Source organism: Mercenaria mercenaria, chromosome 12 (genome assembly GCF_021730395.1).
Source record: "Mercenaria mercenaria strain notata chromosome 12, MADL_Memer_1, whole genome shotgun sequence".
NCBI lineage: Eukaryota > Metazoa > Mollusca > Bivalvia > Venerida > Veneridae > Mercenaria > Mercenaria mercenaria.
In genome coordinates, this window is record NC_069372.1 from 74,857,793 (window position 1) to 75,091,730 (window position 233,938).

The following is a 233,938-nucleotide window of genomic DNA, read 5'->3' on the forward strand; positions in this document are numbered from 1 at the left end:
GTGGTCCACTTCTTACTAAAGTGTAAACGTTAGCAAGCACTGTAATATATATAAATATCCAACATTTATATTCTTTCCCCATTTTCAACTCTTCCTTTCCAGCTCTGGTCGCAACGATAAGTAAACATTATATGTAATAATGAAATTTTATTCGTTTCCACATGCTTATTTCTACATTGAAATATGAATATTGAGGTCTTCATCTTTCGCAATGTATATTATTTGAAGTAATGGCTGTCTTAACAATACAATTAAAATCATTTCAAGATTTAAAGACATAATAACCACCATTCTATTGTTAACAAGAACTCATTAATTTGAATTTGATGGTTGGTATCATTAAATCGTAATTTTACCATCTGTATCACAGAATGGATTTCCCGTAAAGGAAAAGATTTAATTGGTATTTTGACAACTAATGACAGTTTATGGGATAATGAGAAAATATTATAGTTGGTAAAAAAGGCGAAAAGATAGTTTCTATCAAAAGGGTAGGCAAATGATGACATTTTACAAGTAAAAAAACGGGAATTGAAACATTGTTATTGTTTATTTCTATTTAAATTGTGTATTGTTATACTGACAGGAAATCGTATTCAACAAGATAGGCTGTTACGGATAAGCAAAAATAAATCGTTAAAATAATTGAAGGAATTCTATGGGAGAGCATTAGGGCCATGTAATTTCAATTGCGTAGCTCGAGATGTTATGGAGAGATAACTAGGCAGTGTACAACTTTAGTCAATTTCACTATATGAACTATATCTGGAAGATTTTTAACCTGCTTAAATCCCTACAACTGAAACATAATATAAATGAAAATGTAGGTATGAATCTAAAGTATCTGTAGAAGCTAGGATAGTCAGATGTATTCTTTTTACATATTCACTAAGAGTCAATGAAGGTAGCTCCTTTTAGCAGATGAACAAACGTTCCAATTCTGAGCTAGGCAAGTTACTAAGTCATAATTGTAAGTAAGCAACTCGAAATTTTGACGATTGTAGAATTTCAACTTAGCTAACTTGAAATTTTGACTAAGTATAATCTAAATTTCGAGTTACGAAAGTCGAAGTTCTGAGTATGTTTCTGGTTCGGTTTATAAATAAAACGCACCTGACACTAACGCTTTTTCGTAATATTTTATGTATTTGGCTGAAATTTTCAGAGGATTTAATCATTTTTTCATGAAATTAAATTCATAGTTTGCCACATTTCTTAGTTCTCCATGGCAAGTCGGTCGTTGCAAAATTCAGACAGTAATTTATATGCTGTATAGCGCAATATTGATATTGCATAATTTGATATCCCAAAGTAAGTGCACCCCTTCAAATATGAAAGAAAAAAATCAGTTAATCTATTTTTAAGTACTTCCTGGTTATATCACTATTTTAGTATGAATTTGTAACGATTGTCTAAAGATTTACTATACCGTTTGCATAAGAAAAAAACATATAAAATGTATATGGTAGTCACCTTCACCAGTTATATTCGTAAGAGTAATTTTTTTTTTGTACCGTTAGCTTATCAGCTGAACGTTTGCATGGTTTCAAGGTTTATTCAGCAAATTCGGCATTATACATGCCTTTGGCCATTAACAAATATAAAAGAACATGGCATATTAACAAACAATACAATACAGATATAAATATATAGTGCAAAAACTAAATAAAAGTGTATGCATACAATAAACAAACGTATAATTACAAAAGTATGTTAGGGAACATCCAAACAAACAAACAAAACATATATATATAACAATTTTCGTGAAATTATGTTGTATTATTTGTAAGTGTATTGACTCTATAATGCGTGGCTTCTTTCATAACCTTAGCTATCTTAACAAGCAGCTTAGCATTTTCCGAAGACATTAAATTATTAAATTTCTGAATAGTGGGCCATTGTGTATAACCAAGGTACTTCTTCCTAATTTCTGTTTGTTTACAACAACAAAGGATAAATAGTTCTACACTGGTCAAGATAAATGTCATATAAAGCAGAATTAGGGTTCTTCGTCATCTTTAACCAAAATTTGATTGCTCTTATTTTACAAACAACGGACAAAGGTAGTACCCCTAATTCGCCTTACACCGCATAATTTGGGGTCTGACTTTTAACACCCAAGAGGTATTTACAAAACCGAACATGTAAGTTGTCAATTTCTTTTAATTTGTAGACACCCAAACATTTGCGCCATATAATAAAATAGTAGGACCATTAAATTAAATAAAGACAGTTTTGTTTTTACATCCATATCCACACGATCAAATGACAGAAGATTAAAATAAGCTCTAAGAGCTTAATCATGTAGAAGCTTAACAGCATCTCTGAAAGTTCCTGTACGTGTAAATTTAATTCCTAAATAGAAAAAAACTGTCAACAATTTCAACTTTTTTATCATTATGAAAAATCTACGTTATGATTGCATTTCCTCTTCTCAAAATTACAGATTTTAGTCTTGTCTACGACCCCCATCCCACCCCCATCCGGATAATCCCCACTTCACATAGATGCAATCCTCCTCCTCCTCCTCTTACTCCTCATCGTCACAGCAGCAGCTAAGAAGCTTCATCAAACTTAATTACTCCACAGGTCTGCCTCTTTAACTTTCCGGACCGATCTGGCCAGGCTTGCTGATCAGTACGCCTCCGACGCCAATTTGATCACGACTAGTTAATCTCCATTCCGACGCTCTACCGACACCTGCCGATTTCACCTTAAACCTGCACCCAGCTACATTTTGTAATACTGTAAAAATAGTGACTTCATGCTATCTGCGAATGAAGGACAATGACTTTTTTTTACCATCATCGTCATCATCACCACCACCACCACCACCACCATCATCATCATCATCATCATTTTTCGACGTATCGAATAACTACTGAACATGTAGGCGTGCACATCGGCCACTCTACAGTTGGCCATCCATCCCAGAATTACAGTTCATTTATGAAATTGTGGCAGTCACGTGACACAGTATTTATTGGTTTTAAAATGTATATGGTCAGACTTATTCAAAACAACATATTGGGAATCTGGTGACTGCTGTAAAACGTATATTAAGGTAAACGACCCACAAATGACATCGCGTAATCTCGTTGCAAATCGTCATACTTCGACGTCATCCGAAATTACCCGAGCGAACAACGGAAACTGATGAAACTTTGTTGTTTTTTTTCAACAACAGTAATAAAAATTATATTCTTTATATGCTTTCATTGTTTTACTGAAAGAGGAAACAAACAGCGCCAAAAATATTTGAAAATAGAAAACATTTTTACTCTTCAAAGAAATTCCGGAAAGTGTCAAGATCAGACGATTTCTACCGAGATGACGTTGCGTATTTTTGTGGGTCGTCTGCCTTATGTACTAATAAGACACGTTGTCAAAATTCGTGTCTCGGTGATTGGAAGTTGTTCTGTGCTTTTCATATAAGTAAAAACAAAACCAAAAACGTCGGAAACATTTATAACTATGTTTACATAAAAATCCTGTTTGTTATATTTTTACTGCAAACGTTTGCAATGACAATTGAAAAATATATAAAAATGTTTTATGATTTATCAATGATCCCGAAGGACAAAAAGTATACGATCACTGAGATTTATGTTTATTTATTCTGAAACTAAAATTAATTAAATTATTAATAAGTTGACAATATTTGAAACCAAATATGTAAAATAATAGAAGTGTTTAAAGTAACTATCTACATGTAAACTGTTCAGAATATACAAATACAAATTACTCTTATACATCCCACATATAAATGTGATACAACACCACAAGCCCAACCCTCGTCTGTCCATAAAGTAAATTAGACTTAAGTTAGATTTAACAGACAATTAATGTGTAAGCTCTATGCGCGAGAAAGGCTTACGTGAGCTCTATGCGCCAATTTTTTTTTTGACACGGCTTGACGTATAGAGCTCACGTGTAAGCTCTATGCGCCGTAAGCTCTATGCGGCTTGCTGGATATCAAAACTGCTGTTTAATATGAAAATATGTAGTCATGGGAGGTAGTTTGTTGTTTTAATTTTTACATGTATAATCATTCTGTTTTGTAGACACAGATACTGTTACAAATTCTTTTTAAAGTCGGTGTAAGATAGCTGTGTATAGCTATTGACCGACATTAGTAATAAAAATATATTTTTAACTTTTACCTATCAAATAGTGTAACTATAAATAGAATAACAATAATAATATAGCTGGCTGGCTAGTTACGATTTTTATTACTATCGGCCCCTCAATTAACAAATTTATACACCAGCGCAATTGGCTTGATTTGACAGCAATACACAGGCTAAAGAGCCATAAAACCATGTCCAGTAGTGGAAATTAGCCCCAGGCATGTTACAGGTAAAAGTGTATCTGTACATGCTTCATTGATCGCTTGCTTTTTAAACGCGGTACTTGATTGGGTAGTGGAGAAACAACTGACCAATGAGATTGCCCGATACATGAGATTGTACGGCATTGTATTTAATACAAATGGATGAAAAAGAAATGCTTTACTCGAAACACTTTGTTTTGTTGGAAATCTAAAAACATTTGGCCATTTTGCAAATAAATCAATCATCTTAAAACTTCAACAATTTTCTTTTCATTATATTTGCTTAGAACACAAGAAATGCAGAAAAAGTTCAAAAAATATTTTTGTGTTTTTATTTATTTTATTATTAATATTTATTTGCGAACTTAGAAAATCATTTTTCTACAAATCATGCCATTTTGTATATCAATTTTGAGCAGTTTTTGATAACTTTCTTTTTAGTGAAGTTACACATATTTTTTTTTTAATTAGAAAAAGTTTTTTATATTATGATTGAAAGAAAAGGGTAGAATGAATGAAATTTTATTCATTTGATTGAAATGTAGTATAATTATTGCTGACAATCATATAGTTTGTTTTATTATGATAAATAAAAATGATTTTCAAACCACTAGGTTGTTTATTACTGGTAGCTGGTTATACATTGGATTGGTAGATATCAGAGCCAATACACTGAGACCTGGGTATCATACAGAAAAATGAAGTCCATACACTGTGACTGTACAATCATACATACATTGAAAAGGCTTGATAAAATGATTAAAAAATAGACTTTTCCTTAAATATATAATACATTTATGCATCCTTAAAGGTGTTTCAACTTGACCGCGATGGTTGACCTTTGGCTGATTATTCATATCAATTATTTCATTGTAGAAATAAGGGGTGCTTAGGGTAGCCGTGTATATTTCTGTTGAAATAGTTTGTATACAGTGCAGTATCAAAGTATGTATACTTACATTTGATCAGTTAAAACTTTCCAATACACTAATTTATATTTACACAAGTTAATATTTCCATTTTCTCGTGCAGCTCGAGTTTTTTTTTTATCAAAATTTTAACTTTATGAATGCAAAGAGATTAAGCGTTTTACGTACACTCCTTTTTAATCTTAGGTTGTGCCTCATTATGTATTATAATACAAAGGTCAACCACCGGGGTCAAGTTGCGTCCACTATACAATGTCTTATCTAACTATAAAGCAAAACAACAACTACAGTTTTGCAATACGAGCTATGTTTATTCAGAGACAGAAAGACAGGAGTACATGTAATAACAACATTACAAGATTGTAATAACCGATAAAACATGATTAAACAAAGATAATATTTAGCTAACAATTTCTTGTCTTTTGCCTTGTACAATAAAAATGCAGATAATATTATCGGTCATTGATAAGACACCAAGACCGCCTAGGAAAAAAACACTTTTTAACAGGAGGAAACCTGCACCCGTTACAAGTGTCTAGCTGCCCTCGGGATAATGATATTACTGGATTTTTAAAAAAAGGCATTTCATGCACTTATTACTCTCTGCTTTTAACTTTTAAAATTTATCGACATAAATCAATATCATGAATAAACATTTACATTCACTCGGGGCGTTGAATTTTTTCATGTGAGGAAGCCATCCAGCTGGCTTACGGAAGGTCGGTGGTTCTACCCAGGTGCCCGCTCGTGATGAAATAATGCTCGGAGGGGCACCTGGGGTCTTCCTCCACCATCAAAGCTGGAAAGTTGCCATATGACCTAAAATTGTGTCGGTGCGACGTTAAACCCAACCAAAAAAAAATAACTTAGGAACACACTCACTTCGTGCGAGCGGCGCTACAGAGGCCGCTAACGCAGATATACACGTTAGGTGTCTCAAACTACATGGCCATTGGAAAACGGACCAAGCTAAGGACATGTATGTGAAAGATTCTTTGAAAAAGCGCTTACAGGTCACAAAAGCACTAAAATTGTAAGGGCATTGCCAGATAACTTAGATGAGAGCTTATACGATTGAATTTGAATGCATGCCTCTAACTTTGTATCTCTATAACCATAGCTCGTATCGCAAAACTATAGTTGTTGTTTTGCTTTATAGTTAGATAAGACTAATATTTCTCCGCGTTTCTGGGTATAGCGGAGAACTTTTGTCTTAAGTAACGGTTACCAAAACCGGTTTGACAATATTGCACGGTTTTGTAACGGGTATAAATAGCGGAGGGCGGTGTCGTTATTCACTTTCTACGGAGCTCTATTCAGAGACACACCTAACTTGCATTCAAATTCAATCGTAAATTAAACAATGTTAATTAAAGATACGGTTTTAGGTATACAGCTTTAAGGGTAGCTCTAAAGATATATGAACAAGAACGGTGTAACAAAATGTTTTTGGTTATTTATATGACTTTGTCAAAAAATTGTAATAAGTTCATTAGAATATGAATCAGATGCTTTTGAAAGTTCTGCATTATAGATATTATGGAGTGATAATTTATTTATATATCGCATTAGTTTTATACGTCATAAATGAAACTATTCCATAAATGTTTATTCATGATATTGATTTATGTCGATAAATTTTAAAAGTTAAAAGCAGAGAGTAATAAGTGCATGAAATGCCTTACTTTAAAAATCCAGTAATATCATTATCCCGAGGGCAGCTAGACACTTGTAACGGGTGCAGGTTTCCTCCTGTTAAAAAGTGTGTTTGTTTTCCTAGGCGGTCTTGGTGTCTTATCAATGACCGATAATATTATCTGCATTTTTATTGTACAAGGCAAAAGACAAGAAATTGTTAGCTAAATATTATCTTTGTTTAATCATGTTTTATCGGTTATTACAATCTTGTAATGTTGTTATTACATGACGTGTATTACTCCTGTCTTTCTGTCTCTGAATAAACATAGCTCGTATTGCAAAACTGTAGTTGTTGTTTTGCTTTATAGTTAGATAAGACATTGTATAGTGGACGCAACTTGACCCCGGTGGTTGACCTTTGTATTATAATACATAATGAGGCACAACCTAAGATTAAAAAGGAGTGTACGTAAAACGCTTAATCTCTTTGCATTCATAAAGTTAAAATTTTGATGAAAAAAAACTCGAGCTGCACGAGAAAATGGAAATATTAACTTGTGTAAATATAAATTAGTGTATTGGAAAGTTTTAACTGATCAAATGTAAGTATACATACTTTGATACTGCACTGTATACAAACTATTTCAACAGAAATATACACGGCTACCCTAAGCACCCCTTATTTCTACAATGAAATAATTGATATGAATAATCAGCCAAAGGTCAACCATCACGGTCAAGTTGAAACACCTTTAAGGATGCATAAATGTATTATATATTTAAGGAAAAGTCTATTTTTTAATCATTTTATCAAGCCTTTTCAATGTATGTATGATTGTACAGTCACAGTGTATGGACTTCATTTTTCTGTATGATACCCAGGTCTCAGTGTATTGGCTCTGATATCTACCAATCCAATGTATAACCAGCTAGAATAAGTTTTATTTTTAGGTACAAGTATTGTGTAGGAAAATCTTAGTTATACATGTAGCGTAGACGTAAAACAACTGTTCTTTTGCAGATATTAGAATTTATTTTTATTATTTATTTAATTAGCTCATACATAAAAAGGTTAATTGAAATAGAAATAAAATTTTCAGGTGATTTTTTTTTCAGAAATTTGGATACTTTGACACTTTAATTCACAGATAGATTAAAATTGATCTTTTTTAATTCATAAGTTTCTTAATATCTTACAGCTTAGCCACTATAATTAAAGAAATATCTTTCATTGACAGCTGTGAAAATAAATAAATAAAAAAAAAACACCAGTGTTACATTTTTATTTACATGTATATTCATATATTCTTATTTCAGCTATAAATAGAAATTATTGATGAGATAGTGTTTGAATTGATTTTTGGACTAGGTGTTATTTAGTTGATGAGCCTTGAAGGCAACTGCAAGTGTATATGAATTGAGTTGAGTGCAAAAGTCATTTATATTGCATCACAGTCAGAGACAAACTGAGTTAACTTAATATTATTCAGAACAAAGTGAGATATCTGAATAATATTGTTGACTTACTGGGTTTAGACTTTTATGCAATATTAAAGTTGACAGTAAGGTAAGTACCAGAGTGAATTATCAAACTTGTGTTTGATGCATTAGTGTTGTATCTCAGTCTACAAAGGGTAATAAATGCACTTAATGATGTAACTTAATGTTGAGTGCCATATTGAATGTTTAAGGTGAAATTGTACCGTGTCGAGTTAGTGCTTTAATGTTGTAACTGAAATACTTGGTATTTTCGATGAGTGCTATACTGCATTATCAATAAGGTGAAGTGTACTGTGTATAAACTGATAGATTTATACATGAATTTTGGTGGCACAAGGGAATAGTGTTTGAAGTTACACGGTGATTTGTAAAACACAATATAGATAGCGCAACAGCGAATTAAGCGCAATTGTGTTGTTAATAAATATATTGACTGCAATAATAACGTAAGTGAATTTGAAATATTTTTAAGAGACTGAATGCAGTAGTGACTTATGTAAAATATTTCATATATAGTTGATGCAATAACAACTTATGTGTTGACAAGTGAGTGCAGTACAGACTTGAGTCATTTGTCAAATCATATACTAGTGAGTGCAATACAGACTTAAAGACGCTCGCTACAGTTTCGTATTTTTGTTCTCAATAATAGATTTTGATGAAATGTTTTGTATTAAAAGATCATGTTAATATGTATTGAAAAATGAAATAAAAATACTAGGTCACCAGCTTTGTTTCAATTTAATTTGCCCCTAGATATGATGCTATTTTAAACATTTTTCAAAATTTCTGTATTCCTAAAATATCTTTCAGTAAAGTACAATAATCATCATAAATTTGATTATCTAAGCATTTTTATAACGGAAAGCAATATATCTATTTGAAACATGCTCAGAGAAATCAAAAGAACATGATTTTGTAAAGAAAGGAATACTTATTCAGCAGACCCAAGGGCTATTTTTGCATATTTTTGTCAGTTTTAAGTTGGTACTTCTGCTATTTTATCGAGTTTCACATAATAGAATTTAATCAAACTCTGCACATACCTTTGGTTATGTCTACCTAATCTAAAACAAAAAGAAAATTGATAGGTTACCATATTAGATTTCGCTTAAATCAAATTACAACGAGGTGGGGTGTGGCGGGCATTTATACAACGCAGGTTGGTACGAAATACTCTTTCAGTGTTTGAGCAAATAACTTAGAAATATATATATAAAATTATCAAACGGCAGATTTCTTTATAATCGGATTTTAAGGTGTTTCTGAAGCATTTTGATGGCATAGAACGATGAAAGTTTCCGCCCTTTTTTTTAACAAAACCTGTAGTTTACGAATGTACGATACGGGTACTGTACGGGATTAGAAACAGCTGTGACTCAATGCAGCGTTTGAACGCTGGTAATGAATAACAGACTCCAGTATATGTCGGATTGAAGCAATTTGAACTAAAAGTACTTTAAATGTATATATTTTGTAACCATGGTGACACTTACCCTAAACTTTAGTCAGTATATTAAACATATTGTACATTAAATGCATGCGAACATACAATAATTTGCCGTACGCGACATTAGAAAATCACTTCCGGGCATGCGCAGAAGACCGCACCAAGTCTGCAGTGAGCTACATCGAAACCAAATTGGCACGGTGTTGGGGTAAATATCGACCCGTCTGGAAAAACTGTAGTGAGTGCCTTTAAGTCATTTAATTGTCAAATCATATTGTGAGTGCAATATTGAATTATAATTGGAAGTTGCACTGTTGGTACAAGAGGGATTTAACTGAATTGATTGTCAGTGCAATATTGAATTAACTGGTACTGTGTTACTGTACCAATGTTGACTTTGATAGTATGACAGCTGATAGTGCGAAAGAGTATTAAGTGAGAGTTAGCGCAAAATTGTATTAAATGAAAGTGAGTTGACGCAAAAGTGTACTAAGATTTAAGTAAGTGCAAAAATACTGCATGTAGGGCAGAAGTGACTTATATTTTGTGCAGATTTAATATAGTGACTTAGACTTTATTGATCAGTGCAACACTGACTTAAGTGATTATTTGATGAATTGATCAGTGTTAAACTGACCTAAATGGTAGTTTGATTGATTGGTGAGTTTCAAATAAAACATTAGAAAGAATTTGTTTTGATTATTATTTATTAAAGAGATTCAGAGCTGAAGAGTGGTATTTATTGAGAGATAGTGCAATACTACATTATCTGAATTATTGTTTGTAAAAAAAAGTGTGGTATTACATTTAAAGGTTTCTAGTTGAAAGATAGATTGAAGGAAACATGTCTGGTGACGAAAAAGATACGGAGAGCACAAAGTTAGGAATGGCTGCTGGAGGAGTTAGGGAGGAGGAAATGAAATTGATTGATTTATTTCGAACACTTAGAATGGATCCAGGAATAGGAGGGAAACCGGAAGATGTTGCAAAGGTGCTGAAAGATTTGGATAGCCGACTACATGAAGAAAAGGAAATTAAACCATTGCGACTTCCTACAGATAGTGTACTACTGAAGACGACTACTTCACCTGGTACCACTGTACCTACTTCATCTTCAACAACAAGTAGTACTGGTACAAGCCATCCACCTTCTACCCCAGCTGCGACACATGAACATAGACCAGGAGGATATTATCAGTTCCCAAAGATGTCATATTTTTATGGGGATGAAAACAAAAGAGATGTCACATGGCAAACTTTTCGATTTGAAATTGAATCACTGATCACTGAAGGAATTTTGTCAGAGGAGCAGTTGCTCTTAGGAATTAGGAGGGCAATTAAAGGCACGGAAAGTGATATCGTTAGAAGATTAGGTACAGGAGTGACAGTCAGGGAAATAATAAAGAAGTTGGACAGTACCTATGGCAACATAGAAAGCAAGGAATCTATTATGCAGAAATTTTATTCCTGCACTCAAGGAAAAGGTAGTATCAATACGTATGCGTCTAGGTTGGAAGAGATATATGCTCAGGCCATTACATTAGAAGCTATACCTAGAGGTAGTGATCAGATTCTGAAACAGGTGTTATACCAAGGATTGAACATGGACCTCAAGCATATTGCCCAATATAAGAACGACATCATTACGGATTATGATCGTTTCAAGATAGAGTTGAGGAAATTGGAATCTGAGATGAAGACACCTGAACTTAACATGAAAACTTGTCATGCAGCTCAAAAGAAAGAGGAAGAGAAATCAGAAATTACTGAATTAAAGGAAATCGTCAAACAGTTACATGAGAGGATAGACCAGTTACAAGACAGAGATTCAGAGCAGCAGCCTCAGTACCATCAATCGAGATACGGTTTCAGAGGTCGAAGATTTCATAGAGGTTTTAATGCAAGGTTTAGGATGAACCGAGGTAGAGGACGTGGTGATAATCAATATAAGCCAACTCGACCGATAGGAACAAACACATTTAGGGGAGCTTGTCACAGATGTAATGAGAGGGGTCACATGGCCAGAGATTGTACCACGACCATTGAAAATAAATCTAGAAAAGATTTAAAAGAATAAGTGCTCTTATTGGGGGATCAAATCAGAGCACAGAGTCATCTAAATATCCCAAATTAGTTGGCGAGAACAATGAAGCAAATATTACTATCGCAGATATTCCAACCACTGCTTAGATGCTGGTAGTTGCGTTAGCGTAATTTCAGAGGGATTTTTCGAAGAACATCTTAAGGAATTCACAGATATTCAACCTCTTCAAGAGATTATTTATATAGAATGTGCAGACGGACAAAAGCTGCCATATTTAGGATATGCTGAAGTAGATTTAATGATTGAAAATGGCCTTCCAACTTCCACCAAACACACTTGTTTATTTCTAGTGGTGCTGACACCAATTACTCTGCAAAGACACCTGTAATTCTTGGTACCAATGTACTTTCTGAATTATTGCAAGAGTGCAAGTCTATTTCAGGAGAGCAATTTTTACAGAAAGCTCAACTTCATGTTCCATGGTATCTTTGTTTCAGAACAATGGTCATCAGAGAGAAGACACTTCCAAAATAATAATAGATAAGCAATTGTGAGGAGTGCTATGGCACATGACATTACGCTCGGGCCCAACAAATCAGTTACCATTCTAGCATGCACAGATAAATAAATGGATTATCCTGATACTACAGCAATGCTACAGGAAACTGAAGACGCTTCAATGCCTGCATACATAGACGTCACACCTGGACTTGTCAAATTCAGCCGCAACAATAAGAACACCTTCAACATCACTCTAACAAACTTAACAACAAACACTGCTGTTATATCTCCCAAAGAAATCTTGTGTGAACTTCAACCAGTGGAGGTAACAGATGAAGTAATAGACAGGATAGAAGAAGAAGAGCTTGAAAAGAAGAGAAGGCAAATTGTAGAGGACTTGCTCATTGATGAATATCATATACTTGGACCTGACCAACTACGTCAAGCAAAAGATCTTCTACAAAAACACAGGGATATTTTCTCTACAAGTGACACTGATATTGGACTTTGCAACAACATTAAGAATCGTACTGACCTTCTTGATGAAACTCCATTCAAACAGAAACATTGGCGTATAGCACCGTCCATGGTTGAGGAAGTCAGACGACACATTGAACAACTGTTAGCTTGTGGTATTATTCGTCCTTCCAAATCACCCTTCGCTTCGAACGTAGTATTAGTAAGGGAAAAAAACGGGAAACTTCGTCTATGTATCGATTACAGGCATTTGAATCTTCGATCAGCTAAGGATTCCTATGCACTTCCAAGGATAGAGGAAATTTTTGACTGTCTACATGGTGCAAAGATTTTTAGTACGATAGATCAGAAGTCTGGATACCATCAGGTTGAAATAGAGGAGACTCACAAAGAGAGAACAGGATTTACAGTAGGACCATTGGGATTCTGGGAGTTCAATCGGATGCATTGGTTTAACTGATAGTCCAGCAACTTACCAGAGGCTAATGGAAGACTGCTCAGGAGATCTGAACATGAAAATCTGCTTTGTCTACCTCGACGATTTGATCATTTTTAGCAGTACATTTGAAGAGCATTTGGAACGCTTAGAACTTGTAATTCAACGCCTAAAGTCGTGCAATCTGAAACTGGCTCCGGAAAAAATGTCATTTCTTCAGGCAAAGAATCAACTTTTTAGGACATGTGGTCAGCAGTGACGGAATAGAGACAGATCCAGCCAAAATTGACTAAATAAAGAACTGGCCCACACCAAATAATCAAGATGAACTGCATTCATTCTTGTCTCTAGCAGGATATTACCGAAGATTTATCAAGGACTTTAATAAAATCACGAGACCTCTAGCTCAATTGATTCCTCATCCGACAACGAAGAAGAAATCAAAGAAGAAATCAGAAACCGAATGGAAGTGAACTGACAAAGAACAGAAGATCTTTGAGGATTTGAAAGTAATTCTAACTTCTCCACCCGCACTAGGCTATCCGGATTTTATGAAACCATATGAGCTACATATTGACGCTTCGACACATAGATTGGGAGCTGTGGTCTACCAACAGCAAGATGATCTTAAGAAAGTGGTTTTTTAGCTCTGAAGTGGGCTGTAACTGAAAAGTTTTCAGATTATCTGATAAACAATTATTATGTGGTCTTTACCGACAATAATCCATTGACTTAAGTGCTTTCTACTGCAAAATTGGTCGCAACAGGCCAAAGATGGGCAGCAGCCCTTGGCGAATACAATTTTGACTTATTCTACAAGCCTACAAGCCTGGAGTCAAAAATACTGATGCTTACATAATGAGTCGTTATCCTCATGAAAGACTTACACAGAGTGATGAAGACATGATTTAAGTTGATAATGAAGTCATTAAAGCTGTTTGTAGCAGCATTACAGTACCATTTTATGAGACACTTCCGGCCATGAGTATTAACATCGTTGAAGTCACTGAAGACCTAGGACAACCTATGGCGCAGATAAAAATGCGAGAAATTCGTGGAGCGCAACGACAAGATCATATCATTGAGAAATGGAGAAGAGCCGTAATAGACAACAAATACCAGGAAGAAACTTCAGCAAAGAGGATCTTATTTTTAAAAGGACTTTTAATCATCTTAAAATGAAAGAGGCATCTTGTTTAGAGAAATAGAAGAAAATGAAAGGAAGATAGAACAGTTGGTTATACCAAATATGTACAAGAAAGATATACTGACAGGTCTTCATAATGATGTGGGACACCCTGGTAAAGAAAGGACATTGAAACTCATAAGAGAAAGGTTTTATTGGCCAAACATGGCATCTGATGTGGACCGCTGGGTCGCAGGTTGTGACAGATGTTTACGCAGAAAATCTGACACAAATGAGAGAGCGCCTCTTGTTAATGTCACAACAACTTACCCACTTGAGTTGGTATGCTGCGACTACCTTACCTGAACCATCAAAAGGAGGATTTGGTAACATTTGTAACGGATCATTACACCAAATACGCATTGCCCATTCCAACAAAGAATCAGACCGCAAGAACAACAGTGGAAGCTTTATACAACAACTTTATTCTAAACTACGGAATACCAACAAGGCTCCATTCCGATCAAGGACCAAATTTCGAGTCTGATTTAATCAAAGAACTCTGCAAGTTAACAAACATCAAGAAATCACATACATCTATTTATCACCCACAAGGTAATGCTGGAACAGAGCGATTTAAATAGAAGCCTTTTAGACATGTTAGGAACATTGGAAAATTCTCAGAAACCAGATTGGACAAGTACATCAACTCATTGGTATATGCTTACAACTGTACGCCACATGAATCGACAAAAATAGCACCATTTGAATTGATGTTCGGCAGAAAGCCAAAACTCCCCATAGATACAATGTTTAACCAGGCTAGAGAAGATGATATAACAAACAGAAGTGTGAAAGATTACATAAAAGATCTGAAGGATCGAATGACAAAAACCAGGGAGATAGTAGAAAAACATGTTGGTAAAGCAAAAGAAAAATAACAGAAGCAATACGATAAGAAGGTCAGAGGAGTTAGATTGGAAATTGGTAAAGATATTAGCACATGGAGAAGGAAAACATAAAATAGCGGATAAATTCGAAGAAGAGTTGTACACAATTGTGGATCAGCCTCCCGAAGAAATCCCTGTATTTAGAGTAAGATCACCAACTGGCAGAGAAAGAATTTTACATAGAAATCATTTGTTTCCGGTAGATTGCCAGGATACATTGCAGACAGAAGTTACAGATGGCAAAGAGGAGATAAAGGTTGATAGAAAAGAACCAGAGAGTGATAGGAAAGAGATAAAACAGAAAGTAAATGGCGACGTCGCAGAAGAAGACTCGGATGATGAACTTGACTTTATTTTTGTTTCAGATACAAAGGCAGATGGGGACGCCCATGAAGTCGAAGTGACTCATCCAGACAGAACAGAAATTAAAGACACAGAGCTTGAAGAAGTAGAGGTAGTATCAAGAGATCTGTCATTAGATGGCATATCAGATGATCACAGGGATAGTCACATTACAGCAAGAACTGAAGAAAGAAACATGGGTTTGGAAAGCCCAGTCATAGAACACAGGGAAGAAGGTGAAGACAGGGACAAAAACACAGAAATGAGTGAGACTGGTGAAACAGTTAGGACGACAGAAGATATAGAGACTACAATAGATGACACATTAGAAAATGTACAAGAAGATGATCACAAAGAAAATGAAGAAATTAGAATAGAAGATAGAGCGGTAATACATGGCATGGATAAAGATACTACAGAACCAAAACAGATGGTAGTTGGAAGAGAAGATACAAAAGATAGGACAGGAGAGATGAGACTAAGAAGGGACCAAGAAGATTACCTGCAAAACCAGTTAGAAGACCGACCAGAGAAAAGAACATGCCTAAACATCTAGAGGACTATCAACTTTACAGTTGTACCAGACAGTATGAGCCTCGTTTCCATGCTTTGGAAGGTATGGTCAATTCAGGTACTTTAAACGGTATGGACGTTGATACAGCTAGACGTGTAATCTATGCCTTTATGAAATAAATTTTATGTGATAATGCTGTATAGTATGTCATAGTTGTTTATTTTGCAATGTCACAAAATATTTACTATATGTGTTTTTATACATGTTTTAATTGCAGGTTTATTTATGTATTTCAATTGATACAGAGCATTAATTTGAACTACATGATTGTTTTCCAGTAACTACTGTAAACTCATTTAAATTCGCTGGCATGAAATTTCGCGCAAACGTGAAAAAAAGGACAGTTTCGCGCGGGCTTTAATTCGTGCATTTTCAATTTATAAATTAAAAAAACAATTAAAAAATAATAGCGCGGTCTTAAATTCGCGCATCGGTTCTAGCGCGAAATACGCGAAAATTCGTCCTACGCGAATAAAAATGATTTCACAGTAATTGAAATGAGACATTTCTTTTTAGGGCAGGGAAAAAGATGCTGTCATTAATGAGAGTTGATACCATTTGTTATTACATCATATTACAATTGCTATTACATGTTGGAACCTGTAATAAGTATAATATGACAATCACATAGTTGTAACATTACTTGCAGTGGTATGCTTATTATGTAAACATTTATAGATGTGTAAGGTAACCGTATGTACTGTAGTAGGTAGACACATTATAGTGTTTGCTATAAATGGTGATAGCAGTTGGTACTAATAGATATTAAGTCTGTTAGATTTCATGCAGTTGTATACAGAAATTATGATGTTCTGACAGTGTGTAATGTAATGGTATAATAGTTTACTGACAGTTTGACGTTAATGACGGGACGTCATTTTTGAAAGAGGGGAAGTATGTTACCAGGTTGGATTATTTACATAATCAAGTACTAGTTATCTCCCTTGGACTATCATAGGTAATTCTCCCGCCTTTATCATTGTTGTAAGCGTCACGTGATATCAGTTCCTAGTCAGTTGTAGAGGAGTACAGACATGTTGATTTGGTTCCTGAATTTGATTATTTGTCGCTGTAATGGTCATTATTGCAGGTTAGGAATGCTTTGCTGTTGTTTTTATTTGTTTACATATAAACTGCAAGCTTATTTCTGGTGTTTTATAAATAATGAAATATTTGGAATACATGTAATTGTACATGTATATAGTTTTCAAGATGGCGGCATTTTTAACTTTCTTACTTTCTACAATCTTATTCTTAAACCTAATTAATACATATGCAGTAACAATAAAGGATCACAGTCTATGGTACTTAGTTGCACTTGTTGTTACTCTAATTTGCAGCATAACAGCACATGGACTCTATGATGATGTTGTTAAACGTATGTTTCAATACATCAGTTTTCTGCACATTTTTTTCAAACAGTATTATTTGAAATACATCATTTTGCTTAAATTTTCTAATGATTACGAAACTTCTGTTGTCAAAGATCGCTTACATGTATCTCTTTTTGTTTGATATGTTACTTATGCCTTAACATGCGCTGCATAAGCGTACGTGAGTTTGAATATATTTAGTATGACGAAGATGTAAATATAGAAATTAGAATCATATATTGGAAATTTTATTTAACTGATATAATTTTAACTTGGGATACCAGTATGATCAGTTTGAGACTTAATGTAAAGTTTAAATGCGGGAGAACAATCAACTGTAAGTATTTTTCATTTATAGCTTATTCACTTATAGATTTATTTCTTTCTGTTCCATTATTCGTTCAATAACCATGAATAAATCAAGATTCTATATGGCTCTAACTCTCTTCACTTTTTTCAGCGACTTATGTAAATATAAAGGTAAATTATAACTCAATTAGATCTACCCTCTTTGCCGCCATAGAAACGCTCACTCGATTATTTTCTTTTATTTTTAACGGAGCTAACACTGAACACGAAAGAATCTGCAAAGTCCAACATAAATACCTACAAAAAACATACAAATATGCGCCCTATGCTTAATGCATTAAACCTTAAAAATAATCCTTACGTCCCAATGACTTTTTAACTTTTTGGCAATATCAACATTGTGACGCCATGCTTTTTGTGACGTTGTGCAATGGACGTGACATTGCGCGGGTAGGGCTGGTATGTCATTGAAAAGACATGAAATAAAAGTTGTGTTTGCTCTACATGTAAGATCAAAATATACTGATTTGTAGTATTTAAATTTTGTGCTTCCCGAAATAAGATTCTTTAAAATTTTCTTGATTTTTAGCTTAAAGTAACTAATAATGAAATACTGACACCGTCTTAATAGCATTTCAGATAATGCTTAATTGAAATAAATATCCAATTTTAGGATAGATCAGGCGTCATAACCGCAAAACAGTTAGAGTCTCAGGCGAATGTTCAGTTACTGACCATTTTCAAGTGACCGTACAGTACTGATTATCAGTCTCAACTGGAATTTTATCTTGAAGTTCTTGTACAATTTTGTAATTATCATTTCAATTCCAAACTCGGATGAGACTGAAAAATGTTTGTGAACATGTGGCTGTGCTCGAACAACATACCATAGTTATGCAGTGACTATATACAACTAGACAATGTAAATCTCGAGAACAACGACAGACTTAAAGCATGTCATCAGACAGGGTAGTAAACAAACACATTTATATGCACGTATGTGTTTCTATCCTAGATGAAAGCAAAACCTTCAGTTCTGGTACAAATACTGCTGGTCACATCCGTTGTGATAGATGAGGGCATGAATTATCAGTTTTGTGTAGACCTTCCAGACAGTGCAAAACCTGAGGTTGATGCCTGCATTGAAAGGTCCAGGGTAAGTGCTTTTTAAATGTAAGTGAAAAAATGATTTACTATTTCAATGTGACTTTATTTGGTTGAAAAAAAAAATACTTATAAATATTTTGTTGAAACAAAAATAATATTTATAAATTCAACTATTTTTCCCTGAAACTTTTTTTCTCACACTTTAGTTATGCATAGTTAAAACAGAGCTCATAAATATATAGGATACATGTAGTGTATCATAGCTGAATGTAACAGAATACCTCTGTATGACCGTCTGTATTCAATGTATAGTGTTTGGTACGGTGTCCCGTTAGGGTCATCGGGGCATATTGTGAGCTTGAAACAACACAAGAACGATACTGTACGTTCTTGTTACACATACACAAAGGATTCAAAACAATAGAGACAGAAGAGTAGCAATGTCCCTTAATCTTCAGACGACATTAAAACATTCTGGAGAACAAACCTATGCCATTCTAGGATGTTGTAAATGCGTTTGACATTTTATCATCTTAATTTTTCTCTTTCAAGATTACAACATCATAATTTCATATTTAAAGTATCACGGTTTTGACTTTTTACAATCTTAGTTTCGTTATTTTGACTTTTCAACATCGTAATTTAGTACTTTTACTGTTTAGAACTCTCAATACTAGTATGAGGCGATTGCCCTAACGAGACTCTATAGTATACACTCCTTTTTGTTAAATGAATGGTATGTAAACAGGAAACTTCTTAAGTTCGAAACGGAAATAATATAGTTCCTCCTCCTTAAAAATCATTCTGTATTGTTACAATACAGTTTCATTGTACATTTCCTACATTTTAAGTGAACCATCAACACACAAATAGAAATGATAAGTCAGAAATTAAATAACTAATGAACCAACGATTCCAACTGCCAACAAACATAGTATCAACTTGAAAACAAAACCACAACCAAACAACCCAAAACCAAACAAAACAAATAAAAAGATATGTACAATTAAATGTACGTCACAAATCTCAATGTGACACAAATTACTCTTTCGGGCCACCAGTTGATTCCAACTAACTTTGAAATGATTGACCCAACCATTTTAGGCGAAAAATTATTTCTCTCAAAATCCATACAATGTCAGTAACTCTGAAATTGACTACTGGTAAAACTTATTGACAGCTATTATTATAAATCTAAAAAAAATATTTTGTGCGGAATATAGTAAGTCGTTACAACGCTTTTGACATAATGCAGAAAATTTACATTCTTCTTGCAAAAGTCTAACTCATTTTGCTCAACTAAATCATTTTTCAGTGTCATGTATACACTTTATGCCAAACTTCGTGGAAAGTAACGTGTTGGAAATTGACCCAACCTGTGGCCGAGTAGCATGTTTACAATGCAAGTTTCACCCGCTAAAACTCTTATTGAAGAATATGAATTGTTAGTATCTTTAACCACTTTCGAATTATGGCCAATTTATTTTCCCCTCTCTCTCTCTCTCTACTACTACTACTACTACTACTACAGTGTAAGTTTAACCGCCGCATAATACTGATATGAATACAAATAAAGTTTTTTTTTTCTCTGCTGCCTACTATACATAGTTTAACGGCACAATGAAATATTTTGTCAAATGTAAAAAGTGACAATGTGACTTCAAGTACTCTGGGGATGTTATCAAAGGCTAATAAACAAACACTTTAAATGTTCGAGTATAAGTAATTACAACTTTTCTACTTTTTAAACTAATTTACCATATAGTCTTATAAAAGAAAACTTGGTACTTTTAATTCAGAAAACACTCATTGCTTATTTGTTCTTATGCTGTTATAAACGATATTTCAGGCTAAGTTTGTCCTGAGGGAAACAATTTGAGATCATTGAAGCTTTTAATTGAACCTTCAGTTAACTTAATAATATTTTGAATATGGACAACCTATATGTTTTAGAAATGTTGAAATCCATTTATCCATAAGAGCTGTAACAAGGCTAACACTTCAGATTTAGAAGCGTCATTTTTGGACTAAAATTCAATAATAAGTTTTGTTAATGACAATCTGGAAACGAAAATATATGAAAAAATGAACGAGTGTCCACTCATCCACCTGCCTTCCTCCTTCACCTCCCTTGATGGAGATATTCCGCGATCAATATCTTACGGTGTTTGTATTTCACAACTCGTTTCACAGGAGCTTGCACAAAATTCAGAGTATTTTAATGATAGAAATCTTCATAATACCAAGGAAAATATTACAACAAGGTTACCAATATCATAGGCGAAGGAAAGCTTTCACTAAATTTCATTGCAGATCGTCCCAACTGTTAAAGAAATATTATACTAACCTTAAAACACTTTTCATACTTGATCTTACACACCCAAAATACTATGGAGATGGAGTTTGTAAAATTCAGAAAAAAATTAAACATAGTCCTTATCTTAATCAGATATTTTTAAAATGTGTTTAAAAGTTTATCTAAAGATACAATGTCAAAATCTTGAAGCACAGTGCATGTTTGGTGATCAACTCCTCTACAGTTAATCGCTACTATCCTATCCTATTTGACGGTGCAATGACAAGTAAAGTGTGAAACTTTTTAATGCTTTTCTCCTAAATACTGCAAAACATAGGAGGGAGTGAAACCTTTTTAGTAGTACCCTTAAAAGTTAGGCTCTTGGTCTTCTTAGGTAAGACAAATTGTTGAGTACATTGGTTTAATTATACCTTAGGTTGACCATAATTCTATGTTTTACTTAATATGATATGGTATGTTTTCACTAATGTTAGAGCCTTTCCCAACGGGAATTTATTTTGTTGACATTGTGTTTTCGAACTTGTTGAAAATAGGACAAGTGGGAGGTTGGCATGCCCTAAACGAGTTAAAAACCAAACGTTTCCTTTATATAGGTTACTGACAGTTCCAAGGCGGTGCCCCTATTTTCAATTTGATTTCTGTCCGTCTTGTATTTTGTGTTACGTATTTTTTTCATTTTGTTCGCTTTATTTCCTCTTTCTCTTCACTCCACCTATCCCCCCATTCCATCCTTTCCTCCTGCATTTACGCTCCCTTGGTTTTGCTTCCCCTCTCCTTTAACAATGAGTAAATTATCGTGCCCACCTTAATTTTGGCTGCCGGAATCCTTAGGCGGTGTTCGATTGTTGTTTTTTCCTGCTTATTTTTGCGAAGGTGTGTGTACGCGCGCGCGTGCGCGTGTGCCTTTGTGTGTCTTGGGAGATGCACTTAAGTGTTGTTATATTTTACTTGTCTGTTTATCTATGTAAATTAGTTATGTGTGTATGTGTTTGTTTTTTTGTACGTGCTGTGTTTTACATTGTAGGGTTATTTTGTTTAAGGAACGTAGCCTTCCCTTTTGAATACTCATCCTTTGTTCTACTTCCCCCCCCCCCCTTTCATCCCCGTCCACACATACATACACATACACTTTTACCCCCTACCCCTTCCTCCCCCTTTTCGATATTTTGCATCTATTTAGATTCTACTTATGGATTTATGAATATCTTTTTCCATTACAGCTTTATTTTCTTTTGGGCGTACAGTGCAAATGCATGGCTCTGTGGCTGTGTTTGTCGTTCTCTGAGCTTCCGAGAAGTCTACTCTTACCTTTTATCGTTTATTGCTATTCCAGAAAACACCAGTAATTCCTTCGCAGGCTGAACTTGCGTGTGTTCATGATTACTTTACAAAGCTTGAACCTAACAATTTAACAGAAGAAGATTTGGAAGTTTTCAGTAAACCATCGCAAAACGGGTATTTTGTTTCCACTTTTTTAACAAATTGTTTAACACACAAAGATCGGAAAATTGAACCTGGCCAAACTTTTAAATACTGTTTATTTTATTCGTTGTATTCAAATTCCGTGACACAGATTACAAACACCATAGATAAGGTTAGACATGACCAGACCATAAATAAGTGGTACCATACCACTATAAGCTGTATGATAGACATGTACGGGAAAAACATCGCGTATTCATCATCTAAAACGCAGAGGTCGACAGATAGGTGCTATGCATATTTAAGAACATATAATTTATCTTTAGTTACTTTTTCTCAATGCTTCTTTCGTCTTATATAGTTTACGTTCACGTTGTAGGCTGAACACCTCTAAATCCGGGTATTATTTACTTCATATAAAATGGACCTACAAAATAATGTTGTTTTTCGACATTACTTAGCGTATTGGAGATACATGTGCTTACATTTAGAACAGAAAAAGAATAGGTGTTAACTTTTGTTTAAGAAAAATACACCTGATTTAATACTATCCGCGGAATGTCCTCCTTATTGCTTCCTTTAACCGGAATGGCCTGTCCCCACTCCTCGGACTGTCTCGGACTGGGATGATCCGCGATCGCTCGGGGTCCGCGATGAGGATATCCAGCGGTGCCTAGGCCTTGGTCAGCGGGCCAGGTTTCGATTGAGAGCGGAACCAAAGACTGAATGCCGGGTGAGAGAATGGGCATGAGCACTCTCTTGCGAGGATGTCCTCGGCGTGAATCGCCATGAGGACGCTTTGACTTTGCGTTTCGCTAGTCTATAGACGGCCCATGGCAGTCTTTTCGCTGTAATGATTTATGCGTAGCCTACGGATACTTTTTGCATTTTTAAATATCACTTTTCGAAACATACAATTCTTACGCTGCAATTTTTACTAAGCATACAATAAGAACATGTCTATTATAATAGAATGGTACACATACGCACTGAAACGCAGAGGTGAGGAAGAAAGAGGATGACCTTTTATATTTGTACTACCTTTAGTTTACATTTCACATAGTGGTGATATGGTGGTGATTAATCTTACAGATTTTTTCAAAGTGCCGTCGTAAATATTCGGTTTAGACTTCAACAGATGGGTTGATGTAAATATTACGCGCGTTTCCGTTTCAACAACGCGTGTAAGCTAAAAACAACTGTATGTTCAAAATGAATATGGAACGAAGCACATTAAACTGTACCACAACACGAATTCTAACGATTTGTACAACAACTTTCACTTAGACTCGAAGTCGTTACAACATCTTAGACCTTAGCCCTGCGTTTTTGATAATTTTCTAAGTAAATCCAAGACTGGACAAACGTCCCTTCTTCTAAGTACAATTCAGGCAACTGGCATTAGTAGACGGAAAAACAGAAATCATAAAATCATAAGAAATATTGGTTATTGACGTTTTAATAGTAGCTTTTGATATTTGCACATAAAAATCTATAATCAGCAATCAATGCGCAACAAAGTAGTTGCCATGCTTGTGTTGACTATCTAATTTAAGATTTGGACATTATCCGCCGCCAACTGGAAAAAGCACTCGGTCGGAAATCAGAACTTTATCGGAGGAGGGATGGCACAATGTTACAGATGTGTTCAGACAACTTTACGAGGTATTCTTTTATTATTTTTATATTGTTTTCATGGACCATGCAATTTCGTTTTCAGTCTCTATGAAATAGTAAAATAATTGCAAAAGCAACAGCAAAGTAAGATCATTCCGAATTATCATAAAATTAATCATTAAATTCTATTTATGAAGATGTAAAGATGGTTATTCTGTGATGTAACGTCGAGCTATAAAAGAGAATCATCTATATATAGCAAGAGTTGTTTGTAAAATGCAACTGATCCTACGACAGCCTGCAACTTTATTTTCCCATGACCTTGACTTGATCTGTCACCAAAGAACCTCAAAGATAATACACCTCATCTACACTCTAAAAGCAACCATCCCGTAAAGAGTGAGACAAAACTAGTAATTAATTAGAAATTGTTTTCATTCTCAAGATTTCTATAACCTAAACCGTTTAGCTACTGATTCTAAATCAACAGAAGTCATTGTTACGTATCATACAGAGTGTGACCTTGTTTTTGCCTCTGCTTGAAAATCCTCGTCCTACACCGTTGGTTTTAAGTTGACTCTATCATTTATCAATCATTGCGTAAATTCATCCGCTACTGCAATAAAATAGTGTCTGTAATAAGCGCAATGGTTTTATTTAGTTTCTTCTATTTATTAAAGAATACGATATGCAAGAAATAGAATATTTCAGTAACCGAAGGCGTAATTGAAAATATCTGGCTCTATCTGATAACTGTTTTACCGTATATCGACAAAGCCTCGTTACCATTTTAACCGTAACACACAATTTTGCATATTCAACGGTGAAAGATTCCTGTTATCTAGGTCACTATAACTTGACCTTCGACCTTTTGACCACATACAATAATTGTATGAAGTTAAAAAGCATTTAGTACACGCATTTGTTAGTTGTTAGGCGGAAATTGTTCTCGATATCGCGGCCTTTGCCCACTGACCTCCAAAACAATAGCGGTCATATACAGAAGTCGGGAAACAGTATATGAAAGAGTTTTTGAGTGATCTAAGATCTCAGTGTCGCCGAGGCCTTGCCTCTAAACTAACTGACAACCAAAACAATAGGGAATGTCTACTGACCACAGACAATCGTCTTAGGAGGCATTATTTATTTATAAGAAACCAAATGGTCTACTGACGGACGGACAAACAGACTGACCGACAGAAAATAATCAAGATAGTAAACCTTATGAAATATATCTGTGTTTTTGACAAAGGCGGGAACACTCCAGTCATTCGGCCGATTACACGGACAAGCACGTTCGATGGCTCACAAGGGTGCTGCATTCCTACCTTGGCACAGGGTTTTTCTTGTTCAGTAAGTATCAGTCCAGTACAGTGATGTAACTCCTGTTTTTATATTTCAAACATTTTTGATGAAATGGTCATTGAAACTGGTGCAAACAAGGTAGTATTTTATTTTCACATTTTAAACCAAGGGAGCAAAGAATGAGCGGATTAAAAAAAGTTTGAATTGACTTGGTTATGTTATTCTAGATATAATGTAAACAAACTGAAATTGTCAAACGTACACCTAATAATCAAACAAACTCACATGACGTAAATTATAGTATCAGAGTATAAAAAGAAGCGATAAAAAAGCACGCTTATTTTCTGCATCAAAATTTAAAATGATTTATAATCAGTACGGTCATATTTCCACATCTTTTTAAGTTTTGAGCAAGAGATGAGGAGAATAAACCCTAGTGTATCCTTACCATATTGGGATTATACCATTGATCACGACATCCCACAACCTTTTGAGTCCGTCCTGTGGACTCCTTGTTATTTTGGAGAGAATAACGCCACTGTACAGACGGGCCCGTTTAGGTTTTTCTATGGGGCACATGGAGCTGTCATCTCAAGAGATGTAGCGGTAAACGTCCGCTCTACCAGGCTTATAAGCAAAACGGATATAAAGACATTAAAAGAATTTTGCCATTTTCAAGTATGTATTTTCTTCTATTCCTCTTACAAGACTAAATAAAATTGTAATATGTTTAAAAAAATAAATAAGAAAATATGACAATTCTACTTTGTTAATTTTTTTTCTTCACTTTTCATCAATGTTCAGTTATATGACGATGATAGGTCAATTTCGAAATATGTTGTTGACTGATTAGTTCATTAACTTAATTTTCAGGATATAACCACCAGTGGAGCTGTCAAGACAAAAAGCAAGCATAATCTGGAACAACTTCACGATAGTGTCCATGACTATGTTGGAGGAGACATGGGTGTGGTAGAAAACTCGGCATATGACCCAGTATTTTGGTTTCACCATGCCTTTATTGACTATATATGGGAAACATTTAGAGAACATCAAATTGAAAGGTGTTGATATTGTTTGACCCAATTTCTGTCAATCATTGATACAGTTAAATAGATTTAGCAGTATCAGTGACATGGAACATCCCTCGTAACATGTTAAAGTGCTTGCTATTCAAAATTTTACTACCTGATGGGTTGCAGTTACAAAAAGTAGGAATGAATTTGCGTGTACTGAAAACGGAGTTTTACGAATACATATAAATATCCAGATTTGACTAAGTTTGCATTATCTTCCAGGTATCTTATTTAATTATATCTTTCGAGCACAATGAATTCAAATCCTGCTGAAATGTTAGTAAATGTATACATACCTTTTATTCTAGGAAATATTTGCCTTTATTTTCAGATGCAGCAACATTGATATAGAGTCTGATTATAGACCACTGACAGACTTGGGTATGAAAGAAGTTCGTCAGCAAGGACCTCTTGATCCCATGTTCGGTTACAAACATCTGAGAAACGTCGATGGACTTTGGTTAAACTGGACACAACAGTTTTATAAGTATGAACCTCAACCTTCATGTGGCAAGTCTTGCACAGGGAAATACTTGCATTGTGATCGTAGAAACTTATGTTTAACCCGCACAAAAGAGGAATGTACAGGTACAAAGCAACAGTCAGCTCGAGTTTTGCGTGAAGATCCAGATGTTGATTCGCTAATACCGAAACTTCCTTGTGGAACAGGAACAGAACTAAGAGGACTCAGAGGTGATGGTAGAACAAGAGATAAATCTAAGGCTGAATGCGAGCGTATTTTGAAGAAACGGGAAGTCGGTAATAACAGAGTTATTAATTATAATTATAAATGTAAATTTCTATAGAAGACCTTGTCCTTTTTGGACAAAAGTTTTTTTCAATGAGTATTGTATCAGGGTTTTACAAAACTCTTCCGATAAAAAGACAGCGTTGTTTCTGGTAACACAGAGATGAAACTGCATTAGTTAATTATTTTGATACTTTTCAAATAACTTTTTGTTAATGTGTCGATATTGTATTGCATAGCAAAATTCAACCTTGAATGGTGAACAAATATGCGCGTTGCATAAAGGATTGTCTAAACATTATAGCTTTATATATGAATGATATATTCATTGTCAAAGTTGCATATCTCAGATTCATTTCCCTGCTAAATTTCTGTAATGAACTTGTCCGTCTTTTAGTTTGGACTGTGCAGATCATGATTAGACTGATAAGGGTTTACGTATCAGAACAACTCGATGAGGTCATACGATCGCGAAATAGTTCCACGAGGGTGGTAGTGCATAGCCCGCGCGGCGAATTACATATTCGTATTGTTATGTAAACAAGTATATGCAATATTGAAGCACTATTTCTTGACACATGTTTGGTGCTAAATCAAGTGGAACGACGTGACATCAAACGTAAAAATGCTTTAAAAGTGTTAGAAAACGGAAAGTAAAACGTCCTGCGAAATAATTTAGGGGTGCGTAGAAGTCTAATGAGTTATTACTTGTAACACCGCACCGTTATATCATTTCCATGCTGGAACATTTTTTGTATAAAGTAGTAGAGCGAATGTGGCAGCACTTTTTCTCGGCGCCAAATAATATGTCCACGTGAGGTAAATTTTCCGTGTTTAACGGAAATCTACATAGTATTTTCGTATAAGACATTTCTACCTGTTGTATATGCAGTAATAACGGTTGGTATAATCGTAACAGCGAAATGAGGTGAATTGCTGATGTCAAAACTTAATAATACGGCATGATGTTACACTTCATCTATACACACAGTATAACTCATTAGACGTATTCGCACTTCCCGTATTCTAATTAAGAAATAATAGTAGACACATATTTCAACATATCGAAATTTAACGATGCATGCTTGAATTATACACGCGACGTTTAATCGATTCGTTTTGTTCAGATACTATAGTATGTCAAAACATTTTCTATATATCATTTCGATTCTTATATGTGTCTGATGAAAAAAGGTAAACGAAGTATGGAAGTATCATTTCATGGTGCATTCATGACGTCAAAATTTGTGGGTCGACGTTACGTCAATGCGTAATTTTGTTTTAACAGTGTTAAAATACTGGAAATAACAATACCACGGAACAACGTAGAACTGCGTAGAAAGTTTTTTCCGCGCCTAATAACTATATAGTGCGTTTGAAATAAGACTAAAATTATTCTGTGACATCATTTTTTCATATTTTTTTTCATATTAGAATTTTTATTAATATAAGACTACTTACATCGGTCAAAAGACTATTGACAGGTCTATAGTTCAACACAAAATTTTACTGGACTTGTAAAAACTTAAAACATATAGGAAACGTAATAAAACGTAACTTTAGATGTGATGCGGTAGTTTCGGCCGGCAGCCATTCAGTCAGTGCATATTATATAATGCAGGGATGAAGGTATTAGCATGAACGTAAATCTACAAGAATGGGATTTTTATTACACCTCACTTCGTTATCATTATTTTGATTATCAAATCCTTTCTTTCTCCTTAATACGCAGATGATACCTTACCGATATATATTTATAATAACTGTTTTTATTTTTGTTTCATATTTTAAAGAGGACACTAGCGACAATAAAGGTACTAGCAGCAACGATGGTTGGAATAACTTTGGATTCGTCATGTTAGGGGCGTTTGTAGTACTTGTGGTAGCTTTGATAGATTGTATTGGTTGCCTCAAGCGAAATGACAAGCCATACTCGACGCTCTGACTTCAGACAAGTTGTTGAGTATATTGGTGATATTATGTCTTGGATTGACCCAGATTTTATGTTTATATTATGTTTTTTGATATGATCTTGTATTTTGTCACTTATGTAAGAGCGCGGAGTGATTTTATCTACATTTTGTTGTCAAACTCGTTGACGAGTACGAGGTTGGCATGCCTACATGCGTTTAAACCCCCAGTTTCCTATATATAGGTTACTGACCTTTTCAAGGCGGTGCTCCTATTTTCAACTTGTTGCGTATGTTTTGTTTGTTGTAAGCGTTTCTTTTCCCTTTCTCCTCAATACCACATCGTCCTCTCCCATCATTTTTCTTTGCATTAGCGCTTTAGTACTTTTGCACCACCTATACTTTTTTCATGAGTAAGTTATCGTGTCTACTTAAATTCTGGCTGCCCTTCGTCGTTAGGCGGATGTTCACACGAAAATTAAAACTGGTTAGACAGAAAAACAGTCGAACAATTCTTTATCTTGAAAACTTGATTAAAACAGGAGTTTTACTAAATTAATCATGAACACGACACAAGCGACAGGACAAAATGAGATTATCTGAGCTGTAAATTTTCTGTACAATAAAGAAAGAATGGATTAAGTGTTTCCAGTGCAACGTATAAGATAAGTGAGATTTAGTGTACAGCCAGTCATAACTTCATATTGGTCTGTTATTCATCTTTCGTTTTAGGTATGACAATAAATGTACAAAAAATATTACATTCACCGTGAAACTATTTTTAGCCTAGAAATAAAATTCTGCTTGGAGATGAAACACAGCGGTTGCTAACATTTTACAAATAAGTTTACCTGAACTTATTAAATACCCACGTAAATGTTTCCTGAACTTATTAAATACCCATGTAAATGTTTCCTGAACATATTAAAATACCCATATATTTCCTGAATTTATTAAAATACCCATGTAAATGTTTCCTGAACTTATTAAAATACCCATGTAAATGTTTCCTGAACTTATTAAAATACACATGTAAATGTTTTCTGAACCTATTTAAATACCCATGTAAATGTTTCACGAACTTATTAAGATACACATGTTAATGTTTCCTGAACTTATTAAAATACCCATGTAAATGTTTTCTGAACGTATTAAATACCCAGGTAAATGTTTCCTGAACTTATTAAGATACCAAGGTAAATGTTTCCTGAACTCATTAAAATACCCACGTAAATGTTTCCAGAACTTATTAAAATACCCATGTAAATGTTTCCTGAACTTATTAAAATACCCATGTAAATTTTTCCTGAACTTATTAAAATACCCATGTAAATGTTTCCTGAACGTATAAAAATAACCAGGTAAATGTTTCAAGAATTTATTAAAATACCCATATAAATGTTTCCTGAACTTATTTAAATACCCATGTAAATGTTTCCTGAACTTATTAAAATAAACAGGGAAATGTTTCCTGAACTTATTAAATACCCACGTAAATGTTTCCTGAACTTATTAAATACCCATGTAAATGTTTCCTGAACATATTAAAATACCCATATATTTCTTGAATTTATTAAAATACCCATGTAAATGTTTCCAGAACTTATTAAAATATCCACGTAAATGTTTCCTGAACTTATTAAAATACACATGTAAATGTTTCCTGAACCTGTTTAAATACCCATGTAAATGTTTCACGACCTTATTAAGATACCCATGTAAATGTTTTCTGAACGTATTAAGATACCCAGGTAAATGTTTCCTGAACTTATTAAGATACCAAGGTAAATGTTTCCTGAACTCATTAAAATACCCGTGTAAATGTTTCCTGAACTTATTAAAATACCCATGTAAATTTTTCCTGAACTTATTAAAATACCCATGTAAATGTTTCCTGAACGTATAAAAATAACCAGGTAAATGTTTCAAGAATTTATTAAAATACCCATATAAATGTTTCCTGAACTTATTAAAATACCCATGTAAATGTTTCCTGAACTTATTAAAATAAACAGGGAAATGTTTCCTGAACTTATTAAAATAACTACGTAAATGTTTCTTGAACTTATTAAAATACCCATGTAAATGTTTCATGAACTTATTAAAATAACCAGGTAAGTGTTTCCTGAACTTATTAAGATACCCAGGTAAATGTTTCCTGAACCTATTAAGATAACTAGGTATATGTTTCTTGAACTTATTAAAATACCCATGTAAATATTTCCTGAACTTATTAAAATAACCAGGTAAATATTTCCTGAACGTATTAAGATACCCAGGTAAATCTTTCCTGAACCTATTAAGATACCCACGTAAATGTTTCCAGAACTTATTAAAATACCCATGTAAATGTTTCCTGAACTTATTAAAATACCCACGTAAATGTTTCCTAAACGTATTAAAATAACCAGGTGAATGTTTCCTGAACTTATTAAAATGTCCATGTAAATGTTTCCTGAACTTAAAAATAACCAGGTAAATGTTTCTTGAACTTATTAAAATACCCACGTAAATGTTTCCTGAACCTATTAAAATATCCAGGTAAATGTTTCCTGAACTTATTTATTAAAATAACCAGGTAAATGTTTCCTGAACGTATTAAAATAACCAGGTGAATGTTTCCTCAGCTTATTAAAATACCCACGTAAATGTTTTCAGAACTTATTGAAATATCCAAGTAAATGTTTCCTGAACTTATTAAAATAACCAGGTAAATGTTTCCTGAACTTATTAAAACAACCAGGTAAATGTTTCCTGATCTTATTAAAACAACCAGGTAAATGTTTCCAGAACTTATTAAAATACCCACGTAAATGTTTCCAGAACTTATTAAAATACCCATGTAAATGTTTCCTGAACGTATTAAAATAAGCAGGTAAATGTTTCCAGAACTTATTAAAATACCCATGTAAATGTTTCCTGAACTTATTAAAATACCGATGTAAAAGTTTCCTGAACTTATTAAAATAACCAGGTAAAGGTTTCCTGAACTTATTAAAATATCCATGTAAATGTTTCCTGAACTTATTAAAATACCCAGGTAAATGTTTCCTGAACTTATTAGGATAACCAGGTAAATGTTTCCTGAACTTAGTAAAATTGCCAGGTAAATCTTTCCTGAACTTATTTAAAAAAACAGGTAAATGTTTCCTGAACTAATTAAAATACACACGTAAATGTTTCCTGAACTTGTTAAAATAACCAGGTAAATGTTTCCTGAACTTATTAAAATACCCATGTGAATGTTTCTTGAACTTATTAAAATAAGCAGGTAAATGTTTCCTGAACTTATTAAAATACCCACGTAAATGTTTCCTGAACTCATTAAAATAACCAGGTAAATGTTTCCTGAACTTATTAAAATACCCATGTAAATGTTTCCTCGTGATTTTTCAGAGTCAGACTATGTTTTAAAATGTCAAGTCAGTAAATCAGAAACGTAAAGTATTGATACTGTGACTTTCGCTTCCATTTGCAAAACTTAGCCCAACGCTATGCATTAGGTCAACGTAGCGGACCAGTAATGGCATTTTCCGGGGCGATTTCAAATTTACTTTATCCTACTTTGGCATTCTTCGGCGATCACTTATGCAAGGATTTCCGCAATTTTGTCAAGAAATCCCGAAATTTTTCTTTCGGAGAATATGTAATCAAACAGGAAATTGTTGATTGCCATTACGTCATGAAAAAGTATATACAATAAGAGAGAATCTACCAAAAACACACAGCAAGATATTGATTTCAACTTTAAATTGGATTTACCGAGTAAGAAGATTATAAGACAGAGGGTGAGTCTAATGAACGCAAATATCTGCGCATTCAGAAGAAGATTGATATATGTAACATACTAAAAATTAAGGACAATGTATGTTAATGATAGCATCAAATTTCATTGTTCAAATAATGAATTTTTTAAATGTCCATGATGCATTGCAAGAACAAAGCTAGATCTTATCATGTTATATTAACTTAAACATCAGCTTGTAGTTTAACAGCAAATATCATGGATTTACATTTCGTCAAGACCTTATTCAAAAAGTTACTTTTCTAAACATTTAGCAATAAATTTAACTTAATAAACTTTTTCCTGTTATTTTATAAATGACATTGAGAATATATGTAATAATCGACAATGGATTAAGTCAAAATCGTGTCACGTAAACAGTATAGTCGTTGAAATTTACAATCGAAAGAGTTTTTATGGCAAATAGGCAAAATACCTTAAACACCGCTAGATTCTATTTCGACTTTTTGTAGATTTTTATAATTTAATACAAACATTTCTGTGACCAGGTTTATCACCACATGATGTTTAGGATGAATATACAAACTGTATATTCCGGGTCATAGAAATTTTCAGTGTATAATATTATTCGGGTTTTGGGCGACAATAACTTTTATTTACACTTTCATGTAAGTTAATTCAGCTCGGGTTCGTGTTCTTAACTCGCCTTAGTATTTTTCCACTGACTGTTAAAATAAGTGCTACGAGCTGTTGTGTCTTGCCACTGAAATTTCGCTACAAGATGGTGCGCCAAACAATCGTATTTTGCAACTGGAGCGTACGAGGCAAGACGGTGCGCCGAGCTGTCAAACTGTCATATCTTGTCTCTGGCCGGACCAGAAATACCTTGAAAGTTTACAGGATTATTAAATTCCTCCAACAGAGGGTCTGACCGATGGGGGGTCTGGAAACGGTCTGTCCAAGGGGGCCTTTTGGGCAAAAATGCCTTCCATAGGAATTTTGCTTCCATAGTCTTGTCCAGGGGGTCTGTTCAAGGGTGGGTCTTGAAACGGTTTGTCCAAAGGGGTCTTTTCTGGCATGAATGCCTTCCATAGTCTTGTCCAGGGGAGTCTGTCCGAGGGGGGTTTGGAAATGGTTCAGAAGCATGAAGTTTGGTATTGCTGGACACAAACTTGGAAAAACCGTTTCCAGAACCCCCTCGGACAGACCCCCTGGACAAGACTATGGAAGGCATTTTGTCCTCAAAAAACACCCCTTTGGATAAACTGTTTCCAGAACCCCCTCGGACAAGACTATGGAAGGCATTTTTGTCCAAAAAGACTCCCTTGGACAAACTGTTTCCAGAACCCCCCTTGGACAAAACCCAATCCCTGAACAAGACTATGAGATGCATTTTTGCCCGAAAAGGCCCTTTGACAAACCGTTTCCAGAACACCCCCCGCCTTTTTTTTTTTTTTTTTTGGATAGACCCTGCCCCCGGACAACTGTCAGGAAATACCACCCTTGGACAAACAAATGTGCTTTCGATATGGGGGGGTTCAGATATTATCTGGAATAGACAATTTACCAGTGTCGAGGCAGGTTATCATCCCACTCAAAATATCCACTACATCGTAATAAATTTACCACTACATAACAAAGTTTGCAAAAGATATAATTACTTCATTACAAAATATAAGACAGTATTGACAGAATATAATAAAATATTTAACCACATAATATAATTAAAGATGCACAAAATGTAATGATAAAAGCACATGATGAAAATAATATATGAAATGATATAATATAGAATGGACACAATGTAATTAAGCATGGACATAATATAATAAAGAATGTACATAATATAATAACATCTACATAATATTGTAACGCCTCGAACAATGGGGACTTACCAATTTCTTGTAATTATGAGCAGTCATTGATCTTGGCTATGTTTTGAACTGTTTCAGTGACGTTTTCTTGCAAGCTGACAGTAACGAAACACAGAATTGTACACATATGTGTTCATCTACATAATATGACAGACCAAACTCATATTGTACACCTCCATGTTCGTTTTAATCTTATCCGAACTCTGTTTACATTTACCGAGAGACATCCGTTTCGGCTGGTACACATTTAATCCAGATTTTGTAACATTTTCCCACATGTGAATCACTATAGACTTTGCAAAATTAACCTACAGTATTTAATTGTTTGTTAAAGATAAGTGTCATCCTTTTGTACAGTCTGAATTTCGGATAAATCACAGTATTTTCATGATAACTCACTGAATTTGTCACATTTCCTGACAGGATATGCATCCTTATTCGCATATTTACTGTTACTAAGCAACATAAATTATCGTTGTCATCTTCAAAGATGTTTAAAACACTTAAACATGTTAGAGTTAACCCAGTGGTGTACATTTTGATGTTATTTTCATGTAAACATTTCATAAAATCGCCATTTTTATGATACGGCAGTATTCAGCATAGAGTTTAACGTTTTAGGTCACTGTGACCAATTGGTCACTGTGAACCGTCGGTCACTGTGACCCGTCGGTCACTAACCATTTGGTCAATTTACCCAAAGTAACCCATTTTGACTGTTTTGGTAACTTTTTTGGGTCACTTTCTCTGGAAAACTATAAAAAGGCCCGATTTTGGCCATCTGCAATCACTTCAGCTCAAGCTTTCAGACCCAAAACCACGTTTGGCTTGTTTAAATAGATTTTTATTAAAATGAACACTATACTGAACATAGATGTAAGAAAGTTGCTCTGCAATCGGAATTTATATTAGTTAAAAGCCATAGGTCTATAAAAGCCCCTTTTGATACGACATTTAGTAATATTTCTACAAGTTTTATTTACACAGATGTATTTACATATTCATTCCTTGTTTACAGTAAAGACAATTAATGGATTTGTCTAAAGTACTGAGAATATAAGTGACTATACTTTTATAGAAGGAATTTCTGTTGCTGAACGTTTTTATTTCCGTGTCAATATTTACAACTTATGGAACGCCAGATCAGTCATAAATAGATTAATCCGAAAGGAGATGTGTACTGAATCTTGCATTTTTGTGCCTTTAATAGTGCGCAGTATTGTTTTGTAAAACAGTTTTAAAGTTCATTGTAACCCGCTTCGCTACCTGTAAACTATGGAAAGCCGGAACAGTCATAATCTTATTTGATAAGTTTGTACTTATACTGACAGAATTTAACCATCAATAGATGAATACGTTTATTATCAAGAAGACTTTGTGATTACATTTGATATCAGTTAGAGGTGTTTGTTTAATGTGTTGACTTCACCTGTATTTTCTGGAGTATGATATATTAACATTAATAAATATCATTAACTGTTATCCTGAGTCTTATAGTCTCTCTGGTTTAGTTAGTTTTACGGTACACTGAGTCAACCTGGCTATATCCTATTTGCCTTTCCGACTACTTGGGTGAAGTTTACCCAGAGTTCTTCAGTAAGCCTAGCCTACCCATCTCCGCAACACCCCTGAGTCGTAACAATATAACCAAAATGTCATAATATAACTACAAAAACACAGCATATAACGATATAATCACATAACATAAATATGTTTGCACAACATGTAAAGATTTCGGTACATAATATAATAAGAAACAAACATAATAAACATTACTACAAAAGACAGTGTCGGCGTTCCATAGAATGTTGTTCATGGAAGTAGATAACCTACAAAGAGTATGCAAGAAATTACTTCCATCAGGAGCATTTTAAAACCCTTACTTCCTGAAGCTTGTGTAAAGCTGGGATCGTAATCATCAATACGAACAGAAAATGTTGTAACGTTCAAGGATGGTATAATGACCTCTCTATTCAGTACAGGTTTATTTACAACGTACTCATTTGTCCCCAAGAAAATACTTGTGGATGTAATCAGAATCTCTTAAAACTTGATAACAACAGATTTCGGCACATGGACCCGAAAGATAAAGAATAATTAGTTATATTGTTTACGGCAATGGTATTGATAATATGTAGGCAGTGTAAGTAAAAATAAAATCTTCAGATAGGAACTATCTATTTAAGATATATGTATAGTCAACTGCGTCAAAGTACATAAACTGAAAAAAACAATATCAAAATATCATTTTCTGAACTATCTATTTAAGATATATGTATAGTCAACTGCGTCAAAGTACGTAAACTGAAAAAAAACAATATCAAAATATCATTTTCTGAAAAAGAGTTATCTTAGCTGAAAATAATGATCCTGGGTAAAATATTTGGAAAAAAATGGAGACTTTATAGTAGGCTTAGGTAGCTATTAACATAGAACCTCATGCAAATTATGCACTTTTTACCTCTAGGCAGGGAAAAAGCATGCATAATTGCCATATGGATTAGCAATCTGAATAGAAAACTATGTAAAGATCAAATAAAATAATGCCATAGGGAAAGTGTGACATTTTCTGTGATGAAATTTGCGAACAAACAGATGATTTTTTATTTGAAAAAGTCAAAACCCACAGAATTTCACAAGGTAAAATATGTTGTTAAGGCTACTGCTGGAAAGAGAACAATCTCTACTACCCATATATATGTGTCAAAGTACTAAGTATGGGAAAAATGAGAAAATCACAGAAATCAATTTCAGGACTGTTAGACGCATGCATAGCATTTAACATAGATAGTTTACTTTTCCGTTGCACTGGAATAACATGGACAGGATTAGGATTAACAAACGGTGTTCACTCAACAATTTCGTTATATAAACAGATTGTTTCCCTTGTGTAAAGAAGGCTTAGGGTAAGTCTCTATAACATGTACAATTTTGACCTTGTTTATAGCATTGTACGATCGAAATGAAAAAAGATGGACGCCCATTGTCAACAAATATGTGGATGGTCAACAATGATGTGGAAGCGCCTTCAACAACACCTAAACAAATCAATGTTTACTCTTACATTTCACTATAATAACCTAGCACTTTCTCGGCGGATGAAAGTAGTGCAAAACTTCAGGCATATTTATGCTTAACCGATCCAGTTCGTCAAATTATTTCTGGAAGGTTTACCACTCAGTTTTAATTGTATTGTTACCTGATTGCAAAAGTAAGGTTTCTTCAGTCTAATGCCTCGGTAAATTAATAAAGAGTTAACGCTAGTCGGACTTTCGACGAATACAGTATATGATGCCGGTCTAGCAGTATCCTCCTAATTGTAAGGTCCCTCCCCGGCCATTTCCGCAGCACTTGACGCCCAGCTGTTTATCAGCAAAGTGCACAAATTGTGGTGAAAATTCTGGGGCTGAGATGTCAAGTCAAAATATACAACTCCTATTTAGGGCCGGACCTGGACTATAAACAAAAGTTTACCTACTAGGCCAGATAGTCCATGAAAATAGTCCCAATACCAAGCCAAGTTTCTGTTTCTGTTACAAGTGAAACCAAGCTAAATATTTAATTGGATCAAGTAGTTTTTAAATCCATAGCATGATTATAAGTCTGGTTAATAAATGAGATATTTGTTTTATGAGGAGGATGCTTCCAAGTATAGACCTGTAAATGTGCATGTTTTATGTTTTCAATAAATGTTTCTTTTGTAGGTGCCAATGAAGCTAGTACTGGTATATACATGGAAGCATGTTCTTCATGCAGACACGCCAAATATAGACCCATGTGAATATGGTTGGCGTAGGAAAGAGGTAATGAAGACACTGATTCCTGTATCAGCAGCACCCACTGTAGCTTTGGTATCACCGGAAGTACTGAAGATAATAAGATGCGGTTGCGCGAGGTGTGACAACCCATGTTTAACAAAATGGTGCAGCTGTAACCAGGCACGACTTCCATGTACGTTTTGTACATGCAAACAAGACAAAGCTGATCAATGCAGCAATAAACAAAGAACGTGCGTTAGGTAGTTAAGTGAAAAGGACTTAATTAAAACATAATTATTCTGGCATTTTCGTTTCAATGCGCATTTTAACATACCTTTATGAATACAAACACGCTGTTTGATTTTACGTTCAATGTTACTTAATAATAGCAGCCATATTGTAAAATGTATTCTTTGTAAAATAAGCAAATATAATTTAAAACAAGTGTTTAGAATGTTCTTGATGATTTTCTTTATATATACTAACAGACCAATGAAATAAAACCAATATTCAGCATTTTTTCCAACTTCTTTCAAGTTTTGTGGCCATCTTGGCAGCCATTTTAGATCAGATAAATAGCCAAGTGATTAAATTTGTTATTTTATTTAAATAGTTATTACATATTTCAACACTGATATCAACAAATTTGATAACCCTACTTGATTTGGTAATACAATACGCCAAAAACAGCAATTGTGGCGGCCATTTCAAACGCCATTTTGAATCCGACTGCCGTCCTAGATGTCATCTTAGATTGACTAAATCAATGAATAAAGATTTATAAATATGTTTGAAACATTTAAGGTTTCGAAGTAGGCCTTGAGAAACAAAAATCAAACAACTTTTTCCGATTATTTTAAGTACAAATGGCATTCATTTTCAAAGGGAGACAACTTTTTCCGATTATTTAAAGTAATCGTCGAGAAAAAGTTGTCTCCCTTTGAAAATGAATGCCATTTGTAAAGAAATAAAGATAAACAATTGCTAAAAACTATGTTCCACCTTGTTATGTGAAATTTCACCACTCGCACCTATTGCAAATGCATCAAAACGAACATGTGTAACTGTTCTTTGAAAATGGTGAGTTTTTAAAGGCGTTTTACTGTCCGGAAGTGGAGCTCCTTTGGGCAGCCCTTTTCCAGAATTCAATGTTTATATCAGTATACTGACACTTGTTTCGTAAAGTAATATACATGTTTTACATGCTGTTCAATTTTCATGTCAAACCACTCTTTCTTTCTATGATTTGTGTTGTTTGATTTTTGTTTCTCAAGGCCTACTTCGAAACCTTAAATCACAATCAATCCGCAAATAGCAATATTTAAGTTGTTTCTTGTACCACTGATATATATCTTTCTGATTTTGGCTGCCATCTTGGACGTCATCTTAAATTTCTCAAAATGCTCAATGATGCCAGCTGGGTATCATTCAGATTCCTCAATAACAACATATTCCCTAACAGAATACCATTGAGCATTTACTATATAATCCAATGCCAGGTCATTTTTAGGATTGACAGGACTATATATACTGTTAGCGTGAATAAGAAATCAAAACTGATCCCCATATATTATAACTGTATACGAATGTTCAAGTTATTTCAAATTTGATAGCCTTGATTCTTTAAACAGATATGTCTACAGACTAGTTTTGTATGAAAACAAGAGGGTCATGATGACCCTATATCGCTAACCTGTTAAACTTGGCCTTTGAATTTTCAAGATCATGAAGATAGGGTCATAAATGCGGCCACTACAGTGTTAGCAATCTTTTCCTCCGATTTGACCTGGTGACATAGTTTTTGACCCCACATGACCCAGTTTTGAACTTAGCCTAGAAATCATCGAGATAAACATTCTGTGCCTGTTCGTATTAAACCAAAGCATAGATGAAACCTATATATGGCTGAAAGTGTCAAAACAGAAACTTTTGCCCCATTCAGGGACAGTGACTCTAGCCGGTTTTCGAAAGGAACCGACATAAAGGTAAAGGTAACAGATACTTACATGTGCTTACCTTTCAATGCTGAGTGCCAAGCTAGGGAGCTGCCAGTACCATTTTTCACCTCTTTGATATGACGCGGCCGGGAACGAATCCCAGTCCTCCCGCACTCAAAGCGGACACTCTACCACTAGGCTATTGAGGCATCTTATTGGACTAAAATTGTGTGTAAGTGTGCTTAAAATCGAATGTAAACTGTCACTTCGATCATGTTCACAAGGTAAATATTAACAAATTTCATGCCATGAATATACTACCACTTTAGATACCCTACTGTTTGCCGGGTTGTAGTGATGAATATAGCCAGTTTATCCCTCTGAGCCGTGACATTCCGTGCAAAGCATGGTTGTAAATTATCTAAATACATGTACACTGCTCACCAGTGTACAAATTAAACCAACTACAGCTAATGCGGTCTCAATCAAATCGAGTCTGCAATATTCACTATTAGCCTTGTCCTCGGTGCTTCCGAGGGATCGACTTTTCAGGTTTTGTTAATATATTATGTTATTATTAAGTTATTAAGTATATATCTATTTCAAGAATTTTACAAAAGCAGTTGATAATTTTAGGTTTTAATCAATTTTATCAATAACATCCTTACATCTTTTAACGATGTTTCAGCAAATAATTTTTTATTTACACTACAGTATGTTCTTTGATTTTTATGCCCCGAAGGTGGGCATATTAAAATCGCATGGTCCGTCCGTCCGTCCGACCGTAACTTTGTAAATTCTTCTCCGGGCTGTAACTCTGCCATCCATGAAGGAATTTTGAAATAGTTTGGCATAAATATTAACCTTAATGAGACGACATTGCATGTGTAATACTCAGACCCCTAGCTACAAAGTCAAGATCACACTTAGAAGTCAAACGTTAATAGGGTCTGTTTCGTGTCCGGTTCGTAACTTTGCCATTCATCAAGAGGTTTTGAAATTACTTAGCAAAAATGTTTATCTTAATGACACGACGTGTCGTGGGCAAGACCCAGACTCCTAGCTCCAAGATCAAGGTCAGACTTAGAGTTCATGAAGGGATTTTAGGCTACCACCAATGCCATGTTTGATAACTCTTCCTGAAAAAGTACAATATATTCACCCATTTACAAGGTTGTGTTATTGAGACGTTGGTGGATTATCCATGAGTATAAGAGTAATTTAAGAGGGGAATTTCTACGTATGAAAAAAATAACCCAGTCATATATATTTTATGATGATATAATCTTGATCACTTAGCATAATGCATTATAAGCAGTATACTTTGATAAGCGTTCAACTAGTCAACATATGGCATCAACAGACAATTCGTATGAGAATAGCTACTAAAACTAAAAAAAAGTCATTTCAATATTTAAATGTCTTTCAGGAGAACTGCTCAGACATCGAATTAGGAACGCCTACTGTGGTGACAAATAGGCAGAATTTGTTTACAGTAGTAACACCATTGGCACCAGATCAGAAAGAAAATGCCTCCGTACGTGTTACACCCTACCCCTAGGTATTCTATAAGAACCATGGTCGTGAACGGGAAAATATACTAACCCATTTCAATCGCGTATTTCATATCTAAAACACGCAGTTCAGTAAATGTGTACTATTGATATTAAACAAGTGGTAATTTATCTTCCGTTGTGTACCGGTCACATTTCATCAGTAGTTCTTATCTTACAAAAATAACGTGTAGTTTACAGTTTTTTCACAGGTACTCATAAAACTTGCTTGAACTTCCCTGGTGAAGTTCCGTTCTAGTTTATAGACACACTCTGATTGGCTGATGTGAAAACGTATGTCAGTCGTCATTTTACTACACGTGTACGCTAAAATGTTTATATGCAGCATAAATGTGCAAAATGAATTAAATAAACAGAATAGATGTATAACTATGTATGATTTCAAATTCAAAACCATATACAAGATGAATTTCATTCATCATTTCGAGTCTTATCGTAAAACTGTGAATATATTGCATTCTGTTTTTGTTTGTTTACATTTCGCTTAACATGTGCACACTGTCGTGACCTCTAGACCGGATGTTCATTAGGGAAGTTCACGCAAGTTTTTTCTGTAACGTTGACTAAAGCATAAAATATACGGAGCATCTCTGCAATATGGAATATTGAGACAAGGTGACTGGTGCACGATTGAAGATAAATTATCGCTTGTTTAATATCAGTAGTACACATTTACTGACCTGCGTGTTTTAGGTATGAAATACGCGATTGAAATGGCTTAGTATATTTTCCCGTTCATGACCATGGTTCTTATAGAATACCTAGGGGTAGGGTATAACATATACAGAGGCATTTCTTTCTGATCTGGCGCCAGTGAGTAACACTTTCTATAACCTTAACGGATGCTTTAGGGGATTTTTGCATCCTGCTAGGAATTCAAGGGATAAATGCTAAGTGCTCCAGCTTTTCACCTATATTCCATATAAAAGTATGGCTTTAGGACCAATATTTTAAAGTTTCATCGAATTCATTATCAAAAGCTTGCTACAAGTAAGCCAATGGAAGTAGGACAAAGATTGATTCCATGCATATTTTGGAAAAAGATTTTATTTACTTTGATAAGGAGGCTTGTGGTGCAGTTGATACGACATCATTTAGAGTTTGATTTGATACGAACTTGCAAAATATCTTTAGCAACAATATACCTTTAATTCGATGATGAATTCGTCAGATCCAGTTATAGGTTCGGTAGTTACGGCCCCTGATTGATCCCTGAAAGAGCCACATGTCATGAATTCCCAGTCCAATATAACCACTTTATATTTTCGCAGTAGCGAACTGTTGCAAGTCTATATCTGCATGTAGTTCTCGTGTGGCTATCGGTGTATTCGCATTAACCGTTAATTATAAGCTATAGTATTTATTTTTATCCATCGGTATTCAAGAAATTAGAAGTGTTAAAGACCCACCAATACCTAGGGTTCTACTTTTTCCTCCCACATGAACTTGGTGCAAATAATTCTGGTAATACTGGTATAAAACAACTATTCTACAAGATGACAGGTAGACAATCTAGGCCCTGTTTTCACAACTTCATCTGCAAACTTATTCTGTCATTCTCTTCTCAGTATAGTTTTATAAACATAGAATAATAACTATCTTACACTGTTTTTGTTTGTTTGTTTTGGGTTTAACGCCGTTTTTCAACAGTATTTCAGTCATGTAACGGCGGACAGTTAACCTAACCAGTGTTCCTGGATGCTGTACCAGTACAAACCTGTTCTCCGCAAGTAACTGTCAACTTCCCCACATGAATCAGAGGTGGAGGACTAATGATTGCAGACACAATGTCGTTTATCAAATAGTCACGGAGAACATACGCCTCGCCCGAGGATCGAACTCACGACCCCGCGATCCGTAGACCAACGCTCTACCTATTGAGCTAAGCGGGCGGGCTCATCTTACACTGTAGAAACCAAGTGTTGTCTAAACTCACCTTAATACATGAAGTACCGTGCATGCTACTACATTAATTGACTAATATATTTGGACATTAAATACATTGTCATAGCCTTATATGTGTTACTGTCCAATTGTAACTAGATACTTGTTATTTCTCATTTCTCTATACAAAAACAATTAGGGATGGGAACGAATACTGAAATCAATATTAAATTCTTATTAAGTGATTGGCATATACACAATATATTTCGTACTTTAAAACGTGAATCATCTTACGTAATAAGGCCTAAAAATGTTTGTTCCTACCTAGTTAAACCCGTCACCCTTAAAGGCTAGCGTTTTATTTCACGATTCTGTCAGACTGAGTATAATTATGAACATATTTAATTAATCCCGTGTTTAAGCTTCAAAAAGATAAAGAAAACTTTCAAATCGATTATAATTTAGACCGTTGCAACTTTATCTAAAATTAGCAGGCCGTCCAATTTAAGCACGTGTCACGCTGTTGTATTATCGCCGCCATTTTGAAAATTTTCAATCAGCGTGTAAAAAAACGATAAATTTACCGAAGGCAGACTTAAACCTCCTTCAACATGATCTTATGCATCAATCATATGTTATTTCTTGATTTTATCATAAACTACTTCGAAATTTATTTCAAATACGGCCGATTTCAATAAATGAATTGCCAGGGCGCTGTGGATGAAAACCGATTCTGCGGACGGTCTGAAATGTCGTACATAATATTTTTATAAAGATCGCCAATATCTACAAGTTTGGTATTGTTTCCGAAACAAAAAAAAAATACAGGCGCCAATAAAAATGAACAAAAGATAAAAAGGCATTACATTTACGCCTGTTGCAAACTGTTAATTCGTAACGATGACCCCTGCCAGTTATGCATTGCAATTCTCTTGTTAATTGGACAATTATTGACATGCAACACAATTACGCCTGTTGCAAACTGTTAATCCATAACGGTGGTCCCTGCCAATTATGCATTGCAATGTTCTTGTTATTTGGACATCTTTTGATATGCGATAAACTAACATGACAGAACAAACGGTTTTATTCTGCAGAATTAGCATGCTTATATTGCATAAAATCAACGATAATTTTATATTTCTTTGTTATTTATAAAAAAAAAATATTTTCACTAATTTACGAATATTCGAATTTGATTTTCATATTCGAATATTCGGCCGATTTTCGAATATTCGAACATTCGTTCCCATCCCTACTTGTAAACTGTAGAAGGAGTTGTACTAAAGTATGCATGCAGGTGTTTTTAATGAACAAATGACTATAAATCCTTCTATAATATTCTGACGAAACAAAACAACAACAACAAACATTTTATCCATATTGTTTTCACAGATTTACACAAGAATGACAAACTGTAATAACAAAGGAAACAACTTTTCATGTTTTTTTTTTTTCTGTCATCATTAACGATTAACGTTTCACCAGACACGAGACGTTAAGATTTCTAAACACACAACGCCTATTCAACAGGTTACACAGTTGTCACCTGCTTTCATGATAAATAATCATCACGGAATGATACCATTAATTATTTGTTTTTGCTGCATCTTTTGTTTGTTTACCAATAATCGGATATGCGCCTTCTTTGGAGACAATTTTACGGTACGGCCATCCCATACGGAATAACCGCAAGGCCCTACACACTTAATTTTGATATGCACTTATATTCAAATATGCGCTTATTTACTAGATTTTACAGTACATTATCAGCGAAAAGTCTTTGTATTATAGCTGACTCAATGCCTCTCTTCAAAAGGATTCCATTAGTTCTTTAAACATACTGCTGCAAATAAAAAAAATATTTACATTTCATTATCATTAACATTCCAGGGCTAAAGATCGTCTCTATCTGAAAGCCAAAACATATTTTCAGATACTTAGCACAATCAGATACATAGGTTACATGTTCCTGGCACATTAACACCCTTCAATAGAATGGTCGATAAGGCTAAATTTACATAGACAAGCAAAACAACTATGAGGTGCCAGGCTGCGTGGTCTGGTCGTTGTGTACCTAGCTTACAATGAGGGGATCACTAATTCGATCCACAACCCAGCCATAACATTCTGTGACATTTCATTTGGAAAGTTGTTTCCACGAGAATTAGTCTGTCACCGTTGATTAATTCATGTGTGAAAGAAGCTGGTTAGCCTTCGGTTTATTCGACCAAATGTGGGCACTGATTCATCCAGGAAAGATTGACAGCCGCCTTTCTTTTGCCGTTATCATGCTGAACACAGACAGACGAACAAAATACACAAACAGACAAACAAACTACACAAACAGACAAACAAAATACACAGACAGACAAACAAAATACACAAACAGACAAACAAAATACACAGACAGACAAACAATATACACAGACAGACAAACAAAATACACAGACAGAAAAACAAAATACACAGATAGACAAACAAAATACACAGACAGACAAACAAAACACACAGACAGACAAACAAAATACACAGACAGACAAACAAAACACACAGACAGACAAACAAAACACACAGACAAAGACAAACAAAACACACAGACAGACAAACAAAATACACAGACAGACAAACAAAATACACAGACAGACAAACAAGCAACAGTGTAACGATGAGAAGGATTGCAACAAAATACATTTACACTGACTTATAGTAAAAGAGAAAAAAATCAAAGACAAACAGAAGTAACTCCTGAGCTTCCTGAGTGAAACAACTTCACTACAGTACAACCTCTCCATAGCGGCCCTCTCTTTAGAAAACAACCTCTCTATAACAACATCCTCAAAATTTCCCTTAAATGAAATATACTGTCAAATTTACCTCTCTAGAACAACAACCTCTACATAACCGACAATATTTGTATCTCCAAAAGCATGTTGCTCTACAGAGGTTGCACTGCACTGCACCATAGAGCCTTTTGGCTTTCAATGGGAACAAAGTTGATATATAACTTGTGAAACAGAAGTTTCGTGATAACCAAAACTATAATTTGCCTGTTTCTCCTATTGAAATGGACTGCGCTAAAGGTCGAGGTTCAGAGATCATGTCCGAACTATACTGAACCGTGATGGATAGATGTCTTTAAACACCAGAGGTTCATGTGTCTACAGAAAGGTCTTCTAAGTTCTATTTATCATTACATTAACTTACCGTTATCAGCCGCTTCGTATAGTTTTAACAACATTCCATCTCTGCATATTAAACATCCACGGTGACAAGTTACTGCTAGCCAACTTTAAACTTTTTAAACAGTTACAGTTTATTGGCTACACATCATCAATATTTTGTCTAAACACAACTGACCCTTCTTCTATATAAGAGGCCAATGATGGCCCTATATCGCTCACCAGAGTTGATCTGGCATACTGACCAAGCTTTTGACTCACCATGACCAAGTTCCAAACTAGACCTAGAGATCAAGACAAACATTCTGAATAAGTTTCATAAAGATAGGGTCACAACTGTGACATCTAGAGTGCCAACAAGTTTTTCCTTTGATTTGACCGGGTGACCTAGTTTTAGACCCCACATAATACAGATTCTAACTTGACCTAGAGGTCATCAAAACAAACATTCTGATTATGAGTTTCAAACTTAAAGCGTGGACCCTAGAGTGTTAACAAGGTTTTCCTCTGGTCTAGCCTACTAACCCAGTTACAAACTTGACATTGAGACCATCAAGACAAACATTCTTACCAAATTTCAAAAACAAACTTGAGTCACAACTGTGGCATCTAGAGTGTTCACACGCTTTTCTTTTGATTTGACTGGGTGACCTTGCTTTTAACCACACATAATCCGGATTCATACTTGACCTTGAGATCATCAAAATAAACATTCTGACTAATGTTCATGAGTTTCAAACTTAAATTATGGTTTCTAGAGTGTTAAAATTTTCCTTTGATCTAGTCTGACATATTGCCAAATCATCTGCAACCCTAAATACGATTTGACAAGCACCATAAATAAACGTTCTGACTAATGCTCACGAGTTTCAAACTTAAATTATGGTCTCTAAAGCGTTAACAATGTTTTCTTTTGACATAGTTTTTCACCCCACATAACCCAGTTCCGAACTTGGTCTAGAGATTACCAAGACACATATTCTGTCCAAGTTTCATAGAGTCACAATTGTGGCCCCTAAAGTGTCAACAAGTTTTTTATTTGCCCGGGTGACCTAGTTTTTGACCCACACGACCCAGATTCGAACTTATCATAGAGGTCATCAAGACAAATATGCTGATCAATTCAAATGAGTTTCAAAATTAAATCGTGGACTTTAGTGTGTTAACAAGAGGTTTCCTTTGATCTTGCCTACTAACCTAGTTTTTATTCCATATAACCCAGTTTCGAACTTGACCTAGAGATCATCATAAAGATTGGTTCACAACTGTTACCTCTAGAGTGTTTACAAGCTTTTCTTTTGATCTGGCCTGCTGACATTGTGACACCACATAACTCAGGTTCGAACTTTACCTAGAGATCATCAAGACAAACATTCTTGTAAAGCTTCATAAAGATAGGGTTAAAACTGAGACCTCTTAGGTGTCCACAAGCGTCTGTGATTTGACTGAGTGACCTTGTTTTTTTGAACCCTGATTCATACTTGACCTTGAGATCATCAAAACAAACATTCTGACTAATTTTCATGTGTTTCTATCTTAAATTTCGGATCTAGTTTCTCACCTCACATGACCCAGATTCAGACTTGACCAAGAGATTATCAAGACAAATATATTATACTGAGCAAGTTTCATAAAGATTGGGTAACGTGTATTCATAACCTGTTCCTTTGATCTAGCGTACTGACCTAGTTTTAGACCCCACATGACATAGTTTCAAATCTGACCTAGAGCTTATTAAGACAGACATTCTGACCAAGTTTCATAAATATTGGGTCACAACTGTGGCCTCTTTGAGTGTTCACAAGCGTTTCCTTTAATTTGACCGGGCGACCTAGTTTTTGACTCCACATGACCCAGATTCAGATATTTTTAGAAATCATCAAAACAAACATTCTGACTACGTTTCATAAAGATTGAGACAAAACTGGCATCTAGAGTGTCCGCAAGCTTTTCCTATGATCTGGCCGTCTGACCTAGTTTTTGACCTCATAACTTCATAAATATTGGGTCACAACTGTGGCCTCTTTGAGTGTTCACAAGCGTTTCCTTTAATTTGACCGAGCGGCCTAGTTTTTGACCCCACATGGCCCAGTTTCAGATTTTTTTAGAAATCATCAAAACAAATATTCTGACTAAGTTTCATAATGATGGAACATAGAGAAAAGCGGAAACATCACAGGTCGCTCAATACGACAAAAACGAAAATGTTGCAGGCTCGGTTTGATTGAGCCTGTTCATGAACGGTAGTGGAAATGCATGCTACCGTCCGCGCCCTCTAGCCCCGGGTTGAGCAGAACTCAACATTAACACATGCTAAAAGTACAAAAACAATTTAGAGACATCCGCAGATGTATTCAAACGGCGGTGAGTCAAAACTCTGGCATCTAAATTGTCCGCAATCTTTTCCTATGATCTGGCCTTCTGACCTAGTTTTTGACCTCATAACAGTTTCAAACTTGACCTAGAGATTGTCAAGATTAACTGTCTGATCAAGGGTCACAAATGTGGCCTCTAGATTGTTCACAAGGCAAATGTTGACGGACGACGCACGACCCATAATGGACGCCGGTGGACGCCGGACAATGACCGATCATAATTGTTCACCTTTAGCGCTTCGTGTTCTGGCGAGCTAATGAAACTTGAATTTGAATTAACCAAATGTGAAAGTCAGACTATCAACATTTTCAGAATACAAATGGCGAAATTTATTATCAGGGGAAGTAACTGTCACCTAATAACGATACAATTACCAAATCATCTTCAACTCTCCATACGATTTGACAAGCACTTGATCATAATCCTTAAATTGTACACTTGCCCTGACTAACCGTGTAACAGCAATAAGTCCAAAGTGTTTTGTAGTTACCTATAATTTATAAGCAAGTGCTTCTTGTTTTTGAAAGGAAAGGCTGATATTTCGATTAGTTTCATTCGTCAATTATGGCGTTCGTACGTGTTAGCTACCACATGAATAACATACTCCTTAGTTAAAGATATCTAATGCCCATCCTTTACTTAAATATTTTATCTTAAGTTATTTACTTCAAACATAGAAAACCTTCATCAAATGTATTATCTTTTACAAGTATGTACAATGATTGTTTATATGGATCTTCGTGCACGATTGAATACCATGTAGTTACAATCGATTATTAAACTTCCAGTTTTTCATTGGTAAATACACATTTATACTGTGTTAAGCTATGATATTTATATGTATGAAGTATGCACTATTTTAAACATAATGCATAATGCTGTTAATTTTGTGTTTAGCATAAACTATATGTCGTAATTGTTAATATTTTCAAATGTAAAATCTGGGTCTAAGTTACCCTTAATCGAAGCACTAACTTATGATTCATCAAGAAAATGAAGTTGAGAAGCTGCTTTTAAAATGTTGAGTCATTATGCCTTTCAAAATTAGAAGCTTTAGAATGCTTTATCTCGTGCATCTTGTATTTCAGGTATGCCGTATCTCAAATGTTTGTTTTGTTCCTTTGTTTCTCCAGATGTTTGAAATATATTTATCTATTTGCATCATCGTCTCGCGAAACAGATGAAGCAGTTAAAGCACAATACACGTTTCAGCGTTTCTAATTTAATTACAAAATGATTCTATTTATCTCTGTCTCTTTGTATTGCAATCTTGTGTATGCTTGTTACGCCTGTTTATATTTCCTTTGTCGTTGAACGTCTGTCGCTAATGCTGCATATTTTGTCTACATTGAATCATCATTGCATTTAGCTCGAATATTCAAGAAATAAAGAGAAATATTTGTACTTGCAGTGCTATTAGCGTTGGTATCTGTTGCTGGCATTGGCGTCAGTATCGGTGGTTGAAGTTGTTCTAAAATTAAAGTTTTGCGATTAGCTTTATTCTTAACCATTGTCTGTGTCTTCAAAAGATTTTTCTAAGTGGCGGACAAACATCTTGTTGTTAAAGTTAAAGGTTAGGTACCTAGAGGTCAAGATCACTGGGATCAGCTTTATTTTTATTATGTTCCGTATCTGTTATCACCAAAAAGTTCCCTTGGTAAGAAATTGATGTCGTTGTTTAGGGTCAGGTTACCAAAAGGTTAAGGCCATTCAAATATTTGAATAGTTATGATGTGGTTCTCAACTTCACTGCCTTTTTAAGCTGCCGCCTTTGTTATTATTCAACTTCAGAGAGAAGAAAGATATTTGTTTAGCGTTGGAAATCCAAAGGTAAACATAGCGTAATGTTAGTGTGCCTGTTTGAGTGTGTGATGTGGTGGGTTGGCTTTCTGGTCAGGTCATATCAGACACCTAAAATATGGTACCAGTAGCTTTATAACTCGGCGCTCAACAAGAAAAAAACGAAAACTGCTTTGTTTTATTCTCGTAGCGAGGGATTCAATCAGGAATGAGTTTTCGATGTTGCACTTGTTTTACAGTCGACGTCCAATGAATTAGAATAACTAAATGTGAAGGTCACTATGAATAACTTCTCTATTCAAGCCCACTTCTACTGTTTCCTCGCACATTTTTAAATGTTATTATTACTTTCCCTCTTTCAAATTCTTTAATTTCTTTTAAACATACAAACGTATTTTTGCCCCTGCCTTATCAATTACTTCTAGATATCTAACTCCCTCTCGGCCCCTCCCTCCTGCCACACATGCACGAACACTCAAGCACTCATGCACGCACGCACGCACGCATGCAGGCACGCACGGACGCATGCACGCACAATTTCTACAATTTTACTACTATATCCACTTCTGTTTATCTTCCATTTTCGACTCAGTCGAGCGCTCTGTCTTTCCATTGACTCTTGCGTGTGTCTGGATGTCTTACAAATGTATATATGCTGGTCGTATTGTAGCATCATCATTGTGAACAGGAGGACAGGAGAAAGGATTAAGAACGTAAGAAATACCCAGGACGAATCGTCAGATCTGCCTCTTCAGAAGTTAATCTGTTTCAACAGTGCATAGTTCGGAGATTCTAAAATTGTAAGTGCTACATTATTTTAGATTTTGCTAGAACATTCTTATAGCTTGTTGTGAGGAAATCTAGGTAACTATTAAAAGATTATTTAACTTATCGTAGGTGTAGATTGGAACATCCGGCTCAATGGGTATCAAGGTTTTGTTAACTTTCCGACACAATTACCCGAGAGCTGGACATTCCGGATTCCCATCCGCACCTACAGGTAGTGATAGTTAAATTATTTTTCTTCCATGCCGTATTTTAACAAAACATAGAAAAAAATACAGCAAATCAAAATACTTTCTTTATAGCACTTTCAATAATTGTATATTAACAAAGCGCGGATATGAACGTCCGTAAATATCAAGATTTTATCTTTTATAAAATAGATAATTAAATAAAATAAATAAATAAAATAAAATGGTTGCACTTTCAATTTCTCGTTTTGCGATTTTATTTCTTCTTTAAAAAAGGGAGAAAAATATAAATACATTAAATATTCGCATTGTGACTTTTGAGCTACCGTAGTTTAAAGCTACCTAAGTCTTTATTGTTTTGACCGAAACTGAAATATTTGCTGTAAAGTATGGTGGCATAAAACCACCACCAATTGAAATCTTTCGCTAAAACGAAGGAAGCTAATAATTTAATAATGGTGATTTCCTGAAAATAGAAAAAATATCTTAAATACTAGTTCAACAGCTTAAAGCGACTAACCCACAAATTGTGAATTAAAATGATTTATCACCGCAAGGCAAAATGCCGCTACTATTTTATTTACCTATTTTACACTTAATGGTTAATAAGTTTCTAGTTTCCAGATTTACGGGAACATTCGAGTTTTCGCAGTCTTTCTCACGCATTTTTATAAGCCGTTGCAACGCTTTATTTTGTAAACATTGATATAAATATAGAACGAGACGCGAAAGTATTTTATGACACTTTCATCACGTGGGCAGATAAGAAAAATCAACAACAACACGTGTAGCGTTTGTTCATAGATAATTATTAACTTCCAACGTTTCGGCGTTAAGCCTTCCTCAGGGAAGAATAACAATAAAAACAACGGACGTGACGTCGTTAAACAACGTCGCGTAAAAAGGCGGTAAAATGTATACAAAGTTTAGATCTACATTATTTACAATGTTAAATAAATGAAAAATAACGTTCCTTTAAACGGATTTAACAAACATACCGAGTAAATTGTCGGATAGTGTTTATACAAAATTTCCTATACTTATATATATAAAAAACAGAAATAGGAAAAAACAACGATATACTCGGCATTACATATCTACATATATAGATCAATACAATTAGTTGATTGGTCAATTAATATCAAATAAAACTTTAGAATTTAAACCATCTGGATAGAGCGTTTTCAGTTTATGTATCCACACTGTTTCTTTGCAGAGACGATCAATGTCATTTCTTACAACATCAATAGGCATAAAAGAAAAGTCCTTTAAGCAATGATCTCGTAAATTGAAATGTGATGCAACCATTGAGGAAAAAGTAGGGTCAGTAAAACTATTAATATCAAATCGGTGACTGTTCATGCGTTTTGATACAGGTTGCTTAGTTTGTCCCACATACTGTTTGTCCCATTTTTTGCAAGTAATCAAATAAATTACACAGTTACTTTTACAGTTTACGTTATGATGTAAACTGTATGCTTGACCAGTCATTTGACTGGTAAATTCTGAACCTGTTTCGATATTGGTACAATGCGAACATCGGCTACCATTACATCTCTGTGAGAGATAAAGTTTATCACTTTGCTTATTGAACTCTGAACTTATCAAATAGTCTTGTAAATTTTTCGGACGTCTATAGGCAACAACAGGTTTACAGTTCTCATAAACGGATTTAGTTGTAAAGCTTTTTGATAGGTTCAAAATACTCCAGTATTTATTAATAGTGTTACCAATACGTGGAAGTGCTGGATCATACACGATAGTAAAAGGAATTACACTATTTTTGTCCCCAACTTGAGTCTGTAAAGCTTCTTGCTGAGATATATTGACTACTTTTTGGAAGGCACGGTCTAACACATCATGTGGGTAACCTCTGTCAACGAAGAATTTACGAAGCTGTGATAATGAATGTTTAAACTTGTCATCATCTGATATTATACGTCTATAGCGTTTTGCTTGACTATACGGAATACCGTTTTTACATTGTTTGGGATGACATGATGTATAGTCCAGGTACTGGTGGTTATTAGTTTCTTTCACATATATGTAAGTTTCAACACATAAATTCTCTCCCTTGGATATATTTACATCTAGAAACGAGAGCGAATCTTGTGAAATAGTATGCGTAAACTTTATGTCAGGATGAAAACTGTTTAACTCTCTGATGAAAAGTTCTAGTTCTTCCAAGGAATGATCCCACACCATAAAAATATCATCCAGGAAACGCAGCCAAAGTGTCGGTTGTAGATCTCGATTTCTAAGGAAGTCTTGTTCAAATTTTCCCATAAATAACGATGCGTATGATAGTGCCATTGAGCTGCCCATCGCAGTACCCATTTTTTGGAGATAAAAATCTTCATCAAATTTGAAATAATTATTTTGCAGAACAAGTTTAATGAGGTTTGCGACATCGTCACATTTCAATCTTCCATGACAATGCTCGTCCAAAAAATATTTACATGCGTCTATTCCGTCGCTGTGCGGTATGTTTGTGTATAGAGAAGAAACATCTAGTGTCACTAAATAAGTAGCCTTACTTTTGAATTTGAAACTTTTAATCTTTTCAATAAAGTCAGTTGTGTCTTTAATATAAGACGGTAAGTTTATCATGTGCGGTTTGAGTATATAATCAAGATATTTTGAAATGTTCTCCGTGGGCGAGCTGCATGCCGACACAATGGGTCGCCCGGGATAATTTAGCGGTAGATTGCTGTCGGGAGTCTTATGTATTTTCGGCAGCACGTAAAATACCGGAGTTCTAACAGACTCTGGAAACATGTCAAATTCCTTAGTTATATTACTATTTGTCTCTTCTATACTTTCAATACATGTAGATATATTCTTAAGAATATTATCTTTAGGATCTTGTTTAAGTTTTTCATAATATTTACCATCACTAAGTTGCCTCAGAATCTCTTTCTTGTAATCCTCCGTGTTCATTATAACAATTGTATTAGATTTGTCAGCTTTCTTGATAACAATCGATTCATCTTGAGATAATTTTCTGAGCGAATCTAGTTCAGTTTTTGAAATATTACTATATCGTCTTTTCTTGTTACAATTCTGTAATATTTCTTCAGTAACAGCTGTTATATAAAAATCTAAGTACATATCGCGACCAGCTGGAGGAGTAAAAGATGACTGAGATTTATTGTAGAATGGAAGACCATGATAATTATCTGTATCTGCATTGTTATCATCGCTCTCGCATTCGCTGTCATTTATTATTTTTGAAGCAAAATATTCCTTTAGACGAAGCCTGCGATTGAATTTAAAAATGTTTTCTGCTAATTTAAGCTTATCATGCGAGTTAGTTTTCGGGCAAAATTTTAACCCCTTACCTAGAAGTATGTAGTCATCGTCTGTAAGTTTTTTACTCGATAAGTTTAATACTGTCTCCTTTCCTTTCCGTATTTTCTGTAACCGCCGTTTCGTTTTAATCCAGGATTTTTTGTCCGGAGCCCGGATGAAGCGCCTTTGTCGTTTTCTGCCGTGTCGGCCCTTCCCTCCAGCAGTGCTGCCACACTCGTAACTGCCTTCACTAGGTTCTGCACTGTCTCCTGCAGTGTTGTCCCGGCCTTCATGTCCTCCTGCAGTGTTGACCCGGTTTTCACGGCCTCTGCGTAGGTTTTCTGTGGGCCCGGGGTTTTCATGTTTTTTGACATTTGATGAATAGATTTATCATTAGCTTTCGAAATCTGCTTGCTAGTTCTTCTACCGAAAGTATTTTTGTTGGTTTTGGTTGATTTTGTTTCGGTCTTCTTTCCATTGCGTCTCCGTTTTGATGTGTTATTAGATTGTGGTTCAACACGAATCTCATCTTTATCGTTATTAGACGTGCGATTTTTGCTTCTATTGTCAATCAGATGAGACAGTTTCTTTTCATGTTGACTGACGATAACGTCTTTTTTCTGTTCTATCCGGTGGTGGATATTTTCATCAACGTTAAAAAGTTTATCATCGCTCATCTTATTTTTTAACTCACTTCTCAGAGTTTCCATCTGCCTGCCAATCTCCTGAGCTCGCTGCTGTTGACAGTCACGTACCCTATCACAAATTTCTCCGCTTACCTTCACCAAGAGGCTGTTAATTGCTTCTTGAAGCTCGGCACTACATCTATCGTTTCCCACATTCACTTTCAGCTTCAGGCGTAGACTTTTAGGTATGACATTCTCCGCCCTGCAGTTTTCCAAAAAACGTGCGTGTAAAACGCTCTTCATTTGCTTTTCCGCCAGTTGTTCTATCTGTTGTACACGTGGATCTCCAGATGCCATGTTGTTGTATGTAGAAAGTTATTAACAAATAAATAAATAAATAAGTAAATTGTCGGATAGTGTTTATACAAAATTTCCTATACTTATGTATATAAAATCATGTTCTGATGTTTTTTTTTTTTTTGTTTTTTTTGTTTTTTTTTTATCACGTGGGCAGCAAACCATATACTGCGCATACATATATTTTGCGTCCGCCATAGAGCGGATATGTATTTATAGGTATCGCACTGTATTATGTCGTTTTTATTTTTTAAAAAACAGTAGCACTCTCCTTTAAAGTAAAGATATACGGTGGATATCAATAGATGGCTTGATGGCTGAGTAGGTTGAGTAGATGGATACATATTCATTTTATAGTGATAGTTTTGACGGTTCGAACCTTGCATTCGATCAACAATTTTTTTTATATTACATACTTTGTGTAAGTTTGTTTTTCCCTGGTTTCGAATTTATTGTTTTGTTTCTTATTTTCGTAAAAAATCGGTAGTATCTTTAACTCAGTCGATACTGAAATTATGACCAGGTAATACTTTTTTTTAAAGAGAAGTGTAAGACTGTTATAAAATTTATAAAACTAACCCGTACAGGTTTAAAAAGAAATATCACAAACATATGACCATATTAAAGGCGGAGTGTATTTAAACATAATTACGTTTCAATAGTGATATATATAAGTTAGTGAACAACTTAGAACTAGATTAACTATATTTTTTAACTATATTTGTTTTTGTTAAATCGTATTGAAGAAAATGGGAATATACAGTTTTAAAAACAAAATTTTAACGGGTCTGGGAATCAAACTCCCGACGAAAACTTATACTACGAATACCGTAACCGCTCAGTCAACGGGAAATCACTGACTGCTTCGTAACCGCTCAGTCAACGGGAAATCACTGACTGCTTCGTAACCGCTCAGTCAACGGGAAATCACTGACTGCTTCGTAACCGCTCAGTCAACGGGAAATCACTGACTGCTTCATAAACGTATTGTCTGCAAGTACTGACCTGACACTCTAACCTTCGCCAATATTTTCGGGGAATTTCGTTAGTTACGCAATATTTGTATCCTGAAAATATCTATATTACTGAAATAACCTATACAATTAACCAATCACACGATGGCGTGATGGTAAGGTGTCTGACTTCCATGCACTTAAACACGAATTCAAAAACATCTCAGACCACATTCTTTAAATTTCAATGTAATTTTATGTTATCGATATTGCTTTTATTCTTACAATATTTACGTAACATATTTCACAAATTCTGACTGTAATATTGATTTTCTTGAAACGCTGGTGACAAGTATTTTGTCTTTTTATCTGAGAAACTTTTAAAGATTTTTTTATTCATTTTTATTCATTTTGTTTTACAACGATTAACTAGACTACAAGTGTATTTCTTTCAAGAAATGGACCATAAAGTTTAATCAGATAAGTGTGGCATTTTTTTCTACTTATAAAGTTTGCAGATAAAATTTGAAAAAAATCGCCAGATGCAGGACTCGGGCCAACAACCCCGATATTGGCAGGTAAACGTTTTTGCCCGCACAGCTACCTGCACATGGATATTAGTTAAATTATAAAGAAATATATATGTAATAGTTATATCGCTACATCGCTATTACGTTTTGGACACCGAGAAATAATTCGTGCAAATAAACGGAAAATTCATGGATGCAAAGTCAATACTGAAAATAGTGTACTGACTTCATTTTATATTATTGTTTTATTTAGTTACATTTTCAAAACGCCATAACACTACGCGATACCTATACTAGTGCGCTCTATTGATTATCATGTTCTGATGTTTGCAGGGAATTCCGGGGTTTTTTTTATAAATCGGAAAACCCTTATTAGAAATAGTATATAGAAGAATGTTTTTATTTTTTATTTAATATTAGGAAAACAACTATTTTGGACAGAATTTGATGAAAAATTCATTGGTAGAACATTAAGTATGCAACATAAAGGTGAATATAGGTAAACGTTTGTTTTGATAAATTCACATCCCGCGATGTGTGGCTTAGTCGCTTTAATGTTGTCCAAGATAATACGAAATTATACCAGTTAGTGCTATGAACTGCCAACTAGCAAATTTTCATGTTAAGATATTTATCTTGCATTCATGTAAAACTTGTCTATTTTTCTTGACGTAATTTTAGTTTTCATGAAAATCTTCCCTATTTTCGAAAAAAAAAAACATGAAAAGCTATTGGTGTCAGTTTCACGCCACTGTAGTAAAGTGGTTAGGTTTTTGGCTAATTTTTATAAACGACTGTTGTAATCAGAAATACCGAAAGCAGACGTACGAAGAATAACAATTTAGATGGTTATATAAATATAACGTCAATTTTTAAAGAAAACAATATTACTATAAATTTGAATAACCAAAGAATTACTTAACGTTTAAGGTAGTTGGACCGTGAAGATATTTGGCCATTTTCGTGCGATTACGTAGTTTCTTCCGATAATATTTCGGCATCACTCGGCCTTAAAAGAAAGTCGCTTTTTACAATCAAACGGGCAAAGCCGAAATCGTATAGGGAGAATACGTACTAGAGCGGAAACTGTTGATTGCCACTACGAAACTAACGCTGAAAGAAGTCGCGAAAACTGCCGATTGCCATTACGAAACTAACGCTGAAAGAAGTCGCGGAAACTGCCGATTGCCACTACGAAACTAACGCTGAAAGAAGTCGCGGAAACTGCCGATTGCCACTACGAAACTAACGATGAAAGAAGTCACGAAAACTGCCGATTGCCACTACAAAACTAACGCTGAAAGAAGTCGCGAAAACTGCCGATTGCCACTACGAAACTAACGCTGAAAGAAGTCGCGGAAACTGCCGATTGCCACTACGAAACTAACGCTGAAAGAAGTCGCGAAAACTGCCGATTGCCACTACAAAACTAACGCTGAAAGAAGTCGCGGAAACTGCCGATTGCCACTACGAAACTAACGCTGAAAGAAGTCGCGGAAACTGCCGATTGCCTCTACGAAACTAACGTACTAGAGCGGAAACTGCCGATTGCCACTGCGAAACTAACGCTGAAAGAAGTCGCGAAAACTGCCGATTGCCACTACGAAACTAACGCTGAAAGAAGTCGCGGAAACTGCCGATTGCCACTACGAAACTAACGCTGAAAGAAGTCATATGAAGGAATAATTACAGAAAGAGAATTTAGAGAAGCTGTTTCTGTTTAACAACGAAGGATGAAACTGTGACGTTATTATACAACAAAATCAATGTTTGTACCGTTCATGGATATAGATAGTAATTCTTGATATTTTGTTATAACTGAAACAATATTTCTCTAACAGTGACCTTTTCTTGAACAAAAACGACAAAACAGAATTATAAATATAAATATTTTATAGTTCTTTGGACAAAATCATTGTTTGGGAATTTCTTATTTCCTAAGTAATATATATGAAGAGTAATGTTCAACCGAGACAAAGGTTCGAGTTCAGTTTGTAGAGAGTAGTTTTTATCAGTTCGTAGATTGAAACATATAGTAAACCATATTTGTTGGCATTAAAATCTCATTCCTTTGCCATCATCTATATACTACTATCATTACGTGAACAAACGATAGTTAGAAAATAGTGTTTATATAAAGGCTTTTATAGGATAGTAGCGGAAGAATTAAGACAGTTGTGATGTGCATTGCTGTACGAAAATCTATTATTACACAATTCTTTGTATAAATCGACGGTCGAAAGTTCGTGCCAATAACCGGTCTATAGTTAAACACATGTTTGCTGGACTAAAGAAAGAAAACATGAAGTAATGTAATGAAACATTCCGGTGAGTAGAGAAAACTATAAACTCTCGGTCCTTATCCAAGTAACAGGCAGTAGTATTTACAAACCATTCAATAAATGAAACTATGTAACTGATCTTCTTTTTGTTCCCCTACGGTGGAACACCGGAGGGGACTATAGGAATGTCCTCCGTCCGAGCTTACATTTGCATACTTAGGCGGCTATAGGAACAATAGGTAACTGTACGCTTCCTTTGATGCCATTCATTCCGTAAGCTTTTATGTAGCTATTTTTCATTAACGAGGCTAAAGGAACAATAGAGAGAACAAAAGAGTAGCTATTTAAATACCCGTATGTAGGAACATCCGTCCGTATGTCAGTCCGTATGTCCGTCTGTCCGTCCGCAAATCTGGATCCTGCGATAACTCAAAAAGTATTCAAGCTTGGTTCATCAAACTTGGGATGTGAATAGAGGGCAATATGCACATTATGCACGAACATGGCCTTAAAGTAAAATAGGTTCTGTTTTTGTATGCATTGATAGATTATCTTAGTGTTACACACAAACGTTCCCCATGATGTGTCAACGCATGATCTATGCTTGTCGGTTAATGGTCACTGTTTAAGGTCAAGTAACAATTTGTTTCTTCTCCATTAATTTGGATTACATTGAAAGACTTTTGGGCACTACGCAGAAATTATCCCTATGATTAGACTATATGGCTCGCACATGACCCATGGTTGTCAGTCAAAGGTCAAGGTCACTACTGAAGGTCAAGTAAATGTTTTTTCACCGGTATGGGACTTCTGTATTGCCGCTGCAATACTCGGTCACTTGTTTCTCTTTACTTGGCAGAAACGGAGGGGATCATTGGAATATAAGTGTAATAGACATGTAATAGTCAACGAATCCGTCTCGCCTTTGTTTAGTAGCGAAAAAGAGATCCATTATTTTATATACTTATGGGCAACTTATATCTCTCGCTCTTCCTAAATAATGAGAAAACAAGATACAGTCTAACTCGTATTAGCGATAACCTTATTAGAGCGCGAACTGTCACCTCATGGAATGACCGTTGGAATTCCCAAAAACGACACTTTATATGGCGTGATCCTGTCTAACGCAGTTTGTGGACAGAAGAAAAACCTGCAAAGGTCACTTAATATCTTAATGCGGTAAAATAACAAAGTGATATTATGTACTACTGTTATCAAAGTGCTGGATAGTTTTATTGCCTAAACATTTAAAAGGATTGAGATAACGATTTGATTTATATGTTTTTAGACTAAGTATTTTTTTTTTTTTTTTTTTTTTGTTACCGACAAGCCTAATTTTCACAAAAACTTTTTACATTGATTACTTTAGATGAAAGCCTTTGTTGATCTTTTTCCAAAGTACGTTCATCAATGTAATATTAAATCTGTTATAAAATAATGCCAAAATTAAAGCTGAAAGTTTTTATTATCATTTATTCGACAGTATCAATGTTTGAAGAAGGAGAAAATGAAAACACCGTTTTGGAAACACAAACTTCTTAGTTGCGTGTGTATTGTGTGTGTGTTTTATATTGTATTCTAATATGCTTGTTCCTGTTGAGACACGCTTACGCTTAAACGACGCCACGTTAAAGTGCAATGACGTCAATGTTTTTGTTGCGACCAAGCAAGAGCGCTACTATATTTTTCTGCTCTTATAAAGGGCCTATTAGAATCGAAATTATGTATAGAAAAATTGCGTTTTACTTAAATTAATACACTCAAATTAGGTTGCACATCGGCAGAATAATTCACTCGGGCTATGCCCATTGTGAAATTATTCCGCGGACGGATAACTTCTTTTTGTGTAATAATAACGTTAAAGCACGTTTTTCCATACATTATTTCTTAAATATAAAATTACGTTAAATCAGTTTCTGCACCAGGCTGTATAGAAGAAAACCTTTTTCAATCTAAAATAAAGAAGGCACCAAAAGACGCACTACCTGTTACAACCAACAACAGCGCCTTGTACACAAACATTTCACACAGAGAAGGTATAGCAGTAAAACATGCCCTAGAGAAACACAACAAAAATAAACCAAAAGCTTGGATCTGGTTAGTTTTAAGATTCCTACACTATATTATCAAAAAAATCCTGCTTCCACATTCATGGCAAAACATACGAACAAATTTCAGGCACAACCATGGACATAATATGCACGCCAAGCTTAGCAATACTACCTATAAGCGAATTCGAATAAAAACTCTTGAAGTCATACCCAGTCTCACTGTTAGTATGGGCACATGTATCTACAATACGAATCACACAATTCAAAACACCAAAACAAGAGCATCAATAACAATAATACAACCATCTACCTTGACGAAAGAGAGAATTTTACAAACACTCGAGAAACGGAGATCTACATACATTCAGTCTATGATATTTTCAAAAAAAACAAGTAAATAAATAAGACAGTTTTAAAAACTCTCATGAACACTAATTGTTATATTTCTTCAAACTATACATGTTTATATATACATGTCATCAACCGTAAAACTCTAACAATACTTCTATAAATAGATCAAGTCACGTGACACTAAAAACCGCAGAAATTATACTTCTGTCAACTAATTTTTCAAATCTGTACCCTGATGAAGACTATTGAATAATCGAAACGTCGGTATTATAATAAAATTATTGAAACCTGACCCGTCTTGTCTGTGTGTTCCACTTACCTTTCTCTTTTATAATAGTTTTAATGTGTAATATGGTATAACAACTTAGGCATTTTAATAAACAATACACCCTGGATGTAGTGGTCACCTGTCTATAGTGGACACTTTCAAAACTTAGCTTCGATGACCGCAGGTTAGACTGAAATCTATTACATGTAGTACATAATATAATGGATCTTTTTTTCTTTTTACTTAGGAAGAGCGAAGGGTATCAGTTGACTGTATGTGTATGAAATAATGGATCTTCTTTTTTCTCTTTTCTCAGCAAGAACGAAGAGTATCAGTGGACTGTAGGTGCATGATATAATTGATCTTCTTTTTTTCTCTTTTCTTAGCAAAGGCGAAGGGTGTCAGTTGACTTTAGGTGTTTGATATAAGGGATCTTCTTTTTTCTCTTTTCTTAGCAAGAGCGGAGGGTATCAATTGAATGAATGTGTATGATATAGTGGATCTTCTTTTTGCAGGATCAGTTGACTGTAGGTGTATAATATATAATCTCCTTTTTTCTCTTTTCTTAGCAAGAGCGAAGGGGATCAGTTGATTATAAGTGTATGATATAATGGATCTTTTTTTTTCCCTTTTCTTAGCAAGAGCGAAAGGGATCAATTGATTATAAGTGTATGATAAAATGGATTTTCTTTTCTCTCTCTCTCTCTCTCTCTCTCTCTCTCTCTCTCTCTCTCTCTCTCTCTTTCAGCAAGGGCGAAGGGGATCAGCTGATTATTAGTCGCCGGTAGAAACCGGCTACTATATTTGATACACTAGGGTTCTTCAGCTGGTAGGAGAAATTATTAAGTGTGACAATGAAAAGATATTATTGTAAATAAAAGAAAAATAAGCCAGTTAATGAAAGGCTTACATAAAGGAATTAGGAGCTAAAAATTGCATAAGATTTTTTATAATTTCAAAAGATAGCCTTTTAGGAAAATAGTAAAAAATGTATAAAGAACTTATCCCTATCCTATTCAGCCGTAAATAAATTAACGACTGCTAGAGATTTCCAGCGGGCACTGACTGGCTGAGACTTTACCTGTGTCTACGTCACGCTGCGTATATTTAGAATATACTACTGCAGACGAAAAAAAATTAACATAAGCGCAAGTAAGACAAGGGAAGTAGCAGTCTAAGAGCAAATTCTGTGACTGTCTATTGTCTGCAAGACAAGGGAAGTAACACAGTCTATATATGAATATCTTTAAATTTCGTGATTTTATTTACTTTATTGTCAAACTATGGGCCTTTCATTAGAAGATATATAACATAATTTGTCGAAATGTTTCGGTTGCAAGAAATCTTTTGCATTTATTGTTTGAAAATGTGAAAAATATACGCCGTTAGATGGTAAGATGATTTCTGGGTACCTTTCATCAAGGATGCGACGTTTTTTAGCCTTTCAACGAAAAACAGTTGCAATGTACCGCAATAGCAATTATCATTAGCCTTTTTTCAATCCAATCTTCAAAATATTAGCCGACAGTTCTCCGGCCACTTAATGCTCTAAAATTTTACTTGTAAGTGTATAATATAATGGATCTTTTTTTTCTCTCTTTTCTTAACAAGGGCGAAGGGTATCAGTTGATTATAAGTGTATGATATAATGGATCTGCGTTTTTTCTCTTTTCATAGAAAAAGCGAAGGGAATCAGTTGATTATAAGTGTATAATATAATAGATCTTCTTCTTTTTTCACTTTTCTTAGCAAGAGCGAAGGGGATCAGTTGACTGCATGTGTATGATATAATGGATCTTCTTTTTTCTCATTTTTTAGCAAGAGCAAAGGGGATCAGATGATTATAAGACTGGTGTATAATATAACTGATCTTTCTTTTCTCTTTACCTAGCAAGAGGGAAAGGGGTCAGTTGACTATTAACAGATTGTCACCAACGTGGGAGTCCAGAGGAGATAGTATGATTGTATCTGTAGGTCTGCTCGTCATTGTTGCTGTTACTACAACAGATGCAGGATATGTACCATATAATTTGGGTATCATTTATTATTTTCTATGTTATTCATATATTCATATTTTTGAGAAACTCCTGTTTAAAAACTAAAATTCTTGTATATTTTTCACATTCACATTCTAAGGCATTGATTTATCGCCCTTTTCGCATGATATCTTATCAAATTATGAATAATGATTTCACAATTTCCGTACACAGACGAAAAAATATATTCTTTTTTTTCTGATCCACCAAAATGTAACATGATGTTTTGTGAAATGCGGTGTAATTATTCAGTATTCAGATTTAAGTAGTCGGTATGTCCGTCCTTTATAAAATGTAAGAAACATGCAAGGGATTGACTTCAAATTTGTAATATAAATAGATGGGCGCGAGGAGTGCTGTACACTATTTGTTGAGCTGTTCTCATTTTTCATTTTTATTTGTCCGCCTCACTCTTTATAAAATATATTCCAATCATAGTTTAAAGACGATTAGACAGTAATTAGAGGAAGTACTGTACACAAAAACCATAATTCTGTCACAAACACGTTTGAAGTATCTTGCTGAAACTTAATTTTGAGCTTTACTTTCCAACACCCGCGACTGAATGAGCTAATACATCTTGAAATGTTAGCGGACAAGTAGCTGTTTAAATCCTGGTAGGTAACTTATGATAGTGGTAGAAAATTGTGTATGTATGTACTTTACAAGTAAGCAAAAGCGAAATGTCCTGTTTAAGCAATATTTATTGTTATTTTCATAAGATCTGTTGGAATATAGGAAGTGGGAGATAGGCTTATACAGTAACACAGATACACCTCGTGGGGCATATGCCAACGTACTGTGACAGCTCATGTTTGATATATCTTATAATATGTCACTAATATCGTCGAAACTATATTTTGCCTCGAAATATTTTGAAAAAAAAAAATTGAAATTTCACAAAATTTTCGCATGAAAATGTTGCCTTTACGCTCATTAAGATATCTTGACTATTTAAGACATCCCTATTGCCGCTCTCGGTTGTATAAAATGATGTATAAAAATAATGGAATTGACCATTTTATGGTTGAGGAAAATCAATGGTACAGAAAAGGTGACTCAAACAGCAGTTCACTTAACCAAAAATTTCCGTTTTGTATGCAAAAACGATTAAACTATGCTTTTTTTTGTCTTTTTCTTCTTCTTCCTTTTTGCTTTGTTGAAAAAACCTGTTTGCGATGTGATGTTCATTTCACATTATATTTAATCAATTTCAGGTAAAATAAATGTTGCCGTATACAAGCCAGTGAATCAGTCTAGTACAATATGGGATTCCGATCCTTCGTTTGTTGTAGACCGAAACACACAAACATGTTCTTATGCCCATGAAGCCCATAACTGGTGGTACGTCGACTTGGAAGCAGACTACCCAGTTGGTGAAATAAACGTCTTAGGATGTTGCGGTATGTTTTTCTATTCGTTTCTAAGTTGCCTTGGATTGAACGGTGAGGATCGTTTGTAATATTTAACATGTACTCATATGTGAAACAAATGTTTTAGCTTTTATTAATCAATCTCGACATTTCATTCCCTATAGTATCTGCCATCATTAGAGTAGGAGAGAAAAGACAAATTTTCCTTTTAAAGCTTTGTGACAAGCAATAGAGCTATGTACAGATACCATTTTTGTTTTTGATATTACGTGGCCAGGGGTTATATTAAAACTAGGCAATCGATAGAAGGTTGTCAGAAATTTATATAACGTTTACACAACCGTTTTATTCAGCTTATTACACGTGTGTCTTGTATCATGAAAATCCCTGTATAATGATGACTCAAACATCACAATGATTCTCATATTTTTATCTTGGAGAGCATTTTTCTTAATTTCATTGCAACTGCATATCAGGTATGTGCTTGGTATTAGGTAATATTACATTAGGGAGTATTATTGCTCTGTAGAATTTGCTATGGACAGTTAAATCATACACTACAGCTGCAATGTGATGTCGCATTTTAACTGATTTTACAGTGTGTTTTCTTTGCATTAAACACAGCACCCACTTTTTTTTAGCACTGACAATATTCATCAAGATAATGTAAGCAATTCTAAAGGGGTATTGTTATGTGCTGTATCCACTATAAGTTTGTCAATAATATACATATAAAACAAAATTTCTGTTATCGCATTTCAGATTCGCATAAGAGAGGTTATAATATTTCAGTAAACATTGGTCTTTCCTTGGATAACTTGACAGAAGTGGCTTTCTGGCCCGGTCCAATCGGTAAAACGGAACAGACTATAAATTTTCCTAATACGAAAACGAGATACGTTAAAATTGTCAGTAAAAAATATTATGGTAGCATTGATCTTTGTGACGTGAAGGTGATGGCATGTGAGTATATTTTACATGGAAATTTATATGTGATTGTCATTTTATGATTGGGTATTTTATATATGTACTTGTGTAATATGTATCTTAATATCGGCTTAATTAGTTAGTCTGTATATTTATTAGACTTTAAAACATGTTGTCATAAACTATTAATGTATTTCCTATTTTAACCTTTAGCCTGCTGGCGGCAAGTGGTTCTGCCTTTGCAACCAGTGCTGACCAAGATCAGCCTGCACGGATGTGCAGGCTGATCATGGTCTGCACTGTTCGCTATTCAGTCAATAAATTTTCAGTGAACACCCCTTGAAATAATAAATGGTATTGCCCAAATTAAATGATGGACCGGTCCATTATAGAAATTTAGCATGGTAAGGGTTAAACAGGGCGATGATTCGGCTTCTCGCATGTCTTGATTGAGTTCATACCACAATTTCAGGGACGAGTGTATTGTAGATTTAGCCTAAATTGCTAAACGTCGGGATGTAATATCAGAATCATGATTACTGCATTAGTTGAATCGGCTGGTTTCACATACTCTACGTGGACATAACTATCATTTGCCCTGATTTTCTTTTTTTTAAACAAATATCAGCTTTTTAGTAGAATAAGATGAACAGAAGGGATAATGTTATAAACACAGCTGTAGTATTAAGCTAGTGTTATTGTGACAGTGTGGTCCTATTGGATCATGTAATCCAGTCAATAATATTAAATAAAGCTCGACTCAGGCCGGTGTTGGGGGCGTGAGAGGTATTGCTCCATCCATTACCGGTCATAAACCGAGTCTGCTACTGATCTTTTTGGTTGCATCCTATGCTTACAAAAGATATTCTTACAGATTTTATTTTACAGTGTAAAACTGTTTAGGTCCTTGAGGTAGTTCTCTTTGGGGTAGTTAGAACCTGTCCTAGAAATGATGTTTGTCACTTTAATTTTGGAATAGTCTCGATATAGAAGCTCTCGATCTTTCTTCTAAAATGTAACTCTGGTACTCAATTTGAAGTGTATTCTTCTGTCTGACTGATACACTAAGCACTTGGGTTTAAAAACACCCATGTATCCACTTGTTTGGTCTATTTCTTTGGGTATCGTATAAAATGTACTACCTGTTACTTTACATATCATGTAAACAGTTTTGATGGAAACATTTTACCAAAGTACAAATTACTTCATTACAGATCCGGTACATAGAACTTTTGACTGCTGTTTTAAGTTAGACTTTTTCCTTGCTTAAGTGACCTCTGTACATAATGAGAGCTTCCGTGTTTGATATGATAAATGCCGTAACTTTTATATGTAACACATATAACATATCAATTTATCCTGGAAACAGTCGTAACTTCTGACATATTAATCCGAATGAAAACTTAAATAAGAACCTTCAAGAACAACTCACAATTTTCTGTACTCAAGTCACTGAATACTTGCAAAACTGGGGAAAGACTCCAACGGAAAAAATACTTCCAGTGTTTTGAGAAAGCAGCCCCATAAGGGTAAAACCTTTCCGTAGTGTACATAACTGATGTATGATCAAAATAGAAATTGTTAATCAAATAAATAACGATGATAAAGTCACTTGACAGCGTAAAGAAAATATCACCGCTAGGTGAATCCCTCAAACATGCAATTGGCAGCAGCATGTGAAGATTTCCTCTATATGAATCCTTTAATTTGATTGGATAATCAACTTGGCCGAAAGAAACATACCTTTTGATTGGTCCATCCACCTCGGCCAATTTCAGGGTCTGTTGGCAGAAAAGCAGATTTCATCAAGAAGATGACCATAGTTCCTTAACGATCATTAAATGCGCTGTAACATAGATGATATTTTAATACGATATATGCGTTCAAATAGTACTAATTGCACAGTGTTATTTTGGCTCATACGACCATTTGATAAAATGAATAACATTATTCATGCCATGCCAGACTTATGAAACTGGATGCAAGTCCATCTTTGTTCATGCATTCGAGCTAGAAGACATTGGTTAGCATACGGTACCCGGATAAGCTCTTATTAGGAAAAAAGGCTGATCAAACAATGGTCTACTTATTTACTTTTGCGCAACCAAAGATTTTTGTTTTGTATGCAATGACGAACTGAAGGAAATATGTTGTTTCTGATGTGTCTCAGGTGTGTTATTCTTTTCACATTATATTACCCGATTTCAGACATTGAACATATTTCTTATTATAAGCCAACGAACCAGTCCAGTCAATATGGTGGATATGCTTCCTATAAGGGTGTAGACCAACTTGATTATCCAGTGTTTTATTCCGGCGGTTGCTTTCAAACCCTGAAAGCCGAAACTAACTGGTGGTACGTCGACTTAGAGGCCATCTACCCAGTTTGGCAAATACAAGTGATTAACAGAGATGACTCCTTTGGTAAGTTTTTCATTCGTATCTTAGTTATCTTGGTTTGGAAAAGTGTCTGTAACATAATGAGATTTGTTAGACACATGCAACTGACTGTACACAAATCATTAGGGGAAACTTCCCGTTCGGGAAGTCAACCACTTGGATTTTCCAAACTTCCTGAACGGAAAACTTGATACTAAATATAGTAACTTGGCTAAGTCATCCTTTTCTGACTTATTTCATTCAAAAAGACCGGTGCATAAGAAAATACATAGCCTCATTAAATGAAATACAGCTTTGTAAACTTGAAACATACATCTAAATTTCTGCCGTTCATTTTTTTTAAATATCTTAATAAACTTCTTATTCAATATTGAAATTACGTAATGTCAAACTTTTCCGAACTGGAAACTTAATTTCGCAATCGGGAAGCTCTTTTATAGATTTATACTGAATAGCTTGTCTTTCATATCTAGTTCTAAGTTACATAAATAACACTAGTAGACTAATACACTTTTGATTTTACCCTTCATGATGATTGCAAAAACAAAATGATAAGTTGCTCCAGATGCTTTAACACTTATTCTAGCATAAAACTGCTGTTCTTGTCAATTTTCGGGGGTGTTTTAACAAAAGAGAAAACGTGTTTTAACAGCGAGATTCTCGCGCTCATGTGCTGCTAAAACACCTTTTTACATATCATATATCTGCGCAGGAATTTACTGGACGCACGCACGGACGGACGGACGCACAGACGCACGGACGACAGTTCGATTTTAATATACCCACCTTCGGGGACATAAAAACAACGGGAAAAATGTAAACAAGTTGAAAGATTTCCTGAGGCCAGAAGTTATACAGAACAGAAATTGTTATGGATGTATGTGTGACCTCTCAGCCTAAAAAGTAATGTATGTGTGAATAACGTGCTTATCTTTTTATTATACCATTGCGCTTTAAAGTGGGAAATATTACTCTGTTCTACATGATTTACAAATCCAGGAAATTAAAGAACAATTTTAAAAAATCCCTCAGCACAACTAGGTATCAATATTGATCATTTCTGAAAGTTTGAATAAAATATATGAAATAATAAATGAGGAATTCAGGTCACAAACATTTCTCTATATATCATATAGAGTGTCAGCTATAATGCAAAAACGGCGTTCCATAAATGCGATAAGCCAATCGCATATCGGTAAAAAGTCACGTGAAATCACACAGTCCCCATGTTGCATTCCAATATATCTGCGGCCTCCAGGCCATAGGTGACAACTGAAGAACATCCGAAAGTCCTTGTATATCAAGCTGCAGAATTAAATATCATCATGGATTCAAGCTAGGAAATATTGATCTAGGAGCTGCATAGCATAACAAAAGGAATGGAAGTGGGAATGTACTTCGACAAAAAGGCTGGCATATTACGTAAGGTTGAGTTGATGTCTTTTGATAATTAACTAAGACATCAACCAATTAAATGTGCTGTCGCCAGTAACATCTACCATAAGATAGTGAACCGATGAAAAGTGGAGAAAGCACACACATATCTATAGCTACATGTATGCCAAGCAATTAAGCCAAGATAACATTTCTAGAGCATTACTGTTCTTTATTATAGCTAGCTTGTTCTATATAGGATTGTCTAGCTGTACATGACACGTGTATGGCTGGAGTACTAGACATTTATCACGGACACGGACATGGAAATGTAAACGTACATGTACTCTCTACTTCAGTCAAACTTGAGGGGTCATCTCAAAACTGTTTTACTTGTTCAAGATGTTGAACTTATGTGTATATTGAAGATATATAAAAGGGCTTAGTGCTAAAAGGAAGCTATTTCACAACAACAACAACAACATTTACGTTTATTACTGTCAGGCTCATATACTAAGGAACAACATGACAGAAAAAGATCAAATAAATACAATCATCTGGTAATCTACATGGGGGACAGTGTTATACTTCCATATAAGTGAGAAATCTTATATGTTCACAAAATCGCGATGTATCAAAAATGGTAAAAAGATATAGTGAACTTGTGCTATAAAATCAACAAAGTTTTAAACGTATGAGTTAACTTTATCTGGTTATCAGGTCATACAATAAAGAGTCGCTTGCTTTCCTCGTGCAAATCTTGCAAATATGCTATAATTAGTAAGTAGCGTGGGACAACTGACCGTCGGAGTCATTCGGCTGGAAATTTAATGAATGGGAGATAGCATTAGGCATTGAATTAAAATGTGACATATCTTTTCGGTTTGACGGGCTTATTTTGCAGTCGTGAGTAACAACTTTTTCTATATATCTTCTGTATGTTAACGACATATTATTAGTTTCCTCTGAAGTGGTTTAGTATGATTTTAACAAACTTAGCAATATGTTTTAGGATTTTAATCAAGTCCGCGTTTAACAATTCTTTAAATAATAGTGTATTTGGCCTTGAATAAAAACGTCTTGGTATATAAACCCACTGGCACCAGATCAGAAAGAAAATGCCTCCGTACGTGTTATACCCTACCACTAGGTATTCTATAAGAACCATGGTCGTGAACGGAAAAATATACTAACCCGTTTCAATCGCGCATTTCATACCTTAAACACGCAGTGGGGTAAATGTGTACTATGGATATCAAACAAGTGGTAATTTATCTTCCATTGTGTACCGGTCACATTTTTTCAATACATTTTATCTTAGAAAAACAACGCGTTGTTTATAGTAATTTCAACATTACACAAAAAACCTGCTTGAACTTCCCTGTTGAAGTTCCGTTCTAGATTATAAAACGATTCTGATTGGCTGTTGTAAAAATGTATGTCAATCGTCATTTTACTACACGTGTTTCGCTAAAATGTGAAAATGCAGCAAAATGTGCAAAATGAATAAAATATACAGAACAGATGCAGACCAATGTACGATTTCAAATTAAAGATCATATACAAGATGAATTTCATTCATCATTTCGAGTTTTAGTGTAAAATTGTGATTTTTGAAAAATCTGTTTTTGTTTGTTTACGTTTCGCCAAACATGTGCGCACTGCCGTGACCTCTAGACCGGATGTTCATTAGGGAAGTTCAAGCAAGTTTTTTCTGTAACGTTGACGAAAGCATAAAATATGTTTATAATCTCAGCAATATGGAATATTGAGACAATGTGACTGGTGCACGATGGAAGATAAATTATCGCTTGTTTAATATACTAGGTACCCATTCACCGAACTGCGCGTTTAAGTTGAAAAATGTACGATTGAAACGGGTTAGTGCACTTTCCCGTTCATGACCATGGTTCTTATAGAATACCTAGGGGTAGGGTATAACACGTACGGAGGCATTTTCTTTCTGATCTGGTGCCAGTGTATAAACCTTCCTGAATTGGGAGAAAAAGGGGCAGACTAGCATATAGTGGTACTCGTCGCCTATGTCGTTAAGGGGGCACAACCTGCATTTTCTGTTCTCAAGAGGAACAAATGACTGGGTCCACCTCCCTACTTCGACAGGTAACCTATGGTTTCCCGTCCTAAAATGAAACAATGAAATTCTTAAGCTTTCCGGGAGTTTAGTCAGATATTTTTCAAAATTTGCATTTATTTTGTAAAGTCTGTAGTTTTTGCCCTTCGACGAGATACTTATCTTATTATTCCAATCTTGGAAAAACTGGTCCAATAGTATTCTTTTAATTGTAGTGTGTAAATTACATAAATCTAGTAAACTTTGGTTAATCCAAATAAAAGTGTTTCCTGTAGAATCTAGAATATTCTTGACACAATCTAGCCATTTATTACTTGAGGTTGAATAAAGCATATTTTCATAGCAGATTCTATTCAATATTGAACTGCTGCTACTTAATACTTTGGCCCAGTATCTAACAATTCTAACTTTGATTACAATATCTAATGGTATTCCCCGTACAGCATATAAATAGGCGTACTTTTCTTTGATTTTCTTATTTTTAGTAAGAAATCAGTATGTACTTTCTCTATTATATCATTATTATCAAAGCCCCACGATTCACAGTTGTAAGTCAAAATTGGTTGAACTGTTTGATCGAAAAGTTTCAGTTGAATATCTATAGGAAGGTCTAAATTATAAATCCATTTATAAAGAATATGCATGGCTTTAATTGCTTGTGCAGCTTATTGTTTTTTAGCTTTAAGAAAACTGCCGGAAGATGAAAATAATAATATACCTAAATACTTATATTCGTTCACTGTTTCTATTGGTTCACCATTTAGTGTGAAATAAAAATGTTGAGGACGATTTGAACTAAAAACAATAACTTTTGTTTTGCTCATGTTAATCTGAAGTTTCCATATTCTACAATAGTTATAAAAATCATCTAACATATTTTGAAAAGAGACCGGATTATCACTAACAATCATTGTATCATCTGCATAAAGAAGGACAAAAATTTTCAAGTAGATATTTGGGTCAATATGCGGTTGATGTAATTCCATACCAGGGTTTCTTTCTTCTAAATAAGACTCTAAGTCATTTAAATAGATTGAAAAAAGTATGAGGGAAAGATTTTCCCCTTGACGAACCCCACAATTACTTTTGAAAAATGGGGTTTTACCATTTGAGAAACGCACGACTTTATATCTGCGTACATATTTTTGATAACCGTAAACAATTTCCCACTTATACCATTTTTCAACAATTTGCTCCACAGACCAGCCCGCCAAACTTGGTCGAAGGCTAAAGAAAAATCTACATAAGAGCAATTTCTTTTGTTGTCTCAATTTGTCAATAAGATATTTTAACGTAAAAATATGGTCGCATGTGGAATAACTAGACCGGAACCTGGCCTGATTTTCATTTAATATATTATTGCGCTTAAGAAAAATATTAACCCGCTCATTTGAAATAGCCGTAAAAAGTTTTCCCAGACAACTTAAGATTGTTATCGGTCTATAGTTAGAAGGATCAAGGGGAGGACCCTTATTTTTAAATATTGGCTTTATTGTACCAATCGGCCAAGTTTCAGGCAGATTGCCTGAATCAAAATAGCGTTAAAAAGGACGTATAAACAGGTAACATTAAGTGTTTGGTACTTTTTATATATTCATTACAGATGTTATCGAACGGTGATGCAGCTTTACAATTATTGCACTTTGAAATCATTTTATTAATTGTTGGGAGGTAATTGGGGAATTCAGATTTTCAGAATCAGTAGAGTCATATGCTAAGCTTTCAATGTCACTTTCCGTAGAATGCACATTTGAATTCACATTCTTAAAATGTTCGAAAAGATCGCTTGTCGTCGGCATTTTGTTTTGTTCAGTTTTATTAAAACTATTTATTAATTTCCAAAAGTCTTTAGGACGTTTAGAGTGCATATCACGTATTTTCCGTTCATTATTTGTTTTATGTATATGTATATATGTGTTCATCGTCTGTTTATAATGTTTGCTGGCACGGGCCAGTTCTGATATGTAGTAGGCATTCTTATTTCTATTGTATTTACTACGTGCCTTATGATAAAGCGTTCTCGCTTTCTTACACTGAGGCCCGAAAAAAGTTTTATCACTTTTCGGTGCGTTATTTATAAAATTCATATAGTTTGAACTAGACGTATTACTAGCAAAAGTTGCGACTGCGGAGTTGTTAAATAAATCCGCAATCATTTCCGACAATTTATTAATACTGGTTGCAGTCGGGTTCACAGCTAAATTGGTCAGTGAATATTCTATATCGCTCAATTTCTGACGATTAATATTTGCTATAAATCGTTTTGTAATGCATTTAACCATTTCGGCGGTTTTTGCGACACAGGTGCTGTTTTTTCATTGCTTGAGAACTCAGACTGATTTTCATCCCTTAGTTCAGAAAGAAACATACTTAATTGGAGAATGACATGTCCGTCAGAAAATAATGGGTCTGTTTCAATGATTTCAAAATTTGAAAAATATGGAAAACATTTGGTAGAGGCAAAAATGTAATCTATAACAGATATTCCCCTAAACGTGAAGTTTCCTACAGCCAATAGTATTTACTTTATCATCTTTCGAGGCTCTATTGTTTGAAAAAATAGTATTAGAAATACAATCTATTGAGTTAAACCTTTTTATAAGACCTTCATCAAATCCAAACTCACTCTTCTGAAAGGAAATCGTCTACCAGAATATAATCAGGTAGAACTGAAGTGGGCCTATTCGTGTCCCCTAACATAATACAATATTCATGTTTAGTACACATATCGGATACTTCAGACTGGAAAAGAAAAAATTCATCGTCGTTGTGAAAACGCGATTGTTGAGGCGGGATATAAACTGCGCCAAAAATAATATCATTTTTGAAAGTTTTGTTAAAACATTGTTTCAGCTTAATCCAGAATACGTATTTGCAGTCGGATTGAATGATATCTATAAACTCTATCAGACTGTTTTTAATAAAGTAGCCTATACCTCCAGATTTCCTAAAATGGGGATCTTTTCGTGGTTTAGATAAAAAAAACTATAACCACTAACATTAACTATATCATACTGGCTAAGTTTGGTTTCAGCAATGCATAAAATGTCAAAATTGTTTATCACTTCGATAAATTCAGGATATTTCGTTCTAGTCATCAAGCCACAAACATTTATACAACCAACTTTTAAATCAGTTACTGAAAAAATATTTGATTCAGAAATGTTAACTGGAGACTGTTCAGGTATTGGAACTTGAACAGGTTTTTGACTGTTCTCTGTTATCAAACCAGACTTTTCTAAACTTACAAAGTGTTCACAAATAATTTTGGTCGAAGTACTTGGTAAATCCATGCACATGTTACACAAGTACGTATCCACAATACCACAACTGTTACTGGTCGAAGTATCAACCATGCCAGAGCACACTGCCCCCCGGTACTTCCTATCCATAGTTACCGTTATCGTGTTCCGTAGGCACTGAGCTCACAACTGATGCATCACAGTTTGATTTATAACTGCTTGGAGCCAACGAAGCCTCGTCCTCGTGTCTTGCAGTTTCCATATGATTAAACGATTTGTTTTCATTAGAAACCTCTTCCGGAATAATGACAAGTGGAGGAGAAGTTGGCCCTGTATGAGAGTCAGATTTGTGTTCTGTCGTTTGACGTTGAGGACTATATGGCGGCCGGACAGGGTCATCACCAAAACCAGGGGGTTTTCCGTTGGCAAATTGTGCATCATACGCCTGACGTATACTGTCTGATTTAGATTTAAGTGAGTCTGAGATTCGTTTAGACACATCCGTTATTCGAGGTTCCCTAAGAATTTCGTACCAGTCTGGAAAGAAATTACGAATAACACGGCCATTCACTTTTAGAGCTGCCGGATACCGTAGTTTTACATTGTCTTTGCCAAATTCTTCCCGTTTTCTCTTGAATTCAGGCCAAAGAGCCTTTCTAGCATCACTGATCTCCCTGGGATAATCCCTGTACAGACCGATATTGGAATTCTTAAGACGAGGAGCACAACCCATCAAGCTCACCTGCATGGCTGAAGGCAGCAAATAAAAAACGGGGTTTGCTTGTGACATTTTGATTGTGGTGTGACGGCCTTGGGGTGAAAACCCTACCAAGTCTAAAAGCAAGAACAATGACAAATTTGGAAGAGTCCATTTTCAGATTATTAGTAATAAAATTGTTCACAACTTTAGAAGGGTCCTCCGCACTAGGTCCGGGAATACCAGTTATAATAATGTTATTCTCCCTGCTACGCGCCTCTGTCTCTATACTTTTGTACTCTAGTAGGCGTAGGCGTTGCTGTGTGACCTCGTGCGTAGCGCTTTGTACATATATATATGCGACTCAATGTTATCAATTCTATATTTTAATAGTCCCATACTAGACATTCCTTCAATAATAACATTTAGCTTTTCGTCTGTAGGGAGTTGTTTGAGTTCGTTCAGTTCAATTTCACTAAGAGTTTGAAAAGTTTGTGACGGCGGAGCATTTGACCTTTCCGACCATTCACCACCCGTTGAATGACGAACTCTCTTACTTCGATTGACTTCATTCCAGGAGTCGGATAGGGGTTCAAACCTGTTCATATAAGGCCTATCGGATGCAGCAGCAGCACCAGAGGAAGTTTTCCAAACGCTCATGTTCATGGTTTTGCGATAAACTGCGAAAATTTCAGCAATAGGTGACACGTCGTCAAAACACGTCCGCCATGTTCAATTACCCCAAAGAGTTTTCATTATCTAAATCAAAATGTGCGAATTAAAATTAGGAATGTTGTAAATTTCTGTCAAAGGGCTTGGCATGGTTTTCTGTACAAAGTGGCTTAAAATAATGAGTTCAAAATGCTAAACATTTAATTAAATATTTTGATAGATAGCCTAATCTACAAACAAGTATTTGAACGTCATAGTGAAAATAACGTTATTAGTGTTTCTCGTTGTGGCGTCACTGATGACGTCATTTATATGTGAAATACTATATAACGCTAGAAAAACCGTGTTTTTTTTTTTGTTTTTTTTTTGCTATAAAATCAACAAATAAACAATATCCGCAATGGATACATTTTCCATTATTTACATGGTCAAGTGGATGGAAGAGTTCTCTCTATCACATAACAAAATTTGTAAAGTTTACCGCTTGCGAAAATGCTGAGTATTTTTCAAAGATATGACATCTTGTCAGCGTTGCTTTTTTAAAAGAAGCTCAATATTTTACTAAAATGAGTTTCTATGCATTTTAGTATTCTTTAAACAACAGCACTTTGAAGTATAGAGATATCAAAACTATACTGACAATTTCTTTATTGAATATTAATAAGAGACAAGTGTTTTTTCCGATGGACATAGTTCCTACAGATTCGCAAAATGATTAAACACAAACTATATATTTATTTATTTAGTTTATTTACATCTCATCAACACAAAACAAAGAGGTCATACATAAAACATATATAAAATAAATGTGTTGCCACTCATAAATTTGAGTTATAAGAGATGGTCCACTTCTAATTTTAACTCAAATATTCTAACATACTGTATGAAGGCATAGATACCCAGATCCCAATTACAGTATATAGATATTAAAGTATAATAAGAGCTGCCCATAAGACAGCGGGCTCAACTATTCTCAGTGCTTGACTCTGAATTAGAACTTTGCCAGTAAAAAAAAAATCTGAGTCAGAAAGGGGGAATTACTCTGTCAAAATTCAAATCAAAGTTATGGGATTTGTATCTAATTTAAGTTTCAAGTCAATAACTTGATAGTTACAATTTGAAAGATATTGATTTTGATGTTATCAAAAAGTTTTACCAAAAAAGGACATAACTCTGTCAAAAATTCAAATCAGAATTATGGGACTGTTTCTCCTGATGTAGACCTATATATGTTTTCCCCGCTTGTAGCGATGAAAATTGGCTAATTAAACTTTTAATGAATTTAACGAGTCCACACACACCATTAAGACAAACTCTAAATAGTTATTTGAACACAGGCTTTCAGATATAAATAATTGATGAAAGGAGGTGATAATGATATTGTAAAAATTCAATAACACTTATGCATAGTGGTTTATCCCTGTAAATTATTATGCAAATCAATATAGATCTATTACAAATGACAGAAATGTAGCTCACATGAACCTGAACACCTTTGAAGCAACCTGTCTTTCACTGGTAAACGAGTACACTAGAAGTGTTATATCTGCTAATTAAAAGTCAAGTTATGATTTATAGGTAGCATGGAGTAATAACCTATGCGTTTTTAAGATGTTTACAAAAAAAAATAGCATACATTAAGTATGAGTTTTAGTTGAAACTTTATGTGAAGTTAAGTCAGGAAAACTGTGTGTGGAGTAGTAAGAATCGTGTACACATATCATTTTGTATTATATACCTACGAATATTTCGTCTCAGAAACAGCATGTATTTTACTTAAGAAATAATTTATAGCAAATTCGAGTTTTAACACTAGTTATGCACGATGGGCGGTTATACGTCGGGCGTAATATAGTGCGCAGCCCGAGTGATATTATTTCGAACGACGTATAACCGCCCGAGTGCATAAATAGTGTTTAAACACGGTTTTGCTATAAATTATTTCGATTCTAATATGGCTGATGTTGTAAAATTAAGATCAATATGATAGAACTGTTTCTTCGCGCATGCATGGCGTCAAATGGGAGGTCGTTACGCTCATTTGTTTATACACGCCAGGACCGGAATTGGTAATACGTCTTGCGGAAGAGTATAATTTGGGCGAAAATGATGGCGAATTATTCTGCAAAGTAAATAACCAACTTAGTATTTGTATTAATTCGCCAAGACAGTTGTGCAATGTGACATTTCGTTTTAAATATGCTATTAAGTAAAACATTTGATCAAAAATTTGAAAGCGCTATTTCTCGGTGCGTACATGGCATTAAATATCACGTCGATGTGACGTTAACATGATATAGTTGTGATGATTTAAGCATTGCCTAGTCATATTAGATACTATTTGTCAGTTTCTGTTACTTTGTATATGTCATTTTCTTTTACCTTGTACATGAATGTGCATATGCCTTGTATTTTGTTGTTTTGTAAATATGTTTGCATGGGCCGGTGGCCTTAGAGCAAAAATAAAATTCTGTTCTGTTCTGTACAAATATGCTTGTTTTTGCTGAAACACGCTAATGCTAAAATGGTGTCACGTTAACGTGCGATGACGTCAATGTTTTTGTTGCGACCAAGAAAGAGCGCTACTATATTTTATCTGCTGTTTAAGATTAAGGGCATATAAGAATCGAAATAATGTATAGCAAAAGCGTGTTTTACCTTAATCAATACACTCATTGGTTATACGTCGCCAGAATAATTCACTCGGGTTACGCCCTCGTGAAATTATTCCGCGGACGTATAACTTCTTTCTGTGTATCAATAACATTAAAACACGGTTTTGCTATAAATTATTTCTTTAAAAACGGATAAAAGCCCCTGTATTCAACTCCCATCGCATACAAAAAAAACTATTCAGTGATACAGCTTTAGTTGTGACGACAAATATCACGCAAGGAATGACGTCACGATGGCGTCCCGCAAGTCAAGAATGTTCACCCTTTCAACGAATTTTCAGTCTTATTTAACTAAAATTAAGGTCAGTTTTAGCTTGTTTTACGCTAGTTCTAGGTATATGTATGTAATATAAGGGTCATTAAAGTACCTTTATTTACAATAATACATTTCGCTTTTGTGGATTTTGCCAGGACGGATCACTCTCCGCGCAGGCGCCTCGTGCGATCCAGGCCTGGCAAAATCCATTTTAGCCGAATACAACATTTTAAGTAAAGGTACTGTTATAATAACTCTATTATATATGAGTCTGTACTTCGGTGGGCGAGTGGTTAATGTCCCTGGCCACTCTACTGTGGGATTAAAAGTCCATTTTTAATGTAGAAATCTTTATTGTATGTGTGTCTTATATCTGAAGTCGCATTGTTTAATGGTTTATCAAATAAGGCGCTTCGAATAGTCCTCCGTTGTTATTCTGTAAAGCATTTCCCTAAAATTTCAACGCAATCTTATATCAGGTCTATTCTTGATATTTCGATAGTATTTTCATTATGAAGTAATTGCACTGTAGAATATGTTATGGGCGTTACCATTACAAAATAGGGTCTGGTTTTTTAACTGATTTTAAAGTGTGTTTGTTTGTCCTTGCCTCTTACAGACAGAAACTTTTCTTTTGATCTTTAATCAGCATTGTCAATCTTCTTCAAGAAAAGAGTATGAAAGTTACAGACATTTCAATAGGATGATGCTGAATCTACTTGTATTTTCTCAATTTTATATAGAAAGAAGGCGAACTATTTTTCTGTCATCGTATTTCAGCGGATCGAGCCAAAAATATTACAGTAATGATGGGTGATTCTCTGGATACCTTGACACAACAGGCTTACTGGGCTGGCCCTCTCGGCGTTTACACGCATGTTACATTCCCAGACGCTATCCCAGCGAGATATGTTAAACTTGTGCAGAGAGCAAACGATTATTTTCACCTTTGTGAGGTGAGAGTGTTAACAAGTAGGTATTCTTCATGGAAATTATATGTATGGAAATAGATGCTAGTATCGGGCTTGGATAATTGCGGAAAGAAATAATCCCCATTTTTTTTTTCAGTTAAAGTGGCATTTTAATGTTTTATGTAAGCCAGTTCCTACTTTTATTTCATTGTGGACCTACACATGACAGAAACTCTCTTTTTTATGTAGCTTAAATGTAATTTAAGAACACAAGGCTAGTAGTTCGTTTTTGAAATGGGCCTGGCTATGTTAGCTCTCAGAAGTTAATTTTAAATAGAACATATTGCAAATATATTTACTACTGTACAGCCTTATCACTTTTTCATCTCTGTAATGATAATTTTCAGATCGCGTAATTACACTCGTAGATGGTTCAAAAACATGGTATGGAGAGTGACAACAGTACAGTGTATGTGAACAATTCCTTTCGTCAATAAATTAGCCTCTTGTTTTGATGCTATTTATCCTGTTTGTTTTATTATTCCATTACACGAAGAAAATGTACTCACTGCGAATTCTGTGGTAAAAAATGTACCCATGATTACTATTGCATTAACGTACACATGTATGTTATTTCGGCATCATTCGAATATAACAGGAAACAGCTTTTCTCATAGCATACGGGCAATATATTGCCGATAGGCTTTATGGGCCCAAATCTTTAACTAACCAGTTGGGGGCAAGTGCAAAATCGGCATCTTAGAATGGCAAAAATGCATAGTCTCTGCGAGTAGGACATGTCCCCTTGTTTTTCGCCATTAGATAGGCAAGAATGCGTAGCCTTTGCGAGTAGAACATGTCACTTTGTTTTTCCAAATTAGATGGGCAAGATACATAGTCTCTGCGAGTATTATTGTACCCCCCGACAACAAAGTTGTAAGGGGGGGAATACTGGTTTCAGGTTGTCTGTCCGTCTGGCCGTCTGTCCGTCTGTCCGTAGACGCAATCTTGTGCGCACCATCTCTCCTTATCCCCTTGACAGAATTTAATGAAACTTCACACAAGTGATCAGTACCAACAGTAGTTGTGCACGGGGCATGTTAGGTTCTTTTAGAAAAAAAAATTGCAGAGTTATGGGACTTTGTTTTTTTGTTACTATACTATATACATAGACACAATCTTGTGCGCACCATCTCTCCTCAGCCCCTTGACACAATTTAATGAAACTTCACACAAGTGATCAGTACCAACAGTAGTTGTGCATGGGGCATGTTAGGTTCTTTTAGAAAAAAAATTTGCAGCAGAGTTATGGGACTTTGTTTTTTTGTTACTATGATATATACATAGACACAATCTTGTGCGCACCATCTCTCCTCATCCCCTTGACACAATTTTATGAAACTTCACACAAGTGATCAGTACCAACAGTAGTTGTGCATGGGGCATGTTAGGTTCTTTCAGAAAAAAAAATTTGCAAAGTTATGGGACTTTGTTCTTTTGTTACTATACTATATACATAGACACAATCTTGTGCGCACCATCTCTCCTCATCCCCTTGACACAATTTAATGAAACTTCACACAAGTGATCAGTACCAACAGTAGTTGTGCATGGGGCATGTTAGGTTCTTTCAGCTACAAAAATTGCAGAGTTATGGGACTTTGTTTCTTGTTAACATACTATGTACATACAGTCTGCATATGCAATCTTGTGCGTGCCTAATCTACCAAACCCTTACACACAATTCAATGAAACTTCACACAAGTGATCAGTACCAACCCTAGTTGTGCATGGTGCATGTTACATTCTTTTAGATAAATATTCTGCATAGTTATGGGACCTTGTTTTTTGTTACTATACTGTATACATACAGTCTATATACATACAGTCCACATAATTATGCAATCTTGTGTGCGTCAAATTGCAATATACTGTGTCAGTGCATGCGGGGCGGGGGGGGGGGGTACATTCATCACCTTTAGTGATAGCTCTAGTTATTATTATTATACCAGATTTGTTGAGCGCCCTTTTCATATGGAATATACGTTCAAAGGCGCTTTACAATTAAACATGTGACACATCACAGCTATGTAGGAAAGTAACAAAACATGACATATGCAGTCACAAAACTGAAACTGAACAATTTGATTAAACGCCTTTTTTTATAAATGATATATTCAATGGCGTTGTACATAATAATAAAAAATAATAGTTATTACAATAATATCATTAGTGAACAATGATAATATTAACAGCCTTATTGTAACAAACAGCCATGACCGCGCCCCCACCCTTGAGGTCGTTTTACTCCTATTGCCAATACCAGTGCTTTAAACATCTGGTACGCCCAGACGGGCTGCATATAGTGGTTCAACCTCCCAGTAAATGGTGCCATCATGTACTATATCAGATAGAAATACCACACACTTCAAGTGAAACTCAAGTCTTGCGAAAAACACACACATAGAACGTCATAACCCTTAAAATGTGACATGATAAAATAAAAGCTGGATTGTCAATTTAGTTAATTACATGATGAATTGTACAGTTAAGAGATCTTCGTCAGCAACGAATGACTTGCCGTAGTTCTGTATTACAAAAATACCAATGACATATTTATTATGGGTAGAAACAGTCACAGTTGGTATCTGTGTGTTGTAGAAAATTTTGAAAAGGTGTGTTTTGAGAGCTCTTTTGAATGAATTAAGTGATGAATCTTTTCTGAGATTGTCAGGGAGAGAGTTCCATAGTTTTGCGGCGGCAACTCTGAAACTTCTATCCCCGTAGGTAACCAGTCGACTTTTTTGTGGCACAAGGGTTGTTGCTGCACTTGCTGACCTCAGATTTCTAGTTGGCACGTACACCTCCACTAAGTCTTTCATATACACCGGCGACTGTCCATGCAAGGCCTTGAATGTTTGAATGAGAATTTTGTATTTGATTCTATCATGTATTTGAAGTCAATGAAGATCTTTAAGAATTGGTGTTATATGTTCAAAACGGGTAGTTTTCGTAATAAGACGTGCAGCTGTATTTTGGACATTTTGCAGTTTGCTCGTTGTTGATTTTGGCACGCCGTACAAAAGAGCATTGCAGTAATCTAATCGTGAGGTCACAAGCCAGTTTATCAGGGTTTTTGTGGCTTCAGTTGTCAAATATGGTCGAATATGACCAACGTGTCGTATATTGCCGTAGCATGTTCGAGTCACAGAATTAACATGATGGTCCATGTGCATGTTCGAATCAAGCGTAGCACCAAGGTTTCGAACAGTTTTTGGTGGTCTTATGCTCGATTCGCCAACTTTCAGTTCTAGATTTTCAACATGTTTGGAGTGTTTTTGACTTGAAAAAAGAATTACTTCAGTTTTGTCTGCATTCAATTTTAACATGTTTGAATTCATCCATGAGATGATTTCTTTTAGGCATTGTTCAACTCGTGTGATTGTGGCTGCCTTTGATGCTTGGTCAACTGGTTTAAACGATAGATAGAGTTGGGAGTCATCTGCATAAAAGTGGTGGTTTAGACCGTGGTTTCTACAGATGGACCCGACTGGCTTTGTGTACATTGTATAGAATTTTGGGCCTAGAACAGATCCTTGAGGAACACTGAATTTCATAAGGACTGGTTCAGAGAGTTTGCCATCGATGCATACTGTTTGGTAGCGGTCTGTTAGATGTGATGCCACCCATTGAAGGGGTTTATCGGCGAATCCAAAATTAAATTCGAGTCTGTGAAGAAGGGTGTTATGGTCAATGGTGTCGAATGCAGCCGACAGGTCCAACATCACAAGTACTGTGACGTCATCTTTGTCAAGGGGTTCGAGAATGTCGTTCTGAACTTTTAACAGTGCGGTTTCGGTTGAATGAAATTTTCTGTATGCTGACTGGTTTATTTCATGTAATTAATTGTTCGTCAGATGTTCCTGGATTCTTCTGTTTACCACTTTCTCAAGGATTCTAGATTCTAGAGGAATGGCAGACTGGAAACAGGCATGTAATTCTTCAGTGTGTTTTGGTCAAGACTTGGCTTTTTTAACAATGGTCTTATTCATAAGTAGGACATGTCCCCTTGTTTTTCCCCATTAGATAGGCAAGAATGCATAGCCTTTGCGAGTAGGACATGTCACCTTGTTTTTCCAAATTAGATGGGCAAGATACATAGTCACTGCGAGTAGGACATGTCACCTTGTTTTTCCCCGTTAGATAGGCAAAAATGCATAGTCTATGCGAGTAGGACATGTCACGATATCGCCATTTTCATTATGATTATGATAACATATGTGATCATTTACACATATAAAGTATGTAAACAATGCTGCTATACATGTTTATTCATACAATCTTTCGAAGGATACGTTTTGTTTAATAAGTTCTCTTGTTGATCAAGCTAAACAGGAACTACGGGGTAAAGCAGGGCACAATAATTGCTTCGCAACAATGCTACTTAAAGCAATATAATATATTTGTATTAATATTAAACACAGAAAAAATTCCCAACTTCAAATAAAAATGTCAAGAAATTTTAAAAAGATTTGTGTTTAGGAATAAATGGTAATAAAGAAAGTTATCAAGAAAGATTATAGAAAATGAAAATAAATTTGCCTATAGTATCAGAATTTAACAAGCGAAATTCTTAGTTTTATAATAGATGAATTGTGTATCCTTGATCAGACTTTGAAGTGTCTGATTTTTTTTCACGTTTCGTACGAAAATTATTGTATTTTCAAGCATTTTTTAATTTTAAAAGCACATAGAATCTCTCCTTTGCAAAGAAGAGTCAGAATTTACTGAAATTGGTTACATTTTTGCTCGACAAAGTAAACTGTGTTTTCTTTCTGTTGAAATGACACAATTCAGGTCCTATTGCAACTTTCAAGCTTTAATTATAGAGGGAGACCTTCAAACACGAGCGGATACCTGGGTAGAACCACAGACTTTTAGCCGCCAACTGGATATTTCCTCTCCTCATACATGTCTGAAAACAATATGAGAAGGGCTCACACCAAAAGAGATAAGGAGCAAGCAGTTATAAATCATCGAACTTCACCACTCACAAAAAGAGATCCCTAAAAATGGAAGAGTAGTTTGTAATATGTCACAGCTATAACAAATGAGGCGAATATCTCGACCAGATAACAATCAATTTGGATAAAAAAGTAGTTTATAAAGGAGTTATTTTATGCTGGACGTAATTATTGTAATGGTATTGCGATAAGTATATCATCTGTCCATTTACACATCAAAGCTGATGCATAGCATGTGCTTCGCTCTATAATGTATCATCATTAGTCCTTTTAAATATATAAAAGTAGCAATTGCCGTGCAGTACACACCTCGTGCCTGGCCAAATCGGTGAAGAAACATTTACCAAAAAATCTTTTAAACAGAATTAGTTAGCAAATGCAACTTCAAACAACTTGTGGTTCGGGGAAATTTCCATTGAAATAGCGAAAGGTTTTATTGCAAACGTTTCCGTTTGTTGTAAAAGAAAGGCTGGCCAATATTTTCTGCTAAATAGCCATATGTCTAAACAGAAAGTTTTTGTCGGAAAAATCGGGTTTTGTCAGAGCAAACTGTGAACGACTTTCAAAAAATAAGTGTGTGCAATATAGCTTCTATAAATGATATAACAGACAGAACTCTTAGTAATATCTGAGAATGGTGTATATGGCACCTTGTTCGGATACATATACGACCGTTCATTTACTATGAATCTGTATATGAATGAGGCTTTAATTGTGCTTACATCTCGCATCTCTTGGCGTCTTTTGTAAATAAACTGTTGTTGAAAAAATAAGTGCAAGGGTATGCTGTGTATTTTCTTGTTATTTTGTTTTCAATCTGCTGGGTTTGCCCAATTTTAAAATAAAAGTTATTTTAAACAAGAAATATCTTTAAAAATGATGGTCGGCGAATTGTAATAAGGAAAGAAGTTTATGAATTTTTCATCTAACATTCATCTTTCATTTAACATTTTTCAAATTGCAAAACTAAACACCGCACTTTAACAATTTAAATGGTTCTCTTTTAATTTTTCGCAAAGGTTTCGTAGGGTTGTAATTTTGTTTCGTTTATCCTTAGACGAATAATTACAACAGTAGTTTGATGAAGATTCATGAAGCGGTTCATGAGAAGAGGTCATTAAACGTGTTTATATTTTTAGCTAAATTGGTCCCTACCCCCATTTGTAACAAAGTAGCAGGAGACCTTACGATATTGTTACACATCGAGTTTGATAAAAATCCATTACATTTTAGTGGTTAATGCGAAGAAAGGCATATCTACTTTTAGCTATAGTGGTCCCTAACAGGGCCCAAGTTCCTATATAAATAAATTTGGAAGAGGACCTTATAATGATGCTCCAGACCAAGTATGACAAAGATCCACCAAGCTGTTCATGAGACGCTGTATAAAGGCATTTCTAATTTTAGCTCTAGCAGCCCCTTAAAGGGGTCAAATGTCCCAGCTGAACAAAGTTGGCTGCGGGCCTAATAAAGATGCTACAAATCAAGTTTGATTAGAATACTTGAGAAAAAATGAATTAAAGGATTTTTTATTTATTATTTTTATTTATTTCTAAAATAGGCCAACTGATCCCGCTTTAACAAATGCATATTCGCTATTCATGAATCTTTGGACAATGACGTCACACCTATAAAAAAGTGAAGGTCAAGCAAAACATACAATTGTAACTATTTCAATATTTCTGTTTCATAAGCAAAGTTTGACCGTAGTCATATCACATAGATAAACTGTATGCAGCGTACCTTCATTTCAGTGTAATGAGATTCAGTCATTATATAGCATATATATAATGAAACAGATTTCAACTGAGTAAAATATTTGCATACCACACTAAAGGAAAATATTCATATATAATAAATCAGTTAAATAATTTATAACAAATATATCAAAGCAAACAAGTACTCATTTTAATATGCAATCTGAATAAGTCACAAAAGCAAAAAACCTTTTCATATACAGACGACAATTGTAACAAGGAAAATCTTTTAAAAAGCACTTCTCTACATAAACTCTTATCACACCCTTATTCATGTGATACGCAGACCGTATTCAGCTCTTTCTTTAATTTGATATATGTTGGTATTTGAATAGGTTTTTATCATATTTATTAAACTTACTTATCATTTTGAGATATATTTATATTCTTGCTAAATATACTGAGCCAAAGTTAGCTTTAAAACTGTGAACAGCGTCGTTTAGGATAAACGCTTTGTCTACATTTCACTCAGCGTAGCACAATCAACAGAGTGAAAGAAATTGACACTCTCGTCCAATCAGGCAGAGTGTTGCATAAATCTTCTATTTTGATAAATTATCTATAATGCGTTATCAAGTAGTTTGATTTGCAAACTGAAGTCACGTGACATAGGTAACGAAAACGAATTTAGACGGCGTCGCCGAAAAATATGCAGTTTATAGTTCTTAAGAACAAAGTACACCGAGAATGTGTTTCATCGACACAATTAAGGCCATATGGTGACTTCTCCAGATTTAGCTGGTTTAGGTACATCCAATGTGCCACTCCGGGCAATGTTTCGATCACAGGCGCACATTGATAGAACAGCCGACCTTCCGTAAGTAGTATAAGAATTGTTTGTGCGGCAACACTTTTTTCAATTTTAATTAGCCACCTTCTTTTCAAAAATCCAAAGCCGACCAATTCAAAACGTAAAAGAAATAAGTAAATTATAATTAAACCTTATCTTTAATGAACGTTAAGGTTGAAGAGCCAATCTGATCTTATTTAACCTGTAACCCTTAACCAACCCAGACAAATACCGGACAATTAAACAAACCACAGGTTTAAACCTAATTAAAAGTTTTAAATACATATGATATAGATGAGTTTGCAAAATGAAATATATTGTTTGAAAGAAAGAAGATTTACTGATAATATAAACCCCCGTTATGTTACAGCAAAAAACGGGAAAAGAATGATAATGGCCACCTGTTCATCTTGTGGAAGAATGAAATCAAAGTTTGTTAAAAGTACTTTCAAAGCAGGCAATTTAGATATCCATAAAGCAGTGTTACCTTTATTACCTAAAAAAGGTATAACACTTCCAGGATATAACTATTGTGGACCAGGAAATCCTTTAGATAATAGACCTCCTGTCAACGAACTGGACGCAGTATGTAAGACCCACGACTTTTGCTATGACAGCGGTGTAAAAAAGGGTATATGCGATAAACAAATGCTTTCCAACTTAAATAACACTAAATCAAAAACATTTGGAGAATAGATTGCAAAACATTTAGTTGTAAAACCTACAATTAAAACGAAATATAAACTTGGTTTTGGACAAAAACGAAAGCCAAAAAACGGGAAAAGGGGGTAGAATATATCCCCGGAATCAGATGGAGCGATAAATTAGCAGAAGAATTACATAAACCAATTAAACGAAAATTTAGAAAACGAAGAGTAATAGTCAATAATATTGATGATACTTGGTCTGCTGATTTAGTTGATATGCAAGCCTTTTCAAAATATAATAAAGGTGTAAAGTACTTGTTAACCGTTATTGATATATTCAGTAAATATGCTTGGGTTATTCCATTAAAGAATAAAACTGGAGAATCTGTTACTGAAGCATTTGATAAAATAATCTCAGAAGGGAGAATTCAGGGACAAAAGTCCCCGAAGACTGCAAGGATTCCACAGAATTTATGGGTAGATGAAGGAAAAGAATTTTATAATAAAAAGTTTGAATCATTTTTGAATAAAAATAAGATTAACATGTACCATACATTTAATGAAGGTAAGGCTGTAGTAACTGAAAGATTCAATAGAATTTTAAAAAGAATAATGTGGAAATATTTTACAGCAAATAATACTTATACTTATTTAGATAATTTACAGGATATGGCTGATAAATATAACAAAACAAAACACTCTAGTATAAAAATGACACCAACCTAAGCCAGTAAAAACTTAAATAAAGGTAAAGTTTACTTTAACTTACATGTATATGGTAATTTAAAGGTACCAAAGAGTAAAGCAAAATTTAAAATTGGTGATCGAGTTCGTTTAAGCAAACTTAAAAGACATTTTGAAAAAGGATATACACCAAACTGGACAGAGGAAATATTTATAATTTATAAAATTAATAATACAAATCCCAGAACATACACTATAAAAGATTTAAATGATGAAATAATTCAAGGATCACTTTATCAACAAGAACTTTTACCTACTACACAAGAAGTTTTTAGAATAGAAAAAGTTATTAGACGAGACTATAAGAAAAAACAAGCTTTAGTAAAATGGAAAGGTTACAATGAAAAATTTAATAGTTGGGTATCATTTAATGAATTGGAAGAAATTTAAATTGAAAATATATTATATAAATGAGTAATAAAAATATAATTTCTAATAATGGAATAAAAACAATAGATCAATTAATTATTCACCTGACTAAACTAGCTGCTGCTTACAGAAAAAGTTATAAATTTTGTGGGAGTGTCAGTGCTGGGTTATATATTACAACAAATATCTTTGGTTGTTCAGCTACATTAGCACTTGTTCCAGCTATACCTATATTTGTAGCAGTTGTTGGTGTTGTTCCATCAGTAATTACCATATTTATTAATAGACTAAAACTTGACGACAAGAAATTTATTTTAAAAACACATCATCACAAAATAAAACAACCAATAACAAAAGCACGGATTGCAGCTTTAGCTGTTCATAACCCCAATGATCCTGGAAAAATAAATAAAGAAGAAGAGAAAAAAGTTATTCAAGATATTTTTACAATACTGTTAGAAATGCAGAAAGAAAAAAATATTTAATGGCCTTTGAAACATATATGAAGTAATTTAAACTTAACGGATATAAAAGTAAAAAAGAAGAAGAGTTATATTAAAACTAAAGTTTTGAAAACTTTAATTAAAGATTTTTTCTATAAGTATTTTATATAAATGAGAAAAATTATATCAGTTGAAGGTAATATTGCACAGGAAAAAGTACGTTTTTAGATATTATTTAAGAATATAATCCTAATTTTAATATAATTCCAGAACCAATTCATGAGTGGCAAAATGTTATGGACCCAAGCGGAAATTCATATAACCTTTTTGAACTTGCTGCTCAAGAACCTCTAAAATATTCATTTCCTTTTCAATTAGCAACTTTAAACAGTCACATAAATATGTTAAATTCTGCTAAAAAATTTGATGGTGTTTCTTTTCTTGAACGATGTTATTTAACTAACAACAACGTTTTTACAAAACAATATCACGACAACGATGTTATAAATGACCCCGAGTGGGCAGTATACAATCTTTTCTTAATTGATCATGTTATTAAAATACATGGAAAAAAACCCAATTGATGCTTTTATTTATGTTAAAACCGATCTTAAAATATGTTTTCAAAGACTTCAAAAAAGAAACAGAACTGAAGAAAACAGAGTTGGTTTAGATTATTTAGAAAAACTACACAAATAACACGAAGAATGGTTAAACAGAATGTCTCAAGAAGGTATTTTAACAGTTGATAACAATTTAGAAAATATAACTTTAAAATCTTATTCAAAAGATATAGATAATATAAACAAATTTCTCAAATCAATATAATTTCTTTACTTGCGTTTTTAGAGATTTTTTTCTATAAGTATGTTATATATAGATGGTTAATAGAAAGGTAGATAGAATGATTATGTCAAAATTATCTAGCACTTTAGGAGAAATAATGAATCCAGACAATAATTCATATAAAAAAGTTCTTAAAAAAGAAATGTTATTAAATCAAAACTTAATCAAATAGTTAGCGATGAATATAAAAATCATGTCATTGATAAATTACAAAATGTTATAGATCCTTATCTATTAGAAAGGAATTTATTTAAATGGGACTGTGGTTGTTTAATGCTAGAAGAAGAAAATACCGAAAGGTTATGTGATTGTCCCAGACCAAATAATCATCGAAACAACCCTAAAAGAGTTATTGCAACGGATTGTGACACTATTAATGAAGAAAAAATATATAAAAGCACTTACGCAGCATTTAAAGACCTTGATATTATTTCAGGGCTAATAAAATGTGCTGTGAAGGGAAAAACAGAGTAAAAAGTGGAATATCAAAAACTAATGGAAAAAGATATAAATTTAAATATTTTATTTCTTCTTAAACTTTATTTATTTTATTATTTTTTTAACCCTTTTTTGCTTAACGATTTTTTTTTCTAAATATAATATATAGATGGAAATTGAGAGATCAAAAAATCAATATATTAAGAAATTTCAAATTAAAGTTGAATATAGACAATATCCAAAAAATCAACTATATTTAACTATAAACGACTCTTATGAAATACTTAAAGCTGAACTTAAAGCTTTAAAAGGTATAAAAGTAAACGTTGTTTTAAAAATAACTTTTGTAAAAATGAATGCAACAGATACAATATATAAATCAGCTTATTTTCAATCAAAGGCTTTAGAAATTATTAATACAAACGAAATAAAAAACACCTTACGTCAAGCTTTTGATGAAATAATAAATAGAATTGGTAATTGGATTTCAGAAGGAAGTGGTTGGAGAATAGAGTCAGTTGATGCTCATTATATAAATAGATATAAGTATAGTCCGTTGGCTGCTTCAAGTTATTTAGAATTACCGAAGAAATTACAGAATTTAATGAAAGGATTGGTAAATATAAAGAACGATGATAATGAATGTTTTAGATGGTGTCATTTAGCTTATAAATTTCCTGTAACACAAAACCCTCATAGAGTTTCAAAATATAAAAAACATATAAACGATCTTAATTATAAAGGAATAAAATTTCCTGTTACATTAAATCAAATACCTAAAATAGAAGTTTTAAATGACATTTCATTTAATATATTTGGATATGAAGAACCTTCAGGCGTTTATCCATTGTACATATCAAAATATCATTATTCTGAAAGATGTGACATGTTGTTAATTAATAATGATGAAAAATCACATTATGTTTGGATAAAAGACTTTAATAGATTAATGAATAACAAAACAAAAAATACAAACAAGAAACATTTTTGTAGGTCTTGTCTGCAACACTTTACCCAAGAAAGAATATTAAAAGAACATGTTGAAAATTGTTTAGCTATCAATGGCGTTCAGGGTGTTAAAATGCAACCAGAAGGTAGTAAAGTAGAATTTAAAAACTACCACAAACAATTAGAAGTACCTTTTGTTATTTATGCTGATTTTGAATCAGTAACTAGAAAAATATCAACTGCTTTGCCATCATATAAATCTTCATTTACCGTGCCATATCAAAAACATATAGACTGCGGCTACGGTTATAAAGTTGTTTGTTGCTATGACGACAAATATACTAAACCAACTCAGATTTTCAGAGGTCCTAATGCAGTTTATAAGTTTATTGAAAAAATGCTCGAGGAAGAAGAGTATTGTAAGGAAATATTTAGAGATAATTTTAACAAAGATTTAAGAATGTCTAAAAAAGATGAAATTGAATTTAAAAAGCAGAAATCTTGCCACATCTGCGGAAAAGAATATAAAGAAGGTGAAGTTCGAGTAAGAGACCATTGTCATATAACAGGAAAATTTAGAGGAAGTGCACATCAAGATTGTAATATTAATTTTAGACTAACACATAAAATTCCTGTTATTTTTCATAATTTAAGAGGTTTTGACAGTCATTTTATTATGCAACAAATAGGAAAATTTAAAAAAGAAATAAATGTTATTCCTAACAATATGGAAAGATATATGGCATTTATGATTTCCAACTTGGTCTTTATTGATTCATTCCAATTTATGTCTCAATAATTGGATAACTTAGTAAAAAATATTCCAGAATTTAAATATTTATCTCAAGAATTTAATTGTGAAAACATTAATTTATTAAAAACAAAAGGTGTTTATCCATATGATTACATGGATTCATTTAAAAAATTCAAAGAAACAGAATTACCTCCTAAAAAAGAGTTTTATTCAATTTTAAATGAAACACACATATCTAATGAAGAATATGAACATGTAAAAATGTTTGGAATCAATTTAAAATTAAAACAATGGGAGAATATCATGATCTATATTTAAAAACTGACGTATTACTTTTAGCTGATGTATTCAAAACTTTTAGAAGGTTGTGTTTAGAGTACTACAAATTAGACCCTTGTCATTATTTTAGTAGTCCTGGTTTAGCTTGGGATGCAATGTTAAAAATGACTGGAATTCAGTTAGATTTAATAACTGATATTGATATGTATCTTTTATTGAAAAGGGACTGAGAGGAGGAATAAGTTATATTTCAAACAGATACAGTAAAGCAAACAATAAATATATGAAAGATTATGATCCTGAATTAGAATCTAAATACATTATGAATCTAGACGCCAATAATCTTTACGGTTGGGCCATGTGTCGACCTTTGCCCTCTGGAAACTTTAAATTCATATCCGAAAAACAATTCAAGAAATTAATTGCAAAAGGTAAAACTAACTTTATAGTTGAATGTGATCTTGAATATCCAAAAGAATTACATACTGTACATAATGATTATCCTTTGGCTCCTGAAAAAATGAAAATACCAGACGAATGGCTTTCAAATTATAGTAAAAATATTAAAACAGAATTTGAAATAGGAAAAAGTAATGTAAAAGAATTAGTTCCAACTTTAATGAAAAAACAAAATTATGTTGTTCATTTTAAAAATCTTGAACTATATACACAATTAGGGTTAAAAGTAACAAAAATACATAGAATATTAACTTTTGATGAAAGTCCTTAGTTAAAAAAATATATTGATTTTAATACTCAAAAAAGATCTAAAGCAAATAATTGATTTGAAAAGGACTTTTTTAAGTTAATGAACAACTCTGTATTCGGTAAGACGATGGAGAATTTACGCAAGAGGGTTAATATTAAATTAACTCATGATGAAAATATTTTATTGAAGTATATAGCAAAACCTTCATTTGTTAGTTCAACGATGTTTAACAAGAATTTATTTGGTATTCATAGAATAAAAGAAAGCTTGTTATTAAACACACCTTGTTATGTTGGAATGTGCATTCTAGATTTATCAAAATATTTAATGTATGATTTTCATTATAATTACATTAAGGAAAATAACGGGGATTCAGCAAAGCTTTTATTCACTGACACTGATTCATTATGTTATGAAATAAAAACCAAAGATGCATATAAGGATTTTTATAAGGACAAAGATTTATTTGATAATAGTGATTACGTTAGTAATTCAAAATTTTATTTCGACAATAATAAAAATGTAATTGGAAAACTTAAAGATGAAGCTGCCGGTATTCCAATCGTTGAATTTGTTGGATTACGTAGTAAAATGTATTCATATTTATTAGAAAACGAAATTAATGTTAAAAAATGTAAAGGAATTAAAAAAACATGTTGTAAAGAAAACAATAGTTCATAAAAATTATAAAGATACTTTAATTCAACACGAAGTAATCACACCTTTAAAGTTATTCGTTCTGATAAACACAATCTTTCCAGTTATGTTATAAATAAAACATCTTTATCATGTTATGATGATAAAAGATATATTCTTGATAATGGTATTGATACATTAGCTTATTCTTAAACTATAGAACCATAAATTGTTAATTGAATATTTTTAACGTTTAAAGAATCAATATAAATAACATCATTCATTTTAAATTTATTAGCATAATTAATAGAGATAGATTCGTTTTTTCTGTTTGTTTTTGCATTGTAACTTTGAAGAATTACACTTTCTTTATTTTTTAGTTGTAATTTAAGGTTTCGATGAAGGCCTTGAGAAACAAAAATCAAACAACACCAAATCATAGAAAGAAAGAGTTGTTTGACATGAAAATTGAACAGCATGTAAAACATGTATATTACTTTACGAAACAAGTGTCAGTATACTGATATAAACATTGAATTCCGGAAAAGGGCTGCCTAAAGTGGCTACACTTCCGGACAGTTAAACGCCTTTAAAAACTCACCATTTTCAAAGAACTGTTACACATGTTTGTTTTGATGCATTTGCAATAGCGTGCGAGTGGTGAAATTTCACGTAAGAAGGTAGAACACAGTTTTCAGCAATTGTTTATCTTTTTTTCTTTACAAATGGCATTCATTTTCAAAGGGAGACAACTTTTTCTCAAAGATTACTTAAAATAATCGGAAAAGTTGTTTCCCTTTGAAAATGAATTCCATTTGTACTTAAAATAATCGTGATCAGTTGTCTCCCTTTGAAAATGAATGCCATTTGTAAAGAAATAAAGATAAACAATTGCTGAAAACTGTGTTCCACCTTGTTATGCGAAATTTCACCACTCGCACCCTATTGCAAATGCATCAAAACGAACATGTGTAACTGTTCTTTGAAAATGGTGAGTTTTTAAAGGCGTTTAACTGTCCGGAAGTGGAGCCACTTTAGGCAGCCTGTTTCCGGAATTCAATGTTTATATCAGTATACTGACACTTGTTTCGTAAAGTAATATACATGTTTTACATGCTGTTCAATTTTCATGTCAAACAACTCTTTCTTTCTATGATTTGGTGTTGTTTGATTTTTGTTTCTCAATGCCTCCATCGAAACCTTAACTTCTCCTTTATCTAATTTAATTGCATCAACAAGAATAATTAAAATACAATTAAAATTAATTGTTACATTATTACCATTTTGAACTAAACCAGAACTAGCATTTACAACTTTCCATTGAAATAATCCACTATCAGTATCTTCGGTATAACATGTTAAGAACAATGGAGGTTTTCTTATTATTTGTCTTTCTATTTTACTTACTTTTTGTTTATATTATTGAATATTCCCATTATATAAAAAACACAATATTTAATTAATTGACTAGATAGAATCTAACATAACTTCCTGGTTCAATAAAATATTGATATCCTATAATCAATCCAAGATGAATTGTAAACGTCATTCCTTTGCTTAAATTAATTTCAATCTTTTTCTTAAAAACCCGTGTTACACCTTCACCCTCAAGTGATATACGCTCATGTCCGTTTGTGTGATCGCCTCTCCAGCTAAAAAGAAATTCAACACCATCACTAATAAATTTACCAATAATATTTACGTCAATTATATAATCCCCATTTTGTTGAATTTGAAATCTACCACCCCTTTCATTTTTAATAAAACTTTTATAATCTGTAATCTTATTAGCTTGTATTCCAAATAATGCAAACAAATCTTCCGTTATCACTGTTTGTTGTAACAGTTTATCTTCAATTACATATGATAAATTATCAGAAGTCGTTACATATAGTTGTTTGTTATTATAATGTTCAAAAAGAAACACTTCACATCTTACTGTTTCTTACTAGTTCATCTTCTATTGCTTTATAATTTTTATTAAGTTCAAGAATTACTTCAGCTAAATCATCAAGTCGTTTTGTTGTAGCAACTTCAGAAGCAGACAAATTGTCTACAGCAGTCTTTGTTCTAGCTACTTTGTTTCTTGTTTTAAGAAAACATTTTTTACTTTTGTAATTTCTTCTGCATTAGTGGTAATTTTTTCTGCATTAGTGGAAACTGCTTGGGGTATTAGCAGTGACTGATTCTCCTTGTTTAGCTGATATTCCAACTACAAAGTCCAGATCATGTATTATTGTTTTAATTTTATTATTAAATTCGTTGATATCTTTTTGTAATATTTCTGTAAGATTACTTAAGTACTTTAAATTGTGACGTGTGTCGACATTACTAATCAAGATCCGAAGTTGTTTCTTAAAGTTTTCTATTTTAGAATTGAGCTCTTTTTTAAGGTTATTTAATGTAATGTCATGGTCATCACCTCTTTGTGAAGCTGCCTTTTCCAGTTCAGATTTATATTCTGCAAATTTATTTGAAAACGTATCGAGTAAATCTTGATTCTTTTTTCAGTTTCAGTATTTAGTTTATTTACTTCTGTTCTGATTTCTAACTGATACATATTTTGTAACTTTTTCTCAGCTTCAATAATCTTGTCTTTTAGTTCTTCATGTTTAATCATACTATTCTTGAATTTGAGTGAATAAAATGTTTAAATTGACTCGAAATACTTCTTTAATGTTTTCGTCTGTCAAGTCAGATTTCTCTTCAAGTTCTTTAATAGAATCAACCATAGCTTTCATTTCTTTTTCAATTTTATCTTGTAATTGAACTATTAATAATGAATTCTTTTTAAAATCTTTTGTTAATTCTTCAATATTCTTTACTTCTGTTTCTAATGTCTGTTTTATACTTTTAATATCTTCAAGCTTATAATCATCTATTACACCCTGAACTTTTTTAAACATAAACCGTCTTGAAACTGCATCGTTGGGTTTATCTGGATTCCCTAGGTTAATAAGGTTATTACCTCCCATATCCAATGCTCTGTTCATTGTGTTATCAATTTCCTTATTTCTGTGCAGATACGATTCCGTTTCCTTTTTAGGTTTTTTGAATTGTTTTTTAGTAGCATAATCACTTAAATCAATATCAAATTTAACTTTACTTATACTGTCGGGTTCACTTATTTGTTTTACATCATTAAAAACTCCCATCTATATATTACCAGTAAAGTTTTTTCTTAAAAACTTCCTTGGTTTGTCAATATATAAGAAATCATATTTTTGATTTGTTGCATTAGCAAAAGAGTTAGGGTTTATATTTTGTTCATTACAAATCATATCATTTTCTCGTTTACTTGGACTTTCAAATAAAATATAATGTGAACAGTTAATCCTAATATCTTTTGGTGCTTTATAGTAAGACTGACTTAAATAAGTAACACAACAGTTTTTGTGACGTCCTTGAAAGAAGTATTTTGTTATTTCATTTTGAACCTTTTTATCTTCACATACAAAATCATCAAATATTACTACTTTGTGTTTTTCTGATTCAAGATTCTCACAGGGTTCAATTTGGTTGGGATCAGCTGAATATTCAAGTATTTCATTTGGATTTATTTTATTTTTTTCTGCAATTCCATTTAAAAGTTTAATTAAATCCTGATATTTAGATTGTCCTAGGTTTTTAGCATACAAGTATAATTTATCATAATATATAAGAGGTTTTCGAAGTATTAGTGTATTTGTTTTTCCAGATCCAAAAGATCCACATATTAACATTCTAAAACATGAATCCGGCTAAAAGGATAATGTTGTTTAAAGTTATTATGCTTAGCATTACTTTTTGTATCATAATTTGGAATTTCCATTATATAATAATATTAAATTATCTTACAATATCTTACATTATCTTACATTATTATATAAATGCAATCAAAACTTAATGAAATGAGAATAAGAAAACACTTAGTCGGGCAAAAGATGAGGGCTCTTAGAGAAGAAATAATGAGAGAAAAAATTTAAAAAGCTACAAATCGGGATATCTACACTGAAATTTATAAACCAATTACTGAAGGAATAGAAAGTCAAAAAGAACAGTTATCAAGTCAGTTAAAAGCATTACCTGGAATGAAGGAGCAATAAGCGTTACTTCCAAAAAGTATATCAGAAGATCTGACAAGGTATTGCTGAATTAACTAAAGGAATGCAAGAAGAATCTAAAAAACAACAAGCTTTAAAATCGACTCCTTATTTTCATTCGGTAGATCGGAAAGAACCAGACTATACATCAATAGATTGGGGAAAAGACTGTACGCCAATAGATTGGGGAAATAAATTTGGGAAATTTAGAAGATTATGGAAGAGAAAAGATAGGAATAACTGAAACAACTGACGATACATCCAAAGAATTAGAAGAAGAAGAATTGGGAGCAAGACCAAAAGAATTTGATCCGGAGGTATTAAATAAAGAAATTGATTTAGGTCTTTTAGATGCAAAACAATATTGGACACCGCAAGAAGTGTTTGAATTTTTTCACACTGAATCTGAAAATCCTAATGAAAAAATGACTAGGGAAGAAGAAGAGGATATCATAGAAAAGGTATCAAAGAAAATTTAAAAAATTGGGTAATAAATCTGCTGCAATAACTATAATGAAAAACCCCACAGATCTTGATCTGAAGCAAAGGAAAGCAATTATAACTGAGTCGGATAATTATAAAAAATATAGAGAAGTAATCAATGATATTCTAAAACAAGGAAAATATATGGGAAAAGGAATACGATATCATAACCCATATAAAGTTTCACCAAATGGTCAATATGGAAATTTAATTATTAACTTAAATAAACTTTATGGTCTAAACAAATTAATTGCTAAAGATAGAATAACTGGAAAAGAAGTAATTAACAGTAAAGTAGATGATGATTTAATTGATTTGATTAATAAAAGATATAACAATAATAAAAAACATTCAATTCATTCTAGAAAAATATTTAAAGAATTAACAGAAAAATCAGGATTACCTATCAATAAAAGATCTATGAAATTTAAAAAAGTAATTAGGGGACAAGGCTATGACGTTTGTCCATATAATCCAGAAGAATTGGTTAATGACTTGGAGATAATTTGTGGTTCGATTGATGCTGGAAATAATAATGAAAAACTAAAAAATGAAGGTATTAGTAAAATTGATGAATTATTAAAAATGAATGAATTGTTACCAGAACAACATGAAATGTTATATAAAAAATATTTTTCTTGAATATATAAATGGAACAAAAAATAGTATTAAGTTCTCAAACAGTTAAAGATGATAATAAAAATACTCCGAGTGATTTTACAATCAGATTTAGTCGTTCTTTAATTTTAGATAAAAATAAAACTTATGTTGTCGGTTTGGATAGTATTAACACTATGACTTATTCTTGGCATAATATTAGTGATGAATATGATAATAAAAGAATTCGTTATAATAATGGTAAGGATTGGAAAGATATTATATTTACAAATGATTCTTACAGTTACACTGATATTAATAATTACATAAGGGAAACATTAAAAGTAATGATGATTATGAATTTGATAAATCAGACATTTCTCCAATAAGTTTGGAATTTGATTTAAGTAGTATTAAGGTTTTGATTTCAATTAAAGATAATTTTATGTTGGATTTAAGAATGTCAAATTTTCATACATTGCTTGGATTTGAGAAAAAAGCATTGAGAAATTATAAATTGGGGAACTACAACACCAAATATAACTAACTCTGTGGATACAATTTACATTCATTGTGATCTTATTGATAATTCACTTGTTGATGGTAATTTTAGTGATATTATCTATGCTTTAAGTAATGCAGATTTAACAAGAGCTTATCCATTTACAAAAGAGCCAAACAGAGTCGGATATTCTGAAATATATTATAAATTCAATAAGAATATATATTACAGATGTGTTTGGTAGAATAATTAATTTTAATGAGGTTGAAACAAGTTTTACATTAATATTAAAAGAAATTAATTAAAATTTAGTTTTATATAATGTACAAGAAAGTTTATGATAAAAAAAAAGGAATATTTATTTATGTTGATGCTCACACAGGAGAAGAAAATATCCACGGTACAGGTATCTTTGACACTTTAACGAAATTGTTTTCAAGTGGGGTTGCATCTTCAATTAGCACAGCTGGAAAAAAAGCTCTGGAAACAGCAGGAAAAACCGCGTTAGAAAGTGGAACAAAAAAGGTTGGAACGGAAGTTGGAAATTTAGCTGCTAATAAAATTGTTGAAAAATTTAAAAAGAAACCTGCTCCGGCAGTTGGTGATTTAATTGTTAATTGTTAAGGAATTACAAGAAAAGAATAACAGTAAAAATAATAAGGAGGAGGATATTGATATGAGAATATTGTCAGGATCGGGGACGCGTAAACGTATTAACAGTTTAATTTATAAAAAATAAAATAATATATAATATATACATGTTTAGAACAAAACAATATTGTGAAAGATACGAACTAACTCCTATTCAATTAGATACAGCCTTAATATCTGTCTTGGGAAATAATGTTAAGCAACAAAAAAACGGATATCACTTTACAATTAATGATAGAAGCTCATATTTTGATTGGTTTAATGGCTATTTTGAAGTAAGTTTTAAAGTTAATAAGTTTGCTAATGATGCTATTTATACTGATGGAGATCATGTTGCTTTAATTAATAATGCAGCTTCAATAATTGATCAGTTAGTGGTTAAACAAAATGGAAAAATTGTATATGATTGTAATAATTTATACAAGGTAGTAATTGTAAAGAATTTGGTTGAATTATCTAAGGATTTTGTAGAAACAACTGGAACAAATGAATTTATCTTTTTAGATACTACTAGTGTTGCTGAAGATAGGAAAGATAATGACGATTATAATTCGGGGTTTGCTATTAGAAAGAAATTAATTTTTAGAACTGCTGGTGTTGATCCAGGTGGAGTAATTGTAACAAAATTAATTCTATGGGTTCTGCGTTTAATTTTCAATGAATTTGGACTTAATCTAACTGCTGAAAGATTTACAAAAGCAAGATGGTCATACCTTCGGGAAATGGTGACACAATCAACTGATATACAACAAAATAATATAACCTTTAGAATAACGGCTGGTGTAACAAAACCACAACATGTATTTGTTTATTTACAACGACCTGATAAAAGTAATTCGCAAGAACATAATCCATATTTATTAGATACATTTAAAATTAATGCAGCAAATGATAATTGCACTTTGAGCTCTTGTCGTCTTGAAGTTGGTAATGGTGTTTTTTATCCAGAGACAGAATACGCAAGTATATCAAGAATATATGATGATGTAATTAATTATTATTATAAACAAAATAATAAGACTACTGGAAGTCTCTTAAATAGATTTAATTTTCTAAAATTGTTTGGATTTGTTCATTTTAACTTGGAATATAAAAAGGCAGTAACAACAGAAGATCCTAAGCATATTACATTAACAGTTAAGTTAAATATTCCACCGGCAGCTAATATTCGTGTTAACGCAATTGTATTGTATGAAGAAACAGTTGAAATAAATACTATTGGAAATGAACTTATTATTGTTTAAATAAAATAAAATTAAAATACAATAAAATTAAAGTAAATATAAAGTATATAATGTCATCAAATTATATTGAATATAAGGTTAATCTAACAGATGGGCAAAAGAAACATTTAGCACATGCTTATAATAATAAAATTTCATATACTTTTAGATTAAAAACATGAACAATTACGTGGAAACTTCCCTTTACTTTTAACAAAAACACAAATTAATCAAATTAAAAATGCTGTTGCAAATAAGAAGGGATTAGAAATTACAATTTCAAAAAAAACAGATGTCCAGTCAAGGTCAAAATGGTTGATTTTTAGGAGCTTTGAGTGGTTTGTTAGGAAAAACAATTCTTCCAATAGCAGCAAAAATAGCTCCAAAAATATTAGCCCCTCTAGGCATCGGAGCCCTCTCTGGGCTGGCCAGTACCGGTGTTAGTAAGTTACTTGGGAATGGTATGATTTCAGTAGCTAATGATAAGAGAAACATGATATCACCATATCTTACACCTAATCAAAGAAAGCAACTAGTAGGATCTGGAGTGATTAAATTAACACAAAAACAAAATGGTGGGTTCCTGGGTATGCTGGCTGCTAGTCTAGGGATACCTTTGATTACATCTTTGTTAACTGGGAAAGGATTGCAGATTGATTCCCAACGGAGGTCGTACAGACGAATTCCAATAGCAAAAAAAAAAAATTGTAAACAAACCAATTTCTAACTTTGAAATTGAACAATGGGTAAAACAACTTGGTATTAAAAACATTAGGGGTGTATTTAGTAGAGATAATTTACCAAAAACAAAGGCAAAAAACGAGTGTGGAATCTTCAATTTAGATGGCTCTGGTGGACCAGGAACACATTGGGTCTGTTATGTAAATAACATATATTTTGACCCATTTGGGCTTAAACCACCGGAAGAGGCAATGAATTTTATTCCAGATGTAAAGTATAACAACATAATATACCAGAAAAACAGAGTGTCCTTTGTGGATATTTTTGTTTATTTTTCATTAAGATGTTACAAAACAAAGTATCGTTGTACGACATATTGTATAAGGTTTTAAATATTAACAATGTAAATCAAAATGAACAATTATAAATTATTTTAAGAATTATTAGTCTGTGGGTGTCGCTTACTGTTATTTTAACGTCTGTAAACTTTAACAAACTTCTTTTTTCGTTATATATCGAATTTTATATTCCCAAGTTTTGCACCCCTGTACCGTATAATATTTTGCTCTTTACAAGGGGGGGTGCCGGATTCCATATCTAGAGTAGAATTATTAATCCATTCTTCGCAATCGTCAACTTCTACATCTATATGTCTTGTAATCGTTTCTTCTTCGATTTTTTTTATTTCTCCAATATTCGGTTTTGTGTTGTTTATTAAACCGTCGGTTAATGAATAGTTAATTGTTGTTGGTAGTTTTGTCGTTGGTATAGTTGTTTCTATGTGTTGTATTGTGAAACATTTTCCATCAGCTTTTATGCATATGGGTGTTGACAGGCGTGCTCCTAAATCAATATCTTTTTTCAATAAATACTCTGCTAACGTGTTCTTGTAGTTGTATACCTGTGAAAAATTTAGTCCACAAACAATGAGACGAGGAAATCTCAAGATGGTTACTGCAAAACTCATGTAACGCATGGCTGTTGAATATGCTATTCCCATTTCTTCTAAAATGTTTTTGAAGTTTCTTCCACTATCACATTTTGAGTGTATTTTAAGATATATATTTCCGCGTATAAAACACACAATTAATTTATATTTTTCTACGTTGTTTTCGAGTATGATGGTATTAGTGTGAGCAGTTACCAACCTTTCCAGGTTAAATCTATCTATATCAACTTCTAATCCTTGTAGACTTGTTTAGTGTATCCGTTTTATGTTCATCTCTTTCGTATGTGTCAATATTTTGTTTTATCCTATTAACTATATGTTTGTAAAATATTTCTTTATCCGTAGGTAATGAATTTTCCTTTTTGTGACTTCATTTTATTCCGTTCTGAATAAAATCTGGAAAGTAGATCCCTCGGAAGCACCGAAAATAAGGCAAACAGTGAAAATTGCAGACTCGGTTTGATTGAGTCTGTTCATGAGCAGTAATGGAAAATGCAACACTGCCCACGCCCCCTAGCACCGGCTTAAGCAGTATTCAATCTTCAAATCTAAATGAGTTGAAATCAATGATCCCGAAGGACCAGAAAATATAACAACACTGAGATGAAGTCGGGGCGACTTTTTACGGCCGCCACACAGCACTTAACACCCGCTGTTGTGAAGTAAATAAAATCTGGAAAGTAGATCCCTCGGAAGCACCGAAAACAAGGCAAACAGTGAAAATTGCAGACTCGGTTTGATTGAGTCTGTTCATGAGCAGTAATGGAAAATGCAACACTGCCCACGCCCCCTAGCACCGGCTTAAGCAGTATTCAATCTTCAAATCTAAATGAGTTGAAATCAATGATCCCGAAGGACCAAATAATATATCAACACTGAGATCTCTCTTTTAATTTTTGTAAAACTCTATTATTATATTCTTTGTACTTTTCTAATTCGTCTTTTTAAAGACATAAGTTCATTGCTATAATAATAGCATCGCTTGAATATTTTGTTACATCTTTTAATTCCATCTGAATGAGAGCCGGTTGTTAATTGTTTTATACTAGCGTAGTAAATATCGGCCGGGTTGTCATGACGCCTGACAAAGAGAGAGTTTATCATGCGGAGTGACAATCGATACTAGGTGTCAATCATTTCTCACTAGAGAGAAATCAATATCATTATTGCCAGCGTGGAACATTTCCCGCTAGTGAGAAATTTCGCGGAACAGATATAGTTTTACCATTATTTTTCTTTATCAAAGAAAGAAGTTTGTCTATATATCCGAAAGTCTCAAATGGAAATTTTCTACAGTCCTCCTCTGTTACAATATCCTTTTCTTTCGATGTAACAACTCTTTCCAAATACTCAATAAATGGAGGCAAATGTTGGTAGATATCCCTGAAAATAGAAAAAAAAATAGGTTGTTTGTAGGGTTCATACGCGTCAGGGAAATGTCAAAGAAAAAAATTTTCAAGGTCAGGGAATTGTTGGGGAATTTTACTAAATGTCAGGGAAAATGCCAGGGGTTTTTGTCTCAAAGAATGTGTACGAACCGCGGTTTACACCAATTTCAAAATATCCAAGCATTGAACACAAATATTTTTCTAAAGTTGGTTAAAAATAGCAAAATAAAACTTACATTTTAGTTGTTTCGTTTTCCAACAGTATTACAATCGTTGTTTGTGTTGTGGTATACTTTGTAGTGTTCTTATAAGTCCTTTCTTTAATTATTTAACTTTATAAGACATATCCTTTGTCATAATTGTTCAAAATAGCATTCTATTCCTTTATCTAAGTTGTTCTTTTCAATATGGCGTTATTGCGTTATTGAAATCTAGCATATTGATCGTCACCTCACGTGATAAACTCTCTCCTTGTCTGGCGCCATGTCAACCAGACTGATATTTGCTACGGTAGTATAAATCTAATGCAATAAGGACACTACTATTGAAAATTGTTTCTTAGTGTTTTAAATAGATTTAAACTTGTGAGGGCTTTTAATTGTGTGGGTAGACGGTGTTTCAACCCACTTACGTTCATAAACCAGATGTTTTTTTAATTGACTGGTGTTGGTTTTTTAGAAGAGGGTGAGGGTCGGGGGAGGTCAGATTGACCCTTCAATCTTACGTTCATCAAAGATAGAAACTTCTTCAAGATTTTCAGGGTACAAATGCATTGAGTTAGTATTTTAAGATTGGTTGGTTTTGGAATTTTTAAATTTGAATTGGTTGGCTTTGGATTTTTTTACAAGAAGGTGGCTAATTAAAATTGAAAAAAGTGTTGCCGCACAAACAATTCTTATACTACTTCCGTAAAACCAGTTTGATATCTTCCTCACATTGGTAAAACAACCGACCTTCCGTAAACCAGCTTGATAGCTTCCTCACATTAATAGAACAATCGACCTTCTGTGAACCAGCTTGATAGCTTCCTCACATTGAGAGAACAACCGACCTTCCGACCTTCCGTAAACCATCTTGATAGCTTCCTCACATTGATAGAACAGCCGACCTTCCGTAAACCATCTTGATAGCTTCCTCACATTGGTAGAACAGCCGACCTTCCGTAAACCAGCTTGATATCTTCCTCACATTGATAGAACATCCGACCTTCCGTAAACCATCTTGATAGCTTCCTCACACTGGTAGAACAGCCGACCTTCCGTAAACCAGCTTGATAGCTTCCTCACATTGATAGAACAGCCGACCTTCCGTAAACCATCTTGATAGCTTCCTTACATTGATAGAACAGCCGACCTTCCGTAAACCATCTTGATACCTTCCTCACAATGGTAGAACAGCCGACCTTCCGTAAACCAGCTTGATATCTTCCTCACATTGGTAGAACAGCCGACCTTCCGTAAAACAGCTTGATATCTTCCTCACATTGGTAGAACAGCCGACCTTCCGTAAACCATCTTAATAGCTTCCTCACATTGATAGAACTTAACTGCTGTGACGATAACGTCATCTGCGACGATTTATTCGTAAATGTAATTGTTTTGGTCTGGTTCTTTTTGCGGCATGGGAAACGTTATTTAAGCGTTAGTTTATTAAAATTAAAAACTTTGCGTCTTGCGAACCCAAAGAGGTAACATAGATTTATTGTAGTAGGCCCCTAACGATCTCTATTACATTTGGAACATGTTTCCAGAATCTTTCTAACGTTTAACACGAATATTTCCTGCATTTTTATTGTCATTGAAAATGGGTTTCGGATAGACTAATTTTCGGATGCTGATATTGTATATTGTGTATCGTTGTAATTGAATCTGAAATTGATGAATATACTGTAGCGATGTGGTTTAATACAGGGACTTAACTATGTTTTTGTACATGTATTTTCAGTTTGACGGATTTGTGATGTGACCAAATGATAGATTCTGAATTATTAAACATCATAAAATTCTGTGCTGCTCTTGGGTTATTTACAATTATCGTTCGATTGGTTGTTGCGATCCCCTGCCATTACAAGCCGACCTTCCGTAAACCATCTTGATAGCTTCCTCACATTAGTAGAACAGCCGACCTTCCGTAAACCAGCTTGATATCTTCCTCACATTGGTAGAACAGCCGACCTTCCGTAAACCAGCTTGATATCTTCCTCACATTGGTAAAAACAGCCGACCTTCCATTAACCATCTTGATAGCTTCCTCACATTGGTAGAACAGCCGACCTTCCGTAAACCATCTTGATAGATTCCCCACATTGACAGAACAGCCGACCTTCCGTAAACCAGCTTGATAGCTTCCTCACATTAATAGAACAATCGACCTTCAGTAAACCAGCTTGATAGCTTCCTCACATTGACAGAACAACCGACCTTCCGTAAACCAGCTTGATAGCTTCCTCACATTGGTAGAACAGCCGATCTTCCGTAAACCAGTTTGAAATCTTCCCCACATTGGTAAAACAACCGACCTTCCGTAAACCAGTTTGATATCTTCCTCACATTAGTAGAACAGCCGACCTTCCGTAAACCAGTTTGAAATTTTCGACACATTGGTAGAACAACCGACCTTCCGTAAACCAGCTTGATAGCTTCCTCACATTAGTTGAACAACCGACCTTCCGTAAACCAGCTTGATAGCTTCATCAATTTAATAGAACAATCGACCTTCCGTAAACCAGCTTGATAACGTCCTCACATTTGTAAAACAACCGACCTTCCGTAAACCAGTTTGATAGCTTCCTCACATTAATAGAACAATCGACCTTCTGTAAACCAGCTTGATAGCTTCCTCATGTCACAGGGTGAGAAAATGTGCAGCCAGACCGGGACTCGAACCCGGGGCCTCGGAATACCGTTCCGATGCTCTACCGACTGAGCTACCCGGCCGCCTACACATTTTCTCCTCTTTTCAATATTCAAGTCCTATACCGTGACATACTCCCCCGCTATATGAAATTCGTCCTCGAATTTCTAATGGGATAGAGAAGAAGGTAAACATGAACTCGGAGTATATTCAGTCACGGTCCCATGTTGGGCGCCAAATGTCACAAGGTGAGAAAAATGTGCAGCCAGACCGGGACTCGAACCCGGGGCCTCGGAATACCGTTCCGATGCTCTAACGACTGAGCTACCCGGCCGCCTACACATTTTCTCCTCTTTTTAATATTCAAGTCCTATACCGTGACACTCACATTGATAGAACAACCGACCTTCCGTAAACCAGCTTGATAGCTTCCTCACATTAGTAGAACAGCCGACCTTCCCGACTTTCCGTAAACCAGTTTGATATCTTCCTCACATTGATAGAACAACCGACCTTCCGTAAACCATCTTGATAGCTTCCTCAAATTGGTAGAACAGCCGACCTTCCGTAAACCAGTTTGATATCTTCCTCACATTGATAAAACAACCGACCTTCCATAAACCATCTTGATAGCTTCCTCAAATTGGTAGAACAGCCGACCTTCCGTAAACCAGCTTGATAGCTTCCTCACATTGGTAGAACAACCGACCTTCCGTAAACCAGTTTGATATCTTCCTCACATTGGTAGAACAACCGACCTTCCGTAAACTAGTTTCTTAGCTTCCTCACATTGGGAGAACAACCATCCTTCCGTAAACCATCTTGATAGCTTCCTCAAATTGGTAGAACAGCCGACCTTCCATAAACCAGCTTGATAGCTGCCTCACGTTGGTAGAACAATAATAATTAAGCTTATTATTATCACAAACGAAACCTTCGAAGACAGAGTTCAAATATCCTAATTGTCCATATTATCTTTGTAATCTTATCGTTCAGTAATAACGTTATTGTTTCATACAGAGAGTATTGTTTTTCTTCTTTCAAACTAATTTAAAGGCCATGTTTTTATTATTTTTTTTTAAAAAAAGAAAGAAAATAAACAAGGTGCCATAACATTGACATTGTTTTATTAAATAGTTGGTTGTCCATACTCGCACTAAGATATCAAATAAACGTATAAAAAAACACAAGGCGTAAATGCGACTGTTGGTGTAAGAGGTTGCTATAACTAAACTTTCTTATTGAAATATATGTTCGAATTATCGTTCCATGTTTAATTTAAACAAATGTTAAAACGCTAATATTTTTTTATATTATTGTACTTTTATAAATAAGTTGCAATTAAATATCAAGGTAACTTCATAAAATTCTGTCATGTTAAGACATCTCTATTATAATAAAGACCAAAAAAGAATTAAAAAATCACCTGGCGTGCATACAATTACAATTTCTCTATCCCGGAATGAGTTGTCCCTTGTGCAGATCGTCAAAAGAAAGAAATACACAAAGACTTTCCTCAAATGTCTCTCTTTTCTTTGCAATCAGGTATGCTTGTTATATGCAACATATTCTAGAATTTTCAAGTTCCAGGCTTTGGACATTTTTTTTTCGTATTTCATAAGCCTTAAATATAGATACAAGTTACTAATATTTTCTTGTTCCTTTTCGTTTCGCAAAGTATAATTACCATGTTGGATAGTTATTTTTTACGAAAAGGGATGTAAAAGTGCAGAAATTATTAATGAAAATATCGGCTTGTGGTGCCCCAATATTTGTTTCATTCCGTTTCGTTCAATTCAACAAAGTACAAATAGCCTTTTTCACGATGTATGTTACTCTAATTTTCTCATATTTTCTAATGGCCTAATGGTATTTAACAAAATCAGTTTACATTGTCTTTTTATAAATTTTTAATACCTTTACAATAATTACAAAGAAATGTTCCCAAACAGGGTCACGAGTTATATTAATCAAATTAAATACATTTGAACAAATTTGTGACGAAATAGATAAATGAACCAGACCAATTAGACAGTGATTTATAGGGTGATGATAACCGTATATACACGATGATAACATTCGTACATACAATCAATTTAAACAGAGGCTCTGTATGTGTAGGTTACTAACCGAGTAGGAGGTGTTCATGAAATGAAAATACCCGCACTCGTGCGAATCTTGACACCGAGAGCGCGTAGCGCTCGAGGTGTTACCGCACGAGCGCGGGTATTTTCATTTCATGAACACCGATCTAAGGGGTAAGTAACTGACTTACACAACGTCATTTTAATTTGTTAGTTTTTATTTATTTATTTATTCATTTATTTATAAGTCTTTCCTTCTCCCAGTCAGAAAATAAATTATATTGGGAATTACTTTAACTTCAGCAGGTAAATTGAAATACGTAAAATGATATTAAAAAAGTTTATGAAAGTTCTGCTAATTCGCCAGTGTAAATGCATTTTTGTTCACCAATTATTTGTTGGGAGTTTTATTATCTTTTAATGTACATCTTCACACTTAGGTTGCATGTTTATAAAACATTTTTGACGATAAACTTAGTTTCGGACTCTGCATTTATGGTTTCGTCGTTATCGTGGTCGCTATCATCATCATCATCACCATCATCATCTAACAACAATAATTGAAATGATTATCTTCTTCTTCTACTCCTCCCTGTTAAGTACTGAGCCGTGAATGTATCTTGTAGATGAAAACATGACGATCGTGATTCAAAGGTCAAAAAATACAATATTTAAAAAAGACTGTTTAGTCATATTTGCGGATTTAATCACCTCCCATTTATAAAAAGTCATCCATATGACAATTAAATATTGTAAGTGTCCATTAACTAGATGTTTATTGCTCATTAAATAAATAAATTGACGAAATAATTTTATTTCCTTTCCAAATTAAATGCTATATAGAAATTAAATAGCTTCTTTGCTTTTGTTAGATTAGATGAAAACTACCAGAAAGAAAATGCAAAACATATTCCATTAAATATATTTCAAAAGTGTTGACAACTAATTCATTGTCAGAATTGAGGAAATTAACTGCCGTGTTCATTATTATGGTTTGCCTGCACAAAGACAGATGGGTGTCTTTGTTACAATCATAATATGCAGTGTATGATGTATTCAGCAAAAATAATTGTAGTCATAGCTTTTAAACTGAAATTAGGTTGGATATGAAAACCATGTGGTGGTTCCTGCATGCTAATTTCCCGACGTTAACCATTTCCTATGTAAATGGGGTTACCATAGATTCGATCAAACGAGAGCGCGTTAATTTATTATGTCTTTCTAACTAAACACTTGGCCTGACCAGACTCTAAAAGGCACCAAGGCATGATTTTTTTCTGAAAATGATATACACGTGCTAAGTACAAAGTTAGATTAACGACTCAACATTATATTTCAAAGTTCTTTCATAGGTATAAAGTTAAGCAGGTTATGTTTCAAGACCCATCCGTGTCTAAAAGTATGGACAAAAGTAGCACATGTTAAGGTCGAGGTTCAGAGATCCTGAAATTCTACAAGACAAGAGTGATGTATTTTAAGTCATTTTAATCAAAATAAATGATCTTCAATCTGGTTGGAAAAAAAGACTAGTGGTTCGAGGAATAACTTGACATTCTACAAGACAAAATGTCAATTTCAAAGCATTTCGGACCAAAAAACTTAACAAATCCACAATGCTTGCATGAATATTTGAGGTAGAGGTAGGGAGTATTTTGGAGGCATTTCTGATAAATATTGTAATATGAGGTACTCTTGTGACAACTAACTTGTTAAGGTATTAGCTAATCATTCATACATGTATATTATTCATCATTTTATCATTCAAAAACGTATAGATGTTCATTGTTTCATACGGGAACCTCATTATTGCAGCTTCTTCCGGGTCACGAAAACGAAAGCTATTTTAAGCATATCTTAACTTTTTAAACTATATGTCAATGACAAATGGATGAATGCCCGGGGGAGGAAGTGTCACACGAAGGATGGAGTTCTTCTGATAACCTGTCATGTTTTCTTCTGATAACTGTTACGGAGTTCCTGGAAAACGTTACGGAATTCCGGTGATAACTCTGAAGATGTCACAGAGTTCTTATGATAACTTTTATTACTGCCAGGGTGTTTCTTGAGTTATGTTAAGATACTTTTTAGCTAATTTTATTATTTAAAAAGGGTGTTAACGATGTTCTAACGTAATATATTTATCCAAGGCACAGTATTGTGGTTATATAATGTACGGTATGAGTCTTTTGTAAAGTTTAAAACTATATGCAGTATAATGACATATATAGTAAAATACGAATAGATAATAAATGCAGTAAATTGTATTTTTTCGTTCTATCAATGGATGTGCTAATGTTCGTGAACAACGATTTATTGGTTTCCGTTTTGATTGATCACTGAATTGAAATCAAATCCGTTATCTTTAATTTAGGGTACATCTATTTGCTGCATTTGCAGAGGCTGTCTGTTTCTGAAGTGGTTGATCGGATTAATGATAAAAAATAATGCTATATAGTATGATTTACCATGATAATTATAACTTTACCATCATGATTGTTTAAATCCTTCATATAATTGACACTGAAAAAGTACAGTGACAATGCGACACTACACAACACAGAGAGCGAGCTACCGCTTCATGTGTAATCAGTTGACATGAGTCATATGATGCTATAGCATATTTACCACAGATTTGAGGCAGATAACCGACATGTTCGTAATGTGACTGGCGTTAATACTGCAGTATTGTCATTACATCTTACAGAATGCATATAATTTTCGATGCGCTGAATACTGCGTACCAAATAGGGGGTTGTCATCCTCATACGTGCATATACTATTTGTCATATAGAATACCATAATAAGTGAATAATGTGAATTTTAAAGTGCTATCTAAATGCTATAAGATGAATAGAATGGCATTTTAGAGTTTAGCTGGAAATATTATAAAGTAAGAGGATTCTGCACTTTCTTGCAATAGAATCCACAATGTAATTTCCAAGCCAATTAATTAAGAAATAATAAATATGTCCCTATATTTTATCAGTTAATAAAATATGGGCAGTCGTTCGGATGCGAATATTAAATCACTCGTGCTACGCACTCGTGATTTAATATTCGCATCCGAACGACTGCCCATATTTTATTAACTGATAAAATTATTGGAACATATTTATTATTTCGATTCTAACCACGCAAATTCTGCGCATTTTACAGCACTACATTTTAGCTCAATATGTCATTCGGCTGGCCATATGCTATTACAAGTTTTAAGTTGTGAAAATGCTATTTTCAATAATATCTAAGGTCAGATATAGAAATCAGATGTAAATACTTTATTCAAACCTTATATATATATGCAGTTTCTTAAAATAGTACACGTCACTACATGATGGCACTGAAACATACACGCCAGAACATTGCGGCATATAAACACGTAAACACTTGAGTCTGGAAGATTGGAACATGAATTGTAATTTTATTTTAGTAATGTCAGAGTAGAATCTAGTTGACATTCGTGGTGCTTACAGCGCAGAAATTGTAAACTACGTACACGACCAGATAGATGCACTGATGTTGAGGTTGAAACTTACCGGGCTGGAACATTTTCTTACGGTAAAAATATAAACAAATAAATTCATCAGTTAGAAATTGTTTGTTTCAGAAAATTTGATGTACATTTTATTACTACTGCTTAGCACTGAAAAAGTCGAGTATTTAGTCGGCATATAACGGAAGCAGAATAGAATCTCACCGTAGGGTGGAATGGAACAGCTATATTTTATCGTAGATTCTGTATAGGCGATTTCGCTATATGTTTATATAGCAACTGCTGCGGATCGTGTTAGAAATGAAAATAAGAGTATATTTCTGTAACTGTTTAACACTGTACATCATTTATGTGCAATTTGTATTTAAAAAATTAACCATAGTTAGCCAGATCATCATTATTAGCGTACACAGTTCCTTTAAAAGTAACATCTAATCAGAATAACAAATATAACACTAAAAACTTATTATTGGAACTCAAAAACACACATACCGTACATTATATAACCACAATACTGTGCCTTTGATAAATATATTACGTTAGAACATCGTTAACACCCTTTTTAAATAATAAAATTAGCTAAAAAGTATCTTAACATAGCTCAAGAAACACCCTGGCAGTAATAAAAGTTATCATAAGAACTCTGCGACATCTTCAGAGTTATCACCGGAATTCCGTAACATTTGAAAAATTGGGCATAAAATTGTTAGAAAGTGGTATATGTTTGCAACTTTGCACTAAAATTATTCTATTGCATGTGCTGCGGATTAAGAACGTGAATAAGAAGAATAATATGTATGAATGAGCAAACGATTTCGATATTTTACTCAAAATGTCTTCTTTTCAAAGTAGTGGGGCTGATTATTAGACTAAACAGTTTTTTCTGACGCATAGTACAAGACATCAGGCAACCTTGATCATCAAACTTTAGTTTTACACCCCATTCTCTCTATTTAAAGATAAATAATTACCATTTTTTTCTACGATTCCTTGGCACGTCATTCAGAAATCAGACGAACTCCGTAACAGTTATCAGAAGAAAACATGACAGGTTATCAGAAGAACTCCATCCTTCGTGTGACACTTCCTCCCCCGTGGAATGCATCGAGTGTTTACGTAAATAAAATGCAGAATATGCAATTATTCAGAAATCTCGCAAGTATTTACTTTGACAAACTAACGCATTTTGTTTGACTGTCGGTGCCACATTCACTTGTAAATATTGTCGCCATATTTCCTGTTATTGGTAAAAACTCTACCATACTGTATCGCCGATCATTTATAGTTTATATTGTGACTTATAAATCGTAGGAGCCCTTTTTACCCAGAGTAAGATTAAGAACATTATAGTAAGCCCAATGGAAGACTATTTCTTGCTCATCTGGAGTGGCGGATGGTTACACAGAAAGGGAAATTCCGCAGAGTTCCTGATTGGTTGAAAATGGCCGTTTCGGTGGAATCCGGGATTCTGATTGGATGGACGGTTAAATTACCGCTTTCAACCCTGCCTGGAATCGAAGTATTATGGCGTGGAACATATAAAACTGGGTGCGCAGCCGGAACGCCAAACCAAAATTACAGTAGTCAAATTTCTTTAATAAATCATTATAAATTTAACCGAATACTAACGTAATATTATAGTTAACATTTCCCTGGAGGATCAGAGAACCATACAGGAGCCGACAAGCAGCAATGTAAATATAAGTTTAGATAAAATACGGATATCACACAGACTTTACCAGAACATTTGATTAGATCTATTAAATCAGATTAACATTTAAAATAATATTACTAACCTTACTAAATTTTAGCTGTAATAATTAAATTATTCATTAAACATATAGCTTATTTAATTCTCCCTTTATTAAATTCCGCTCGACCCTCAGTAAGTATTCGGAAATTGTCGTCTGCCGTCGTAGCCGAACGGACGTTAGTAACAGGACCGAGTACCAGTCGTTTTTCCCGCAAGCCGAAACTGGTGATCTATTACCGACAAAAAGTCTCAACAAAATCAGATTGAAATAAAACACAGTACAGGCATTGATAATTGGAGTACAGTTAAAGGTTTTGCATTCTTTGCAACTTTATTGCCCTTTATTTTCTTATGAAAATTTTGTCCAGATCATTATTCTATGACCTCTCAAGATAGTGTGTCATACTCCATGAGTAGATAGATCACAATATGGAGATGGCAGAGTGCAAAATTCATCACTCTAACTCATTACTTTGCAAAGTTATTTTGTTTTTTATCAAATATAGACTTTGTTCCAACTACACATATATATGTATATATAGTGAAATAAAGTATTGTTTGGTAGTAAATTTATCAAATGTTCGTTTTTGGCAAGACAGGATGTTGGCAAGTATGAAAGAATTATTACCCTCAATTGTATTCAAGACCATTGAAATATCTTTCAAATTCAGTCTTTCTCACAAGTTTCAAAATTTCTATTGTGGTTTGATTAGCAGTTGATTGCACATGTTCAACGCACATAATTTTTCCGTTTATGTCATTTCAAGTGCTTTCAAGCCAGTGCGTTTCTTCGAAACACGTTTCTGTGTTACCAGCCGTATACAATATTACTTCAAATTTACAGCGTAGGCATAGTTGCATGTTTTAACATGGTGTTTTCTTAGTATACATAATTGTTCTTTACTTTACTTTACTTTACTTTACTTTACTTTAAACACGAGATACGTGATGCTGCAGCCACTTCAAGCCAAACTGTCAATTAAAGTTGCCAAAACCCTTAATTAAAGGGTTTTCATGGAACATAGTGCACCCAATATAAAATAGTTCCAGAGAGGATCTAAGTGTAGCGTGACAGTACATTAAAGCCTCAACAAATGAACCGAATTGAATACACGTTTCTGTTTACATTATTTTAAAAACATTTATAGTACCGCCTCAATAGTTTAGTGGCAGAGAGCGCTGGAGGTATGGGATTCGAGCCACGGTCGCGACATACCAAAGGCGTGAAAAATGGTTGCTTCTTTGCTTAGCACTGAGTATTTAACGGGTTGTACCAGGAGGTAAAAGAAGCCCAGGGAAGGCATCTGTTACCAGATACCATGTTTGTTGCACAAGAGCTTTGTACCTCAGGTTGTATAATGATTATATGAGGTATTAAATAAAGATTTTCTTCATCCTTCGCAAAATTGAAACTTATTGTGGTGAATCAAAACAAGTAGACTGACAAAATTTTGTCAAAAGTTTTGATATTAAATTTTTTCGTTAGAAAGATAATAACGTTGCCGTTTTAATACATATATTCACAGGTTGCCATTAATTCATAAAACGTTTGTCATGACAGACCCGGCCATTTCCACTCCCCCCTTTCTACAACAGACATCACTTTCAGCGGAGAATTCAAAATATTCTTTTATGCATCAAATCCGAATCAGGAACTTAAACCATTTCCGAGACGACGAACCGCCTACCTGTTTTTCAGTTGAAAAATGCACATTTTTGACAAAAGTTGCATCTTCAGATTGACCTGTCTTCAAACTGACCTGTCACTGTCAAAAATGTGATTCTATGTCATATTAAAAACCTGGCATGAATCACACTTTAATATGAGCCTGTATTGCGGGAAAAGTGTAATTTGTAGAAAATGAGGTCCAACATTCCAAAATGACTTTGTAACGAAACCATAATGTAGGAAACCCTTCTAGAAACAGGAAATTATTAAAGGACAATACATGTATATAGATCTTCTTTGAGGCTTTGAAGTCTGTCCACATAGGTTTTCATAACAATACGAACCACATACTGCATGTATTGTAATTTTGCATCTTTGTTCATTAATTTTCTCGAGATGTTGACTTCTCATTTGAATGGAATGGACAAGATCAATATTTACCTACAGTTTGAAATGGATAGTTCCAGACAATGACGTATTGTGCTATATCGTCTTGTTATATATAATCATCGCTAGTAGACTGGTTTTATGTATACTGCGTCTAAGTGTTTCTGGAATCGGACGACTTAATTTCTGAATTAAGATTTGAAATAAGAAAACATGAAAAAACAAGTAACATTTTTGATGTTTATATTAAATGTAAATATGAGCATTAGTGTGATTTCACAGACAATACAGAACTGCCGGAAATGATATATGAACTGTGTTCATATTCATACATTTGCAACAAAACTGCGGTCCACTCCCTTAACATGGAGGCGACCTCATCTACACTTATAGATCCAATTCTAGTTTCTGATGATTTATCGTGTCTACACAGTGACGTTTTTACAGTTCCTGACAATATCAGTGATCATAAAGCGATTTGTGCATTTTTCAAAGCCCCGTTTTCTTGTCAAATGTCCAATAAAAGGAAAGTATGGTTATACAATAGAGCAGACTTCAGTCCCTAAATAACTATATTGCAAATGCTGATTGGTCGTTTCTTAACTCTACTAACGTTAATGATGGTGCAGTTTTATTTACTGAAAAACTATTAGATTATATGAAAAAGTGTATACCATATAAAGAAGTTACTATCAGACCATACGACAAACCATGGTATGATTCAACCATAAGACTGTATTCTCGCAAACGTGATAGACAAAAATCCATTGCAATTTCTACTCATAATACAAACCATTGGAATACTTATAAAAAATTAAGAAACAAAGTAAACAATTTAAAAAAACATGCCAGAGAAAAATTTTATGTTAATTTGGAGGACAGCCTTGTCGATTTGAATACAAACAATCAAAAACAGTATTGGAAGCTTCTGCGTAGTTTTCGTAAAACTAAAAAAATTTCAGAAGTTACCCCCCCCCCCCCCCCCCCCCCCTTGAAAACTTGTAATTCTGACGGCACAGAAACGTACCACTTCTCTGACTCTGAAAAAGCTAATTGTCTAAATGAATACTTTGCATCAATATCACACCTTGATGAGTTGATGAAGTGCCATCGCATATGCCCGACTATACAGATGCTAGTTTATCTACTATAGAAATACAAGAATCAGAAATTCAGGACATAATTAAAATCTTAGATATTAATAAAGCAGTCGGTGAAGACTTAATTAGTCATAAAGTATTGAAAAATATTTGCAAAACAATTTCCAAACCTCTTTGTACATTATTCAATAGGTCTTTGTCAGAATGTGTTTTTCCTGAAATTTGGAAATCAGCAATTGTAATGCCACTTTTTAAGAAAGGAGATAATAAATTGACTTCTAATTATCGTCCTATTTCACTTTTAAGTTGTCTAGGAAAACTTATAGAAAGAATTCTGCACAAACACATGTATAACCATTTGGTAGCTAATCAACTTATTTACTCTAAACAATCCGGCTTTTTGAAAGGACATTCTACGGTTTATCAATTATTAGATATGTACCATCAAATTGTTCAATCTCTAGATACCAAAACTTATACTTGTATTGTATTTTGTGACATCTCTAAGGCCTTTGATAGAGTTTGGCACAAAGGTCTCCTTTATAAACTACAACTAAATGGTATCAAAGGAAATTTGTTAAAATGGACCAAGAGTTATCTTGAAAACAGAAACCAGAAAGTTTTTGTTGGCTCTTCTTTATCTGAACCTCTCAGCGTCAATGCCGGGGTACCCCAAGGCTCAGTCCTTGGGCCCCTTTTCTTTCTAGTATATGTTAATGACATCATTGAGAATTTGTTATGTATTGCACGTCTTTTTGCGGATGACACTTCTTTAGCATGTACTACATCTTCTTTGACTGATCTTGAAGGAATTGTTAACCATGATCTTGCCATGATAAATGCATGGTCTAAAAAATGGCTTGTAGATTTTAATCCGAATAAAACAGAAGCAATGTTTTTTACTTTACAACAAAATATCAACAAACCATTTTTGACATTTGATAACGTACCTGTTAGATTTGTTGAACGACATAAACACTTAGGTTTAACACTAAGTTCAAATGGAAAATGGCATGACCACATTGACCAAATAACTACATCAGCTTCAAAATTGTTAGGTATGATGAGAAAATTAAAGTATACTCTTAATAGACAGACTCTTTATCAAATATATATATCTTTCTTAAGACCTGTTTTAGAATATGCTTCTGTAGTGTGCGACGGCTGTACTCAGTACGAAAAAGAAACACTAGAAAAAATTCAACATGAAGCAGCCCGTATTGTAACTGGACTTACCCGGTCTGTCTCAATTCAAAATTTATATCAGGAAATTAACTGGCTCTCACTATCTGACAGACGATTATATCAAAAACTTTTAATCACATTTAGAATTCGCAACGGTGATGCGCCCGGGTATTTGAATAATATTTTTCCAAACATTGTCAACAATTCTACACATTACAACTTAAGAAACGCTGAAAATTTTATAATCCTCAGTCGAAGAACTCAAATATTTTCTAATTCCTTTGTGCCTTCTACTATTGATATCTGGAACAATTTGAGTCCTGAAATAAGAGCCACAAACACCTTATCAAGTTTTAAAAGATTGTTAAAAAATACCGTTTTTCCAACTACAGAAACTCCAAAATGGTATCTTGTAGGAGAAAGAAAATTTTCTATAATTCATGCAAGGCTTAGAAACGCGTGCAGTAATTTGAATTTTCATTTATTTTGAAACCATCTGTCTCAGGACTCAATCTGTTCTTGTGGAGAAGATATTGAAGACGTTAAACATTTTCTTTTCACTTGTACGAAATATACAAATCAAAGGATTAAACTTTTCCACGATCTAAAGCAATTTCATCCTTTAAATACCCAACTTCTTTTAGTTGGTAATTCCGAATTGTCATATGAAGACAACTGCAAAATATTCTGCTCAGTCCAACATTACATAAGATCAACCAAACGCTTTTGAGACTCACCATATTTAGCAGGCAATATTATTCAATTTATTCATATATAATTATATAAGTTTATTATTGACAAGACCCCAGTTGTTTCTTTTTTATGTTCTTTTTCCCCAAATGTAGTACATGTTAATGCAATTGAATTGCATCTTCTTTTTTTTTTTTTTTGTACTCTTACATCTTTTTGTACACTGACTAGTCACAAATATGTTTGTCTATATAAGTCACATTACTCGTTTCTCCTTTTTAAAGTTTTTTTCCCTAATGTAGTACATGTTAATGCAAGTTAATTGCATCATTTTTATTCTTACATCTATCTATACATTGCCACTAGTCACAAATGTGATTGCTTTTATAAGTACACATGTACTTGTACCCCATACTTATTTCAACTCTTTTTTTTTCTTTCCATTCTTTTGTAGCTATTATATTGTAATTTTATTATTTACCACACATGTACCTGATTAGTTGTCATTGTTGTAAATTAAATATGTAAATATTTGCATTAGGGAAGACCCGTTACTAATGTTGCGAGAACTTGTGGGTCGACCCTTTTGCCTATTATATGTACAATTGACGTAGTTTTAGTTATCTGTTTATATATGTATATATTGGCAATAAAACATGTTTAAACTAAACTAACATGGAGGGTATGGATCCTTGTTGTTCTTCGTGTGGTTGTGACGAAGACTGTGGACTACGTCTTGACTGTTGTTTCGATTACCTCGACAAATATAAACTCGTAGAAAAAGGAAAAGTGGCTTGTATTGACCCAGCTGTAAGATTTGATGATGCTGAACAGACAGATGTTGTAAAGAATGGTTACCTAATGATACAAACGTGCGGCAATGTATATGTCAATACTTCTGAAGACAATAACGTTATAAATTACTGTCGACTTAAAGATAATGATGGAAATTCCTTATTTGCACCTTTTTCTTCATTAGTGACCAATTATATATACGTAAACAAAGAGTAAACCCGAGGGATCCATCATTGGTGTTCGGTGAAGCTCCATCAGTAGATAACATTTTTACCCACCCGAGACTGGAGAGATAAAGAATGCTCCGTCAGTAGATAACATTCTTACCCACCCGAGACTGGAGAGATATAGAGAGGGCGCACCGCTCAAGTCTTAAACGAGGCTGTGCCGAGTTTAAGACTTGAGCGGTGCGCCCGAGGGTTGGGATTTCCGATCTTCACCGAACACCAATGATGGATTCTATTTCTCACTTACCACAACAGAAACAATAAAAACAAGCATGAAAATATGAAACTATTTAAAACGCGGGAAATTGACGTCCGTAAGCAGAAGTGACGTCGTGACATTTCAGTGACGCACAATAACAAAGTTCCGCTTTAGTTTTATCGTTTGTAGCGTAACGGTATGTTCTTATCATAAAGTAATGAATTTTGAATCGAGAAATACACTATAAGGAACGGAGAGAAAAGATAAAGGTACCTGACTTTTAATTATTTTACATAAATAATATGTATATTCAGTGCATGAAGTAGTCCATCACAGGAGTGTGGGATAACCCATGTGAGATAAGATTTTCCAGCATTTCTAAAAGTAGAGATTTTTCTGTCCGATAAGTGAGAAAAAGAATGCTCCATCAGTAGATAACATTCTTACCCACCCGAGACTGGAGAGATAAAGAATGCTTCATCAGTAGATAACATTTTTACCCACCCGAGACTGGAGAGATAAAGAATGCTTCATCAGTAGATAACATTCTTACCCACCCGAGACTGGAGAGATAAAGAATGCTTCATCAGTAGATAACATTCTTACCCACCCGAGACTGGAGAGATAAAGAATGCTCCATCAGTAGATAACATCATACGTTTAAGAATGTATTAAACAAATATTGATAAAAAAAATGCAAAGATCTCGTTCCTGACATCTATCGAATAAAAAGCTTTTTTTTACTCAACACACAGTAAACGTTCGTTTTCCTTTGCATGACATGTATAGGGCTGTTGAAGGGCAGCAACCCTCAACTATTCAGCAGCCTTGGTAGTTTAATGAATTTAGAAACTAGAAAAGGGGGCATTATTTTGTAAAATAACAAAAGAGAGTTATGGAAGCTGTATAACCCATAGTGGACAAATATTTTAAGCTGCAAAATATTCCCATTCGTGGATACTGAGATACTAGCTTACATACAAAAACAAATAAAGTTGTTTTTTGTAAAATAGCAAAAACAGAGATATTAAACCTGTGCAGTGTATTTCAGTTCATCTGAGTAAGAGTGTGTGAAATTTCGGTAGTCCGGCTAAAAATTTAGATAAATTACTATAAAATTTCACTCATGGAAGAAAAAGTATAACTTCTTTTAATGAAAAATAATGTTCTTCTTGTATCTTAGACACGAATAGACTTTGCTAATACTTTACATGTTTTCAGAAAATGTGTATGACAATTAACTGCCCAGAAGGAATGATTCAGACAAGGAACGGTTGCTCATACTTTGCTTTGAGATGGTTTACTCCTTGGCTACTAATGCAGGTCAAGCTTTTACCTAAAACGGGAAGCAAGCTCCAAGTTTAAAAACTGCCATCTGTTGAAGCACCAGAACGTACACATCCATTTCTTTGGTTAAAAGTTCCTTGTCGGAGGGCAGGCTTACTTCACTTCATGTGTATTATTCCACTGCAGAGCAGACGATACAACACAACGCAGGAAACACTGAAACTCTAACTTACGTAACATCATTTGTTGTCCGAATATTGAAAATGGTCCAGATTGACAAAGGAGTAGATCCTTCTGTTACTATTTCGCTGTATCATAAGTGTGTTACTGAAATCTGGCAGGCAAAACTTGGAAAAGAAGTATACACATTTGATGCATATTTTGATAAATACAACGGTTACATTCAGGATGGGCGTCAAGTGCTGCGGAAATGGCCGGGGGATGGGCCTTACTTCCAGGAGGACACTGCTAGACCCGCATTATACAAAATACTCGTTGAAAGTCCGACTAGCGTCAACTCATTAATAGCTTATCGAGGCATTAGACTGAAGAAACCTTACTTTTGTAATCAGGTAACAATACAATTAAAACTGAGAAGTAAACTGTTCCAGAAATAATTTGACGAACTGGTTCGGTTTAGCATAAATATGCCTGAAGTTTTGTACTACATTCATCCGCCGAGAAATGCTGGACTAGGTTGTAATAGTGATATGTAAGAGTAAACATTGATTTTTTTCCTTAACAGAACATTCTATAAAAGATATTTAGCATGTCCATGAATAGAACCGTACAATTACTTCTTTTTTTTTCATCTTTGAAATAGTCCTGGTCTAGACAGGCAGCAATATGTTTAAATATTTACCGTGAAGTCATGTCATGTCGAAGACTAATTTGTTAAATATTATTTTTATGTTTCTTTCTCTAAAACGACATAGAAACACATTGTACAAAATTTTGCTTGTTATAAATATAATTACTAATGATATAATAACTAATGATTCTTCTCTATCTTTCAGGTCCATGTGCCGAAATCTGATGTTGATATCAAGTTTGGAGAGATTCTGATTATATCCAAGAATATTTCCTTGGGGACAAATGAGTACATTGTAAATAAGCCTATACTAAATGGAGACGTCAATATACCATCCTTGAACGTTACAACATTTTCTGTATGTATTGAGGATTACGATCCCAGCTCTAAACACGCTTCAGGAAGTAAGAGTTTTGAAGTGCTCCTGATGGAAGTACTTACTTGCATACACTTTGTAGGTTATCTACTTCCATGAACAACATTCTCAGTCTGTATTGATGTCGACAATCCTATCAAACACAAGCTTCAGGAAGTAATGATTTTAAAATACTCCTGATGCAAATAATTACTTACCCAGTCTTTGTAGATATATATATTATATATACTACCATGTACAACATTTTCTGTCTGAGTACGATCCCTGTTTTACACACGCATCAGGAAGTAAGGATCTTAAAATGCTACTGGTGGAAGTAATTACCACACTTAGTAAGGTTATCTACTTCCAAGAACAAACAAACTTAGTTAAGTTATCTACTTCCATGAACAAACAGACTCAGTAAGGTTATCTACTTCCACGAACAAACAGACTTAGTAAGGTTAATCTACTGGTGCAAGTAATACACACACTAGTAAGGTTATCTACTTCCACGAACAAACAGACTTAGTAAGGTTATCTACTTCCATGAACAAACAGACTCAGTAAGGTTATCTACTTCCATGAACAAACAGACTTAGTAAGGTTATCTACTTCCACGAACAAACAGACTTAGTAAGGTTATCTACTTCCATGAACAACATTTTCTGTTTGTATTGAGGAGTACGATCCCAGCTTTACAAACGCTTCAGGAAGTAAGGATCTTAAAGTACTCATGGTGGAAGTAATGACTTGCTCCGTTTTAGCAGATATACTTCCATGAACAACATTTTCTGTCTGTATACAAGCTAACACAAGCTTCAGGAAGCAAGGTCTTCGCAAAGCTCCTGTTGGAAGTAATTACATTTGTACCTGCTTAGTCTTTAGTCATCTACTTCTGTGAACAACATTTTCTGTCAGTATTGATGATTTCAATTTGTTTCAGTAAAAGTCCCTAATGGAAAAAATGTTACATGTGTGGTGTTTGTATATCTTATACAGATGAGAAATGTCAAAGAATATCGTCAAAATCAAGTAGAACGAGATGTATAAGGATTTATTTCTGTAATATTACATTGTATTTTACTTCTTCGATTATTGATTACGAGTACGACCATATCTACATTACATCTGCATAAAGTAAGTACGACTTGTAATGCAAATATACTATCGGAGTCATACATTCTGATAATTTTGATAAGCTACACTATTGTAAACTCAAAACAATCATTATGATATGTGTCGTTTTACACCAAATAATCGAATGCTTTGTTCTTGGTCACTCCTTTGGTTTGAGATCAAATTACATTGTATTTTAAAATAAATTAAAAAGAGCAGCTTTAAAGCGACAACCTGTAGAGTTTACGCCTTTCTTGCCTTAATCCGATGATTAGTGAACATCAAAGGAAAAACTAGACCCTATGTCTTTAAATACTCAGGTCTCACTAGCTGCAGAACAGGGATTTCATCTTAGAGCATAAAATAATAAAACTTTTGGACAATACTGAAAAAATATTTCCGATGCCTCTAAAACTTAATTAAGTTAGATAGATCTATTAAAAACATGAAATGTAACTTTAAAATATAAAAAAGATGTACGTGCAAATAGCATTCAAGATATGATTCGTAATTCAAACAGATCTAATAAATAGACATTGACTTAGTCGTGTAAATAAATGATCCGATGTAAAACGAAAAGCGGATAAAACCCATAAATGTACGAAAATGTAAATATTCCTGTTTCAGACAGTTCAAATATATTTTAATAATTTTCACACACTTTATTAGCTAAAACAAATTGTCTATAATTTACCACAAAACTGAACAAATACTTTGTGAAGAAGTTTGTATGTGATTGCATCCGCAGTAATACGCAGTCCACCGTCTGTATTTTCATAAGTAACCTTCTCACTACGTTTAGACGCAGTTAGCTTCTTTTTGAATAATTTATCAATGTTCAAGTCATTGTCTTTTTGTAACACAATGTCGATGTGGTTAGGATAAGTCCTGTTAGTCTCTGCATTCTGCAGATCCCTACACGTTGAACTAGAATAATAATCTTAGGGATGGTCTAGCCCTTCCGCCCCTTCTATACGCCTATGTACAACTTAAATAATGTCCCATAAGAGTCATGTGAACCCATCACACTGATGCATAAACCAATAAAGTCCCAAATATCAGGTGAGCCCTTCACTCTGATATATAGATCAAAGTATCTATTTGAGGAAGACAGTGAACTTCCGTTGCCGGGATTTAATTTTAAAAAGTTTGTGAGTCATAAGAAGGTTCTACCACTAAAAGGTCATAAAGTACTTTGAAAAATTCTAAAAGTTCCACGTAAAAACCAGCATAATGGGCAAATAACCCATGATGGTAAAGCTTCTTGAAGTAATGAGCTGGCTCAACGGTACCGCTGACAACTACTGTAATAAAACTCAGTGATTGAGAGTCTTAATTACTAAAATATGGTTTGGAAAATCCACAATTCCAGAAAAACCAATATGGCGGCTCCATCCCGTTCCTTTGTTCACTGCTTATTTTGCCAGTAATTCAAATTAAACTACATCATAGTCTCTTCCTAAAACAAGGGGAACATATCACTACTTTTTCCTCGAGGAATTCTTCTTTATTTAACCATTAAAACTATAAAACTATAAAAGTTTCTAAGACACTAAGAAAACACGTCCGCCACCATTTACCCTTCAACTTGTCCAATCTTTTTTTATCTATCATGCCGATTTCTATAGAATGCTACATATACATAATGAAACGCAGTAAAGTAAAAGAAAAGACGATGCTATTTAGATGGGAGAAAGATTAGAACTGTTTAAATTTGGACTAATTTTGTCTAGTCTAGTCTAGTGAAGGCTTACATTTGATTTGGTAGTGATCAGCCTATTGTTATCAATAGGTGGGCTTAATTGTGTACCCCGTTTACATCCGGTACAACGATTTCACCCGATTTGTACTCATTTAAGTCGGGCTAGTTCCCGCGTATCAATACACATGCGGAACATTAAATAGCCCCACCGAAACATCACAGTGCATTTCGAAGTATCGATCAAAATTGCTTGCAAAATGTGGTCTCTATCTTGTTCACAAGAAATTGTGGACGGACGACGGATGGACGAAGGGCGATCACAAAAGCTCACCCTGTCACTATGTGACAGGTGAGCTAAAAACAAAGGTTGCCAAAAAACTTTAACCAAGAAAGCTGACGCTGAGAATAGCACCCCTATTCCCCGAACAGTAGAGCTAAAAATGGGGAAAAATGGACAGGCAACAGATAGTCGAAATACAGTGAGTGATCGCAATAGCTTACCCCAAACTCAAGCAAATAAAAAAGATATAGAATTCAATGTAAATATAAACATTCCAAACAACATTCAATATTAACATATACAGCCAACTAACAAAGATTCAAAATAACAAATAGTGACTAGACTGAAATATAATCAAAGAACAAATCTACATAAATAAAAAAAGTTGTACATCAACAACATATCAGTAGTTAAACAATGAATATTAAATAAACTATATATACCAACACTTGTTAACTGACAGTAACTGTTGTAAAAATAATGCTTCACAACTCACAGCTTCTAACAACAAAAATATCCAGGTAAATATTAGAGTAGTAAATAAATTGGGATAAATAACTTTTCAACAATAAAGTTCTTTGTCATAACTATTACCTGTATAAGTATAATCAGTATCTATTTTCAAAAATTACCTCTAGACAACAGCATTGAGACTTTAATAAACATGTTATAATGAAGCAAGGTAACTAGAGTGTGCACATGGACAAACTTATAACAAGAGGACCATGATGGTCCTGAATCGCTCACCTGTCCCCACATGACCCAGTTTTAAACCGAGTATGATGTCATTTTTTTCTATTATTTGACATTGTGACCTAGTTTTTGAGCTCATGTCACCCAGTGTTGAATCTGATCTAGATATCATCAAGATAAAAATTCTAACCAATTTTCATGAAGATCCATTGAAAAATATGGCCTCTAGAGAGGTCACAAGATTTTTTATTATTTGGCCTACTGACCTAGTTATTGAAGGCACGTGACCCAGTTTCGAAACTGACCTAGATATCATCAAGGTTAACATTCTGACCAATTTTCATGAAGATCCATTCAAAAGTATGGCCTCTAGAGAGGTCACAAGGTTTTTCTATTTTTAGACCTACTGACCTAGTTTTTGACTGCAGTTGACCCAGTTTCAAACCTGACCTAGATATCATCAAGATGAACATTCAGACCAATTTTCATATAGTTCCCATGAAAAATATGGCCTCTAGAGAGGTGACAAGGCGTTTTTGTTATTTGACCTACTGACCTAGTTATTAAAAACACGTGACCAAGTTTCGAACAAGACCTAGATATCATCAAGGTGAACATTCTGACTTATTTTCATAAAGATCCATTGAAAAGTATGGCCTCTAGAGAGGTCACAAGGTTTTTCTATTTTTAGACCTACTGACCTAGTTTTTGACCGCAGTTGAACAAGTTTCGAACTTGACCTAGATATCATCAAGATAAAAATTCTGACCAATTTTCATACAGTTTCGAACTTGACCTAGATATCATCAAGATGAACATTCTGACCAACTTTCATACAGATCCCATGAAAAATATGGCCTCTAGAGAGGTCACAAGGTTTTTTTATTATTTGACCTACTGACCTAGTTTTTGAAGGCACGTGACCCAGTTTCGAACTTGACCTAGATATCATCAAGATGAACATTCTGAATAACTTTCATGAAGATCCCATGAAAAATATGGCCTCTAGAGAGGTCACAAGGTTTTTTTATTATTTGACCTACTGACCTACTTTTTGACCGCAGTTGACCCAGTTTCGAACTTGACCTAGATATCATCAAGATGAACATTCTGACCAACTTTCATACAGATCCCATTAAAAATATGGCCTCTAGAGAGGTCACAAGGTTTTTTTATTATTTGACCTACTGACCTAGTTTTTGATCGCAGTTGACCCAGTTTCGAACTTGACCTAGATATCATCAAGATAAACATTCTGCACAACTTTCATAAAGATCCCATGAAAAATGTGACCTCTAGAGTGGTCACAAGCAAAAGTTTACGCACGAACGGACGCACGGACCAATTTTCATGAAGATCCATTCAGAAGTATGGCCTCTAGAGAGGTCACAAGGTTTTTCTATTTTTAGACCTACTGAACTAGTTTTTCACCGCAGTTGACCCAGTTTCGAACTTGACCTAGATATCATCAAGATGAACATTCTGACCAACTTTCATACAGATCCCATTAAAAATATGGCCTCTAGAGAGGTCACAAGGTTTTTTTATTATTTGACCTACTGACCTAGTTTTTGACCGCAGTTGACCCAGTTTCGAACTTGACCTAGATATCATCAAGATGAACATTCTGACCAACTTTCATACAGATCCCATGAAAAATATGGCCTCTAGAGAGGTCACAAGGTTTTTTTATTATTTGACCTACTGACCTAGTTTTTGAAGGCACGTGACCCAGTTTCGAACTTGACCTAGATATCATCAAGATAAACATTCTGACCAACTTTCATAAAGATCCCATGAAAAATGTGACCTCTAGAGTGGTCACAAGCAAAAGTTTACGCACGCATGGACGCACGGACGGACGACGGACGCTGCGTGATCACAAAAGCTCACATTGTCACTTTGTGACATGTGAGCTAAAAAGTAAGAAGAGCTATTTGCCCCAGAGGAAATTTGGTATGCAATTTAAGTGTTTTCAGCCCTGATGCCATTTTGACCTTGACCTTCAATATACTGACCCTAAAAATAAATTTAGTCATCTACTGAACAATGAAGTCTAGACATAATATGCTCAAGTGTATTTCCAGTATTATTTGCCAACCGTTTTACATTTTATGGTCACTTTGACCTTGACCTTTTATGCACCTACCCTCAAATCAATAGGGAACCATCTGTTGTCCGCAGGCAACCATCTACACAGTTTGTCTACTGAATGCATAAGCGTTCTGTACTTATTAAGGTAGTTCTGCACATTTTAAACAAAAAGTGACGGCATTACGTCATATATCTGTAGAATAAAGCCTGAATTCAGCATATGGAAACAGAAGTCATATGAATTAACAGCAACCTGTAAGTATATTTATTAAACAGCAATGTTGCTATCTTTCTAAAGATAAAATATAATATTAAAAAGTTTGACATGTTAAACAATTCTAATCAATGTTTTGAAATCAGCTTGAAACATGCTAATCTTTTTAACCACAGGAAAATATCTCAACAAGAAAATATCACTAAAATTGATAGATGCTCTCCGAAATTTGCATATTAAAAGAACGAAATGGAATTTGCTGACTGGGTATATACAGTTTACTAGTGTTGAATAATTAAAGGGCAATATCTCCTTGAAAAACTATTCCAACAGATAATGAAGAAAATATGCACATATCCTCTCGAGAGTGAAGCATCCTATGAATTATTGCTGAATTCCAGACAGTGGTTGCTGAGAAATACTCCTGACAATAATTGTACCATAGAACACTACTGCTGAATAATCAAAGGCCAATAACTCGGTGAAAAATCATCCGACCGGAACATGAAGAAAATATGTGCATCTCCTCTTGATAATGAAGTTTCCTATGAAGATGCGCTAAATTCAAAACAATGATTGCTGCGAAATACTCCAGACAAAAATCAAAGGGGCAGTAACTCTGTGAAAAATAAACAGACAGGAACATGAAGAAAACATGGGCATCTCCTTTTAATAGTGAAGCTTCCTACTAAGTTTCTCTAAATTCTAACTAGTGGTTGCTGAGAAATACTCCGGAGAAGAATTGTACTATAGTATCTTCTGTTGAATAATCGAAGGGCAACAACTCTGTGAAAAATTATCAAACCGGAACAAAAAGACAATAATATGCACATCTCCTCTTGATAGTGAAGCGTCGTATCAAGTTTTGCTAAATTCAAACCAGTGGTTACAGAGAAATACACCGGACAAGAATTGCGGGATGGACAGACGGACAAAGCGGTGATTCTATGCTTCCCCTTTGTGGAGCATAAAGATAAGTACATACACCTATAGATTTTATTTCACCATATTACTGACCATGTGTTTATTTACAACTGTAAGAAATTTCATTCAAATCTACATTGCAGAGAATTTTCTATTAGCTGTATGTTATCAAAATTTTCCCTATTATGAAAACTTGAGAAAGGTCCGATTTTTTCAAATTAGTTTAGCGAATAATCAAACACTTGACCCTATCTTTTTTATTTCCCATTTTTTTCAACGTATAATATGAAGTTATGAATAGTCAGGCTTAAACAAATTCTACAGTGTAGAAAATTTTTTATTCAATGTGCAGAACTACCTTAAGCAGAAACCATTTTCAATGTCACTGTGACCATGACCTTTGATCTACTGACCTCCAAACAGTAGTTGTCATCTACAGACCACTGCCAATCATCCTATGAAGTTTTGCGACTGTATGCCTTAAAGTTCTTTAATGTGTGGAACCAGTGATTAGTCTTAAAGTCAATGCGACCTTGAACTTTGAACTACTGACCCCGAAATTAAAGGGATTAAGTGTTCTTTAGTTATTGAGCAAAAACTGTTTTCAGTCTGAAAGTAACTGTGACCTTGACCTTTCATCTTAGATACCAGAAACAATAGACTTTGTCTCTTGACTACTGGTTATCATTCTTTTAAGTCTGATGTCCGAGTGTTGATAAATCTTGACCAACAGACCACTTAACTGCAACTGGCTAAGGTGAAATTTACAAACAAGAGAAAGTTAAAGATTGAAATGGACTTTTTTACTCTAAAATAGATCTATGTTAGATTTCAAGTTTCCTTGACAAGCATTTTCAGCTATTGAATAAAAATTGGTTTAGTGGCCTTGAAATTTATGATGTAGAAACTTGCAGACACAAAAACACACAATATTGATTGCACATATATTTTAGGCTATTTTTTCAACATCAGATTTCATGACTTACAGTGGCCACATTTTTTTACCATATCACAATAACTTGAATAACTTTGGTAGAAGATCATCCTGGAACATCCAGGCTCAATTAAATAAACTTCAACCAGAATGTTTCAGAGATTTCATTGGAAGGAAAGTGTGGACAGACAACAGATGGACATTGAGTGATTACAATAGCTCAGCTGAACTGAGAAGAGGCAGAACTTTGTAAAACCTGCAGCAGCTGGGAACAGATCAATTCATCACAATGAACAAGTGCGTGAAGTTTCTATACATTCCCACAAGTGGTTACTGTGATACACCTTTGCATACATAAACTTAACCAAAAATCACCAAATCCATTAAGGGGTATAACATTGTTGAAAGGAAAATGGAACCTGAAGTTTAAACCTATCCGTACTAGTGTTTACTGAACAAGAGGACCATGATGGTCCTGAATCGCTCACCTCTTCCCACATGACCCAGTTTTGAGTATGACGTCGTTTTTTCTATTATTTGACATAGTGACCTAGTTTTTGAGCTCATGTGACCCAGTTTTGAACTTGACCTAGATATTATCAAGATAAAAATTCTGACCAATTTTCATGAAGATCCATTGAAAAATATGGTCTCTAGAGAGGTCACAAGGTTTTTCTATTATTTGACCTATTGACCTAGTTTTCGAAGGTACGTGACCCTGTTTTGAACTTTACCTAGATATCATCAAGGTGAACATTCTCACTAATTTTCATGAAGATCTCATGAAAAATATGGCCTCTAGAGAGGTCACAAAGTTTTTCTATTTTTATACCTACTGGCCTAGTTTTTGACCGCACGTGACCCAGTTTCGAAACTGACCTAGATATCATCAAGGTAAACATTCAGATCAATTTTCATGAAGATCCATTGAAAAATATGGCCTCTAGAGAGGTCAAAAGATTTTAATAATTTTAGACCTACTGACCTAGTTTTTGACCGCAGTTGACCCAGTTTCGAACTTGACCTAGATATCATCAAGATGAACAAACAGACAAACTTTCATACAGATCCCATGAAAAGTATGGCCTTTAGAGAGGTCACAAGGTTTTTTTATTATTTGATCTACTGACCTAGTTTTTTATGGCACGTGACCAAGTTTCAAACTTGATCTAGATATCATCAAGGTGAACATTCTGACCAATTTTCATGAAGATCCATTCAAGGGTATGGCCTCTAGAGAGGTCACAAGGTTTTTCTATTTCAAGACCTACTGACCTAGTTTTTGATTGCAGTTGACCCAGTTTCAAACCTGACCTATATGTCATCAAGATAAACATTCAGACTAACTTTCATACAGATCCCATGAAAAATATGGCCTCTAGAGAGGTCACAACGTTTTTTCATTATTTGACCTACTGACCTACTTTTTAAAGGCACGTGACCCACTTTCGAACTTGACGTAGATATCATCAAGATGAACATTCTGACCAATTTTTATGGAGATCCATTCATAAGTATGGCCTCTAGAGAGGTCACAAGGTTTTTCTATTTTTAGACCTACTGACCTAGTTTTTTGAAGGCACGTGACCCACTTTCGAACTTGACCTAGATATCATCAAGATGAACATTCAGACCAACCTTCATACAGATCTCATGAAAAATATGGCCTCTAGAGAGGTCACAAGGTTTTTCTATTATTTGACCTACTGACCTAGTTTTTGATGGCACGTGACCCACTTTCGAATCTGACCTAGATATCAAGGTGAACATTCTGACCAATTTTCATGAAGATCTCATGAAATATATGGCCTCTAGAGAGGTCACAAGGTTTTTCTATTTTTAGACCTACTGACCTAGTTTTTGACCGCACGTGACCCAGTTTCGAACTTGACCTAGATATCATCAAGATGAACACTCAGACCAACTTTCATACAGATCCCATGAAAAAAATGGCCTTAAGAGTGGTCACTAGGTTTTTCTATTATTTGACCTACTGACCTCGTTTTTGAAGGTACGTGACCCAGTTTCGAAATTTACCTAGATATCATCAAGGTGAACGTTCTGACCAATTTTCATGAAGATCTTGTGAAATACATGGCCTCTAGAGAGGTCACAAGGTTTTTCTATTTGAAGATCTACTGACCTAGTTTTTGATGGCACGTGACCCAGTTTCAAACTTGACCTAGATATCATCAAGGTGAACATTCTGACCAATTTTCATGAAGATCTTGTGAAATATATGGCCTCTAGAGAGGTCACAAGGTTTTTCTATTTTTAGACCTACTGACCTAGTTTTTGATGGCACGTGACCCAGTTTCGTACTTGACCTAGATATCATCAAGATGAACATTCTGACCAACTTTCATAAAGATCCCACAAAAAATGTGACCTCTAGAGTGGTCACAAGCAAAAATTTACGGACGCACGCACGCACGCACAGACGATGGACGCTGCGTGATCACAAAAGCTCACCTTGTCACTATGTGACAGGTGAGCTAAAAACAAGCTTACATACAAAAACTTAACCAAATCAGTACACTAAAATGGGCCCTGATGCAGACACAGACGCTGATGAAAGGGTGAAAGTAGCAGCTTTACCTGTTCTTCTAACAGTAAAGGTTAAACACTAATTTAAGCAATGTTCTTTAACACATCATTGTGACTATTTGCAAGTGAATACAAATTAATTCAACTTCACTTGCAAACATTCAAATATCTAACTCAACAAATGTTTCAGCCTCTGTAACTTACAAACATTTGATATGCTGATGCAGTAGAAAACTTGCAATGTGTTCACCTAACCTAGGTCCTCACCCTCAACACAACCCAACAAGATAACACTCAATCCAAAATGTAGTTGTTCAAGAATTATGGTCCCTTTAAAATCTGAGAGCATCCACACATCACATCTATAGATGTTGAAGTAAACTTCACATCAACATTACAGAGGATTTCAGGAATTCTATATTTCCTGTCCATCTATAAAACAAACCACAGTATCAGTTTGAGCTTCAGTTTCGTAAGGGTCTGTGGCAACAGTATCTCTTGGATACATCAAAACCTTGAAAGACTTTGGTTTCAGCACAAAATCTTTGCATTCTCCATCTAGGTCAGCCTTTACTGGCAGTCTGAAACTTAGTTGGTGTAGTAAATGAGTGGTGAAGATGAATAATTCTATATCAACCAGGCTCTCCCCAGGACACGAGCGCAGTCCATCACCAAATGGCAAGTAGTGGTCCGGAATATGTAGAGAATCATCTTTCAAAAACCTGTAATATACATAATTTATTTTAGATCGATTGTGAAGGAAGTTCTACAACTTATATCAATAACTCTCGACAACTCATTCCTGATGGAATCCATCGCCATGAGGGTATGAGAGAAGAGGCCAGTTTCCCTTTTAATGCTGAGCGCCAAGCAAGGGAGCTACCGGTACCATTTTTCACGTATTTGGTAAGACGTGGCCCGGAATCATACCCACAACCTCCCGCACTCAAAGCGGACACTCTACCACTAGGCTATCGAGGAGATTAACCTGTAATATGAGAAATAGATACAATATCAAATATGCATTTTTTAATAAAAGAAAAATGCAATAATATCATTTTTTTTCGCCAATGCGCTGGACATTTCAAGCAAATGCAAGCAGCCGTAGCGATTCTATAAAGTATCCTTACTGCTTTACAATTAGATCAGAAGTCATCCAGGAATGTTTCATAATCATACCTTCAGATATTGAAGTAAAATTACTTTTAGTGGCACAAAAACGTTTGCTTGAATGTGTATAACAAACTAACTTTTATAATCATTGATTTTTCTTCAATGAAATTTTGTGAAACCAGACTATGTATTATTTGATTCTACTATCATGTCTTTTTTTTTTTTGATAAATAGATCAAATATGATAGAACTGTTTCTTTGCACATGGCAGCAAGAAGTTGGTTGTCAGATGCATCTGTCTGCACATTCGATGGCCAAAAATAGTAAAACTTCTCGTGGAATAATTCTAATAGAGGGTATCATAACAAATTTATCATGAGCAGCTTATGAGGGAGTCAGTGGCGCTGTTGTTAGCAGGTTGGACTACTACGCCAGCTGTCCGAGTTCGATTCCCAGTCATGGCTGATATCCCGACTAGTATTCAGTGCTGGGTGATTTACTTAAATTGGTACTGTTTCCAGCAGTATTGGCCTAGACTGGATGCTGGGGAGGTAAATATGACACCTGCCGTGGGCTCGACTGGAAATAAGTTGTTCCATCCATTCCAAGTGGGGACTTTCGTCGACTACCCACGTTAAACAAGAAAATTTACCTTTACCTTTTAGCTTATAACCATGTGGGAGTGTGTGAATTACTCATCACCACCCAGCAATGTATAATTTCAATTTAATGTGTGTTTCTAAAAGACAGACTTTCTAAAAACTTTTCTGTATAAAAGCTACTAAAGCTTTATGTGCGCGTCACATATCAACAATTAAAATGATAGCCTGCAGTTAGAAATTTTGAGAAACCAACATTTAAGGGAGATTACATACTTTAAACAAGAGGACCATGATGGTCCTGAATCGCTCACCTGTCCCAACATGACCGAGTTTTGAACTAATTATGACGTCGTTTTTTTTTCTATTATTTGACATAGTGACCTAGTTTTTGAGCTCATGTGACCCAGTTTTGAACCTGACCTAGTTATCATAAAGATGAACATTCAGACCAACCTTCATACAGATCCCATGAAAAATATGGCCTCCAGAGAGGTCACAAGGTTTTTTCATTATTTGACCTACTGACCTAGTTATTGATGGCACGTGACCCAGTTTCAAACTTGATCTAGATATCATCAAGTTGAACATTCTGACCAATTTTCATGAAGATCCATTCAAAAGTATGGCCTCTAGAGAGGTCACAAGGTTTTTCTATTTTTAGACCTAATGACCTAGTTTTTGACCGCAGCTGACCCAGTTTCAAACTTGACCTAGATATCATCCAGATGAACATTCAGACCATCTTTCATACAGATCCCATGAAAAATATGGCCTCTAGAGAGGTTACAAGGTTTTTCTATTATTTGACCTACTGACCTAGTTTTTGAAGGCACATGACCCAGTTTCAAACTTGATCTAGATATCATCAAGGTGAACATTCAGACCAATTTTCATGAAGATCTTGTGAAAAATATGGCCTCTAGAGAGGTCACAAGGTTTTTCTATTTTTAGACCTACTGACCTAGTCTTTGAACACAGTTGACCCAGTTGCGAACTTGGCCTAGATATCATCAAGATGAACATTCAGGCCAACCTTCATACAGATCCCATGAAAAATATGGCCTCTAAAGAGGTCACAAGGTTTTTATATTATTTGACCTACTGACCTAGTTATTGAAGGCATGTGACCCAGTTTCGAACTTGATCTAGATATCATCAAGGTGAACATTCTGACCAACTTTCATGAAGATCCATTCAAAAGTATGACCTCTAGAGAGGTCACAAGGTTTTTCTATTTTTACACCTAATGACCTAGTTTTTGACCCCAGGTGACCCAGTTTCAAACTTGACCTAGATATCATCAAGATGAACATTCAGACCAACTTTCATAAAGATCCCATGAAAAATATGGCCTCTAGAGAGGTCAAAAGGTTTTTCTATTATTTGACCTACTGACCTAGTTTTTGAAGGCACGTGACCCAGTTTCGAACTTGACCTAAATATCATCAAGGTAAACATTCTGACCAATTTTCATGAAGATCTTGTGAAAAATATGGCCTCTAGAGAGGTCACAAGGTTTTTCTATTTTTAGACCTACTGACCTAGTTTTTGACAGCACGTGACCCAGTTTCGAACTTGACCTAGATATTATTAAGATGAACATTCTGACCAACTTTCATCAAGATCCCGTGAAAAATGTGACCTCTAGAGAGGTCACAAGCAAAAGTTTACGCACGGACGGACGGACGGACGCACGGACGGACGCACGAACGGACGACGGACGACGAACGCTGCGCGATCACAAAAGCTCACACTGTCACTTTGTGACATGTGAGCTAAAAATAGAAAAATCTCACTTTTCAATCAAAGCATGAACATTACAATAAATACAGAGAAACTGTGTTTATTTTTCTTGTGTTGAGCAGATATACAATTCTATTAAAAACAATTTTTGACAAAAAAGTACATCATCAAGGAATCATAAAAGTGGTTGCTTAATACAGGTGGTTAGTAAGGTAGAGTCATGTAAATAAGTAGATTTACCTACCTTTCTGGATCAAATTTCATTGGATGTTTCCAGTGTTTAGGATCATGATGTAGACTCCACAAATTGAACAATACAACAGTGTCCTTAGGAATCTGGTATCCTGTGAACAGAAAATAGCTTTCTCTGTTTCATGTATTAGTAACTAAAAACATCAACAAGAGGGTCATGTTAACCCTGAATCGCTCACTTGAGTAATATGAGCCAAATGTTTAAAATGTAAAACTGATGCTAAAATATTACAATGTAGGTCAGTAGGTCATATTCATGGTCACAGAAAGTCAGAGTGCAAAACTGTACATGTCATCCAAATTTCAAGGCTGTATCTTAAACAAGAGGGCCATGATGGCCCTATATCGCTCACCTGAGTAGAGTTGCTTACTTGAACAAGATCTAGGCCTTCTGGTTTATTTTTAGCAAATTTATGAAGATTTCCCTATGTACAATCAAGTAACCCTGGGGCTGGGTAAATTTGACCCTGTGTGGGGGGAGAGGGGGGGTCAAGATTTGAACAATTTTTGTAGAGGTCCACTAGGCAATGCTACATGTCAAATATCTTAGCTCTAGGCCTTCTGTTTTTTTTTTTAGAAAATTTTAAAGATTTTTCTATGTACAATCAAGTAACCCCATGGGGCGGAGCCAATTTAACCCCAGGGGTCATGATTTGAAATTTTTTTGTAGAAGTCTACTAGGCAATGCTACATGTCAAATATCTAACATCTAGGCCTTCTGGTTTATTTTTAGAAAATTTTTGAAGATTTTCATATGTAAAATCAAGTGACCCCTGGGGCGGGGTCAATTTTGACCAAGGGGGTCATTATTTGAACAAATGTTGTAGAGGTCCACTAGGCCATGCTACATGTGAAATATCTAAGCTCTAGGCCTTCTGGTTTATTTTTAGAAATTTTTTGAAGATTTTCATATGTAAAATCAAGTGACCCCTAGGGCGGGGTCAATTTTGACCCGGGGGTCATGATTTGAACAAATTTAGTAGAGGTTCATTAGGCCATGCTACACGTCAAATATCTAAGCTCTAGGCCTTCTGGTTTATTTTTAGAATTTTTTTTGAAGATTTTCCTATGTAAAATCAAGTGACCCCTGGGGCGGGGTCAATTTTGACCCCCAGGTCATGATTTGAACAATTTTAGTAGAGGTCCACTAGGCAATGCCACATGTCAAATATCAAAGCTCTAGGGCTTATGCTTTTTGAGAAGAAGATTTTTTAAGATTTTCCTATGTACAATCAAGTAACCCCTGGGGCGGGGTCAATTTTGACCCCGGGGTCATGATTTGAACAAACTTGGTAGAAGTCCATTAGGCAATACTTCACACCATATATCTCAGCTCTAGGGCTTTTGGTTTTTGAGAAGAAGATTTTTTAAGATTTTCCTATGTAAAATCAAGTGACCCCTGGGGCGGGGTCAATTTTGACCCTGGGGGTCATGATTTAAACAAATTTTGTAGAGGTCCACTAGGCAATGCTACATGTCAAATATCTAAGCTCTAGGCCTTCTAGTTTATTTTTAGAAATTTTTTGAAGATTTTCATATGTAAAATCAAGTGACCCCTGGAGCGGGGTCAATTTTGACCCCAGGATCATGATTTGAACAATTTTAGTAGAGGTCCACTAGGCAATGCTACATGTCAAATATCTAAGCTCTAGGGCTTCTGGTTTTTGAGAAGAAGATTTTTTAAGATTTTCCTATGTAAAATCAAGTGACCCCTGGGGCGGGGTCAATTTTGACCCCGGGGTCATGATTTGAACAAAACTGGTAGAGGTCCACTAGGTAATGCTTCACACCAAATATCTAAGCTCTAGGGCTTCTGGTTTCTGAGAAGAAGATTTTTAAAGTTTTTCTTTTCGGTTGCCATGGCAACCAGAATTCTGTATGGAATTCAATTCTTTGAACAATTTTTAAAGAAGACCATCCAAGGAACATCCCTGTGAAGTTTCATCAAAATTGGCCTGTTGGTTTAGGAGGAGATGTTGTTTAAAGGAAAGTGTGGACGGACACCGGACGGACGGACGGACGGACGCCGGACGGTGAGCGATCACAATACCTCACCCTGAGCACTTTGTGCTCAGGTGAGCTAAAAACAGTAAAGTAGGTCAGTAGGTCAAGGTCAGAGTCAGGTGACCCCTAATCACTTGGGGTCATCAGGTAATTATATTAAAACAGTCTAGGAAATATGATCAGATAATTTTTGAAGTATTTATTCCTATATAACTCATATAGCAAGTGACCCCCAGGGTGGGTCTTCTTTTAACCCCAGGGGAATAATTTGAACAATCTTGTTAGACATCCACTAGGCAATGCTACATAACAAATATCAAAGGCCTAAACCTTGAACTTTCAGACAAGAAGATTTTTTTTACCTATATATGTCTATGTTAAACTTGGGACCCCCAGGGCAGGGCCTATTTTCACCCCAGGGGCATAATTTGAACAACTTTGGTAGAGGACTACAAGGCAATGCAACATACCAAATATCAAAAGCCTAGGCCTTGCAGTTTCAGGCAAGAAGATTTTTAAAGTTTTTTCCTATATAAGTCTATGTAAAACTTGGGACCCCCGGAGCAGGGCCTATTTTCACCCCAGGGGCACAATTTGAAAAATTTTCATAGAGGATCATTAGATGATGTCACATGCCAAATATTAAAAATTTGTACAAGAGGTATTGTCCTTGTGACATATGTGAATGATTCGTGAGGTTTGAAGCAAATCTACAAAGTAGCAGTAATAAGAAAGATAAAAGGAAGTTCATCAAAACTTTCAGGGTGCTGTGATCAAGATGCTGGGGAAAGTAGGATAGCTCTGAATATAATTCATAGAGTCAAGCTAAAAACTATATTTTTCCTGTTTTGAGGTACAACCGATGTACAATGATTTTGACCTTACTTCTTCACTTTGTAAGGCTATCTTCAAAGAGAGCTTTGACTGTACATAAAGTAACTGTATGCAATATCCAAATATCAAAATAATGAGCATTTAAATTTACATGAAAGGACAGAATTTGTTTCATGCCATTCAAAAACAAGAGGACCATCATGGTCCTGAATCGCTCACCTGTTCCCACATGACCCAGTTTTGAGTATGACGTCGTTTTTTCTATTATTTGACATAGTGACCTAGTTTTTGAGCTCATGTGACCCAGTTTTGAACTTGACCTAGATACTATCAAGATAAAAATTCTGACCAATTTTCATGAAGATCCATTGAAAAATATTATCTCTAGAGAGGTCACAAGGTTTTTCTATTATTTGACCTATTGTCCTAGTTTTAGAAGGTACGTGACCCTGTTTTGAACTTTACCTAGATATCATCAAGGTGAACATTCTCACTAATTTTCATGAAGATCTCATGAAAAATATGGCCTCTAGAGAGGTCACAAGGTTTTTCTATTTTTATACCTACTGGCCTAGTTTTTGACCGCACGTGACCCAGTTTCAAATTGACCTAGATATCATCAAGGTGAACATTCAGATCAATTTTCATGACGATCCATTGAAAAATATGGCCTCTAGAGAGGTCAAAAGACTTTTCTAATTTTAGACCTACTGACCTAGTTTTTGACCGCAGTTGACCCAGTTTCAAATTTGATCTAGATATCATCAAGATGAACATTCAGACCAACTTTCATACAAATCCCATGAAAAGTATGGCCTCTAGAGAGGTCACAAGGTTTTTTTATTATTTGACCTACTGACCTAGTTTTTTATGGCAAGTGATCCAGTTTCAAACTTGACCTAGATATCATCAAGGTGAACATTCTGACCAATTTTCATGAAGATCCATTCAAGGGTATGGCCTCTAGAGTGGTCACAAGGTTTTTCTATTTTAAGACCTACTGATCTAGTTTTTGATCGCAGTTGACCCAGTTTCAAACTTGACCTATATATCATCAAGGTAAACATTCAGACCAACTTTCATACAGATCCCATGAAAAATATGGCCTCTAGAGAGGTCACAACGTTTTTTCATTATTTGACCTACTGACCTACTTTTTGAAGGCACGTGACCCACTTTCGAACTTGACGAAGATATCATCAAGATGAACATTCTGACCAATTTTTATGGAGATCCATTCACAAGTATTGCCTCTAGAGAGGTCACAAGGTTTTTCTATTATTTGACCTACTGACCTAGTTTTTGATGGCACATGACCCAGTTTCGAACTTGACCTAGATATCATCAAGGTGAAGGTTTTGACCAATTTTCATGAAGATCTTGTGAAATATATGGCCTCTAGAAAGGTCACAAGGTTTTTCTATTTTTAGACCTACTGACCTAGTTTTTGAAGGCACGTGACATAGTTTCTAACTTGACCTAAATATCATCAAGGTGAACATTCTGACCAATTTTCATGAAGATCTTGTGAAATATATGGCCTCTAGAGAGGTCACAAGGTTTTTCTATTTTTAGACCTACTGACCTAGTTTTTGATGGCATGTGACCCAGTTTCGAACTTGACCTAGATATCATCAAGATGAACATTCTGACCAACTTTCATAAAGATCCCACAAAAAATGTGACCTCTAGAGTGGTCACAAGCAAAAGTTTACGGACGCACGCACGCACGCATGGACGATGGAAGCCGCGCGATCATAAAAGCTCACCTTGTCACTTTGTGACAGGTGAGCTAAAAAGACCAATGCTCTACAAAATGTAACCTCTAGCACCCAAACAAAGATTTTATATGATTTGACCTAGTAACCTGTTTTTGAACCAAGTAGATCCTGCTTTTTCTTAAACTATATTTCATAAAGAGAATGTGACACTCTGACCAAGTTTTACGCTGGCCAGATAGGAAATATAGCCTTTTGAGTGATGACAAGGTTTTTCTATTATTTGACCAAGTGACTTTATTTTTGACCTCGTATAACTGGTTCAAATCTTGGCTTAAATTCACTGAGACAATCATACTGATCACGTATTATAAAGATAAGGTAGAAAATGTGACCTGTACAGTGTTTGCAAATATTTAAAATTCTTGACCTTAGATAACCCAGTTTCAAACTTCATAATTTCATAGATATAAACATTCTGACAAAGATTCATAACAAGAGCTGCCAGAGGACAGCAACGCTCGACTATTTAACAGCCTTGTCGCTTGAATGAATAAGAAAGTCGAAAAAGGGGCATAATTTAGTAAAAAATTAAAATAGGGTTATGGAACCTGCATAGTGCTTATCAGCTCATGACAGTGGACAAGTGTATGATCCCATTAGTGGGTACTGAGATACCAGCTTACATATAAGAATTTAACCCAAAAACTCCTAAGTTGAAAAAGGGGCATAATTTTTCAAAATGCAAAGTTGAGTTATTGACCCTTTGCACTGCATGTCATATCATGACAGTGAACTAGTGTGTTAAGTTTCAATCCTTTCCCATTAGTGGATACTGAGATACCAGCTTACATACAAAAACTTAACCAAAAATTTCTATGTTGAAAAAGGGGCATAATTTTGTAAAAAAGCAAAATAAAGTTATGGGACCTGCATTGTGCATGTCAGATCATGACAGTGAACAAGTGTGTGAAGTTTCAATCCATTCCCACAAGTGGTTACTGAGATACCAGCTTACATACAAAACCTTAACCAAAAATTTCTAAGTCAAAAAAGGGGCATAATTTTGTAAAAAAGCAAAACAGAGTTATGGAACCTGTGCAATGTAAGTCAGTTTATCACAGTAAATAAGTGTGTGAAGTTTCAATCCATTCCCACAAGTGGTTGCTGAGATACCAGCTTACATACAAAAACTTAACCAAATCGGGACGCGGACGCCGACGCATGGGCGAGTCCAATAGCTCTACTATTCTATGAATAGTCGAGCTAAAAATCAAGAAGAAAATGTCAACTCTACAGTATAAACAGTCTTTTTCCTATTATTTTGACTTGGTGATCTAGTCTGTGACATTAAGATAACTAGGACAGGGACAATTAATCGGTTAATCGGATCCGATTCGATTACTAGGTGAAACCGGTTTCAATTTTGCAAAACTGCTAATCGCTCTCAAATAATAAACATCCTACAATCCCAATAAAATGTATATTACTGCCTGTATGTACACACATTTAATGATTATATCCTTGGTTTTATCGATCGATAAACAGGTAGAATAGCGGGGTGTATAGGGGCTATTTTCGATCTTAATTACATCACGAATTGTGCTTTATCTTTATACATTTCTTTGACCAGCACATAGACCTGCAGTATATTTCTGCTAAAACACATCAACATAATCAATAGCATAAATCTCGCACGACAACTCAAACGATAACATGTTTGATAATAATGATTTTTCTTCATAAAATGTTTCAATACAGAAAATATATTTGTATAAAAGTACAGTATGTACTTGACTTCTATCACTGACAATCTTTCTGAGTTCAACAATGCAAGAGAACCATAACAATTAAACGATAATTTAAACACGCTGTCGTTTAAATTATAGAGCGGGAGTAGTACCGAATTTGCCTGTCGTGATATATTCAAAATAAAATAAACCAAAATATGACTTATTTTAAAATTATCACACTGCTTGCAAACGATAAAGTCTGCAAGTTCCTAATGAAGTCAGGTGGCAGAAGTACCTTGGGACACCTGCACTTTACCAATACGAATTTTCAATAAAATACTATGTTTTTATTCTTATGGGGGCTACTGCACTCACACACCAGTTTTTCATTTTTGTTTATTGAATAGATTATTGTTATAATTTATCTAAGTGATTGTTACACGCAAAAGCCTAGCAGGAACTGTGTACCAGTAAAGTGCTTTCTAGCCAGTATCTTGAAACGGTCGTCAGAAAAGAAAACAACATTTTCAATACGGCAGCCGATAAACAGTTTGATTCAATTTCATACAAACAATTAACCAGTTTCAAAATTCTGAAATCATCCCAGCCCTAAAGATAACCCAGCTTTGAATTTGACCTAAATTACACAGAGAGTACCTTCTGACAATATATGAATATTGGTTAGTACATGTTGTTTCAGAAGTATTTTTCTTTTTGTATTATCTCACACTTTTTGAACTTCAGATGACCCAGTTTCAAACTTGCTTTAGTTTTGTAAAGACATCCTGACAATGTTTCATGAAGATCAGGCAGAAAATGTCCATTGATCCACTACCAAACTCAATCCAGATTTTATTAAGGCAATCATTTTGCCCAGGTGTCATTCAAGATAGAACCAAAAGTGTGAAAATAAAACTGTCATAAAAAAGCTTACCCATGAAGGGAGTATTTTCAGTGGTAGAATGTGGATACATAAAGGGCATCACAGTGGCAAGTCTTTGAGTTTCCATTATCACAGCACATGTATAGGGAAGGTAAGGCTGGTCTGACAGGCATGGCAGTCTATCTTTACCAACCACTGATACAAGTTCCTCATATACCTGTAAAATACACAGCACATGTATAGGGACTTCTCCTGTTATATATCCTCAGAACCCTGATTCAAATTCTGATAGAGCTATGTCCCTTTTTAACTTAAAATTTTTGGTTGAAGTTTTGATTAAGTCAAATATCTCTGTTACTATCAAAGCGTTTGACTTGAAACTTAAAAGGGTCATTTACTATAAAAGTACTCACCAAAAGGAACAATCTCCATAGCTCTGACAGAGTTATGCCACTTTTAAGTTAGAATTCATTGACAACAGTAATGTAAAGTTTTTGCTTGCAAAACTCTTATTCAGAGTCAAGCAGTTAGAAAGGTCAAGCACGCTTTAGTATTAAATTTTGATAGAATTTTAGATTCTTAATACGTTCTTAATATGTATAGATATTTTTAATTTGTATACAGTCTCTTATAAATCAAATTTGATTGGTACTATACTTTGTTTGTAACTCTTTTATCTGTGTTTGTATTGTTTATCATGTATAGTAATGAGACTCTAATAAAGATATATATAGGGAAGGTAAGGCTTTGCAAAGAAATAACCTTTAAAATTTGATGATACTTTTTTAGCAAACTTTCTTTTGAGTAGTAAATAGTTTGTTTAACTATTTAAGAAAAGAGCACTTTCTAAAGTGCCAAGGCAGGTCTGTAGTTACTTCACATAAGGCAATGTGAAAGAAATGTTATGGTTCTTGGCCTTTTTACTCACCCTATGATGACAAAAAATATTAATTCCGAAACTCCAGTATTCAAGAACAAAATCTAAACATTCAAGAAATGTCAGTTTTTAAGTTAAGAAAAGTCATAATTCTCACAAAATTCCAGAGCTATGGCTCTTGACTTAATTACTAATCTAATGATAATAAAAATGATCAAGTGACGACAATAACTTGTAAAACAAGAGCACCGCCTTGCGGGTGCTGACGCTCATCTGATTTTTTTTGTATAATAGAAATATTGCCCTACCCATGATTTTCTAAGTCTAAAAAGGGCCATCACTCTTGCAAAAAGCAGGATAGAGTTATGTTTCTTGATGTACAGTGTCCACATATGATGGTGAAAAACTGTTGCAAGTTTTAAAGCAATAGCTTTGATAGTTTATGAGAAAAGTTGACTTAAACATAATATTCAACCAAGAAAATGATTTTTCTAAGTCCAAAAGGGGCAATAATTATTGCAAAAAGCAGGATGGAGTTATGTTGCTTGCTGTACAGGGTCAGCTTATGATGGTGAACAAGAGTTGCAAGTTTTAAAGCAATAGCTTTGATAGTTTAAGAGAAAAAGTTGACCTAAACATAAAACTTAACCAAGAAATCTGATTTTCTAAGTCCAAAAGGGGCAATAATTCTTGCAAAAAGCAAGATTGAGTTATGTTTCTTGATGTACAGGGTCTGCTTATGATGGTGAACAAGTATTCCAAGTTTCAAAGCAAAAGCTTTGATAGTTTAGGAGAAAAGTTGACCTAAACATAAAACTTAACCAAGAAATCTGATATTTTCTAAGTACAAAAGGGGCCATAAATCTTGCAAAAAGCAAGATGGTGTTATGTTTCTTGCTATACAGGGTCAGCTTATGATGGTAAACAAGTATTCCAAGTTTCAAAGCAATAGCTTTGATAGTTTAGGAGAAAAGCTGACCTAAACATAAAACTTAACCAGGCAACGCCGACGCCAACGCCGACGCCGACAACCGCTCAAGTGATGACAATAACTCATCATTTTTTTTCAAAAAATCAGATGAGCTAAAAATGCAATATCTGGAATCCTCCAGCTCACTTTGAGGCTATGCCTTATTTAACATTATTTCCTAACATGACCACATGAGCAAGGCTGAAACTCACAAAAGGTGAAAGTCAACATAACTGACAGACAGACAGACAGACAGACAAATTCTTTATTTCATCTCAGGTACATATGTACAACATGAGGAAATACAAATATTCTGCAAAGAACAGTTATGCTTCCAATAGTGAAAATATTATAGCCAACTATGTACATTAAAGGTTGAAGCAAGATAACAGCATTTTTTTTTTTTTTTTTTTTTGTCATCTATGGGGGAACTCAAGTATGTTCAAACGATTTGCAATTGATGTCAAGATAATGGAAATTATTTTAGAATTAAAATAATTTAATTTATTTTTTCTCGAATTGTTGCTCGTTAATTACCGTCTGCTAGTTTATTAAATTGTCGTCTGTTTTCGTAGATAAACGTGTCATCGATATTGTTACACTTGGCTGATCTGAACTGGTTCCTATTGACACTGGTACCCAGTCGATATAATATAAATACCAATAATCTCGTGCAGTTCTCTCACATTTTGCTAGCTACACCGTCGGTAACGTCAAAACTATTTACATGTTTTGATTTATCATCGCAATGCCTCGTGGTCAAAGGCGGGAACTGATATTTCAGAGGAATCCTTGCAACAGAAATATTCTGCAGTATGCTCCTCAGAACAATGGCAAGAGGGATGCTAGGTGCAGATGCCTTAGAAGAGAATGTTGTTGACGGTGTTACTAATCTTCTGCCGGTATGTCGAAAAATAATTTCACAGATTTAGTAGATTGTTTGTTGTTCAAACAGATCCTTACGTTTTTTCATAATATTCACGAATAGGGTGTGGCGACGCACGCGGCTACAGGCTATCCTTTTGACTCTATTTTGGCATACAATATCAGTAAACTCGGTTCCACGGTTATTCAAATTTTACTGTGTATATAACTTTTGATGACATAAGGCAACATGTACTACACTTAGCTTGCAAAATCAAAGGTGTTTTGTATACACAAATGTATAATTTGATTTAATAGTCGCTATTTTGACAGGCGTCTCTGTTCATAGTCATGATTTCCATGCTTTTTCAGTGTCAATTTAAGGTTATAAGGTAGAACTGGAGCAGGTGTCTAACAACAGTTCGTTTTTGTAAACATCATGTTTGTAAAAATTAGATTTAGTTTTTGTATCCTAGCTACGATTTTCATATTTGGATATTTATAAGAAAAACATGAGTTCAAGCTAAAACAAAATATAAACAAAAATTAGGTTATTTTGCATGTAGAGAAATATTTGTTTTGAAAACTTGTGGTACGAATGACCTAGTAATTGAACTGTGTTTGACATTTCTTTACAAACTTTACGCTCGACAGATGTTTACGTAGCGATTCAGTGTCAGCTTTAATTAAATGTTAAGGCGAGTAGATAAATTAGGTATTGCAACCGAAATGCACAGTCAAAAGTCCGTATTTTGCAAGGGTTTGGTAGTTAATCTGAATAGTAACTAGCACATTAAATGTACAGAAAAATATTAAGTTTTTTGAGAAATCTACTAATGAATTCATCACTTACGTTTCAGTATACCAGGTATTCTTACAAAATTGATGAGATATTGCATTACATGTATAACTTCAGAGATCGCGCACTGCGTTAGAAGAACTTATTCATTCACGAGTTATGACGATCAATTTCTTTTATGTCAAAGCACTTCAGCTCCATGGTCTAAGTCAAACAATAATTTATGGGCCATTACATGCTGGTTAAACCAGTTAACATCAGTTTTTATGCATATGTATTATGACTGTAATTTCTGTAATCGTACGTGGTTTATTCGCAAATTTGCTTACGATGTAAAGTGTACAAATTTCAACGCGCATATAAAGTCTTTAAGTAATCAAAAGTTTTCGTCTCTTTGTTCGAGCTTCCTTTCATAAAGGATCACTTCTCAGATTCTGTCAGTTTAGGAAACATAACAGTTGGAACATCTTATCTCTTACACAAACTGTCTTCTAATTTCATTGAACTGCTATGTTCACTTTAAGAGTAATAATTAAATACGTTTCACTGAATTCAGAATAATCAATACGCAATTTTAAAATAATATTGAAACTGACCGAGTAGCCGGTCCCACTGCTAAATTTCAAGATTTCAGTAAAATGTTTCATTTCACAAAAATATTTCAGGTGAATATAGAGGAACTCACCATTTATCATACAATGAACGATCTTATTAACGGTTAAAATAAATGGGTTCAATAATTAGGTCACTTCGGATCTCAGTTTACGTCATTCATGCGCAGCAGGTTCAATTTAACCATTTATAAATAGTTTACGTTATGTAGCATAGAAGTATGTCAAAACATTAAATTCACAGGCGAACACAAATTAAAACTTATTTGTAGATACACGAGGACGTTGACATATTAATTAAAGTCGCTTTCATTTGTAACTTAACCAGGTACATAACATTTGAATAGTTTGCTAGATTTTAGAATCTGCATAAATCAAAGTTGAACACTAATAAATTGTCACATTTCTAAGATTGTACCGGTTCGTCACGATGACAATTTTTACCGGTCAATCTTTACTCGCCGTTTTTGGTCTGACAAAACTATATCATCATACAAGAATTAGGATATTTAACAATGTTATGATTTTTACAAAAATAAATCAGTTGGATTTCAGTTTTTTCTGTTACAAACTAAGATTTATAATTTTGTCTTTTGATAGTACCCGGGTGAATATTCTGATTTTGGTATTTATTTTCACCGTCACTGATGACTTGATTTATGATACAGACTTGGATTTACAGCAAACATAACATTGACGGAATTGTTTCCAATCTTAGCGGCGGTTGTGGTTTGGGGATCAGACTTATTAAACAACTGCTGAATAATAAGTAATAAATCTAAAAGCTCTTTTGCCTCAATAGGGCAGTTATAAGTATCTTGTACAAACTATCATGTAGTTGTCAGATTTTATTGCTTTCCTATATACGCTGAACATGTACCAGGTCGTCAATATGACATTTTTGGTTTAAGTTATTCAGATTTAGATAAGCAGCTCCTGATGTAGATCCATAGAGTTCGAACATTGTTACAATCTTAAATAAAAGTAGCACTTATACCTCGGTTACATACAATACAGCTATTGAATCATTAAAAAAAAAAAAATCAATAAAAAAAAAAAAATAATAAAAAATCACTTACCGTTTACCTTAACAATGACCAATATCAACCCATCACATTATTTTCTTATAGTGTATGTTGTTTTGTGAAAGACGAATTTAACTTACATTTCAGGCTTAAAATCCTACCCCGCTGCTATTCAATTAATTCTGTTGTGTGTATGCAACCATGATTATAGTAGGCACGTACCACAGTGTTGCACGCAAAACTAATGGTATTTCATATAGAATTATATATAAAATACACTCTATTTTGACAGGTGTCACTGTTCATAGTCGGGATTTTCTTGCTTTTTCAGTTACGATTCAAGGTTAAAATGTAGGACGGGAGCAGGGCTTTAAATTAATTTCACAAATTGCACGGGTTTTTCATTTACATACGGGTTTCGTCATAAGTAAACTGTTAGACGGCTGTCGAAATAATTGTGCTACCCGAGACAAGCGGGCTCTATCGACAAAGTTTTTAATAAAGGTCAAATGCGACTGCTTCACGTGCACGATATACGAGGAATACGAGTTGAAAATATGTTAGTCTTTGTTTATTGTATCATACTTTGGTTTGTTTATGTGAGCAAACGATTAACATACAAATTGTTCAAGTTTCAGACTTGTCCGTAGTTGAGAACAAATATGCGTATATAAAATTTCAAAACAATGAAATATATATCTATCCCCCGTTATTTCAGAATTAAGGAGTAGAAATCGGGTCACATAAATTTTTCTATAGGCGCAGACAAAATGTCTTCTGTATGTGCATTAATTATCTCAATTAATAGAGAAATGATCGTAAATTCAGGACTTCTACTCGTTAATCTGGAGTAAAATGTCAGTTTTTTCTTTGTTCTGCCGTTTCAGCCAAATCTTTAAAAGGGGAGCTTGTACTGTCTAATTGTTGATGCAAGATATAATAAAATCATAGCTTTGGAAGTTGTAAGATTAGATTTAGTAATATATGGCCTACCGCAAGTTAGTTTATTCAGGTGGCAAATTCATTATAATTAGGCTCGATATTGATGCTATCCCACATTTTGCTTCGGTCAGGTAGAATACAGTATAAGAAAGTAGGACTACAGTTTTTTGGTGATTACATAAAAGATGCGATTTGTTAAAGAAGAGTTTGAAAGGCCGTAGAATTTTGGCGGATAAATTATAAATTTATTGTGGCGGTAAAATTCTGTCGGCCGTGAGGTGAGCGGATACGGTGTCTGTATGTTTGCATTCAAGTTGCGTACTTTGGGGTATCATATGTTTACCAGTTTGTGTTAACTGGATAGTAAAAGGTTTTGCCCTAGTACTTGGCGATTCCTAGTGTTGCGTGTGTTGCGTATGTTGCGTTGCTCTCAGTGGTGTCACTTTGCCTTGCCTTGCCTTGCCTTTCATTGACTCGTGTTGCGGTTTCGCTCATTCTCGGTGAAACCCGAAATGGGTGGAATGGTAGCTCGACGTTCAATTGAAATTGTTGTGTGTTTGCATTTGAGTGATACCTGTTATAAGTGCAAAGTGTCTTGTGTTGCTTTGCCTTTGAGTGACACCTGTTACAAAGTACAAAGTGTCTTGCGTTACTTTGCGTTGTTTGAGTGATACCTGTTACAAAGTACAAAGTGTCTTGCATTGCTTTGCCTTGTGGTCCGTTGTGTTATATTGCCTCGCTTTACATTGGCTAGGGTTGTGCATTTGACCGCATCCCGGGGACACCCGGGCTGGGTTGGATTCACAATTCGGAGTTCGATGGCTTGCGCAGTTGCGTTGTTTTGGCAAGCCTTGGGTTGGTGCGTCTGTTCTCCTCTCGGTCGACGGATTTTGCTGTGCTTTTAACGACTCTACACGGTGAGACCCTTGTTGAGTCATGAGCGGCCGATCAACTCCCAATATTGTCAATATACTTTTACTGAATTTAATTAAATTATTACAAAATGTATCATGCGTATGTTTAACTATCGTTGTAAGTATCAATGCATATTCTTGATGAATAAAGAGTGTTGTATGAGATAATTGGTTTTTATTTTGAGTAATAAAATAATTTAGATATGTGCATTTCAACTTATGGTATAATTTATATAAATAACGGGAATTCGGCAATGAGACATGCAGAGAAAAGATCACGTCTCCCTCGATCAAACATGGTTCTAGATCCAACAAGCTGTGACCCACTTTACACATAACATTGCCTCACACACGTGATTTAGTGATGACTAAGCGCTAGTAGGTTATTCCAAAAACCGGTTACTATAATTAGTGCATATATTTATAGGACACTATTTTTGGCTATTCGACACGCGCATATAATTATAAGATAGGATTTTGTAAATTTGATATGTCTTTTGCATTTTAATCACATTTGTGAAACAAATCTATTTTAACTAATTAAAAGAGTAGAATTTTATTCCAGATAATTTATAAAGGAAAAGTAGTTCCATTTGCGGATATATTTAGTGTATTTAATGTAATTAGGCTCTGCACGTTTTGACCCAGTAATTCAAGTGTGCTTTACTTTTTTTTTTTAAGTAAAAGTTGTAATATTTCTTGGAATAACCTGCTTAGTAATCAAAAAAGTGCATATATAATATACATGGATTAGTTGCTGCATAAAACATGTAAGTTGCAATAAATTATAGTATATAATGAACGCTGTTGAGAGATTTTCTATGTAAGCTAATCAAAACTTACTTAAGATTATTCTTATGAAATTGCATATTCTAATTAAACTATTCTCGTTCGAGCTAGACATGAGCCGAGCAAAACAGTGCTTATTATCAACAATGTTTGCATCCTGAAGAAATGATTGTCGTTCATGGTTAAAATATGTACATTTAAGCAAATAATGCTGTTCCGAGCCTATAAGGCCGGAGTCACAGAGCCTGCAAATATTATCAAGGAAGGCTGTCCCACCCCAGCGGGCTGTTTCAATTGAAAGGCGGTGGTTACATATTCTATACTTAAACATTCTAATAAAGTGTTCTTTTGGAAGAATTTTATGGTACGGCTCCAATTCAATTTGCTTTTTAAAAGATGAGTAGATCTTGCCTTTATTGGATAATTGATGTTCTTATTTATCTAACATTTCAAAAGACAATTAAATCTCTCACCTTGTTTTGAACTTCTGGGATTTCAGAGATGTATAGCACCAACCAAAGCAAAGTAGCAGCCACCTGCCTGTAACCTGAACCACAAAGTTCCACAAATAATGAATCCAGCTCATCTTGGTCCAACTGACCCATATCATCATATCTCTCTAACATCACCTATAATAAAGACAACCTCTTTCGTCATATCTCCATTAATACATTACCTAAAGGGAAAGTACCAGTTATGGTTTTCATAATATCTCTCATATATTTAATATCTTGTCATCAAGTGTTACTTTTGCAATCATATCTTTCAAGCATTACCAATTAATGCTGTCTTGACAGTCATCATATCTCTCTAATAATACCATTTTAGGCTAGACCACTGGTTCAATAAAGAGAGCAAGTTGTAAATTCAATCCCATGGTGAAAATCTGCTAATTTTAAAGACATGATACATGAAAAAATTGTACAGTTCAACTGTTTTAAGTTATATACAGGTAACTATCATTCCTAGAGTCCTTGTTAGTATTAATCTATTGTTGGCAAAACACTGGCAAGCACCAAACACATGTGTCGTAAATATCACCTGTCAAAATTATCATACATAATTCATGTAACATTACCTTTATTAAAAACAAGAGCCGTTTGTAAAAATGATTGCCTGTCATATATTATAATTTTCAGCCTTCATTGTGATTTTGACATCTGACCTCCAAATAATCTACTGACCACAGGCAATCATCCTGTGAAGTTTGAAAGTCCTAGGCCAAAGCATTCTTAAAGTTATTCACTGAAAACTGTTTTACAGTCATCTTAACCTTTGACCTATGGCCGTTGGGCCCCTTAAACAGTCAGGATCATGTACTGTCACGACATGTACCACAGCCAGCAATAATCTTGTGAAGTTTGAAAACTGAAAGTCAATGTTCTCTAGTTATTGTCGCCTTTACCTCTGGCCTACAGACCCCTAAGACATTATAGATAAGGTACGACCAGAACAAAACTTCTTTGAAATGTGGGCATAATTATTAACTAACCCTTGAAGTCTATAAAGATTACCTTTCTAACTAACATAAAAGTATTCATATAAATTATATGTACCAATCCATGATCAATAACATCACTGACAATCTCTGGGTTGAAACAATCTTTATGCCTGTAAATAGAACATCAATGATATTCTCAAGATGTCAAGAGGAAAATTTAGTGATTATGATTGCGATAACATATTTATAATATATGAAATAAAATCATTCGATTTTGGCTATTTCATTGGGATATGAATTCAAAGATTTCATTTCTCAGAGACGAAATGAAGTACAGTGAAACACCGCTCACTCGAGCATCGATGACTCGAGCACCCAGGTTCGCTCGATCAAATCATGTGGTCCCGACCGATTTCCTTCTATTTTCTATGTGCAGTTACCATGGCTGGGTCGAGCATCGATAACTCGATCGCTCGAGCATGACACCTGGTCCCTGTGTATTAATTTACTCTTTGTTGTGTCTGGCAAACTCAAGCAGAGCCCTTACAGAAGAAAAAGGCCTGCTGCGTACTCTTGCTGTGTACATACAGCGTATATGATGCGTACATGATGTGTACTGAAATCAAGGGCTTTAAATAGTACGCAGGATATACACCGCACATACACCGATAGTACGTTTGTAGTACACTTTTGACATGCAAATGAGCTCTGCCGCGTACTACTTGCTGCGTACATGCTGTGGACTACATAGTACACAGGATGTACGCTGGAGGAATTTAGTATGCGGGGAAATAGTACGCAGCATGTACGCGGCACATACACTTTTCACATGCAAATGAGCCTGCGGTGTACTACCCCTGCGGCGTACATGCTGTGTACTCCTGCGGCGTACATGCTGTGTACTCCTGCGGCGTACATTCTGTGTACTCCTGGCCCGAGTCCTGCGGCGTACATGCTGTGTACTCCTGCTGCATACATGCTGTGTACTCTTGTGGCGAAACTGCTGTGATAATGTAAATTCCTTACCCCACCAACTTTCTTATGCAAATGCTGATCATTTAGACAGAAAAAAACAGAAAAAAGATAAGTGACATGCATCAATAAGTATTTACCCTTACCAAAATAATGTAGATTGATGTTATCAAATAAATCAGTATGCTTTTCTTCATCCACTTTTCAATGAAATAAATCAATTTTTGAAGCATGTAATTTGGTAAAACATCTGAAGAAAATGGTGTAACTGCATCAAGGGGAAACAACTTTAATGCAACTAAATATAAGTGTTATAAATTTCGAAGTATCTGCGGTGTACATGCAGTGTACTATTTTCTTGTACAAGTTCCTCCTGCGTACATGCAGTGTACTCCTTAAATTTTCGGAGTCTGTGCTGCGTACTTGAAGTGTACTAGTGACCTCCTGCGTACATGCTGTGTACTCGTCGAAATAGTACGCGGCATGTACGCGGCATGCGGTGTATGTAAAATGTACTCCTCTGGCGTACTACTGTGTTCGCGGCATATACACAGCAAATACGCAGAATGTACGCCACAGAGGCTTGCTTCTGTAAGGGAGGTGTCAAAATTTTTCACACCTTTGGCAGTCAGAATGTATCGGTTAATTTTAAATGTTCGCACGCCGTGAGAATTGCATGGTCTATTCCCAGACTATCTTAAATGTTTGTTTGTCAGTATATTTGAGCTGATAATAGATTAACATTATTGATGAAAGGTTAAAGAAAAGTTTTATTGATCAACTATTGATCAATTACTGTTTTCTTAGATTAAAGCAAGTAATTATTACTTTTTTTTCTGCGGGATCGAGAAGATAATTATGAGATCTTAATATTTTAATCAGCAGTTGTTTGCATGCAAATAAAGGAAATAATACAGCATTTTCATAAAATTGAGACGATAATTATGAGATTCGTGTAGTTTTTCAAATAAAAAAATAAAAAGTCTTAGTTGTTTCTTCACATATTGAAACGTCTATCATAGATAATGTTTGTAGTACGTTTTCGAAAATGCCATGAGTGTGTTATTATTACACATCACCGTTTCCTCTGCAAATGGTCATGATGACAATTGGTAAAACAAACTTCAATTTTTTTCACATGTTGATCAATGTTTGGGTCGCTCGAAACCATGGATAACTCATGGATAACTCGTGCATTTTGCTCATCCCCTTGCGACCTCAAAGCGAGCGATGTTTCACTGTATATATAAAGACTGACAGATCAATCTGTTGTGACCTCAATTATGTGGTCACAAGGTAAGGCAGAGTAATTTCTTTTGATTAAAAAAATTAATAGCTTGAAAATAAATTCATCACAAATTTTGTTTACAAAAAAAAACATTGAAGGAGCATTTTTAACCAGTATAGATAGTTTTAATGCAAAATGCTGTCAACTGGATTATAAACCAGATGTGTGTCCATAGGACAGCAGTGCCCCTACCTTCCTTCCTGTCACATTCATGGTTTCATGACTGTAGGTGAAATATTCTTAAGATATATGCAACATAAACCTTTAAGCACTTTATGTGAGTTTTTCTTTATCTAAGTCAAGGACCATAACTCTGGTCTGGCCAAGTAAAATCCCAAACAAAACACCAAGTTCACAGCTTCCCATGCTTATGACGCTAGGTCAATTACTTTTTGAGGTACATGGGACACAAACTTTTATGCCTTTAATGCATATTTTTGACTATGTCAAGGGCCATAACTCTGGTCTTGCAGAGTGAAATCAAAAACAAAACTAAATGTGTGTCCAAAGGACACAGGTGGCCCCACTTCCTATCACTGTACATGGTTTCATGACTCTAGGTGAAACATTTTCTAAGATATATGCAACACAAACATTTAAGCACTTAATGTGTATCTTTCTGTTTCACTAAAGTCAAGGACCGTAACTCTGGTCTGGATGAGTGAAATCCAAACTAAAACACCTGGTGCACAACTGCACATGTACACTAACTGACAATCTTGACGCTTGCTGAATCTGGGTCAAATACTTTTTGAGATATGCACAACCGAATTTCGACAGACTTGACAGACAGACAGACAGACAAAGGGCAACTCTTAAGTGCCACCCCCTCCCCCAACCACAAAATTTGGAAGTCACAATGAAGTAGAAAAGATACAAATGAACAAACTGATAATCTGCAGAAAGGACATAAAACTTCATGCCTTTGCCTATCATGTATTTTACCTGTTCACAATATCTCTCTGATAATCAAAGTGAAGTCTTGTCCTTTCTAAAAATTCTAGCGTGTTGCCTTGTCGGAGACTACCAAACATGGGTACACTCGGACTTGGCCACTTCTTAAACATTTCCTCAGCTCTCATGCTAAATGTTCTCCATATTTCTTGAAAGTTTTCATCATTTGCTGGGTACATTTTCCCATTAACTACAAACAACATGATCCGCAGCATTGTCGACTCTAGCAATGGGGATAAATCACATGATCCCTCTTCGGCTAATAACTGCACAACAAGTTTTTCTGCTTCTCTGCTAACAGCTTCCTCTAGGATATCAGAGCAACACAGTTTGTCGAGACTGTGCAGCACGAAGTCTTTCTTGATCTTGTACTTCATACTCAACTCAGAGAAACTCAGGCCTGAAATGTTCATCTTTATATACTTATTGAATGGCTTGCCATGGTAAAAACTATTGACAGGGATCAATAAGTGGGTTAAATGACAAGTCATCAGATATTAATTTTCACAGATTTCTTTTACAAATTTTTTACTTATTAGCCAAGTAAAATGTGTTGAAAAAAGATCAGTAATAAAGCACGAAATATGAACTGGCAATTTATATAAGGAGCCAAGTAATATTTTTTTTTTTTTTGGGTGGGGGGGGGGGGGTTGTTTGATTTAACATCACACTGACTCAATTACAGGTAATGTGGCAACTTTCCAGCTTTTAATGGTTAAGGAATACCACAGGTATCTTTACATGTATTACTTCATCACGGGCTGGTACCTGGGTAGAACAACTGACCTTTCATGAGCCATATGGATGGCTTCCTCAGACTAAGAATTCAACAACCCAAGTGGGACTTGATCCCACATTGTTGAAGGGCAAGTAATTTGAAGGCAACTACTTTAACCAATTGGAAATGGATGCCCCTGACAAGGAATTTCGCTGCTTGTGCAAAAATAGCTTTTTTCTGGTCAAATGAATTTGAGGGCTTCAAATTTTAGATGTTGGATAAAATGGACATTTGTTCACTGGATCTAAATTTTGTGGATTAACAAAAGTTAGTCCCCCATGAGTAAGAGTAATTTCAATGTGTTCAAAAATATTCGAAATAAACTAACTTCTTACCACCATCCGTGCAGCCATTGAAGAAAGAATGTGGTAAAAATTCTTTTGGTCTTCCTCCAAACACTGGTGACTTTTTGACCAGTCCTTCTTCAATTCCTTCCAATGAACACACGACTACAGCTCTTTCCTTGCCAAGTTTTATACTGTAAACATCACCATATTTTTCCTTCAGTCTTGTCAAACGAATATGAGGATTTGTCTGCAGAAATTTATTGGTCCCAATGAGAGGGTAGTCTAAAGGCCCGGCAGGAAAGTCTCTTACTTTGTTCTTCAACAGGTACACAATGCTCAAAGCTAGGACCAACAGTAACAGAAATATTTTATCCGCTTCTAGGCTGAACTCGATCATATTTTATCTTTGCTCTAAACTGACTATTAAAAATATCTGAGAGGTAAATGTAACACCAACAAAAAAGGTTGTTTTTTTATATTGAAAATTTTGTGCTATGGCAATGGATAAGATTTTTCAGCACTGTCAGAGCTGTTTTGATATCCTCCAATGATGCTAATAACAAGTTTAAAATTGGCAACAACACTTACAGTAACTAAGCTGACCAAGAATTGAAATAAATTTACTGCATGCTGACAACTTTCTTTTCCAGCAAAAATTTTAAAGCCAACAATAGCAGTGCTTTATGTCCCTACTTCATCTTGAAATGAGACTGTTACAATCTGTGGTTGTAATGGAAGAGTTTATAAGAAGTTGTTCTCATGGTAACTACTGTTCCTTCAAGTTGTCACATCTTTCCTGAAAAATCAAATTTTACAAATATTAGAAAAAAACCTAGATCTATTCTCACTAATCTTATGTAAGAAAGTTAAAACGAGAAGTTGCTTTTGTAGGAAAGCACATGTTTCCCCTAAAGCATTGTAGTAATAGGCAAGAAGTCAATAGCATACAGGTGAGAAAGTGAAAGAGATACTGACGGTTGACCATGTAATTGAAACACAATAGGGATCATCAGAATGGCCCAAAAATCAATAAGGGCTACTAGGCATGTCCAATCATCCCAAGAAGTTTCAACGTTCTGGGTAAAGTGGTTTTCAAGTTGTAGACTGAAAACAGTTTTCCATGTTCTGGCCCCTCGGAAACGGTTTTCTATGTTCTGGCCCCTGTGACCTTAGCTTTTCATCGAATAACCCAAACAATGTTAGGGGTCATCTACTCTGTAAATCCTATCACCCTATTAAGTTTCAAGGTTCTGGGTCAACAAGTTGGTTTTCCATGTTCTGGACATGTGACTTTGACTTTTGAGCAAGTGACCCTAAAATCAACAGTATCATCTACTCTGCATGTCCAATAAACCTATGAGGTTCAACATTCTGGGTCAAGTGGTTCTAAAGTTATTGATCGGAAAACATTTTCCATGTTCAGGCCCCTGTGACCTTGACCTTTGATCGAGTGACCCAAAAAGCAAAAAAGGTCTCGGACATAATCATACTGTTATGAGCACACATCCAATTTTTTATTTATAGTTGAGTGTCAACATCAGCTATGAACAGCTGATGTCAACAACTGTTGGCTGACTCAGATTTCAACATAATGCTTTAAACAGGTCCTAGGTAAGTCACAAATTAGCTATATAGCAGGCTATATACCCTTGAGTAACCAGTTTCCGTTACGGTAAGGAAACAGCGTGCAATTTCGTGAATAATAATTGCATAAGCTCAAACTATTTTATTTAGATATAAAGTGAAAATTTTTCCTCGTTTTATCCCCACAGTTTCAAAACATATTTTATGTTGCTAACTGACGGGCCCTGCCATTTTTAAACCTCAACCGGAACTGACTTCCATTTACATTGGTAGAACAGTTTTGTTACCTTTGCGAAATGGAACAGAGAATTAAACAGAATGACATTAACAGAAACCCTGTTACATTTGAAATTTATTTGTTTTCTATCACTTTTGACACAAATATACTGTATTAATTTAATTTGCATACACAAATTAACACTCTCATTGGCCTTGCCAAAGATAGTTGGAGAATACTGCCTTTATTATCATTTTGCTAGAGGTGGGCTTCTATAAATCTACAGCAATTTTACAAAGAAGTTTACAATGAACAATCTATCAATGAATATGACTGTTAATTACCTGTGTATTGATAAAATGCTTTGATTGAAACAAATGAGCATGACTTTCATACTAACCAATAACAATACTTCAGGATTTTTTATACTGCACAAAAAACCTTTCGAGTCTTTAGCCGCATATAAGGTAGTACCTTTTTCTTTCCATACTGTTAAATTAATTAAAGCTTTTGAACCAGTCTTCCGAGGCCTTGACCTTCTTTTACAAAATGTAAACAATCGACTGCAACATGCTATTTTAGGGAAACATTGATGTATTATATATATAATTTAATGGAAGCAGTAAGGTGCATTATTGCATTTACATGTTTATACCATTTCACGTTAGTACGGGAAGTAAAACTGTTTTCTCCACCTCCAAGTACTACACGGAGCATTTATTGGATGCAGAAGATGACTTGACATTTCTGAAGTTGGCATCGAGGTTATGACGTCAGTTCTAAAACAAAACAGTGCGCGAGCTACATGTAAATTTTCATGTATCACTAGACTAGAAGAGAAAAAAAGTGCCCCGAAGTGTAGGTCAACAGGTATATTAGTTTTTTATAGTCCTTGGATAGTTTTTTCATCATGAGTGGGTGGTATCAAATGTTTAAAAGTTAGGAAAGGACCACGAGCGGAATAACATTACAATGTGGGCCTATGGAAATTGAGTTAGTTCACTCTGACCTAAAGCTCGAGATGAAATCAGATAAAACACCGCGGAATAAAAGAAAAAATAAACAATTTTCTGTCTTACGTAATTAACAAAACCTTCTAAAGATCACTGAAAGAATAATACGATGCAGAAATGTCGAAATATATACCTGTCACACATTTTAATTAGACCATTTAATTGTCCGTTAATTGCTGCTGAAGCTGACAAATACATACTATATCCCGTAAGTACCGTTCTAAACCGTACCTTCATCGATCATCTATTATAGGTTGAACACCACTAAATTCGATTTTTTTTTTATCTTTTTTTTTTTTGGATACTTTATTTCGATATTTACAGACACTTTTATTCTCCACAATTATTGTATGGCTACTCTAGAAAAAGAAAAAACATGCTAACTTTTATAATTTTATGAAAACATTCTTCTGCTTCTGCTTCTGCTTCTGCTTCTGCTTCTGCTTCTGCTTCGGTACGGTGTAGGGTCTTTTACAGCGTAGGACACCGGGGGGAGTGCGCTAGTAATACTGAGGGAGGGCAGACTTAAAGCCCTCAACTGTCTGTGCGCCGACTATCTCACTTGACAGATGGTTCCAATCCACAGTCATTTTAATGGAGAAAGAATTTTTATACTGTTCAGTTTTTGCAGTTTTTATTATAAGACCACGATGGTTATTCACTATATATCTATCCACTATGTTTTTTGTATTAAAATTTGGGTGTCCTCTGAATGTATTTCCTATTTCAATGTCTCTTTTGCGGACGCATCGGTCGAGAGGGCTAGGACGCTTTCCTGCGGAGGTGAAGGCCCCTGGTTCGAATCCTGGCTACTTCCATTGCAGTGTGTCCTTGGGCAAGGTACTGTATCACAATTGCCTGAGTCGACCCAGCTGTAAATGGGTACCAGCAAATTACTGGGGGTAAGGTATAAATGGTATTAACTGTTCTTAAAATAAGGTCGCTCAAAAGCTCTACAGAGCTTATGTTAATTGTTTCACAAAGCGATGGTAAATAAAATTTACCTTTACCTTTACCTTTGGAACCACCATTTTTATCTAGAAGGAAATAGGAGAAAGCAGATTTTAATAGAATGTTATAAATACACACTGAAACACAGAAGACTTATAGAAAACACAAATCTATTAAGAAATGTCACGAGGAAAGGAAGAAAGATTAGGACTATTTATATATGCATTACTTTTGACACTGATTTTGGTAGTGATCAGTCTAAATGTTAAGAATGTGCTTCTTCCTGTAACTCCCTGTTTTAGGGAACTATTCCAGTATTACATAACAATCAAAAGAAAAATACGGGTCATTTTTCATTTAAGAATTGTAAAGTCGCTTTAAAGTAGGCTAAGCCCTAAAATGTAGCTTTGTGTTTCTATAATCAACGTGCAATAAAGTGAGAATTAGGAATTTCTATACCAAAATCTGTTACAGTTGTTTTGCCACCGACCGTTCCAAGGTGGTGCCCCACTGTGTTCCTTTATTTGTTTGTTTTGTCCGTGTGTGTGGCGTGAGTGTGCGTGTGTGTTGATCGTGTGTGCATTCGCATACTCGGTTTGCTTTTGGGGAGGCTGCATTTTTAGAATGTGGCTTTCCCTGTTAGATATTCTTTCTTGTTTTTGAGACAGAACGGTAATTGACTTATTAGCTTATTGTATCTTCTGAAAATAAGTACTAGTATGTACTCTCTGTGCTCCATATTATATTATGTTTGCACTTGCTATAGGTATTGTATTTACATGCTTTATGCAATAAATCGAAATTAAATTGAATTTAATGTACAAAACCTCATGTGAATACGCTCAACATCATTCAACTTATCATAATACCATACTTCTGATGAGTATGACAACATAGAGCCTACGAAAGATGCAAATACCTGACATGATAATTTGGGTTTAAAATCAAAATCTTTACTGTTATACAATAAAACATTTGTAAATCACCGTGGACCAGTGGTTAAGGCGTCCGCCTCGGAATCAGGAGGTCGAAGGTTCGAGCCCCATGGGAAGCATTCGTCCGGGGGATGTTTGTCATGGGACACTTTCCGAAAAGGCTGGTTCGTGAGCCACGAGCTAGTTAAATGAATAGTTACCGACTTCTATCCGCCTGGCACCTGGATTCGTGGTAGAAGTTGGGAGGTATAATTGGTACGCACGGTAAAGGTGTCTCATGAGCCAAATTGGCTGGCCCTTTCAATACGGGTGACACTATAATAAACAAGACCTTTAAAACTTTTAAATCTTTACCAGTCAAATGTTCTTGGTTTATCGAAAAATTATCTGTATAGCTGAATACCGTACCAAGATAATTAAAATAATCTACAACTTCTATTTGCTGATCATTGTAAAGCCATATTTCCCTAGCAAAAGTGTTTCCTCTTTTCCTAAATACAACAGTCTTAGTTTTCATAATATTAACTTCTAATCCTTACTGCGTACTGTATGTGTATAGTAAATTAAGGTTATTATGTAAATATTCAAGAGTTTTACCAATCATTGCCATATCGTCGAAAAAAAGTAATAAAATTAATGCAATATCATCAATTACTAATCCAGAACTAAAGGTATCTTGTAATTACAATATATCATGACTGGAGAATTCTGATCTCGATTCTCATCTATATCTGTACACTTCATATTTCCCATATACTTGTATGCTTTATTATTATATTATACATTTTTGATAATATGGTTAAAGAAAATAGAAGTTTGCAACGCGTTTCATATTAAAATATTTCTTCAGGCAAACAAACAATGTATACAAACATGTATGACGTTATAAAGTCAGTTAACATGACATCATAATGTCAAAGTATGACGTTACGTTTGGCGCACTATTTGATTATATATATAGTCCAGAAAAACAGAAACAGAACCTATAGTTGTAAGAACAATATTAAAGTAAATAAATACAATATATTCATGTATGCTTACTGACATAAAATTACTATCATATGGAATAAAATAATTAAAATATAATTTGACTGTGAAATTGAAAATTTGAAAACAAATCAATAGTGTGCACAAAAGTATGTCTACAACAGCAGGTCAGGATCAATAAGATTCAATAATACTGCGGATAAGGACTGTCATGAAAACAAACAATATAAAAGTACTAGTAATAACTGAAATGCTTGTAACATATGTATGAAACTTTGGAGAAAATAATACAATAATGTCAAATGAGTTGTATATACAGATTATTCACCAACAACCAAACGTCTTTTGAATTAGGACAGTTAGTTTGTCATTTATTAAATTATGTGGAAAAGTGGTATACTAAGTAGAACAACCGTATGTACTGAATGAAGATACCTTATAATCATTAGTCCCCTACTGGTTGAAAACCAGTTCCGGGGACTATAGAAATGCACTTTTCATTCCGTCATTCCATCCTTCCGTCCGTCCCTCCGCAATTTCGTGTCCGGTCCATAACTCTGTCATTCATGAAGGGATTTTTATATTACTTGACACAAATGTTCCCCATGATGAGACGACGTGTCATGCGCAAGACCCGGACCCCTGGCTCAAAGGTCAAGGTCACAATTGGAGGTCAAAGGTCAACAGGGCTTTTTTTCTCTGCCATCCATGAAGGGATTTCAATATTACTTGACAAAAATGTTCCCCAAGGTGGGATTTTGATGTAACTTGGCAAAAATGTTCACCACCATGAGAGGGATTGTCTTGCACAAGAACCAGGTCCCTAGGTCTAAGGTCAAGGTCACACTTATAGGTCAAATGTCAAATTCAAGAATGACTTTGTCCGGAACATTTCTTTTTCATGCATGGAGGGATTTTGATGTAACTTGGCAAAAATGTTCGCCACCATGAGGCATCCTTGGTTTTAGAATTACTTCTCTTTGTTTTACTATAAATAACTTCTATTATAACTTTTTTATTACTGGCTGTAAGGAAAAATCAAGACCATTTTTCTGTGGTACAATATGCATGTTACATCCAATTTTTCGGTGTACTTTGACTTATCTCAACCTGGTAAAGAGTTATGTGCGGACTTATATTATATAGATATTTTTTTATGATTAACTTCCCTTTGTTGTTACTATAAAAAAGAGAAAATATGGTGCCTTCCAGTAGGGGAATTTGTATTGCATGGCAATACTTCATTTACTTGTTAATTCTAAACTGACCAAAATAAGTGTTTACCAGAAGCCTCATTCAAAAATGAGTACTGAAAAAAGTAATCAGTTGACAGGTAGTTTTGATATGCAGAATATATAAGGGAGAGGTTTTTGTATAAGGCACTGTGTATTGCTGGACTCCTGTTTTTCCGCTTACTTTTTGCCATTAGGCCGAATATGGTCATATTTTGGAAAATTTGTCCATTTTTCGCGGACCTAAGTTTCACGTTTAGCTATGTACATACCACAGAGTCTTATCAATGGCAGATAATTAGGAAAACATAAAAATACATGATTACTTAATGCTTTATTTCTTTCAAATCTTTGTGTTTAGTTGATTTCTGCTTAATCTAAGATCGGCTTACGAGAAGTCCAAAACTGGCATATGCTACCTGCGACTCAAAACGGATATCCTAACTTATTATTCTCCCGGTTTCGCCGTCAGGAAGTGAAACCTGCGCATGCGTAGTACACGTAAAAACAAACATTTTGACAGATTTCTGATGTTTAGTAAAATACCGATTTCTGAAGTGTCAGTCCTCTTGCAATGTTCTAGATATGTGATTTTAATGCAATTAATTACGAACCACATGTAAATTACAAGATCTGACTAAAATCATTTTTATTTGATAATATTGCCGGGACATTGTTGAGAAATGAGCGGAGCAACACCAAGCCCTGCTGGAGCAGAAGGTGGTGAAAAACAAGAGGGGACTGAGTCTGAAAACTCAGTGTATGAGTGCAACATATGCCTGGATACAGCAAGAGATGCAGTAGTTAGCATGTGTGGACATTTATTTTGGTAGATATTTACACAGATTTGAGTCACTAAATTAGTGAAATAGTGAACTTGTCTACAGGTGCACAATGCTTGTTAAAAAGTTGTTTGTCGGGAAATAGCTTTAAGCTAATGTTAATTCATAATTTTAACATGTCCAGAACATCACGGAATGATACTTATTTCACTTGGGTATTGATTACATTTTACTCGGACTTTATCATAGACTCCCTGTGTAAAATCTAAAACTTTTAACTAAAATAAAGGTAATAAATTGATATAATATTTCAATAAATCTTCAAAGTTTTGTTGTTTGTAGCATCATCTGGGGCATGTGCAGTGAAAAATCTTAATTTGATATCTAAAATAGTGTGATATTTATTTCTAAAGTCACTATATGTTCATTGTAAATATACTTCGTTATACCCAAGTGGAAACTGGCAGGTACTCGGAAATGCAGCTCTCTGATTGGTCAGTTAGAACCCCTTATATCCTGTGATGTCATGATAAAGTTATGAATTGTTAAATTCATATCCGATGTTAAATAAAGTTTCTTGTATCTTGTTCTATATGCCATATTATATATCAATCAGTTAGGGCAAAGAGCTATAAAATAAATGGATGTTAGTCAAAACGTCCCCTAGTCAAAACACCCCCCATTTTGGTCAAAACGTCCGCCTTTTCTGGTCAAAACACCCCCCTTCCAAAAATTACCTGGTCAAAACACCCCCCTTAAAAATTATATATGTAAAATACAGTAAATACATATTATTTAAGTTAATTTAATGATTTAATTCAAGAAGTTTGTAAACAGGTATACATCTAAAAGTATAATTGCACAAGAATTAAATAATGTGAAAAAAGTTATAACTATTAAAATTAATGAAGGTTTCCAAACAGTCTATTAATCCTAATCTAATCATTTGCAGTGATCGATTGATGTTTTAATAACTTTGAATTTGATTGAAAAAACTTGTCTTTAATCTAAAATTTTGCATCAATTAAAGTAATAAAGTAAACAGAAATTTGCAAGCATTTGGAATAACTGTAAAATCATCCTTAATCTTTATTGCTTTAATTGATTAATTACGCTTCAAACATTTTTTTTCATGCTATAAAGTCTACAAATAATTATATTCAGCCACTTATTTTCTTAGTATCCTACTGTATGTATACTGTCTGTCTATGTGAATAGTGTGTTGGATTGTTATTTGTTTAAATATCAGTGCTTTAATAAGATAACGTAATTATGGAGTATCCTTGCATTAAGTGTAGGAACAAAGTCAGAATTCGTCAACAGGCCATTGCCTGCGACTTGTGTACATGGCAACTGGCAACACAGAACCTGTGACACAGGTAAGTTATATTCATGTTACTATTATTTTTATTGATTTCTTGAATTACTAGACTTCAGTAAATACCATATCTTTTTATGAATACTTTTCATATTCCAAATTGTCTAACTATTTTTTTGGCATATATGTAATTTTCTGCCAAAATCTGATTAACTACCTTTTACCATTCAATAATATCTTTATTTTCTTTTATAAAATATTGAAAATCTGGTCAGAAAGAAATAAACAATATACAGATCATAATCACATTATGAAAAGCAAACAAATTCAAATATACAAGTAATCAATGCAGTGTCAAGTTAATCCAATCAGAGGAGATAGTGTGTTATAACAGGAACAGATTACAACAGGTGTTAATTCAATCAAGAGAGTCTGTATATTGAATGGAAGAGTTACATGGCTAGTAAGTCACCAAAGGCATTTTGTGACATGAAGTTAGTACAAATTATGCGTATCGCGTCTAAACATCATACATACATCTGAATATTTAATAACTGTTTCACATGATATTACTGAAAAACAACTTGAGCGCATACTTTTGGTTTTATAACAGACCTTTTATCTAATGCAAAATATTGTAGAATTTTATTTGCCTACTACTTATTATGCAATGAATTACTATATCATGTCACTAATACAGGTTTTCTCATCGAACGGCCCATATATAGATTATCTTATTTATTTTGTTTGACAGAATAAATAAAATTTTGGTTAATATCGGTAATCATTAAGTCATTTATTGCAGGTATTTCAGCAGCAAATGTTTCTTATGTCTTTTACAGCTACCACGCAGGGGGTATGTCTGCAAGTTCCTTGCTACAAAAAGAAGAGCACCATTTACAAACCAAGGCTCACCACAACAGTTCAGGATGAGGAATAATTGTGATAAAAACATTAACTAGCAAAAAAGTGAATTTGACTTCTTGATATTGTGTAGCTGGAACACTGAATTAATATTGTGATATGACATTTTGAATTTGACTTCTTGGTGAAGAACAGTGAATGAATAGTGTGATATGTTATTTTTACTTCATAAATATGCAGTTGTGACTTTTCTGATGTTTTATTAATGTTTTATAAATAAAGTAATTACTCTGATCAGGATTTTTGTTCATTCTACACAAATTTTGATTGTATAGAAGAAAAAATGTTCCCTTCACAAATGTTCACACCTTATTACTGGTGATTAATGGGTTTATGACACCTACTAATATTAAGCCCACAGCTCAGTTAATGCACAACTATGTGATAGGTGTTGATTGCATTATTTTAGGTGCTAATAAATCAATTTTGTGTATTTTAATATCAATACATAATCCATAAGTTTCAATTTAAAAGACAATAAAATAGAAATCTATATATGAATTAGATAAAAAGAATTAAGATTAATATAAAAAAAATATTAGGGGGGTGTTTTGACCTAATTCTAAACTGAATGGGGGACATTTTGACCAAAATGGGGGGTGTTTTGACTAGGGGACGTTTTGACTAGGGGACGTTTTGACTTGATACCAAATAAATAGATCGGCAACTTGAAAGGCATATAGACTATAGAGCAAATCTCGCCAACATCCCGTGATAACTGAATGAGATCTCGTTTACCGGAAGTGGCACGCGCCATTTTGTATGCGAAAGCAATTATTCATCGGTAAATTAATTATCACCGTATGACCACGCTTCTTTTGATGGCAAGAAACGTCTACTTTGTGTCTTAAGACTATTTCACATTAAACTAATGTATTCAAAATGTAGTTTTAAAGGTACAAATTGTAACTCCATGCTCGCCGATGTGTGTTTTTACTAAGATAACGCTGATTCACGCTCTGACACAAGATCACGCAAGATTTCAGCCAGTTGCCATTCTGTGTATTTTATAGTTCTTTGGTTAGGGTTCTCGGAAACAATTCGGCGGTATAGGCTTGTTTAATGAAGATTGGGAGTCCCTGCAGTGGGATGCAGATTTTAACTTAATTTTCAGACACATGCGAATACACAAGGTTTGACTTTGAGCAATATTAGTGGGTGGAGTTAATCGCTTGTCATCGATAGCCATATATAGCCAATCAGTGTTGCCCATTTGCATTACACCCCGACACATGACAGCATGTGTATTACCTACACAATTACATGTGACAATCACTGATTGAAAACCGACAGTTTATAAAGTGTTTGAAGTAATTTCGATTGTTTACAGAAAAAATTACAATTATCATTGAGTAATTTTAAGATGCTGTTGATGTGGTCTTACTGTGATCATTTCTCTGCAAAATTTCGATTAATTTCAAATTTTGTTACAATGCCGGGTCAGCAAATATTGGGTTAAAAAGAAATAAAAACGATGCATGCGAATCCTCAGACTCTTGAGATTGATAGTGACATGCAAAAGTGAGATGAAATGTACTGTGCATTATTGTATTCCAGAAAAGACCAAATGTTTGACTGCAATGTTGTTAATAAATAATAAAGTATTACATTTCACCCATTCTGTCTTTACCTTTTTAGCTCTGGCTGTCTGACACTTGAGCATTGTTTAGGTGAAGTATTATGATCACTAATTAATGTCACTTAACTTGTCTGTACAATAGAAGCCAAAGTTTTGACGAAACTGTCAAGTCTATCCACAGCCTAAAATTGCTTATGAAAAAAGTGTGTAGATATATATGTACTTAATAACTTATACAAGAATTGATAAATCATATTTTCTAACCTCTGCACTAATATGACATTTGCTGATGCCTTGTAAATTGGAAAACCACAGACACTGGTCTAAAACTTTTTTTTCTAAAATCCTCTTTTTTCACACAAATTTACTGATTATATGTTAGTCACATAAAAAAATCCATGACAAAAATCTGGTCACAGTATCATATACAAAGACAAGGTGAACTACGCGAACGTAAAGCTATGGAATATTACTCGGCATACTTGTACAACATGCCAAAATTGGGGAGTTTATACACTTGCAGCCTCTACATGCATGATCATACTTTCAAACATTCATTGACTTAAAGGCTTCCTTAAATACAAGTCTGATCCCATCAATTGCTTTGAAATTTACAGTGCAACTACAAGTTTCTACAGACGTAATGTTTCAGTTATCCCCAGTGATTTCAGCTTGCCAAACGAAGTGATAAAACCAGGAACACATCCGCTAACTGGAAAAGATAACTGAAACATTTTTTCCATAGAGACATATTCTGTGAGGCTTTTCAAAAGCAGAAAAATATGGTTTTTCCAAATTCTAAACTTAAAATTCTGTAGTTGTTATATATAAAAAAAATATGATCTATAGTTAACTTTTGAGTTTTTGCAGTTTTACAATAGTTTTAATACTTTGTTTGTTTATTCTTCGTTTATGTATTAAATAAGAAATTATGTTGAGTGCAACATTTAGCACATTGTATAAAAGAAACACACAAAAAATATTATGAAATTTGTGATTTTACCACATATGAAGCAATTTATGTACCAGTATTTTATTTCAGTTGGCCATGTTTACATCAGTGGTTGGAGACAAGACCAAACAGACAGACATGTCCTGTGTGTAAAGCAGGTATTTCTAAAGATCAGGTCGTACCAATCTATGGCAGAGGCAGCACAGATAATAAAGATCCTAGGTAATTACCTTGTAAAAGGTTAAGTTATTATATGTCTGGTGTGCCAAATGCTAAATGCCAAAAAATACTTCATACCACCAACTATTTTTTGCTCGACTTTTCGAAGAAAAGGTAGAGCTATTGCACTCGCCCCAGTGTCGCCGTTGGTTAAAGTTTTTGATAAAGTCAAATATCTCTGTTACTATCAAAGCTATTGACTTGAAACTTAAAATAGTTGTTTACTATCAAAGTCTACACCAGGAGAAACAATCCCCATAACTCTGATTGAATTTTGACAGAATTATGCCCCTTTTTAACTTAGAATTTTTGGTTAAAGTTTTTGATAGTCAAATATCCCTGTTACTATCAAAGCTATTGACTTGAAACTTAAAATAGTTGTTTACTATCAAAGTCTACACCAGGAGAAACAATCCCCATAACTCTGATTGAATTTTGACAGAATTATGCCCCTTTTTAACTTAGAAATTTTGGTTAAAGTTTTTGATAGTCAAATATCTCTGTTACTATCAAAGCTATTGACTTGAAACTTAAAATACTTATTAACCATCAAAGTCTTCACCAGGAGAAACAGTTCCCATACCTCTGATTAGAATTTTGACAGAATTATGCCCCTTTTTAACTTAGTTATTTTTTGTTAAAATTTTTGATAAAGTAAAATATCCCTCTTACTATTAAAGCTTTTGACTTGAAACTCAAAGCAGTTATTTACTATCAAAGTCTACACCAGGAGAAACAATTCCCATAACTCTGATTTGAATTTTGACAGAATTATGCCCCTTTTTAACTTAGAATTTTTTGTTAAAATTTTTGATAAAGACAAATATCTCTGTTACTATTAAAGTTTTGACTTGAAACTCAAAATAGTTATTTACTATCAAAGTCTATACCAGGAGACACAATTCCTGTAACTCTGATTTGAATTTTGACAGAGTTATGTTCCTTTTTAACTTGGAATTTTTTTACTGGCAGAGCTCTAATTCAGAGTCGAGCGCGCTGTCTTACGTTCAGCTTTTGTTTTAATTTACTACTTATGTCTTCCACACCACTGTGGTGGGACTGGAGACATATTGATTTACTCCTGTCTATGTGTGTGTGTCCCTGTGTCTGTCTGTCACAAATTTTGTTTGCACTCTAAGTCGAACATTTCTCATCCAATCTTCACCAAACTTGAACAAAATGTGTTTGCCAATAAGTCCTCGGCCAAGTTCGATAACTAACCAAATCCGCCGAGGCACTTTGGAATTATGGCCCTTAAATTACCGAAAATACTGATGCCAGTGATACAGGTCTTGGTGCATGGTTGACTCAGATACATAATGGAGAAGAAATGCCAATCTAGATAATAAGGCAGTTGTGGGAGACATGTGTTTTTCTCAAAAGCAGCTCTAGTTTATAATCTGTTTCTGTCAAACTTATGAGTGTAACTCTCAATTATTTGCAAACATGTATAATGTTTGACCAACATTTTTTAGCTCTAGCCATTTGGGGAACTTGAGCCATTGATGCTCAAGTGAGCAGTGTATCTCCAAGTAAAAGTTAGGAGTTAGTTTTATTTGAAAACAACAAATAAAAATCATTTTGTTTGTTCTCATCGTTCTGTATAAAGTACTAGGAACTACCATATACAAAACTGAGGAATGCTACAATGTCAGAAATGTTTTTAGCCAGATGTGTTTGAAATTATTTGTTTTAAGACTGTGAAATAGGAGTTAATTTACCCTTTCATACTTATAAAAAATGTTCTTTCAATTCCAGAGAAAAATTACCACCTAGACCTCAGGGACAGAGGGCAGAGCCAGAGAATCAGGGAGTAAGTTTATATTTTAGAAGTGAAAATATTACTTTGTGATTACTAAAATAGGGGAAAATGACAGCAAAATCAAAATAGTATTGTTCATGAATATGCTACATTCAAGAAGAAAATTACTTCAAAGCACATTGACTTGCATTTTAAATGGTATTGTTTATATATTTTTAGCTCATCTGATTTTTTTTGGGAAAATGATGAGTTATTGTCATCACTTGATCGGCGTCGGTGTTGCCTGGTTAAGTTTTATGTATAGGCCATCTTTTCTCCTAAACTAACAAAGCTATTGCTTTAAAACTTGCAACACTTGTTCACCATCAATAGCTGATTCTGTACAGCAAGAAACATAACTCCATACTGCTTTTTGCAAGAATTATGGCCCCTTTTGGACTTAGAAAATATCAGATTTCTTGGTTAAATTTTATGTTTAGGTCAACTTTTCTATTTCACTATCAAAGCTATTGCTTTGAAACTTGCAACCCTTGTTCACCATCAAAAGCTGACTCTGTAAAGCAAGAAACATAACTCCATCCTGCATTTTGCATGAATTATGGCCCCTTTTGGACTTAGAAAATCAGATTTCTTGATTAAGTTTTGTGTTTAGGTCAGCTTTTCTCCTAAACTATCAAAGCTATTGCTTTCAAACTTGCAACATTGTGCACCATCAAAAGCTGACTCTGTACAGCAAGAAACGTAACTCCCTCCTCCCTTTTGCAAGAATAATGGCCCCTTTTAGATTTAGAAAATATCAGATTTCTGGTTAAATTTTGCATTTAGATCAGCTTTTGTCGAAGCTATTGCTTTAAAACTTGGAGCAGGTATTTGCCGTTAAAAGCTGACTCTGCACAGCAAGTACCATAACTCTACTTTCTTTTTGCAAGAATTATGGCCCCTTTTGGACTTAGAAAACCATGGGTAGGACAAAATTTCTGTTATACAGAGACAAAAAATCAGATGAGCATCTGCACCTGCAAGGTGGTGCTCTTGTTGTATAATGTACTAAGAGTTTTTATTGTAATGTGTAAAAAAATTGATAGGACTTTTTGTCAAATGTAGAAATACATGTATTTTGGAGAGGAGAAATTATGTTAAATTTTAACCCCCAAAAATGTCCAAAAACACTGATGTTAAACCATTTATATAAATTTCAGGGATTTCCAGGGTTTGGATTTGGTGATGGAGGTTTTCATATGTCTTTCGGTATTGGTGCATTTCCGTTTGGTATCTTTGCGTCTACATTTAACTTCAATGATGGCAGGCCTGGCCCACGTAAGTACATTTCTGTCATGGTGAAAACAATTTACAACAATTAGTGCTTTAATGGTAACTGGTATGGTGAGTATGTTCTCTCAACTTGGGAGATAATTATAAGAGGATTAAGTGGTTAAGGTGACTGACTTTGAATCACTTGCCCGCACCTATGTTCATTTGAAACCATACTGGAATTGCAGAATTCTTTCTTGTGAAAAAGCTATACAGTTGTCTTGCAGTAGGTCAATGGTTCCACTTAGATGTCAATAATGCCACCTGATGAATAAAGTGTAATATGTTTCTATTCATATCTCAGCTGAGCACAGAGTACTCAGGTTGAGTTATTGTGATTGCTCACCATCTGTTGTCTGTCTGTCCATTGTCTGTTTGTCCGCACTTTTCTTCAAATGATATCTCCTCTGAAACTGCCAGTCAGAATTGCACCAAATTTGGTCAGGGGTATCCTGGCATGGTTCTTTATCATGTTTATACAAATATTTCAGCTCGGACCCTTTTATTGCCCACTGGAGCTGAAAATTGAAAAACCTTTAAAAGACTTCTCCTCATGAACAGCCTGATGGATCTTCATCATACTTGATCTATAGCATCATTGTAAGGTCCTTTACTAATTTATTATCATATCCAAATGGGGTGATTTGCTCCTGTTCGGGGCTGTTAGAGCTAAAATAGATATACATTTAAACAGTTTCTTCTCACTAGCCACTTGCTGGATCTTTATCAGACTTGACCTTTAGCATCATTATAAGGTCCTCTCCCCATCTTTTCAAAATAGGGACTGTTGGCCCCTTTTTAGCTCACCTGTCACATAGTGACAAGGTGAGCTTTTGTGATCACCCATCGTCCGTCGTCAGTCCGTGCGTGCGTCAACAATATCTTGTCTGCACGATAGAGGTTTCATTTATGATTTTATTTTAACCAAACTTGCATACAACTTGTATCACCATAAGATCTCGGTTCCTTTCTTGAACTGGCCAGATCCCATAATGGGTTCTGAAAGGGCCAAAATTAGCTATTTTGACCTTGTCTGCACAATAGCAGCTTTATTTATGATTTGATTTTTACCAAACTTGCACAAAACTTGTATCACCATAAGATCTTGGTCCCTTTCTTGAACTGGCCAGATTCCTTTGTGGGTTCCAGAGTTATGGCCCCTGAAAGGGCCAGAATTAGCTATTTTGACCTTGTCTGCACAATAGCAGCTTCATTTATGATTTGATTTTAACCAGACTTGCACACAATTTGTATCACCACATGATTTTGGTTCCTTTCATGAACTGGCCAGATTCCATCATGGGTTCCAGAGTTATGGCCCCTAAAAGGTCGAAAATTTGCTATTTTGGCTTTTGCAGCCATATAGAGACTTCATTTATGGTTTGAGACTTGATTCAAACTTCAAAAATATCTTCAACAACAATAAATCTTTGATTCCATGACGAATCTGTCAGATCCAATCATAGGTTATGGAGTTATTTTATATCTGACTACCTCCCCTGATTGTAATCAAAATGGATTTATATCAGTAAGTACTTATAGGACTTATTTGAAATTTCATTATTGTCATTAGTTGGACTGAGACAATCAGGATCGATAACTCTGGACTGATTTTATGTCAAATTACCTCCCTTTATTTCAAATTAAAATGGGTATATCTTCGTAACTGATGAAGATACTGATCTGAAATTTCATTTATGTCAACAGATGGACTTGGACAATCAGTGAATCTGTGTCAAAACTTGATCATATCATTTTGAGCAATGGTACTCAGGTGAGCGATACAGGGCCATCATGACCCTCTTGTTTCAAAATAAGGACTGTTGACCACTTTCAAGAGCTGCTAGAGCTAGAAATAGGAATAACTTTAAAACTGAAAATTGAGGTACACCATTAAATGACTTCTTCTCATGAACCACTTGATGGATTTTCATTAAACTTAATCTGTAGCACCATTTTAAAGTCCTCTCCCAGACTTGTTCAAATGGGGGCACTCGGCCTCCTTTAAGGGCCACTAGAACTAAATATGATACTTTCAAACAACTTCTCATAAACTGCATCTCCATTGGTCTGTAGCATCATTATAAGGTCCTCTCCCAATTTTATGCAAAAAGGAGCGCTTGGACCTTTGCGGGGCCACTAGAGGTAAAAAAAAGAGCCATTATAAAGAGACCTTTCAAAATACACCCAGCCTGCTTCAGTTGTCTGTGTGTGACTTTTCAACCCAATTTTAAAGACCTTATAACTCTATAGTGTTTGGATTGTAAGCCATCTGTCACATTTATTTATGTAATTAGCTTCTCCTGCCTCTGGAACTTTTGACACCCAGATGCTCAGCTTTCATAGTTGATCACTCTCTTACCTGTTTAAGCTCAGAAATTCAGGTGAGCGGCCAGCACCGTCATGGCTCTCTTTATTAAAATGCTTTTTGTTTAGTTATGGTACAAACAGCTTTAAGGTAGTCTTTATAAATACTAAATAAGACAGAATGAAAACTTTGTGCAAAATGTTCTGTAACTGCAATCATTTGTTTTGTTTACATATTAGTTCTCTTTGTTTAACTGGACGTTAATTGACACAAACAACTCCTCATCTCTCATCAGTTTACTTAGTTAGCTCTGACTGTTTTGTTGCAGTGTCTGTGTGTATAAATTATTCAAATGTTTAAACTAATTACCTCGGGTTTCTGTCAGTATATATTTCCTTTCTCCTGTCTTGTTTGTAAAATGGTAGATAAAGTCCTGTAGCACTCACACTAACACCTGTTTTTTAGTCCCAATAAGTTGGCCATTGTAAGATCACCATTAGCATGTATTAACTATTATTAGATATAAAGATGATTTACTAGATTATAAAATAACTGTTTTCCTTATATTTTGTAATGTGGGGATTTTTGCAATCATTTCAGCGCCCGCGGGCTCGGCCCAGTATCAAGAAGAACAGATGTTGTCAAAATTTTTCCTCTGGGTGGCTGTGATCTTTATTATCTGGTTGTTACTTGCCTGATGTGAAGCTTGGAGTTATGTTACTCAGTATAACTGAACTTACAGTGACAAGAATCTATTTCACAAGTGAGAAGAGAAGGCTGAAGAATCGTTTTACGGATTTACAGAAAAGAGACATCGTAAACAGACTGAAGGCCTTGTTGAAAAATGTTTAGGCATTGGCCTACCAGGTGCAATCACTGCGGTGCCAGTGTTTTACCATGTTATGTTTAGTCCTTTTTATGTTGTTTTTTTTTGCTATACAAATCTAGTTTCATGTTCATGTAAACACTTTCGGAAGCAAGTTTTTTCAGAGTAAAAATAGGCAGTAATTTCAATTTCTATTCTATATATTTCTGCAAGCTTTATTGGGTATTGTTATCAGTTTTGATATAAGCTAATCATTTTAAGGCAGCCTTAAGATAAGATCATTACATTTTAACCATACTGCAGTTGGTTCCTTCTAAATTTTTGTTTCATATTGATTTTTGCCATAAATAGTACCTGTATCACAGTGCATTTTTAAGGGTAATCAGTTCTGTTTCTTTTTGCAGGTAAACTTTTTTGTAGTAATATTGCATTTAATGATATGTCTTAAATATCTTCGAACAAGATTTGCAGATGTAGAGAGAAGTTATTTTACGCAGACTTTATTTATTGTTCTAGTAATCAGTTGAAAAACTTATTTTTTATAATGTTGACTTAGTAACTGTAATTGTGTTTGTCAACATTGCATTTATCTTGCATACATGGAGATGTAAAGGAAAATAAAATGCTGGTAAGCATCCAGATGTGGATACTTCAATAAGAGGTACAAGTAGGCTCACACATTTCGATACTGATATTTAGTTTACATATATTATTAAGCAGATACTTATAAAATTTCCCTGCTTTTACTGTTACAGTCAACTAAAAAAAAGGTAAAATAAAATTATTGAAAATTTCCCAACATGTGTACACTTAAGTTGTGTTTTAAGTGGTGTACTGTCAGATATTTTAAAATGCTGTTTCTTGAAATTGCATGAACTTTTAATGTCTAGTCTAATGTTGAAAACAATGTTTGTACATACGTTTCCTATTTTTCCTTGCCACAACATTCCAAGGAAATTGCTCTCTACAATTTTTTTTATTTATTGTGTAGTAACCGGGGTATATAGGAGTGAGCTTGGCGGTTGGTCAGTCCGTTGGTTTTCATGGTTTCCGGATGATAACTCATGAAAGGCTTGACCGATTTAAATAATTTTTTGTACACAGGTGTAACATCAGAAAATACAGGTCAAGTTCAAATTTGGGATCAGTAGGTCAAAGATCAAGGTCACAGTGACCCTGAACAGTAAAACGGTTGCCGGATGATAACTTGAGAACGCTTGGGTCTAGGATCATAAATTTTTGTACACAGGTGTAACATGATAAAATACAGGTCAAGTTTGACTTTGAGGCTAGTAGGTCAAAGGTCAAGGTCACAATAACACGAAACAGTTAAACGGTTTCCGGATGGTAACTCGAGAACGCTTGGGCCTAGGATCATGAAAATTGGTAGGGAGGTTGGTTATGACCAGCAGATGACCCCTAGTGATTTTGAGGTCAGAAGGTCACAGTGACCCGGAACATTTAAACAGTTTTCGGACAATAACTTCAGAGTGCTTGGGCCCAGGATCACGAAACTTAATTGGGAGGTTGGTCATGACCAGCAGATGACTATTTATTTTGAGGTCAGTAAGTCAAAGGTCAAGCGAGTTCACCTTTGACATTGGCTTAGTTCTGTGACAAGGCCATATTGTGGGGGTATAATTCGTCACTCCTTTGACAACTCTAGATTTTATTATAATTTTTCTTGATTTTTTTTTTTAATTTGATGCAGATTTATTTTCAAGAGACTCAGGGAAGTCAAAGCTAAGACCTAAATTTTTTTGTTCAATTTTGATGATATTTTTTGTGGGCCAGTTTACAAATTGGTGAAGAAAATAGGAGATAATTAAGCAGAGGTGTTATGCTATTATTGGTGTATTATAATATTCATGCTATCTGTCAAGTGGTTTGTTAAATCATATTGTATTGTATAGAAAATAACACATTCATTCAAACTACTACTGGAACTGTGGGCATATAATTTTGTGGTTTTGCCTAAAATGATTATGTATATTTTATTGGGACATGAATTCATATATACCCACTTATCAACATGAAAGAAAGTGAACTCTGCTTGCAAGTATTAATGATTCAGCAGAGTCCCAGTCCATGCTTTAACATCTGTCCATCTGGATTTCAGAACTTTCCATCATGTTATACATACTTCCATAAAAACATGTTTTTGTAAATAGATACAGCATTTAACTTTAAACTCACCTTTATGTAACTTTTTTTTTAATAGATATAAACGACAATATAAATTTTTTAAAAATGACATCCGTGTGTGCTTGCCTTTAAAAAGCAAGGTCTCTCATTGTTCAGGTTAATGGTTAATATTACATACATATATATTTTCACACCCAGTATCAGTACTGTTTGAAGAGTTCTGAAATACACCATTGCAACTCTACAACCACACTGAACTTGAAATTATTTATGCAGTATATCCTTACATTACACTGCACTGACAAAAACATATTTGGTGTGGGATGCTAATTAATAAAATTTGCATGTTTCAGATTTACATAATCATTTTAATTGGTGATAAATTTTCACTGGTGTTCATATTTATCTGTAGTTGTTGGATTTTCACCAGTGTGTAATCTTTATTTAAAGAGCATTTAATTCTCGCATGAATGTGAATATTTACTTGAATTAATTCAATAGTCTTGTCAGTGAAATGAATTTATACATTTGAAGAGAGTCAGTGGCGCAGTGGTTAGCAGGTTGGACTACAACGCCAGCAGTCCACGTTCAATTCCCGGTCGCGGCTGATATCCCGACTAGTGTTCAGTGTTGGGTGATTAACTTAAATTGGTACTGTTTTCAGCAGTAGCAGCCTAAACTGGATGCTGGGGAGGTAAATATGACGCCTGCTGTGGGTTTGGCTGGAAAGAAGTTCTTCTATCCATTCCTAGTGGGGACTTTCGTCGACTACCCACGTTTAACAAGAAACTTTACCTTTACCTTTTGATGTGTTATTGAAGACATACTGTACTCGTCTTTTACTGAAATATCTTCCTCAGTAAAAAATTGTGTTTAACAGTCTGTTGTTAAGAAAAAAAAACTTATCTTACTGTGGTTGCTAAGTGTGTACTATTTTTAAGCTCACACACAATAATTTCTTTACACATAGACATGTTTGTTTAATGTTTGCATGGATACTGTAAAATAATAGTTTTTCCAAATATGAAATTTGGATGTCATAAAATGACTCGTATAATTTATTCTGACATGGCTCAATTCGATTGCTAGTTAAACAAAAAAGAAGTTTAAGCTCAGTATATTCATCTCAAATTGATCGAAAATTTAGATTAGGTTTCTTGTTTAGAGCATGAATTTAATCTTAATGCGATGTGTTTATCATCAAATGTTGGTGGGAAATGCACAGATTCCGTCATGTTGCCTATATGTTCAATAAGTATAAAGGGTCAAGGGTCGAATATACCTGCACTGTCTTCCAGGGCAATAAATGAGTTAACCTTTTCCTGATTTTAAACTTATTACAAATTTTAATCACAATATGGTGGAATGCAACGCTTATATATCCTACCTGGGTTCGGAAGGATATAAATAATGTTTCACTGTCTAGTTTAATTAATAGCAGAGCTACCGGCGCCGCGAAGCGGCGCCGACAGCGTCGCATTACGGTTAGACGTGTGAAAAAGAAAATGAATAGAGAGATCTAACTATGTATACTATCGAGTTGAAAATTCGTGGTACTTTTTGGAATCGGTTTTGTTCGGATTTTTTCATGTGTACTATGTACATAGTAATTAATCAGTAAAGACGTCAGTAGACGCTTACTGTTTACGGTTGACAAAAGCGTCTCGCTTACTGCTTTGAATATTGAATAAAAATGTAAATGAGCGTTTGATAATAAGAAATCAGTGCTAAATACATTTTCTACGAAGAAAAAAGAAATAAAATACAATAATTTCATTTTGAAATGACTTTCGTCACGCTGCCTTTACTGAACTTTATTATATATATTTATGATTGTCCCAATGACGTCATAACTCCACAGTGGTGTATCGGTTAGCGAGTTCGCGTTGAAATCCAGAGGTCGTGAGTTTGAACCTCACCTGAACCAGATTTTTTAATTCCTATTTTATTTCAGTCTTTTTTTTTTGTATTATCATAAGTTTTGAAAATATTGTATAACTAAAGTTCATGTAAAATTTAACAAATGTTTACAGTTTTGATGTCAGGTTCCAATGCAGTGCCTGTGCAGTAGTCAGTAGACATAACTTTAAAAAAATAGCTTTAGGATCAAAATATACAGGCATTGAACTGTGAAAAGCAAATAATGCTCTTCTCTCCGTTCACATATATTTCGTCCGTTAGCTTTAAAATTACTAACCAGAGTTTATAAAAATAAAACTAAAACGATGAATTATCAATAAACATCAAAAAGGTTCTTACTGCCATCACTATTCTCTAGTGCTAAAAGATTAACCATAAAAAAACCATAGATTGTGAACTTAAAAGTTCTGTAAATAAACAGGTGTTTTCGAGAATTTCGGCAAACACTGTTTTTCTCTAGGTAAAATTCTGATCATTAACTTTTAAAAATTGCTAGTCTTTTGGGTTTAAAACAAGCTTTGTACAGTCATGTAAATGATTGTAATTTTCCCATACCAGGCGTCTATTATAGCAGTATTTTTGACTAAAAGTTGGACACTTTTTTCCATCCAAAAAGAACCAAAATTTGACAATAATGACATTTAAAAGAATTACAATAGTCATTTCCAGGATTACGTAAATTCTAATTTCTATTAACTTTGGAGTTGGAACATTAACTTTTTACATTAAGTCCTCATATTGCCAAACATTTACACGCAAAGAGACAGAATTCCTTTGGCTGTTGGTCAAATGAGATTCTGTTAGGTTTGAAATTTTCAAGATTCAAGCTTTTCAATTTGAAGGAGTTATCATTTGTGACTAGTTTCCAGTATGATAATAATTTATGTAAAAATTTTGATGCAGTACGTTTTAATAGGAATAACAGAAATTATTCAATTACGTTTTTTTTCTTTATCTTGGTGCCGATTTTAATCTATATCGAACTTTCTTTTGATTATATTATATAGAATATCTTTCAAGTTTTCACATGTCAAGAATTAATCTTGATGCAGTCTTAAACATGCATTCAGAAATCATGAATTATCATAAATATTTATAATTTTAATAGATCTAATAGAACATAAACATCCTAAACGAATCCATAATTCCAGATAATTCCAACACCACTCCTTTAATTTTTAAGGTCACTGGTGAGTTTTCAAGGGAGCTCTGCCTTTTAGGTAGCACCTAATTCCATGTTATATTTATTACACCAATTCTTTTGTTATTTTAGTTTTGGAGTAGTATTTACCGAAACCCCGGATGTGTTGAGCCTCGAATTCTACTTTGCTACAAAGACAAGTTTATTCGTGGTCTAAAGACATTTATAACTTTCTTGTTCGAGCTATTGCTTTCACAATGTCTTTAACCGCAGTAGACAAATATTTTACATTGAAATTTTTTTTTATCCCACGTGGTTCTCCAAGTACAGATGTTTCAGTATTCTCTTCTGTAATATGCCAACAACAAACAAAACAACATACGCAACACAAAATACGAGATGGACAGAAAACAAGTTGAAAACAGGGGCTCCGCCATGGAACGGTCATTAACCTATATAAAGGAAACTAGGGGTTGAAATGCGTTTAGGGCATGTCAACCTCTCATTTACCCTTCTTTCATTAAGTTAACCAGTACAACGTAAATTAAATCACTCCCCGCTGAGAATGGTTTTAACATTAATGACAAAATACCAGATCATATCAAGTAAAACCAAAGCTCGACTTCAATTTTCATCCCGATTCATCGGAAAAAACTATATCCCTCACAGTGTGACTAATACGAGTATTTATGTTAATGCCAAGTATTTCACCGAAAACATACAATATACGAGATAAGTCACAGTTTTGGATTTTATGTCTTCATCATTGTGTACTTAGTTCGTGATTTTGTACAAAATTTTCTTTTTGTTTTGAAAATTAGATAAAATATTACTTCCTTTTAATGTATAATATTATTGAAACGAACCTTCATATAATTTGTTAATATATTAAATACCATGAATAAAGGAACCAGCTGATAAGTATACATACTGTCAAATATAACTGAAAATATGCCAATAGTAATAAAACATTACCCCCTCTACTGTTCTACGAAGAAAGATTACAGCGCGGTCTAAACAAATTCAATAGACAAGGATGTACATACATAGGCTCTATTGTTTAAACGTTAGGTTGGTGACATAATATGTCATTTAATGACGACCGGTTGAATTTAAAAGATATTCATGCGACACGAAATGAAAGATATTTTATGTATGACATCTGGATTGATATTACAGAACAATTCGATAGAGAATTTTACTGAATTATTATTTTGACCAGGAATGTTCAAATGTAGGTGCCTTTTCCTCGTGTAAATTTATTCGCTATATTTCTCTATTTGTGCTTTAAGTAATAAGATTTTCTTATGATACATTTTAGCAATCCTTTAATATTGCCAAATTAATTAACTAAAATCAGTTTAATATCTCGTGTACACCATCTAGTTCTGCTGTCTGTATACGCTGCCGCGGAACGGTCTTGAAATAGTTTGAATTAGTGTTACGACTGTGATATAGTGCGTGTTGATTAGTTTTTAGTTTACAGCATCCGACCGACTTTGGTCACAAAGAAGAAGTACATTTTGTAATACCGATTTAAAATAAAAAAGATAGGGTAGATTTCACGGAAGCAGATAGTCACAACCAAGGAACCATGCATTGTAAAGTAGGCCCGCAACAAAAAGAAACTGTAGTGGGAAAATATAGCAGACGGATACAATCCGAACAAACATTTCATGATATGCAATGAACAGTCTGCATAGAAGCATAATGTGAGATAGCAATGGAAATAAAACTATCGGTCTGATGGTTTTACAGAACTATTTTCTTGAGACAGCACTATTCAGAATAATCAAGGTGTATTCTGATGTTTTACAATTTCTTCGATAATTTAAAGCATGCCTGTAGTAAAGGAACCAGTGTGGGGGCCATCTGGTCTAGCCGCGTAATGGCGGACATGGCCGCAGAGGTCTCAGTTAAAGCTGGTTTCTGTTTAAATTGCATTGTGGATATCTTGATTTATCACCGAAAAGGCATGATTTTTAAATTATTTGTTGACATATATTTTTAAAAAAATATCTCGTGTTTTAATATCGAATTTTAAATTTTCAGTCGTATTTTATCCTGTCTTATTATCTCAAACATTACGAACATGTATCCTCTTCGACCAGTCATACCATGATTTATTTTCAATATCTACGTGACATATTTTGCAACAGGTCGTTGCCAATTTCATTATCTTTTTATCTTTTGTATAAGTGTGCAATAAGTCAATAGATATTATGCCTTTATGCATTGTAAAATATTATGTTTAATCACTATCTATACATCATTAAGAGGTATTGGTCTATAAACTAACATCATTAACTGCTTTAATCGTTATTCCATACGGGTGTCAAACAAAAATAGCTTTACAAAGTGTTTTAGAATAAGTTAACATATTCTATGCTATTAGCTTTACCTCGCAAGATTCTCATTTTTATAGGTTACAAGGTGGACAAATGGTGATCTCTTATATTTCTATGGAGGAGAAACACACTATGTTGCTTTAAACAAGGAAGATATATAAAAGGCCACCCCATCTGTTGTTGTAAAATCAATCCGCATGTTGTTGTTTTGTTTTGTTAATTTTAGGAACATTTAAAATTGTCACACTTTGTATTTATGCTATATCAAAATATATTTCTCCTATACAGGTCAAGATAACGGTCATCTATTTTCGGAGTTTTGATAAGTCATAAGAAGTGCTGACTTTGATGCGCAGTGATTAAAAATAAAGACTTGAAGTATTTGTATGAATTCAAAAATGTAAATTTTTACATACAAAATATGATCAAATATGTTTTGACATAGAAAATCATAGATTATTTTAGTCATAGATTTTAAAAGAAGGTTAGACTAAATGATTACAATTAACTTCAAAGAGCGTTTATGATTCGTTACCTGATTCCGACAGGTAGATAGTTGGGAGACCATTTTTATTTTAGTTTTCCAAAATGGAACGGGGATTCGTATTTGGCAACCTTTATATTTATGTCATAGTGTTAACTAGATGTCATCTTCATAATGGTCTTTGACTGTATAGCTGTATCTATTTTTAAATACACCGATAAAAATGTATGACAATAGATGGCTGACACGCTGTTTTAGATATTTATTTAGTTACAGATTTCCGTCAATTTCTTAAAGCGACTCGCTCACACTTCAATGTGTTTTTGTTTTTTTTAAACCCGTCTAATTATGAAACTACACTCTATGCTATACGTAATTGTTGACGATAATCTAGGCTCATAACGAAGAGATAAAGTTGAGTCAATGCACATCTTTCTTTAGAGAAACGAACGCCTTACTCCCAACAAAAAATTACTTTACGATACATGTATATCATATAGTTATACTGAAGTCATACTGTTATATTTACATTCACTATATGTTATGTTTTATATTAAAAATAATTTCGTAAAAACAAAATTGGTGCAACAATATATAGGGTAGTTATTTCCGCTATCAAAATTTCAACAAAAAAAAGAACATTAAGTTATAGCCATTTTTTCTGACGGTAAAAATCATTTCTGAATCGACACGACTGTATGATATGTATATATCTGTTTTCATATCCGGGTATCTTACACCGGCCATGCTCCTCGTCTTGTCTCACAAAAGAAACGGGGCGTCCATAGTCGTAGAAGATTTTTTTAAAATTTTCAATAATAGATATGTTTCAAACATGTATAATAGTAACTAACACTTGTAGACGTTCGTTGGTCTATTATGCGGCAAAACATAACGAATTGTTATTTTTTTCTCGCATATCATAAAAACAGAACAAAAAAACAAAAAAAAAAAAAAAAAAACATTAGAACTCACTTTATCGTGAGTAAAGAAGCAAAGAATGAATTGTGAGCGTTTCGCTAAATCAGATACCAATATCATTTACGTCGCGGCTTTATGAAGTAGATTTTTTCTGCAATGCGAAAGTATCTGGAGTGCCAAAGTGTATGTATTGCTCATTGGCGTTTCTTTCCCCTTACTCCTAGTACCAATTCACTCCCTTGCGAGTGTTTTACGGCGTAGGTAGGCTGCGGTTTAGGAACATGGCTTCCGCTGTGAATATTCGTCCTTCCCTTTCCACTTTCCCTAAGACCCGACCCGTCTTTCTATCCCATTCCCAACACCCCACCCCTCTTTTTTCTGTGTTTTGCATATAATTAAACTGTGCTTGTTATTGGATTATTGAAGCAACCCGTCCACAATATTTTTCCTTTACAGTTTCTTTTTTATGTGGGCCTACTTTGCAGTGCATGGCTCAATGGCTATGTTTAAGGGTGCTCCTCTGTGCCTCTGGGAAATCTACTCTTACTTTTATCTTGTACATACTTGATAAATTCAATACATACACCAAGTAAAAACCACCGTCCATGAATAGGCTAAATCAATCCGAGCTTGCAACATTTTCGTTTATGTCGCGTGGTTTTCCACTATTTATATCTACTTATATATTTTAGTTCATATTTGTCAAAAATTACGGAAACTTCATTCATGTACAATGTAGTGTATTATTTCATGACTTGTAAATACCGATTATCTCAATTGTCGATAGCTGGTCACATGAACGTGTATCATAATAAACACTACAGAGGCAATATTTAACGGATTGAAACATAAAATCTGGCCAAAAACTTTGTCTCCATGACTATGAATTTGATTTATTTTAAACTTGACCTTGCTTGACTTTTGACTTCCATTTGGCAAGTGGTTACCGACAAAATAAGTAAATATGTAACTTATTCATTAACAAACCAGTTTAACGTTGACTAGTCTAAAAGTCCACCCCGTTCAGTAACTTTCCATTCAATGCATTGTATTTAGATATCATTTATATTTGTACAGGAGCATGTTTGTGTTTTACAGAACAGAACAGAACAGAACAGATAATTTATTCAGACTTGTACATGTGTACATCGTCAGATATACATTGAACATAATAAAACATGAATAAATAAAATAAAATCACAATGATCGAAGTTATACAGGATGTTCACATTTAACAGATACAGAGGATGAATTATTCTGTAATAATTGTTGATAAAGATAATCTATGTGACAATGCAGTTCTAAGATATAGACATAGATTAATTAACATATTTCTATTTTCTGTCTTTAACATCTCAATAAACTTATACATACTGGGTCTTATGTAATAACATCGTTTTATATATTTTTTTTCTTATATCAGTGTAACATGAACATATTAAAATAAAATGATACTCGTCCTCATCGTCATGGAGATTACAGTATGTACAGTATCGTTCACCTCTAACAGTTCTATTTACACCATATCTGCCAGTTTGAACATGTAGCGAATGAGATGATATTCTAATTTTAGTAAGATATATTCTTAGATTACTTGGCAGTATATACTTACATGTCATGCCTTTGTGTTTCCATTACGTGTGTTAGAGATTCACCTGGCGGGGATCAGGTGATATATGGTTTCATATTTTACGCCTCAAACTTATGTACATCTCATTACTTGTGACCTAAATCATTTTAATGCCATAGAAAATAAACAAAGAAACAGATCAATAATGTATTGTCATACGTTCAAGTATTGCATTATATATTTATTTACCAAGCCAATCTGTTTATGTTGAAATGCTTTACAAGATATTGTAACTTCATATTGTCAATACATAATTCGCTTTAATATGCTTCTTCAGTTGACAATATAAATCATGAAATACATAAAATCTTAGGAAAATTCAAATACAAGCATTATTTGGAATATTATTTAGGATTGTGTAAATTTTAATTTTGAAAGGTTCCAGGTATCAGTGAGGTAATTAATTGTTTACTAATTATCTGTACAAAAAAAGTTATGATAAGCGATATGCGGATTCTATTTATTTCTTTGGTTATAAGAAACTTCTGTAAAACTTTTCCAGATGGTATAAATAAGTGTAATATTTGACTGACAGTCGGTTATTGACGGTTCTAGACCTTAACTACCCTAGTGTCAATTTGTCCCATTGCTGAAATTTTACACAACCTGCTAGCAACGATGAAAATTGATCGGGGTTTTTTTTTGTTACTCTTCTTAAAGGGTGTCAACTTTTGAGGATTATTTTAACAGTAACGGGATAATACGGCAAAACATGTATTGGACGGCTAGACTGTTGGTAAAGATCTTTTGTTGTTGTTTGCAGATGATTGTGAGAAGTTCATTTTACATTTTAACAGATAAGCAGAAATAAACAAAACATTTACTTTAGTTCAATTGAAGGACTCGAACATTATTGCAAATACATATTAAAGATGTTTTCTTATTGCAGTTTAAGACTGTAGTCTTTCGTTGACAAATTTACTTTTTGCAGTGAGACCCTCACGCGGCTTTTAGGCATATTTTAATAATATTACAATTCTTTAGTGGCATAGTAAATAGTGGCATAGTAAACATGTCTTCTTTGATGTTCAATTTTCTTGTAAAACAGAAGTGTTTTAGCTCACCTGGGCCAGAAGATCAGGGTGAGCTTTTGTCACCTCTCGATGTCCGTCGTGCATCGTGTAGTGCGTCGTGTGTGAGCAATTTCTAAACCACAGATCCTAGGGCTTTGATATTTTGTGTGTAGCATCATCTTGTGGTCTTCTACCAAGATTGTTCAAATTATCCCCCCTACGGTCAAATATAGCCCCGCTCAGGGATCACATGTTTCATATAGACTTGTGTAGGAAAAACTTCTTCTTGTCTGAAACCACAAGACTTAGGCCTTTGATATTTGACTATGAATGTGACCTACCGACCTACTTTCTTGATATTTTAGCATCAGTTTGACATTTGAAACATGTAGCTCATGGTGAGCGATTTAGGGTCAGCATGACCCTCTTGTTTGTGATTTGGTGATATACTGCAATTCAAATTTGTTAAATAGGAATAGCCGCCCAGTGGTGTATTTGCCACTGACCGTTTCAAAGCGGTGCCCCACTGTGTTCCTTTATTTGTTCGTTTTTTATTTATGTTAGCTTTGTATGCGCGCGGTGAATGTGTTTTTGTCCTCGTGTTGCTTTGTATGTGCGCGCACGTGTGCGTGCGTGTGTGTTTGTTGGACGTGTGCACGTTAGCATGCTTGGAGTTTTAATTTAGAGAGGCTGTGTTTTTGAAACGCGGCATCCCCAGTTGGACATTTATACTTGTCTTTTTGTGTTTTACAAGAAAGTTGAAATGAAAGAGTGTCGTAATATTATGGCATTAAGGACTTGTTATTTTATCAGATTATGCTTTAAAACTACAAAAACGACACTAGGAAGGGAAGTGATAGTTCAAAGTTGTTATCTTACAACTTCAAAACGAGTACGTATTTTATGTATTTGCAATTATGCCCGAGTCTTTAATATGAAAAGTAAGGAACTTTGTCCTTAAAGGAAACAACTGGTAAACAAATTACGACAATGGCTTTCATGAAACCTATAAACAATAACATGAACTTTTCACATTTGTCTCTAAATGTCCAACATCTTAACCAACAATGTAGATTTCCAATTCATGTCTACCGTATTGTTCCGTACCTAACCTATTAATTTCAAATATAATTGTTATACTTCAGTATAACTATACAATATCGATGTATATCATGAAGTAAATATTGAATACGAGTAAATCGTTCGATACCCTAAAGAAAGGTTTGCATAAACCCATCATTATCGTTACTTTTTGAGCCTGGAAAATTGCCATAATTCAGCGTACTTTTATAATGGAACGAACAATTGTACATGTATCTCTTTTTGAAACATCAAGGTGTAACATATCATCATATCCATTCAAAGATTGCCAAATTGGAATCCCCGTTACATTAAGAAAACCTGAAATAGAAATAGTCTCCCAACTATGGTCTCGCAACTATTTACCTGCTAGAATCAGATAACATAGAAAACGAACCATACAAATAGACACTTTGAAGTAAATGTTGATAGTCTAGCATTCTAAAAAAAACTTTTTATGATTTTTATGTCAGTATATATTTGATAACCTTTTTTGTGTGTGAAAATTTACACTTTTTAAAGTTTATGAAAAAGTGTGTCATACAATAACTTGAAAGTCTTTGAAAAATAAACACTGCACCGCTTCTTATACAATCTATATGAAGATCCTTTGGAAACATAAAATGCATCTAAGCAAAATCGGTTTTACCGAGTCTGTTCATGAGAGATTATGGAAAGTGCAACACCCCTCACGTCCCCTAGCACTGGTTTAAGTGGAACTCAGTTACATAGATATTGAATGGATCCAATAATCCAAAAAGGACAAGAAAATATAACACCATGGGGAGAGCTTTATACGGCCGCTTCGCCCCATTGCTGTTGTAATAGCTAATAAAATCTATTTGGAGATACCTTGGAAGCATAGAATACAACCAAGGAAAATAATATCAGACTCGGTTTGATTGTTATTAAGAGGTTATAGAAAGTGCAACACCACTCAAACCCCCTATAACCGGATTAAAAATCTGAAAACAGAAACATATTTTCATATCAAAGTACAAAGTGAAATGATATATTGGATGTATTGACATGTTCCGAAGATTAACCAAAAAAGTGCAAATAAATAAAAAACAAAAAACATGGGATAATCTTACAACACCATTTGAAACGTTGAAGTACTTTGTTTCAAAAGCAATTGCTTTGTACATATCTTCTTCTTTGTTTAAAACGACATAATGCGTTTTTCTTCCACATAAATATGTTAGATAATGATTAACCAGTAAAAGTGAGAATCTTACGAAATAAAACATAAAAACTAATAGCATAAATATGTGTTACTTATCTTAAAACCCTTGTAAGCTTTTTTCGTTTAACACGCGTTAAAGAGTAAGGAATGAGAATAATGATTCATTCACTTAATTATAAGTTAGCATATAGATCAATACCTCTTAGTATAAATAGTTGTTAAACATAATATTTTACTTTGCATAAAGATATAATATCTATTAAGTTATTGCACATTTATACAAAAGATAAAAATATAATGAAATTGGCAACGACGTGTTGTAAAATAATAGATATTCAAAATAAATCATGATATAACTGGACTTTGAGGGTATGTGTTCGTAAAATTGCAATAACGTTCAAGGGGATAGTAAACAGGATAAAATACCAGTGAAAATGTAAAATTCGTTATTAACACAGGAAATAATATTTTTATTTTATTTGTTAACAAATAATGTGGTACATCAAAACAGCCGAGAAAAGAAAACATACGTTACACCGCAGAGATTTAAAAATACAATGACCAAGTATTTCGAAAACTATGCACTATCCATAATTCAAATTAAAACCAGTACATTCAAGATTTATATTTCTAAACTGAAAGTATTAAACAAGAAAGATATCTTTTGAGCATGGTATAAATGTGAAAAATAAATCCAATATATTGTGATTTGTATAGTGCATTTTATTTGATCTGGCGAGGCGTGGTTTCGGGACGGTCCACTACATTTTTGTGCAGGGTATGTAGTACATGTAAGCAATGAAGCGTTGAATTTAAGTCGTTGGTTACCGAAGATTACGGAATGAAACAATTATATTGCTCTACCTATTTTGCTCGTTTTTTGTTTGTTTTTTTTTTTTAGATTACCATTATTTGCATATGTCATAGATTAACTCCTCCCCGCCAGGACAAATAAAACGGACTATAACCGTTACGAGTCCAAATCACGTGTCATGCTTTATCTAGACATCGTCAGTAAAAAGAACCGAAAGCGTAAATTATAATAACCTACTGTGACCTGAGCAGAAATGACAATTATAAATAAATGTAGATGATCATTGAAATGTCTTAATAGAGTTTTCATGGAATATAATTCATAGTTATTACTTCTTTATTCGAAACTTTAGCTAACATCATAGTTATTTTTTCTTACAGAAGAACATCAAGTAGATCAAGATGATGAGTCATTTTAATGAAGATAGTGAGGTTTGTATATTACTTACACCAAATCAAAGGGAATAACTACTTCCGGCTTACTTCCGGACGGTAGCGTGCATTTACACTACCGTCTATGAATAGGCTAAATTAAACCGAGCCTGCAACATTTTCATTTATGCCGCGTTGGGTGACCTGTATTTAATTACAAATGTATATACATTAAGGTTTAGCAATATATCACCAAATCATAGAAATATCCAGTAAACGAACAACATTTCTATCAACAATCTACCTTCCAATATATTATGTTTTACCATACCGTCGTCACATATAACTGGATATTTAAACTATTCTCGAACAGCTGTCTCCATTTAAAAATGAATGCCGTTTGTAAAGAAAACAAAGCAAACAATTGCTGAAAACTGAGTTAAACCTATTTATGTGAAATTTCAGCACTGTGATATTATTGCAAATGCATCAAACAGTTCTTTGAAAAGTGTTAGTCTTTAAAGACGCTCAACCGTCCAAAAGATGCATATATCAGTAAATTGACAATCATTTTGTAGAGTAATATACGTGTTTTATATGCGGTACATTTTCATGCGATAGGTATTTCAACAACAACACGTATTATGTATAGCTTTTTTATCTCATCAACGTTTCGGCTAACGCCTTCATCAGGATAATACACATACAAATATTAACAACGGACGTGACGTAAAACTGATAACGTAACGTCAAATGGCGGGAAAACGTTAATCAAAATATCAAAATGCAAATACATATAATTATATACATATAATTAGTACAAGGTACTATCCCGGATATGAAAATACCAAAATTTCCTATAGTAAGATTACATTTTCATGTAAAACTACTCTTTCTTTCTATGATTTGGTGTTGTTTTATTGTTTTATTTACAAAATCTGAACCTAGTCGTTAATTCATATTGTCAAAAATTACAGAAACTACATTCATAGTTTTACAAAATGTAGTGTATTGTTTTATGACTAAATACTATCTATCTCAAATGTTGATAGCTGGTCACATGGATGCCCGTTTATCATAATGAACACTGCAGAGGCAATATTATTTAAGATGTACGAGCGTTTTTTTTTTTTTTTTTTTTTTTTTAGGATATCCGCTATTTTGAAAAAATGTTTCTTCTTATATTTATTTCCAACAAAGTGTATGCCAAAATTAGCGCTAAATTATTAAAATATGGCTAATTATGTACAATTTAACCAAACAGATTCTACTTATTGCGGAAAACAATATTCATCCTTATTTTTGACTGGCATTTGCCTAAAATTGATCTAAGATTTACAATGAGGTCGGTAATTTCAAATATCTATTAAAGTAAATCAAGTTTGGTTCTGATGTTTTTCTAATTGATATATATATAATAATACGCTACAATTGAAATAAAAGTTTTCAACATAGCGCTTTATATTACCTAGGAAATATAAATTAATACAAAAAGAACTAAAAGTATCAAAATTCATTAGTTTTCAAAGTTTTTTTCTTTCTAAATACATCTCTTAGATGCACGGTGACCCCAACTGTTTTCTTTCCATTTTGAAGCATATTTGTGTGTCATTAAAGCTACAAAATATTTTTAAAATCTTAACGTCAGACTTTTTTGTAGATTTAAATACGTCTTTTTCCATTGGAAATAAAATTGTTTGGGTAATTATGTCAACATGTAAAAATTAAAGAGATTCGTTAGCGGCATTTGTGCTTATATATTACTGACATCATCTTGTATTTATAGTAACCTGTAAGACCTGAAATCCCTATAACATTAAATGGGATATTATATGTTTTAAAAGTACCACAATTTTTCAATTTTACCAAATTTCAGAAATGCTAGAACAGTGCGTGGGGAAAATGCCCTTTAAAATTAAAACGAGTTCGGTGACCTGTGCTTTTTCTTCTCTTGTTTGTCTTAGAAACGAATGCTCTTCAAGCTCACAGAGTATGAAAAAAACTCTTAATGTTTGAAAAAAACGATCCTACATCCTTAACTGATAAACATAAAATCTGCTCAGAAATGTTGTCTCTATGAATTCGATGTCAGTTTAGGTACAGGTTCTTATCATTAAACTATGTCACGCAGTATAATCATGGAAACAACTTGTCAATATTGTTACTATGAGTTTTGATTCTCAGCAGTTTCACCAGTCTGTATATTACTAGTTTAGAAATGCAACTGAGATAGCATTACAATTTTATTTTTTTCTGTTAAAATTGAAGGGAATAGAAACTATAACAAATGAGTATTTCCGCAGTATTTCCTCTTTGTAAACTTGTTATTATAGAAGGCCGGTGCGCCATACTAAATGACAAATAGTGCAAAATGCTATTTGCTACATGCTTATTGTTCAATATTGACTGTCAAATAGTCATTGTTAATTGCGATATGCAAACCAATAAATGCCAATTGCTTATTCCTAAGTACTTTTTTTAAATAAAGGGCGGATGAATTCATCTTTTTGATAATCATTGATCTTTGTCCCTGTTAAAAACGTTTTCTTAAACATTTTAGAGTAAACAGTTTCAGTTCCATGTTCCTATGACTGGTAAAACATATTATTATATACCTATAAAAATTCTGTAAAAAATCGACTTGTATTTCACAATTAAATATGAACAGACAGACATAAAATCCGTATTGTACCTTTTAAATTCCGTATTGTACCTTCCGTATTGTATGCTGCCGGACTATTTTCATTAATATGCATGACTCGGCACATTTCTATAAATAGCGCACATAAAAACTACACTAAGTTCCATTTAGTAATGATAAACATTGAAGATTTCGTTCAAGAACAAAACAAGAATCAAAATGGTAAAGGTATATAATAAAAGGGTCATTATAACAGTATCTAGATCTGAGACTTTGTATTCGGCTCTCGTGGATTTTGTAAGGTCGGATCACACTCGGCGCTTGCGCGCCTCGTGAGATCCGATCTGGCAAAATCCACTCGAGCCGAATACTGCATCCCAGATCAAGCTACTGTTATAATAACCCTATTTTATTGCTCCGAGGAAGACTGATAGAACATAACATGTTTTCACATTATCAAAAGTAACATTTAATAGTTTAAAGATACAGATTATCAGCTTATTGAGTTAAAGAACTTTAATGTAGGGATAATACACGTTTTTTTGTGTATTAACGTCTGCAGAAGCCCGCGGGATTGTTTGTGACCGAGACTTGCATAAAAAAAACATTACACGACGACTTAATGCATTGTTTTCATATGTGATGACTACGATTCCGGTACATTTTTAGTTACCATTCGGTTGTTCTTCGAAACGGTAAACATGTTTTAGTTTAAACAATATTTTTTAAGCAACATACACATAACATGTACAACAAATTTTTACATGTCAAATACATGGATTGAAAAACAAGCTGATAGCTTATGTAAATTCCTTTCCAATAAACAACAATAAATGTACAAGGTTACGATCAGTATGACATTTATGAACACTGTAACGAGGTAATTCAATTTATCCTTGAATAATGTTTCAAGAGTTGGAAAGTTGTTTGGGGTAGAGCGTCTTGAGAAATGACCTAAGTATACGGACTCTTTAAAACATGTGTATATGTCACGTTACTACAATCAAATAATAAATGGGGGGTCGCAGTTAGGTGTCTGCGCAAAATGTTTTTTGATTTTCTTTATATTTTATGACAATACACCTACATGTATTAAGTTTCATTCACAAATGTTACTGTTATCAGTTTTTACTTAATTTTATAGAAATTCACATTTTAAGTGGGTGGGGTAATTTGACATGTAACCAGCCAGGAACACAATCTCCGCCGCGTTTTTAAAAATGGTTCAAACTTTTTACCTGGAACTTTCGTGATGAAATAACTATGCAATGGACATTTACACAACATGTTGCGTTTCAAATTGTCTTGAATACTTTTTTCAACACAGAGCCACAAAGTGGCCTAATCAAATTTACTGATTTTCAATGGACGAACTTCACCAAAAATCTAAAACATTTGTTATTAGTTGAGATATTTAGGTGTTATTTTCAGCAGATTTTGTAAGCTAAATAAACATTAAAATGACAATATATCAGTACACTCTGATTAATATTGGAAGAGTGGTACACTCTCAAACTAGGGAAAAGTGGGTGGGGTAAATAAACATGCGAAGCTAAACATTCGAAGCAACACAACTATAGGAATAATAATTTTGCAGTTCAAGAAATGGCCTCAGATTATCTACTACTATCTTAATTATGCCTCTATGAGTGGTAGGGGCATATAGATTTGGTCTTGTCCGTGCATGTGAGCGTCCGTCCGCCGCACGAAGTTCTTGACGCACCTAGCTCAAAAAGTATTTGATATAAATTGATGGAAAATTGCATGAGTCTTTATCGTGATATGTACTTGCGTACCTTCTATTTTTTGTCTGGCTCCGCCCCTTATTTCTAGAATTATGGCCCCTGACATAGTCAAAAACACATATCTTCACCTTGTGACACGCCTAGCTCAGAAAGTATTTCATATAGAATGTGTCTGTAGGATACATGGTGTGCCCCCACTTGTACATTTGTCAAAAATAAGGGGCAATAATTCAATGATTCATGTTTGCAGTTTTAAGGGGATATAGCCTCAACAAACATTTTATACAAAGGATTCATCATTCTAGGCCATATACCTCTTGAACTATGAGCATCACAAACAAAACATCCACTATTTTGGCTATTTTAAGGGCAATAACTCTGTAATAAGCGCTAAGGTTCTCAAGAAGAATGCCAAGTGTGCAAGGTCACATCATAATCAAGACTCATGCAGTGCTTCATGAATTTACATCAAACTTTCTGAGCTAGGCACGTCATTAGATAAAATGTGCATTTTGAATCATTTTAGGGGCCATAACTCTGGAAATAGGAGCCAGACGACAAATAGGAGGTTCACAAGTTCATATCATGATAAAGACTCATGCATGGTTTCATCAGTTTATATATAATACTATCTGAGCTAGGCGCACAAGGTGAAAATGTGTATTTTTGACTATTTCAGGGGCCATAACTCTAGAAATAGGGGGCAGAGTCAGGCGAAAAATAGGAGATGCTCAAGTTCATATCACAATAATGATTCATGCAAGGTTTCACCAATTTATATGAAATACTTTTTGCGCTGTCCACATCACAACGTGAAAATGTGCATTTTTGACTATTTCAGGGGCCAAAACTCTGGAAAAAGGGTGTAGAGACCGTAGAAAAATAAAAGGTGCGCAAGTTCATATCATGGTTAAGATTCATGCAAGGTTTCATCAATCTATATCAAATACTTTCTGAGCTAGGCGTGTCACAAGGTGAAAATATGTGTTTTTGACTATGTCAGGGGCCATAATTCTGGAAAGAAGGGGCGGAGCCAGACAAATAATAAAAGGTACGCAAGTACATATCACGATAAAAACTCATGTTATTTTTCATCAATTCATATCAAATACTTTTTGAGCTAGGTGCGTCAAAAACTTCGGGCGACGGACGGACGCTCAGACACACGGATGCACGGACAAGACCAAATCTATATGCCCCCACCACTCGTCCATTGAAAATCAGTAAATTTGATTAGAAACAAAGAAAAATATCAAACAGGGAATGCCACGCACCAAAAGCGCAGCCTCCTCAAAACGAACCCCCCCCCCCCCCCCAGCACGCAAACGCGTGCACCACACACACACACACACACACACACACACACTCAAAGCTTACACATCAGGACAAAACGAACAACACACACACCCAAAGCCAACACATAAGGACAAGACGAATAATAAGCATACACACACGCGCGCACACAAATTCAACACACAGGCCACTTTGTGGCTCTGTGTTGAAAAAAGTATTCAAGACAATTTAAAACGCAACATGTTGTGTAAATGTCCATTGCATAGTTATTTTATCACGAAATTTCCAGGTAAAAAGTTTGAACCATTTTTAAAAACGCGGCGGAGATTGTTCCTGGCTGGTTAAATGTCAAATTATCCCACCCACTTTAAATGTGAATTTCTATAAAAGTAAGTCAAAACTGATAACAGTAACACTTGTGAATGAAACTTAATACATGTAGGTATATTGTCATAAAATACAGAGAAAATAAAAAAACATTTTGCGCAGACACCTAACTGCGACCCCACTTCAATGTGAGAAATGTGTTAGAACGATAAAATCGATAGAAAAGAATATAAGAGAAAGGAGGGGCTCACACAGCTCTTGACATCAGTCCAAAATACGAATACATTAACTGAATCGTTTAGAAGAAGATAAAAGCTTTGCACTTTTAGAAACACCTGACTGTTTTGTTCGAACGTGAGATGCTCATCTCCATAAAGGAGATTGCTAACTGTTTTTGCACATGGGAGATTGCCAAGGTTTTCTTGTCTATGCATGGTGTAAAGGGGACATTGAAGCAAGAAATGGGAAACAGTCTCAGGGGCTCCGCATCTGCAGAGAGCGGTATCGGTAATATTTTTCCTGTGAAGGTCAAAATTTAAAGAGCTGCAACCGAGGCGTGACAAGTATGTAATATCTGGTTTTTACGTGTTCCAACGTTAAAAAGGGCGGGAGACTTTGTTTGTTGTTTCGTGATTTTGGTTTTGAAGGTGTGAAGAGTGTTACAGTTTCGAACATCAGACGGGAGAGAATTCCAGTCACGAATAGTTGCTAGCAAAAAGGAAAAGTTATAAAGTTGTGTTCTAGATGGTATCGTAGGTATGTTATCGGAATTCCTTAAAGGATATCGATTTTGGTTGTTTTCAGGAATCAAACTACTGAGATAATGAGGAGTAAGACCGTTTGTCATTTTGTAGAATAGAACGAGTCTGTTTTTCTTACGCCTTATTGGAAGGGTCTCCCAGCGAAGCTCAGACAGCATAGTTTGAATATTGCATAGTTTGGTCGCACCAGTAACGATCCTCGCAGCCTCGTTTTGAACGGCATCTATATCATTTTTTAATTCTACAGAACAATTGTCCCATATAACATCTCCGTACTCAAGAAGAGGCATAACGAATGAAAAGTACATTCTTTCCAGACTGGAACGTGACAAGATAAATTTCAGTGATCGCATTATGCCTAACCTCTTCCAGGCTTTATTTACAGACGAAGATATATGCTCCTTCCACTTAGCGTCCTCGGAAAATGAAATACCAAGATGTTTGTGAGTTTTAACAGAAGAAATAGGGACGTCATCCATGATTAGACGGGGGTGGTTTGCACGATCTCTCTTCCTAGAGAATAGAACAGTTTCAGTTTTTTGGGGGTTAAAATCCACAAGCCATGTTCTTGACCAATTTGTTACTTTACGAAGATCAGAATTAAGGACAATAGCGGATGCATCCGGGGAATCAACAGTTATGTAAAGTGTAGTATCATCGGCAAACAGCCGGATATTGGCCTGGAGATCATTTAAAATATCGTTTATATAGATTAGAAACAAAAGAGGTCCAAGAATTGAACCCTGAGGAACGCCAGCGGAAATGTTACGCTAGGACGAAGAAATATTTGAAATAACAACTCGTTGCCGACGGCCCGAAAGGTATGACGAGAACCACTCTAGGAGCTTTCCCTGGATTCCAAAAGAAGAAAGTTTGTGAAGAAGACCCCGATGCCAGACTCTATCAAAGGCTTTTGATATGTCACAAAACACCGCGCGCATTTCCTTGCCCTCATCCAGTGCTTGACATATTTCATTGTAAAGGAAGGTCAGCTGGTTAACCGTTGAATCACCTTTTATGAAACCAGACTGATTCGGAGTTAGGAGGTTATTAGCAACAATGTAATTGTAGATGTGCTTGTGAATACAGCGTTCCTTAAGTTTGCCTATGCAGCTTAAGAGCGAGACAGGGCGATAGTTAGACGGTTTGGATGGGTCGGACTTCTTGAATATTGGCGTGACATTAGCGAGTTTCCAAGAAGAAGGAAAGAAAGATTGCTGAAGGAGCTTGTTGAAGTAGATGGACAGGGGTTCAGCAAGAACTTGGACTGATATAGATATGTCCTGAAGTGAGCATCTGCTGACAGGGATATTTGGTAACTCGTGACCTGTATCATCTATGCATCACTGGGAACAGAAATATTGATTTAATAAGTTTGCTTTGTCTACATCACTTACCAAGTTCGGGATAGATTTTGAGGAATCCTTTTTGGTTACCTGTTTGGCCAATTTAAACCATTCTTTAGCTTTTGTATTATCAGAGTTCATTTTATCGGTGAGTTTTGATAGGTATTCAGATTTCGATTTTCTTATTAGATTTGTAACCTCATTTCTTATTTTCCTAAAATTATTCCAGGTAGTAGGATCATTGGAGGTTTTCGCTATTTTATGGATTCTGTTGCGTTTGCGTATTAATTTTCTAATTGAGCCATTCATCCAAGGTATATCATTTGGTCTTACAGTTATTACTTTATTTGGAACTGTTTTCAATGCTGCAGAGGTAATGATATCTGAAATGATGTCAGCTGTTGCTTCTAGGTCATTATTGTTTAGAAAATTCCAGTCACATGTTTCCAGTTCTTGCCTAAAATCATTAAAATTACAACGGTCGTATTGCCAAATTCGGCGTTTAAAACAAGAATGTTTCGGTTTGTTGAATTTGAGGACACAGACGACTGGGCAGTGGAAACGAACGAGGTCTGGAACAAAAGGATCGGCAACAAAACTAGAAATAACATTATCGGGATGTTTTATAAAAATCAAGTCTATGAGAGAAGAAGATCGTTCTGTGAAGTGAGTAGGAGTATCTATAAGTTGATGTGAATTATATGATGACATAAATCTGTCCAATCGGTTGGATGGATTTGAAAGAACGTCAATATGAAATCGCCGGTGATCAAAATATCATCACAAGATTCATTAAAGACTTGATCAATACTATGTTCTAGAAGTTGCCAATAGTTGTTATTAGCACTAGGAGGTCTGTATATACCGCCTAAAAGAAGTTTACGATTATTTACATGTAACTCTATCCATACAGCTTCGAGACCATTGACCGATAAGTCTTGGCGATGAGTAACGTTAATGTTCTGGCGTACGTATATCGCCACACCGCCACCTAATCTGTCATCACGATCGCATCGAACAGGTTGACTAAAGCCGGGAATGAGAACATCTTCATTAACCACGTCATGGCTTAGCCATGTTTCTGTAAGAACCATGATGTCATAAGGGAGAGACTCAACTGCAAGAATATCTAGTTTGGGTTTCAAACTTTGGATGTTAAAGTGGATAATGCTTAAACCACTATTGAGAAGATCAGAGTACATTGATGTTGACATGTTGTCTGATGAAACTGATTCTGGTCCTGGATTCGGGTGAACATCACCTGATATTAAAAGAAGTATAAGAGTCAAGGGAAATTTAACAACAATGTAAAGTACGACTCGCATGGAGAAAAGCTGGTTCACTAAGGCTCTGTTGGCTTCTAAGACGCGTTCAAATGTGAATGTCATGGTGGGTGATACCTTTCACTTGCGAGAGCCTTAAGTGCGTAAGAACATGTGTGTGAGCAAAACAGTATAGAAAATTCGTGTTGGGAGATGATAGAGTGTGTGAGCACCGTAGAAAAGAAAAAAAGCAATGAGAAAAATTGATAAAGTATTATCATTGTTAACCAGTAGAAAGTATTGAGAGTTCGGACAAAAGTTACTGAAAATTTAGGATACGTACTAATAAATGCAATGAAAAACGATAGCATTACAATATATTTTGAGTTTCAAGTCATTATCTTATATAGTACCAAAGTTATATCCAGTAAACGAAGTTTGTAAAAAAATTAAGTATAAAAGGGGCATAATTCGGACAAAAATACAAATCAGAGTTATGGGGATTGTTATCACACTTGCAGATGATGTTGATATAGATACATGTTAAGTTTCAAGTCTTTATCTTATACAGCATTAAAATTATGTCCAGAAAACAAGGATTGAAAAAAAGTGTAAGTACAAAAGGGGCATAATTCTGTCAAAAGCGCATTTAGAGTTATGGGGTATGTAGCCACACGTGCAGATGATTATTAACAAATACTTTTAATTTCAAGCCTTTTTCTTTTAAAGTACCAAAGATATGTCTATAAAGGAAGCTTTCGAAAAAAATTTAACATGGAAAAAAATTCCAAGTATAACTCCTTGGTGACCTTGACCTTGGGTATAATGAGCCCAGCCCCTGCACTTACTTTGTTTATATGCTGGACAATGTTTATGTGAACTTACAGTATAATATAAGCAAAAGTAACAAAGATATGACAGAAAAACAAAGGTTGCCGAAAAAACTTTAACCTTGAAAATAACCAAAGTATAAGACCTAAGTGACCTTGACCTTGGGTACAATGGGCTCAGCCCCTACACGTACATTATTTGTATACTTGACAATGTTTGTGAGAAGTTACAGTAAGATATAAGCAATAGTAAAAAAGATATGACAGAAAAACAAATGTTACCGAAAAACTTTAACCTTAAAAATAACCTAAGTATAACACCGACGCCGACCTAATAACTGACTTATTTCGCCAAAAAATGAATGGTTAAAACTAGTTAGTGGACATATTAGTGGTCAGATTAATTGGTTACATAGCGTCGTAATACTGGGTATGTTAAAGTGGAATAATATTTACATATATAACATATACAAAAGGACAATATTTGAATCAAACATTGCACAAGTCTCATATTGTTGATAACAGTTACAGTACCAACTAATCTAATATAGATATCTATAAGCAGTTGTGCGTAAATATATTTGAATACTCAGCACGCCTTTTTCAGTGATTACTGATTTCCTATTTTGCTTTAATAATATGTAGAATATGCAGTAATACAATAATACAATAATAAATTGTAATAAAGCGCATAATGAAATCAGCAATACATTTCTAGTTTGATTCGGAAACCTCCAACGTAAAAACGTGCAAAGACTCATTGGCAGTTTCCTGTGAGATATCAATATTTAAAATAAATTGACAAGTGACACCAGATATACCATTTACAAATGATCAGTGAAACGAATGTAAGTAAATGATTAATCCAAAACGGTATGATTCAGTTATTAGACTTAACGTGTGATCACAAAATAGCAGTATGATATGATCTTTAAGAAAAAATAACACGGCGAGTATGTCGTTCCATAGTATAAACACAGTTACACATTTCTTGGAAGTCATGAGTAATCAGAGACAGTATAATTCTATCTCTATGCATAACGTATAATCACAAATGGTAGTATGTTAGGTGTTATATTACACATTTCCTTGGAAACATGAATATACAGAGACAGTCTGGTTTATCACTAAACTATATGTATTATCACAAAATGAAGTACATTTAGTGTTTAGAGAGAAAAAAAATGACAAAAAACTTCGATCCATAATTTAAACACAATTTACACTTTTTCTTCGAAGCAAACATGAGTGAACAAACCAGTATGATTCTGTCACTAGACTTAAAGAATATTCACAAGAAGACAGAATACTATGACTTTCGGGAAGGTAAAAACATGGCAAAAACGTCATACCATAATTTTAACACAATTACACATTTCTTTTAGTAAACATGGTTAAGCACGGAGAGAATGATTCTTTCACTAGGCCTTACATATAACCTCAAAAATGGCAGTATGTCATGTATTTCGAGAAAATAAAAATGGCGTGTATGTAATGTTCTAGACTTCTGCATATGACATACAAGAAAAATACAGCAACGGCAACAAAAAAAAACAACAACACAAGTGTTTATAGAAGATACAATATGATGATAACTATAGTATAGCTATAGTATACTGATTCGTGTGATCACAAAATGGCAGTATGATATGATCTTCGAGAAAAAATAACATGGCGAGTACGTCGTTCCATAGTATAAACACAGTTACACATTTCGGAGACAGTCTGATTTTATCACTTAACTATACGTATAATCGCAAAATGACAGTATATTATGTGTTTAGAGAAAAAAAAATGACAAGAACTTCGATCCATGAATGTTTTTAAAACATGCTTTAAATATCCATAACCAGGGCACACATATCAAGAACACTACCAAAAGCGTGATTTGAAGGTTTTTGAGCATCTTATTTTTATTTCTAGTTATTACAAACGTTATATTACCCATAATTTTGCAAATAACTTAAAAATTTGATTAACAGGAACACATTTAAGAATAATAAATTTACATTCGAATTATTTTGAGTACGAACACATTAGTACGAATGAGTACGAGGGTAGTGACTAGCTTTCAAGGTTTATTATATGAATTCTGCGAAAAATTCAGGTAAAAACATACCGACTGATACTAACAAAAATCATAAATATAATATTTAAAAACGAGCAATAGCACAAGTTACGCGCAATACTTATTTATTCACAGTTATTTACAATAACTAAACAGACGCATAGTAAAGGGAGTGAACTCTAAGAAAAGCTAGTGCGTACATTGATGGGGGCAGTACGTTTGGGGTTGGAAACTAATACAGCTAAACATACTATGGATTACATTGTATCTGTAATGCTACAAGAAGAGGTTGTTATGGAAGAAACAAGACGCAGATGCCAAATATCAGTGTGCGCAAAAATACATACATACGTCCCTGGCAAAGCATTTCAAAAATAAAAATCATGTATTAACAGCACGTGAATTGCCTTGTTTGCACACGATTTTCTCCCGTTTAAACATGGGCGGATCCAGTGAAAAAAGTAGTTTTTATGCAAGAATGATTAGCATTTACCATTTAGCAATTTGATAATAAGCATTTGACATTAAGCATATGGCATTTAACATTAAATATGTGGCATGAAGCATTTAGTATGTACCATTATCATTAAATATCTGGCATTTAGCACTGAGTAATTGGCATTAAGCTTTAGATATTTTTCATTTAGCATTTGGCAATTAGCATGGAACACCGGCCTTCTATAGATATATAACTGGTCTTTACATTTTGTGGTTACTGTCAATTATTTTCTCTTTTAGCGCTAGTCCATTACTTTACGAGGGATGTTCCAAAAATAATGTCATTTGTGTTTCATTTCGTGGAAATCGTGTCATGTGTACACAAAACCACCTCGTGTCGATAGAATGATCACTGAATCGTAACATCGGTAAATATCGCACTCACACGTTCACTAACCTTGGTACAGTGTACATTGCTTTATAGCGTATTCATTACACTTTACATAAAATGACTGGGAAAAGAGCTGAAAATGTGCTTGAAATTAGGGCCTACATAAAAGGTAGGTCGCTACTCGGCATGAAGCTTGTAGATATTCACCGTGAGGTGTGCGACATTTATGGGGAGGGTCAAATGTCTCATAGGACTATTTGTAGATGGGTAGTTAAACTTAAAACCGGACAGCAGCAACTCAAAGATGCTGCCCGCACAGATCGTCCTACAACAACTACGTCGAAAGGTAACATCGAAAAAATCCTCAGTTTGCTAAAAAAGGATGCCCGATTCACGTTAAGGCAACTGGCCCAAATGACAAACTTGTCGTTAGCACGAGTTCATGGAATTTTGAAGAAACACCTAAAGCTTAGAAAAATAAATGCAAGATGGATACCCCATTCGTTAAATGATGAACAAAAGAGGACCCGTGTAACAATGGCAAAAAAACTTCTGAACATGTACCTAAAATACAGCAAAAAGGTTTTTGATAATATAGTTAATATAGTTACTGGTAATGAAACCTGGTTTTATTATTTTGAACCAAAGCGGAAGTATTCCAACCGAATTTGGGTCACCATAAATGCGAGACGCCCAAGTATTGCCAAACGAATACGAACGGTGAAGAAGGTTTTGTATGTATTTTTTTCACTCATAAGGGTCCAATCATTCAAATTCCGGCACCAAAAGGCAGTACGGTCATAGGAAAATTCTATAAAAAAAGTTGTTCTAAGAAAATTGAAGAACTACTACAAAAGTCGCCGCCCCAAAACAGGACTTAAGTACCTCCGACTTCTGCATGATAATGCACCCGCTCACAAGGCACGCATTGTGACCGAGTTTTTGGAGTCAGAGAAGGTTAGCGTCCTTCCACACCCTCCGTTTTCGCCAGACCTGGCCCCCTGCGACTATTTTCTGTTTCCCAAACTTAAATATCATCTGTCTGGAAAGAGATACAAATCGAGAAATGCCCTTGGATCTGCTGTTTATCAGTATCTGATGGGTGTTCCCATAGAAGAGTATGAACAATGCTTCCAAAAGAGGATTGACCGGCTCAAAGGGTGTATTCAGGCCGACGGAGAGTATTTTGAAGGGCAGAGCAAGTTAAAATGATCAGAACATTTGCAGTATAGGAGAAACGATGCAAGTGACATTACTTTTGGAACACCCCTCGTATCTGGGGACCATACGCAACTTTTCTTGACATTGCACTAGTTTGTCATTGAATGTTTCATGTACACCGTGTTATCAACATATCTGCGGATCTATCTCAGTTGTTGTATTTCGGTAGTTGTAACATGTCTAAATGTTTAATTCTACTCAGCCCGTTGCTAGCGTGTGTGGACGGTATCAAGCATTTCCACTACAGTCTATGAACGGGTTCAATCAAAATGAGCTTAAAACATTTTCTTTTTGTCGTTTTGGAGACCTATGGAAGTTTCACATTTTTATTTAACTGAAAGACCAGGTTTATATTTTGTTGTTTATGCTGAATTTAGCCGGTTTGATATTACTGACTGGTCAATGTATAATGCACGAACATATGTCATTTGTATAACATTTTCACTTAGGTTAAATTTTTCAGTTTTTTGATTACGTGCATTTCTAATTTTGTACAATTCATATATCTCGTAATACATGATAATTCTCATTATCTTCAGGTGAGCAGTTATAATGGTCATGCAATGAAAAGGTACAAAAATAACTTGAAGCTACATTTTGTTTAAAAGGAATATATCGTATCTTGATTCAGTTCTTTTCTGATTTCAGAACTCAGACTACTGCTCAGTAACAGGAGATGAAAGTGCTGTACAAGAGAGTGTACCTACAGCTGATCTTCAAAAATTAGAAGTTTCAAAAAATCAGCTTTTATATGATATAACAAATTTAAGAGGAATAGTGTGTGACTACAAAGTTAAGAACAAGAGGTTGATCAGAAAAAATAAAAGTGAAAGAGATACATGGATAGATGAAGAAAGGAGATTTAGGGAAATCATTTCCGACAAAAATGCAGAAATAAAAGACCTACAGTCAAAGGTAAAACGTCTCGAGATAAAACATAAAGATCTTACAGAGCAATATAATGTTTTAAGCAGTACTCGACACAAAGGGGTGTATGAGCGACAAAACAGAGAATTATCTGAATCAAAAGCTGAAATAGAGAAATCTAAAGCTGAAATACAGGAATCCAAAGCTGAAATAGAGAAGCTAAAAGAGAAAATTCTGCTTCTTGAAAAAGCTTTAAAAGAAAAAGATGAAACTATCTGTGAAAAGGTCACAACAGAAATGAAAGCTGTTGTACAGAATAATCAGGACGAAATGATGAAGAAGCTGACTGAAACTCAAAGGGCCTATGAAGATAAACTTGACAAGGTACATGAAAATATGATGAACGTGATTACAGAAAAAGACAGGTTAAATAAAGAAATGATGACTGAAATGGCAGAAAAAGACAGAGCGCATAAGGAACAGATGTTTGATATGTTTAAAACATTTGCAGAAAAACTTGAATCGAACAAGAGTACATCCGAACAACAAATGCCAAGTTTTGAAAGACGTTCGCAGCGGTTTTTCAATGGAACCGATAGAGAACATGAGAAAACATACGAAATACAAAGTAATTACTTTGTCAGTAGATTTGGACAATTACCCTATGAACATTTAGAAACGAATATGGAAACGACCGAAATACAAGAGCTGAATTTGTTACAACGACCAGAGAGCTTGCCCGGACATCTAGTTTCAATGAAGAAAGATGTTGACGGACAAAAATCTGTTGTGGATGAGAAATCAGAGAAGGTACCCAGTGGCAAGATCGTAAAAAACAATAATTCAACTAAAAAAAATCCCACTCTAGTTACAAAGTCGGCGCAGTCACATTATGTAACAGTCCAGCAGCAGGGGACTAGTTTGGAAAGAGATGCTCATTATTTTCCAAACATCAGAAGACAAAGATGTTTAAAATGGTGTAGTCCAAACGCTCCTTGGAAATACCCACAAGGCAAAACATGAATGGAATGACATTTGGGAAAAAATAAACTGTAAAATAAAAAAAAAAAGAACCTGAAGTATGCAAAGTGAGAACCTTGAAAAAGGAGAACTTATTTGAATAGAAACAGCTGAAAGTATTTCTACAAAACGATTAAATACGAAATACAGAACGTAAGATATTTTTATTGTATTTTGGTGCAGTTGGAGGAGGGCCAACGTCATCGTGTGTATGTGTATTTGCACTTGATTGTTGTTTCTATTTCATTTCAGAAAATAAATGATCATGTTAAACATCCAAAAACTCTTATTGAACTAAATAAGTAAGGCAATGGTTGTATGGAAAACTGTATAGCAGAATATTTTCATTTTCAGTGGTACGTTTTTATTGCATATATTCGCATCAATTGTATATATATGTATATATGATCTAAATTTATCGTAGTATGTAACTGAATGTTCGTCTATCTCCTTTGCTTTTCTTGCACTTAAGATATTATCAGTAGATCTACATTACGTTAACAGTGTTTTTACATTAAGATTATAGTTTTAAACGTTTCTTTACATATCTATTGCTATGCATTTGTGTTGTTTATTAAACGGAGACATGTTTCATGTCGAAACTAGTACATTTCTTAAAGATATTTCTTTTCTTTCGTCTAGAATTTTAGGATTTAAACAAGTGTGTTCCGTTTTTTTTTTCAGGATATAACTATGTATTGACTCATAGGTTTTAACTTGTGATACCAAAAGGTTGCGAGATCAGACAAACTTAGCTTTACTGTTTATTCTTCAATCAATTGACCTGCTTATATAATTATCAAAGTAGGGTGTTTGTTTGTTTCAACGCTTGCAAAACAGCATATGTAATCTTTCAACAGAATTTCTTGAATATTAAAATCCCATACTTCACTATTATAAACATTAAGGAATAGTATCAATATGTACATCAGGTAACAGTTAGCAAATAAACAGCACATAAATTACCCTTACGGAAATATTATAGTTTGCGTGTCATATAATGGACAAAACTGGGCTTTTCACATAAAAACTTTGTTAAATGAAATAGGTATGTCAAATATTCGGTTACAGCAAGATAGACTTGATATTAATTTACAAATAATTAAACTTAGAATACTAGATACTTATAAACAAAGCTGGTACGCAAACATAAATAATTCCAATAGACTTTCATCTTATAGCATTCACAAACACATATTTGAACTAGAAAAATATCTTAATAATAAACAATAACAAACAGAGAATCGCTTTAACTAAATTTAGAACATCAGCTCATAATTTAGAAATAGAAAGGGGTCAACATGAAAATATCCCCAGAAAAAATAGGAAATGTCGAAATTGTCCTTTAAATTTGATAGAGACAGAGTATCACTTTTTACTAGTATGTCCGAAATACTATGAACTGCGAAGGAAATTTTTCAAACCATATTTTTGTAGATAGCCTACAATACAGAAGTTTGAATCACTTATGTCAAGTACAAACGTTAAGCTATTAAATAACCTGGCAGCTTACTTATATCATGCTTTCAACGAACGAACTTAGATTATATTTTTGCTCATTTTACTTTGACTAAACGATAGATGCTTTCAGTGTTTGCTGGTTTGTGTATCTACCGGGATTGTGTTCTGTGGCGGCCTCTGAGCCAAATGATTGCATACACTGTGTTTGTAAATACGAATACCTTACATAAATACAATGGTATTCTGTGTATATGATATACGTCATCATCCGAGAACGTTATTAATACAATAGTTGAATAAATTCCGCAGGTAGTAGATTTAATCTTACATAGACCAACGAACTGGTCTTTTATTTTTGGTTTTCGGAAAGGCCAACCGAAGTTTGGTCCATAGACATAAATCATATCCGAAAATATTTACAACATCGTCCACACCTTGACTTTTGGACATATCTGTCAAGGAACTAGCTTTTAAATATCGTAGCTAAATCTTTGATTAATGCTTCAGCGTACATCTATTTGCGGATGTTCTCGTATTAAAAATTTCGTTTCATAACGTCATTGAGTTTAGAGGATGAAACAAGAAATAATGTGATTTCGATACCGATGTATATATGTAATGGCAATTCATGGCTTATTTTATTTATGTAGTGATTAATTTCGAACAATGAGCCGTTGATACTCCTTAGCGTCACTTTCTCAATGCAAGGTCCAATAATACCCGTTATATCCACAAATTAATTAAACAATGCAAGGGAAATAACCTCTGCAAGTTGTCATATATTACAATCAAAAGTTACTTGTCCTTACCCTGCTCTTAGTTGTGTAGATAAGAGTAAATTATGATCAAGTTCTCTTTCATACCCCTTTTGTTGTCGGGAGTTATGATACAGAAGTGTACATGTAATAGGTGTTAATCTACTGAACTTCTCAGTTAAATGTTTGGAAACTACAGGCATGTGTTATGCTTTACAACATTGTGCTGTTTATATAGACTATAAATTGTATGTTTGCAATTTTATGTCGAATAAAGAATATGTTATGTTATGTTATGTTTGCCGCGAACACTTGCTGCGATCATGCCGCGAACATCCGGCGAACATGCCGCGAACACTTTTGATACAATTGGTATAATTGTTCGCGGGATGTCTTGTCGCGAACAAGTTGCCGCGAACTTCCCGCGAACAAGTAGCTGTGAACTTCCCGCGAACAAGTTGCTGCGATCATCCCGCGAACTAGTTGCTGCGAACATGCCGCGAACTAGCTGAAAACGATCACTACAGAAATTGTGTACAAAAAAAGCATGTACAGAAAAAGTGCAAAAACAAATAAAGTAATAGGAATCAGGGATCTAAATTTCTTTATTTGTTTGTTTGTTTGTTTTGGGTTGAACGCCGTTTTTCAACAGTATTTCAGTCATATAACGGCGGGCAGTTAACCTAACCAGTGTTCCTGGATTCTGTACCAGTACAAACCTGTTCTCCGCAAGTAACTGCCAACTTCCCCACATGAATCAGAGGTGGAGGACTAATGATTTCAGACACAATGTCTTTAATCAAATAGTCACGGAGAACATACGCCTCGCCCGAGGATCGAATTCGCGACCCCGCGATCCGTAGACCAACGCTCTTACCTACTGAGCTAAGCGGGCGGGCACTAAATTTCTTTATTATTTATTAAACCTGAACACTGAGGTTGTAACAAATTCAAATTGTCAAAGTCTGAACTTTTTCATATCATATTTGGAGCATTTTAAACAAGGTTGTAATGATAAAATATGTTTGAATTTTAACTGTTACTTGTCATTTCAATAACAGTGTCTGAGTGCATGTATTCATTTCATCCCAATGTTTTTTCTTCACACTGCTTATAAGTTATATATGTATCACTACAAATCTGTCATAGTTTTACATGTTAATATTTAAGACTTATGAAGCTTAGAAATTGTCAAAATAAGCTAGTTTTATATTTCTTTTTACATAATCTGATACAGCTCTGCAAAAGGTTAAGCATATCTATTTCATTTTCAAAATTCCTTATGTTTATTGAGATTTATGAGTATAGATATTAAACATACATTTTCTGACTTACCACAAAAAAGTATATATTCCTATCAGCCTCTAAGAATCACTTATGAAAACAGTCTGTTATGCACACAGATTTCCTTCTAAACATGTCCAGAATATCTGGTTGTAATCAAGGTAATGGACACCTAATAGTTATGTTTTAAAAATGGCATTTGCTTGGTATATTCTTAAAGTTGACAATGTTTCGAACCGTGTTGCAAATTTTAAACAACTTTTACCGTGCCGTTTTTGTAAATTTTGTATAAGTTATGGAATTTCCTCAAGTTCAAACAGAGACAAATTTCAGTCTGATGGCCACTATCTAAAATGCTTGCAAAGAATTCATTACAGCATTAATTTTGATGAAAGAAACATCAAACAATTGTTAAACAATTATAAAACACAAAATAAAACTGTAAATATCATTTTTTCTAGGGTGCCTCAAGTAAACAGATTTAATGAGACAGAATTCTAACTCCAACATTGAAAAATTAAAGTCGAATCCTGTATGTCTGTTTTGAATTTTGCTCACTTCATTCAAAAATAACCTTGGGGCATAAGTAAAACCTACCTGCATTTCTTCCACAATATGTATTCTAAAGAATGAAGGTAAAATAGAGAACTTTTACCGTATGTAACACAGTATTTTTAAAGATGTCTAACTCTAGCCCTCCTTATTCAGAGGTAAATTCACTTTGAACAGCAAGAAATCGCTTATAAAATGAAAATTTTCCACTTTTGTACAAAACATCCATAATAAGTCTTGAAAGAGTAAAAACGTACTAGAAAAAAAGGAAAACATGGAAAAAAAAATTGGGTCCCAGTGGGGCTTGAACCTATGCACCCCTGAAAATTGCAGTCAAAGTAGGTTTATCATAGGAACTGAATATTCTTCAAAAAGGAGGTACTCTATTACGGATCTTAGGTTAGACTCATGCTGCAACGTTACAGATAATGTTACAAATTAATTGATCTACAATTACCTGCTCTTATAAAAGCTCTTCAGTTACAGTTTACCAAAGGATTATAATCTTCTAAGTTCTTCTCGCGAACATGCCGCGATCATTGGCCTTCCTGCGAATATCCTGCGAACTAGTATCAAACCAATCGCGGCATGATCGCGGTAGCAGCGAATATCCCGCGAATACTTCCTGCGAATAGGTATGTTCGCGGCATGTCCGCAGCTTTTTTACCATTTCGTGAGGGTAGTTATGACACAAATGATACTATGGTAAAGGTTTATAGAAGAAAAGCACATACAAGAACACAAATAACATTATTATCAACTACTCTTCTTCGAAGAATGCAAATCATACCGTAATATTGGGTCAGTTACCACCTAAGCAGCTCTGAGATAACCTTCGGTACACAGATTTTGAATTCTATGATATGTTATAAAAATGAAATTAGATAACTTTATTCACGTTTCATATTATAACTCACTACAAACCGTCTTGCTTTCCTGTAAATGAAGCCGAATATCCCGATCCGCACCTTAATTCAATGAAAGATACCAGGCATAACACAGTTACATGTAACCTGCTTATAGGTGGCCGAGTGGTTAAGGTCGCTGTGTAGGATATGAGTTACATGACCCAGGGAAGTGCCTACGCCTTTAGTATCTTGAACAATGAAATCGGTCCAATCGCTAAGATGACTATGTCTAAGACAAGCTGACTAATGATGTAGAATGTCCTTTGTTAAAACGAATAGCTGGTGAGACCAAATATCTCGTATAAAAAATTTTCCTCAGGCTACATTGCCTGAATGATTCGTGTACCAATAATTCGTAAATGATTTCACTTATGAGCTAGATAATTTCAGGGATCAGGCCAAAATCATTCAATGTTTCAACTATCAACCTTCAGCTTAAAGTCCTATAGGCTGGAGCTACTATACTTGACTGGTCTTTGTGTCGAAGTTCCCCTAAAACAATGTCTTTGAACAACGTCGTACGAGTCCTATCGCATGCTCAGCCTATGTTCTCTCAATTAAAACTGCAACTCAATAAAAATGCTCCGACCTATGGATGCTCAGCACCAATATGCTATTACTTATAGCATTCAACTACCCTATAGGTATAACCCTAATGTCTTGGCTGTACTTTGCCAGTAGCGCTGAACCGCGTCTATAAGCTGTAACTCTCCTACTTTCTCAGTAGATCACAAAAACTAATACCTCTGTCTCGGCTTTCCGATGCATAGCTTATATTTGCTATCGTCTATAGCATTCAACTACCCTTAAGGTAAACCTCCTATGCGCTGGCCCTATACCTCGAAACCTTGTTGCATTCTGCAACGCTTCTTTAGTCTATGAACTTCAAACATTTTTGTTTTTGATAATTATACGCCCTGAGAGTGAAGTTGCAAAAACTTCCTCATCAAGGTACTGGGATAAATTATGACTTGAATCCTCGATGTGTCTTCTTCTATCGCTGGATACCGAATGATGTCTGTGTAATCTATCTACCTGTTATACTTTAGCAGACGTAAGCTTTGATTAGTGCTATTTATAGAACTTGTATCTGATTGGTCTACAAAATAGTATTTTACAACGAGTACTTGCTCTAACAAGTATCTGGTTCCCTTTAACTATTGTATATACATAATGGGCGAGTTCACATCGGACCTCTAGGGAATGGTAGGCTGTTGTGTAAAGGATACTTACTCCCACCAGTAAAGTAACTGACCAATCAAAAATTGGGCTCTGGAAATATGTAAAACTTTTTCCCTGCACATTGAGCGCTGTGATGAAAAGCAAGGAACCAGTAAACCCTACCTCGCCGTAGAGTTTGCAGAGTTCAACTCTTCAATAGGGGAAGTAAGATTGGTGTACTGCCTTATACCGTTCTGTGGGTTATCGAGTATAGAGTCGGTCTTTACACTCCCCTACTGCTTCCATGTGAACTTACCCAATGTGTGATGCTGGGATCCAGTCATAAATGACCCAAATCATATTATTTACAGCAATTCAAAATATAATTATAGCAATGGTAGCATAAAAAGGGAGTCAAGCGCTATATGTATAACGTTATCAATATATCAAACATACAAATTATTCTGACAGTCGTTGACTTCAAAACACTTGCCCCTCACCGATGTTGGTTCCAGCCTAAGGCGTTGACCTCTTCATGTGAGGAAGCCATCCAGCTGGCTCACAGAAGGTCCGTGGCTTTACCAAGGTGCCCACTTCTCCACCACCAAAGCTGGAATGTTATGTCGCCATATGCCCTAATATTGTGTGGTGCGACGTTAAACCAACAAAAACAAAACAAAACAAATATAAACAGAACTAACATTCAGCCAAAGGGTTTTCTTGACAGTATGTCCATTTTGCTATGAAACAGGGTGCCTCTGTAAAACTAACATAAATCTTGCAAGCATTTTAGATTGAATCATCCCTAAAACAAATAATATTTAATTATTAATTTTGGTTTTACGGCGCACCGACACAGTATAGGTTATATGGCGCCAAACAGGCCTACAAATTTTGGTTCCACATCTCATTTACATCGAAAAAAAACATGAGGTATGGAATCAAAATTTGCATACCTGCTGGAATCACAGAGTTACTGCAGAACCAAGTGTTAAGACCCTATTAGTCGCCGCTTACGATCATGCAAGGGTAAGGCAGTGGTTCAAATTCTTTTCATACACAGATCGTCCCAGAACCACATGGGGCAAAACAAATAATAGGTATCACAATCAAAACTAATTGATGAGCAGCTCAGTGAAAAACATTATGCCTTAATCTCTGTAGATAAAATAATGCAGGGAGAAATAATGAACTTTCAATAAAAGTGCTACAGACATTGAAAATGCTAATTTAAAACAAAGGCAGCCTACTCAAAACTTTTGTTTAAAGCGGTATTTTAATGTTTGCAGTGGTAACAGACATTATTTTCGAATAAATAAATACATTATTCTCAGACAAGTAGTTATAATTTAAAGATGCACAGAAAAGGAAAATGTTTTACATTTCGTATTGACATGCTTCCATGATCTTATATTGATTCTGTGAGAGATTGGTACTACCTAAAATCGTTGATATGAATAACAAAATAAACCATACATATGGTTCATTTGAAATTCTGCAAAACAATACTTGGTGTTAAACCCCAGGCTCCTAGTATGGCTGTTCAGTGTGAATTAGGAAGAAATCCTTTGTCTATATTGTATAAAGAAAGAGGTTTGATACTATTTAAAATTAAGAAAGTGTGTCCTTTTTATATACTTAATTGTAGATGTGTTCCGACATGTTTGAGATAATAGTTAATCCTCTGACCGCAAAAAAGGAACATTATTCTTTTAAGGTTATTTATGTAATCAAGATATCATCGTGCAAGGAACTTTATAACTTGGACAAAATTGAAAACAATATAATTGTTTTCAACTGAGAAATTATAAAAGCTCTCGAGCAATATTTGTCTCGAATCCGTAGATACAAGTTGTTTCTCCGAGTTATACCGTTAATGTCATTTTAGTTTCTTTCATAAACAGAAAATAACGATACCTGAACAACAAAAATACTTCCTTTAAAAGACTGAAATATAACATGTGACGCGTTTCACAAGTCCAGTCTTTCGAATATGACCATCTGTAAATCTATCAGGTGTCAGGTTATTCATAACATATAGCTCGTTCATGAAATACTCGGTAATCGGTTTTCACTTGTAGACCATATTATATAATGAAATTTGTAAGAAGATCCTTTGGAAGCCGAGAAAGCAACCAAGACTCGGTTTGACTGACTTTTTGTGAGAGGTAATGGGGAGTGCAACACTTCTCACCAACTAGCACCAACTTCTTTCAGAAATCTGTTACGCTGGTATTGAATGGACTGAAAATTTGATGATGATCTTAGTTTAATGTGGTCAGACAAGTGGCGTAGTCTGAAGGGAGTCTGTCTCAATGTAGCGAATACAACAAGGATATAGGTTCGAATCGAATTTGCGATGTATCTATTTACCGATTTGTTTCTTTGAATATTTTCATGAATATTTTATTTATTCGATATTGTTCAGTTAAGATGTATTTGCTATGACGCAGTATGTCTAACCACTTTACTGACGTCCTTCTATAGTAGTTGCAATCGATACTTTTCCATGAATCCCCGGTTGCTTAATGAACCCAAAGATTTACAAAGATATTTTATCAAATTGTAAGTCGTAAAATTGTTTACCAGTAACTATGTACATAATGTTGTACATTGTATACGTTATTTAATAAACATTCTGTTCTGTTCTGTTCTGTTCTGTTCTGTTCATAAACGCCTCACCTTGGATTCGAACTATCGGCCCATAGACTCACAGTCTTGTGCTTAACCTACAACGATATCTGGACTGTTACAGAATATCGTTACCAAAACATGCATCTATTATGACTTTGTACCGTACTTTTATGATTAACTTGAATGCGCGACATCAGTTAAACTCAATTTCAAAGTGAAATTATGTGTAATATGTTATTATCAAGAACATTTTTGATAATTTACTTATTTGAATATATATTATAGTAACGTGTACAGTTGGTAATGGGTAGTGCAAACACGTGATGGTATACATAAATATAGTTTTAAGTTTAAACCATGCCTTCAAATCTAATTTTACTCCACTTTTTTGAAGTACGTCTCCATCAAAGTCGCCCGTAACATTTTAAGCGTATCGCTCCCCATCTTGTTCTTTGGCCTTAAATCCCTTGTGTAACCAATGCAAAGGATTTCGGAAACATCAGCGTAAAGTTTCTATTTACCTACCTACATACATACCCACAATACCTACCTGCAAATTATACAAACACACGAAAATTCTCATTTAAAGTTCTCGTCATTCTTAAATCGGCATCAGTGAATTTATTATTATAACAAAACTCTTGCAAAATATAAGGAACTGAATACTAATACACTATACATATTCTGCTGTATTCTCTGAGTGCAGGATCCAAGGTTACACTAAATACAGAATTACTTTAAATGTATGTATAAAACTCTGTTTTCAGAAAATGCGCTTATGTAGAAATGTATATCTTTATTTCGTTGTAATCCATTTATGACCCATGAACATACAATGTACAGACAGTATACGTACACTATTTCATATAGATTAAGACAATCGTTTCAAAAAGACTGTCTGTATAATTGATACAAAAAAACAACATTGTAAATAATTTATAAACGTTCAGGCTGTTCCATTGCTCTATCTTCTCCAAGCGGAATCAATCAGTACGTTAATGACACTCAACAGTTTGCAAAAAAAAATGTTAAAGCATTGTAAATACTGGAGGACGGATTGTCTTGAAATGTGTTCATTCTGTCAGGTCCGAGATCAGCAATGTCCCTTTTCTGTTGGGACTGTTAAACAAGTAAATGTCTTTTTCGTTTGTTTTTTTACAACAGTGTAACCATTTCCTTGCCAAACTTCTATGTTCATTGGGAATTTAATGACTAAATATAAACAATGCAGACTTTCATGGTCAGATTGCCCAGATGTGCGTGTAGACACATACACACAATTACAAAACAATCATACATTTTGTAATAACTATTGGTCCAATATACATCAAACTATAATAACATAGGCAACAGAACTGAAACACATTTTTAAGGTCACTAATTATAGTGTGGTGTAACAGTTACTAAAGTTCACTCTACTAACTACAACGATAATAACTCTGTTCTGTATGATAACTATTATTTAATATTGTACTAAGTTCTAAGATAATATTTACATCAATGTCATTCTTCATAATTCTCCAGCCTAGTTCACTAACATTTTCTCAGTTATTAACAGAACTTCTATTCTTCGACACAATTACTTCTACGTTAATTGCCTCAATCTAACTAATTCATTTTGCGAGTATCGAACATACGCATCTAACCTAACTGAGTACCCGAATGATAGTTTTGTCTCAAAACTTCTGCTTATGAAAGAAATTATTCGTGACTTGAGTCATGCGGCGTGATCAAAAGACCGGGTGTTGATAATTACCCTGTCATTTATCCAGTTAGTCAGTTGTCAAAACAATTAGTAATCTTGAAACATGCATTGCTGGACAATGCATTAACTGGGCGATATAATGTAACCTGTCATTTAATGCACATGACTAATGTCTAGACGGTAAAGCTAAGTGTGAACAGGAATGCGAAATATATTCTTAAAGTACATGACTTATTATTGACCGAAAAGCTATCTGAAAATAATGCCTAAGAAGTTTTTGATATAATGGATTCTTTAAACCATTACATCACACTCGCCCCTTTCTTGTGAGTTTTTCTTTTAATTATCTTTCAGAAAATAAAAATAAAAACAAAAACAAAAATTTACATGAGGCAATCAACAAATTAAACATGAGACAATACATAAAACCGGCTGATTATTAATACGTAATTTTATTTTTAAAGTTTTAGCCGTAATACTGAAGATTAATGCCCTTAAGTAGAATAGAACACAATTGAATATACAAAATCAAGAATATATAAGATCAATGCATGATATAATATACGCAATCAATGAATAAGATAAAACACATCGTATTCGTAGATATCATTTTTCACAATTTCACAGATTTTTGATTCTGTCCTAGAATATTCAATTTGTTTTTGTTTCAGTTCTAGATTGTTTTTCTTGCCTTTTGAAGTCAAAACCCCATTTAATTTAAATAAAACACTGCATTACTAGCGAAACACAATTTTCACAATATTTTTCACAATACTTTACAAATTTCTAGAGCTAGAATGCACTTGTGCGCTTTTTCCTCCCTTGCCCAGAGGGGTTTTGCCTTCAAGATTGTAACTGAAATAAAAAATAATAATTGTTTGTACACAACATAACTGTCAGAAATATACCTGTCAAAAGGAATAATACCATTAGGAAATATATTGTACTTCAAGTAATATTTAGACATGCGTAAAACGTTAATTACTGATAATAAAGAAACATATAAAGTCACAAATCTCTAGAAAATACAATTAAATACGCAAAAGTAATATTAATAAGAAATGTCCTGTAACCTGTTGTATATTATAATGAGTTAATAAAAAATCTACTACTTTAGTATATGCTAAAAATGAAACAATGTTCTCAAATCTTATTTAACAATCGGAACGATACTTGTTTTTACGTGTAGACGATAAAGTGACATCATTATTCCCTTTCCATCGTTGACATCTCTACACTGCAGTTGATTTCAGTTGGATTGGTAAGAGAGGTGACCCATCAGCTTGTCAGTTTTCTCCAAAAAGCTATGAAATATGTTCGTATGTCACCACGCATTATTATAGCCTTCATTGTTGAGTAATAGCTTAGCCCGGCTTCAGAAGGTCCTTTTCATAGAAGGTTTGAAGTGTAGCTCCTGGAAGTCTTGTTGTTGTGCATTCCCTCGATTTAATGAAGATACAAGCAATTATTTAACATTGTCAAAAGTTTCGTTTGTCTAAGAACTTCACATAAGGATGCCTTTTAGAATCTCTCAATAGAATGTTTATAAATATCTCTTTTGTATGCAAATCTGGCTTCCTGTTTTCTGTTTTTCATTTTTTATAGTTTTTATTTTATTTTAGTAAACAAAGCGTCGTCGTCTTAAAGTCAGGACTGTTAAAAACTCCGTTAACCTCTAATAACTATTCGGGATACATTTATTGTAAAATGCAAAATGTTAGTTTCTTCATAAATGTTTAAAAATAATTCTAATAACAGTTATCTCTACGCTGAAAAACTATGTATTTATCATGCACAAATTTGTTCTTAAATCTTACACTTAGACTCATAAAAACATGTTTTATTATCTCTCTTTACGGAATTCCGCCTTAAATAGCAGTAATGCAATGAAATATTTTACTAATGAATTTCCAGTTAATTCACAAGTATTACTAATTCATATTGAAACATAACCGCAACTACTCTGACTCATACATAAGAAGCAATCTCCAGGTTTGATTGCAAGGGTCGCATGCCTAGCGACATTATTCTCTACAACTCAACTTAATAAACTTCATGTTCCATATCAATACATGGTCGTTTTTCTAGAGACATAATTCCCCTAATACTCATAAAATAAGAAACATCTTATTTCATCAATGGCCGCATCTCTTGCGACATTCAACTATGTATAAGCATTACACATGCTCTATGATAGTTCTTGACACATCATACAACGATACATTATAATAATACATCTAGCGTTACACATGCCTCACAGACGTTGTCAACGTCATCTCAAAATCTCATGGAGTTCAGAGCATTTGGGTTATGATTCATAAAATGTTACCTGAAATTAGGGCCTACATAAAATGTAGGTCGCTACTCGGCATGAAGCTTGTAGATATTCACCGTGAGGTGTGCGACATTTATGGGGAGGGTCAAATGTCTCATAGGACTATTTGTAGATGGGTAGTTAAACTTAGAACCGGACAGCAGCAACTCAAAGATGCTGCCCGCACAGATCGTCCTACAACAACTACGTCGAAAGGTAACATCGAAAAAATCCTCAGTTTGCTAAAAAAGGATGCCCGATTCACGTTTAGGCAACTGGCCCAAATGACAAACTTGTCGTTAGCACGAGTTCATGGAATTTTGAAGAAACACCTAAAGCTTAGAAAAATAAATGCAAGATGGATACCCCATTCGTTAACAGATGAACAAAAGAGGACCCGTGTAACAATGGCAAAAAAACTTCTGAACATGTACCTAAAATACAGCAAAAAGGTTTTTGATAATATAGTTAATATAGTTACTGGTAATGAAACCAGGGTCTATTATTTTGAACCAAAGCGGAAGTATTCCAACCGAATTTGGGTCACCAAAAATGCGAGACGCCCAAGTATTGTCAAACGAATACAAACGGTGAAGAAGGTTTTGTATGTATTTTTTTTCACTCATAAGGGTCCAATCATTCAAATTCCGGCACCAAAAGGCAGTACGGTCATAGGAAAATTCTATAAAAAAAGTTGTTCTAAGAAAATCGAAGAACTACTACAAAAGTCGCCGCCCCAAAACAGGACTGAAGTACCTCCGACTTTTGCATGATAATGCACCCGCTCACAAGGCACGCATTATGACCAAGTTTTTGGAGTCAGAGAAGGTTACCGTCCTTCCACACCCTCCGTTTTCGCCAGACCTGACCCCCTGTGACTATTTTCTGTTTCCCAAACTTAAATATCATCTGTCTGGAAAGAGATACAAATCGAGAAATGCCCTTGGATCTGCTGTTTATCAGTATCTGATGGGTGTTCCCATAGAAGAGTATAAACAATGCTTCCAAAAGAGGATTGACCGGCTCAAAGGGTGTATTCAGGCTGACGGAGAGTATTCTGAAGGGCAGAGCAAGTTAAAATGATCAGAACATTTGCAGTATAGGAGAACCGATGCAAGTGACATTACTTTTGGAACACCCCTCGTATCTGGGGAGGGACCATACGCAACTTTTCTTGACATTGCACTAGTTTGTCATTGAATGTTTCATGTACACCGTGGAATCAACATATCTGCGGATCTATCTCAATTGTTGTATTTCGGTAGTTGTAACATGTCTAAATGGTTAATTCTGCTCAGCCCGTTGCTAGCGTGTGTGGACGGTATCAAGCATTTCCACTACAGTCCATGAACGGGTTCAATCAAAATGAGCTTAAAACATTTTCCTTTTGTCGTTTTGGAGACCTATGGAAGTTTCACATTTTTATTTAACTGAAAGACCAGGATTTTATTTTGTAGTTTATGCTGAATTTAGCCGGTCTGATATTACTGACTGGTCAATGTATAATGCACGAACATATGTCATTTGTATAACATTTTCACTTAGGTTAAATTTTTCAGTTTTTTGATTACGTGCATTTCTAATTTTGTACAATTCATATATCTCGTAATATATGATAATTCTCATTATCTTCAGGTGAGCAGTTATAATGGTCATGCAATGAAAAGGTACAAAAATAACTTGAAGCTTCATTTTGTTTAAAAGGAATATATCATATCTTGATTCAGTTCTTTTCTGATTTCAGAATTCAGACTACTGCTCAGTAACAGGAGATGAAAATGCTGTACAAGAGAGTGTACCTACAGCTGATCTTCAAAAATTAAAAGTTTCAAAATATCAGCTTTTATATGATATATAAGATTTAAAAGGAATACTGTATGACTACAGAGTTGAGAACAAGAGGTTGATCAGAAAAAATAAAAGTGAAAGAGATACATGGATAGATGGAGATTTAGGGAAATCATTTCCGACAAAAATGCAGAAATAAAAAACTTACAGTCAGAGGTAAAACGTCTCGAGATAAAACATAAAGATCTTACAGAGCAATATAATGTTTTAAGCAGTACTCGACACAAAGAGGTGTATGAGCGACAAAACAGAGAATTATCTGAATCAAAAGCTGAAATAGAGGAATCCAAAGCTGAAATAGAGAAGCTAAAAGAGAAAATTCTGCTTCTTGAAAAAGCTTTAAAAGAAAAAGATGAAACTATCTGTGAAAAGGTCACAACAGAAATGAAAGCTGTTGTACAGAATAATCAGGACGAAATGATGAAGAAGCTGACTGAAACTCAAAGGGCCTATGAGGATAAACTTGACAAGGTACATGAAAATATGATGAACGTGATTACAGAAAAAGACAGGTTAAATAAAGAAATGATGACTGAAATGGCAGAAAAAGACAGAGCGCATAAGGAACAGATGTTTGATATGTTTAAAACATTTGCAGAAGAACTTGAATCGAACAAGAGGACATCCGAACAACAAATGCCAAGTTTTGAAAGACGTTCGCAGCGGTTTTCCAATGGAACCGATAGAGAAAATGAGAAAACATACGAAATACAAAGTAATTACTTTGTCAGGAAATTTGGACAATTACCCTATAAACATTTAGAAACGAATAAGGAAACGACCGAAATACAAGAGCTGAATTTGTTACAACGACCAGAGAGCTTGCCCGGACATCTAGTTTCAATGAAGAAAGATGTTGACGGACAAAAATCTGTTGTGGATGAGAAATCAGAGAAGGTAACCAATGGCAAAATAGTAAAAAACAATAATTCAACTAAAAAAATCCCACTCTAGTTACAAAGTCGGAGCAGTCACATTATGTAACAGTCCAGCAGCAGAGGTCTAGTTTGGAAAGAGATTCTCATTATTTCCCAAACATCAGAAGACAAAGATCTTCAAAATGGTGTAGTCCAAACGCTCCTTGGAAATACCCTCAAGGCCAGAAATGAATGGAATGACATTTGGGAAAAAATAAACTGTAAAATAAAAAAAAGAACCTGAAGTATGCAAAGTGAGAACCTTGAAAAAGGAGAACTAATTTGAATAGAAACAGCTGAAAGTATTTCTACAAAACGACTAAATATGAAATACAGAACGTAAGATATTTTGTTTGTATTTTGGTGCAGTTGGAGGAGGGCAAACGTCATCGTGTGTATGTGTATTTGCACTTGATTGTTGTTTCTATTTCATTTCAGAAAATAAATGATCATGTTAAACATCCAAAAACTCTTATTGAACTAAATAAGTAAGGCAATGGTTGTATGGAAAACTGTATAGCAGAATATTTTCATTTTCAGTGGTACGTTTTTATTGCATATATTCGCATCAATTGTATATATATGTATATATGATCTAAATTTGTCGTAGTATGTAACTGAATGTTCGTCTATCTTCTTTGCTTTTCTTGCACATAAGATATTATCAGTAGATCTACATTACGTTAACAGTGTTTTTACATTAAGATTATAGTTTTAAACGTTTCTTTACATATCTATTGCAATGCATTTGTGTTGTTTATTAAACGGAGACATGTTTCATGTCGAAACTAGTACATTTCTTAAAGATATTTCTTTTCTTTCGTCTAGAATTTTAGGATTTAAACAAGTGTGTTCCGTTTTTTTCAGGTTATAACTATGTACTGACTCATAGGTTTTAACTTGTGATACCAAAAGGTTGCGAGATCAGACAAACTTAGCTTTACTGTTTATTCTTCAATCAATTGACCTGCTTATATAATTATCAAAGTAGGGTGTTTGTTTGTTTCAACGCTTGCAAAACAGCATATGTAATCTTTCAACAGAATTTCTTGAATATTAAAATCCCATACTTCACTATTATAAACATTAAGGAATAGTATCAATATGTACATCAGGTAACAGTTAGCAAATAAACAGCACATAAATTACCCTTACGGAAATATTATAGTTTGCATGTCATATAATGGAAAAAAACTGGGCTTTTCACATAAAAACTTTGTTAAATGAAATAGGTATGTCAAATATTCGATTACAGCAAGATAGACTTGATATTAATTTACAAATAATTAAACTTAGAATACTAGATACTTATAAACAAAGCTGGTACGCAAACATAAATAATTCCAATAGACTTTCATCTTATAGCATTCACAAACACATATTTGAACTAGAAAAATATCTTAATAATAAACAATAACAAACATAGAATCGCTTTAACTAAATTTAGAACATCAGCTCATAATTTAGAAATAGAAAGGGGTCGGCATGAAAATATCCCCAGAAAAAATAGGAAATGTCGAAATTGTCCTTTAAATTTGATAGAGACAGAGTATCACTTTTTACTAGTATGTCCGAAATACTATGAACTGCGAAGGAAATTTTTCAAACCATATTTTTGTAGATGGCCTACAATACAGAAGTTTGAATCACTTATGTCAAGTACAAACGTTAAGCTATTAAATAACCTGGCAGCTTACTTATATCATGCTTTCAACGAACGAACTTAGATTATATTTTTACTCATTTTACTTTGACTAAACGATAGATGCTTTCAGTGTTTGCTGGTTTGTGTATCTACCGGGATTGTGTTCTGTGGCGACCTCTGAGCCAAATGATTGTATACACTGTGTTTGTAAATACGAATACCTTACATAAATACAATGGTATTCTATGTATATGATATATGTCATCATCCGAGAACGTTATTAATACAATAGTTGAATAAATTCCGCAGGTAGTAGATTTAATCTTACATAGACCAACGAACTGGTCTTTTATTTTTGGTTCTCGGAAAGGCCAACCGAAGTTTGGTCCATAGACATAAATCATATCCGAAAATATTTACAACATCGTCCACACCTTGACTTTTGGACATATCTGTCAAGGAACTAGCTTTTATATATCATAGCTAAATCTTTGATTAATGCTTCACCGTAAATCTATTTGCGAATGTTCCCGTATTAAAAATTTCGTTTCATAACGTCATTGAGTTTAGAGGATGAAACAAGAAATAATGTGATTTCTATACCGATGTATATATGTAATGGCAATTCACGGCTTATCTGGGGGGTTCGTTTTGAGGAGGCTACGCTTTTGGTGCGTGGCATTCCCTGTTTGCTATTTTTTTTTGTTTTTATTTTATTTATGTAGTGATTAATTTCGAACAATGAGCCGTTGATACTCCTTAGCGTCACTTTCTCAATGCAAGGTCCAATAATACCCGTTATATCCACAAATTAGTCAAACAATGCAAGGGAAATAACCTCTGCAAGTTGTCATATATTACAATCAAAAGTTACTTGTCCTTACCCTGCTCTTAGTTGTGTAGATAAGGGTAAATTATGATCAAGTTCTCTTTCATACCCCTTTTGTTGTCGGGAGTTATGATATAGAAGTGTACATGTAATAGGTGTTAATCTACTGAACTTCTCAGTTAAATGTTTGGAAACTACAGGCATGTGTTATGCTTTACAAAATTTTGCTGTTTGTATAGACTATAAATTGTATGTTTGCAATTTTATGTCGAATAAAGAATATGTTATGTTTTGTTATGTTTGCCGCGAACACTTGCTGCGATCATGCCGCGAATATCCGGCGAACATACCGCGAACACTTTTGATACAATTGGTATAATTGTTCGCGGGATGTTTTGTCGCGAACAAGTTGCCGCGAACTTCCCGTGAACCAGTAGCTGTGAACTTCCCGCGAACAAGTTGCTGCGATCATCCCGCGAACTAGTTGCTGCGAAAATCCCGCGAAATAGTTGCTGCGAACATGCCGCGAGCTAGCTGAAAACGATTACTACAGAAATTGTGTACAAAAAAGCATGTACAGAAAAAGTGCAAAAACAAATAAAGTAATAGGAATCAGGGATCTAAATTTATTTATTATTTATTAAACTTGAACACTGAGGTTGTAACAAATTCAAATTGTCAAAGTCTGAACTTTTTCATATCATATTTGGAGCATTTTAAACAAGGTTTTAATGATAAAATATGTTTGAATTTTAACTGTTACTTGTCATTTCAATAACAGTGTCTGAGTTAATGTATTCATTTCATCCCAATATTTTTTCTTCACACTGCTTATAAGTTATATATGTATCACTACAAATCTGTCATAGTTTTACATGTTAATATTTAAGACTAATGAAGCTTAGAAATTGTCAAAATAAGCTAGTTTTATATTTCTTTTTACATAATCTGATACAGCTCTGCAAAAGGTTAAGCATATCTATTTCATTTTCAAAATTCCTTATGTTTATTGAGATTTATGAGTATAGATATTAAACATAAATTTTCTGACTTACCACAAAAAAGTATATATTCCTATCAGCCTCTAAGAATCACTTATGAAAACAGTCTGTTATGCACACGGATTTCCTTCTAAACATGTCCAGAATATCTGGTTGTAATCAAGGTAATGGACACCTAATAGTTATGTTTTAAAAATGGCATTTGCTTAGTATATTCTTAAAGGTGACCATGTTTCGAACCGTGTTGCAAATTTTAAACAATTTTTACCGTGCCGTTTTTTGTAAATTTTGTACAAGTTATGGAATTTCCTCAAGTTCAAACAGAGACAAATTTCAGTGTGATGGCCACTATCTAAAATGTTTGCATAGAATTCATTACACCATTAATTTTGATGAAAGAAACATCAAACAATTGTTAAACAATTATAAAACACAAAATAAAACTGTAAATATCATTTTTTCTAGGGTGCCTCAAGTAAACAGATTTAATGAGACAGAATTCTAACTCCAACATTGAAAAATTAAAGTCGAATCCTGTATGTCTGTTTTGAATTTTGCTCACTTCATTCAAAAATAACCTTGGGGCATAAGTAAAACCTACCTGCATTTCTTCCACAATATGTATTCTAAAGAATGAAGGTAAAATAGAGAACTTTAACCGTATGTAACTCAGTATTTTTTTAAAGATGTCTAACTCTACTCCTCCTTATTCAGAGGTAAATTCACTTTGAACAGCAAGAAATCGCTTATAAAATGAAAATTTTCCACTTTTGTACAAACCATCCATAATCAGTCTTGAAAGAAGTAAAAACGTACTAGAAAAAAGGAAAACATGGAAAAAAAATTGGGTCCCAGTGGGGCTTGAACCTATGCATCCCTGAAAATTGCAGTCAAAGTAGGTTTATCATAGGAACTGAATACTCTTCAAAAAGGAGGTACTCTATTACGGATCTTAGGTTAGACTCATGCTGCAATGTTACAGATAATGTTACAAATTAATTGATCTACAATTACCTGCTCTTATAAAAGCTCTTCAGTTACAGTTTACCAAAGGATTATAATCTTCTAAGTTCTTCTCGCGAACATGCCGCGATAATTGATCTTCCTGCGAATATCCTGCGAACTAGTATCAAACCAATCGCGGCATGATCGTGGTAGCAGCGAATATCCCGCGAATACTTCCTGCGAATAGGTATGTTCGCGTCATGTCCGCAGCTTTTTTACCATTTCGTAAGGGTAGCTATAACACAAATGATACTATGGTAAAGGTTTATAGAAGAAAAGCACATACAAGAACACAAATAACATTATTATCAACTACTCTTCTTCGAAGAATGCAAATCATACCGTAATATTGGGTCAGTTACCACCTAAGCAGCTCTGAGATAACCTTCGGTACACAGATTTTGAATTCTATGATATGTTATAAAAATGAAATTAGATAACTTTATTCACGTTTCATATTATAACTCACTACAAACCGTCTTGCTTTCCTGTAAACAAAGCCGAATATCCCGATCCGCACCTTAATTCAATGAAAGATACCAGGCATAACACAGTTACATGTAACCTGCTTATAGGTGGCCGAGTGGTTAAGGTCGCTGTGTAGGATATGAGTTACATGACCCAGGGAAGTGCCTACGCCTTTAGTATCTTGAACAATGAAATCGGTCCAATCGCTAAGATGACTATGTCTAAGACAAGCTGACTAATGATGTAGAATGTCCTTTGTTAAAACGAATAGCTGGTGAGACCAAATATCTCGTATATAAAATTTTCCTCAGGCAACATTGCCTGAATGATTCGTGTACCATACATAATGGGTGAGTTCACATCGGAGCTCTAGGGAATGGTAGGCTGTTGTGTAAAAGATACTTACTCCCACCAGTAAAGTAACTGACCAATCAAAAATTGGGCTCTGGAAATATGTAAAACTTTTTCCCTGCACATTGAGCGCTGTGATGAAAAGCAAGGAACCAGTAAACCCTACCTCGTCGTAGAGTTTGCAGAGTTCAACTCTTCAACAGGGGAAGTAAGATTGGTGTACTGCCTTATACCGTTCTGTGGGTTATCGAGTATAGAGTCGGTCTCTACACTCCCCTACTGCTTCCATGTGAACTTACCCAATGTGTGATGCTGGGATCCAGTCATAAATGACCCAAATCCTATTATTTACAGCAATTCAAAATATAATTATAGCAATGGTAGCATAAAAAGGGAGTCAAGCGCTATATGTATAACGTTATAAATATATCAAACATACAAATTATTCTGACAGTCGTTGACTTCAAAACACTTGCCCCTCACCGATGTTGGTTCCAGCCTAAGGCGTTGACCTCTTCATGTGAGGAAGCCATCCAGCTGGCTCACAGAAGGTCCGTGGCTTTACCCAGGTGCCCGCTTCTCCACCACCAAAGCTGGAATGTTATGTCGCCATATGCCCTAATATTGTGTGGTGCGACGTTAAACCAACAAAAACAAAACAAAACAAATATAAACAGAACTATCATCCAGCCAAAGGGTTTTCTTGACATTATGTCCATTTTGCTATGAAACAGGGTACCTCTGTAAAACTAGCATAAATCTTGCAAGCATTTTAGATTGAATCATCCTTAAAACAAATAATATTTAATTATTAATTTTGGTTTTACGGCGCACCGACACAGTATAGGTTATATGGCGCCAAACAGGCCTACAAATTTTGGTTCCACATCTCATTTACATCGAAAAAAAACATGAGGTATGGAATCAAAATTTGCATACCTGCTGGAATCACAGAGTTACTGCAGAACCAAGTGTTAAGACCCTATTAGTCGCCGCTTACGATCATGCAAGGGTAAGGCAGTGGTTCCAATTCTTTTCATACACAGATCGTCCCAGAACCACATGGGGCAAAACAAATAATAGGTATCACAATCAAAACTAATTGATGAGCAACTCAGTGAAAAACATTATGCCTTAATCTCTGTAGATAAAATAATGCAGGGAGAAATAACGAACTTTCAATTAAAGTGCTACAGACATTGAAAATGCTAATTTAAAACAAAGTCAACCTACTCAAAACTTTTGTTTAAAGCGGTATTTTAAAGTTTGCAGTGGTAACAGACATTATTTTTGAATAAATAAATACATTATTCTCAGACAAGTAGTTATAATTTAAAGATGCACAGAAAAGGAAAATGTCTTACATTTCGTATTGACATGCTTCCATGATCTTATATTGATTCTGTGAGAGATTGGTACTACCTAAAATCGTTGATATGAATAACAAAATAAACCATACATATGGTTCATTTGAAATTCTGCAAAACAATACTTGGTGTTAAACCCCAGGCTCCTAATATGGCTGTTCAGTGTGAATTAGGAAGAAATCCTTTGTCTATATTGTATAAAGAAACAGGTTTGATACTATTCAAATTAAGAAAGTGTGTCCTTTTTATTCACTTAATTGTAGATGTGTTCCGACATGTTTGAGATAATAGTTAATCCTCTGACCGCAAAAAAGAACATTATTCTTTTAAGGTTATTTATGTAATCAAGATATCATCGTGCAAGGAACTTTATAACTTGGACAAAATTGAAAACAATATAATTTTTTTCAACTGAGAAATTATAAAAGCTCTCGAGCAATATTTGTCTCGAATCCGTAGATACAAGTTGTTTCTCCGAGTTATACCGTTAATGTCATTTTAGTTTCTTTCATAAACAGAAAATAACGATACCTGAACAACAAAAATACTTCCTTTAACAGACTGAAATATAACATGACACGCGTTTCACAAGTCCAGTCTTTCGAATATGACCATCTGAAAATCTATCAGGTGTCAGGATATTCATAACATATAGCTCGTTCATGACATACTCGGTAATCGGTTTTCACTTGTAGACCATATTATATAATGAAATTTGTAAGAAGATCCTTTGGAAGCCGAGAAAGCAACCAAGACTCGGTTTGACTGACATTTTGTGAGAGGTAATGGGGAGTGCAACACTCCTCACGACCCCTAGCACCAACTTCTTTCAGAAATCTGTTACGCTGGTATAGCATGGACTGAAAATTTTTTGATGATTATAATAGTTTAAC

The 233,938-nt window shown here is 34.4% G+C and overlaps 6 protein-coding genes, 1 long non-coding RNA gene and 1 other non-coding gene across 14 annotated transcripts; 5 read left to right on the forward strand and 3 right to left on the reverse strand.

Annotated features, from left to right (window-relative positions):
* The first annotated feature begins 17,265 nt into the window (after window positions 1-17,265).
* Window positions 17,266-36,585, forward strand: LOC123534467 (putative tyrosinase-like protein tyr-3). Of its 6 annotated transcripts, XR_008366565.1 has the most exons (10): window positions 17,635-17,678; window positions 18,998-19,138; window positions 22,740-22,861; window positions 24,385-24,493; window positions 25,698-25,798; window positions 26,155-26,428; window positions 26,624-26,814; window positions 27,158-27,585; window positions 29,368-30,615; window positions 30,648-36,585. XR_008366565.1 is itself a non-coding variant. In XM_045316734.2 (9 exons), exons 2-9 carry the CDS (start codon window positions 18,998-19,000, stop codon window positions 29,517-29,519), a joined length of 1,518 nt encoding a protein of 505 aa, XP_045172669.2. In that variant the 5' UTR covers window positions 17,266-17,390; the 3' UTR covers window positions 29,520-36,585. The 6 variants fall into 6 exon arrangements, 5 of the variants coding, with proteins under 5 accessions (XP_045172669.2, XP_045172671.2, XP_045172668.2 ...); XM_045316734.2 differs by lacking the exon at window positions 17,635-17,678 and adding an exon at window positions 17,266-17,390 and having other exon boundaries at window positions 29,368-36,585; XM_045316733.2 differs by having other exon boundaries at window positions 29,368-36,585.
* A 5,316-nt stretch (window positions 36,586-41,901) lies between these two features.
* Window positions 41,902-55,528, reverse strand: LOC128547605 (uncharacterized). The gene is made up of 2 exons (XM_053520649.1): window positions 54,047-55,528; window positions 41,902-41,937 (listed from the first exon to the last, which is right to left on the reverse strand). The coding sequence occupies exons 1-2, from the start codon at window positions 55,526-55,528 to the stop codon at window positions 41,902-41,904; spliced, it is 1,518 nt and encodes a 505-aa protein (XP_053376624.1).
* On the forward strand, window positions 52,255-82,472 carry LOC123535341 (uncharacterized). Its single transcript, XM_053520346.1, has 7 exons — window positions 52,255-52,414; window positions 65,189-65,331; window positions 66,551-66,736; window positions 67,469-67,669; window positions 69,842-70,057; window positions 81,822-82,013; window positions 82,360-82,472. Exons 2-7 carry the CDS (start codon window positions 65,256-65,258, stop codon window positions 82,407-82,409), a joined length of 921 nt encoding a protein of 306 aa, XP_053376321.1. The 5' UTR covers window positions 52,255-52,414; window positions 65,189-65,255; the 3' UTR covers window positions 82,410-82,472.
* A 27,284-nt stretch (window positions 82,473-109,756) lies between these two features.
* Window positions 109,757-109,828, reverse strand: Trnat-ggu (transfer RNA threonine (anticodon GGU)). Its single transcript has one exon. It is a non-coding gene; the product is annotated as a tRNA-Thr (tRNA).
* Window positions 109,829-128,842: 19,014 nt separating this feature from the next.
* LOC123544838 (cytochrome P450 1A2-like) lies at window positions 128,843-163,686 on the reverse strand. Its single transcript, XM_053520347.1, has 8 exons — window positions 163,625-163,686; window positions 160,726-161,473; window positions 159,604-160,012; window positions 156,514-156,568; window positions 155,431-155,586; window positions 147,218-147,383; window positions 139,987-140,086; window positions 128,843-137,006 (listed from the first exon to the last, which is right to left on the reverse strand). The coding sequence occupies exons 2-8, from the start codon at window positions 161,072-161,074 to the stop codon at window positions 136,700-136,702; spliced, it is 1,542 nt and encodes a 513-aa protein (XP_053376322.1). The 5' UTR covers window positions 161,075-161,473; window positions 163,625-163,686; the 3' UTR covers window positions 128,843-136,699.
* Window positions 163,687-168,071: 4,385 nt separating this feature from the next.
* Window positions 168,072-182,839, forward strand: LOC123534464 (E3 ubiquitin-protein ligase RNF185-like). Its single transcript, XM_045316729.2, has 5 exons — window positions 168,072-168,425; window positions 173,242-173,373; window positions 175,129-175,183; window positions 176,332-176,449; window positions 179,352-182,839. Exons 1-5 carry the CDS (start codon window positions 168,280-168,282, stop codon window positions 179,447-179,449), a joined length of 549 nt encoding a protein of 182 aa, XP_045172664.1. The 5' UTR covers window positions 168,072-168,279; the 3' UTR covers window positions 179,450-182,839.
* LOC123534465 (uncharacterized) lies at window positions 168,925-170,854 on the forward strand. The gene is made up of 2 exons (XR_006683016.2): window positions 168,925-169,757; window positions 170,539-170,854. It is a non-coding gene; the product is annotated as an uncharacterized LOC123534465 (long non-coding RNA).
* Window positions 182,840-185,885: 3,046 nt separating the features above from the next.
* Window positions 185,886-213,347, forward strand: LOC123535116 (CAP-Gly domain-containing linker protein 1-like). Of its 2 annotated transcripts, none has more exons than XM_045317660.2 (3): window positions 185,886-186,017; window positions 194,640-194,690; window positions 209,602-213,347. In XM_045317660.2, the coding sequence occupies exons 2-3, from the start codon at window positions 194,661-194,663 to the stop codon at window positions 210,841-210,843; spliced, it is 1,272 nt and encodes a 423-aa protein (XP_045173595.2). In that variant the 5' UTR covers window positions 185,886-186,017; window positions 194,640-194,660; the 3' UTR covers window positions 210,844-213,347. The 2 variants fall into 2 exon arrangements, with proteins under 2 accessions (XP_045173595.2, XP_045173594.2); XM_045317659.2 differs by lacking the exon at window positions 185,886-186,017 and adding an exon at window positions 190,383-190,562.
* Window positions 213,348-233,938: the final 20,591 nt, after the last annotated feature.

Bases quoted from the DNA above. Each gene is read 5' to 3' on its own strand.
- LOC123534467 (XM_045316733.2), top strand. From the start codon at position 17,652: ATGGACTCTATGATGATGTTGTTAAAC. The intron at 17,679-18,997 runs GTATGTTTCAAT...TTTCTATCCTAG, and splicing joins CTATGATGATGTTGTTAAAC to ATGAAAGCAAAACCTTCAGT. The intron at 26,429-26,623 runs GTATGTATTTTC...CTTAATTTTCAG, and splicing joins AAGAATTTTGCCATTTTCAA to GATATAACCACCAGTGGAGC.
- LOC128547605 (XM_053520649.1), bottom strand. From the start codon at position 55,528: ATGAACACGGAGGATTACAAGAAAGAGATTCTGAGGCAACTTAGTGAT. The intron at 41,938-54,046 runs GTAAACTGTAAA...GTACTTTTTCAG, and splicing joins CATACAGTTTACATCATAAC to GAAGAGTTATCAAACATGGC.
- LOC123535341 (XM_053520346.1), top strand. From the start codon at position 65,256: ATGATTGTATCTGTAGGTCTGCTCGTCATTGTTGCTGTTACTACAACA. The intron at 65,332-66,550 runs GTATCATTTATT...AATCAATTTCAG, and splicing joins ATATGTACCATATAATTTGG to GTAAAATAAATGTTGCCGTA. The intron at 70,058-81,821 runs GTAAGTTTTTCA...ATCGTATTTCAG, and splicing joins TAACAGAGATGACTCCTTTG to CGGATCGAGCCAAAAATATT.
- LOC123544838 (XM_053520347.1), bottom strand. From the start codon at position 161,074: ATGATCGAGTTCAGCCTAGAAGCGGATAAAATATTTCTGTTACTGTTG. The intron at 156,569-159,603 runs GTAAAATACATG...TTCTATTTACAG, and splicing joins CAGAGAGATATTGTGAACAG to GCATAAAGATTGTTTCAACC. The intron at 137,007-139,986 runs GTAGGTAAATCT...TGTATATTACAG, and splicing joins ATGAAATTTGATCCAGAAAG to GTTTTTGAAAGATGATTCTC.
- LOC123534464 (XM_045316729.2), top strand. From the start codon at position 168,280: ATGAGCGGAGCAACACCAAGCCCTGCTGGAGCAGAAGGTGGTGAAAAA. The intron at 168,426-173,241 runs GTAGATATTTAC...ATTTTATTTCAG, and splicing joins ATGTGTGGACATTTATTTTG to TTGGCCATGTTTACATCAGT. The intron at 176,450-179,351 runs GTAAGTACATTT...CAATCATTTCAG, and splicing joins TGATGGCAGGCCTGGCCCAC to CGCCCGCGGGCTCGGCCCAG.
- LOC123535116 (XM_045317660.2), top strand. From the start codon at position 194,661: ATGATGAGTCATTTTAATGAAGATAGTGAG. The intron at 194,691-209,601 runs GTTTGTATATTA...TTCTGATTTCAG, and splicing joins ATTTTAATGAAGATAGTGAG to AACTCAGACTACTGCTCAGT.